We start from the raw sequence: 288,358 nt of genomic DNA on the forward strand, positions 1-288,358 counted from the left end.
CCCTCAGGCAATAGCTGTGGACGCTCTGGTAACACCGTGGGTGTACCAGTCAGTGTATGTGTTCCCTCCTCTGCCTCTCATACCAAAGGTACTGAGAATTATACGGAAAAGAGGAGTAAGAACAATACTGGTGGCTCCGGACTGGCCAAGAAGAACTTGGTATCCGGAACTTCAAGAGATGCTCACGGAGGATCCGTGGCCTCTACCTCTAAGAAGGGATCTGCTTCAGCAGGGACCTTGTATGTTCCAAGACTTACCGCGTCTGCGTTTGACGGCATGGCGGTTGAACGCCGGATTCTAAAAGAAAAGGGCATTCCAGAGGAAGTTATTCCTACCTTGATTAAGGCTAGAAAGGAAGTGACTGTACAACATTATCACCGCATTTGGCGAAAATATGTTGCGTGGTGTGAGGCCAAGAAGGCTCCAACGGAAGAATTTCAATTGGGTCGATTCTTACATTTCCTGCAAGCAGGATTGTCTATGGGCCTAAAATTGGGGTCCATTAAAGTTCAAATTTCGGCCTTATCAATCTTCTTCCAGAAGGAATTGGCATCAGTGCCTGAAGTACAAACTTTTGTCAAAGGTGTACTACATATACAACCCCCAATAGTGCCTCCAGTGGCACCGTGGGATTTGAACGTAGTTTTGAATTTTCTCAAATCTCATTGGTTTGAGCCTCTAAAATCGGTAGATTTAAAATACCTTACATGGAAGGTAACCATGCTATTGGCCCTGGCTTCAGCCAGGAGAGTTTCAGAGTTGGCGGCTTTATCATACAAAAGCCCATATCTGATTTTCCATTCGGACAGGGCAGAACTGCGGACACGTCCTCATTTTCTCCCTAAGGTGGTTTCGGCTTTTCACTTGAACCAGCCTATTGTGGTGCCTGCGGCTACTAGCGACTTGGAGGACTCCAAGTTACTGGACGTTGTCAGAGCATTAAAAATATATATTTCAAGGACAGCTGGAGTCAGAAAATCTGACTCGTTGTTTATATTGTATGCACCCAACAAGATGGGTGCTCCTGCGTCTAAACAGACGATTGCACGTTGGATCTGTAGCACAATCCAACTTGCACATTCTGTGGCAGGCCTGCCACAGCCTAAATCTGTAAAGGCCCACTCCACAAGGAAAGTGGGCTCATCTTGGGCGGCTGCCCGAGGGGTCTCGGCATTACAACTTTGCCGAGCAGCTACGTGGTCAGGGGAGAACACGTTTGTAAAATTTTCCAAATTTGATACTCTGGCTAAGGAGGACCTGGAGTTCTCTCATTCGGTGCTGCAGAGTCATCCGCACTCTCCCGCCCGTTTGGGAGCTTTGGTATAATCCCCATGGTCCTGACGGAGTCCCAGCATCCACTAGGACGTTAGAGAAAATAAGAATTTACTTACCGATAATTCTATTTCTCATAGTCCGTAGTGGATGCTGGGCGCCCATCCCAAGTGCGGATTATCTGCAATACTTGTACATAGTTATTGTTACAAAGATCGGGTTATTACTATTGTTGTGAGCCATCTTTTCAGAGGCTACTTCGTTTTTTTGTTATCATACTGTTAACTGGGTTCAGATCACAAGTTGTACGGTGTGATTGGTGTGGCTGGTATGAGTCTTACCCGGGATTCAAGATCCTTCCTTATTGTGTACGCTCGTCCGGGCACAGTACCTAACTGAGGCTTGGAGGAGGGTCATAGGGGGAGGAGCCAGTACGCACCATGTGATCCTAAAAGCTTTATTTAGATGTGCCCTGTCTCCTGCGGAGCCCGCTATTCCCCATGGTCCTGACGGAGTCCCAGCATCCACTACGGACTATGAGAAATAGAATTATCGGTAAGTAAATTCTTATTTTATATTATATCTCACTCAGTGTTATAACATCCAGTTCAAGATTACAACTACTAAGGAAAGGATTCAGCAGAGAACCGAGTGGAAATAAGTAACTAAATTACGGACTCAGTTGCTGTAGCTTTGTAGCAAATAAATGAAACACTAGGACTCATTGAAACTATTGTATCTTTTTTGCACTAAAAGGGCTAGCTAAATCAATATAAGGAGCAGAGCATTGAATGTTTTAATATGTATCATGAAGTATTAATGTGGTTTTAGTATTTTTACATGTAAATTTGTTGTTAAGGCAAGGGAAAGATTTTTTTATTAGTTCATATTTTTGGTACTATATTAATACTAGTGGAAATTTATCATTGAGATAAAAATTAATTAATACATTTATTATAATAAGAAATCTGCAAGCGCTGTCTGTAGTTCTTTTGTTTTTAGTTTTCTTCGTGGACAACCATACACGATCACCCACTTTGAGAGCAGGAACCGCTCTACGCTTCTTATCTGCAAACTTTTTGTATCTGAACGATGCTTTGAGCAGAGCCACTCGCACATTCTTCCAGTTGTTTGAAAACTGACGCAAGGTGACATCCACTGCTGGAACAGAAGTTGCTGGAAGCAGCTGGAATTCTGGAACTTTTGGGTGGAATCCATAGTTGATGAAGAATGGTGTTGAAGAAGATGAGGAATGGTATTGATTGTTATGGCTGAACTCGGCCCAAGGAAGAAGTTGAACCCAGTCATCTTGAGAGGAAGACACATAGATGCGGAGGAAGGCCTCCAAGTCCTGATTCACACTCTCAGTTTGACCATTGGTCTGAGGATGGTAAGCTGTAGAAAACTTTAACTTGACTTGGAGCGCTTGACACAAACTCCGCCAGAATTTGGCTACAAATTGTACTCCTCGATCAGAGATGATCTCCTCAGGAAGACCGTGGAGTCGGAAGATTTCTTGAATAAATACTTGAGCCAACTTGGAAGCTGACGGAAGACCGGTGAGAGGGATGAAATGTGCCATCTTGGTGAACCGGTCAACTACCACCCAGATGGTATTAAACTTGTAGCACATAGGCAGGTCTGTAACAAAGTCCATCGACAAATGGGTCCACGGTCGACGGGGAACAGATAATGGAACCAGTTGTCCCGCAGGCGACTGGCGGGATACTTTGTTTTGGGCACACTTTGGGCAAGATGCAATAAACTCCATGACGTCCTTCTTCAGAGTTGGCCACCAATAAGACCTAGAGATAAACTCAAGGGTTTTCTGAATGCCTGTATGTCCGGCAAAACGGGAAGCATGGGCCCAATGCATGAGCTTCTTCCTTAACACCGGCTTCACAAAACTTTTCCCTGGTGGGGGCGTAGAGTCCATCCCTACCGTGGAGAATGCCAACGGATTAATAATAGGATGCTTGTCCGAAGACTCCGACTCATTTTCTTGCTCCCAAGAGCGGGAAAGGGCATCGGCCTTGCGATTCTGAGAGCCCGGACAGAACTGGAGTTTAAAGTTGAACCTGGAAAAGAAAAGTGCCCATCTGGCTTGACGAGGGTTAAGACATTGTGCGCCTTTCAGATATAAAAGATTCTTGTGGTCGGTAAGTATAGTGATTGAATGAGAAGCTCCCTCCAACAGATATCTACACTCCTCTAGAGCGAGCTTGATGGCTAGCAACTCCTGATCGCCAATGGCATAGTTGCGCTCAGCTGGGGAGAACTTCCGGGAGAAGAAACTGCAAGGATGTAGATGACCATCTTTAGCCCTCTGGGATAACACCGCTCCTACTCCAACGGAGGAGGCATCCACCTCAAGGATGAAAGGAGAGTCGATGTCGGGCTGTTTCAGAACCGGTGCAGAGATGAACCGTTGCTTTAATAGATGAAAAGCTTGCGTAGCTTCTTCAGACCACTTGGACGGATTAGCACCCTTCTTGGTCAGCGCAGTGATAGGCGCCACAATGGTGGAAAAGTATCGTATAAACTTTCTGTAGTAATTGGCGAATCCTAAAAACCTCTGGACCCCTTTGAGGGTTAAGGGTATCGGCCAATTCCGGATTGCTTGTAGTTTCTCAGGATCCATCTCTAGTCCGGAACCGGACACAATGTAACCTAGAAACGGAATGGATTTGACTTCAAAAACACATTTCTCTAATTTGCAATAGAGATGATTGACACGGAGACGGGACAGAACCTCCTTTACCCAGAAACGATGTTCCTCTAGATTATTGGCAAAGATAAGTATATCATCTAGATAAACCACGACATGGCGGTATAAGATGTCTCTGAAGATCTCATTCATGAAATGCTGGAAAACAGCTGGAGCATTACTCAATCCGAAGGGCATGACGAGGTACTCATAATGTCCATCACGGGTGTTAAAGGCGGTCTTCCACTCATCACCCTCTCGGATCCGGATGAGATTGTAGGCACCCCTCAAATCCAACTTTGTAAAGATGGTTGCTCCGCTAACTCTATCGAAGAGCTCTGTAATCAGGGGTAAAGGATATCGGTTCTTGACGGTAGTGTCGTTCAAACCTCTGTAGTCGATGCACGGCCGCAGGCCACTGTCTTTCCTCTTAACGAAAAAGAAACCTGCGCCTGCTGGGGAAGAAGGTCGAATAAAACCCTTTGCCAGATTCTCTTTGATGTACTCCTCCATGGAATGCGTCTCTGGAATGGACAACGGATAAGTTCGGTCTCGAGGTGGAACCTTCCCTGGGATGAGATCAATTGGACAGTCCCATTCCCTATGAGGAGGAAGGATATCGGCAGAAGCTTTACTGAACACGTCCGTGTAGTCTTGATATGGAGGAGGTGGAATATCAGACGACCTGGAGGAGGAAGAACAAACAGGAAGCACTTTGGACAAACAGGTCTCAGCACAGGAGGGACCCCATGCTAGTATTTGCGTAGTCGTCCAGTCAATCGATGGATTGTGGAGACGAAGCCATGGAAGGCCCAAAACCACTGGATGTGTGGCTCTTGGAATCACTAGAAAAGAAATAAATTCTGAATGAAGAACTCCTACTCTCAGACGAACTGGTAGAGTCCTTAGAGAAATAACTGCGTCAAAAATCTTACTGCCATCCACGGCAGTCAAGGAAATGGACGAGAAAAGTCTCTCGGTGGGTAGGGACCACCGTTTAACATATGCTTCAGTTATGAAATTCCCAGCTGCTCCGGAATCTAGGAGGGCAATGACGTTCCTATAACGTTGAGCAATTTGAAGCGAGACTGGGAGATTACAATCATGAGGAGATGGAGAGGAGATCATTACTCCTAGCCGGCCCTCTCCTTGGCGAGCTAGGATTTGAAGTTTCCCGGACGTTTGGGACAGGCATTGATGGCGTGAGACGGAGCTGCACAGTAGAGACAGAGAGACTCAGAAAGACGTCTTCGGCGCTCAGCGGGAGATAGACGGGAACGACCAATTTGCATGGGCTCATCTTTGGATGGAGACGGTTGACGAGGAGGAGGAGCAGAAGATTTTGGAGTAGATGATCTTCCTCGCTCAGTTGCTCTTTCTCTGAACCGTAGGTCAACTTTTGTGCATAGTGAGATTAGCTCATCCAATTTAGAGGGCAAGTCTCTGGTAGCTAATTCATCCTTGATGCGTTCTGATAAGCCATGCCAGAATGCAGCATACAGGGCCTCGTCGTTCCATGCCAGTTCAGATGCCAGGATTTTGAACTGTATAAGATACTGTCCCACAGTACGCGTTCCCTGGCGTAAACGGAGAATCTCAGATGAAGCTGAAGTTACCCGGCCTGGCTCGTCGAAGATGCGCCTGAATGTTGTTACAAAGTCAGTATAGGAGGACAGCAGGGTATCAGACTTCTCCCATAAAGGTGATGCCCAGTCAAGGGCTGAGCCACTGAGAAGGGAATTAATATAGGCAATTTTAGTACGATCACTGGGGAAATTGCCAGGTTGTAGCTCAAAATGGATTTCACATTGATTGAGAAATCCCCTGCAGAATCTTGGAGATCCATCAAATTTTGCTGGCGTTGGAAGATGAAGACGTGGAGTAGAAATGGGTAAGGTGGGTGGGGTTACAGCTGGTGTCACTGTGGAGGACGCACCGGACGCGCCTGATCCACGGAGGGTCGTTTGAATCCCATCCAGCCGAGTAGAGAGATCCTGGAGACAGCGGATGATGTGGCCTTGTGCAGCCTCCTGATGTTCGAGTCTGGCTGCCAGTTCTTGCATCGGCCTGGCCGCTTGATCCTGGTCTCCGGCTGGATTCATATGGTCAGTGCTTACTGTCACAACTGAGGGTTTGGGCTGACAGGAGGAAGCCTCAGTTGTAGGGGCAGAGACAAAGTTAAACTTGGGAGGTTTAATCAGACCCCTGGACATGTAAGTGTTGTGTAGAAGGATTAACCGAAGGTGTGACCATGACAACCAGGGTTAAAAGTCAATAAAAGTTTTATTAACAAACTCCGTTATATGCACAGCAGTGGTTAGAGAATAAACATGAGCATAGATAGGATGGTACAGTTCCTGGATCACTTGGCTGAAGCCACAGAGCACTGGTAGGATGAAGAACAGGTGTTAAAGTCCCAGTACTGGATTGTCCTTACCAGGCCTGTCTGTAGTAGTGATGGTAGCCGAGGAACACGTCAGCTGATGTAGTTTTTGGAACTGGAACACTGTAACTAAAGGACTGCTGTGCAGGCTGAGTGGAACCAGCCAGATGGTGGAGACACGGAGTGGATGGAATCAGCCAGGTGATGAGAACACGGAGTGGATGCTGAATGATGCTAGGGAGCGTGGAAACAGGAAAGGTGAAAAGTGGATACCGGTGGTTAGTGGATACTGCTGGTAAGTAGGGATCCGCTGGAACAACACCGGCGCTTTAAGGAAGCTGGATACTGCTGGAAGCTGACCGCTGGAAGCAGATGGGTTAATAGCTGGAATAGCCACGGAGGACTGCAGAGTCAGGCTGCACCGCAGGATGGAAAGCAGGTGCGGGTCTCTTAGTGGAAGCTAGAGACAGGAGCTGGAAACCTGGAGAAACAACCACAGGACAGAGAGACTGGAACTAGGTTTGACAACCAAAGCACTGACGATTTCCTGGTTCAGGCTCAGGATACTTATACCTGCAGTAAGGCAGGCATTGGCTGAACAATTGTGCAGATTCCACAGCACAGCGGATTGGTGGAGATTGAAGCATGTGACTGAAACCAACATGGCTGCGCCCATGTTAGCACTTGTAGGGAAAGTTGGTTTGGAAAACCATTTGGAAATTCAGCAGCAATGGCGGCGCAGGCCTCGGAGGACAGGAGACTCCAGGCTGACAACTGCACACTGGAACCACACAGACGACAGCGGAGGCTGCGGCAGGCATGAAGCGCCACTCTGACAACCTGTATACTGGAACACAGGAACGGCGGCGGAGGACGAGAGACGCCATTCAGAAATCAAACATGTCGCCGCTGTGACAGCGTCTCAGAGTGACAGGAGGGAGATGCAGAGTGTGGACATCAGTAACACAGATGAGATCCGGCCCTGGAACGCTGAGCCAGCCTCAGGAGACATCTAAAAGGCAAGTAATGGCGTCCAGATACCCGGATCGTGACACACATTAAGATCCCATGGTGCCACTGGGGGCACAAAGGGAGGTTGGATGTGCAGCACGCCTTTCACTTAGGTCTGAACTCCTGGAAGGGAGGCCAATTCTTTCTGAAAGAAAAGTGATAAGGCCGAAATTTGTACTTTAATGGAGCCTAACTTCAGGCCCGCATCCACACCTGCTTGCAAAAAATGGAGCAAACGCCCCAGCTGAAATTCTTCCGTAGGAGCCTTCTTGGATTCACACCAAGACACATATTTTCTCCAAATATGGTGGTAATGCTTCGCCGTTACTGCTTTTCTAGCCTGAAGTAGTGTGGGAATGACTTCTCTGGGAATACCCTTTCGGGCTAGGATTTGGCGTTCAACCGCCATGCCGTCAAACGCAGCCGCGGTAAGTCTTGATACACGCACGGTCCTTGCTGTAACAGGTCCTCTCGTAAAGGAAGAGGCCAGGGATCTTCTATGAGTGATTCCTGAAGATCTGGATACCAGGCCCTCCTTGGCCAGTCTGGAACAATGAGTATCGCCTGAACCCCTGTTCTTCTTATGATCTTTATCACCTTTGGAATGAGTGGAAGTGGAGGGAACACATAGACCGACTGAAACACCCGCGGTGTCACCAGGGCGTCCACCGCTATTGCTTGAGGGTCCCTCGACCTGGAACAATATCTCTGAAGTTTCTTGTTGAGGCGAGACGCCATCATGTCTATTTGAGGAATTCCCCAACGACCTGTCACTTCTGCAAAGACCTCTTGATGAAGACCCCACTCTCCTGGATGGAGATCGTGTCTGCTGAGGAAGTCTGCTTCCCAGTTGTCCACTCCTGGAATGAAGACTGCTGACAGAGCGCTTGCATGTTTCTCTGCCCAGCGAAGAACTTTTGTGGCCTCCGCCATCGCCGCTCTCCTCTTTGTTCCGCCCTGGCGGTTTATGTACGCCACTGCTGTTACGTTGTCTGACTGAATCAAGACGGGCAGACCTCGAAGAAGATGTTCCGCTTGCAGAAGGCCGTTGTAAATGGCCCTTAATTCTGGAATGTTTATGTGCAGACAAGCTTCCTGGCTTGACCATTTTCCCTGGACTGCTCCCCAGCCTCGGAGACTTGCATCTGTGGTCACCAGGATCCAATCCTGAATCCCGAACCTGCGTCCCTCTAGGAGGTGAGAACTGTGCAGCCACCATAGGAGAGAGATTCTGGTCCTGGAAGATAGGATTATTTTCCAGTGCATGTACAGATAAGACCCGGACCACTTGTCCAACAGGTCCCACTGAAACACTCCGGCACGGAACCTGCCAAACTGAATGGCCTCGTAGGCCGCCACCATCTTCCCCAGCAACCGAGTGCATTGAAGAATCGACACTCTTGTCAGTTTCAGAATGTTTTACCATGTTCTGTATTTCCAGAGCCTTTTCCACTGGAAGAAAATCTCTGTAATTCCGTATCCAGAATCGTACCCAGGAACGACAGCCGTGTTGTCGGAACCAACTGTGATTTTGGCAAGTTTAGGAGCCAACCATGTTGTTGCAGAATTGTCAGGGAGAGCGTAAAGTTTTTCAGTAATTGCTCCTTGGATCTCGCCTTTATCAGGAGATCGTCCAAGTATGGGATAATTGTGATTCCCTGCTTGCGCAGGAGAACCATCATTTCCGCCATATCCTTGGTGAAAATCCTCGGAGCCGTGGGCTGACCAAACGGCAACGTCTGAAATTGGTAATGACAATCCTGAACAGCAAACCTCAGATAAGCCTGATGTGGAGGATATATGGGGACGTGTAAGTAGGCATCCTTTATGTCGACCGACACCATAAAATCCCCCTCCTCCAGACTGGAGATCACTGCTCGGAGAGATTTACATCTTGAATTTGTATTTTTTTAGATAGAAATTGAGGGATTTTAGGTTCAGAATCGGTCTGACTGAGCCATCCGGCTTCGGGACCACGAACAGGCTCGAATAAAAGCCTCCCCCCTGTTGTGACGGGGTACCGTGACAATGACTTGAATTTGACACAGCTTTAGTATTGCAGCGCATACTACCTCCCTTTCTGGAAGAGAAACTGGCAAGGCCGATTTGAAAAATCAGTGAGGGGGCACGTCTTGAAACTCCAATTTGTACCCTTGGGCTACTATTTCTAATACCCAAGAATCCAGGGCCGAGCCAACCCAGACCTGACTGAAGCGTTGGAGACATGCCCCCACCCGTGCGGACTCCCGCAGAGGAGCCCCAGCGTCATGTGGTGGATTTGGTAGAAGCCGGGGAGGACTTCTGCTCTTGGGAACTTGCCACAGCCTGTGACCTTTTTCCCTTTCCTCTCTTAGCAAGGAAGGAAGACCCTCGTCCTTTTTTGTATTTATTTGGCCGAAAGGACTGCATCTGATAGTGGGGCGTTTTCTTTTGTTGTGCAGGAACATAAGGTAGAAACGATGACTTACCCGCGGTAGCCGTAGATACCAGGTCAGCGAGGCCGTCACCAAACAAGACACTACCGTTAAACGGCAGAGACTCCATAGTCTCCTTAGAGTCAGCATCAGCATTCCATTGATGAATCCACAATGCCCTCCTAGCCGAGACTGCCATGGCATTGGCCCTTGATCCCAAAAGGCCAATATCCCTTGCAGGTTCCTTTAGATAGGCTGCAGCGTCCCTGATATGACACAGTGTCAAAAGAACGCTATCCCTGTCCAGGGAATCTATATCAGCTGACAAGTTTTCTGCCCACTTTTCAATAGCGCTACTCACCCATGCCGATGCAACGGCAGGCCTGAGCAGCGTACCTGTAGTGACATAAATGGATTTTAGTGTATTTTCCTGCTTACGATCCGCAGGATCCTTTAGGGCAGCTGTGTCAGAAGACGGAAGCGCCACCTTTTTGGACAGACGCAATAGAGCTATGTCCACCGTGGGGGTTGACTCCCACTTTTCCCTGTCCCCAGAGGGGAACGGATATGCCACCGGAATTCTCTTGGGAACCTGTAACTTCTTGTCAGGATTTTCCCAAGCTTTTTCAAAAAGAGCGTTCAGTTCATGAGAGGGAGGAAACTTTCCCTCAGGTTTCTTTCCCTTAAACATACAGACCCTAGTATCAGGAACAGAAGGGTCTTTCATGATATGTAATACATCTTTTATCGCCACAATCATGTACTGAATGCTCTTAGCCAGTTTAGGATTCAATCTGGCATCACTATAGTCGACACTGGAATCAGAGTCCGTGTCGGTATCTGTATCCGCTATCTGGGTAAATGAACGCTTCTGTGACCCCGAGGGGTCTGAACTTGTGATAATGCATCCTCCATGGATTTTCTCCATGTCTGATTCTGAGACTCAGATTTATTTAATCTCTTATTCAAACGAGCCACATTTGCATTCAAAACACTCAAAACATTTACCCAATCAGCCGTCGGCGGTGCCGACACGGTCACTCCCACAGTCTTTTCTGTTCCCACTCCAGCCTCCTCCTGGGAAGAGCACTCAGCCTCGGACATGTCGACACACGCGTACCGACACCCACAACCACACTGGGGCTATAGGGGACAGACCCACAGCAAAGCCTGTTAGAGAAACACAGAGGGAGTTTGCCAGCTCACAACCCAGCGCCTATCCCGGTTCTGAAACGATTAAAATAATGCCTCAGACCTGTTAGCACTTTTATACTAATAAAACAGCACCAAATTACTGTGCACCCCCTGCTCCCCCCCCCCCCCCGCCCCGTTTTGCACCCTGTTACTTGTACAGTAGTGTAGGAGGTCGGGACCAGCGTCTGCAGCTTTGTGAAGAGAAAATGGCGCTGATTAAAGCTGTGAGGGCTAAGCCACACCCCCTTAATGGCGTGCTTCAGCCCCGCTATTTTTCTAATCTTTATACTGGCGGGGGTCTGGTTTTAGTGCCCAGGCACTGTAGGCCTCTTTTGACAGTCTATTTATTGAGGATTTATGCTGCCCAGGGTGCCCCCCCTGCACCCTGTAGTGCTGCTGTGTGTGTGGGAGCATGGCGCGCAGCGCGGCCGCTGTGCGGTACCTCAAAGCCGTCACCAAAGTCTTCTGATCTTCTTCTCACCCGTCTTCTGACTTCTGGCTCTGCAAGGGTGGTGACGGCGCGGCTCCGGGAAAGAGCATCTAGGCGTACCTAGCGATCAGACCCTCTGGAGCTAATGGTGTCCAGTAGCCTAAGAAGCAGAGCCTTGAAACTCACAGAAGTAGGTCTGCTTCTCTCCCCTCAGTCCCACGATACAGGGAGCCTGTTGCCAGCAGGTCTCCCTGAAAATAATAAACCTAACATAAAGTCTTTTTCTGAGAAACTCTGGAGAGCTCCTCAGTGTGCATCCAGTCTCACTGGGCACAGTTCCTATAACTGGAGTCTGGAGGAGGGGCATAGAGGGAGGAGCCAGTTCACACCACTTTTAAAGTCTTAAAGTGCCCATGTCTCCTGCGGATCCAGTCTATACCCCATGGTTCTTGAAGCATCCCCAGCATCCTCTAGGACGTATGAGAAAATAAAAATGAATGAATGCAAAGTTTAGCAAGTGCAGACAAGACATTAAGAGCTCTAGGCTAACTATTTGGGGGGGGGGGGGGGGGGAATGCTGGATTCCTGTCCGTTATTTCCATGTCCTGATGTATTAATGCATGTGAATTACTACTGATCTTTTCTACTAAGAAGCTAGAAAGAAAATTGTACTCCTACACCATCCTGAAATGGCCACTAAAAGTAAACCTTACACAAGGCTGACTGCAACCTTCCTAGATTCCCTGGCACAATTATATTTAGTCTGGGATAGTTGGCTGGCTACAACATCTAATGCGGATACCATGAATGTCAGCTTGAGCATTTGGGAACACTTGAATTATCAGTTGGGAGAGCGGAACTAAGCAAGCAAATAAAGCTGATGGAAGTTAGATATTAAGCTAAAGTGACATTCACTGTTCTGGTAAGATCTGCTTTTACAGCATATTATATAATGGACACAATTATTTAGGAGCAGTGTGTTTGGGGCAATGGTTTATTGATGCAACTGTAACGCAGGAATATTGATGTACAAATATAGGTTTTTATGACGTTTAATCAGATTTACTCTACACATTTTGAACAGATTAAAGATCAACAAATATAATCATTAGCCGTATTGCTGGAAAGTTATCTTCTAGCTGTAATCTTCCATACTTATGCAGCACTGGCACTTAAAGAACGGAGACACTGGGAGGCCAGGCAAGTGGTCAGTCCACATAAGGATGACTAGCTGGAAGTCCATGGACAAGGTATCCCCCATCCACAGGGAGGCAGGACCCTGTGATCATGGCACTCTTATCACTTAGCAGGAAGAGAATGCTGTGCACCACGTCATCCACTTCTGAAATATTTAGAGATAGAGGGAGATTAGTAGGTACAGTGGTGCTTGAAAGGTTGTGAACCCTTCAGAATTTCCTATATTTATGCTGAAAATTGGCCAAAAACTACTTCAGATTTTCACACAAAGAAAACCAAATTAAACAAATAAGATTAAAAAAAAAAAAAAATTAGATGTGCTAATTTTTTTTTATGGAGGAAAATTATCCAATATCCGCATTTCTTTCAAACACCACTGTTAAGTCTCAAATATAAAGAATGAGTCACAGCAAAAAAGATGTTAGCTGATGTAAATGCCTTAACTTCTATATTAATCATCTCTTCTATCTCGCAAGTCCACTAGCTTGGACTCTGTCCTCTCCTTCAAAACCCACATGCAGTCCCTTTCCCAGTCTTGCTGCTTCAACCTTCGAAATAACTGCAGGATAAGATCTTTTCTCACCCAAGAGGCAACAAAGACCCACATCCACTCACTGTTCATCTCTAGACTGAACTACTGGAACCTCTTATCTGACCTCCCTGGCTCCAAATCCAATTTGTCCGCTACCTGGCACATCTTCATCTCTACATGTACTGAGTCTGCTTCACCTCTCCTACAGGCCCTACACTGGCTTTCCTACACCTTAAGAACCCAACTCAAACTCCTCACACCCAATAAATCCTCTCCCAACACATTTCTTACCACATCTCCCTCCATACTCCCGGCCAATTTGCTCAGCCAATGACTGCCACCTCCTTTCCCAACGATTTCCCTCCTCTCACTTCCGCCTCCAAGAGTTTGCCTGTGCTGCTCACCATCACTGGAACTCTCTCCAAAGCTTTAAACAGGCTCTCACAACCCACTTCTTTATTAAAGCCTTCCAGCTGTAATACTAACCCAGTGCTCTATCCTAACTTATTCATTGTCTCTCTCCTCTGTGTCACCCCTGTCTCTGCCCCTCACCTTTAGATTGTAAGCTCTCACGAGCAGGGTTTTATTCCCTCCCTCAAATCACTTCCATGCCAACAACGGCACTGAACCTGTGGGTTCAGCAGGTGCTGTATTGCAGGTATTATGACAGCAATGGTTATACACTGAAGTGCAAAAAGTCATGGGATGGTAGTATGTAAAGTTAATGGTAGGTAGTGCTAACGGGTGGTCTTCTGTATGCCGAATGTCAGGATCCCGGCGCACAGTATACCGGCGCCGGAATCCCGACACCCGGCATACCGACAACTATTCTCCCTCGTGGGGGTCCACGACCCCCCTGGAGGGAGAATAAAATAGTGTGGCGGCCCACAGCGTGGCGAGCGCAGCGAGCTCGCAAGGGGCTCCTTTGCACTCGCCACGCTGTCGGTATGCCGGCGGTCGGGCTCCCGGCGCCGGTATGCTGGTCACCGGGAGCCCGAGCGCCAGCATACCGTACTACACCCGTGCTAACATACTGTGACAACTTGGAAAAGGCCAGACCAGCATTAGTTGTACTCTGACATCTTAAGAGTCACCAGTAAGGCAGCTCATGGCAAGGCAACGTGAATTATCGGGACATAGTTGGATGGATGGGAAATTCTATTTCTGAAGTTGTGCAGACATTCAACATTCTTTAGTCTATGGTCTCACGTGTTCTGTGAATACCTCATGGAAGGCATTACCACCCACCATGGAAGCGCAGTGACTGACCATGGGTGCTTAACTATAATTGTCTATGGTAACAGACAAGGGACACTGGCTCAAAGCACATCCACATTCAAGCAGGAGGTACCAGACACATATCCAGCAGGTCACTGCATCGTTCTTTAGCTGCCATGGAATATGGGAGCAGGAGACCCACCAGAGTGCCCCTGTTAACACTATGATACCAGACACCACTTAACTTGGGCTTGTGATGTCACTAATTGGACCCTGGAGGACTGGCAACAAGTGGCGTGGTCCGATAAGACACGGTTACAGTTGTTTTGGGCCGATGGTAGGGTTCAGGTGTGGCACAGACCCCATGAACCACAGTTGTCAACAAGGCACTGTGCAGACTGATGATGGTTACATAATGGTGTGGGGTGTGCTCGCATGGGTTGGGTCCTCTGGACCACCTGAACACATCATTGACTGGTAACCACTATATTGCATTGATTTATGACCATTTGCAGCCCTTCATGTACTCCCACAGCGATGGAATATTCCAGCAGGATAATGCATTGTGTCATTGGTCCAAATTGTCCGGAATTAGTTTGATGACCATTCTAGAGAAGTCTGAAAAATGATGTGGCCACCACATTTGCCTGGCATGGACCCAATTGAGGATTTATGGGATGTGGTGGAGAGGTCCATTCGCACCCAAGATCCTGCACCTACAAATATCAGGGAGCTGTGGGAAGCTATCCAGATGATATGCATCAACATCTATCCAGAAGTCTTTCTTTCACTTGTGGAATCAGTGCTATGTCGAGTTGCTGCACTAGAGGGTCCTACATGACACTAGGCATCTATCCCATGACTTTTGGCATTTCAGAGTATAGCCTATATCCCATGTTCTGCAATGCTTTATACTAAACGTATTTTGTTCTTTTTTCTTTTAATTGCAGGTTCTGTTTATGTATACTGAAAGGCACTGCAGACCCCTTTTGTATAATAGTAATAATAACCTATCAAAAGCAGAACCATGTACAAATCACTGGACACAACACTATTGTAAAATACGTTTGTGCTGTATTCATTCTCCCATTGGAAAATTTCTGTATTATCAAAATATATATATATATATATATATATATATGCGCGAAAGCCCTCACTCACTGACTGACTGACTCATCACTAATTCTCTTACTTCCCGATGTGTTAGGAAGCTAAAATTTTACCTAGGTATTCTTCCGGTGGGTAATAGGAAAACTACGTAATCAGAATTTTAATAAATCTCCCCAAAGGGGATGAAAAGGGGCGTGGCTTACATTGCTTGAACGATAACGCCCAAACGGACAATCGGATCAAAATTTGGATTGCACCTCCAGTGTAAAGTATTTAATAAACTACAAAAATGGTCCTGTCACTTTTTACCATATCTGCTACGGGTGCTCCTCGGTTAACACCAAGAACCATGGATTAATATTTACTTACATTAACAGGTCTCAGATTTACATCTCTATAGATTTACTAAATTATTAACACTTATGTATATGTACAACTTTGAAAATCAGAAACTCCCGTGTGAAGAACAGGTAGAACAGCTAGTTTATACAGAAATTCAGATGTGTATTGGTGATAGCTATTTTGTGTAGCTGGAATATAGCACAAGACGACTACAGACCAAGGGGGTCATTCCGAGTTGTTCGCTCGTTATTTTTTTCTCGCAACGGAGCGATTAGTCGCTAATGTGCATGCGCAATGTCCGCACTGCGACTGCGCCAAGTAAATTTGCTATGCAGTTTGGAATTTTACTCACGGCATTACGAGGTTTTTTCTTCGTTCTGGTGATCGGAGTGTGATTGACAGGAAGTGGGTGTTTCTGGGTGGAAACAGGCCGTTTTATGGGTGTGTGTGAAAAAACGCTACCGTTTCTGGGAAAAACGCGGGAGTGGCTGGAGAAAAGGAGGAGTGTCTGGGCGAACGCTGGGTGTGTTTGTGACGTCAAACCAGGAACGACAAGCACTGAACTGATCGCAGATGCAGAGTAAGTCTGGAGCTACTCAGAAACTGCTAAGTGTCTATTCGCAATTCTGCTAATCTTTCGTTCGCAATTTTGATAAGCTAAGATTCACTCCCAGTAGGCGGCGGCTTAGCGTGTGCAAAGCTGCTAAAAGCAGCTTGCGAGCGAACAACTCGGAATCACCCTCCAAATGTAATAGAGTGAGAGTTTCAGAAAGTGAGAGATTTGGTAAGGCTTTTCAGTTTTTTTTAAAGTGGCAATCATTTTACACTGCAAAACCAGGTTGATCTTGCTGTATAAATGATTGCTACTTTTTTTAAAAACTGCAAAATCTTACCAAATCTCTCACTTTTAGAAACTCTCACTCTATTACATTTGGCCCTACATTTTTTTCTCTAGCTTCCATATGTATATACAGTAATCACTGATCCCGCTCCACAACCGATTGGGATCTGTCAGATATTAATCATGATTGGAGAACAATTAAGTTGAATGCTGTTCATGATGTGATCTTCGCACTTTCCTATTAGATATGAATATTTGGAACAAGCTTACAACTGTACAATTTTTTCAGAGGCGTGGCACATTCTTTATGGTTTGTGGAAATAGCTTCTTAGTAATTTCTATAAATATTTCTGAACCTATGACCGTTATATCACATGGGCACCAGGTTGTGTGCCCGTGTGATGACAGAATACACACCAGCAAAGCGCCCAATAGGAATCCGATTAAGCATTGATGCAGCTCTCTGAGAATCACTCCAGTACACGCGTGCCATGTCAGTCATTACTACTGTGGGGTTCACACAGTTTACACGAATCTGAAAAATAGGTAACACCTTAGTGTCCATCCTGTCTGCTGTGGTGCACTGACTTCATATATTGTGCCACACATGGGCTATCAAGCTAGAATGTTATTTCTCTGACGTCCTAGTGGATGCTGGGAACTCCGTAAGGACCATGGGGAATAGCGGCTCCGCAGGAGACTGGGCACAAAAGTAAAAGCTTTCTGACTAGCTGGTGTGCACTGGCTCCTCCCCCTATGACCCTCCTCCAAGCCTCAGTTAGATTTTTGTGCCCGGCCGAGAAGGGTGCATGCTAGGTAGCTCTCCAGAGCTGCTTAGAGTAAAAGTTTTAAATAGGTTTTTTTATTTTCAGTGAGACCTGCTGGCAACAGGCTCACTGCATCGTGGGACTAAGGGGAGAAGAAGCGAACTCACCTGCGTGCAGAGTGGATTGGGCTTCTTAGGCTACTGGACATTAGCTCCAGAGGGACGATCACAGATTCAGCCTGGATGGGTCCCGGAGCCGCGCCGCCGGCCCCCTTACAGAGCCAGAAGAGCGAAGAGGTCCGGAAAAATCGGCGGCAGAAGACGTTCCTGTCTTCAATAAGGTAGCGCACAGCACTGCAGCTGTGCGCCATTGCTCTCAGCACACTTCACACTCCGGTCACTGAGGGTGCAGGGCGCTGGGGGGGGGCGCCCTGAGACGCAATAAAAACATCTTTTTTGGCAAAAAATACATCACATATAGCTCCTGGGCTATATGGATGCATTTAACCCCTGCCAGTTTTCCTAAAAAAAGCGGGAGAAAAGGCAGCAGAAAAGGGGGCGGAGCCTATCTCCTCAGCACACAAGCGCCATTTTCCCTCACAGCTCCGCTGGAAGGACGGCTCCCTGACTCTCCCCTGCAGTCCTGCTACAGAATCAGGGTAAAACAAGAGAGGGGGGGCACTAATTGGCAGATAATACAAATACAGCAGCTATAGAAGGGAGAAACACTTATATAAGGTTATCCCTGTATATATATAGCGCTCTGGTGTGTGCTGGCAAACTCTCCCTCTGTCTCCCCAAAGGGCTCGTGGGGTCCTGTCCTCTATCAGAGCATTCCCTGTGTGTGTGCTGTGTGTCGGTACGATTGTGTCGACATGTATGAGGAGGAAAATGATGTGGAGGCGGAGCAATTGCCTGTAATAGTGATGTCACCCCCTAGGGAGTCGACACCTGACTGGATGGTAGTATGGAAGGAATTACGTGACAGTGTCAGCACTTTGCAAAAAACTGTTGACGACATGAGACAGCCAGCAAATCAGTTAGTGCCTGTCCAGGCGTCTCAAACACCGTCAGGGGCTCTAAAGCGCCCGTTACCTCAGATGGTCGACACAGACCCAGACACGGATACTGACTCCAGTGTCGACGGTGACGAGACAAACGTAATGTCCAGTAGGGCCACACGTTACATGATCACGGCAATGAAGGAGGCTTTGAACATTTCTGATACTACAAGTACCACAAAAAGGGGTATTATGTGGGGTGTGAAAAAACTACCCATAGTTTTTCCTGAATCAGATGAATTAAATGAGGTGTGTGACAAAGCGTGGGTTTCCCCCGATAAAAAACTGCTGATTTCAAATAAATTATTGGCATTATACCCTTTCCCGCCTGAGGTTAGGGCGCGTTGGGAAACACCCCCTAGGGTAGATAAGGCGCTCACACGCTTATCAAAACAAGTGGCGTTACCGTCTCCTGATACGGCCGCCCTCAAGGAACCAGCTGATAGAAAGCTGGAAAATATCCTAAAAGGTATATACACACATACTGGTGTTATACTACGACCAGCAATCGCCTCAGCCTGGATGTGCAGCGCTGGAGTGGCTTGGTCGGATTCCCTGACTGAAAATATTGATACCCTGGATAGGGACAGTATATTATTGACTATAGAGCATTTAAAGGATGCATTACTATATATGCGAGATGCACAGAGGGATATTTGCACCCTGGCATCAAGAGTAAGTGCGTTGTCCATTTCTGCCAGAAGAAGTTTATGGACACGACAGTGGTCAGGTGATGCGGATTCCAAACGGCATATGGAAGTTTTGCCGTATAAAGGGGAGGAGTTATTTGGGGTCGGTCTGTCAGACCTGGTGGCCACGGCGACGGCTGGGAAATCCACCTTTTTACCCCAGGTCACCTCTCAGCAGAAAAAGACACCGTCTTTTCAAACTCAGTCCTTTCGTCCCCATAAGGGCAAGCGGGCAAAAGGCCACTCATTTCTGCCCCGGGGCAGAGGAAGGGGAAAAAGACTGCAGCAGGCAGCCTCTTCCCAGGATCAGAAGCCCTCCCCCGCTTCTGCCAAGTCTTCAGCATGACGCTGGGGCTTTACAAGCGGACTCAGGCACGGTGGGGGCCCGTCTCGAAAATTTCAACGCGCAGTGGGCTCACTCGCAAGTGAACCCCTGGATCCTGCAGGTAGTATCACAGGGGTACAAATTGGAATTCGAGACGTCTCCCCCTCGCCGGTTCCTGAAGTCTGCTCTACCAACGTCTCCCTCCGACAGGGAGGCAGTATTGGAAGCTATTCACAAGCTGTATTCCCAGCAGGTGATAATCAAGGTACCCCTCCTACAACAGGGAAAGGGGTATTATTCCACGCCGTTTGTGGTACCGAAGCCGGACGGCTCGGTGAGACCGATTTTAAATCTGAAATCATTGAACACTTACATAAAAAGGTTCAAATTCAAGATGGAATCACTCAGAGCAGTGATAGCGAACCTGGAAGAAGGGGACTATATGGTGTCTCTGGACATCAAAGATGCTTATCTCCATGTCCCAATCTACCCTTCTCACCAAGGGTACCTCAGGTTTGTGGTACAGAACTGTCATTATCAGTTTCAGACGCTGCCGTTTGGATTGTACACGGCACCACGGGTCTTTACCAAGGTAATGGCCGAAATGATGATTCTTCTTCGAAGAAAAGGCGTCTTAATTATCCCTTACTTGGACGATCTCCTGATAAGGGCAAGATCCAGGGAACAGTTAGAGGTCGGAGTAGCACTATCTCAGGTGGTGCTACGTCAGCACGGGTGGATTCTAAATATTCCAAAATCGCAGCTGATTCCAACAACACGTCTACTGTTCCTAGGGATGATTCTGGACACAGTCCAGAAAAAGGTGTTTCTCCCGGAGGAGAAGGCCAGGGAGTTATCCGAGCTAGTCAGGAACCTCCTGAAACCAGGACAAGTGTCAGTGCATCAATGCACAAGGGTCCTGGGAAAGATGGTGGCTTCTTACGAAGCGATTCCATTCGGAAGATTCCATGCAAGAACTTTTCAGTGGGATCTGCTGGACAAATGGTCCGGATCGCATCTTCAGATGCATCAGCGGATAACCCTATCTCCAAGGACAAGGGTGTCTCTCCTGTGGTGGTTGCAGAGTGCTCATCTTCTAGAGGGCCGCAGATTCGGCATTCAGGACTGGATTCTGGTGACCACGGATGCCAGCCTGAGAGGCTGGGGAGCAGTCACACAGGGAAGAAATTTCCAGGGCTTGTGGTCAAGCATGGAAACGTCTCTTCACATAAATATCCTGGAACTAAGGGCAATTTACAATGCCCTAAGCCAAGCAAGGCCTCTGCTTCAGGGTCAGTCGGTATTGATCCAATCGGACAACATCACGGCAGTCGCCCACGTAAACAGACAGGGCGGCACAAGAAGCAGGAGGGCAATGGCAGAAGCTGCAAGGATTCTTCGCTGGGCGGAAAATCATGTGATAGCACTGTCAGCAGTGTTCATTCCGGGAGTGGACAACTGGGAAGCAGACTTCCTCAGCAGACACGACCTCCACCCGGGAGAGTGGGGACTTCATCCAGAAGTCTTCCACATGATTGTAAACCGTTGGGAAAAACCAAAGGTGGACATGATGGCGTCCCGCCTCAACAAAAAACTAGACAGGTATTGCGCCAGGTCAAGGGACCCTCCGGCAATAGCTGTGGACGCTCTGGTAACACCGTGGGTGTACCAGTCAGTGTATGTGTTCCCTCCTCTGCCTCTCATACCCAAGGTATTGAGAATTATAAGACGGAGAGGAGTAAGAACTATACTCGTGGCTCCGGATTGGCCAAGAAGGACTTGGTACCCGGAACTTCAAGAGATGCTCACAGAGGACCCGTGGCCTCTACCTCTAAGGAAGGACCTGCTCCAGCAGGGACCTTGTCTGTTCCAAGACTTACCGCGGCTGCGTTTGACGGCATGGAGGTTGAACGCCGGATCCTGAAGGAAAAAGGCATTCCAGATGAAGTCATCCCTACCCTGGTCAAGGCCAGGAAGGATGTAACCGCAAAACATTATCACCGCATTTGGCGAAAATATGTTGCGTGGTGTGAGGCCAAGAAGGCCCCTACAGAGGAATTTCAACTGGGTCGTTTCCTGCAAACAGGACTATCTATGGGCCTAAAATTAGGGTCCATTAAGGTTTAAATTTCGGCCCTGTCGATCTTCTTCCAAAAAGAACTGGCTTCAGTGCCTGAAGTTCAGACGTTTGTCAAAGGGGTACTGCATATACAGCCTCCTTTTGTGCCTCCAGTGGCACCTTGGGATCTCAATGTAGTGTTGAGTCTCCTAAAATCACATTGGTTTGAACCACTCACCACTGTGGAATTGAAATATCTCACATGGAAAGTGGTCATGCTGTTAGCCCTGGCTTCAGCCAGGCGTGTCTCAGAATTGGCGGCTTTGTCATATAAAAGCCCTTACCTAATTTTTCATTCAGACAGGGCAGAACTGAGGACTCGCCCTCAATTTCTCCCTAAGGTGGTTTCAGCGTTTCACATGAACCAGCCTATTGTGGTGCCTGCGGCTACTAGGGACTTGGAGGACTCCAAGTTGCTGGACGTAGTCAGGGCCCTGAAAATATATGTTTCCAGGACGGCTGGAGTCAGAAAATCTGACTCGCTGTTTATCCTGTATGCACCCAACAAGCTGGGTGCTCCTGCTTCTAAGCAGACGATTGCTCGTTGGATTTGTAGTACAATTCAGCTTGCACATTCTGTGGCAGGCCTGCCACAGCCAAAATCTGTAAAAGCCCATTCCACAAGGAAAGTGGGCTCATCTTGGGCGGCTGCCCGAGGGGTCTCGGCTTTACAACTTTGCCGAGCAGCTACTTGGTCAGGGGCAAACACGTTTGCTAAATTTTACAAATTTGATACCCTGGCTGAGGAGGACCTGGAGTTCTCTCATTCGGTGCTGCAGAGTCATCCGCACTCTCCCGCCCGTTTGGGAGCTTTGGTATAATCCCCATGGTCCTTACGGAGTTCCCAGCATCCACTAGGACGTCAGAGAAAATAAGAATTTACTTACCGATAATTCTATTTCTCGTAGTCCGTAGTGGATGCTGGGCGCCCATCCCAAGTGCGGATTGTCTGCAATACTTGTATATAGTTATTGTTACAAAAATCGGGTTGTTTATTGTTGTGAGCCATCTTTTTAGAGGCTCCTACGTTTATCATACTGTTAACTGGGTTCAGATCACAAGTTGTACGGTGTGATTGGTGTGGCTGGTATGAGTCTTACCCGGGATTCAAGATCCTTCCTTATTATGTACGCTCGTCCGGGCACAGTATCCTAACTGAGGCTTGGAGGAGGGTCATAGGGGGAGGAGCCAGTGCACACCAGCTAGTCAGAAAGCTTTTACTTTTGTGCCCAGTCTCCTGCGGAGCCGCTATTCCCCATGGTCCTTACGGAGTTCCCAGCATCCACTACGGACTACGAGAAATAGAATTATCGGTAAGTAAATTCTTATTATTACATCCCCTTTCTTTAACATAAACTTCCCTAAACTACCTACACCATAATTGTTATTCTTGAGACTTTTGTTAGATACAACAGTGATGAATGTATGAGATTTGGGCTTTAGTTTACTATTTAGAATAATGAATAAAATAAAAATAGGACATCCACCTTAAGAATGGTGCACACTAGGCCAGCAGTGGCCAACCCGTGGCTCTTGAGCAGCATGCGGCTTTCTTTATTCAAATGTGGCTCCCGACACTCAAAGTTACGTGACCACAACAGATCCAGAAACTGCTGTACTCCAACCAGACACACAGCAGCACTACGGGGACTGAAAAAACTGAGGGAGCCAGATACTAGCGGTGAGACACCCACGACAGAGGACACATAAAGGGCTGCTGCAATGGCGCAAGTTGGGGGGGGCTGTAGTGACATATGAGGGTGGGCTGGAGTGACTCAAGGGGGAGTTGGCTGGAGTGACACAATGGGGAGTTGACGGGAATGACACAGGCGGATCCTGGCAGGAGACACAATGGGGGAGCTGACTGGAGTGGCGCAGGAGGGTGCTGGCTGGAGTAATACAGGAGAGTGCTGGCAGCTGTGACACAAGGGGGAGATAGCTGGAGTGACACAGTATGATCCTGGCAGGAGAGACACAATGTGGAAGCTGACTGGAGTGACCTCCTCCAGCCATGCAACTGAGAGGAGGCAAATAGGAAGGAATAAGATATTTTCCTTTGTACATAGGAGGTCATTCTGACTCGATCGCACCGCTGCGATCAACTGCAGCGTGCACCGGTGCCGCAGTGCGCCGGCGCATGCCAGACGGCCGAAGGCCATCGGGCCACTACGATCGCCTCTGCCTGATCGACAGGCAGAGGCGGCCGCTGGGCGGGGGGGGAGGCGGAACGGCGGCGTTTGGCCACCGTTTCGTGGGCGCAGTCCAGCCAACGCAGGAGTGGCCGGACCGAACAGGGGCGGGCTGCAGCGGCTGCATGATGTCACATGCAGCCGCTGCGGGCCGGGGAGCGATGAGTAGCTCCCGGCCAGCATGCTAAAGCTGCGCTGGTCGGGAGCTACTCTTGCAGTGCAAAGGCATTGCTGCTGTGCAATGCCTTTTCACTTCTGCAGGGGAGGGGGGGGGGGGGCGGCACGGCACTGACATGCCGGGTGGGATAGCCCTGTACTGGGCGCCTCCCCGCATGTCAGTGTGAATGATCGTAGCTGTGCTAAATTTAGCACAGCTACGATCATCTCGGAATGACCCCCGCAGACCTTTCTATTTTATGGAAATGTACACATAGGTTTGTTTTCTATTTCTGCAGCGGGGTACACTGGATTCCACAGGGAATAACATCAGGGTGTAGAGTTGGATCTTGATCCGAGGCACAAACAGGGTAAAGCTTTGACTGTTCCCAGGATGCATTGCACCGCCTCCTCTATAACCCCAGCTCCAGGCACTGGAGCTCAGTTTGTAAGTTCGTGCCTACAGAGCAGGGAGCTAACAGGGAGGGCTGCGCTAGGCAGCCCTGAAAAGAGCTTTTTTGAAGACTTCAAGGGCCACATTCTGTGCTGCGGCTCCATCAGCTCCCCAGCAACGCTGCATACTCCCGCGGTCCGGTTCCCGGCTACTTGCAGCGGAGGCACACTGGACTTCAGGCACACACCGCTGATGCTCTCCTGGATCGCATGGCTGCACATTAGGGAGAAGGTAAGAGGGTCCCCCAGGTGTGACCCGCCGTTAAATCGCGATCCGGTTGCAGCCCCAGGAGACGTACTGCGCCGCTGGCGTGGACACTGTACTGCACAGGGACCACACTATATCCACCAGGGCAAGGGAGCACAGGTCGGATTTACTAAAATCCATTTGTTAAAGGATCCACAGTACCCGGGGGTAAGGACCAGCATAGGGGATAAGATGTTGACCTGTAGCCCCTCCCCCAGCTCTAGGCGCCATCTACTTGCTGGTGTTCCCACCCTGGAGCTGCATTTCACTCTCCCTCACTCCTGACTGAGATTTTGGCGCCATCTTCACTACTAGCTGGGCTGACCTCCGGGACTGCAGGGCTCTGTCTCCTCTGTAAAGCCACCTGTCTCATCAGCGCTGTGCATTTACAGACACTTAAGTATTCTACATGTAATTTTAGACAGTGTTCGTTAAGAACAAGTGTACTGCTATCTGAATATTTGATATACTGTAAGTATTCTGTGATATACATCCAGTATCTACTGTGCATTGTTATATCTATACTCATACATAGTTATATGTAAATTACTAGTCCAGTGCAGTTTTATTGTTTATATGTAATAATTTCTGCATTGCACATGTGACTGAGTGTGCCTGTAGCTGTTGTGTGGGATTCCATTCTCCTATATCACATATTGCTATCACTATATTCTGTACCCTGAGGGGCTAGGTGCGTTAGGGTTATATATATATATATATATATATATATATATATATATATATATATATATATATATATATATATTATATATATATATATATATATATATACACATATATACACACACACACACACACACACACACACACACACACACACATACATACATACATACATACATATACACACATACATACATACATACATACATACATACTGCTCAAAAAAATAAAGGGAACACTTAAACAACACAATGTAACTCCAAGTCAATCACACTTCTGTGAAATCAAACTGTCCACTTAGGAAGCATCACTGATTGACAATCAATTTCACATGCTGTTGTGCAAATGGAATAGACAACAGGTGGAAATTATAGGCAATTAGCAAGACACCCCCAATAAAGGAGTTGTTCTGCAGGTGGTGACCACACACCACTTCTCAGCTCCTATGCTTTCTGGCTGATGTTTTGGTTACTTTTGAAAGCTGGCGGTGCTTTCACTCTAGTGGTATCATGAGACGGAGTCTACAACCCACACAAGTGGCTCAGGTAGTGCAGCTCATCCAGGATGGCACATCAATGCGAGCTGTGGCAAGAAGGTTTGCGGTGTCTGTCAGTGTAGTGTCCAGAGCATGGAGGTGCTACCAGGAGACAGGCCAGTACATCAGGAGATGTGGAGGAGGCCGTAGGAGGGCAACAACCCAGCAGCAGGACCACAACCTCCGCCTTTGTGCAAGGAGGAGCACTGCCAGAGCCCTGCAAAATGACCTCCAGCAAGCCACAAATGTGCATGTGTCTACTCAAACGATCAGAAACAGACTCCATGAGGGTGGTATGAGGGCCCGACGTCTACAGGTGGGGGTTGTGCTTACAGCCCAACACCGTGCAGGACGTTTGGCATTTGCCAGAGAACACCAAGATTGGCAAATTCGCCACTGGCGCCCTGTGCTCTTCACAGATAAAAGCAGGTTCTCACTAAGCACGTGACAGACGTGACAGAGTCTGGAGACGCCAAGGAGAACGTTCTGCTGCCTGCAACATCCTCCAGCATGACTGGTTTGGCAGTGGGTCAGTAATGGTGTGGGTGGCATTTCTTTGGGGGGGCCGCACAGCCCTCCATGTGCTCGCCAGAGGTAGCCTGACTGCCATTAGGTACCGAGATGAGATCCTCAGACCCCTTGTGAGACCATATGCTGGTGCGGTTGGCCCTGGGTTCCTCCTAATGCAAGACAATGCTAGACCTCATGTGGCTGGAGTGTGTCAGCAGTTCCTGCAAGTCGAAGGCATTGATGCTATGGACTGGCCCGCCCGTTCCCCAGACCAGAATCCAATTAATCACATCTGGGACATCATGTCTCGCTCCATCCACCAACGCTACGTTGCACCACAGACTGTCCAGGAGTTGGCGGATGCTTTAGTCCAGGTCTGGTAGGAGATCCCTCAGGAGACCATCCGCCACCTCATCAGGAGCATGCCCAGGCGTTGTAAGGAGGTCATACAGGCACGTGGAGGCCACACACACTACTGAGCCTCATTTTGACTTGTTTTAAGGACATTACATCAAAGTTGGATCAGCCTGTAGTGTTTTTCCACTTTAATTTTGAGTGTGACTCCAAATCCAGACCTCCATGGGTTAATAAATTTGATTTCCATTGATAATTTTTGTGTGATTTTGTTGTCAGCACATTCAACTATGTAAAGAACAAAGCATTTAATAAGAATATTTCATTCATTCAGATCTAGGATGTGTTGTTTAAGTGTTCCCTTTATTTTTTTGAGCTGGAACTGACTGTCTAATTCCTACTAGCCCACGGGTGGCTCATCAACTGGAAAAAGTCCTCGCTGGTCCCTGCTCGAAGCATGGGGCACTACTGGACACACACAGCAAACGATTGTTTCTGTCTCCAGAGAAAGTCCTGAAACTTCAGGACAGGATCAGATATTTCCTCTCTCGCCCAAGAGTTTCGATACAGTTGGCGATGCAAGTACTAGGCCTCATGGTGTCGGCTTTTGACATGGTAGAGTGCGCTCAAATTTACACTTGCCATCTGCAAAGGTTAATCCTTTCCAAGTGGGACGGCCTGCCTCATCGGATCAGGTCTCAAATGATCTCCTTGACTCCGGAGGTTCGTCTGTCACTGAGCTGGTGGCTACAGGACCAACAATTGAGCAGGGGCCGTCCCTTCTAGATCTCCAACTGGGTCCTCCTGACCACGGATGCCAGTCTGCGGGGTTGGGGCGCAGTGTTGGAGCACCAGGGAGGAATCTCTCCTCCCGATAAACAAACATTCTGGAATTGCAGGCAGTGTTTAATGCGTTGATACTGGCCCTGCCTCTAGTACAGAACAGGCCTGTTCAAGTACAAATCAGACCGCCACCATGGTGGCGTACATAAATCATCAAGTCAGCACTCAAAGTCGCATGGCAATTCTGGAAGTGTAAAAAATCCCCCGTTGGGCAGAAAGCCATCTGCCAGCAATATCGGCAGTGTTCATCCCCAGAGTCCTCAACTGGGGAGCAGAGTTCCTCAGTCGTCAGGAAGTTCACGCCGGAGAGTGGAGTCTTCATTCGGAAGTCTTTCAACTCCTAGTGGACAAGTGGGGCCTACCAGATGTAGACCTGATGGCGTCTCGACACAATCACAAGGTTCCCGTCTTCGGATCAAGGACAGGGGATCCTCAAGCAGAGTTCGTGGATGCACTGGCAATTCCATGGAACTTTCGGCTGCCATACGTGTTCCCCCCAGTGTCATTCCTGCCCAGGGTTCTACAGCAGTTCAAGCAAGAAAGAGGAATACTACTTCTAGTCGCTCCAGCGTGGCCCAGACGGCATTGGTTCTCAGACCTGCAGGGTCTATCAATAGAGCATTGTCTTCTACTTCCTCAACGCCCAGACCTCCTCGTTCAGGGCCCTTGTGTCTATCTGGACCTGGCCAGACTGGCTTTGACGGCGTGGCTCTTGAAGCTTCACTCCTGAGGGCCATGGGATTCTCAGAGGCGGTTATTCAAACTATGTTGAAGGCCCGCAAACCGGCTACTGCATGGATTTATTACAGGGTCTGGAACTCTTACTTCACATTGGTGTGCTGCTAAGAATTAGGACGCATATTCGTTCATTACTTCTAGGCTTTTGGCTTTTCTACAACAAGGCCTCGATTTACGCTTTCGTCTGGCCTCCCTCAAGGTTCATATATCTGCCTTGTCGGTGTGGTTTCAGAGAACAAATACGTCTATTCCTGATGTTCATAATTTCATTCAGGGCATTTTACGGATTCAGCCTCCCTATGGCCCTCATTCCGAGTTGTTCGCTCTGTAATTTTCTTCGCATCGCAGCGATTTTCCGCTAACTGCGCATGCGCAATGTTCGCACTGCGGCTGCGTCAAGTAAATTTGCTAAGAAGTTTGGTATTTTACTCACGGCATTACGAGGTTTTTTCTTCGTTCTGGTGATCGGAGTGTGATTGACAGGAAGTGGGTGTTTCTGGGCGGAAACTGGCCGTTTTATGGGAGTGTGTGAAAAAATAAGATTTTACTCACCGGTAAATCTATTTCTCGTAGTCCGTAGTGGATGCTGGGACTCCGTAAGGACCATGGGGAATAGCGGCTCCGCAGGAGACTGGGCACAACTAAAGAAAGCTTTAGGTCTACCTGGTGTGCACTGGCTCCTCCCTCTATGACCCTCCTCCAGACCTCAGTTAGGATACTGTGCCCGGAAGAGCTGACACAATAAGGAAGGATTTTGAATCCCGGGTAAGACTCATACCAGCCACACCAATCACACCGTATAACTCGTGATACTATACCCAGTTAACAGTATGAACAATAACTGAGCCTCTCAACAGATGGCTCAACACTAACCCTTTAGTTAAACAATAACTATATACAAGTATTGCAGACAATCCGCACTTAAGACGGGCGCCCAGCATCCACTACGGACTACGAGAAATAGATTTACCGGTGAGTAAAATCTTATTTTCTCTGACGTCCTAAGTGGATGCTGGGACTCCGTAAGGACCATGGGGATTATACCAAAGCTCCCAAACGGGCGGGAGAGTGCGGATGACTCTGCAGCACCGAATGGGCAAACTCTAGGTCCTCCTCAGCCAGGGTGTCAAACTTGTAGAATTTAGCAAACGTGTTTGACCCCGACCAAGTAGCTGCTCGGCAAAGTTGTAGAGCCGAGACCCCTCGGGCAGCCGCCCAAGAAGAGCCCACCTTCCTCGTGGAATGGGCCTTCACTGATTTAGGATGCGGCAGTCCAGCCGCAGAATGTGCAAGCTGAATCGTACTACAGATCCAGCGAGCAATAGTCTGCTTTGAAGCAGGAGCACCCAGCTTGTTGGGTGCATACAGGATAAATAACGAGTCAGTTTTCCTGACTCCAGCTGTCCTGGAAACATAAATTTTCAGGGCCCTGACTACGTCCAACAACTTTGAAGCCTCCAAGTCTTTAGTAGCCGCAGGCACCACGATAGGTTGGTTCAAATGAAAAGCCGATACCACCTTAGGGAGAAACTGGGAACAAGTCCTCAATTCTGCCCTATCCATATGGAAAATCAGATAAGGGCTTTTACAAGACAAAGCCGCCAATTCTGACACACGCCTGGCCGAAGCCAAGGCCAACAGCATGACCACTTTCCACGTGAGATATTTTAATTCCACGGTTTTAAGTGGCTCAAACCAATGTGACTTTAGGAAATCCAACACCACATTGAGATCCCAAGGTGCCACTGGAGGCACAAAAGGGGGCTGAATATGCAGCACACCCTTAACAAAAGTCTGAACTTCAGGTAGTGAAGCCAGTTCTCTCTGGAAGAAAATCGATAGAGCCGAAATCTGGACCTTAATGGAACCCAATTTTAGGCCCATAGTCACTCCTGACTGTAGGAAGTGCAGAAATCGACCCAGCTGAAACTCCTCCGTTGGGGCCCTTCTGGCCTCACACCACGCAACATATTTTCGCCATATGCGGTGATAATGGTTTGCGGTCACCTCCTTCCTAGCTTTAATCAGCGTAGGGATGACTTCCTCCGGAATGCCCTTTTCCTTCAGGATCCGGCGTTCAACCGCCATGCCATCAAACGCAGCCGCGGTAAGTCTTGGAACAGACAGGGCCCCTGCTTCAGCAGGTCCTGTCTGAGCGGCAGAGGCCATGGGTCCTCTGAGATCATTTCTTGAGGTTCCGGGTACCAAGCTCTTCTTGGCCAATCCGGAACAATGAGTATAGTTCTTACACCTCTTCTCCTTATTATCCTCAGTACCTTGGGTATGAGAGGAAGAGGAGGGAACACATAAACCGACCGGTACACCCACAGTGTCACTAGAGCGTCCACAGCTATCGCCTGAGGGTCTCTTGACCTGGCGCAATATCTTTCTAGCTTTTTGTTTAGGCGGGACGCCATCATGTCCACCTGTGGCCTTTCCCAATGGTTTACAATCAGTTGGAAGACTTCTAGATGAAGTCCCCACTCTCCCGGGTGGAGGTCGTGTCTGCTGAGGAAGTCTGCTTCCCAGTTGTCCACTCCCGGAATGAACACTGCTGACAGTGCTAACACGTGATTTTCCGCCCATCGGAGAATCCTTGTGGCTTCTGCCATCGCCGTCCTGCTTCTTGTGCCGCCCTGTCGGTTTACATGGGCGACTGCCGTGATGTTGTCTGACTGGATCAGTACCGGCTGGTTTTGAAGCAGGGGTTTTGCCTGACTTAGGGCATTGTAAATGGCCCTCAGTTCCAGAATATTTATGTGTAGGGAAGTCTCCTGACTTGACCATAGTCCTTGGAAGTTTCTTCCCTGTGTGACTGCCCCCCAGCCTCGAAGGCTGGCATCCGTGGTCACCAGGACCCAGTCCTGTATGTTGAATCTGCGGCCCTCTTGAAGATGAGCACTTTGCAGCCACCACAGCAGAGACACCCTGGTCCTTGGAGACAGGGTTATCAGCCGATGCATCTGAAAATGCGAACCGGACCACTTGTCCAACAGGTCCCACTGAAAAGTTCTCGCATGGAACCTGCCGAATGGAATTGCTTCGTAGGAAGCTACCATTTTTCCCAGGACTCGCGTGCAGTGATGCACCGACACCTGTTTTGGTTTTAGGAGGCCTCTGACTAGAGATGACAGCTCCTTGGCCTTCTCTTCCGGGAGAAACACTTTTTTCTGTTCTGTGTCCAGAACCATCCCCAGGAACAGTAGACGTGTCGTGGGAACCAGCTGTGACTTTGGAATATTTAGAATCCAACCGTGCTGTTGTAGCACCTCCCGAGATAGTGCTACCCCGACCAACAACTGCTCCCTGGACCTCGCCTTTATCAGGAGATCGTCCAAGTACGGGATAATTAAAACTCCCTTTTTTCGAAGGAGTATCATAATTTCGGCCATTACCTTGGTAAATACCCTCGGTGCCGTGGACAGACCAAACGGCAACGTCTGGAATTGGTAATGACAATACTGTACCACAAATCTGAGGTACTCCTGGTGATGATGGTAAATGGGGACATGCAGGTAAGCATCCTTGATGTCCAGTGATACCATGTAATCCCCCTCGTCCAGGCTTGAAATAACCGCCCTGAGCGATTCCATCTTGAACTTGAATTTTTTTATATATGTGTTCAAGGATTTCAAATTTAAAATGGGTCTCACCGAACTGTCCGGTTTCGGAACCACAAACATTGTGGAATAGTAACCCCGTCCTTGTTGAAGAAGGGGCACCTTGACTATCACCTGCTGGGAATACAGCTTGTGAATTGCCTCTAGCACTGCCTGCCTGCCTGAGGGAGATGTTGGCAAGGCAGATTTGAGGAAACGGCGGGGGGGGGGGGGGGAGGAACGTCTCGAATTCCAGCTTGTACCCCTGAGATACTACTTGAAGGATCCAGGGATCCACCCGTGAGCGAGCCCACTGATTGCTGAAGTTTTTGAGACGGGCCCCCACCGTACCTGGCTTCGCCTGTGGAGCCCCAGCGTCATGCGGTGGACTTGGAGGAAGCGGGGGAGGACTTTTGCTCCTGGGAACTGGCTGTATGCTGCAGCTTTTTCCCTCTACCTCTGCCTCTGGGCAGAAAGGACGCGCCTTTAACCCGCTTGCCTTTCTGGGGCCGAAAGGACTGTACCTGATAATACGGTGCTTTCTTTGGCTGTGAGGGAACATGGGGTAAAAATGCTGACTTCCCAGCTGTTGCTGTGGAAACGAGGTCCGAGAGACCATCCCCGAACAACTCCTCACCCTTATAAGGCAAAACTTCCATGTGCCTTTTAGAATCTGCATCACCCGTCCACTGCAGAGTCCATAATCCTCTCCTGGCAGAAATGGACATTGCACTTATTTTAGATGCCAGCCGGCAAATATCCCTCTGTGCATCTCTCATGTATAAGACTGCGTCTTTAATATGCTCTATGGTTGGCAATATAGTGTCCCTGTCTAGGGTATCAATATTTTCCGACAGGGAATCTGACCACGCAGCTGCAGCACTGCACATCCATGCTGAAGCAATAGCTGGTCTCAGTATAATACCTGTGTGAGTATATACAGACTTCAGGATAGCCTCCTGCTTTCTATCAGCAGGCTCCTTTAGGGCGGCCGTATCCGGAGACGGTAGTGCCACCTTCTATGACAGGCGTGTGAGCGCTTTATCCACCCTAGGGGATGTTTCCCAACGTGACCTATCCTCTGGCGGGAAAGGGTACGTCATTAGTAACCTTTTAGAAATTGCCAGTTTCTTATCGGGGGAAGCCCACGCTTCTTCACACACTTCATTTAATTCCTCAGATGGGGGAAAAACCACTGGTAGTTTTTTCTCCCCAAACATAATACCCTTTTTTGTGGTACCTGGGGTAACATCAGAAATGTGCAACACATTTTTCATCGCCTCAATCATGTAACGTGTGGCCCTATTGGAAGTTACATTAGTCTCATCATCGTCGACACTGGATTCAGTATCCGTGTCGACGTCTGTGTCTGCCATCTGAGGTAGCGGACGTTTTAGAGCCCCTGATGGCTTTTGAGACAGTTGGGCAGGCACGAGCTGAGAAGCCGGCTGTCCCACATCTGCTATGTCGTCAAACCTTTTATGTAAGGAGTTGACACTTTCACGTAATTCCTTCCACAAGTCCATCCACTCAGGTGTCGGCCCCGCAGGGGGTGACATCACATTTATCGGCATCTGCTCCGCCTCCACATAAACCTCCTCATCAAACATGTCGACACAGCCGTACCACACCGCACACACACAGGGAATGCTCTGACTGAGGACAGGACCCCACAAAGTCCTTTGGGGAGACAGAGAGTATGCCAGCACACACCAGAGCGCTATATATACACAGGGATTAACACTATAACTGAGTGATTTTCCCTTATAGCTGCTTATATGTATACTACTGCGCCTAAATTTAGTGCCCCCCCTCTCTTTTTTACCCTTTGTAGTCTTGAAACTGCAGGGGAGAGCCTGGGAGCGATCCTTCCAGCGGAGCTGTGAGGGAAAAATGGCGCCAGTGTGCTGAGGGAGATAGCTCCGCCCCTTTTCCGGCGGACTTCTCCCGCTTTTTTATAGATATCTGGCAGGGGTATTTTTCACATATATAGCCTCTAGGACTATATTATGTGATTTTTATGCCAGCAAGGTGTTTAATATTGCTGCTCAGGGCGCCCCCCCCAGCGCCCTGCACCCATCAGTGACCGGAGTGTGAGGTGTGCATGAGGAGCAATGGCGCACATACCTTGTTGAAGACCGAAGTCTTCTGCCGCCGATTTCCAGGACCATCTTCTTGTTTCTGGCTCTGTAAGGGGGACGGCGGCGCGGCTCCGGGACCGGACGATCGAGGTCGGGCCCTGTGTTCGATCCCTCTGGAGCTAATGGTGTCCAGTAGCCTAAGAAGCCCAAGCTAGCTGCAAGCAGGTAGGTTCGCTTCTTCTCCCCTTAGTCCCTCGTAGCAGTGAGTATGTTGCCAGCAGATCTCACTGAAAATAAAAAAACCTAAAATTATACTTTCTTTTCTAGGAGCTCAGGAGAGCCCCTAGTGTGCATCCAGCTCAGCCGGGCACAAGATTCTAACTGAGGTCTGGAGGAGGGTCATAGAGGGAGGAGCCAGTGCACACCAGGTAGACCTAAAGCTTTCTTTAGTTGTGCCCAGTCTCCTGCGGAGCCGCTATTCCCCATGGTCCTTACGGAGTCCCAGCATCCACTTAGAACGTCAGAGAAAACGCTGCCGTTTCTGGGAAATACGCGGGAGTGGCTGAAGAAACGGGGGAGTGTCTGGGCGAACGCTGGGTGTGTTTGTGACATCAAACCAGGAACGACAAGCACTGAACTGATCGCACTGGAAGAGTAAGTCTCGAGCTACTCAGAAACTGCACAGAAAAATCATTTCGCAATATTGCGAATACTTCGTTCGCAATTCTGCTAAGCTAAGATACACTCCCAGAGGGCGGCGGCTTAGCGTGTGTACTGCTGCGAAAAGCGGCTAGCGAGCGAACAACTCGGAATGAGGGCCTATGTCCCTCCTGTGGCTCCATGGGATCTGTCTGTTGTCTTAAATACCCTACAAGAGTCTCCATTCGAACCTCTTGAGTCTGTGGATCGTAACGGTCTTACACGTAAGGTCGTGTTTTTGCTGGCTATTGCCTCTGCTAGGAGGGTGTCGGACTTAGGCGCATTGTCCTGTCGTCCACCCTTTCTGATTTTTCACTGTGACCGGGCATTTCTTCGAACTCGCCTTGATTATCTACTAAAGGTGGTATAATCTTTTCATCTTAACCAAGAGATTGTGGTACCGGACTTTATCTATTCTGGTTTGTCCTCCAAAGAGCGGTCTTTGGATGTGGTACGGGCTCTCCATATTTACGTAGAGAGGACTGCCTCCATCAGGAGGTCAGATACCCTTTTTGTACTTTTTGGTTTTCACAAATGTGGCTGGCCTGCGAATAAGCAAACCTTGGCCAGATGGACTAGAATGGTGACTGCACAAGCTTATGCGCAGACTGGTCTACCAGCTCCTGCTGCTGTCAAGGCCCATTCTACTCAGTCTGTTGGACCTTCTTGGGTGGCTCGCCGTGGTGCGTCCGCTGAACAATTGTGCAAGGCGGCAACGTGGTCCAGAGTGAACACGTACATCAGGTTCAATGCCTTTGATACTTCCGCCTCCCGGGATGCTTCCTTTGGACGCCGGGTTTTTGTACAGTGCATCCCTTCCCATGAGGAACTGCTTAAGGACATCCCCAATGTCATTCCCTGTGGAATACCAGTGTACACCGCTGCAGAAAAGGAGATTTATGGTAGACTTACCATAGTTAAATCTCTTTCTGCGAGGTACACTGGATTCCACAGGGCGCCCACCCTGACTCACTTAGCTTCTTTGGGTTTGTATGGCATTAGTCGCTAGTCGCTTCTCCTGTCGTGAGAATGTGGTTCTATGTGACTAACATCTACCATCTCTTCTACCTGCTACTGCATTGGACTGGTTAACGAAACTAAGCTCCAGTGCCTGGAAGCGGGGTTATAGAGGAGGCGGTGCAATGCATCCTGGAACAGTCAAAGCTTTAGCCTGTTGGTGCCTCGGATCAAGATCCAACTCAACACCCCGATGTTATTCCCTGTGGAATCCAGTGTACCCTGCAGAAAGAGATTTAACTATGGCAAGTCTACCATAAATCTCCTTTTTTTAGAAGAAAAGTTTACTCTATTGGTATCCTGTAACTACCCACAGATAGAAGGGTGTTGTCATTTAAAGGAAAATTGACAATTTCTCTCAGATGTCTTCTCTGATCAGAATGTTACAGGAAATCTTGATATAAAGAAAAGCTTATCTAGGTGTACTTGATACATCTACCTTAAATGATTCTTGAAACAAAATAATTTCAGTGCTATGATACAGGTGGGAGAATCATGCCTCCAGTTCAGTGGAAATGTCTAGAAAATACGCATGACAGCCATTTTAGTCACTGTTCTGCCTCTTGTCTTTTCGGGGCCCTTCAGAGGTAACTTATGTGTTTTCTGCTAAGAAAATTACTTTGTAATGATTTACATGCATAGTATAAAGCCAACTGCTGCATTATTCAGCAACTAACAAGGGTGAAACAGTTTATATTTAACTATGTTGCCCAACTACATTAACCTGGCAATATGACTTCCATCAAGTGAAGGTTGATCTGACAGAGGGCGTAATCACCTCTCCTAATAGATATTATATTTTTCCTTCAGACTTTCACCTTTTTGGGTCCCAGTTCAAGAGCCATAGTCTTAGTTAGCATATCGAGGGCCCCTTTTGTGGCACCTGTGTTAAAGAGAAATGGTTAACGTATGAGGTGTCATTTTACCCGGTATTATCACACAGCCTTTCTAGATCTAATTCACATAATACAGGAATGTCGCTGGTGTAAAAGCAGAAATGTTAATAGCTATATTTCTTACATTTTATATAATAAACCTGGATTCATTCTCAGCATAAAATAAATGGCAAAAACTCAACAAGGATCCCTGTGTACTTCACGTATAGATTAGTACACGGATGGACTCAATTGACATCGTTCCTGACTAAGGGGCCCACTTATCAAGTAATATTTGCGCTCATTTCAGCCGCAAATATTAAGTATCCCCTAAATGTATCTGATACCTGCTGCGATCCCTCCATTCCCGCCGGTAGCCATATCCCCCATAGGTTTCTATAGGGGATGCAATGCTGCCAGATTTAGAAATATGCAAACGCAAAGCATTCTGGGGATTTCCCCGTCAGTTACCGCCATCTGAAGATGGTGATAGCCCATTGTAGCCTATGGGCTAATCTTTGAATTTGCAGCTAGCAGAGGGTTCCCCTGGAACCCTCACCAGAAATGGCTTCTGTGCATGTGTGGTCAGTGGGACCGTGTATGCATAGCAGCCGCGGCACATCGCAGGAACGGGCTGCTGTCCCTGCAGCTGCAAAATTATACATCCCGACAATTTGATCGCACTATGCAATGTGATCTTGGGCGCTAATATCGCACCCACATTACAAATTTAATTATGACAAATGGGCCCCTAAGTAGATTCCAGTTTTATGCTTACAGTAGACAGCGTGATCTGCTATTGCTGCCTGGGATGCCTGACTGGACACATTGACAATAGCACCAGGCACTCCCCGTTCAATCATCTGACGGGCGACAATCTGATGGGAGAGGTAAGAAAACCATTTACTATGAAGATGTGTAAGTCTTGCTATTGTGCTATATTATGTATGGCTTACCTGTGATACTACAACTGCTGCTCTTACATTCACTGCAAAGCTCCTAGAAATTATAGTATAAGGATATAGTATTAATAATCAAAATACTAACATTTCTGGGAGAAATTGCATGCAAAAATAAATTTGCTTATTGTACGAGTAATTAAAAAGTTGCGATAGTTTTCCATTGCTATGTGGCATATGCTCATATTACTATAACTATAGAAAAACTCTAAAAAGTTATTTTCAGAATAGTCCTATATTGGAGCTATAGGGGTATATTGAAATGAAGTAGGATTCATTCCGACGTTCATTTGTGGGAATGGATCCGACCTGGGCTATTTAATACAATCTCAATTCGACTTTAAAAAAAAAAGTTGAATTGAGATGCGGGCGCTTAGACGGGGGAGAGCCGCGGGCAGACGGGGGAGAGCAGCGCTACAGCTACTTGCTGGAGCCGGGTGGATGCTGCTGTGAGCGGCGGCTGTGACACATCCTCCGGCTACGCTGCTATAGCCGCTGCTGTAGCGCTGCTCTCCCCAGTCTCTGACTCTCCCCGTCCCCGCATCACAGCCGCCGCTCACGGCAGCGTCTGCCCGGCTCCAGCAAGTGAGGTCTCTCTTGCTGGAGCCGGGTGGACGCTGCTGTGAGTGGCGGCTGTGACACATCCTCCGGCGCTGCTCTCCCCCGTCTCTGGCGTGGTTCTCCCCGTCTCCAACGCAACGCAGCTCTCCCCGTCTCCGCTCCTGCATCTCACTTTGACTTTTTTTAAAGTCGAATTTAGATGGTCGAAAGGGGGCCAAAACCGTTTTCGACACAAGCGCGCGGTTCGGGAGCTATTCCGCCGATCCACGTGCTTTTTGACAAGTCGAATTCCTCGACTTGTCTAATAATTTGAGGTTAGACTGAATAGGTCGGAACCCCTTCCGACCTAAAAAAGTTGAAAACTGCCGTCTTTTTGACAGACGGCAGCTTTCGACTTCAATTGAATATACCCCATAATGAAACCTGTGTGCATGATGTATACACAGTATTAGCACAAGTACCTGTCAAATGCTTCCTGTGTAATTTTAAGAAAAGGCTGTAGCAAAGCAACTCCTGCGTTGTTCACCAAAAGGTCTATGGGACCCACCGAGTTGAGGGCAGCCTCTGTCGCTGACCAGTCACCCAGGTCTACACACACTGTCTCTACTCCAGGGCACTGCAGGAAGGAAAATAAATATCTCAGACAGTTATTCAGACATATGGTGATAGCTTGAGACGGACAATAGCAGAGATGTTGTGGAAACAGGATGGGCGTTCCAGGGTGACGACTGGGAGGTGGCTAGAATTTAATGCAAAAATGGTCCCTTCAGTGGGCCTTATGGTAGTGTCGTGGGCATGTCAATGCAAGCAGCTGCATTCTCAGATGCACAGCCGCGGTCATAGGAGGCCATAGAGAGAAACTGCAACTGCCATGGGGTTCAATGGTGCGACCGATGGTGGAGTATAAGGACACACAGTACAGCGTGCACTTACACATTTGGTCGCACACACGGCTGTACACAAGAGAAGGAGTTTGTATCTGCATTTGCATAAGCTCACAGGTGGGCGACCGCCAATAGACGCTGCTGCATGTGACTTTGTGCATACAATACATGCTAATAGCACAGCGCTGTTCCAGTAAGATAAAAATCTGACAAAAGTAAAATGCGTATACGTTTGTTCCTGCGCCCAGTAACTGAATCAGTCCTTAGTATACATAATAACCTTCGGTCAGATGCAACTGATCTAATAGGCACAACTCTCACAATTTTCCCACCCCTTCTCTTCTTACTCAACAGCGCCCCTCGCAGTGTTGTGTAGCTGTCACTTATTATTATTATTATTATCATCCTTTATTTATATGGCGCCACAAGGGATCCCTTCTGTGTCACCCCGGTCTGTTAACACTTCACCTTTTAGATTGTAAGGTTGCAAGAGCAGGGACTTCTTTCCTGATGTGCCTTTCCTTTTCTTACTTACACTATCTTATACTCCGTACTCCCTTTGATGGCACCTAACCCGGGGTTTTCTATACCTGTCCTATACTGTCTTGTACTGTAAGTGCGGTTTTCTTGTTTGCTTATTTGATTATGTACTGTGTAATGGGCGCTGCGGATCCCTTGTGGCGCCATATAAATAAAGGATAATATTATCTAATGATGATTGATAGCATATAGGTCACTTTTACCTCCCTCAGTGAACAAAGTGATCTACCAGGCACAATGTTTTCCTATCATTACTTGGTGTTGATGAAAAATTTAGAAAAGTTTCAGAACTGTCAGAATAACTTTCTTTGAATAAAATGCCACCGTTTTCCATAAACTATTCATTGAATTAGTTTAAAACCTCTTAGAAATATTGTTTCTGGATGATTTAACGAAAATGAAGACATTTTTATGTTACAAACGCATTATTTTTAGGCTGTGCCTATTACGCTACCTGCGCCCGTTTATGTGGCTTTGAACATTGCGCCTGACCGAAGGTTGGCCCTCATTCCGAGTTGATCGCTCGCTGCTGTTTTTCGCAGCATAGCGATCATGCTAAAAACCGTCTGTTCTGCGCATGCGTATGGGCCGCAGGGCGCAACCGACAAGTAATTTTACACAGGGGCGTGCGACGCTTTTCAGTCGCTCTGCTGATCGGTGTGTGATTGACAGGAAGTGGGTGTTTCTGGGTGGAATCTGACCGTTTTCGGGGAGTGTTCTAAAAGACGCAGGCGTGTCTGGCTAAAACGCAGGAGTGGCTGGGGTAACGGGGAGTGGCTGGCCGAAGGCAGGGCGTGTTTGTGACATCAAAGCAGGAACTAAACGGACTGAGGTGATCGCAATCTAGTAGTAGGTCTGGAGCTACTCAAACTGCAGGAAAAGATTTTAGAGCAGTTCTGCTAATCTTTCGTTCGCACTTCTGCTAGGCTAAGATACACTCCCAGAGCCTAGCGTTTGCAATGCTGCTAAAAGCAGCTAGCGAGCGAACAACTCGGAATGAGGGACGTTAAGTACAGTTATGCTCTGCAAAACTAGATGGTTAAGTTTCCGTATTGTACTAGTTACCTACAAACTTTGGTGAGATAGGAACGTCCAGGAATAAAAACAAAATGTGGCAAAAGTCTGCAGCTTGTTTGTGAGCTGCAGGATACGTTCAAGCTTTACAGACACCAGGGAGAGAGTAGATACATGTAGTATAGCGTCTGGGACATAGGGAAGAAACCCGACCTGGGATGAGACACACAGAACGTTCGACCACTAGGGGGCAGCAGTGTTAGAGGATGCAGGACCCGGTTATTACCTCCCGGGCCAGGCTCTCCAGGTCTTCCGATGTCCGGCTCACTGCAACCACATCTGCTCCCCCCGCCTTCAGAGCCTTCACCGTCTCCCGTCCGATCCCTGCAAGAGGACAGAGTCACAACACGCTCTTACCAGAGCATCAGTCGCCGCTGCCGGCGTACTCACCCTTCCCCGCCCCGGTGACAAGAGCCCGGCGCCCTGCAAAGCTGATCTCCATCACACCCGCTGTGAATGAACAGTGTGAGGTCTGAGACTAGTGAATACTGAGTGGGGCGGAGCCGGGCTCTTTTATTAACTGACAGTGACCTCTATCCAAAAAGTCTGATCCCTGTAACTTCCCTGGTTGTCAACAGGAAGCGGATTATATTAATACTCAAAAACACGACCCGGGGAGGTACTAAAAGGAATGACATCAGCTCCGGCCTGCTAATAAGAGGGTTACCACCAGCACAAGGGGGGGAGGGGGAGAGAACGGGATGGGATTAAAACAAACCCCCAACAGTTGCAACCTATTTGGGCTTGAGATTTAGGGGGTAATTCAGATCTGATCGCTGCTGTGTGTTTTTGCACAGCGTGCGATCAGATCTGAACTGCGTGTGTGTGTGAGCCGCAATGCGCCGGCGCCTCGCACAACTGCACCGGGCATTGGTGCCTCGCGACGGGATAGTGCGAAAATTCCGAACGCACAGGCATTCACAAGAAGATTGACGGGAAGAGATTATTTGTGGGTGGCATTGACCGTTTTACAGGAGTGTCCAGAAAAACGCAGATGGGATCAGGCGTTTTCAGGGAAGGTGTCTGACGTCAGCTCCGACCCCGATCAGCAGCAAGACATCACAGCGGCTGAGTAAGTTCTGGGGTGCGCAGAGACTTCACAAACTGATTTTTGTGCAGCTCTGCTACCAAAGTGAATACACACTTACAGTTTATACCCTCCCCCTGTAGGCGGCGACTATCTGATCGCAGAGCATCAAAAAACGCAGCCCAGCGGCCAGATCTGAATTACCCCCTTAACCTCATTGCAGAAAGCAGCATTTTGTTCCACCACGGAGCTCGCAACTTAAACTCCTTGCAGAACACCGCCTTTCTGTCTATTCTGCAGGGCTGGAAACCTAGCTACATCTCAGAAACATTATAGCAAAGGGAAAGGAAAGGGGATTACTGTTGCACAGGAAAAAATATCTTTAATTATAGGGAGATTTTTCAAAAGAAACCCCTAATATCATTGATCATCATATCATATATTGATTGAAATATTGGGGGTGCTACCACAGATTATGTCATTGTGTAAAGAAAAAGCAAAAAAGATAAAAGGGATCTGTTTCCAGTGCACTGAAGATTGAAAATTTAACTTTTACTGGTTAATTAAAATAGATATATTATTATTATTATTACATTTTATTTATAAGGCGCCACATGTGTTTCGCAGCGCCGTACAAAGGACAGTACAGGGGACAAAACATTGCATTACAGTAAATAAATAACAGAAATAGAGTACAGGTAACAGAGCACCACGCATTCTCAAGACATAATACAGCTAAGATGTAAGTATTGAGGGAGTGATCATCGTACTACTAGAGGCTGGTGGCCATAGATGGAGATGAGCCTTTACTAGCAGGATAAAGATGGTCGTTGAGTAGGGGAGAGCTGTGAGTGAAATGTGTTGAGACGAGGGCTTAGATAACAAGAGGAAAGAGGGCCCTGCTCTGAAGAGCTAACAATCTAATGGGGAGGGGCGACGGACAGATGACAAGAGGTGCAGGCAAGTGGGAGGTAGCCTGATGGTAGTATGCAAGCAAAGCTGAGATGTTCACAGCATGAGGCAGGGGGGTGGAGGCGCGGCTTCAGCACTGGGTTATGCATCGGGAGGGTATGCTTTGATGAATAGGTGGGTTTTTAGTGCCCGTTTGAAGCTTTGCAAGGTTGGGGAGAGTCTAATGGAGCGGGGGAGTGCGTTCCACTGAAGGGGTGCAGCACGGGCAAAATCCTGAACTCGTGCATGGGAAGCAGTGACCAGGGCGGTGGAGAGGCGACGGTCATTAGTCGACCGTAGGGGGCGGGAGGGAGTATGAAGGGAGAGGAGATTGGAGATGTAGGGAGCAGTGGAGTTAGAGATGGCCTTGTATGTGAGGGTGAGGAGTTTGAAGAGGATTCTGTAGGGAATGGGAGCCAGTTTAGATTTTGTTGAAGGGGAGTGGCAGATGTGGTGCGGCGGGAGAGGAAGATAAGCCTAGCTGCGGAGTTCAGGACAGATTGGAGGGGAGCAAGATGGGAGCAAGCGAGGCCAGTGAGGAAGACATTGCAGTAGTCAAGTCGTGAGATGACCAGTGAGTGGATGATGAGTTTAGTTGCACTCTGGGAGAGATATGGCTTGATACGAGCAATGTTGCGTAGTTGGAAACGACAGGATTGTTCCAGAGCTTGGATGTGGGGTGCAAAGGAGAGGGAGGAGTAAAGAGTGACGCCCAGGCAGCGGAGTTGGGGAACGGGGGATATGGTGGTGTTGTCAACAATGATGGAGATATTGGTCGGGGGTGTTGCTCTGGATGGGGGGAAGATGATGAGTTCCGTTTTGTCCAAACAGCTGAGCGTCTTTCTTATGTTTGCTTTTCTTGAGTCACTGTGTCTATATAAATAAATGATACAAAAAAAAATCTTGTTTCAAACAGTGTTTCTTTTATACCTGAATTTTAATGTAATTGTTACCTTATAGCTCATCCAAGGCATTTGGCACATTGCCTAGAATTGTAGTTGTTTCACTATACAGTATGAGGACCATTTGACATTCTCACAGTTAAAAACATTATGATGAAATAGTCATGGTCCTATATATACAATATGAAAAAGAACAGATTGTCTTTATTATTACAGTTATGAAACTAAAATATTGGTGGTTGATAAATAAAGGGTATTAATTCCCATGGGAAAAAAGGGGGGGCTATCCGAACTTTCCTGACTACAGATATTTATATAAATTTATTCATCTCTCACATATAGTGTCAGATGTAATCTCGTTAGAGTATATAATTCCCACAATTTCATTATTATGAGTATGCAGTTATTCCACTTATGTCGTCTTTTTATCTCATATAAAGTGTCAGATGTAATCACTTTTCTCTAACGTCCTAAGTGGATGCTGGGGACTCCGTAAGGACCATGGGGATTAGCGGCTCCGCAGGAGACTGGGCACATCTAAAGAAAGCTTTAGGACTATCTGGTGTGCACTGGCTCCTCCCCCCATGACCCTCCTCCAAGCCTCAGTTAGATCTTTGTGCCCGAACGAGAAGGGTGCACACTAGGGGCTCTCCTGAGCTTCTTAGTGAAAGTTTTAGTTTAGGTTTTTTATTTTCAGTGAGACCTGCTGGCAACAGGCTCACTGCATCGAGGGACTAAGGGGAGAAGAAGCGAACTCACCTGCGTGCAGAGTGGATTGGACTTCTTAGGCTACTGGACATTAGCTCCAGAGGGACGATCACAGGCCCAGCTTGGATGGGTCCCAGAGCCGCGCCGCCGGCCCCCTTACAGAGCCAGAAGGCAGAAGAGGTCCGGAAAATCGGCGGCAGAAGACGTCCTGTCTTAAACAAGGTAGCGCACAGCACTGCAGCTGTGCGCTATTGCTCTCAGCACACTTCACACTCCAGTCACTGAGGGTGCAGGGCGCTGGGGGGGGGGCGCCCTGAGACGCAATAAAAACACCTTGGATGGCAAAAAAATGCATCACATATAGCTCCTGGGCTATATGGATGCATTTAACCCCTGCCAGAATACATAGAAAAACGGGAGATAAGGCCGCCGATAAGGGGGCGGAGCCTATCTCCTCAGCACACTGGCGCCATTTTCCCTCACAGCTCCGTTGGAGGGAAGCTCCCTGGCTCTCCCCTGCAGTCACTACACTACAGAAAGGGTTAAAAAAGAGAGGGGGGCACTAATTAGGCGCAGTATTAACTATACAGCAGCTATAAGGGGAAAAACACTTATATAAGGTTATCCCTGTATATATATAGCGCTCTGGTGTGTGCTGGCAAACTCTCCCTCTATCTCCCCAAAGGGCTAGTGGGGTCCTGTCCTCTATCAGAGCTTTCCCTGTGTGTGTGCTGTATGTCGGTACTTTTGTGTCGACATGTATGAGGAGAAAAATGATGTGGAGACGGAGCAGATTGCCTGTAATAGTGATGTCACCCCCTAGGGGGTCGACACCTGAGTGGATGAACTGTTGGAAGAAATTACGTGACAGTGTCAGCTCTGTATAAAAGACAGTGGTTGACATGAGACAGCCGGCTACTCAGCTTGTGCCTGTCCAGACGTCTCATAGGCCGTCAGGGGCTCTAAAGCGCCCGTTACCTCAGATGGCAGATATAGACGCCGACACGGATACTGACTCCAGTGTCGACGGTGAAGAGACAAATGTGACTTCCAGTAGGGCCACACGTTACATGATTGAGGCAATGAAAAATGAAAAATGTTTTACACATTTCTGATAATACGAGTACCACCAAAAAGGGGTATTATGTTCGGTGTTGAAAAACTACCTGTAGTTTTCCTGAATCTGAGAAATTAAATGAGGTGTGTGATGATGCGTGGGTTTCCCCCGATAACAACTGATAATTTCTAAAATGTTATTGGCATTATATCCTTTCCCGCCAGAGGTTAGGGTGCGTTGGGAAACACCCCCTAGGGTGGATAAAGCGCTCACACGCTTGTAAGGGCTCTACCCTCTCCTGAGATGGCCGCCCTTAAGGATCCTGCTGATAGAAAGCAGGAGGGTATCCTAAAATGTATTTACACACATACTGGTGTTATACTGCGACCAGCAATCGCCTCAGCCTGGATGTGCAGTGCTGGGTTGGCGTGGTCGGATTCCCTGACTGAAAATATTGATACCCTAGATAGGGACAGTATATTTTTGCCTATAGAGCATTTAAAAGATGCATTTCTATATATGCGTGATGCACAGCGGAATATTTGCCGACTGGCATCAAGTCTAAGTGCGTTGTCCATTTCTACCAGTAGAGGGTTATGGACACGTCAGTGGTCAGGTGATGCGTATTCCAAACGGCATTTGGAAGTATTGCCTTATTAAGGGGAGGAGTTATTTGGGGTCGGTCTTTCAGACCTGGTGGCCACGGCAACAGCTGGGAAATCCACGTTTGTACCCCAGGTCGCCTCTCAACATGAGAAGACGCCGTATTATCAGGCGCAGTCTTTTCGTGGACAAGCGGGCAAAAGGTTCCTCATTTCTGCCCCGTGACAGAGGGAGAGGAAAAAGGCTGCAGAAATCAGCCAGTTCCCAGGAACAGAAACCCTCTCCCGCCTCTGCCAAGCCCTCAGTATACGCTGGGGCTTTACAAGCAGAATCAGGCACGGTGGGGGGCCCGTCTCAATGAATTTCAGCGCGCAGTGGGCTCACTCGCAAGTAGACCCCTGGATCCTTCAGGTGATATCTCAGGGGTACAAATTAGAATTCGAGACGTCTCCCCCTCGCCGTTTCCTAAAGTCGGCTTTACCGATGTCTCCTTCTGACAGGGAGACAGTTTTGGAAGCCATTCACAAGCTGTATTCCCAGCAGGTGATAATCAAGATACCCCTCCTGCAACAGGGAACGGGGTATTATTCCACACTGTTGTGGTACCGAAGCCGGACGGCTCGGTGAGACCGATTCTAAATCTAAAATCTTTGAACACTTACATACAGAGGTTCAAATTCAAGATTGAGTCACTCAGAGCAGTGATTGCGAACCTGGAAGAAGGGGACTACATGATGTCTCGGGACATCAAGGATGCTTACCTTCATGTCCAAATTTACCCTTCTCACCAAGGGTACCTCAGGTTTATGGTACAGAACTGTCACTATCAGTTCAGACGCTGCCGTATGGATGGTCCACGGCACCCCGGGTCTTTACCAAGGTAATGGCCGAAATGATGATATTCCTTCGAAGGAAGGGAATTTTAGTTATCCCTTACTTGGACAATTCCCTGATAAGGGTAAGATCCAGGGAACAGTTGGAGGTCGGTGTAGCACTATCTCAGGTAGTGTTGCGGCAGCACGATTGGATTCTCAATATTCCAAAATCGCAGCTGGTTCCGACGACTTGTCTTCTGTTCCTAGGGATGATCCTGGACACAGTCCAGAAAAAGGTGTTTCTCCCGGAGGAGAAAGCCAGGGAGTTATCCGAGCTAGTCAGGAACCTCCTAAAACCGAGCCAAGTCTCAGTGCATCAATGCACAAGGGTTCTGGGTAAAATGGTGGCTTCCTACGAAGCAATCCCATTCGGCAGATTCCACGCAAGAACTTTCCAGTGGGACCTGCTGGACAAATGGTCCGGGTCGCATCTTCAGATGCATCAGCTGATAACCCTGTCACCAAGGACAAGGGTGTCCCTCCTGTGGTGGTTGCAGAGTGCTCATCTTCTAGAGGGCCGCAGATTCGGCATTCAGGACTGGGTCCTGGTGATCACGGATGCCAGCCTGCGAGGCTGGGGAGCAGTCACACAGGGAAGGAATATCCAGGGCTTATGGTCAAGCCTGGAGACATCACTTCACATAAATATCCTGAAGCTAAGGGACATTTACAATGCTCTAAGCTTAGCAAGACCTCTGCTTCAAGGTCAGCCGGTGTTGATCCAGTCGGACAACATCACGGCAGTCACCCACGTAAACAGACAGGGTGGCACAAGAAGCAGGAGGGCAATGGCAGAAGCTGCAAGGATTCTTCGCTGGGCGGAAAATCATGTGATAGCACTGTCAGCAGTATTCATTCCGGGAGTGGACAACTGGGAAGCAGACTTCCTCAGCACGACCTCCACCCGGGAGAGTGGGGACTTCACCCAGAAGTCTTCCACATGATTATAAACCGTTGGGAAAAACTCGACAGGTATTGCGCCAGGTCCAGGGACCCTCAGGCAATAGCTGTAGACGCTCTGGTAACACCGTGGGTGTACCAGTCAGGGTATGTGTTCCCTCCTCTGCCTCTCATACCCAAGGTACTGAGATTGATAAGATGGAGAGGAGTAAGCACTATATTCGTGGCTCCGGATTGGCCAAGAAGGACTTGGTAACCGGAACTTCAAGAGATGCTCACGGAGGATCCGTGGCCTCTACCTCTAAGAAGGGACCTGCTCCAGCAAGGACCCTGTCTGTTCCAAGACTTACCGCGGCTGCGTTTGACGGCATGGCGGTTGAACGCCGGATCCTGAAGGAAAAAAGGCATTCCGGATGAAGTCATCCCTATCCTGATCAAAGCCAGGAAGGATGTAACCGCAAAAACATTATCACCGCAATTGGCGAGAATATGTTGCGTGGTGCGAGGCCAGTAAGGCCCGATGGAGGAAATTCAACTGGGTCGATTCCTACATTTCCTGCAAACAGGAGTGTCTATGGGCCTGAAATTGGGGTCCATTAAGGTTCAAATTTCGGCCCTGTCAATTTTCTTCCAAAAAGAACTAGCTTCAGTCCCTGAAGTTCAGACGTTTGTAAAAGGGGTACTGCATATACAGCCTCCTTTTGTGCCTCCAGTGGCACTTTGGGATCTCAATGTAGTTTTGGGTTCCAAAAGTCACATTGGTTTGAACCACTTAAATCTGTGGAGTTAAAATATCTCACATGGAAAGTGGTCATGCTGTTGGCCCTGGCCTGGGCCAGGCGCGTGTCAGAATTGGCGGCTTTATCCTGAAAAAGCCCTTACCTGATTTTCCATTCGGACAGGGCGGAATTGAGGACTCGTCCTCAGTTTCTCCCTAAGGTGGTTTCAGCGTTTCACCTGAACCAACCTATTTGTGGTGCCTGCAGCTACTAGGGACTTGGAGCACTCCAAGTTGCTAGACGTTGTCAGGGCCCTGAAAATATATGTTTCCAGGACGGCTGGAGTCAGGAAATCTGACTCGCTGTTTATCCTGTATGCACCCGACAAGCTGGGTGCTCCTGCTTCTAAGCAGACTATTGCTCGTTGGATTTGTAGTACAATTCAGCTTGCACATTCTGTGGCAGGCCTGCCACAGCCAAAAATCTGTAAATGCCCACTCCACAAGGAAGGTGGGCTCATCTTGGGCGGCTGCCCAAGGGGTCTCGGCTTTACAACTTTGCCGAGCAGCTACTTGGTCAGGAGCAAATACGTTTGTAAAATTCTACAAAATTGATATCCTGGCTGAGGAGGACCTGGAGTTCTCTCATTTGGTGCTGCAGAGTCATCCGCACTCTCCCGCCCGTTTGGGAGCTTTGGTATAATCCCCATGGTCCTTACGGAGTCCCCAGCATCCACTTAGGACGTTAGAGAAAATAAGAATTTACTTACCGATAATTCTATTTCTCGTAGTCCGTAGTGGATGCTGGGCGCCCATCCCAAGTGCGGATTGTCTGCAATACTGGTACATAGTTATTGTTACCAAAAAATCGGGTTATTGCTGTAGTGAGCCATCTTTTCTAGAGGCTCCTCTGTTATCATGCTGTTAACTGGGTTCAGATCACAAGTTGTACGTTGTGATTGGTGTGGCTGGTATGAGTCTTACCCGGGATTCAAAATCCTTCCTTATTGTGTACGCTCGTCCGGGCACAGTATCCTAACTGAGGCTTGGAGGAGGGTCATGGGGGGAGGAGCCAGTGCACACCAGATAGTCCTAAAGCTTTCTTTAGATGTGCCCAGTCTCCTGCGGAGCCGCTAATCCCCATGATCCTTACGGAGTCCCCAGCATCCACTACGGACTACGAGAAATAGAATTATCGGTAAGTAAATTCTTATTTTAGGGATATATACCCCTCCATTTCTTATTGTTAAGGAATAATTTTTCCATAAACATCAGAATCCTCTCACTTATAGTGTCAGGTCAAAGTGTAGTTGACCTCTCACTTGTAGTGTCAGGTCCATTTACATTAAGGAATATAGGCCCTCATTCCGAGTTGTTCGCTCGCAAGCTGCTTTTAGCAGCTTTGCACACGCTAGGCCGCCGCCTACTGGGAGTATCAAAATTGCGAACGAAAGATTTGCAATATTGTGAAAATACTTCTCTGTGCAGTTTCTGAGTAGCTCCAGACTTACTCTTCCAGTGCGATCAGTTCAGTGCTTGTCGTTCCTGGTTTGACGTCACAAACACACCCAGCGTTCGGCCAGACACTCCTCCGTTTCTCCAGCCACTCCCCCGTTTTTCCCAGAAACGGTAACGTTTTTTCACACACTCCCATAAAACGGCCAGTTTCCGCCCAGAAACACCCACTTCCTGTCAATCACATTACGATCACCAGAACGAAGAAAAAACCTTGTAATGCCGTGAGTAAAATTCCTAACTGCATAGCAAATTTACTTGGCGCAGTCGCACTGCGGACATTGCCCATGCGCATTAGCGACTAATCGCTCCGTTACGAGAAAAAAATAACGAGCGAACAACTCGGAATGACCCCCATAATCCCCACAATCTCTTAATTATAGTTGCAATCTTAATCAAGGGTTATTCTCCAATTCCCAGGATGTTTATACTTATCTGTTGGTCTCTCACTTGATAGTGTCAGACCTAGTTATAATAATTTTTCAGAAGTTCAAAAGCCTTCTATTCCCATTTCAATTGCCAAAGTACCATATCGTATCATAAATTTAGTTTCATATTTGATTTGAAACATAAATTGTATCAAATATGGTGTGTATTTTAGTCTACCATATATTGCAATAGCATAAAATGCGACGTTAGAGTGCGTTTATAATTATGGGTAACGAACACACCATAATGTTATCAGTGTACGTGGATCCACATATGCCGTGTTATTTAGTTTGTAAGATGTCACATATGTCTCAGCGCAGCTTACTGCATCTACACACATAGGAAGTGTCACATTTGTTTAATACACATAAATAAATTCTGTGGCAGAGGTATGAATGGGATCTGGTCTGAAGATCCACAGTGTCTAGGTCGACAATGTTTAGGTCGACCACTATAGGTCGACAGGGTTGGAAGGTCGACAGGGTTTCTAGGTCAAAAGGTCGACAAGTTTTTTTTAAAATTTTTTCATAATGATCCACGTGGATTACGATTGGAACAGTAATCGGTGCCAAGCGAAGTGCGGCATCTTGCCCGAAGCATGGCGAGCGAAGCGAGCCATGCAAGGAGACACGGTGCCCTTATTGGGGTTCCCGGTCACTCTAGGAAGAAAACGACACAAAAAACAAACAAACAACCTCATGTCGACCTTTTGACCTGTCGACCTAACACATGTCGACCTAGAAACCCTGTCAACCTTCCAACCCTGTCAACCTAGTGACTGTCGACCTATAGTGGTCGACCTAAACATTGTCAACCTAGACACTGTCGATCTAATGATCCACACCCGGTATGACTATATCCACAGATCTATTGCACTGATATTAATTGGTGTACAGTACTGTATGTCCACAAATATATTACACTAGTGTTAGTTAGTGTCCCTAAACAAGGATGTACACATACCACTCAATGTTAGGGTATCTCATATCGGGCTGATATTATAGTGTAATTTATTTAACATACTTTTTAATAGCCATTTAGGTCACTTGATATATTAATAAGATTATATATTCAAGTATACACCATATTGCATAGCACTCATGGACCCAAAATTAATTATGTCACATGTGGTTTAAATAATAATAATTTTATTTATATAGCGCTCTTTCTCCAAACAGGACTCAAGGCGCTTTATGTTTTACTCCACAAGAATTATAGTGGTATACTCTGCCACATTAAAGTGCATTTATAATTGTAATTGGAAAGCACACTGTCGCATCACCAATATTAGTTTGTCCTCAGATGCCGTATTGTTTGATACCACATGTGCCCCGGCGGCGCAGCTTATTGAACTTATGCATACGGGAAATATCCACACTATTTCGTATACATAATAGGATGATTTCTGTGGAAAAAGTATATACAATGTCTCCACGTCTATTTTTAATTAACCAATAAAAGTTACATTTTAAATCTTCAGTGCATCGGAAACAGATCCTTTTCTCTATATCTCAGAAAGTAGGGTTTTGTTCCTCTGCAGGGCTGTAAGCCTAACCTCACTGCAGAACGTAGCGTTTGTTCTTGCACAGAGCTGGAAACCTAAACTCATTGCAGAATGCAGTGTTTCATTTCTCCGCGGGGATGGAAACCTACTACATTTCAGAATGCAGTGTTTAATTTCTCCGCAGGGGAAATACGTTCATTGCAGAACGCATTTTGAACCTCAGTGTAGCTGGAAACCTAACCTTTTTACATAATGCAGCGTTCCGGTCCCATGCATGATGGGAAACCTAACCTCATTGCAGAATGCATCGTTTAAGTCCTCTAAAATTGTGGAAACCTAACCATGCCGAATGTAGTGTTTTGGTCCTCCGAGGGTTAACCTCATTGCACAACACAGCGTTTTCGACTTTCACTGGACCGTTTTTGTCAATAACTGAGGACGTGTTGAACAGCTACACCAGCCTAACAAAGTGTTTTAACAACAAAAACACAAGTCGTTATCACTTCACTTCAGGTATTGTACATGCCTGCACAACTGTGAAAATGGGTCAATAGATATATTGATCAGCTACTGCCCACCAGAGAAAATGGCATCAACTAACTCATGCACACTTGAAAAAGTAAAGCTTTTCAAAGATGTCAAATAGCCTCATGGGACAGAGCTTGGACCTGAAGCCCCTCCCCCAGCCCCAGGGCGCCATTTTCTGCAAATGTTCCAGCCCTGGAGCTGCATATCTGTCTCTCCCTCACTCCCTGGCAGTGTCTGCGGCGCCATTATCCATCAGCTCACTGTTCCTGGGAATGCTTGGGCAAATCCTCCTGGATGTCAGTGCTGTGACTTTACAAGACACTTAAGTATTCTACCTGCCTTTTTTAGTCAGTGTTAGTTAAGAAAGAGTGCACTTAGTCAGGGTTTCCTAGTACAATTACCCTGTGATATACATCCAGTTCTTACTGTGTACTGTTATATCTATTGTTATATAGCTGTGTAAGCTAGTCCAGTGCAGTATTATTGTTAGTAATAACCTCTGCATTGTACAGACTGTGACTATTTGTGTGTGCATTTGATAGCTGAGTGGTGTCCATTTCGTATTTTTCACTCAACCTGCTATCGCTATATTCTATAACCTGAGGGGGCTTGGTGCGTCAGGTTTTATCTAATATAGGATTTTCACAAAGATATACTGTATTACGTATTTTTCTCTGTGATTTAGTCACCATATCTCTCCTTTTTCTCTGCTGGTGCTGACTACACTGCGCAGGGGTTTGGGCTAGAGGTATTGTGCTGCTGACAAATTGTACTGTGTTACCTGATACTGCAAGTTATATCATGTCTGCTTCTGAGGGTAACAGTTCTGGGGCTGAACACACTGCCGGTGTTGCTGAAGCCGCAGATACCTATGAGGAGAATATAGCAGCTTTGGGCTCTGGTTCTGGGGGCTCCTTGCCCCCCCAGTGGGACGGTGGCAACGGGGGCAAATAATGACCCGCCGTGGGCCGCTTTTTCCACGCTTCCGCATACGCTAGTTCATAAACTAACACCCCCTATGGGACCCCCAATGCCGATGCAACCGTTTGTGGTCCCTGCAGCTAACCCACGTGGGCGGACGATTTATCTGCTCAAATAAAGAAGTTGAACCAGTCCCTGACTACTAAAAAGTCTGACAGTCGCTCGCCTACGTCCAAGGGGTCCTCTAAGCGAGCGCTTGTCTCCTCACAATCCACTGCTGTCACTGACACCTCGTCGGATGAAGACGGCACTTACACTAACCCCACAGGTTCTGACTCAGATACGGCTGATGGGGAGGGTGGTTCAAATGTGGATGTTCCTGATCTTTTGGAGGCTCTTAAGATAATTTTACAGAGTACGGATGATCCCGAGCCATCCGTTCCTCCTTAGAAACCAGATAGGTTCAAGCGTCAGAAGGTGATTAAACAAGTTTTACCTCACTCTGACCACTTAATTGACATACGTCAGGAACCCTGGGAAAACCCGGGTACAAAGTTTGTGCCTCAAAAGAAGATACTGGCTCGCTATCCCCTCGCGCCGGAGCTGTCTAAGAATTGGGAAACGCCTCCTCCAGTAAACTCACATGTGGCTAGGATGGTGGTTTCCTCAGCTCTACCGGTCACCACCGTCACGTCTCTAAAAGAGCCTACGGATAAACGTGTGGAGGGTTGTCTGAAAGCGATTTACACCCTCACGGGTGCTGCACAAAGGCCCACTATTGCAGCTACTTGGGCTGCAGAGGCCATTGAAGCATCGGCCTTGGAGTAAGATGCTGAAATCTCCTCTGACCATGCTAGACAATGCCTGTCTTATATTGTCACAGCTTCTCGTTATATTAAAGAGGCGGCTTCTGATGCCGGTATCCTGGCAGCCAAGGCCTCTACTACGTCAGTCCTGGCTCGCCGGATATTGTGGCTGAGATCCTGGTCTGTGGATCTGGACTCTAAAAAAAACCCTGGAGGCACTCCCTTTTAAGGGAGATATTCTGTTTGGGGAGGATTTAAATAAGATGGTGGCTGACTTGGCTACTGCCAAAACTGCCTGTCTGCCAAGTACTGCTCCTTCTGTGTCGAAGGCTAAAGGTACTTCCTTTCGCCCCTTTCGTCCTTCAGGTAAAGCAAAAGGTCAGGCGTACAACAAGCTGGCCCGCACTTCCAAACCTCATAAGCCTAAACCCAAAAGAGCCTGGGCGGCCCGTCAGCCAGCTTCCAAGACAGATAAGCCTGCCTCATGACGAGTACAGGTGCCTCTTGCGCGGAGGGGCTGGGGGTACTATTCTCCGCTGTTTCTAGTCCTGAAACCGAATGGGTCCTCCCGGCCCATTCTCAACCTCAAGACATTGAACAGGTTTGTGAAGGTTTCCAGGTTCCGGATGGAAACCCTTCGCTCTATAGTTCTGGCCTTGGAACATGGTCTCCCTGGATATACAGGATGCTTACCTGCATATTCCTATAGCAGTGTCTCATCAGCAATACCTGAGATTTGTGATTGGCAACTGCCATTACCAGTTTCGGGCATTACCTTTTGGTTTAACAACGGCTCTGCGAGTCTTTACAAAAGTCATGGCGGTGATGACGGTGGTACGCCGCCGTCAAGGGGTCAGGATACTGCCGTATTTGGACGACTTGTTAATCCTGGCAAATTCCCCAGAACTTCTCCTGCGTCATCTAGATGTGACGGTCCGGTTTCTGCAAGCCCACAGGTGGCTCATCAACTGGAAGAAGTCATCCCTGATCCCTGCTCAGAGCATGGTGCATCTGGGAGCACTATTGGACACTCACAACCAGCGGTTGTTCCTGTCTCAGGAGAAAGTCCTGAAACTTCAGGACAGGATTTGTTGCTTCCTATCTCGTCCGCAAGTGTCGATACATTCGGCGATGCAGGTGCTGGGCCTCATGGTGTCAGCATTCGTCATGGTGGAGTACGCTCAATTTCACTCTCGCCCTCTCCAGAGGCTGATTCTAGCCAAATGGGACGGCCTGCCTCACCGGATCAGGTCTCAAATGATCTCATTGACTCCGGAGGTCCGTCTGTCACTGCTCTGGTGGCTCCGGGACCAACAACTGTGCAGGGGCCGTCCGTTCTGGATATCCGACTGGGTCCTGTTGACGACAGATGCCAGTCTCAGAGGTTGGGGCGCGGTGCTGGAGCAACACTCCCTTCAGGGGCGGTGGACCAAGGAGGAGTCCCTCCTCTCGATCAATATTCTGGACTTGCGGGCGGTCTACAATGCCTTGAACCTAGCCCAGCATTTAATTCAGAACCATCCTGTTCAAGTACAGTCGGACAACGCCACCACAGTGGCTTACATAAATCATCAAGGCGGCACTCGAAGCCACCTAGCAATGAAGGAAGTCTCACGGATTCTACAGTGGGCAGAACGCCATCTACCGGCCATATCGGCAATTTTCATTCCGGGAGTCCTGAATTGGGAAGCGGACTTTCTCAGTTGTCAGGACGTGCATGCCGGCGAGTGGGGCCTACATCCAGAAGTGTTTCAACTCCTAGTGGAAAGGTGGGGCCTTCCAGACGTAGATCTGATGGCGTCTCGACACAATCACAAGGTTCCGGTCTTCGGAGCAAGGACAAGGGATCCTCAAGCAGCATTCGTGGATGCGCTGGCGGTACCGTGGAGGTTTCGGGTGCCGTACGTATTCCCTCCAGTGTCACTCCTGCCCAGGGTAATTCGGAAGTTCAAGCAAGAAAAAGGAATTCTGCTTCTCATAGCTCCAGCGTGGCCCAGACGGCACTGGTTCTCAGACCTGCAAGGCCTATCGTCAGAGCGTCCAATTCTACTTCCACAACGCCCAGACCTCCTCGTTCAGGGCCCCTGTGTCTACCAGGACCTATCCCGGCTGTCTTTGACGGCATGGCTCTTGAAGCTTCCGTCTTAAGGGCTAAAGGGTTTTCTGAGGCGGTCATTCAAACTATGTTGCGGGCCCGGAAACCGGCTTCGGTTCGGATTTACTATAGGGTCTGGCATTCTTACTTTGTTTGGTGCGCATCTAATGATTATGACGCTTACAAGTTTAGTATAGCCAAGTTGTTGGCTTTTCTTCAGCAGGGCCTGGACTTAGGCCTGCGTCTGGCCTACCTCAAGTTTCAAATATCTGCCTTGTCAGTGTGTTTTCAGAGAAAAATTGCGACCTTATTTGATGTGCATACCTTTACTCAGGGCGTGTTGCGTATCCAACCTCCCTATGTCTCGCCTGTGGCGCCTTGGGACTTGTTGGTGGTTTTGGAGGCGTTACAAGAGTCTCCGTTTGAACCTCTTGGTTCAGCTGACCTTAAGTGGCTTTCCCTTAAGGTGGTGTTTCTGCTGGCTATTGCTTTAGCTAGAAGAGTGTCGGATTTGGGTGCTTTGTCCTGTAGTTCCCCATATCTGATATTTCACCGTGACCGGGCGGTTCTTAGGACTCGTCCCGGCTATCTACCTAAGGTGGTTTCTACGATCCACCTTAACCAGGAGATTGTAGCACTTGTTTCTCCTGATCTGTCTCCCAAAGAGCGGTCTTTGGATGTGGTACGGGCTCTCTGTATCTATGTGAAGAGAACTGCTCCTATTAGGAAATCTGATTCTCTTTTTGTTGTGTTTGGGTTTCACAAACGGGGCTGGCCTGCTCACAAGCAAACTCTGGCCAGATGGATTAGAATGGTGATTGCACATGCTTATGTGAAGGCTGGTCTCTCTGCTCCTGATCACATTAAGGCCCATTCTACTCGGTCTGTTGGACCTTCTTGGGCGGCCCAACGTGGTGCGACCCTTGAACAATTGTGCAAGGCGGCTACGTGGTCCTCTGTGAACACGTTCATAAGGTTCTATGCCTTCGATACTGCCGCTTCCCAGGAGCTTCCTTTGGACGCCGGGTTCTTGTGCCCGCTACAGTGCATCCCCTCCCATAAGGAACTGCTTTAGGACATCCCCATTGTCCATTCCTTGTGGAGCCCAGTGTACTTCGCAGCAGAAAACAAGTTTTATGGTAAGAACTTACCTTTGTTAAAACTCTTTCTGCGAGGTACACTAGGCTCCACAAGGCGCCCACCCTGACGCACTTAGCTTCTTTGGGTTGGTATGGCATTAGCCGCTGACATTTCTCCTGTCGGGAGAGTGTGGTGTTTGTGGCAACTGGCAGTTGTCGTCTCTTTTACTTGCTACTGCATTGGGCTGGTTAACAAAACTGAGCTCCTGTGCTTGGAGGCGGGGTGATATAGGAGGCGGCGCTATGCATCTTGGGAAGAAGGTCAAAACTTTTGAGCCTGTTGGTGCTTCGGATCAAGATCCTACTCTACACCCCATTGTCCATTCCTTGTGGAGCCCAGTGTACCTCGCAGAAAGAGTTTTAACAAAGGTAAGTTCTTACCATAAAACTCGTTTTTGTTGGCTCCTGTAAGCCCTAGCAATCGAAAAGCATGAATGTTCTGCTTTCTATCTTGGTAAATATGAGAGGTGTGCAATAAGTTTTTAAATGCACACAAAGTATTATAGTTACAACAGAGTGAACATTAAACTTTGTCAAAGTATTCACTAGGGGAGTCTATGCAAAGTTGTATGCGCTCAAACCACTTGGTGAAGCAGCTGGTCCAGTATGAAGCAGGTATGTTTTCTACATGCTGGATGAAGGTCTCCACTGCAGCTTTCTGGTGACTCAAAACAAATCCCACATATCTTGCACTTGATTTGTAGGAACATGAAGAAGTCGCAGGGGGCAAGATCTGGCCTGTACGACAGATGACCAAGCTGGATGCATTTATGGGCCAGAAAATCCACCACTTTCCGGGACTTGTAGGCAGGTGCATTGTTTTGATAGAGAAGTGCACCACAAGTGCAAATTCTTGGACAGCGCCTGGAAATGGTTTGCATCTGGCTTTCGTTGGCGTACCAGTCCCCTGTGATGGTGTGCTGCTGCATTAATAGTACGGTAACTACATGACCAGTCTTGGCCTTAGAAACAGCCACCATCTGCTTGGCCACACTGTGCTCACATCTGTACTTCTGTGGTGCACCTCCAACTGGGGTCAGGACTGTTGTTTGGTATCAGGGGCAAAAGTGCAGATCCAGAATTCATTGTCACTGATGATAACCAAGACAGAGTTTGAGTGACCAAAATCAAACCTGGTCAGCATGTTGCGGCACAAAGTCACCCGAACCCCCTTCTGCTCTCGAGTCAGCTGATGGTGCACACAGCATGCAGAAATCTTACTCAGGCTAAGCTTTTCATGGAGTATCAAGTGGATGGGATATCTATCTCCTCTAACTGGGCTACAGTCACCCTGGCATACAACTTGACTATTGCATGCATGGCAGCAACATTGTCCTCAGTGATGGTGGACACAGATCAGCCACAGTGTTCCTCGACTTTCAGGGACCGTTTCCCATTCGGAAATTCTGCAAACCACTGAAACACAGTGGTCTGGCACAGTGCTTCCTCCCCAAAAACAGCTTGCAGTTGATCAAAACTCTCCCATTGCAAACCACTCTTGTCATATACAGTGGTGCTTGAAAGTTTGTGAACTCTTCAGAATTATCTATATTTCTGCTGAAATTTGGCCTAATAGTACCTCAGATTTTAACACAAGTCCTAAAAGTAGATAAAGAAAACCAAATCAAAGAAATAAGAAATAAACAATTAAACATGCTCATTTTTTTTGTTGTGGAAATTAATCCAATATCACATGTCTGTGAGTGTCAAAAGTATGTGAACCTTTAGGCTTTCAGTATCTGGTATGAGCCCCTTGTGCAGCAATATATGCATGTAAACATTTCTGGTAACTGTTGATTAGTCCTGAACACCAGCTTGTCATCCCATTGATTGAAAATACTTGACTCTAATTTCACCTTTAGAATGTACGATCTGTCCATGAGATGCATCTCAAAAGAATGTGGGTCATGCAGTAAGACAAGGACCCAAAGCACACAAGTCATTCATTTAAAGAATGGTTGAAGAATAAATTTAAAGTTTTGGAATGGCCAAATCAAAAAAAGACCTGACCTTAATCCAATTGAAATGCTGTAGAAGGACCTGAAGCGAGCAGTTCATGGGAGGAAACCCACCAACATAACAGAGTTGAAGCTATTTTGTACGGAGGAATGGGGTACAATTCCTCCAAGCTGGTGTTCAGGACTAATCAACAATTACCAGAAACGTTTACATGCAGTTATTGCTGCACAAGGGGGTCATACCAGATACTGAAAGCCTAAAGTTTCACATACTTTTGTCACTCACAGATATGTGATATTGGATCATTTTCCTCAATTAAAAAATGAGCATGTCTAATTTTTTTGTCTCATTTGTTTGATTTGGTTCTCTTTATCTACTTTTAAGACTTGTGCAAATCTGAGAAAGTTTTAGGCCACATTTCAGAAGAAATATAGACAATTTTGAAGGGTTCACAAACAGTTTAGTGTGGAACCGACTGTACTTGAGAGAGTTTAGTGTGGGTCTGGGTGCACTCGCGCGAGTTTAGTGCAGAACCTGGTGTACTTGTGTCAGTTTAATGCAGATGTGCCTGCACTTGTAAAATGTCATACTTGTGTGCCAAATGTAGTAACTTCCGAAGTCACAGCAAAAATCTCACACCTAGTAGAATTGCTCCTAGCTTTCAATTGCTGTCCTTGCTCACCCCAATGCAGGAGGAAGCACTCATGTTTATTAAACAAATGTTACAAAGGGTTTATTGTTCTAAAAATTCGTAGGATATAATCTATTTAAGAGTTCCTTTCCTCTTAATAACTCCAGCACATCAGCAGAGAGATTTTTTTAATGACATCGGTTCTCAAACTGTGTACCTAGGCACCCTGGGGTACCGCAAGGTTCTTACAGGGGTGCCTCGGGTTAGTGGTCCAGGACCAAATCAACTTATTTATGATCAAAGTGATAGGCAAAAGCCAATGCTTGTGGCTGCCAATAATAAAACATGTGGACAATCAGAAGCACAACTCTATATACCACTACATAACTGAACTTAAGGATGACAGGTAGGCACAATTTACTAAATAATATTGTTTTCCATATTTATAAATAAAATCTTTTATGTTAGGAGTGCCATGAAAAATATCCTGATACTCTAGGGTGTCATGATTCAAGAACCACTGTCTAATGATCATAGCTCATTTAGTCATCAGTCTTCATCTTCTGCTGGCCTGTCTGTTCCCAGTTTGGAAGTGGGAACAATGCCAAAGAAATACGCAAGTCTGATACAGTAGCTACTGCAAGCTGTTGGACAATCACAAGGCGAGGGTGGAAGAATGTATAAATGAGCCCATGGTTGTAAGGTTCACAAAGGTGACCATGCTTTGCTCACTATTTAACACTAAATTCATGAAGAATGTTGTGACAGAGAGGATCCTTAGCTGTGGTGCTAGCAAACAGCACCTAAATCAGATGCCCATGCAGCATGAAAGCTAGCAGCTGTCTGTTAAGATATCGCCAATGTCCGCTGTCTCCATTTCAACTGTACTGTACCTCACTACAGGTAGCGTCATAAAAATGTGCCATTTCTGGAATCCAGGAGTCAATGTATCACATATCTCCCCATTTACTCAGAGGAACCTATGACATGGTGTCTGCATAATGGTACAACTCAGCTGTGTACTGCCCCAGGTTTAGCTTTAACAGCCGCAGGCTCTCTACATGATGAGTGTGAGTCGAGAGCCCCATTACATTGTGCATGTTACTAGATCAGAGACTAGTTACTAGCAGGGCCGGATTAAGGGCCACATGGGCCTGGAGCTGAAAATATTCAAGGGCCTATTGTGAGAAATGGGGGAGGTGTGATTAGTGCTATATGGGTGTGGCCAGAGCCATGTGGGCATGTACAACCCTACACTATCATCTCCAATGTCTCCCTAAATATGTAAAAATATAAAAAAAGCATAATTTTTTGAGAAAAACAAAATGCAATCTTAATTGTTATGATTTATGACTGACCATGTGACCAGCAGATGGCTAGTGATCATGTTGCTATGATGATGGGCCTATTTTTATGTGGTGGCCTGGAGCTGGAGCTCCATCTGCCCCATTGTTAATCTGGCCCTGGTTACTAGACATGTTACTAGATCAGAGACTAGTAAGCATATGTTTTCTCAATTTGTTATATCTGTGCCCCTCTTTCCATCATCTCCTATGTCTCATCTATGTTTCTAATAGTATTAATGTCAGGGCTGATTAAAGAGGGGAATTAGGTCAATTTATTAATTGGGAATTCTATTAGTTTACTGTCAGGGCTGGTTGGGAGGAAGGAGAATGTTCCACCTTTGATTTGCTTTCATATCTTCTTTGTAACCAAGACTCTAACCTTCGAAGACCTATATAAGTGGCAACTGAATTTAAGATACCAGTAGCAGTAAAGTAAAGGTACAAAAACAGGGAGGACAATGCAGCGCAGTCTGACATCTGTCACAGTTTGGGGACTTTCCTGCGCTATCCGAACTTTTTTTCACCTACAGAGACTAAGAAGAAAACTTTTGATGCCACCTGCGCATTTCTGTAAGGTTAGGTAAGAACAGGGGGTGGATTGGGATGGAAAACCAGCCTGGGGAATTAATGGAAGCAGCCCTAATGGGGGTGTGGTCTGATGAGAGGTGGGGTCTGTTGAGGGGGCTGGGATCACTCCTCATAGAGCCTGATTGTACGCAGTTGCGGCCTTCCTTGCGCCTTTTGCTGCAGTTGTCTCTGAGATCAGGGGCAAATTGGGGGCTAAAAGTGGCCCTGTAAAACTTTGTAGAAGTGGCCTGACATGGGCAGCACAAGTGGTATAACATACCGTGTAGTCATGGCAACATCACCGGATGGCAGAGTTCCTGTACTGCAGAGATGAAATAACAGAATGAATGGGGACAATGCAGTATAATGAGTGCGGTGGAGTCTCTGCCAAGTGGGAGGTGGGGTAACATGACAACACACAAAACAGATGCCACAGACATGTCAGCCTACCAGGAATCTTCCTGGTGATCCCTATGGCCAATCCTCCCTTGGGTAAAGAGTATAGGGGTCATTCCGACCCGATCGCATGCTGCACTTCTTCAAAGCTGTGCGATCGGGTCGGAACTGCACATGCGCGACGGCCTCATTGCGCAGGTGCGTCATTGCCCAGCGATGGCCGTCGCTGGGCAGCAATGCCGCGAACGAAGAAAGCGGTTGCAACGGCGACCGCAAGAAGATTAACAGCAGAAAGGCGGAATCAGGCGGCAACTCACCATTTTCGGGGAGTGGTGAGTCCAATGCAGGCGTTTGGAGGGCGGATGTCTGACGTCAATTCTGGGACCATCAACCCTGGATCGATCGCACAGGGAGGGTAATTCCAAGTTGATCGCAGCAGGAATTTTTTTAGCGGTTGGGCAAAACCATGTGCACTGCAGGGGAGGCAGATATAACATGTGCAGAAAGAGTTAGATTTGGGTGGGTTATTTTGTTTCTGTGCAGGGTAAATACTGGCTGATTTATTTTTACACTGCAAATTAGATTGCAGATTGAACACACCACACCCAAATCTAACTCTCTCTGCACATGTTAAATCTGCCTCCCCTGCAGTAGACATGGTTTTACCCAACTGCTAAAATATTTCCTGCTGCGATCAACTTGGAATTACCCTCAGGGTACGTAACTCTTACCCTGGTCTTCTTTTACAGAAACTTTTTTTGCATAGCAGGGCTGCACAAGCATTCGCAGCCCTGCTATGCAGAAATACACTCCCCCATATGCGGCGTCTAGTTGATCGCACGGGCAGAAAAAAGTTGCTACGAGCGATCAACTCGGAATGACCCCCATAGTATAGGTCTATTCTTGCCGCTTGTACTAAGGTTTCCCAACATTAATGGGATTGTTATAAAAGTTAACGAGTACAAGCGCAAGTACCAGCAGAGAAAGTGACAGGGAAGGTAATGAAAAATAGTGAAAAATAGTGTGGCAATGTGTGGCACAATAAGCTTATTCATATGAACAAAAAATAGTCACAATAGTTCCTCATACCCTTTCTGCTTTACTCTAAAACCCGGTTTAGTTTGTGATACCGCTTCCCTTGAATAAACTTATTGGAAAGATCAATATGCCTTTCTGATCAGCTGTCAACTGGGAAATGTTTTAATTAGGAAACTAGTGGGGATTCCGCACAGACCTATGCTCTTTACATATATCCAATCATATATCTAACAATGGGTGGAACCAACATAACCGTGATATAGCTACTAGTAGGCTAAAAATTAGCAACTTAGTTGGTGGTGCTCCCTGAGAGTCAGAACATGTAGTTAAACAATGGACAGAGAAGTAAACTATAGTCTTTATTAAAAAATTAATTAATAGTCTTTATAAAAAAATTAATTTTACATTAAAATACTAGACATGACATTTTTTGGTTCACAAAAATCATCATATTAAATAGATCATAAGAATACACTGAGAGTATATACATTTTATAACAATAATTCAATCTTGATAGTATATTGTTTACAATGTTTCTCATCCATGAGAGATGAGATAGCCTTGGCATGTTCACTTGTTCTTTCAGTATGCAGTAAGGATACAATCAATCTGCATATGAATACAATTTTTGTATAAAGGAATGTTCCAGCCAATAATCTCTATGATTTTATTATTTGGATAATGTATTATTCTTCAATCACACATATATCAAGGCTGTGTTTATTCAACAATACATATAATGATGATCATAATTCAACAAGGTGTATTTTAGCCACACTTATCAAGTATTCATTCTTCAGTGTTCTTCAGCCACAGTTATCAAGTATTTATTCCTCAGTGTTGTTCAACTACAGTAATCGAGTATCCAATCTTCTAAGTAATAATCTCCTGAACATTGTTTCCTGCACTTGCTTCTTATCCTGGGTCTCCAGACTGTGGTATTAAAATACATAATCTTTAAGCTGCTGTATTAGGACATTAATACTTATACCATAATTGAGACTGGACTCTGATCCCTGTTGTTGTTTGCCTTCTGAGTACTGCTTTACCCTGTACGAAATAAACCTGCTGTTGCACCTTGAACATAGGTAGGTTGTTCCCTGTGAGTATGTCCATACAGGAAAAATCCCACGTGAACCCTGACAGTATGAACTAGCCAATCAAATGCAATAGCAGGGAAGGTAATTGCAGTCTGTCTGAGGCAGTTTTCTCACAGACTGTTAACTGCTCATGTCCTGAGTCATCATTTTCTTTAGATTCTGTACGACTGGGGATTTTCAAAGAAAAGCTAGACCAGTTGCAGACTTTGTTATCTGAAATATTATTCATGCTACCTGAATTTCAGGGGAGACTGGTGAACCCCATTAAAGTGACTACAGAAACTGAGTTTTTCTTGGTTCTGTGACTATGGAGTCTATTTACTAAGCCTCGGATGTAGATAAAGTCGCTGGAGATAAAGTACCAGCCAATCGTCTCTTGTCATTTTTCAAACACAGCCTGTGGCATAGCAATTAGGAGCCGATTGGCTGGTACTTTATCCCCAGCGACTTTATCTCCATCCAAGGCTTAGTAAATAGACCCCTATGTGTATGAGGGGTACCTCTCCTGCACAGACAAAAAGCAGGTTTCAGAATGTTCCTCTCTCTAGTCTCTCAGAAACTGAACACCAGCATCATAGAGACAATAAACTTTGCCTTTATTGTAGGGGCCCAGGGCATTTTTTTCTAGCCTCTCCCATTTGGAAACCAAGAAATGGTGTCAGAGTGCAACCCCAATCTTTAATTACCACCTGTCCATCAGCTTCAGTGCCTGTTGCACTTGGTAGGGATGCAGAATATTTAATTCCAGGAAAAAACCCTGCTCCTGCAGTCCTAGGAGGTTCCTCCAGAAAGTGATCCCAAATATCTCTCAGAAAGAATGGCTTCAACTTTTTCAGCTCACAGGAGTCCTCGAGTGTTGCAGTGCCATTCCCAAGTTGCAAATGTAAGTGCACCAGCTCAAGTTCCATGCAATACCATCGATCTCAAAGCTGACCTTCAGTCTGCCATTTCCAGGCTTGTCGCTCCAGGAGGAGTTTCTAAGTCTGTCACTCCAGGAGGGGTTTCTGAGCCTGTCGCCCCAGGAGGGGTTTCTCAGCCTGTTGCCCCAGGAGGGTTTTCTGAGCCTCCAGCCCCAAGAGGGGTTTCCGAGTCTCCAGCCCCAACAGGGGTTTCCGAGCCTCCAGCTCAAAGAGGGGGTTCTAAGCCTCCAGCCCCAAATGGGAGTTTGAAGTTCGCTAGTCCCAAGGACATTCTTCTGCCTGCTGCTCCTGAAAGGGTTCTGAAGTTTGGTCCACCCCACAAGAGTGCTAAAACTCCAGAAGGGATTTCGTGTGCCAAAGCCCCAGGAGTAGTCTCAAAAGGCAAAGTCCAAAGAGGGGTCTCTAGTGCTGCAGCCCTAGAGGGGGTTTACAGTGATTCAGGCCTTAAGGAGGCTTTGATTGTCGTGCCCCAGGAGGGGGCTTTGATTGTCCAGCCCCAGGAGGGGTTATGAGTGTCCAGCCCCAGGAGGGGGCTCTGAGTGTTCAGCCCCCAAAGGGGGCTCTGAGCATCCAGCCCCAGGAGGTGGCTCCTACCTTAATCCAGCCACAGGAGGGAGCTCCTGTCTTAGTCTAGCCCCAGGAGGGGGCTCTGAGCATCATGCCAATGCCAGGAAAGGAATCTAGTATCTTAGTTTCTCACAGCACAGGCAATGTATCTAGGCACGTGGGTACTGCTGTAGCCTTGGGTGCCATGCTCAGTACTGACTTGTTGGCTGAGGATTTGGGTGCAGCCCAGTCTCCAAGGAGTTCCAGCAAAGAACAAATCAAAAAAGTGTCATACAAATCTCTGGTCAGAGGTCAGCTTCGTTCATCATATATGTCTGACCAGTCTCCTGAAAGCCTGTTTCCTCTTCAGTGCCCTGACTATCCATTTTTATTGCATCTGCAGTGTCTCCAGTTTCTTCACAGAATTCATCCAACACTCCATCTTTAGATTATTTTGATGGAGATTTAGCACAATACTGCTTGCTTGTTAACTGGTATTTTACCATAATTGGAGACTGATCCTTCTCTTGGAATTACTCCTTCCAACATAGTTAAATGTTTACTCCTGACCTTTAGTGGAGAAGCCTTGGAATGGGCTAATTCGATAATTGAAACCAATGACCCAGCTGTTTGGGATCTTGTGGCCTTCAGTGAAGCTGTAATAAAGAAATTCAGCTCATGCTCCCATCAGTCTTCAAGGAATCCATACATTCCAGTTGAAGAGCCACCTGCCCTTGCCATTGGGCATGAGAACCCACTTGCCCTTGTCTTCAAGCATGAGGACCCACCTGCCCTTGCCTTCGGGCATGAGGACCCACCTGCCCTTGCCTTCAGGCATGAGGACCCACCTGCCCTTGCCTTTGGGCTTGAAGACCCAACTGCCCTTGCCTTCGGGCATGAGGACCCACCTGCCCTTGCCTTTGGACATGAGGTCCTGAGTTATGCCCTTGCCTCTGGACATGAGGATTTATCCACTGTCTTGAGTGCCGCCCAGCCGGCCGCCAATATTGTGAATGCCGCCTAGTCAGCCACCTGTCAAAGTGATTTAATGGTTCTTGTGTCTTCCAGCAGTTGTAATTCTCCATCATTTGAGATCCATGGATGAATAGAATTCATTGCTGAGATTTCCACCCAATTGGGTCCATCCGAGGTTCCTGCCCAGGCAGAGGCATCCGCAATTCATATCCATCTTGATCCATCCAAGGTTTCTGCCCAGACAGAGGCATCCGAGGTTCCTATCCATCTTGGTAAAGCCGAGGTCCATAACAGATGGAGTCATCCAAGGTTCCTGTCTATTCATGTCAGTTTATCCAGTATCCCAAGTATCAAGCATCTCCTCAACCCTTTAAGAGCCAAGCAACAATTCAACTTCCAGAAATGATTCCAGAAGAAATCCAAGCGACCTTGTCCCAGTGTGTTGATAATTTCAGGACTGCTCGTGCTTCATCCTCCCAAGTCTCCAGTGCCAAATATTTATAATCTCTTTACAATGTACCGCCCCTGCCAGGGATTCCCGTTGTCAGCTCAGAAACTCCAGCAATCAGCCTGTGTATTGGTTCTCTTCAGCCTACTGTTCCTGCTGAGGAATCTGTAAAGAGGAGAAGGAAGAAAAAGAGAAAACCTAAGTTGAGAACCTCTGTTGGGCTTCCTTGGCATCATGAGAATAGCCTGATATGCCCTCTACCCATTGACTCAGACTCTGATAGGTGTTGAGAGTATGGAATCCGCTCCTTATGCTGCTCACATATAACACCTTCTATACATGATAAAAGGTTTTATTTTTACAATGCACTCACTTTAACAGATATTAGCATAACTATCACCATCTAGTGATTTACTGATGAGGCTTGCTTCTAGGAGTTACCATTCTCACCCTTGCAGTACATGGATGTCCCTCAGGTCCCAGAAATCATTCAGGCATGATCCCAGCAGCAGTGCACGGCAAACCGTCAGCAGTCTCTGATCCTGGCACAAAGATCTCCCGCTTAATGTATTTCGGACTGTGTGTCCTTCATCAGAGGCATGGTTTACTATGTGCCAGTATGGGTTTAAATACCCTAAAACATTGGACAATTAATCATCTAGGATCAATCCATTTTTTCCAGTTGCCGGTTATCCGACTCCACCATGTGTTCCACTGACCGGAAGTGATGTTATTAGGGCAGCCGGGAAACAAGATGGCTGCTGGACTCCCTTTAAATGTGTTCCAACATGCATTCCACATAAAGCAGAAGGGACTTCATTTGCCATGGCCATGAAGCAGCTTTCTTGCACCATCAGAACTTCTTCCTGCATACAGGGCTGGCCATAATATTATTAATATTACATTATATTTATAGAGTGCCACAAGTGTTTCACAGCACCGTACATATGGCAAACATTATAACAATACAGGGTACACAGTGATTTACATTCCAGTAACAGAAAGAGTAAAACAGAGCACAGGTAACAATTAGCAAGACTACAGCTGAGTACACACTACAGCTGAGATTAAAGAAATCAAAGGAGTAGTTGTCATACTATTAGGCAGCCACTGGAAGAGATAAACAGTAATCAACGAGAGGAGATGCAGGTATAGACATTTGCTACATACAGTAGGAGAGAGCTGTAATTGAAGTGTGAGAGAAGAGGGTTGTGAGAACAGGAGGTAAGAGGGCCCTGCTCCAAGGAGCTCACAATCTAGGGGGTGGGGGGAGACAGGTGACATGAGGGGCAAGCAGGCGAAAGGCGGCCTGATGGTAGGAAGTAAGCGATGCATAGATAGCTTGAGGTAGTGGTTTGGGAGAGTGTCCTTTAAACTAGGTATGCGGAAGGGTATGCTTTAAAGAACATGTCGGATTTCAGTGCTCGTTTGAAGCTTTGCAAGTTTGAGGAGAGTCTAATAGAGTGAGGGAGCTCATTCCAGTGAAGGGGGGTAGCACAGGTTAAATCTTGGATTCACGCATGGGATGCAGTGACCATGGTTGAGGAGTGGTGACGGTCATTGGCTGGCCGGAGTGGGTGGGAGGAAATATGTAAGGAGATGAGGTTGGACATGTAGGGAGCAGTGGAGTTAGAGAGGGCCTTGTACATGATGGTGAGAAGTTTGAAGAGGATATTGTAGGGGAATGGGAGCCAGTGCTGGTTTTGTCGAAGAGTAGTGGCAGATGTGGAGCGGCCGTAGAGGGAGATAAGTCGAGCTGTGAACTTGAGAACAGATTGGAGTGGAGCAAGATTGAAGCATGGAAACCCAGTCAGGAGAATGTTGCAATAGTTGAGCCGTGAGATGACTAGTGAGTGGATAATAAGTTTAGTTGCACTCTGAGATAGGAACAGCCTGATCCGAGCGATGTTGCTTGGCTGGAACCAACAGGATTGAGCCAGAGACTGAACGTGGGGTGTGAAGGAGAGGGAGGAGTTGTCAAGAGTGACAGAGATATTAGGGAGGGCGGAGACCCTGGATTGAGGAAAGATGATGAGTTTGGTTTTGTCCATGTTGAGCTTCAGGGAGCGCTCAGACATCCAGGAGGAGATGGCAGAGAGGCAGCTGGATACCCCTAGAGAGGACAGAGAGGGAAAGGAGAAGTATAGTTGCAAATTGGCATATAGGTGATATTGAAAGCTGAAGGAGCTTATGAGCACACCCAGGGAAAAAGTGTGAAAGGAGAAGAGAAGGGGGGCCAGGACAGAGCCCTATAGGACACCGACAGAAAGTATGGAAGAGGGTGAGGTGGAGCCCGAGGCAGTCACCGAGAAGAAGTGGTTAGTGAGGTAAGAGGTGAACCAGGCGAGGACAGAGCTGGAGGGGTCAATGGTCTGGAGGGAGAAGTGACCCCTGGATTTGGCCAATAGCAGGTCATTGGCGAATTTAACAAGGGTAGTTTCACTGGAGTGTAGGGGGTGAAAACCAGATTGAAGAGGATCAGTGATGGAGTTGTCAGAGAGATAGCTGAGAAACGGCTGTACACCAGCCTCTCAAGTAATTTGGAGGCAAATGGAAAAAGAAAGATGGGGCGGTAGCAAGTAGGTGAGGGTCAAGTTTTTTTTTAAGTTAAGAGCATGTTTGAATGGTAAGGGAAAGATGCGAGTGAAAGAGAGTGATAGGTGGAAGAGATGAGCATGTGGGAGTCGGCAGTGGGGGAGAGGGAGCAGAGGAGGCAGGGAAGGGAGGGGGTCCAGGTGGAGGGGGGAGAGGATAAGATGAGGGAGTGGGCTTCCTTGTCTGTGGTAGGGCAGAAGGAACACAAGGTGGGATGGCTGGAGGGAGGCGATGGTGGGAGTAGCGGGGCTAACGCGGGGAGACGGGAGGAGATTTCATGACAGATTGATTCAATTTTGGAGGAGAAGAAGGAGGCAAAGTCAGTGGCAGGGAGGGAGGATGGGAGGGGAGGAAGGGGGGGTTGAAGGAGAGTGTTGAAAGTATCAAAGAGGTGGCAGAGACTGGAGGATTGAGAAGAGACGAGTGATTGGAAAAAGGATTGCTTGGCGAGAGAGAGGGCTTAGCTGTAGGAAGAGAAAATAAACGTGAAATGGAAGAAGGATTACAGAGAGCGAGATTTCCTCCAGAGACGCTCGGCAGTGCATGAGCATTTTTGGAGGAAACGGGTCAGCTTGGAGGGCCAGGGTTTGGGTCTAGAATGGCGGAGGGGGACAGAGGAGATGGGGGCAATAGAATTGAGTGCGGAGGTGAGACTGGAGTTATAAGAGGAGGCTGTCTGGTTCATTGTCCTTCTGTTTTTCTCCTGTTTATCTCCAGTATATCTCCGTAATTCATTTTAATATTTCATCACACTTTACACTAACTTCATAGCCTACACTACACTGATTAAATAGAACATGCAGACCTTTGTAGAGGCCAGGTACATTGGCTTCTGTTTTGGAGACTCCGCTGCAGACTTTATTGAGGTCCCCCATCTCTCTGGGGGTATATCCATTATTTTGCTTTTGTCTGTATGATGTAGGTGAAGGAGGATACCTGGGAGACGAATCTGGATGCTCTGGAAGATGAGGACTGGCCTTCTATTTTGACCTCTACTAGACCTACTATGTCCTCAGTGAGATAACACCAAGGCAGGCTGCAGCCAACCTAGATTCTCTAGTCTGGAACAGTTGGCTGTCTACACTATCTAATTCAGATACTGTACCTTGAATATTAACTAGAACATTTTCAGGACACTTAGCTTAACATAAGAGAGAGAGAAAGAAAGAAAGAAAGAAAGAAAGAAAGAAAGAAAGAAAGAAAGAAAGAAAGAAAGAAAGAAAGAAAGAAAGAAAGAAAGAAAGAAAGAAAGAAAGAAAGAAAGAAAGGACTATGCATATAAAATAAAGAGGGTGGAGTTTGTAAGTTTAAGGTCTAGTAAAACTTCACCGTTCTTGTAAGTCCTGTTCTTAAGGCATATGGTAATAGACACAATTATATAGGACCAATGTGTTTAGGATAATGGTTTATTGATGTACTTGTAAGGCAGGCACATTGATGCTACAAATATAGGTTTTCACTACACAAGCTTATTATTAGGTTTAATCAAATTTACTCGATACATATCTTGGAAGCATTAAAGATCAAACAAATATAGCTATGATTAAAAGCCGTATTGCTGGAAATTTTCTTATAGCTGCGAACCTCCATATTTACTGTAGCACTGGCAATTAATGGGCAGAGACAATAGGAGGTCAAGCAAATGGTCGATCCACATCAAGATGATTTACTGGAAGTCATGTAGCCAGGTATCCCCCATCCACAGGGAGGCAGACCCCTGTGATCATGGAGCTCTTATCACTCAGCAGGAAGAGAATGCTGTTCACCACATCATCCACCACTGGAGAGAATCAAGACAGACAATATATTCAGAGATTAGATAATTTAGGAACAACGTCTAAATTAAAGAAAACAGTAAACTGGTCGTAGAAAGTTACTAAATAAGTGATAAGCAGAAGAAAATGGTTTGAGTTGTATATTAAGGAGGAATTATTATCAAAATTATATTATTTAAACATCAGATGCGTATAGTGGATTGCTATTTTATGTGGATAGAATATACAGTAAACATGGGCCAAATGTAATCACTGATCTTACTCATCAACTGGTTGGGATCTATGAGATATTGATCAGGACTGGAGAACAATTAGGGGCGATTCTCCAGAAAGTGAACATAAAGTCCCGTGCCTCACATGCTTTTAATTTTGTTTTCCTTTTAAACTGGTCTGCTAAGAAATTGTTGTTATGTGAAAACTTAATTGTTTAGTAGCAATGCCTTTGGAGAAGTATGTTGTTTGAATTTGTGTGCATCACGGAGAATCGTCCTTAGGTTGATTGGTGTCCAGGCTTTGTTTGGTTATCATCAAGTCATACTAATTGTTCCCTATTAGAACCAAACTGTCACAACTGAGGGTTTGAGCTGACGGGAGGAAGCCTCAGTTGTAGGGGCTGAGATGAAATTAAACTTAGGAGGTTTAATCAGACCCCTGGACATGTAAGTGCAGAATGATCACCCGAAGGTGTGACCATGACAACCAGTTTAAAATTCAAAATAAAAGTTTATTAACAGACTCCGTGTGATAACAAGCAGCATTCAAGGTTCAGCAAAGACAGTGGCAAATAACACAGTTCCTGGAACACATAACCATAGAAGGTATCTCAGAGCACTGGTAGGTTTAGAACAGATGTAAAAGTCCTTTGATGGAATCACCTTACCAGGCCTGGTTGTAGTAGTAGAAATAGCCAAGGAACATGCCAGGAGTTGTAACAGGTGAATCTGGTAACTTGAGTAAGCTGCTGTATCAGCTGGATGGAACCAGCCAGGTGGTAAGACACGGAGTGGATGCTGAGTGGAATCAGCCAGGTGATGAAACACAGGGTGGATGCTGAATGGAATCAGCCAGGTACTAAAGTCACGGAGTGGATGCTGGATGGAACCAGCCAGGTGATAAAACACAGAGTGGATGATGTGAGATGCTAGGGAGCGTAGAAACAGAATAGCTGATAAATGATTACCGGTGGTAGTGGATACTGCTGGGAAGATAGGATCCGCTGGATCAGCACCAGTGTTTAGTAGAAGCTGAAATCTGTTGAAAGTTGGCTGCTGGAAGCAGATAGTAGATAGCTGGAAAACTGGACAGCCACGGAGGACTGTAGAGTCAGGCTGCACCTGCAGGATGGAAAGCAGGTGCGGGTCTCTTTGTGGATGCTGGAGACAGGAACTGGAACCTGGGGAAACAAACCACAGGAGAGAGAGACTGGAACAAGGTATGACTTTCAAAGCACTGACATCTATCTGGCCCAGACACAGGATACTTATACCTGCTGCTATGCAGGCATTGGCTGGGCAATTATGCAGATTCCCAGGGATGGTGGATTGGAGGAATTGAAGCATGTGATCAAATCCAACATGGCTGCGCCCATGCTGGAACCTGGAGGGAAAACTGGTTTGAAATGAAATGTGCAAACATAGTGATAATGGCGGCGCCGGCTGCGGAGGACAGGAGACGCCAGATAATAGTTATATGCTGAGACACTTGGAGGGCAGCAGAGGCCGCGGCAGGCATGATACACGATTCTGAGAACCTGCAGCAATAACACAGTAACGGCGGCGGAGGCCGCGGAGGACGGGAGACGCCATGTTGGATTCAAACATGACGCCGCTGTGGTAGTGTCTCAGAATGACAGGAGAGATGTGCAGAGTGTTGACACAGATGAGATCCGGACTTGGAACGCTGGGCCAGTCTCAGAAGACACCTAAACGGCAGGTAATGGCGTCCAGATACCCGGATCGTGACACAACCGTTTTACAAGCTCAAAGTTATACAATATACTCACACATACACATATTAATACTCTGTCTTTAGTCACCTTAAGAGCTTCTACAAATATGACTAGATATATGACACAAGCCATAACACCTAAGTGGAATGTACTATCTATACTTGATGGTAATACCAGTGGCGTCACAAGCCGGGTACGGGAAGTTCAGCAGGAAGTGGATGACACCAAAGTGAGGGCTCTTCTGCAGTTATGGGAGCCGAGTGCTGCAGTGTGATTCTCCTGAAGTACTCGGCTCCTGTCACAGATAAATAGCCAGCACTACAAATATTCCAGTCTCCGGAGGTGGTTAACACGCTCTCCGGAGTGAAGAAGGGTCGGTGTACCCCTGTTGCGCAGAAAAGGAGCAGCTAAGAACTACAAATAAGTGCTATATAACTTGCTACCGAAATAAATTGATAGAAAAAAAGAAAAAGAGTAATTCTGCGCTCCACCGGTGGGTATACAATACAGGATGGTATTATGGATTACACTATTAATAATCACAAAACTATACTCCCCTGCTCAGGTAGCATTAATTCCATTCTTCAAACAAGAAATATACAGGGTTGATTTTTCATCAATGCTTCAATCCGAATAAGGGGTGGTCTTCAGGTTGCCTGCGGCCGTGCTCCCGGCGAGCACCATACCGGCACTGGTATCCCGACCGCTGGCATACCGACATCTTTTCTCCCTCTTGGGGGTCCTTGACCCTCTGGAGGGAGAATAGATAGCGTGGCGCAACTTAGCGCGCCACCGTGCTCGCAGCATGGCGAGCGCAGCAAGCCTGCAAGGGGCTCATTTGCACTCGCCCAGCTGTCAGCATGCCGGCGGTCAGGATTCCGGCACCGGTATGCTGGTCGCCGGGAACCCGACCGCCGGCAAACCATACTACACCCCTGAATAAGATGTTCTCTCAACTGAATACATACAAAAAAAACAAAGAATCACATATAGTGTGAGATCCGACAAAAAGTCCTTGCTGGATTGGTTATATTCGTATCCCGTAACCCAATATTTCTATGGGGTGATGGTTCCTTTAAATGTATTGTAGGGTCACCGCTTCGTGTTAAAGTTTAGACCTAGGTCCTCACTTTTTTTCTTACATAAAAACGTAAATGTATTCCGTTGAAAGAACATCTTATTCGGATTGAAGCATTGATGAAAAATCTACACTGTATATTTCTTGTTTGAAGAATGGAATTAATGCTACCTGAGCAGGGGAGTATTGTTTTGTAATTATTCATAGTGTAATCCATAATACTATCCTGTATTGTATATACCCACCAGTGGAGCACAGAATTACTCTTTTTCTTCTCTTCATGCCCTCTGGAGTGACAGATCAGAGATCCCGCTTGACCACACCCCCTTTTAATTAGGCCAAGCACCTACTTGGGCAGCCGCACGAAGGGCCATCCTAACAGCAGTGTAGGCCCCTGGGCACAGCAATGCACTGGGACCCACACCCATCCTCCAGCGGTAGGGGTGGGGGGTGCTATCAGCGGCAGCTTTGATGTCCCACGGGCGGTAGGGGCTGTTCTATCCTCCACTCAGCATGTAGGACCTGGAGCAGTAATTTCTGCTAATTACTCCTTTACTGTACAGATGGGCCTAAACTGTAGAAGGGGCATTGGGCTAAATGAAGAAGCCCTAGTACATGACTTCCAGGGTGGTAGGGGGTGTTTAATACGTAAGGGAGGGGTGGATAGTGGAGTGGGCTTAATATTTATCAATTTCCGATGTGAGGGCAGCTTGCTTGACTGCAGATATCTCAGTTCCTGAAAATGTATTTCTTAGCTTTGAATGGGATAAAAAGAACTAGAGAGTCCCACCTTTTAGGAGGTACTGGTGACTTGGGGATCAGAGTTCAGGAGCCAGAGCAATTCACCAATGAAAATCTAAAATTGCATACCAGTCGTATGGAGCTGGAGCAGGGACCAGCTGCTGGAAGGCTGATATCTCTTGTTCTGGGCATAGTATAGACGAGCTGCCAGTGTCCACCAAAAGGGGTGAGTCCCAGCTTTAGGATTATACCTCAGAAAAACTCTAAAACAAACAGAACCCGAGATATCAGGCTGGGAAGAGCAATTAACAGGCTTGGATGGGGACCATTGCTTTCAAGTCTGATATCTCCAGGTTCCCCTGGGCTGATTTTCAAAAATCTGGTACCCATGGAAAGAGGGCTCCCTCATCTATCAGCCTTTATACTCCTGGGGCCCTTGGGCAAGAGCCCATTGAGCCCACACGAAATGACGGCCCTGGCCGCATGGGGTAGTAATGCAGAGTGCGCAACGGGTGTCACCACATCCAGTGACGCCTCTGGGTAATACAAAAATAATAATAATATTCATAATTTTCTTTATATAGTACTATTTCTCCAACAGGACTCAAGGTAACCTCTTACTATTGCAAGCTGAGCCATGTGTGGGGAGAATTGGAGAACAAGCTGAGAGGGCAGGAGAGTTTTGTTATCAGAGATGTTAAGACAGTTTTAGTGGAGCAATCAAGTTTTGTGGCCATGTAAATAATACACACCTGCAAAGTGTCCCAGAGGAATCCGATTTCGCATTTCTGTAACAGCCTTATTAGACTGGCCATGAACGAAAGCCTCTCCCATTGCAGTCATTACTAATGTGGGGTTCACACAGTTTACACGAATCTGAAAAATAGATAACACCTCACTGTCTATCAGCTAACATTTCCTGTCTGTGGGGAAAGACTGCCTTCAAGTATAGTGACAGACATGCATTATACAGCTGGAATGTTATAGTCTTCCCCCTTCCTATCTTGCCACCTCTGTATGTTAGATACAACTTTGATAAGTATGAATCTGAGGCTTGGCCGCTTGGGTTTCACTTTATAATTCACTTGTTTTTGTTTTATGCAGTATGTTTTTACACGCTGTAAGTTAGTTATAGTACCTTATTGTTCTATAAAACCATTAAACTGAACATTACAATATACAACCAGTCCTTCCTCCACCACTAAATAAGCTTTTATCTAATATACAAACATAGCACAAATGGTCCACTGTCTAATGAACTATGGGCCCTACGTACTAACTTGCGGAGAACCATAGTGCTCCCTGTATGGAGCAGTGCCATATGATTATATACAATGCAGTTCTACTAAAAAAACAAAACAACTGTCATACTGCGGAGGGGAGAGAGTGGCATGAATATGAAAGCTCTTGCTCTGCCTCTCCTCCTTATGCCATGCAAGATGACTGAGAGGAGGTAAATATGATGGAAAGAGTGGAGATGCTCCTCTCTTCATTTGCCTTCATACAGAAGTTCCTATAGTTTTAAGAAAGTTTTTTTATATTTTAAAAAATAAATTATTACTTTATTGGTGTTCTGTAATTACCACCACACAGAAGGGTGTAATATGCAATAAGCATGCTGTAATCTCCCTCTTGTTTGGAAAGATACAAAAATCCTTGAAATGAAAAAACTTAACTGGGTGTACTTGATATATCCATCAAAACTGATTTCTGAAATTATGTCAATGCTATGATGCAGGGGAGAAATTATGGCACTCCAATTCAGAGCAAACTTCTACACATTATACATTGGAGTGGCTTTTATTTTACCTAATATCTTCAGGAACCTGTCTCTGTATACAGTAGGTGGGGATAAACTTATGAATCACTGCAAACATCTATTGTTGTCTTTGTGGTGATTTACAAACAATGGCCAGCCCTAACAAGGGTGAAACAGCCTCTACTGTATTTATCTGTGCTGGCTGACTTCAATAGCCTAATGATGTTATTTCCATCAAGTGGTGTCTCAGTGATGACCCTTGTTCCCAATAAACACATACATTGCATTCTCATTCATTTTGCTTAAGCTCACAAAATGTCTGCCTCTGCTTTGTGTAGACTTGCTCAGGCAGATAGTTCAATCATTTACTATCATACTTTGATTACCAGGTTCTATTGCTTTAGTGGTACCTATATAAAATAACTTCTACACAGCAAGCAATTTGTATTATCAATGTTAACAAAACGAGCATGCTACCCACTTATACTATTGGTCATTTTAGAAAAGAAAATAGCTGACTTCTAATCAACATGTTTTTCCTTCAGACTTTCACCTTGTTAGGTCCCAGTTCAAGAGCCATCGTCTTAGATATGATATCAAGAGCCCCTTTTGTGCCACCTATGTTAAAGAGAAGTGGTTAATATGTGAGGTATAGTTTCACTCAGTATTATGACAAAGTATGTCTAAATTTAAGTCACTTAATACAGGGACATTTGTGACATAAAAGTAGTGTGACAATTCTGGGGTAATTAGCTAGGTAGAGTGGTGCAGTGGTGCTTAATCAGGGTCCATGCACAGCTTTTCAGGTAAATAAATAATAGTAATGCTTTACTGGCAGCATAAATGAAACAGAAAATAACAAATAACCTAGTCCCCATTCAGGGCACTAACTCACTGCTTCACCCCTCACAAAGTCTCAGTCCTGTCTCTTACAGGTATGGCACCTTCTGGACTTCTCAAAGTCCTCATTGCCACTTGCAGGTTTAGACACCTCCTGGCCTACTCACATTTAAGGCCTGCCGGCCTGGCTTCTTCTCACCAACATAAGCACAGTCACAGAGATTTATGGTCTTCCCTGCCTTCTGAAGGTTTAGATTCTGGCCCCCATTTTTCTGGCACACTGGGCTCTTCGACTGCCACTGCAGCCTGACTGGCTTTTACAACTCCACCTGGGCTGCAGCAGCTTCATCTGGCTGCAACAGTCTCTTCCAGACTGATTCCACTCTGCAGCAGCCCTTAAGTGTGGTCACACCTGCCATTTACCTTCATACAGATACTGTACATATCCCTCTTACCAGCTCAAAAACCTTGGGTTAAGCGACATGGGATGAGGCATTCTCAAGTCCCTCTTCACTTCTCTCTTGAGGGCTATCCACCACATCCAAGATCATTATCCAGGCTCTTGTGATATCTGGTGGTGTAATTTTCCAAGTTCTGGAGTTTCCTTTTCTCCTAACTTTCTGGTACCCATTGAACTCTTTGCCTTCTATATTCAATACTTGAGTTTCATTCTTGGATATCATGTTAGGCATTTAGAATTTGAAGTAACTTTTTCCCGAAGTAACGTACTTCATCTTTACTGTTGTCAACTGCCTCAAAATCAAGCATGTTCTTTTCCTCTGAATCTTCTGGTTCAGACAAAGGACTTTTTCTTGAGCCTTTAAACACTGTATTGGCTATTGGAATATTTCATTGGTAACTCATCCTCTTTCAAAGAGCCACTGTCATCCTGACAGCCACCAACATCATAATCTTCAGACATTGGCTTTATGTCATCAATGGACATACTGGCACTGCCACTCTCAGTTTCTGGACTCCCTTTTTCACATAACATACTCAAATATTTATTCCATTGATCCATAAACATCTTCTCATGACTTTGATGGCTATCAGCCACTTCAATAATGCTTATATCTCTCGGATCACATGGCACAATCAGTATCTTATCCTGGAAAGCCATCAATATCTCTGTAGGCTTCTGTATATCTTGTACTTTTGCCTCTTGATACAAATGATCACTATCTGTATTTGTCAGTTCCATATCACCAACTTTAGACTTAGCTTTGTTATCTGGAACTGTAACCCTATAAGACTTCACTCCTTCAGATATAACGGGAAGGTGAATGTCACTGCAAGGTATCTCACCCACTTTTGCAACACAGCCTTTTAGGCAGTTTGTCAACATTTATACTTTGTTCCATTCTTGCACAATGGGATATTTAAGAGGATATTATCTTACATTGTTTACTCAATTCACTGTTAATCTGCTGTTCCTTATACAAGTCCTTTTGCATTTCTAGCATATCACTCTTCATGTCAGCTTTTTCAAGATTAATACATAGTAACTGCTGCTTGAAGTTTTGTTTTTCTGCCAGACTAGGTTCAGTAAAGAGTCTGACATTAGTTTAGGCCCAGAATCAAATTTTAGAGTGTTGTCCAACTTCCTTTCCTCTTCTACTATTCCCACTTCCGCATTGCACATTTTCTTAGTTGCAGAGACCTGCTCTTCCAGCTAGGTAATTTTTCCCATTGCACTTTCCAACTTGCTCTCAGTCTGCAGAAGACTGCATTCCACATCTTGAAATTGAACAAGTCTCACATTTTGTCTGGCTAATTCAGATTCTGCCACTTTTAATTTATACTAAAACTGCAGTTCTGGCATTCATTTCCACTTGGAGAATTATGCAACAGTTTCTGTGTACTTGACAAAAATTCTTATTCTCTTCTTGAAATTTTTCAACCACACCATGTCCATGGTTCATTTTGTTCTCCAAAGATTTACTTTGTTCTGCTGCTTTATAAAGACTTTCCTCCAGAAACACATTCCTTTCAGCCAGACACTCTGAATTTTGCTCTGGCTGTAGCCACGTTGGATTGAAGTGTCCGTATTTGCTCCTTAAAACTTGCATGCGTGGTCACAATTAAATAGTCTTTTGTCTTTTATCACCAGAGCTAAAGCTGCCATGTTTAGTTGTGTGCGCTCTGCGTCACTCTGATGTCCCTTTACACATTCTTTTAAACTTTCCTTTTCCTACTGAAGTTCCACACATTTCTGGCAGAATTCAACAATGTCTTGCTCTTGCTTTGCAAAAACCTCATTCTCATGTTCTTTTTCTAACAACCTTTTATTCTCTGCGAGAAGCACATCATTCTCATATTTTATTGTACATTGTAATGTTTCACCCACCTCAAGGTGTTCAGACATAACTGCCAATTTGGGGCCAGTCACTTAAGAGCTTTAAACTCAAACTCTGTTTTTTCTTCTTTTTTTTAATGAGGACAACTCACTGCAACTTTTCAACAACTTGCTCATGCAACTCTTTCTCTTTAGCTGACTTTCTCTTTTGTCACTTATTTGCTCATAATAATATGACAATATTTCATGCATAACTGTATTCATATGGTCACACTTTTCTGCACTGACATTTTCCTCATAATATTCACCTGCCAGACCCGGCATCATACCATACTGAAACTCACTGTTCGTTGTACTCTGGCTTGTAATCTTTAATGTCTTTTACTTTGTAACATATCTTTGCTGCACACTGCTTTGAAAAGAATTTCCAGATAGGAATTCAACAACTTTATATAACCTTCTGTCACCACACTTGCTGTGCTTCTAAACGGTTACTCTCTAGCTTGAGAATGAACACTTGTAATCATCAGGCTCCTTCTAGGAACATATTCCTTCTTATTACTTCCCATAATTATTGGAACACAGCATAAACACAGGACCGACTTTTTTTCCCACTGTATCACACTTTGCTTTCAAGAGTATTCTTAGCACAGCAAACATGTTTTTTATGAGGCATTTAAATTAACAGCATTTATCATAGCACTTTCTCTTTAACCGCCTTTTGCAAAAGGAATCTCCAGGTAACACCTGATGAGGCAGATTCAAAACATTTGAGTTTTCAACCATAGAAATACACTTTCTCATTAACCCCTTTCTCTGCTGCACCAACTTCACAAACGCTTGCTTTTGCTTGCTGAAATTCTTTATCACCTTTGTAAACACGTATTTACTTCTCCTCAAGGACAGGAAGCAGGGCCTTCCTACCTCTATGACTATCTGTTATTACCCAGTTTTGTTTTATCACTGTTGTTTCCAATTGAAAAGTGCAACAGAATTTGCTGTGCTCATAAGAAACTGTTAATAAATAATAAATAAATAAATATCCTTTAACACTTGTAATTCTACCCATTTGCACTTTGCATTACTTTTTTCACATATGCAGACAAATTTGTGTTTAAACAACACTTCCCTACAGGTGAGCCCCACTGACTTCCTGGCATACAGTCAAACCCTAATCAACATTCATCCTGCTCATTCTCACCAAGTAAGGAGAGTGTAATACTGTTATTTACATATCCATCCAGTTCTCAGCTGGTTAATCCTCTGCTACACTCCTCCTTACTATAGTACATTCACCATTCTGTCATCAACACCAAAGTCCCTGGTGTTCCAGTGGTCGGAATATGGCTCTCTTTGCCGAAGCCCGAGTTTGACTCCCGGTCAGGGATTGCTCCTTACCTTTATGTCTCACTGTTTCCCTCAGACCAGCCAATTCTACACACAGTCCTCCAGTTACCTGCACAGAATTCACATAGACTCTGGGTTCACAAAACATACAGTCATGACCGTTGGAACTGGCCTCATGGACCCATCCGAAAGTGTTTGTCTGACGCGAGACCTCCTAAGCAATATTGCAGGATGTCTGGAGGGTCTGGAGTCGTAGCAATTGGCCCAGTGTCCGCAGCAGAACTCCTTCTCCAGATGTTCTCGGACTCTCTGTACTCAGACTCTTGACCAACTGCGGATTCTCTATCAGATGTTAATACAGCTACAATAACTCTTGACTAGTATTCTTATTGTGATGTCTGAACTCCTCAGGAATACCACCGACTTAGTTGAGCATGATTTGTCACATCCAGTTACTAAAGTCTCCTCTGTGCAAAGAAAAGTTGTACATCAGAGCTATCCACGGCACAAGCTCTCTGAAGATGAACACCAATGGCGTAGTAAGCTATACCTCTGTCTTTACTGTGGAAATTCTGGTCATTTCATTAAGTATTGCAGTCTTTGCAAGCCAGGAAATTGTAACAAATCTCAGTAGCCGATCCTGTTACTGCTGACGAGGGTGTCAAGAAGACTCCTGAAAAAGAGACTCAAATTTATGACTTGGGCCCTGTGATTAAAATACCCTATTCCAAGATGAGTGTCCAGAAAAGAATGTTCAAGCCACTTAAGGTCACAGAGGGGTCTGTTTCCGCAGCCCAAGGGGGGGGGGGGGGGGGGGGGTCCAATCCTGCAGTCTCTGAAGAGGCATCTGATCTGCCAATCCCAGGAAGGGTATCTGATGTTCAGGCTCCAAAAGGGGCACCTGAGTCTTCTACTAAAGAAGAAGTGTCTAATCTGTTAACCCCAGAAGGGAAGCTGGATTTGCCAACCCTAAGTAAGTTGTCTGACTTGCTAACCCCAGGAGGGGGTTTCAGCCCCAAGGGAGGTATGTAAAGCCAAGTTCCCAGAAGGAATTCTTAAAGCAACAAGTGCAGACACGAACTCTTGCACACCTCCTTCCAAGAGTGATACCACGGTGGCAACCAAAATGGTCCGGGCCCAGGATGGACCACCTGAACGTTCTGATTCAGTTCCTGCCAGTGCAAGATCATCCAGACTCAATCTGGATCCGTCCATTTGTCCGGTTCAGATCCTTTCTGTTCCGGCCGTTTCAAGTATCTCTGAACTCAATCTGGTTCCATCAGTAGGTCCAAAGACTCTGCAGGTCCCAGCCAGTTCAAGTTCATCCAGACCCAATCTGGTCCTGTCCATCTGTCTGGTTCACTCTTCTTCAGTTCCATCAGAATCCAAAACCTCAGAACCCAATCTGGTTCCATCCGTAGGTCCAAAAATTCTCCTGGTCTCAGACGGTTAAAGTTCTTCCGGACTCAATCTGGTCCTGTCCATATGTCCGGTTCAGTCTCCTTCGGTTGCAGCCAAATCCAAAATCTAAGGAGCCAATCCAGTTCCATCTGTAGGTCAAAAAACTTCAGTATTAGCCGGTTCAAGCTCATCCAGACTCAATCTGGTTCCATCCATTTGTCTGTATCAGCCAATCCAAGTGTCAGTATCAGCCAATCCAAGTACCTTTGGATCCAATCCAGTCCTACCTGTTCATCTGAAGACTCCGCCAGTTCCAGTCAGTTCAAGCTCATCCGGACTCACACCGGTTCCACCCGTTGATCTGAGTAAAGAACTTATATCAGTCTGCCCCAGTAAAGGACTTCTATCACCTAGTTCTGAAAATAGACTTCAGTCTGCCCCTGTTTCTGTTTCCTCATCCACAGCCTCTGCAGATAACACTAGTACCTCTACTCATCAATGTCAGGATAATTCTGCTGTAGCATTTAAAGTCAAGGGAAGTATCAAGGCTATTAACCTAAAGTCAGAATGTGCACATCAGTCTAAGGTTACTTCAATGGCATCTGTTCCTTTGAGTCCAATTCCATCCTCTGAGATATTTTTACAGTCAGCCATAGACCCACTCATTGAGAGATTGAGGGCTCCTCTGCAGTATCTCTGCTTGAACAAGACAAGGACATCAAAGACTTTCAAGTTCTTAGGCCCTCATTCCGAGTTGATTGCTTGCTAGCTACTTTTTGCAGCCGTGCAAACGTATAGTTGCCGCCCACGGGGGAGTGTATTTTTATTTAGCAAGTGTGCGAACGCATGTGCAGCTGAGCGGGACGAACACATTTTTTTGCAGTCTCTGAGTAGGTCTGAACTTACTCAGCCCTTGCGATCACTTCAGCCTGTCTGGTCCGGGAATTTACGTCAGACACCCGGCCCTGCAAACGCCTAGACATGCCTGCGTTTTCCCTACCACTCCCAGAAAACGGTCAGTTGACACCCATAAACGCCCTCTTTCTGTCAATCTCCTTGCGATGGGTTGTCCAAATGGATTTGTCACTAGAAGCAATGCACAGCAACGATGCGGTTTGTACCCGTACGATGCGCGTGCGCATTGCGGTGCATACGCATGAGCAGTAGTAACCTGATCGCTGAGCTGCGAAAATCGGCAGCGTGCGATCAACTCGGAATGACCCCCTTAAGACGTTTGACTTGAACCTTGCATATACTTCATTGTCTTCTAGTGAAGATTCTAATAGCACTAGTTCTCCAGTCTCATCTTCCACTCAGTCTTCAGAACATTCGTCTGATGCTCCATTTTTTGACCCATCACTTTCTGAGCAAGATACTACCTTGATGAACCAATACATTAGAAATTGGAGAACATTTAAAACAATTCAAATACAGCCTGTTGATTTAAGAATTGGCTATGTTACTGTTGACTCCACCCCAAGGTCCCCGTGTTGTTCTAAATTTGTTAATGCACAGTGCGACATGGATACTCTTAAAGAAGATTGGTATCTACCCTTAGAATTGGAGCCGGATTCTGACAATGATCCAGTTTATGATTACACTCCCTTCTTAGGAGGACTATGTTCTTGGGTAAAGTCTTCTCTCAGGAATCATCATTGAGATCTACGGGTTTCCGGAAAAGAGGTTAATCAAATCTTCGGGGATCTACAGTTTCAAAAACCATGCCTCTGTATTCCTCAGTTCCAAGAAAAGATTCTTACGCTGTTATCCCAATGGACTTTCTAGAGGAAGAAAATTGGACTGACAGTGACCGTGAATGGTTACCTGTACTGAGGACAAGGGTCTTGATTCTGAAGATGAAAATTGGGAAGACTTCTGAGAAGTACAGTTTGGGATTGTCAATGCGTTTTTCTGGATTCTATTGCTCCAGCTATCCGTATGAGAACTGTTCAAGATTTCCCAAGATTCAATATGGGTGTCCAGAGTCCACCCATGAGGAGGGGGGTACTGTCATGGTCCTGACTGCACTTCCCATGTTCTGTGGCTTACCCCAGCATATCCTGTAACCTGCATCTGCTTCAGCTCAGCATGCAAACTGCAATCTGTTACTTACTCTTGATTAACAACCTGAGTAGGAATTCCTCCATGAGTAATCAGCAGGATCCTGTGCGCAGCATTTGATTCTCCACTTTGCTCAGCTTTCTGGTGTTTGGGCTTAAAATCCAGCATCCTCAGTTTATTTTAAGATGTTTAGGCTTTAGTGTTTTCCCAGCCTGCTAGGCCTCAATTCACATCAGAGTCTAACCTGGAGTACTGATGTGCCAGGGTCTGATAACCTGACCATGAGCTATCCAATCCTGTGCCAGCCTGAGACTCCCTGAATCACCTCACTCTATTCACCAATCACTAAAAGGTATAACACAGCTCAGTGTGGGCCTAGTAGCTGAGCTCCCTATAGGTTACACTTATTACCTTAGTACCTGCAGGCCTCTGTTCTTTTGCTCTCCAGTCTAGTTCCAGTCTGGTTGCTCTCACGTCTGGGTCCAGTCCAGTTGCTCTTAAGTCCAGTTTCAGTCCGGTTGCTCTCAAGTCTGGTTTCAGTCTGGTTGCTCTTAAGTCTAGCAGCTAGTCCGGGTTCTCTCAAGTCCGGTTCCTGTCCGATTGCTCTCTAGTCCGGTTCCAGTCCAGTTACTCTTTAGTCCAGTTTCAGTCCGGTTGCTCTCAAGTCTGGTTCCAGTCTGGTTGCTCTTAAGTTTAGTAGCCAGTCCGGGTTCTCTCAAGTCCAGTTCCAGTCCGGTCGTACTCTAGTCCGGTTCCAGTCCGGTTACTCTTTAGTCCGGTTCCAGTCTGGTTGCTCACAAGTCTGGTTCAGGTCCGGCTCATTTTATCCTCAGCCGGTAGCCAGTCTGGTCCAGCTTATCCTCAGCCAGAAGCCAGTCTGGTCCAGCAGCGTATCTCCAGCTCAACCCTGTTCTTCATTAGTTTCAGTCGAACACTGATCAACATTGATCCTGCTCATTCTCACCAATAAAGCAGAGTGTAAAACTGTTATCTACAATATCCATCCAGTTCTCAGCTGGTTAATCCTCTGCTACACACCTCCCTACTACAATACATTCATCATCCTGTCATCAACACCAAAGTCCCTGGTGTTCCAGTGGTCAGGATATGGCTCCCTTTGCCGAGGCCTGGGTTTGACTCCTAGTCAGGGATTGCTCCTTACCTTTACGTCTCACGGTTTCCTCAGACCAGCCAATTCTACACATAGTCCTCCAGTTTCCCGCACAGACTTCACAGACTCTGGGTCCACAAAAAAAACAGTCATGACACACAGGCAGTCACTTCACTTAGCTGCAACAGTATCTTCCAGACTGATTCCACTCTGCAGCAGCCCTAAGGTGCCTTTTCTTCCGTGTGGGCAGATCCCTCCAGTCCCACACAGAATCCATGGATTGCTATTGACATTTACCATCGTACTGCCAGAGTAAAAATGGTGAATAACAACTACATTTTTATACTAAACCTAGATGAATTCCCAGTATAAAGGTAATAATCCCTTAACAACTTGCCTGGCGTGGTCACATCAGATGTGACCATTCCTGCTGGGCTTTCCCTGACACGGTCTCAGCTGATGTAACCGTATCAGAGGAGTATCAGATTAGCTGTTGGAAGCTAATCTGTTAGTAACTGCCAGACTGAGCCCACCTTGGCAACCCCTCGGTTGCTGCGGCAACCTCTCCTCAGCAGCCTCCTGGTGGCCAGGCTTTAGAAGGGGGTGATCCTAAAATGATTGTCCACCTACCTCTGCAGGAAAAGTCTTCTTGCAGCAAGGGCTCAGGGTGACCAGGGAAGCTGTGGCTTCCTTTCTCTTCCCCGGCTACACTTACTTAGGATCTTTTAACACGAACATGTTTACAGTATATTGGTGTTTGATTTACCTTGCCTGCTTCTATATGTTATACTACATCTACTTTATCCTGACACCCTTCATAAGTCTTTGGACACTGGAGTGTATGTGTGGGTGTGTGTGTGTGTGTGTGTGTGTGTGTGTGTGTGTGTGTGTGTGTGTGTGTGTGTGTGTGTGTGTGTGTGTGTGTATAAATATATATATATATATATATACATACACACACACACACACACACACACACACACACACACATAACACCTGGCAACACGCAGGAGACCCTTGACAATGTGCATGAAACCCCTGGCAACATGCATGAAACCCCTGGCAATGAGCATGGAACCCAGAGCATGAAACCCCTGACATTACGGTTGGTCACATTATGTGTAATAGGCATTACGGTGTGTGGCATATTGCGTAATGGGCATTACGTGTGTGGCATATTGTGTAATAGACATTACGGTGTGTGGCATATAGTCTTTTCCTGCAAGGCCATGCCCCTTGCAGCAAAGCCACGCCCCTTACAGTGAGGCTACACCCTTTCCCCCCAAATTCTTTATTCTTGCAAAGGTCCTCCCATTGTAGCTTCTCCCACATTACCCACAGCTCCGCCCACAACTGCCCACTCACGGGAGTTCCTGAACCTATTTTTCGACAAAAATAGCACTCTATATATATATCTATCTATCTATCTATCTATCTATCTATCTATCTATCTATCTATCTATGTTCCCAAATCGGCTGTCACTCTGTGGTAATGTACAACTGGCCCCGGTGCCCTAGTCCAAGGTAATGCAGCACTCCAAAAACGGATCAATTAAAGGCACTCAGGAGGCGAAACAGTATAAACAAAGCTGGTGTATTAAAGTCGACGTTTCGGAGCTGACGCTCCTTTATCAAGACATACAAACGTAGACAATCCACTTACCACCATTAAATACCCTCCTTGTGTAGTCCTGCCGCCTCACACTCCCGCATCGCGTCTCACAGCCGGAAGTCCTGTCACATGCCGCACTTCCTGGTCGTGGCTCTCCCTGGATGTCATAGCAACCCAGCAGTTTGCGTTCTACCAGTGAAGGCGCATGATACAGTGTCCATCGCTGTGGCGTTGCAGGGGGGGGGGGGGAAGAGACAAGACTCACAGTTATATATACATCGTGAATATATGTGCATACAATTACAAAGACATATGCAGAGCATGCTGCAGCAGGAGGATTAGCTGCTACAGCTTCGGCCAGCCAGACTTCCTTAGGTAAGTGTCTGGAAAGAGAGTGAGTGTATGTGTGTATATACAGTGTCTGTGTATACTGTATATATGTGTGACTGTGTATGTGTGTAATGTATGTACAGTATGTATGTGTGTTTGTGTGTATATATATGTGTGTGTGTGTGTGTGTGTGTGTGTGTGTGTGTGTGTGTGTGTGTGTGTGTGTGTGTGAATGTTGTGTGTATGTGTGACTGTGGCATAATGTGTGTAAGCGTCACTGGTACAGGGGGCGTTACGTGTGTAAGCAGCACTGGTACCCCAGGGGGCATTACGTGTGTAAGCGGCACTGGTACAGGGGGCGTTACGTGTGTAAGTGGCACTGGTACAGGGAACGTTACGTGTGTAAACGTCACTGGTACAGGGGGTGTTACGTGGCTAAGCGGCACTGGTACAAACGGCGTTACGTGTCTAAGCGGCACTGGTACAGAGGCCGTTACGTATCTAAGTGTCACTGCTACAGGGGGCGTTATGTGTGTAAGCATCACTGGTACAGGGGGCGCTATGTGTTTAAGTGTCACTGGTACAGGGGTGCGTTACGTGTGTAAGCGTCACTGGTACAGGGGGGCGTTACATGTGTAAGCATTACTGGTACAGGGGGGCGGTACGTGTGTAAGCGTCACTGGTACAGGGGGCGTTACGTGTGTAAGCGTCACTGGTACAGGGGGCGTTACGTGTATGTCACTGGTACAGGGGGCGTTACGTGTGTAAGCGTCACTGGTACAGGGGGGCGTTACATGTGTAAGCATTACTGGTACAGGGGGGCGGTACGTGTGTAAGCGTCACTGGTACAGGGGGCGTTACGTGTGTAAGCGTCACTGGTACAGGGGGCGTTACGTGTATGTCACTGGTACAGGAGGAGTTACGTGTGTAAGCGATGATTCAGGGGGCGTTACATGTGTAAGCGTCTCTGGTACAGGGGGCGTTACATGTGTAAGTGTCTCTACTACAGGGGGTTTTATGTGCGGTGTCCTTTTGTAAAGTATGCGAGGGTGCAAATTTATAGTTTGCAGGAGGGTGCCGAACACCCTAGCACCGGCCCTGACTGCACACCCACTGCACTGCACAGCACTGTCACCTTTTACATTGATTCTGCGTCCATACATTACCCTCCACGATATCACCCACTCTATCCATTACATTAGCCATCTTAGGGCTTCCAGGGCGGCAGCCCAGGTGCTGTGTTGCGGAGTCAGGGCCTCTGGGGATCTGGGTACGGCTGTGGCGGGGAGGTACTTCTGTGATATCATGCGCAGAGGAGGCTCCGGGACTCAGAGAGTATGCAACGCAGGGAGGGCTATGAAAGCCTTCTGCTGCAACGCTTTCATACACATCTATGCCGGTGGTCGCAGCAGCCTTTATTCCACCTGCGCTGCGGCTAGGGAGTGGGGATTGTTGATGCCGGAGGGGGCAGGCAGACTGGCAGCAGGACATAGGATGCTGCAGTAACAGTTTTTTTTTCTCCCTATCTACAGCGCAGAGACTTGCTGCAGATGCAGTGGCATACCCTCCAGCTGTACCTTTTAGGCAGGTACAGTACCTTTTTTTTTTATGGTCTGTACCAATTTTTGACTCTCCAAATTTCCAGTGAAAGTATAGGAAAAGGGGCGTGGCCACACCGCTGGACCCGTGGCTACGCCTCCTTTTGGAATTTGTAGCAATGTTTATGTGTAAATTGTTGGAGGGTATGTTGCTGCAGATGCAGTGGGCCTATTTTGGGGTGTGGGGCTGGAGCTGCAGCTCCATCAGCCCCATTGTTAATCCTGCTCTGGGAAAACACAGCAGCCAAAGGGCAGAGCCTCCGATTGGATGTAACCTGTGTGGGAGGGCGTTCCTCGTCCAATCAGCTGTGGACTAGGTGTGATAGACCTGCTGCTAACCCAATGAGAGCTCCTAGCCACGTCCAGCGTTAGAGACACAGGCAGAGTCACAGTTCTGGGCGATTATATAGGAGATATATATATATATATATATATATATATATATAAAATATAAATAGTGATAGCTATTTAACCCTTATTCGGTATCATTTTACCAACGAATCTGCATATTTGTATAGTGTGTCAGGCTTAAAGGGCTCTTATTTACATTGGCCCTCATTCCGAGTTGTTCGCTCGCAAGCGGATTTTAGCAGATTTGCTCATGCTAAGCCGCCGCCTACTGGGAGTGAATCTTAGCATCTTAAAATTGCGAACGATGTATTCGCAATATTGCGATTACACACCTCGTAGCAGTTTCTGAGTAGCTCCAGACTTACTCGGCATCTGCGATCAGTTCAGTGCTTGTCGTTCCTGGTTTGACGTCACAAACACACCCAGCGTTCGCCCAGACACTCCTCCGTTTCTCCAGCCACTCCTGCGTTTTTTCCGGAAACGGTAGCGTTTTTTCCCACACGCCCATAAAACGGCCTGTTTCCGCCCAGTAACACCCATTTCCTGTCAATCACATTACGATCTCCAGAACGATGAAAAAGCCGTGAGTAAAATTCCTAACTGCATAGCAAATTTACTTGGCGCAGTCGCAGTGCGAACATTGCGCATGCGCATTAAGCGGAAAATCGCTGCGATGCGAAGATTTTTACCGAGCGAACAACTCGGAATGAGGGCCATAATCTGATAAAAAAAGAAACAATTCTGAGCTAGAAGAAGAAGCAGAAGAAGAAGAAGAAGAAGAAGAAGAAGAAGAAATTACTACTTCAGATTTTTTATGCAAATAATACAAGGTTAAAAGATTAGAAGGCTGTGATCCAAGACAATTAATTCACTTTACTAAAAAATCAAAATGCAATAATTACACCACATAATAAGGGGATTATTTTACATTCTTATTTAAACAGCCAAATTTCCTGATGGATCTAATATGTACAATATCATACAAAAAAATCATTCTGATTTTTCCATTTTGCTATAGTATATACAGTATTAGTAAAAATGCTTGGGGTACAAGGTTAAACTCAGTGGACTTCCTTCCTGAATAAGTAGATTCCAGTTTTATGCTTACAGTAGACAGCGTGATCTGCTATTGCTGCCTGGGATGCCTGACTGGACACATTGACAATAGCACCAGGCACTCCCCGTTCAATCATCTGACGGACGACAATCTGATGGGAGAGATAAGGAGACCGTTTACTATGAAGATGTGTAAGTCTTGCTATTGTGCTGTATTATGTATGGCTTACCTGTGATACCAAAATTGCAGCTCTAGCATTCACTGCAAAGCTCCTAAAAATGATAGTATGATGATATAGAATTAATAATGCGCAGATAAGACATTTTCTGACTTAAAGAAATTGCATGTGAAAAGAAATTAGTTTCAAATGCGAGTTTGGTAATTGGTATATGGGGCCTAATTCAGACCTGATCACTCCTCTGCAATTTTGCAGAGGTTTGCTACCTAGACAGAGTGAAAATCTGCTCCATGCAAGTATGCGTATGTCGTGCGCAAAGTTTGCAAACGCAGGCCAGCTGCAAATCCGTTTGCAACTCACTCACCATAGAATTATTTTTCCAGTCTGTGCATAGCCCAGGACTTATCCTACAGTGCGATACAAACAGGCTGATCGTGCCGTAGCTGACATCACACACCCTCCCTGAAAACGCTTGGGAACGCTTGCTTTTTTCCTAACACTCCCAGAAAATGGACAGTTAGCACCCCCCAGACGTCCGCTTTCTGTCAATCAGCCTCAAAAAAGACCTTGATTTCTTGCACAGTTTGGCCTCACACGTGCACATTACAATCCGTATGCATGCGCAGTCGTTCGATAATCGGCCACCTTGTGATTTAACACTACAGTGATCGGGTCTGAATTAGGACCATGATGTAGATGGGATGTAGTTATGTTCCCGGCGGTTAGCATACCGCAGCTGGGATCCCGGCTGCCAGAATGCCGGCAGGGGGCAAAGGGCTATTCCCACTCGTGGGTGTCCACGACACCCATAGAGTGGGAATAGAACCTGTGGTGAGTGCAGCGAGCTGGCAAGGGACTTAGTTGCACTCGCCCCCCCTAGATCATATACCCAGTGCCGTAACTAGGCATTTTAGCGCTGTGTGCAAGAAACGACATTGGTGCCCCCCCCCCATGTAAGATAGGGGCAGTGCGCGTGAAAAATATATAGGGGCGTGGCTTCATGGGGAAGGGGCGTGGCCACAAAATAATAGCAATTCATACTACGGTGCACAGTAGTCTACATTATTCAAATTACGCTGCACAGTAGCGCCACTACACCAGGTAGAGCCCCTTTTATACATTACAGCAGACAGCGTCCCCCTTTTTACACATTACAGCAGACAGTCTCCCTTTTAACACATTGCGGCAGCCAGTCCCCCTTTTTACACATTGCGGCAGACAGCGTCCCCTTTTTTATACATTACAGCAGACAGCGTCCCCTTTTTTAACATTACGGCAGACAGCGTCCCCTTTTTACACATTACAGCAGACAGCGTCCCCGTTTTTACACATTACGGCAGACGGTGTCCCCCTTTATACACATTGCGGCAGCCAGTCCCCCTTTTTACACATTGCCGCAGCCAGTCCCCCTTTTTACACATTGCGGCAGCCAGTCCCCATTTTTACACATTGCGGCAGCCATTCCCCCTTTTTACACATTGCGGCAGCCAGGCCCCCTTTTAACACATTGCGGCAGCCAGGCCCCCTTTTTACACATTGCGGCAGCCAGTCTCCCTTTTTACACATTGCGGCAGCCAGGCCCCCTTTTTACACATTATGGCAGACGGCGTCCCCCTGAGAGAGAGAGAGAGAAAGAGAGATACATACTTACCATCTCCCCGCTGACAGGCTCCTCGTGCAGCTCCCTCGGTGCAGGCAGGTGAGAAGGAGGAGGAGGGAGGGGGACTGGAGCCGCGCTGCTGCAGCATTGGTAGTAAGCGCCGCTGCAGCATCCCGCTCTCCTTCCGTATTGGCTGCACGGCACTGCTGTGGATGCTGGGATGGAGGAACAGCATCCCAGCATCCACAGCAGCGCCGGGCAGCCAATATGGAAGGAGAGGGGGATGCTGCAGCGGCGCTTACTACCAATGAAATAGCGCTGCTGCGGCTCCAGTCCCCCTCCCTCCTCCTCCTTCTCACCTGCCCGGTGCTGTAGCTCTCCTCCACAGCGCGGCGGCGGCGCACGGCGCAGACTTCAGAGGCATGTAATGAGTCAATTTGACTCATTACATGCCGCTGGCCGTGCGCCCTCAGGGCAACTGCGCTGTGTGCCAAGCCCACTTGGCACACACGTAGTTACAGCCCTGCATATACCCAATGCATTTAAACAGTAAGAATAATGATAGGGCCTCCATGTCCACCTCTGACATGTGGACGTTTACAATGGCGACACTGACAGTGTGAATATGTCAATATTATGCATGTGGACAGTACTATCTAGGTAACTCAAACCCAGCCTAACACTAATCCTGATATGTTCTTGATGTACAAGTGCATAATGTTGACTTTTTGTTAATGCTGACATTTTGAATTATGAACAAAGTTGTCGACATTTAAAATCATTCGATATACAGTGTCGACATTCTGAATGATGACAATGACTGCATACCTCATGTGAGAGTAATGAAAAAGTTGCAATATTTTTGCAGAAATGTATTTTGCATTACTATCTGGAGGATGTCATTATTATTAGAACTTTAAACAAATTCTAAAAATATCTTTTTTTAGATTTAGACTACTCCTGTACTGGTATAAATTAGCGCAAGTACCTGTCAAATGCTTCCTTTGTAATTTCAAGGAAAGGGTCTGCTAAAGCAATTCCTGCATCGTTCACCAAAAGGTCTATGGGACCCACCGATTTGAGGGCAGCCTCTGTCGCTGACCAGTCACCCAGGTCTACACACACTGTCTCTACTCCAGGGCACTGTAGGAAGGAAAATAAATATCTCCGGCTCAGACAGTTATTTAGTCATATGGGGCGAATGTAATAGGGTGGGAGAGTCAGAAAGTGAGAGATTTTGGGAGAATTCTCCTGTTTTTTTTTTTTTTTAAGTGGCAATCATTCACATGGCAAAATCAACCTTTTCTGAGATTACAAATCTTCGTTGAGAGTATATTTAACATATCATTTTGAATTATACCCCTGATGAAGTCCCGAGGGGACGAAACACGTAGGGTTGTTCTCGGATCAATTGTATAATTACCTGTATCTTCAAAAGCGGATTTCACCTATAGAGCTCACACCCGCAAGGGTGAGGTGATAGCCTAACAATGCACCCTTTTGAAATAAGACAGGTTATAATGTTACTATGTATGTAAAATAACATGCATTATTTGTATAATGTTTTAAAAAACACATTTTAATTCTTCTGTTTTTATACCAGGAATAAATTTTCAGGTATCCAATGTGATGTTAGTTTCCTAATTACTTTATTATATTGTAACATTGAATTACCATTTGCAAAAGGTATATTGATCACTAATACTGACAAAACAATATATTAGTGCATCTAATGTATCTATTTCATCTATTTGTTAACTTTGCCTCCATCAGCAGGGGGTTACCTAAAAGGTGCAGCTTAAAACCTGACGTTAGCGTGGCTAAAAGGGAGTCTCCTTGTTTATATATATATATATATATATATATATATATATACAGTATATATATATACAGTGTATATATATATATATATATATATATACACACACAGTATATATATATATATATATATATATATTATTCTCACCAAAATAGGCACTCACCAGGGTCTTTGCAGCAAAATGCATTGAAGGTTTATTTACAAAGTGGAAGCCATTACAGCAGTCAACGTTTTGGTCACGGACAGTGACCTTCCTCAAGACACAATCCCACAGAGAGGCAGGAGTACCTACCCATGAATACAGGTCCTCCTTATATACCCCCGGCAATCAGTGATCACATAGCTACACCCATTTCCGCCATCACTACCAGAAGTGGAGTAACAAATATATCAAGCAAAGCACTACTGTAATACATCTATAGAGCATATCAGCATAACCAGCGGCAGCGCCGCTAAATCATCAGCCCAGATTAAAGCGTTAACTCACTTTGGCCGCTATCCGGTGATCGCGGCACCTGAACTTCTGGTCTGCGTTCCACCGTGACCGGAAGTCGAGCCGCATGTTTTCCACAAAGCTGGAGGCAAGTGTAACAGCGCTATTCAATACTTCCTGTTGGCGTTTCAACACTGCAGGAAGTTGAGCTGTATATACAATGTACCTTTGAACACATTTTCTTTGTGCAAAAGATCTATAGTCATGCATATCAGAATCAGAATCAGCTTTATTGGCCAGGTGTACTCACGTACACTAGGAATTCTTTGTGGTACAATGCATTGCCAAGCAGCAACATGGAGGACAAAAAAAAAAGTAGCATACATTACACATATGAGTTCATACTGCACATATGCAACTGTACAGTAGACATATTTATACATTTAAGACTAAAAACTAAGGCTGCTTGGCAGAGCAGCACCGAGGCAGCCATCCGCGGCGCCAACTAGAACTCACACAATGCACATAATACAGAAGATTTAAGCATTACATCAAAAGATAAACCACACAGACAAAGACACAGAAGGAATAATGCATGATTGGTGTAGGCATTTTGAGTAATAACCTCCAGGGGTTGTGTATTCCACCATCACAAGGCACCAGGTGCGGCAGCCATCTTAGGCGCACTGCGTAGGATTACCCACGGTGGAATAGTCCACCCCTAGAAGAGAACACAAAATGGGGAGATTGCAGAGTCCTTAAGTTCAGAGTAGGGTTCCAATAGAAACATCAGGTCCACACATTTTTCATCCCATCCACAAGCGCACCAGATAAGGCAGCCATGTTGGGCGCACTACAAGGTTACACAGAGGGAGATGAGCCATACAGGGGCCAAATGCATGTATGGGAGAACTGACACGTGTGTAGGAGTATGCTATACCCTGCATGGAAAGATCCAAATGAAGCACACCCCGCCCACAGGGGAACCACCCGAGGCAGCCATGTGGGGCGCACTGCATAGGTTACTGCTGGCAGGGTGTGCAACCAATGGAGGTACACATTTACGGGAATAGCACACAGTGGGGTGGAAGTACCGTGTAAGAAGAAAGAGAAGAGAAAGACACATTTGCTGGAAAAAAAAAAAAAAGCTGTACTAACATTATTTTGTGAAAAAGATAAATGTCCTGGTCTCATGAGAGCAGTGTGGGTGGGTGTGAGAATGTGGGGTGCACACTAATGTCCAATGGAACTGACCCAGCAAAGTCTGGTCCTGATGCGCACGTCCCTCAGTTCCCTGCTGAGCTTGGGGGTAGTCCTGGGGGCAGTCATGATGTTCTTGGACACAGAAGTAGTAGGCATTGGTCCTGGTGTTCTCATGGCAGAGGTGAGGACAGGCCGCATAATGTTCCAGATTTCTTTCTTGATGCTTTTCAATGTTTGTTCAACTGTTTTTTTAACTGTTCATTTTCAAAACGCTTAAAGAAGGAACGCTTTGAGTATTGGAACGCACAGCTGACATGCACAGCTGTGCATGGTTAAAGTTAAAGAAATACTATGGGAAATTGACCCAACTACAGCTGAGGCATATGTTCCACCAATCAAAGGTGTTACATTACACACTGATTGATTAAACAAACACCAGCCCAGTGAGCCTTAATTAAATATGCGGCACTGACCAAGCTTTGAAACACAGGTATTTTACATTACAAACAAAAGCAAAAATCACAAAAACTGTCTAACAAATGATTTGAACATACTTTTTTTAAAATATGGAAGTTTTGAATAGGTGCAGATAGCAATAGCCAGATTACATAGGGACATTTGAACATACTTTTTTTAAAATATGGAAGTTTTGAATAGGTGCAGATAGCAATAGCCAGATTACATAGGGACATTTGAACATACTTTTTTTAAAATATGGAAGTTTTGAATAGGTGCAGATAGCAATAGCCAGATTACATAGGGACATTTGAACATACTTTTTTTAAAATATGGAAGTTTTGAATAGGTGCAGATAGCAATAGCCAGATTACATAGGGACATTTGAACATACCTGAGGATGAGAAGAAAAGGGAAGATGATTAAGTTCAGTCCAATGCAGGAACTGTTTTTTTTTTTTAACTGTTCATTTTCAAAACGCTTAAAGAAGGAACGCTTTGAGTATTGGAACGCACAGCTGTTCTAAAGAATGTTATATACAGCAACACAATGGGAAAAGGCTGGCTAGTTACGCTAAATGCCAAGTGTATCAGGAGGAGCTGCATTACAGTAAAAACACATACTTATTAAAAACAAATACCCAAATCACACATAACACATATAATTACTTAAGAGAGGCATCCAAGGGTATAATATACCATATCACTTCAAGTCAGACAATCAGGAAAATTTAAAGAAGAATTTTTTTTAAAGAAAAATATTGAGATGGTTGCATTAATTTAGCCCCCTAGGGGCCACCGTGTCCAATCTATGAATCCATCAGGAATTTTTTTTTTCAGGAGGAGCAGACCACGATCTCCTACTCTTTTTGAAAAAGGAACTCTATTATCATGTACCTCAATGGAGAAATTTGATATCCTAATTTTAAAAAATGAGCTGCTACTGGCTTATCTGTGTTTTGTTTAGCAAATGCCAAATGTATATCCAAGCGGTGTTGCATCATCCGCTCGCGGAAAGTCCTTGTGGTTTTATCCACATAGATCAAGCCACAGGGGAACTGTAGGAAACAGATGACATGGTCCATCTGGCACGTTAATCTACAATTTAAGGTAATTCTTTCACCACTATGTGGATGCTGGAATGACCATGCAGTGATAATTGATGTACATGTTGCACAGCCCAAGCAATGATAAAACCCTTTCTGGGATGATAACCAACCTGTTGTATCTGGTCTTGATACGTCTGGGTTTTTGCAATATAATAGATCCCTTAGATTTGACCCTCTCCGAACACCGAATAATGGTTTAGGGTTCAGTGAACCCATCTGTGGGTCAGTATGTAGCAACGGCCAGTGTTTTTTTATGGACTTCTTGACAGTGCTCAGTTTGGTATCACATTTCACACTGGCCACCATCCTACCACCTTCAGTATTTGGATAAGGATTTTCTCTTCCATTTTTATATAACCTTCTTGCCCTGGTGAGGCACTTATTAATGGTCTTTGACTTATAGCCATGATCCGGAAATCTCTGCTTGACCTCCAACAATTGGATCTCAGCTAAGTCCAACTCTGAATTATTGCGTAGAATGCGCATAAATTGAGAGACTGGAAGCCCGTTTTTTTAACTCATCGGGATGATAGCTTGTAGCCTGTAGCAATGTATTGTGGTCTGTGTCTTTCTGATAGAGAGTATATGCCAACCTCCCAACCTTTTGAAACACCGTGACATCCAGAAAGTTCATTTGTGATTTATTAATGGAGGCTGTAAAATGAATTGGGGTATCTAGGGTATTCAATTAATCAACCAAAAAACTTAGCAGCAACTGATCACCAAACAATAAAAATATAGTCAATGAAGCGCCAATAGTAAGCAATATCATGCCCATAGTTCTCCATAATATAACGATTCTCATAGTGATCCATATAGATATTGGCGTATGTACGTGCCAGGTTTGAGCCCATGGCTGTACCTACATAAAGTACTCATCTTGGTACAAAAAATGATTCAATACCAACACCTTCTCAAGTAGAGCCACAACAAATTCAATGGGTGGGCCAGTATAAGGACCTTTAATCAAAGACTGCTTTACAGATTCTATACCTCCCTGATGTGGAATCTTGGTATAGAGTGAACTTACATCCATAGTTGCCAAAAGATACTTGTCAGGTAAATCTCTCAATGCTCTAATACCTTTGAGGAAATCACCCGTGTCTTGCACATAACTTCCAATATTCTTAACACAAGGTTGCAAATAGTGGTCCACCAGTTGACCCAAAGGCTGTAGAAGTGATCCCCTAGCCGAAATGATCTACCTGGGAGATCGATTAGGGAATTATGCACCTTTGGCAATGTATATAGTATTGGGCACAATGGGTGATATAATCTGAGGAATTTGGCCAATATTTCATCAATCCAGCCGTTGGTGCTAGCGAGGTCAATCAACTGATCAACCTCCCTCTTAATCCTAACCATAGGACTAAAGGGAACTTTCTCATAGGTGAACCATCATTGAGTTGCCTCCTAATCTCAAGATCATATTTTACAAAATCCTGCAGAACCGACTTCCTGTTCCAGCTGCTGTATATGAGGCAGCTGAGAGAGTGAGCTCTGCTGCAATCCACCTGCATCTTACCTTTTACAAGACTTTATAGCCTCCAAATTGGCTCTCCCGGCTCCCCCAGTGTACCTTATACTTTGTCCACTGTATGGACAAGTTTTTGCTGCCACAGATGACTTCTGGAAAGCACAAGAAACAGAAGGAGCAGCGCAGGGTGGAATCCAAGATGGCTCTGGATGCTGATCAGCGGGACCTCCTGCCTGCAGGCTCATCCACAGACTTGCAATGGGTCTCTTCCCCAATACCCTCGCCGGACCACAGCAGCAGGGAATCAGCCTCTGAAGCCCCAGATCGTGGGGATAAGGTACTTTCTCCCCCTGATGCTCCGGTTACATATAATGATATGGTGAATGCTATCAGAGCTGCCAAAGGTCATTTTCTGAAAGCACAAACAGGCAGCTCTCTCAACTCACTCAGTGAGTCCTAGACTCAGAGCATAAACTGGGCGAGACTTTTTCTGATGTGACTGCTATGAAAACTACTGTTGCACATCAAACTAAATCTATTTACCACATACAAAACAAGATTGACGACCTGGAAAATAGATCCTTCAAAACAATCTTCGCATCATAGGATTGCCAGAATCCCTTAAATGGCAAGAACTTTATGATTTCATCCGCACTACCTTACTTACACTATTGAATGTCCAGGACTCCTGTGCTGAACTCATAGTTAAACGTGCACAAAGGATAGGCCCTGCTCGCACCCAAGAGGGAGACAGACCATGTGCAGTTATCTTTAGAGTGCTGAATTATCTACACAAAGAAGCATTATGGTTGGCGTCTCGCAAACAGAGGAATAGCTCCTGGCAGGGTCACAAAGTACTCATATTTCAAGAATACTTGGCTGAGTTGTCTAAGGCATGCAAAGCCTTCTTCCCGATATGCTCCAAACTGGTACAGTCTAATCAAAAGTTTGCCCTTCTGTATCCTGCTCATTTATGCCTGTTTTGTGGTGGCTCTTTTCAGGACTTTACATCTGCTCAGGATGCCGAGGACTTTTAACGTGAGGAATCAGCTGATGAATCCCCCTTCGAATGATTTATATATCCTGTTTGTTTGCACTCATCGTATCTAAATTTAGAACTCCCACGCCACTGCTTTGCTATTTCCTCATTGACTAGTATTATGGTCACTTTCCTATGTGGCTTCTCCATTTATTGACTGCATATACTGTTCTGCACCAGCCATGTCCTTTGTAATCAGGAACCTTCACACCCATCTCTGGGATGTGCACTGGATGTTTGCTGAGTTTGTAGCCGTACCGTTCACAGGCTGTTGCTTAGGGGCTTTACATGTTCTGTTTTGATGCCTACCTTTATCTATTGATCCTGTGAAGTTGATATCCAATGGATCTGAGAGCTCGTTGCTCATTTTTCTATATCTTTTCTTTCATTTTCATGTTTCTCTTTGTATTTTTTCTGTGTGTACCCCCTTTTTCTCCCTAGTGTGTCCTCCCCTCCCAACAGGTATACGTTCTGACAACTGGGATTACTACTACTGTGACTTTACTGATAATGGATTGGGTAAGATGGATATGCATGCTGTGTCCACTGTTACTTATCATAGATGTCAATGATTAAGATTGGTAGCTGGAATGTGGGTGGGATAAATCCCCCTCAAAAACGCAAGAAAATTCTTATGTATCTTTCAAAATTGCATATAGACCTGGCTCTCCTACAGGCAGCGTCCTTCTCATCGAAAGCTCGTGGGGTAATCATTTTGGCACGGCAACACTTACCTATTGTTATACAGTATATTACTGTTGACCCCAGTGGCCGATATGTCCTTTGTCATGTTTTTATTGAGAAACAACAATTTGTATACTGTAATGTTTATGCACCCAATATTTATGATAGGAGCTTTTTCCAATCTTTGCTGACTCTGCTGACTCCTCACATTTGCTGATAATCATGTCTGGAGATTTTAATCTCATCTCCTCAGGTCAACTTGATAAACAAATTCCTAGGGAAGGAGGTGGAAAACCTCCCAAATTTGGAGACCCAGCGTTGGCAAAGCGTTTACACCTCTTGGATATTTGGAGTATGTTACACCCAATTGATAGAGAGTTCACTTGTCTCTCGGCAGCATAAGGCACTACAGTATGTCCCGTATTGACTATATTTTAGCATCGCACTCCCTTTTGCTCTATATGCCCAAAGTTGAAATTGAACCAATCTCCCTTTCGGACCACGCTGTGGTCTGCCTGGACTAGTGTAAAGTGCGAGAAAAAAGCCAAGTCATATCTTGGCGTTGCCCCTCTACTGTAGCCAGTTCCCCGACACTTAGACAATCTATCAATACTACTTGGGAGGATTTTCACCACCATAATGCTGCTTTTTGTACGGACGACCCCATGCTCTATTGGCAGTCCTCCAAAGCCACTATGCGAGGCCATATTATATCGCTCACTGCCTCCTCTAAGAAGAAATTTCTTCAAGAATATATGCAGGCCCAGAGTAAGTTAACAGATGCTTTTCATCTCTATAAGGCAGCCTCCACTCATACTAATAAACAATCTTACAGCGTAGCTAAGGTTTTATTTGATGGGCTTTTTTCCAAAATGGAGGCATCCTATACATTTCACAGGGAATATAGGTTTCATAGGTTTTGGAACAAATCTAGTAAATTATTAACTAATTTATTGAGAGGCCAACGTCCCCCGGCCACCATTCATCCATTTAAAAAGTCTGATGGCTCTCTGTCCACCTCTAACACACACACACTGCATCTATACTTGCTACCTACTATACAGCATTATATTCCTCACCGCCTTCGGCCTTATGCGATACCTCAGATATCTGCTGACCACAGTAACTCTTTATTTGCCCTATTACAGGGCATGAAGTCACAAGAGCAATCTCAGGCCTCAAAGCGGCCAAGGCTCCCGGCCCGGACGGTTTTACGTCTGACTATTATAAGCTACTCTCAACGAAAATTACACAGAAACTGATTTTACCCACAGTGATACACTGGGATCAGACTGGTTTCATCATTGGTAGGAACCCAATTGTGAACATACATAGGGTCCTTGCAGTGGTAGAGGACTCCCAGTGTACCATGTCAAACATGCCAAGGGCCATATTTACTTTGGATGCTGAGAAAGCATTTCACATGGTGCACTGGGACCACGTATATGATTCCTTGACTCACTTCGGATTCCCCATGCAATTCATCTCATTCCTCCGCATGTTGTATACTGCCCCATCTTCTCAAATAATATGCTATGACTTGCTTTCAGATGGCTTCCCCATACTGAGGGGTACCAGGCAGGGTTGCACACTTTCGCCCCTCCTATTTGCTGTGGCCTTAGAACCCTTGGCTATTGCTTTGAGGCACTCCCCCTTATATCAGGGTATTCGAATTGGGAATATTGATCTCCATCTTGCTTTATTCGCAGACAATATGTTACTGTTTTTATCTAACACTAGTCACTCCATTCCTATAGTGTTTGATATCATAAAACAATTCAGTATGTACTCAGGATATAAAATCAACATTAACAAATCCAAAATGTTGATCCTTAAAGGCCCACCCCCTTCTCTGCCGCCGAAAGACCAACTGGACGCTATCAAAATAATGCCAACACATTTAAAATATCTAGGTATTAATGTTCCTCACACAACTTCACTTTTGCATAAACTTAATTACACACCAGTGCTACTTGCCTTAGTGAAATCACTGGATAATTGGCAAAACCTGCCTCTTTCTCTTCTGGGTAGAGTGGAAGTCATTAGGTCCATGATTTTACCAAAACTCACCTATATAATGCAAATGTTGGCCATTACTCTTTCACTTTCGAATATTACTGAAGCCACAAAATTGTTTAGGAAGTTTATCTGGCAAAAAAAAAAAAAAAAAAGAATTTCGAAGATTAGACTCCAACTACCCAGACTTGAGGGTGGATTGGGTTTTCCAGGTCTCTTAAAATATTCCCGAGCGCTCTTCTTCTAAAATATTACAGATTGGGGGGCGTGGCCTGACTGTCCGAGGAGAAAGACGTGCCATCACTGAGCTCCTGCCTATGACCTTCTCCTACACCCCATAACTTAGTGTTTGAGCTGCCACAATCCCTCCCTTTGCTGATCCCCACGGCAGCTGCATGGCACGGCCCGCGGATTCAGGGGGCACTCCGGGAGCCCCTGCAGATTGCGGCCTGCCTGTCTCCCTACAGCCGCGGCCCCGAGTTTGGAGACTGCCGAGGACGGATCTCCCAAGACGCTTACCGGGGACAGACTGACTGGAGAGCGCAGCACCGGCTTCCATCCGCCACCTCCTCGGCCACATACAGAGATCTCCTGCCTGCCGGCTCACTGATCAGCGGCCGCCCGAACCTTCCCGTTTGGACGCAGAGGTGAGGGCTGGGGGGGGGGGGCGCGCTCCTGACAGCGGCCATCTAATCTCTCCCTCTGCACGCCGGGACACTTGGTGTGGAGGAAACGCTTCAGGCTTCCAAGGCTCTCCCCCAGCAAGAAGCCCTGACCAGCTGGAGAGACTCTCAGGTACCGCACAGCAAACTAAGAGCTGCAGTTCATGCCTCAGAAATGCTGGGATTTTTCTAAAGGGAAGGTACACAGAGTCTCCTCCTCCACTTTACCCTGCATACAGTACTTGGCATCCCCCTGAGATTCTCCCCATAACAGGTTATTTTTCTCTGCTATATTACCAAAAACGGGGGACAGTGTACTCTGTTTCACTGTTTTGACACCATCTTGTGGTCCAAATAGATGAACCTTTGCAGTAACACTGCTGCCACAGGGATTGCAGCCTCTACCCTGCTGGACATTATCTTTCAGCCAATTTAGAGTGTATTAGGAGAATTTGCTGCAACTGCGCAGGGCAATGCTCCGCTAAATCATAAGAGATGCTGTCCTGGGGGCTCCATGTTTATTTTCACTACACGTAATATAATAGATCACTAACTTACTACGCTATTGCTCAGTTTTGATTTATGATCACTCTCCATTTCCGGGACTGTCATACACCATGCCTAGATCCAAAAAATCTGCGCCATCCGCTGATTTGACTTCCTTTATTTCTAAAATGAAGCCTAACTCATCTAAGCCGCCATCTGCCCCACAACCGGCTCCTATTTCGGAATCAGAGGAAGAATTGCCTGTGCTGGACTCTTCCATGAAAGACTGCATTTCCTCTATTCTTAATGAGATGAAGTCGTTGAAACAGGCTTTTCACTCGGAGATCCACAAAGCCATCTCTGGTCTCAAGGATGAGCTCTCGGACCTCGGTGCTCGAACAGAAAATTGATGAAGTTATCAATTTCCAGCAAGAGATGGAACACTCTGTCTATGTTATGCAGGAAGACATTTACCTCCTCCAAGATCAACAGGAGGACGCCGATAATCGCGCAAGACGTAACAATCTGCGTATTAAACATATCCCAGAGTCGGTGGAACCAGCTCAACTGGAAGATTTCCTCATACGCTTTTTTCAACATCTCCTGCCAGACACTCCACCTGAGCTTTTCCTCCTAGATAGAGCTCACCGCTCCCTATTCCAGAAACCGTCATCATCCTCCCTTCCGAGAGATGTGGTCTTACGCTGTCATTATTTTAAAACTAAGGACAGAGTTCTGACTGCTGCTCGTAACAAGGACTTGTGTCTGTTTGAAACGCATAAGCTGCTGGTGTTTCAGGACTTATCCCCTATTACTCTTAAGAGGCGTTTCGATCTGAAGGAATACACCCAGATCCTCAGGGAGAATCAAATCCGCTACAGATGGGGTTATCCCTTTGCCTTGATAGTACAGCTTGATGGGAAGAGGCTACTGGCACGATCCAAGGAAGATGCCCACTAGCTTCTCTTGAAACTCAACTTACCCCCCCCCCCCCAGCGCCCGACAATGATGTTTTATATCCTAGAGGTTCTATATTTCCTTTGTACTGAGCTTATCTGATTGAGTCTATGTTTTTACTGTTCACATGGTTCTGATATGACTTATTGTTGTCAAATGTTGCTCCGCCCCCCCCCCCCCCAGGGTCGCCCTGTTCGTTCTTTTATAGGCTCATAGGTGTTTGACGCCACGCCCTCCACTGAGCCAGTATAGTCGGTTTTGAGCATAAGGGAGATAATTTCTCCCTTAATACCCCATACGGGAGCTCAAACATGTGGACCCGTACGGTGAGTACAATGGGTCTTTGGCTCGGTTTATTGTTGTATTTGTTTTGTTTGCACTGTTCTCGATGTCTTTCTTCTCTTCTTTTTTTCTTTTTCCTGCCTTCTGTCTCTTCTCTTACCTTTGTTCCCCCAGGAGACCACCCATGTGTCCTTAGGGATGATCTAGCTCTGCTCTTATATACACTGTTATGTCGGTTAACGTATTGACTTACAATGTGAAGGGTCTCAATAGCCCCCAAAAGAGGACTAAATTATTTCTTTTTTTTAACAGGTTGGGGGTGATCTGGTATTCCTCCAGGAGACGCATTTTAGAGGTACTTCCCATCCCGTAATTGCGCTCTAGACGGCACCCAGTGGTTGTACATGCATGCGATCATACCCAGAGGAAACGAGGGGTCGCTATATTAATTCCCGCCCACTTACACTTGGAGTCAGACAAAATTATTAGAGACAAAAGGGGTTGATTCCTTATCATTGTGGGCAAGCTTGATAATGTTCCCATTACTCTTGTCAACGTCTATGCCCCTAATGTTAATCAAGCCTCATTCTTCGCCTCTTTAGATTCCAAGATTGCTCAATATAGAAAAGGTGATATTATAATTAGTGATGTGCACCTGAAATTTTTCGGGTTTTGTGTTTTGGTTTTGGGTTCGGTTCCGTGGCCGTGTTTTGGGTTCGGACGCGTTTTGGCAAAACCTCACCGAATTTTTTTTGTCGGATTCGGGTGTTTTTTTCAAAAGACCCTAAAAAACAGCTTAAATCATAGAATTTGGGGGTCATTTTGATCCCATAGCATTATTAACCTCAATAACCATAATTTCCACTAATTTTCAGTCTATTCTGAACACCTCACACCTCACAATATTATTTTTAGTCCTAAAATTTGCACCGAGGTCGCTGGATGGCTAAGCTAAGCGACCCTAGTGGCCGACACAAACACCTGGCCCATCTAGGAGTGGCACTGCAGTGTCACGCAGGATGGCCCTTCAAAAAAATACTCCCCAAACAGCACATGACGCAAAGAAAAAAAGAGGCGCAATGAGGTAGCTGTGTGACTAAGCTAAGCGACCCTAGTGGCCGACACAAACACCTGGCCCATCTAGGAGTGGCACTGCAGTGTCACGCAGGATGGCCCTTCAAAAAAATACTCCCCAAACAGCACATGACGCAAAGAAAAATGAAAGAAAAAAGAGGTGCAAGATGGAATTGTCCTTGGGCCCTCCCACCCACCCTTATGTTGTAAAAACTGGACATGCACACTTTAACGAACCCATCATTTCAGCGACAGGATCTGCCACACGACTGTGACTGAAATGACTGGTTGGTTTGGGCCCCCACCAAAAAAGAAGCAATCAATCTCTCCTTGCACAAACTGGCTCTACGGAGGCAAGATGTCCACCTCATCATCATCGTCCGATTCATCACCCCTTTCACTGTGTACATCCCCCTCCTCACAGATTATTAATTCGTCCCCACTGGAATCCACCATCTCAGGTCCTCGTGTACTTTCTGGAGGCAATTGCTGCTGGTGAATGTCTCCATGGAGGAATTGATTATAATTCATTTTAATGAACATCATCTTCTCCACATTTTCTGGAAGTAACCTCGTACGCCGATTGCTGACAAGGTGAGCGGCGGCACTAAACACTCTTTCGGAGTACACACTGGAGGGAGGGCAACTTAGGTAGAATAAAGCCAGTTTGTGCAAGGGCCTCCAAATTGCCTCTTTTTCCTGCCAGTATACGTACGGACTGTCTGACGTGCCTACTTGGATGCGGTCACTCATATAATCCTCCACCATTCTTTCAATGGTGAGAGAATCATATGCAGTGACAGTAGACGACTTGTCAGTAATCGTTGGCAGGTCCTTCAGTCCGGACCAGATGTCAGCATCAGCAGTCGCTCCAGACTGCCCTGCATCACCGCCAGCGGGTGGGCTCGGAATTCGTAGCCTTTTCCTTGCACCCCCAGTTGCGAGAGAATGTGAAGGAGGAGATGTTGACGGGTCGCGTTCCGCTTGACTTGACAACCAGCAGGTCTTTGAACCTCTGCAGACTTGTGTCTGCCGTAAAGAGAGATCCAAGGTAGGTTTTAAATCTAGGATCGAGCACGGTGGCCAAAATGTAGTGCTCTGATTTCAACAGATTGACCACACGTGAATCCTGGTTAAGCGAATGAAGGGCTCCATCCACAAGTCCCACATGCCTAGCGGAATCGCTCTGTTTTAGCTCCTCCTTCAATGCCTCCAGCTTCTTCTGCAAAAGCCTGATGAGGGGAATGACCTGACTCAGGCTGGCAGTGTCTGAACTGACTTCACGTGTGGCAAGTTCAAAAGGTTGCAGAACCTTGCACAACGTTGAAATCATTCTCCACTGCGCTTGAGACAGGTGCATTCCACCTCCTTTGCCTATATCATGGCCAGATATATAGGCTTGAATGGCCTTTTGCTGCTCCTCCATCCTCTGAAGCATATAGAGGGTTGAATTCCACCTCGTTACCACCTCTTGCTTCAGATGATGGCAGGGCAGGTTCAGGTGTTTTTGGTGGTGCTCCAGTCTTCTGTACGCGGTGCCTGTACGCCGAAAGTGGCCCGCAATTCTTCTGGCCACCGACAGCATCTCTTGCACGCCCCTGTCGTTTTTTAAATAATTCTGCACCACCAAATTCAAGGTATGTGCAAAACATGGGACGTGCTGGAATTTGCCCAGATGTAATGCACTCACAATATTGCTGGCATTGTCCGATGTCACAAATCCCTAGGAGAGTCCAATTGGGGTAAGCCATTCTGCGATGATCTTCCTCAGTTGCCGTAAGAGGTTTTCAGCTGTGTGCCTATTCTGGAAAGCGGTGGTACAAAGCGTAGCCTGCCTAGGAACGAGTTGGCGTTTGCGAGATGCTGCTACTGGTGCCGCCGCTGCTGTTCTTGCAGCGGGAGGCAATACATCTACCCAGTGGGCTGTCACAGTCATGTAGTCCTGAGTCTGCCCTGCTCCACTTGTCCACATGTCCGTGGTTAAGTGGACATTGGGTACAACTGCATTTTTTAGGACACTGGTGAGTCTTTTTCTGACGTCCGTGTACATTCTCGGTATCGCCTGCCTAGAGAAGTGGAACCTAGATGGTATTTGGTAACGGGGGCACACTACCTCAAGAAATTGTCTAGTTCCCTGTGAACTAACGGCGGATACCGGACGCACGTCTAACACCAACATAGTTGTCAAGGCCTCAGTTATCCGCTTTGCAACAGGATGACTGCTGTGATATTTCATCTTCCTCGCAAAGGACTGTTGGACAGTCAATTGCTTACTGGAAGTAGTACAAGTGGTCTTCCGACTTCCCCTCTGGGATGATGATCGACTCCCAGCAGCAACAACAGCAGCGCCAGCAGCAGTAGGCGTTACACTCAAGGATGCATCGGAGGAATCCCAGGCAGGAGAGGACTCGTCAGACTTGCCAGTGACATGGCCTGCAGGACTATTGGCTTTCCTGGGTAAGGAGGAAATTGACACTGAGGGAGTTGGTGGTGTGGTTTGCGCGAGCTTGGTTACAAGAGGAAGGGATTTACTGGTCAGTGGACTGCTTCCGCTGTCGCCCAAAGTTTTTGAACTTGTCACTGACTTATTATGAATGCGCTGCAGGTGACGTATAAGGGAGGATGTTCCGAGGTGGTTAACGTCCTTACCCCTACTTATTACAGCTTGACAAAGGCAACACACGGCTTGACACCTGTTGTCCGCATTTCTGTTGAAATACTTCCACACTGAAGAGCTGATTTTTGTGGTATTTTCACCAGGCATGTCAATGGCCATATTCCTCCCACGGACAACAGGTGTCTCCCCGGGTGCCTGACTTAAACAAACCACCTCACCATCAGAATCCTCCTTGTCAATTTCCTCCCCAGCGCCAGCAACACCCATATCCTCATCCTGGTGTACTTCAACACTGACATCTTCAATTTCACTATCAGGAACTGGACTGCGGGTGCTCCTTTCAACACTTGCAGGGGGCGTGCAAATGGTGGAAGGCGCAAGCTCTTCCCGTCCAGTGTTGGGAAGGTCAGGCATCGCAACCGACACAATTGGACTCTCCTTTGGGATTTGTGATTTCGAAGAACGCACAGTTCTTTGCTGTGCTTTTGCCGCAAGTCTTTTCTTTTTTCTAGCGAGAGGATGAGTGCTTCCATCCTCATGTGAAGCTGAACCACTAGCCATGAACATAGGCCAGGGCCTCAGCCGTTCCTTGCCACTCCGTGTCGTAAATGGCATATTGGCAAGTTTACGCTTCTCCTCAGACGCTTTTAATTTTGATTTTTGGGTCATTTTTTTACTGATCTTTTGTGTTTTGGATTTTACATGCTCTGTACTATGACATTGGGCATCGGCCTTGGCAGACGACGTTGATGGCATTTCATCGTCTCGGCCATGACTAGTGGCAGCAGCTTCAGCACGAGGTGGAAGTGGATCTTGATCTTTCCCTATTTTTTTAACCTCCACATTTTTGTTCTCCATATTTTGCGCACAACTAAAAGCCACCACAGGTATACAATGTAGATGGATGGATAGTATAGTATTACTTATACTTATGGACGACGAGTGACGACACAGAGGTAGGTACAGCCGTGGCCTACCGTACTGCTGCTTAGTGCTTATATATAAATATAATATACTGTATAACGGACCTGGTGGACAGTGTCAGCAGCAGACTGCTAAACTAGTATGAAGAAAGAAAAAAAAAACACCACAGGTATACAATGTAGATGGATGGATAGTATAGTATTACTTATACTTATGGACGACGAGTGACGACACAGAGGTAGGTACAGCCGTGGCCTACCGTACTGCTGCTTAGTGCTTATATATAAATATAATATACTGTATAACGGACCTGGTGGACAGTGTCAGCAGCAGACTGCTAAACTAGTATGAAGAAAGAAAAAAAAAACACCACAGGTATACAATGTAGATGGATGGATAGTATAGTATTACTTATACTTATGGACGACGAGTGCACTGACGACACAGAGGTAGGTACAGCCGTGGCCTACCGTACTGCTGCTTAGTGCTTATATATAAATATAATATACTGTATAACGGACCTGGTGGACAGTGTCAGCAGACTGCTAAACTAGTATGAAGAAAGAAAAAAAAACCACCACAGGTATACAATGTAGATGGATGGATAGTATAGTATTACTTATACTTATGGACGACGAGTGCACTGACGACACAGAGGTAGGTACAGCCGTGGCCTACCGTACTGTTGCTTAGTGCTTATATATAAATATAATATACTGTATAACGGACCTGGTGGACAGTGTCAGCAGACTGCTAAACTAGTATGAAGAAAGAAAAAAAAAACCACCACAGGTATACAATGTAGATGGATGGATAGTATAGTATTACTTATACTTATGGACGACGAGTGCACTGACGACACAGAGGTAGGTACAGCCGTGGCCTACCTTACTGCTGCTTAGTGCTTATATATAAATATAATATACTGTATAACAGACCTGGTGGACAGTGTCAGCAGACTGCTAAACTAGTATGAAGAAAGAAAAAAAAACCACCACAGGTATACAATGTAGATGGATGGATAGTATAGTATTACTTATACTTATGGACGACGAGTGCACTGACGACACAGAGGTAGGTACAGTCGTGGCCTACCGTACTGCTGCTTAGTGCTTATATATAAATATAATATACTGTGTGTATAATGGACCTGGTGGACAGTGTCAGCAGACTGCTAAACTAGTATGAAGAAAGAAAAAAAAAAAACACCACAGGTATTCAATGTAGATGGATGGATAGTATTACTTATACTTATGGACGACGAGTGACGAGTCGACACAGAGGTAGGTACAGCCGTGGCCTACCGTACTGCTGCTTAGTGCTTAATTATATATATAATATACTGTATAACGGACCTGGTGGACACTGCAGTGTCAGCAGACTGCTAAACAAACTAGCATGAAGAAAGAAAAAAAAAAAACACCACAGTGTTTTTCAGGCAGACAAACGTATACTGGACTGGTGGTCACTGTCAGCAAAACTGTGCACTGTACTCCTGCTATAACTGCTCCCCAGTCCCCACAATTAGGCAGTGTGAGCAGTGCACTCAGCACAGATATATCATGCAGCAGTGCAGCACACTGAGTGAGCACAGATATGGTGGAGCGTTTTTTTTCAGGCAGAGAAACAACGGATTAAACTCAAAACCCTGCACTGTACTCCCTAACAGCTGCTCCCCGTCCCCAATCCTCCCCACAATTATAACTAACTAAGTTCTAATATAATACAACGGACTCGGAGAGGACGCCAGCCACGTCTTCTCCCTATCAATCTCAATGCACGTGTGAAAATGGCGGCGACGCGCGGCTCCTTATATAGAATCCGAGTCTCGCGAGAATCCGACAGCGGGATGATGACGTTCGGGCGCGCTCGGGTTAACCGAGCAAGGTGGGAGGATCCGAGTCGCTCGGACCCGTGTAAAAAAAAAGGTGAAGTTCGGGCGGGTCGGATTCCGAGGATCCGAACCCGCTCATCACTAATTATAATGGCAGGGGATTTCAATACTATACTTCACCACAGTCTTGACCGCTCCCATTCCCTTCCTCCTTCCCAGTCCCATATAAGTAATCGTAATTCTAGAGCCCTGTTGTCGTTACTTAAAAACCACCTACTTTTTGATTCCTGGAGAGTTCTCGACCCCTTAGTTAAAGACTATACTTTTTTCTCACCGGTACATAATCTTTATACGAGGATCGATATGATCATGATTGGGAGCGATTTAACCTCCAAGATCCAAAAATGTCTTATTCACCCAATTACATGGTCTGACCATGCCCCGGTATCTATAATTATCTCTGGTTTGTCCCGCTCTCTTTCCTTCCCCTCCTGGTCCTCTTCTCCAGCGTACAGATGTTCTACCACAAATCTCTCAGGTACTGACTGATTACTTTAGCTTGAATCAGACACCTGGCATGTCCGATATGACCTTGTGGGAGGCACATAAAGCGGTCCTTCGGGGCCACTTCATGCTGATCGCGGCTAGGCTCACTAAACAGCGCTCCCAGAAGATCCTGGAGTTGACTGACCAACTCCATCGTCTGGAGGAAATTCAAAGGTCTTCCCTGAGCCCGGCTGACTTAGATCGGCTACTTAAAGTTAGGGGTGAACTCAATATGTTGTTGTCTCATAAGATGGAACAATGCCTTAGACGCCTTAATCAGATTTATTACGAAAAAGGGGATAAGGCAGATAAACTTCTTGCCAGGAAGTTGAGAGCCCAAATTTCCTCCAAGAATATCTTGTCTATTCGTACTAAACAAGGGTCTCTGACACATGACCCAGATCACATTCTCAGTGAATTTGAGGAATACTATAAATCATTGGGCCTGATAGTATGTTCATTATGTACTTTAAGAAATTCAAGGGGATTCTCCTGCCCCACCTTTGCAGGCTCTTCAATGGATTCCTTAAGGGTGAATCTTTGTCTCCCCGTACACTGGAGGCTCGGATTGTGGTAATTCATAAACCTGGGAAGGACCCCAACTCGTGTTCTAGTTATCGCCCTATCTCCCTGCTAAATAATGATATTAAACTTTTTGCCAAAGTTCTGGCCCTGAGGTTGAACTCCGTTCTCCCGCAACTGATACATGCTGACCAGATGGGCTTCATCCCAGGCCGACAAGCTAGAGACAATACCCGAAGAACTATTAATTTAGTTCATCTTATTAACAAAGCTAAAATGCCTTCTATCCTTCTCTCGCTTGATGCGGAGAAGGCTTTTGATAAAATCTTGTGGCCCTTTATGTTTGCTACCTTACGTAGGTTCGGCCTGGGAGGAAGCCTACTCCAGGGCATCCAGGCACTCTACTCCAACCCTTCGGACAGAGTTCGGGTGAATGGTAAGGACTCTAGTTTATTCCAAATTACCAATGGTACGCGTCAGGGGTGTCCCTTGTCACCAATAATTTTTGCAATGACTATCGAACCTCTGGCGTGTATGGTTAGGGCCAACCCCAATATTAAAGGTGTATTAGTTGAGGATGTGGAGTTTAAATTATCATTATTTGCGGATGATGTTCTGTTAACTCTTTCCTCTCCCCATACGTCCATCCCCAACTTGTTTTGAACTCTATCATCATATTCTTTTTATTCAGGGTACCGCATTAACTATTCCAAATCGGAAGCCCTTCCCTTTCACCTTAGTGGGGAAGCCAGGTCTCTCTTTGCCGCTAACTTCAATTTCTCCTGGCGCTCCAAGAAAATTAAGTACTTAGGTGTGTTTATCACAAATTCCTATGGGTCTCTGTATTCCAAAAATTTCCCAGCCCTTTTTAATTGTATTGGATCTGATCTACGAGCTTGGGACAAACAGATCATAGCCTGGTTTGGACGTATAGTCTCAGTGAAAATGAACATCTTGCCCATGCTCTTATATCTGATCCTAACGATTCCGGTACACATCCCCGGAGAGGCTTTTTGTCGAATGCAGAAACTCTTCTTAAAATTCATATGGTCTAATAAACCCCCTAGAGTTAAGACCTCCATGCTGGTAAGGGACCTGGTAGCTGGAGGCAGAGGTCTTCCGGATATCCGCAAATACTATCATGCAACCCACTTGAGCCAGGCACTTACCCTGGATACAAATTGAACTCTTGTCGGCCAGGGTTTCCACTTTGGTTTCCCTGCTTACACTGGTTAAATCTACTCAGAAGATACAAACGTGCGTTCCCACTACAAAATTCACTTGCTCCTTATGGTTTTTCTGCATTCGGCATTATGGTCTTTCTACTTTCCCGTCCCCCATCACTTCTATCTGGGATAATCAGGACTTTTCCCCTGGCTCCGTCTTACGTTCCCATTCGTGGTTTCACCTGAACCCTCGTCCGGGACTGGGCTATGATTTTATTGAAGGTACTTCCTGGCGCTCCTTAGATTCGTTAAGTGATAAATATGGTATCAACCAACCTGTATTATACGAATTTCTACAACTCCGTTCTTTTTTAAGTTCCCTTCCAAAATCCAAGGTCATTCGCCAACTCACCCCTTTTGAACGACTCTGTATTTATTCTCCTATGCGACAGGGTATTATCTCTATACTTTATGGTTTATTGCGCTCATTGAAATCAGCAGACACACTTCCTCATGAAAGTAAATGGGAACAGGACTTGGGCCCACCACCTGGGGAGGATTCCTGGGAGATCATTAGGCAAAATGTCGCCCAGTCTTCAATTTCCTCTCTAGTAAAGGAAAACTCCTATAAAGTATATACCAGATGGTATCTGGTCCCAGCGACATTGCATAGGATTTTCCCTGGGTCCTCCCCATTGTGTTGGCGGGAGTGTGGTCAGATTGGAGATATCGAGCACATTTGGTGGTCCTGCCCCAAAATCCGTCCTTTCTGGGTCCAAGTGGAGAATCTTATTGGGTCCGTCCTTTGTTCACGAGTAACATTGGGTCCTTGGACGGCTTTGTTGGGCCTTCCTTTGTCTAATATTAGCAGCCATGCGGTTAGTCTTGTAATCCAAATCCTTCATGCTGCCAGATGTGTGATAGCTAAATGCTGGAAAAAGCCCAATATCCCCCCTATGAGCATGTTGCTGGCCAGGGTTTGATATATCTCCACGATGGAAAAAATCACAGCTTCCTTACGTGATAGGACGGATAAATATTTGAAGACTTGGGAACCCTGGTTCACTTATAATGAAACCTCTATTATCCGGGTATGATATTCTGTGTCGAAGTTTTGTTGCTTGGGTTCCGAACCCAATGAGCAATTATTCACTATGCTTAGATCTGATGGTGGTAATGTATACTCCCCGTGAAGCGATTTAACCTTGGATACCCCCCTTAGTGGTCTCCCTTCCCTCCACCCCCCTCTCTTTTCTCTTTTTCCTTCTCTTTTCATTCCTGTTCTTCTTTCTTTTTCTCTTTTCGACTCTCGTTAAAATACAAAAAAATTGTGGTCGATATTTATATTGTATTGTTGATGTACCCCTCCTTTTCTCGTTTTTACGTATCCTATGGGATATCATGTATGTTATTTTGAATTTATTTGGTGTCATCATCTCCTGTTTGACCTGTATCGGCTTACTCGACTTTTCTTCAATAAAAATATTGCATTAAAATATTACAGATTGGTTAATGGATGGTAGTGTTTTTACAATGTACGATATAGATTGTGCCTTATTTTATTCCTATGCACCGAGTGTGCTGTTACACACCCCTAAATCCCACCTTACAGCAAACCTTTACCACCATACTTTTCTCAAAGATACCTATGATACATGGTGGGCAGTAAATAAATCCCTCCTTTGAGACCCGACCTATTCGGCCTGGTTACCCCTGTGTAGCAACCCTATGTTCACACCTAGCTTAGAGAGCTCTGTTCTATGGGTGGTCTTCAGTATGCCGACTGACGGGATCCCGGCGCACAGTATACCGGCGCCGGGATCCCGACAGCCGGCATACCGACACCTATTCTCCCTCGTGGGGGTCCACGACCCCCCTGGAGGGAGAATAAAATAGCATGCCTGCAGCGTGGCGAGCGCAGCGAGCCCGCAAGGGGCTCATTTGCGCTCGCCACACTGTCGGTAAGCCGGCGGTCGGGCTCCCGGCGCCGGTATGCTGGGCGCCGGGAGCCCGACCGCCGGCATACCGTAGTGAACCACTTTTCTATATAGACTTCAACATAAAGGTCTTAGAAAAGAGACACAAGTATTTGACCCAGAAGGTCTGATACTGTCTTTTCAGATTTTGAAGGACACTTATGATCTCTCCCATCAATACTTCTTCACCTACCTGCAGAACAGACATTACGTTAACTCATTGGGGTTTATTTACTAATATTCGTGTTTTGTCCGTTTTGAAGGGTGTTTGAACTCGAATGGTATCGGGTGCATTTTACTGCAACTTTTTGAATCCTGATACGGTCATTCACTAAGCTGCCGAGTTTTGCACAATCGTTTTTTCCGATGTCGATGTGATTCGTAATATCAGGCAGTGTTTTACGGGAGTGATGAGTAAAACACTGCCTGAAAAAACACAAGGAAACCCGGCCGGATCAGTGAGATCCGTGCAGGGCTTCATTGTGTACCTTAAAAAGTTCATTAAAGTCTTTAAAATCCTGGAAAAAATTGCGTGGGGTCCCCCCTCCTAATCATAACCAGCCTCGGGCTCTTTGAGCCGATCCTGGTTGAAAAAATATGGGGGAAAAAATGACAGGGGTTCCCCCATATTTAATCAACCAGCACCGGGCTCTGCACCTGGTCCTGGTTCCAAAAATACGGGGGACAAAAAGCGTAGGGGTCCCCATATTTCTGAAACCAGCACCGGGCTCCACTAGCTGGGGAGATAAAGCCACAGCCGGGGGACACTTTGATATCGGTCCCTGCGGCCGTGCCATTAAAACCCCAACTAGTCACCCCTGGCCGGGGTACCCTGGAGGAGTGGGTGACCCCTTCAATCAAGGGGTCCCCCCCTCCAGCCACCCAAGGGCCAGGGGTGAAGCCCGAGGCTGTCCCCCCCATCCAAGGGCGGCGGATGGGGGGCTGATAGCCTTTTTGAAAAAATGTGAATATTGTTTTTAGTAGCAGTACTACAAGTCCCAGCAAGCCTCACCCGCAAGCTGGTACTTGGAGAACCACAAGTACCAGCATGCGGTGGAAAACTGGGCCCGCTGGCACCTGTAGTACTACTACTAAAAAAATACCCCAATAAAAACAGGAGACACACACCTTGAAAGTATAAGTTTATTACATACATGCACACCTCCAAACATACATACTTACCTATGTTCACACGAGGGTCGGTCCTCTTCTCCATGTAGAATCCATGGGGTACCTGTGGAAAAAATTATACTCACATAATCCAGTGTAGATCGGTCCTCTTCTGTTCTCTGTATAATCCACGTACTTGTCAAAAAAATAAAACGCAAACCCGACCACGCACTGAAAGGGGCCCCATGTTTTCACATGGGACACCTTTCCCCGACTGCCAGGACCCCCCCCTGACTCCTGTCTAAGAGGGTTCCTTCAGCCAATCAGGGAGCGCCACGTCGTGGCACCCTCCTGATTGGCTGTGTGCTCCTGTAGTGTCTGTCAGGCAGCACACGGCAGTGATACAATGTAGCGCCTATGCGCTCCATTGTAACCAATGGTGGGAACTTTGTGGTCAGCGGTTGACCGAAAGTAACCTCACCGCTGACCACAAAGTTCCCACCATTGGTTACAATGGAGCGCATAGGCGCTACATTGTATCACTGCCGTGTGCTGCCTGACAGACACTACAGGAGCACACAGCCAATCAGGAGGGTGCCACGACATGGCGCTCCCTGATTGGCTGAAGGAACCCTCTTAGACAGGAGTCAGGGGGGGGTCCTGGCAGTCGGGTAAAGGGGTCCCATGTGAAAACATGGGGCCCCTTTCAGTGCGTGGTCGGGTTTGCATTTTATTTTTTGACAAGTACGTGGATTATACAGAGAACAGAAGAGGACCGATCTACACTGGATTATGTGAGTATAATTTTTTCCACAGGTACCCCATGGATTCTACATGGAGAAGAGGACCGACCCTCGTGTGAACATAGGTAAGTATGTATGTTTGGAGGTGTGCATGTATGTAATAAACTTATACTTTCAAGGTGTGTGTCTCCTGTTTTTATTGGGGTATTTTTTTTAGTAGTAGTACTACAGGTGCCAGCGGGCCCAGTTTTCCACCTCATGCTGGTACTTGTGGTTCTCCAAGTACCAGCTTGCGGGGGAGGCTTGCTGGGACTTGTAGTACTGCTACTAAAAACAATATTCACATTTTTTCAAAAAGGCTATCACCCCCCCATCCGCCGCCCTTGAAAGGGGGGGACAGCCTCGGGCTTCTCCCCTGGCCCTTGGCTGGCTGGAGGGGGGGGGACCCCTTGATTGAAGGGGTCCCCACTCCTCCAGGGTACCCCGGCCAGGGGTGACTAGTTGGGGTTTTAATGGCACGGCCGCAGGGACCGATATCAAAGTGTCCCCCGGCTGTGGCATTATCTCCCCAGCTAGTGGAGCCCGGTGCTGGTTTCAGAAATACGGGGGACCCCTACGCTTTTTGTCCCCCGTATTTTTGGAACCAGGACCAGGCGCAGAGCCCGGTGCTGGTTGATTAAATATGGGGGAACCCCTGTCATTTTTCCCCCCATATATTTTCAACCAGGATCGGCTCAAAGAGCCCGAGGCTGGTTATGATTAGGAGAGGGGACCCCACGCAATTTTTTTCTGATTTTAAACTAAACAGACCCTTTCCCATAGATAACCATGCACAGATCTCACTGATCCGTGCATGGTTATCCAAACTCGACTGGAAAAAGCAGGTCTATTTTTTTGCTGCTTTTTTTAACGATTCGAAAAAAAACAGACCCGCACTTGAGCACTCAGAAACTAACACCCAAATACGAATGAATAGTGAATGGCCGTATTCTATGAAATAACAGCCGTGTTTGACCGATGGTCTATTCATTCGTATTTCGGGACGTTGTCATTCAAACCATTACGAATAGACCAGACACTGCCGAGATTGGTGTTTAGTAAATTCCCGGATTGGGACTTAGAAAAAAAAACACAAATCGACCAAACTCGGATTTTTAGTAAATACTGGCTATTATCTCCATCGAGAGCTGACTCAGTAATCTTAGATCCTCTGTCACCTTTGTTTAATTGTTTATCCAGGTCTCCTTTTAAGGCTAGCAATCTTTATAGTTTGCTTATAAAATCTCAGACATTGGGTACGTGGCAATCGATCACCCTAATGTGGCAGAAAGATATACTTACCTTACCATTGAATAATACACTGTTTAAATATTTTGATAAGATAATGAGAACGGTTAGATCAACTGCATTGCAAGAGATCCATTTCAAAACCACTTACAGGACTTACATTTCTCAAAAACAAGCTTCTATGTGCCTGATGAATCTGGATTATGTTTGAAATGTTCGCACTCATCAGCTACTCTGTTTCATAATTTCTGGTCATATAGATATGTACAACGTTTCTGGAACAAAATACTTGTATTTATAAATGTATTCCTCTCCCTCAGAGTTCCCCTGGACCCTGTTCCCCTTCTGTTTGAAATTTTGATAATTGTCAGATTCCCCAGTCACACCGCCCTTTACTCCCCTTTTTAACAAGTATTGTAACAGTTGCCAAAAAGGTTATCTTACAGTCACTCCAAATCTTCTCCCACCCTCTCTAAGGTACATGGTTTACTAATGAAAAACATATATTTTGATCAGTTTCAACTTTACTAAATGCACAAGAACAGAAGGGGTCCAAAGTTGTTTTTTTTTTAGAAATTGGGGACCATATATTGCTACTAGACCTTATTCACAGCAATTGCAAATTGAAACTAAAGTATGTTCGCATGAGGACTCTTTCCCACTTCTGATGTACCCTATTAATATGCACGCTGTCAGTGTTATATGATTGCAGAGTTCCACTACGCTATAGTAGATTCTCGCCTACCTTGGGCCAGGGTTCACTACGGCTGGCCGGCGGTCGGGCTCCCGGCGACCAGCATACCGGCACCGGGAGCCCGACCGCCGGCTTACCGACAGCGTGGCGAGCGCAAATGAGCCCCTTGCGGGCTCGCTGCGCTCGCCACGCTATGGGCAGGGTGGCGCGCTGCGCGCGCCACACTATTTTATTCTCCCTCTATGGGGGTCGTGGACCCCCACGAGGGAAAATAAGTGTCGGTATGCCGGCTGTCGGGCTCCCGGCGCCGGTATACTGAGCGCCGGGAGCCCGACCGCCGGCATACAGAAGACCACCCTTGGGCCATGCATGTCTACTGCCCTGATGCTACATATTCTTTATTATTACTCAGTCCTTCTTACCCAATTCCATCTTTCTGAGTTGTCTATTGAAACAAATACTTGATGTCAGAATATCCCTATCCCCCCTCCCTCACTTCTCTTCTCTTTACTGTTTTTTATTTGTGTTTATGGGGCCGATACAGACCTGATCGCTGCTATATCCCCATCACTCCCCATTGCTGCAATGTGCAGGCACGACGACCCGCAGCGATGGGGAGTGCCGGGCAGTGACGGGATGGTGCGAAAAAAGCGATCGCATGGGCGATTGCAAGGTCACTGACAGGAAGAGGCCATTTGTGGGTGGCAACTGACTGTTTTAGAGGAGTGTCCTGAAAAGCACAGGAGGGACCAGGTATTTGGAGGGAGTGTTTCTGACGGCAGCTCCGGCCCCGATCATTGCACTGGAAGAGTAAGTCCTGGGCTGTCCAGAGACTGCAAAAACTCCTGTTTGTGCAGCTCTCCTGCACATGCGATCGCATCCCTGCACAGTTATTTCCCCCTCCCCCTGTAGGCGGCGACTACCTGACCGCAGGGATGCAAAAAACGCACTCTAGCAATCAGGTCTGAATTAGCCCCTATGTTTGATTTTGACTTGTATTATATTGGCTAGTCTGTTGTAACGACTTGCCTTTCTTTAATTGTCACACGTCACACTTAACTAAGTTTCTTGGCTCACAATGTTTAATTAATGTGCAAAATTTCATGATATGTCATCTCCCATTATTAATGACGTTTGACACTTTTGCCTTCTGGAAATTCATCTAATGGTAGCGATTGATTTCTTCCATAGTACTTGCCTTTATATGTACACCTGCTATGGTTTTTCACAATGTCATTTTCTTTTGTAAAATGCTGAAAATCTTCAATAAATATATTTAAAAATATAAATAATAAATCCTGCAGAACCACCGCTCCACCCTTATCTGCTTTTCTTATAACAATCGACTGATTATCAAGTAAGGCCTTCAGTGCCTGTCTTTCTGGACCACTCAAATTATCAAATTTAAACAGATTATTTTTCTTTTCATGTATTACTTCCTAAGAAAAGTTTTTATGCCCGGATTACTTGAAGAGGGGTCAAATTTTCCTGGTTTCTTAAATACCTCTGCAGCCTGTGTGGCATTTTGGTTACTGGAGTTATGGAAAAATTCTTTGAGTATCTTTGAGTATCAATTTTCTATCCAACCTGTAATGGTCAACTGACCAATCAATGGTATCAAAGTCTCTGCTTAAAAGCGAGGGCTCGGCTGATGTTAACTGATGGCTCGAGAGATTAAATATCAATTCCTGACTTCTGGTTCCGGTGCCTGCATGAGGAGACGCTGACCTCCATACAGGGCCGGTGCAAGGTTTCTCGGCACCCTAGGCAAATCTTAAACCTACCCCCTCCCCTAATTCAGGTTATGTCACACAGTAGTGCCCCTTATTCACAGTAGAGACCACTTACGCTAAACCACACAGTAGAGCCCATTCACATTCTGGTAGAGCCCATTCATGTCTTGACACACAGTGGGACTGCCCCTTATAACATTATATATTGTACAGTAATGCCCTTATAACATTTTGCCACACAATAGTAATACACTTACACATTATGCCACATCAAAATTGGCTGCCGGTCCGTGAGCTCCGATTGGCCCGCGGATGGCTCCAGATTCAAAATGAAGGAGTCACTGTCTCTCACATGGCTGAGAGGCCGTGTGCCAGCTGTAATCATCTCTACAGAAGTCCGCAATGGACAAACAGCAGTAGATCAGCACACCACCTCTTAGAGAAGTAGAAAAAAAGAGCATTTTTTAATTTGCAACGGTGCAATAACCGAAACGGGCTGTAGGGATAGCCATCTGCCAATATGCTGACTGCATCTGTGATATTCGGATGAGTATGAATGCTGCTATGTTTTGTTGAAGGCCTGAAGCTATTTACAAATTAAAGAATGCTATTTTTTTCTACTTTTCTAATCGGCCCTACACACTGCGTGATCCACCACCGAGCTGCCCGACAGTGGATACAGCTGACGGGCGACCCGGCGGCGGGGGGCAGTGAAGTTTCTTCACTCCCCCCGTCACCCGGCTCCATAGCAGTGCAGGCAAATATGGCCGAGATCGTCCATATTGGCCTGCATGCACAGCCGACGGGGCACCAACGATGAACGAGCGCGGGGCCGCGCATCATTCATCGCTGGTGACTCCACACTGAAAGATATGAACGGTATCTCGTTCATTAATGAACGAGATCGTTCATATTTTTCATTACTATCGCACAGTGTGTAGGGCCCATAAGAGGTGGAGTGCTGGTCTACTGCTGTTTGTCCATTGCAGACTTCTGTAGAGATGATTACTGGATGTATTTGACTGAGCACCCAAGGATTCATTCACCCTAAGTGGGTGCGAACTTGTACTATATATAAATACACCATTATTTCACATATTTTCAAGTATCCAGAGTGCTGCCTTATTACAAAATGGATATACAGTGGTCGAAGTGGAAATTTTGAAGTGGGGGCATGCAAAAGTCAAGGACGGCGCGCGCGCTCCAGAAAAGGGGGAGTGGTCACCCAAAAAGGAGGCGTGGTCACCCAAAAGGGCGAATGTCCAGTGTAGTAGAACCCCTTATACTATCTAGTACTGGTGCCCCTTTCACCCAATAGCACACAGTACGAGCACAAATTCACATTGTAGCACACTGAATGAGCCGAAATTCACCTTATAGCACACTGAATGAGCCGACATTCATATTGTAGCACACTGAATGAGACGAAATTCACATTGTAGCACACTGAATGAGCCGAAATTCACATTGTAGCACACTGAATGAGCCGACATTCATATTGTAGCAGACTGAATGAGCCGAAATTCACATTGTAGCACACTGAATGAGCCGAAATTCACATTGTAGCACACTGAATGAGCCGACATTCATATTGTAGCAGACTGAATGAGCCGAAACTCACATTGTAGCACACTGAATGAGCCGAAACTCACATTGTAGCACACTGAATGAGCCAAAATTCACATTGTAGCACACTGAATGAGCTGAAATTCACATTGTAGCACACTGAATGAGCCGAAATTCACATTGTAGCACACTGAATGAGCCGAAATTCACATTGTAGCACACTGAATGAGCTGAAATTGTGACAGCAGGGACGACGGGGGGAGAGAGAGTGACGACAGTGACAACAGGGAGAGAGAGTGATGACAGGGAGAGAGAGTGACGACAGGGAGAGTGACGACAGTGACGATGGAGAGAGAGTGGCAACAGGGAGAGAGAGTGACGACAGGAAAGACAGGGAGAGAGAGTGACGACAGGGAGAGAGAGTGACGACGGGGAGAGAGAGTGACGACGGGGAGAGAGAGTGTGATGACAGGGAGAGAGAGTGTGACGACAGGGAGAGAGAGTGTGACGACAGGGAGAGAGAGTGATGACAGGGACAGACAGTGATGACAGGAAGAGAGAGTGATGACAGGAAGAGTGACGACAGGGAGAGAGAGTGACGACAGGGAGAGAGTGACGACAGTGACGATGGAGAGAGAGTGGCGACAGGGAGAGAGAGTGATGACAGGGAAGACAGGGAGAGAGAGTGACGACAGGGAGAGAGAGTGACGACAGTGACGACGGGGAGAGAGAGTGTGACGACAGGGAGAGAGAGTGATGACAGGGAGAGTGACGACAGGGAGAGTGATGACAGGGAGAGTGACGACAGGGAGAGAGAGTGTGACGACAGGGAGAGAGAGTGTGACGACAGGGAGAGAGAGTGACGACAGGGACGACAGGGACGACAGGGACAGAGAGTGACGACAGAGACAGACAGTGACGACAGGGAGAGAGAGTGACGACAGGGAGAGAGAGTGACGACGGAGAGAGAGTGACGATGGAGAGAGAGTGACGACAATGACGACGGACAGAGAGTGACGACAGGGAGAGTGAGTGACGACAGGGAGAGTGACGACAGGGAGAGAGAGGAGACGACAGTGACGACAGGGAGAGAGAGTGACGACAGGGAGAGAGAGTGACGACAGGGAGAGAGAGTATTTTAGGTCAAGAAGTCAAGTTGCTTCCGGGAAAATTGTGTTCCAAAAGAGACTCCCCCCACAGTGCAGGGCTGCTTTTAAGGGTTAAAGTAGCTGGTATGTAAGGCTGTAAATCTCTTGGTGCAGCACCTCATACCTTCCAATGTGATTAATGTTCTCTTCAGCAGTCTCCTATCCACACACGTGTGCAGGCTCCCTCCCTCGTATTGTGCTATCATTCCGGAGGCCCGTCAGCTGTCCTGTGGTGATGAGATGCACTCCCTCACTGCAGCCTGTCTGGCTGAGCTATTGCCCGTGTAGCTGCAGAGGTTAAGGGAAGCCGCTCGCAACTGTTTCTGCTTGCTGCTGGCCCGGGCGGTTGTTTCCGGGAGCGATCAGCAAGGGGGAGGGGAGGGGGGCTGGGGGAGGGGGCGCAGCAAACCCTTCACATAGGCGGCCCTGGCTAAGGGTGAAGATGACTGATAATGGTGGTTGCGGCTGGCCAGACCTGCGCCGCGACCACCGCTAGGCTAGCATAAATAAATGTTTTAAGTAAATCTTATTCAGCAGGAGTGTACCACCCTCTAGTGGCTGCCACCCAAAGGCAGCTGCCTAAAGCTGCCTAAAAGGTAGCGCCGGCCCTGCCTCCATAGCTCTCCTGCACCTCTGAACACCGGGCCGCACAGAGCCTCCATTCCGCCGTGGAACGCGGCGATTTTGCAGTTGGCCGAAGGGGAGAGTGAGGGACACCACATGGACAAGTATTTGTCCGCATCTATGCCCCACAAAGTGCAAAAATCTAAGTCTGAACGTCGGCAGCCAGATTCCAAGATGGCCGCCACGTCTGAAACTCAGGTGGGAGCACATGCTGCTGGCACAGATAAACACTCTCAGCACCCCCTGCACCCCCCACAACTTACCCCAGTCACCCCTATACCTGCTTCTCATAACCCTGTCACGTACTCAGATGTAGTGAAAGCGGTACAAGTAACTATGGGGCCGATTATGTATACACATTCAGCCAAACTGCAACAAGCCATACGTGATATGAAGTCGCAAATGAAGCAACTTTCTAAAACAGTGGTAAATAATGAGCAGCGTATTGGAGAAACCTTCCAAGAGGTTACTGAGCTCAAAACACAATATGATCAGTTACAGAAATTCCACTACCAATTACTTACAAAGGTCGACGCCCTTGAAAACAGATCACGACGATGCAATCTACGTGTAGTGGGATTGCCTGTGGCTTAACAAAAAGATTAAGGAACTTATGGGCAAGAAAAGGCGAGCATTTAAAAAATACAAATCTGACGGGGAAGCAGAGTCATTTCAGCACTATAAGGAATGTAACAAAATTTGCAAAAAGGAAATAAGAGCGGCTAAAGTAGAAACTGAAAAACTAGTAGCAAAGGAAAGCAAAGCGAATCCCCAAAAAATCTTTAAATACATTAATAGCAAGAGATTAAAGAAGGAGAGTATAGGCCCTTTAAAAGACAAGTTGGGAGTCTTAAGCAAAAATGATAATGACATAGCGGACACACTAAATGAGTTTTTTTCAACAGTATTCACTAGAGAGGACCCAATTCAGGGACTGACACACAATCTCAATAATGAGAATATCCCACTGATAGGTACTTATTTAAGCGAGGAAGTAGTCTGTGACCGATTAAAACATTTAAAGATTAATAAATCACCAGGGCCCGATGGTATTCACCCAAGGGTTCTAATGGAGCTTCACTCTGAACTGGCAAAACCGCTATCTTTGATCTTTAAGGATTCAGTTATATCAGGTATGGTTCCCAAAGACCGGCGTATAGCGGAAGTAGTGCCTATATTCAAAAAGGGAAGTAAAGCTGAACCAGGTAATTATAGACCAGTTAGTCTTACATCTATAGTGGGGAAAGTATTGGAAGGTATTCTAAGAGATAGTATTCAGAAGTTCCTTGAAGTCAATAAGGTCATTAAAAGGAATCAACATGGGTTTATGAAGGACAGATCCTGTCAAACCAACTTACTTGGCTTTTATGAAACAGTAAGCGCAAACTTAGATCAGGGTAAAGACGTGGATGTAATCTTTTTAGACTTTGCCAAAGCTTTCGATACTGTACCACACATGAGACTTATCTACAAGCTACAAGAATCAGGGCTAGGAAGCACAATATGCACTTGGGTCAAAAACTGGTTAAATAATAGGGAGCAGCGCATTGTGGTTAATGGATCTTTTTCAACTTGGACTGAAGTGCTAAGTGGTGTGCCGTAAGGCTCAGTATTAGGACCGCTATTGTTCAATATTTTCATTAACGACCTAACAGAAGGTCTAGAGAGCATGGTGTCAATTTTTGCAGATGATACCAAATTGTGTAAGGCTATAAATACAGAGGAGGATGCCGAGTCTCTTCAGAACGACTTAGTTAAATTAGAAGCATGGGCAGCCAAATGGAGAATGCGCTTCAACACAGACAAGTGTAAGGTAATGCACTGTGGTAACAAGAACAAAAATTACACCTACCTACTAAATGGGGTAAAATTAGGGGATTCTGTACTGGAAAAGGACTTAGGTGTCCTCATAGATAGCAAGATTAGCAGTAGTACCCAAAGTAGGACTGCAGCAAAGTAGGCTAATAAGATATTAGCATGCATAAAACGGGGTATTGATGCTAGGGACGAGAGTATTATACTCCCGTTATATAAATCACTAGTGAGGCCACACCTTGAATACTGTGTACAATTCTGGGCACCGTACTACAAAAAGGATACCCTGGAGCTAGAAAAGGTACAGAGGAGGGCGACCAAACTAATTAAGGGCATGGAGACGATGGAATACAAGGAAAGGCTTGAAAGACTAGGCATGTTTACATTGGAAAAGCAGAGACTAAGAGGGGATATGATCAACATCTACAAATATATAAGGGGACAATACACAGAGCTTGCGCGGGACCTGTTTTTGGTTAGATCAACACAGAGGACTCGTGGACACTCGCTCAGGTTAGAGGAGAGGAGATTCCGCACAATACGGCGTAAAGGCTTTTTCACGGTAAGGACAATACGTGTTTGGAATTCCCTGCCCGAGGGAGTTGTAATGGCGGAATCTGTCAACACCTTTAAGAATGGGTTAGATAAATTCCTAATGGATAAGGATATCCAGGGGTATGGTGCATAGTCATGCATTATAGTTACTATAAATAGGGATAAAATGCAACGGCTGACAGCAGCATCAGTCAGAAATTTTAGTCAAATCATCATGCATAGGAGACCACAAATAAGTTGAACTCGATGGACAATTGTCTTTTTTCAACCTCAGATACTATGTTACTATGTTACTCAAAGGCCCTGAGCTGTTTACTTTTTTACAATCTACTGTGCCTGATTTACTGGATATTGGTGAAGAATGTACGGGATTGGTTATAGAACGAGCTCACTGCTTGGGTCCCCCACGGTCGGGTCCGGACAGGAGACCCCGTGTAGTCATTTTCAAAACTCTCAGCTTTGTCCACAAGGAAGCAATCTGGGCAGCATCACGGCAGAACAGGGATCTTAAGTGGTTGGGATATCGACTGTTTATTTTTCAAGACTATTCCTCTGAAGTGATGAGAGCAAGGAAGGACTTTGCACCTCTTTGTACCAAGTTGGTGAAAGATTAAAGGAAATTTGCCTTGTTGTTTCCAGCACGTCTCCGTCTCTTTGAGGACAATGCATTTAAGGATTTCTCTACTGTAGGTGATGCAGAGGGATACCTGTGTGAAATTGCTCAGACAGATGGCAGCCCCTCTGAGGACCCAGCTGATCTTTAACGAGACCTGTATGTCTGCGATTCTTTGGCCTTATCTAACCTTGAAGAGATGCTCGCATTCAGTCTGGCCGTGAGCTCTGTGTATACCAACTTACAGCTTTAACCGGCAATTTGTGGGCACCTTGCGGTCTCCTTGCTTACAATATTTTTTTTATTTTTTTTTTATTTTTTTTTCTTACTGTCCTCGCTATTATTGACAGGTTGTCTTCTTTCACCAGCTTAGACCTCATTCATGACCTAATTACTCTTCCTGTTTAGAGTTATACATATTTGTCCTGCTGCAATTGCTCTTTATTTCTTTTTTTTCTGGCTACCTTTTAGATGTTACTCATGTGTTACTATGATCATATTTGACCATATACAGTATTATATCAATAATGCTTTATGACATAGGGGTTCACCTGTTTCATATGGCACCGTTTGCTCATGTGATCCCTTTATAATTCACCTAGTTGCTACTTTGCTTCTTGATTTATATTGGCTCTGTGCCCTGCCCTCATATATACTCATTCATGAATAATTATGTTTTTTTTTAATGGAGGCTGGGAGCACCTACCCTGTTTTGGTCTATGTTCGTTACAACTTGCCCGCATGTTAGTATGACGCGGGAAGATCTGAACCCGGAAGTTCATCTCACCTGTGTGCATAACATAGGAGTGTACTTCCTCACCGGAGTATATTCTCTATGTTTGTTTCCCCAGTTGTTCCTCCCCCCCCCCCCCCTCTTCCCTTTCGCAACTCCGATTTTGTTATATCTTTTATTTCATTATCATGTGGAATATTTTCAATAAGTGGTTTGAGATTCTGCTTTGCTTGCTTACTTGTATATTATCACCTGAATGGCTAGTTTAACATTAGGCTCTCTCAATTTAGGGGGCTTCCATTCCCCGGCTAAGAGGAAGAAGATATTGATATACCTGAACAGGACGCAAATAGATATAGCATACTTACAGGAAACCCATCTGCTACCCCCTGAAATGTTGAAGCTAAACACACTACGCTGGAAAGTTCTTTTGTCTGCCCCGTTCACCTCTACAGCTAGAGGTGTAGCTGTCATAGTGAAGGCATCATTAGCAACCATTGTGCACTCCTCGTCAATCGACCCTCAGGGTCGTTATATAATAGCCGATGTGTCAATTGATCAATCTAGATATATATTATGTAATGTTTATTCCCCGAATGTATATTCTAGGGATTTTTTTGTTAAAATTGTGTCCAAATTGTACGCATTTGGTACTGTCCCTATCCTCTTAGGGGGGATTTTAACATAGTGGCATCTCCACAGATGGACATTTCCTCCACTATACGCAACAGACGCTGGGTCCCGAAACTAGGCATACCTTACATTCTCCAGCAGCTTCATTTGGTAGATGTGTGGAGAGCTTCCCACCCCCTGGAGCGCGATTTCACTTGTCTGTCTGCAGCTCATGGTACTCTTTCCAGGACAGATTTTATTTTTATGTCTGAGCATTTATTTACACGTCTCCTGGATTCTAATATAGAACCTATCTGTGTGTCCGATCATGCTCTGTGTTGGATTAAAATTGCTTTGGTCACTGATAAGGGCCCATACAAACAATGGCGTTTCCCCTCACACTTATCTCACTCCTTAAAGTTTAGAGCTGCCTTGGAAACCACCTGGGTAAATGATCAATTTATCAATTCTGATATTGCATCTTCTTCCCCCACACTTTTTTGGCAAGCCTTTAAACCTGTGCTTAGAGGAGAGATTATTTTTTATTGCGCACATAAAGACAAAATGTTTAGTTCCTCTTACGTAGAATTACAAACCAATCTGACTGCTTGTTACCAGTTATTTAAGACTACACCTACCTCAGCCATTAAAATGGCATATTTGTCCCAAAAGACAGCTTTAGATAATATGTTATCCCAAGCAGAGTCCAAATATACCTTTAACTCTGCCTGTAAATTTCATAGACATGGAAACAGGCCGGGGGTACCTTTTATCTAACCTATTTAGGGGCCAACTCACCTCTAGTACAATTAAAGCTCTTAAAGATAAGAATGGTAAGACCACTTCTTCTGGCAAGGGAATCTCCAATATATTACATGCCTTTTACTCCGAGTTATATGCCTCATTGGAAACTAGTATTGAGGATGGCATTGTCTTTCGGGACAAAGTGGCTCTCCCCCATATGTCCCCGGATCAAGCCTCATCCCTGATGCAGCCCATATCTATTGATGAAATAAGACGTGCTATTAAACAACTTAAAACTAATGAAGCTCCAGGCCCAGATGGAATTTCTAATGACTTTTATAAGATTTTAGGCCCTAAAATAGAAGACTCCCTTCTAGCCTTTTTCAATTTGCTTATATCAGGATCTGACCCCCCTCTATACTTTAATTCTGCCCTGCTGAAACTCTTACCTAAACCTGGACGCGACCCTCTCTTACCCGGCTCCTATCGTCCAATCTCTCTCCTGAACACAGATCATAAACTATATACCAAAATTTTAGCCGATAGACTTAAATTTATTCTTCCAACTATTATACACGAAGATCAAACAGGGTTTATTATGGGTCGTCACTCTGTAGGGAATGTTAGAAAAGTCCTTACGGTTATGCAATGGCTAGAATCCTCTAACCAAAAAAGTCCCAGTGCAATTTTATCACTTGATGCAGAAAAAGCCTTCGATCTGGTAGCATGGGAACACTTGTTTAATTGTATGCGCAGATTTGGCACCCCCAATGAATTTATTCTGACACTGCAAAGGCTATATAAGGGCTCCTCTACTCAAATTTTAAGTAATTGCTACCTTTCCCACCCTTTTTCTATTTTACAGGGCACGAGACAAGGTTGCCCTCTCTCCCCCTCCTTTTCGCTATGGCGTTGGAACCACTGGCAGTAGCCCTCCGTTCAAATTCCCTGTTTACTGGTGTTAAAATTAAAGATGTAGAGGTCAAGATGAGCCTCTTTGCAGATGACATGTTGTTATTTATATCTCAGCCTTTACAGTTGCTTACTGCTATTATATCCACTATAGACAATTTTAGTGCGTTTTCAGGTTTCAGGGTAAATTATTCAAAATCAAGGCTTCTGCCTATAGTGACGGAAGCTAATTATTTTTCATCACACCCCACCTTAGCCAGGTTTGCTATTTGTCACACCCCTCTTAAATATCTTTGGATTCTTATTCCAACTACTTTAAGTTCACTTTATTCAGCCAATTTCCCGCCAATACTGGCTTCAATTGCAAAATTAATCAACCATTGGACACATTTGCCCCTTTCATTGTCTGGTAGAGTTGCTGTCATATAAAGTGTGTTATTCCCCAAACTTTCGTATATACTGCAAATGCTCCCCGTTTGTCTTTCAAAACAGGATACCAAAGCCCTGAATGCTCAATTTACTAAATTTATGTGGCAAGGTAAGAAGCCACGCATTGCTTTTTCAAAATTGATTCTTCCAAAGGCGCATGGAGGTTTTGCTGTGCCAGATGTTACCACTTTCACCCAAGCAACTCATTTTCGTTATATCTCAGACTGGTTGGGGCAGACCTCTGTCAGTGCTTAAATTGGTCTTAGAGAGGTGGTGAAACTCACCCCCCCAGCCCCTCCCTTGTGGTTGATACATCACTAACCCCTCCCCTTCTTTCCCACCCAGCAGATGCCACGCCCATAGTCCCTCCCCTTCTTGCCCACCTTGGAAAACTTTAATCTGCTGTTCCACTTTGTCAGGGCTGAAACACACACCCTGGCTTTTGCCGGCCGGGAAAAAGCCGGATAGCTTTTTCCCGTGCCGGTATTGTAGTTAACAGTGTAAGGGGTAGGGTCCTTTCACACTGCACGTCCCGGGCCCGGCTGCCGGGTTGCAGCCGGAAATATCCACTGGAAGGTCCAGCTGCCAGGCCGGCACCGTGCCGTCTTTGTAGGCAGTGGACCGTGTGTGTGAAGGGGAGCTTTCACACACAACGTTTTTTTTAAGCCGTGTCTGCTGCTGCGCATGCGCCCAGCATTACACATGGCTCAAAGCCGTTGTGTGTGAAAGACTCTGCCGGATGGCAAAAAGCCGGACAAAGTTTGGCCGGCTTTTTGCCATCCGGGGAAAACCGGGTAGTGTTTCAGCCCTCAGTCTCTCCATTGGCTGCCTGTAGTTTACCAATTTCCATATAAAATACTTCTGAAACAATTCTATGAACAGAACTACACCAACATACTGTACATCTCTTCCCTTATCTCACATTATCTCCCAACTCGCCCATCCGTTCTGCACAAGAACTTCGTATCTCACACAAGCATTACCTGCTCCCAGTTGCAGTTAAAGGATTTTTTTCATGCAGCAACCACTCTGTGTGATGCTCTTCCATTCACAAGACTTTCCTCTAGTCTCCAAACCTATAAGCATTCTAAAATTCACATCTTCAGGCAATTTATCATATTCCAGAGCCACCAACATAACGTCCACAAACTATTCTACCCAAATTACTTTCTACACAGTCCACATATACCTTTTCATATTTTCTCTTTCTACACATCTTGCTGACCCCAGGCTGTGGAACAGCCCACAAAAAAACCTCTGAATCTGGCTAGACTTCTTTTATGTGGAGGCAGTGGCGTATGTTCGTCACAGTTGCCCGGAGGCAAGATAAATATTGGTGCCCCCCTATTTCCTATATTAAGATAAATATATGTGTGTGTGTGTGTGTGTGTGTGTGTGTGTGTGTGTGGAGTGTTCTGAAACAAATTTATATACTGCAGGATTAGAACCCATGACCTGTTACACTAACAGCAGACACTTTACTGATGGAGCTATTTGCTCCTGTAGAGGAAGCATGAGAATTCTAACTATATGAAGTTACGTGTAATTGTCAGAGAAGTAGCTTCATATAGTTAAAATTCTCATATTTCCTATACAAGAGCAAACCGCTTCATCAGTAAGGTGTCTGCTTCCAGTGTAATAGGGTGTGGTTTCTAATCCTGGGTGTGATACTTGTAAAATGTGTATATTCAGTATAATAAAGAGGGTGTGATTTGTAAGGTACAGGGACCAGTGAGGAAGTCGGCCACTGAAAAGACAGCGACAGCTATCAATTAACTTAATTCAATTGTGTCACAGAATGGGAGGAGAGGTGCCCCCCTTCAGAGCAGGAGCCCGGCGGCAGATGACTCCGTTGCCTCCCAGAGTTCTGCCTCTGTGTGGAGGTCAGATCTAGGCTGAAGCAACAGGGGGAGTGCCCCCAATGCACCCAGCCAACAGCTCCCCCTCCCCAGCATATATAATCCCTCACATAGCTCCCCCACCCCAGCACATATAATCCCTCACACAGCTCCCCCCACCCCAGCACATATAATCTCACACATAGCTCTCCACCCCAGCATATATAATCTCACACACAGCTCCCCACCACAGCATATATAATCTCACACACAGCTCCCCACCCCAGCATATATAATCTCAAACACAGCAACCCCACCACAACACATATCTCACACACAGCTCCCCCACCCTAGCATATATAATCCCACACACAGCTCCCCCCAGCACATATAATCCTGCACACAGCTTCCCCCAGCACATGCAACCCCACATTCAGCTCCCCCCCACAGCACATGTAACCCCACATAAAGCCCCCCCAAGCACATGTAAATCCACACACAGTTTCCCCCATCACATGTAATTCTGCACACAGCTCCCCACCGGCACATGTAATCCTGCACACAGCTTCCCCCAGCACATGTAACCCCACATTCAGCTCCCCCCAGCACATGTAACCCCATATACAGCTTCCCAGATACAGTTTCCCCCAGCACATGTAACCCCAGATACAGCTTCCCCCAGCACATGTAACCCCAGACACGGCTTCCCCCCCAGCACATGTAACTCCACATACAGCTCCCCCCCAAAGCACATGTAACCCAACACATAGCTCCTCCTCCAGCACATGTAACCCCACATACAGCTGCCCCCCCCCCTTCCCCACAGCACATGTAACCCCGGACACAGCTCCCCCTTATGTGGCTCACCCATGCAGGTCTTTCCTACCTCTTTTGCTACTTGCTCCGTCATTGATAGCCTCTAACAGTGTCCGCATGGGTCCTCCGCTCCTTGTCTTGACCATTGCGCCAGCAGCTCCTACCCTTTACACGGCAGGAGAGACGGACCTGCGTGTCTCATTCCTGCTGCCAGCGCGAGAGGGACAAGTGGAGGCGGGGCTAAAGGAGACACTGTGCTACCCGTCCACCTCCTCTAATAATGTAGGAGGCGCGGCGCAGCACATTGGTGACGCCGCTTAGACCAATCAGACGGCACTGCCTGGCCCTGCACAGAGTCCTGTGTCCAGCAATAAGTGGGCTGGAGGTGGCGGAACTCGTTCCGCCTCCCAATACATCTGACGGAACGCAGTTCCGCCCCGTTCCGGCCCACTTTAACCCCTGACCTCCGTATTTACCAATACTGCACTAGAAGAAGCACTTTTCTTCCCTTTTTCCCCTAACGCATTATTGCACTCTCCCAAATCATTGATCCCTGCACCCATTCACTCGAATATATTATTTGCAGATGTTTATAGAAGTTGGTGTGCCATCAATAAACGCTTACACAGGGATTATACTGACACTCCTTTTGCTACCTTTTGGGGAAATCCCAGTTTTACTCCAGGTCTAGATAATTCGCTGTATCTGAACTGGAAAGCGAAGGAGATAATAGCGGTAAAAGACATCTTTGATCCGGGTGGCACCATCCGCACTTTTGACTATCTCCAAAATACTTTTGGTCTACAGAGAGGTTGGTTCTTTATGTATCTACAGGCTAGACACTATGCTCAAACCAAAACTATAAAATCAAGTGTATCCCAACCAAAAGATGTGATTCTAGACACTATGGCTTACAATAACATCAAACCATACAAAATTCGTTCTTTATATCCCTTTTTGTTGGACCCAACTATGGTAGCGGTTTGGTCTCGCTCCCTCAGTAGTTGGACTCGAGACATTCCTTCCATTCAGTCATCTACGGTTTGGACTGATCATTGTGAGGCCACCCTTAAACGTATCCCCTCAGCGACACTGCAGGAAACACATCTACGGATTATACATAGGGCATACATCTCTCAAGCGCAGAGAAAATTTATGGTAGCAGAGGAGTCGAGCAGATGCCCAAAATGTAATACTTGTAAAGCTGATTTTTTTCATAACTTGGAAAATCAGACGATTTTGGGAAAAAGTTGTTACTCATATCAATATTCTTTTTTCATTATGTCTTGCTTTCTTGCTATCCCTTGCTTTCTTTTGAATTTTGATGAATGGGATTTAGGATTACGCAAAACTATATTGTCTCCTATATTAACGGTTATTTTGACCATCGCCAGTAAACTCATTTTACGGCACTGGATCTCTAGATCCCCCCCTTTTCTACACAAACTTCAATCAGATATTTTAAAAATGCTTTATTATGAACAAAGTGCTGCATTCCCAGATATTGAGACTGGTGTAGTAAAGTTTTATAAAAAATGGGGTGATTATATAATTCTACTTCCCCAAAGTATACAAGATCGACTTCAAACGGTGTTTGAGGGCACTGATTGGTTTTTAAGGCAGAAGTTAATGTAATTCCTATCCACTATGATAGCTTATTTTTGTATTTCGGAGTTGTCACCGCTTTTTCCCTCCTTCCCTCTGTTCTGTGCCCCCCCCCCCCCCTTTTTTTATTCTTAGCATACCTTTTATAGTTTTTGTGATGTTATCCATTTATGTCTGGTACATTGGATTCGAATAACAAGACTATGTCTGTAATTTTTTTCCCATCATTCTTTGGGATACATCAAATGGTCTATACATTGTTCTTTGATGCCCTGAATTAGGCAATGTACCAATATTGTTGGCATGTTATTGATTTTATATGTATCAATGGAAACATTTCGTAAAAACCAATAAATCGTTTATTAAAAAAAAAAATTCCTCGTTGTACCTTTTTTGCCTTTTTTTCTGGCCCCTTGTGGCCGCCCCTCCTTGGGTGTGGCCTTTTGGACCTTCTCCTGTTCGGGACCTCATAGCAACCCCTAAAAAAATTCCAGATGGTGGACGTGTGTCACAGTTTTCTGAATTGGATGCTGAATTTGAGGATCCTGTCTCATAAGTGTATGTGTTTTGTTGCCTCCTAAACCGTGGTCCAGATGGTCCTCGTTTAGAGGATCCGTCCCCAGACAACCACTGTTTCTAGTTTCTTACACTTAAATGTAACAATTTCAGTTTTATATTTATCAACCTGCAATTGCAATTTCTCCAGCTAACTCTCTGTCTTATCGGCCACCAATATTGGGGAACATTCTTTTTCAAAAACACCAATTTCCTCTCTCGTTTTCCTTAACTCAGTGCCTACCTCTTCTATTACCAGCAAGAGGAGGTCAAGAGAGCATTTATTTAAAATGCCACACCAGCGGCTGCAGAAAGTGTGATTCCTTCGCCCCAGGGTAGGGATATTATTAATTCTAAATCTTCTAGGGATATGTTTGGTTCTAAAATACTCAGAAATTAATCATGCAGGACTAGATCAATCTCTCTACACTTCAGTCTATTCAATGTATTATAAATATCTGCTGAAGTCTGGTTTGGTAGAGAATCAAACTCAATTTGGTCAACTAAATCCCTTGTTGCATTATCATAAGTTAAGCTTACTAGGGCATTTTCTGTCTCACTCTGTAATTCTACATTAAGAAAATCTTGATTCACAGACATATTAAAAAAACAGTAGTAACCTATAGTCCACAGGGACAAACAAAACAGAAGTGTACAGTATACATAATTCCTCAATGCCTCACTACAATAAAACCACAGTAGCAATAATAAAAACTCTACTATAGATAGATAAACCTGCACAGTTCTGTATATACAGCGATGGTGTAAGGGTGTTCGGTGCACTCTCCCATACTTTACACAGGGACAGCACGCAACAAAAAAGGGTGTGTGGCCTCACAAGGAAGGAGCGTGGCACAATAGTACCCCCATTTAATTTACTCCACGCATTAGCACAATCTTATTCACATTACACCGCACGCAGTAGCACTGCTTATATGCATAGTGTCCCCATTAGTAGTGCCAATTGCACACATAGTGCCCCCAGCAGTAGCATCGATTACACGCATAGTGCCCCAGTAGTAGTGCCGATTACACGCATAGTGCCCCCAGTAGTAGCGCTGATTACACGCATAGTGCCCCAGTAGTAGCGCCACTTATACGCATAGTGCCCCCAGTAGAAGTACTGTTGACATGCATAGTGCCCCCAGTAGTAGCACCGATAACACGCATAGTGCCCCCAGGAGTAGCGTCGCTTACATGCATAGTGCCCTCAGGAGTAGTGCCACTTATACGCATAGTGCCCATAGTAGGAGTGCCGCTGACATGCATAGTGCCCCCAGTAAGATTGCCGCATAGTGCCCCCCAGTAGTAGCGCTCCCAGTAGTAGTGCCTCCAGTAGTAGCGCCGCTTACATGCATAGCGCCCCCAGCAGTAGTGCCGCTTACACACATAGTGCCCCCCAGTAGTAGTGCCACCAGCTGTAGCGCCGCTTACATGCATAGTGCCCCAGTAGTAGCGACACCAGTAGTAGTGCCTCCAGTAGTAGCGGCACCTACACGCATTGTGCCCCCAAGAGTAGTGCTACTTATACACAGTGCCCCAGTAGTTGTGCTGCTTATACACAGTGCCCCCAGTGATAGCGCCACTTAGACATATAGTACCCCTAGTAGTAGTTATACATAATACCCCCAATAGTAGTGCCATTTATTAACATAATTCCCCCCACACACACAAACACAAACTTTCACTCACTCACTCACTCACTCACTCACTCACTCACTCACTCGCTCTCTCTCTCTTTCCCTCCACTTACCTAAGTCTGTCTGGCCAGATCAGGAGCAGCATGCTCTCCCTCTTCACACACAGCAGCCTCTTCTATTGTAGCCCCGCCCCTCCACCCGGTTTAGCCCCGCCCCCTTTTCATCATCCACAACAATGCTACTTTGACAGGGAGAGGGGGGGTGGACTTTTCAAGCTGCCGGCGCTGCTGCTTGTGTCTGTAGTGTGTCTGTAGCAGCCGGCAGCTGCAGGGGACCTCAGCACAGGGATGCAGAGCAGGGAGAGCGACTCTCCAGCCTGGCGCCTCCCTGCTTTGCATCCCTTTGCTGAGCGGGTAGCACCGAGCCTGTATGTATATATTTATATTTATTAGGTAGGACAATTTAATATAAGAAATAAAAGTGTCATATAATTGTTTTGTTCGGTGGGGATTTTTTCTAACAAATTTTGGAAATGGTTTTTTTGTGGGTTAGGTATGTTGTCAGGGTGGTGAGTAAGAGTTATTGATGGGCAAATAATGGTGTCAAGGAGTGGTGGTGAATGTGTGGTATTTAAGTGGATGAGGTAACAGGTCAGGTAGTGATGGGAATTATAGATGATGAGTTATGGTGCCAGGGAGTGGTGAATTAGGTGAATCACAATGGTTAAGGAATGGGGACACTGTGTTATGAGGTCCAATGTAATTTTTTGTCATGATCCACAAGCAATCACTCCCACCATGTCCTCTCCTACAAGCTCAAGGTGGTCCAGCCAATCAGTTGGTGGTCACAGGTTCTACTACATTCAGGTGGTGCTGGGGGAAGGACCTGCCAAATCTGACTCTACTGTGCACACACAACGGGCTGGGGATTTAGCTATATTCTCTTTCATGTCTCTTGCTACACTAATTGTTATTATGTCTTTCTATGCCACCAATAATGTGCTATGTTTAGATCAGTATCCCACAATTAATGGGTTTGGATCATTAGGTCGACCTGGAAAAAGTCGACAGTGTCTAGGTCAGTGATTTTCAACCTTTTTCAAGTCGCGGCACACCGACCAAGATTTTAAAATTGCCAAGGCACACCATCAGTACCCCCCCAAAAACAAAAACAAAACAACAAGCTATGGGGGAAAAACACACACATTGGCCCCCGCAGTAATTAAACACATACATTGGCCTCTGCAGTAATTCCACACATTGGCCCCCCACAGTAATACAACACATTGGCCCCCACAGTATTTTCACACTGACTCTTGCAGCAATTAAATAAATACAAATTCACTGTCCCTACCTGGGTGTCAGTGGATATGGAGCTCATTTTCCTCTCCCTGCCTCAGCCACTGGAGTTTATGCAGCTGGAGGAGCAAGGAGCAGCACGGGGTAAGACAGCGGCCAGGTGAGCGGACAGCTCATGTTTCCCGCTCCCTGCCTCAGTGTCTGGAGTGTATGCAGCCGGAGGAGCAAGCAGCAGCATGGGGCGAAACAGCGGGCAGGTGAGCGGATGGACGGGCGAGAAGATGACATGGCATGCGCAAGTCATGCTGCGTGTCATAGGTTACGGCCCGCAGTCCAGTGCAGTCAAAAACAGATAGTGTGGGAATGGAAATAGGTGATGTCAGCGGCTAGGCATCGGGCATCTGTGGCGGCACATCTGAGAACCGCTGCGGTTGAAAAACACTGGTCTAGGTTGACCCCAAAAGGTTGACATGCACAAGGTCTACATGGGAAAAAGGTTGACACAGGAAAAAGTCAACACAGGAAAAGATTGTCATGAGTTTTTAAAAATGTTTTTTGGTGTCGTTTACTCCGTAAAATGACTTGGCACACCAATTAGTGTGTTGCATCCCCTTGCACTTTGGGGTTACGATTCTCAATCCTAGCTCATGTGGATGGTAAAGTATGAAAAAGTTGAAGAACTGAAAAAAAAAATGTAAAAAACCTCATGTTGACATATGCTGTGTTAACCACTGCCATGTCGATCATGTTGACCTTTTGACCATATAGAAATAATGCATGTTGACCATTAGTGGTTGATCTATTGACTGTCGACCTTATTACGGTCGACCTATCATCCGGATACCCAATAAACAGGTGTTTTAAAAGTCACTGTGTTGGACTTCCGGTGGGCCATCCAGAATGGCAGCATTTTAGCTCTGCTCCTCTCGGCCTGAAGAGAATCTTACATCATCCTCCTCTTCAACCCAGGTTACCGGGTGGCTGTATATCTCTTTATGATCCCCTAGACCTAGGGAATCTATTGCCTTGGAGCCTTCTGATTTAGATGGCCTGTATGACCGTCTTTGTGTTGTTAGGTGCAACAATTATTGGACGATGCTGGGACTGCCTGACAGAGTTACCCTCTGAGGAAACCTAATACATCTTTTTCCTCTACTTACCTGCTTCCTGCTTTTTTCAGCTGTAGATCCCTGATTGCCCAGTTCTGATCTACACTGCCTGACACAGACCTGCCGGTGGCAAGGTAGCCTGGGTGCCTGTGACCGTGGTTCCCGATTTGGTCCCAGAGCATTTTTTTTTTAGCTGTGGCTCTGCTGTGCTTTCTCCACAGGACCTGTGAGCTGCGCAGACAGCTAACCCTACTTACTCTCTGTGGACCTCATTGCTGTTTTCATCTCTGAGGTGGGTGCTTGTTTTGCTTCACCCCAGCTGTCCTGCACTAATCTCTGGAATTTGGTACTTCAGTGTTACAGATTACAAGAATAGGACCTGTCCTACTAATGCCTATTCTTTGGACAGCTACCTTTACAATTCAAACACCATGGGCATTTATAGATCTCTCCATTCAGATACCAGCTACCCCTCCATGCTATTCTCTTCTACCCAGTCGGTTGCAGCAGTCTCTGCCATGATGTGTGAGGATGCTACATTTACTACTCATTTGGCAATAGAATTGAGAAACATCCTCCTTTTCCACTTAGATGATCGATTTTATCATCTGCTGTTTCTTATAAGCCTCACTACAGAATTTCATAATACTCCCTCTAATGCTGTTGGTCCCTTGGAAGACTCTCCCTTGATTGCGGTATCTGCATCTGTCACTTTGAATATTAAGGAGGATGATATCCTTTCTACTCCATCATCGCATCTCTTTACCTTTTCAATCTCCTCTATTACTCTAAATTCTATGACACTAAAACCAAGTAAGCCTCCTCTAACCCGCAGAAATACTAACAATATAAATTTTCAACAATTTTCCACTTCTCTGCAACAACTCCTCTCACCAATCTCTACATTTACCACACCTGACACTGCTGTATCCCACCTGCACCAGACCCTAGAGCAGTGATGGCTAACCTTGACACTCCAGCTGTTGTTTAACTACACATCCCAGCATGCCCTGCTACAGTTTTGCTATTTGGCCTTGCTAAAACTGATGCAGGGCATGCTGGGATATGTAGTTCAACCACAGCTGGGGTGTCAAGGTTAGCCATCACTACCCTAGAGAGTGCCCTTGATGAAGTGGCTCCAGCTACCCATCACACTCCACGTAGGCTTAGATGCCAACCGTGGCACTCTAAATCCACAAGACACCTAAAAAAAAAACTGTCACGTAAAGTAAAATGTCAGTGGGGTAAATCTCAGAATACAAGTGACTTTCTCACATATAAGACTACCTACCACTCCTATCGTCAGGCCCTGGACACTGCCAAACAAACATATTTCCAATCTCTCATCTCTTTTCATGCTACCAACCCCAAGCTACTTTTTAATACATTTAAATCACTTCGTTACCCTTCCTCACCTCCCCCACTAGCTACTATCCGTGCACAAGAACATGCTTCCTACTTCAAGGATAAGATTGATAAAATCCGAGAAGAAATGGTATGCTCTAACTCAGCCAGTGACCTGCTCAATTCCCTACCTGAACCCTCTGGCACTTTCTCGGAAGTTACTACATTTGGGACACAAGCATGAAATTTTACAAGTGCAGGCACATCTGCATTAAACTGACACAGCTGATTAACTTATGTAACTCTACATTTAACCCTTTTAGTTCTCGGTTGAAATCCTAACATGTAATTTATCTCTGTATCAGGGTCTTTTAGGGACTGTCACCTGAACTGAAGGCTAAATATTAGAGATGAGCGGGTTCGGTTCCCTGAGAACTGAACCCTCCCGAACTTCACCACCCGAGCCCGGATCCGAGTCAGGCTCGGGTTTTTCCGCCTGGCTCGGAAACCAGAACGAGGCAAAACGTTATCATCCCGCTGTCGGATTCTCATGGGCTTTGGATTCCATATAAGTCGCCACGCGTCGCCGCCATTTTCACTCCGGCATTGGAGAGTGTAGAGAGAGGACATCTCTCCGTCCTCAGTGTCCTGCATCAGTTCAGTGTTAGTGTCTTGTGCTGCATCAGTCCAGTCTCAGTGGTAGTGTCCTCTGCTGCCATATGTCCAGTGCTGCTGTATAAGTCCCGTCCAGTGGTGCTGTGTTGTGCTGCATCAGTCCAGTGGTGGTGTCTTGTGCTGCATCAGTCCAGTCACAGTGGTGGTGTCCTCTGCTGTCATATGTCCAGTGCTGCTGTATAAGTCCAGTACAGTGGTGCTGTGTTGTGCTGCATCAGTTCAGTGGTGGTGTATTGTGCTGCATCAGTCCAGTCACAGTGGTGGTGTCCTCTGCTGTCATATGTCCAGTGCTGCTGTATAAGTCCAGTCCAGTGGTGCTGTGTTGTGCTGCATCAGTCCAGTGGTGGTGTCTTGTGCTGCATCAGTCCAGTCACAGTTGTGGTGTCCTCTGCTGCCATATGTCCAGTGCTGCTGTATAAGTCCAGTCCATTGCAGTGGTGCTGTGTTGTCCTGCATCAGTCCAGTGGTGGTGTCCCTGTGCTGCTGTATATGTCCAGTGGAACTGCCATATATGTCTATTGATACTACCGTATACGTCCAGCGGTACTGCCGTATAAATCCAGTGATCCTGCCGTATAAATCCAGTGATCCTGCCGTATAATTCCAGCGATCCTGACGTATAATTCCAGTGGTAGTGGCATATAAATCCAGTCCAGTGAAACTGTCGTATATGTTCAGTGGTACTGCCGTATAATTCCAGTGGTACTGGCGTATAAATCCAGTGATCCTGCTGTATAATTCCAGTGGTACTGGCGTATTAATCCAGTGATCCTGCCGTATAAATCCAGTGATCCTGCCGTATAATTCTAGTGGTACTATCGTATAAATCCAGTGATCCTGCCGTATAATTCCAGTGATCCTGCCATATAATTCCAGTAATCCTGCCGTATAATTCCAGTGGCACTGTCTTATAAATCCAGTCCAGTGATACTGCAGTATATGTCCAGTGGTACTGCTGTATAAATCCAGTGGTGCTGCCATATAATTCCAGTGGTACTGGCATATAAATCTAGTAATTCTGCCATATAATTCCAGTGGTACTGGCGTATAAATCCAGTGATCCTGCCGTATAATTCCAGTGATTCTGCCGTATAGGTCCAGTGATCCTGCCATATAATTCCAGTGGTACTGGCGTATAATTCCAGTGATCCTGCCGTATATTTCCAGTGATCCTGCCGTATAATTCCAGTGATCCTGCCATATAAATCCAGTGATCCTGCCGTATAATTCCAGTGGTACTGGTGTATAATTCCAGTGGTACTGGCGTATAACTCCAGTGATCCTGCCGTATAATTCCAGTGATCCTGACGTATAAATCCAGTGATCCTGCCATATAATTCCAGTGATCCTGCTGTATAATTCCAGTGGTACTGGCTTATAAATCCAGTCCAGTGATACTGCCGTATAATTCCAGTGGTACTGACGTATTAACTGCAGTGGTACTGGCGTATAAATCCAGTGATCCTGCCGTATAATTCCAGTGACCCTGCCGTATAGGTCCAGTAATCCTGCTGTATAATTCCAGTGGTACTGGTGTATAAATCCAGTCCAGTGATACTGCCTTATATGTCCAGTGGTACTGCCATATAAATCCAGTGGTACTGACGTATAATTCCAGTGGTATTGGTGTATAAGTCCAGTCCAGTGATCCTGTCGTATAATTCCATTGGTACTGGCGTATAAGTCCAGTCCAGTGATACTGCCGTATATGTCCAGTGATCCTGCCGTATAATCCAGTGGTACTGGCGTATAAATCCAGTCCAGTGATACTGCCATATATGTCCAATGGTACTGCCGTGTAAGTCCAGGGGTACTGCCGTATAAATCCAGTCCAGTGGTGCTGTCTTGTGCTGCATCAGTCCAGTGGTGGTGTCTTGAGCTGCCATAAGTCCAGTGGTGGTGCCCTGTGCTGTATATTATTTACTCCAAATAAAAGGCTTATATACATTACTTATATTATTATCCAAATAATTTTAACATGTTTTGCCCTGTGTGGTGTAGGAGTACGCTCGCCTGTGCTGCATATTATTATAATAGCTCCAAATAAAAGGGTTATTTTTATCCAAATTAATTTTACAGGCTTTGCCGTGTGTGTGTGTGTGTGTGTGTGTGTGTGTGTGTGTGTGTGTGTGTGTGTGGTGGTTTAGGGGTACGCTGTCCTGTGCCACCAATATTGTGCGTGTACTACATCTGGGCAAATTCCAGCACGTCCCATGTTGTTTGTGCCGCACACTTGTGTCGCTTAGCTTAGTCATACAGCTACCTCATTGCACCTCTTTTACTTATTTGCATGATGTGCTGTTTGGGACATATTTTTTAAATCTGCCATCCTGTCTGCCACTGCAGTGCTACTCCTAGATGGGCCAGGTGTTTGTGCCGCTTAACTTAGTCATACAGCTACCTCGGTGCAACTTTTTGGCCTATAAACAATATTGAGAGGTGTGAGGTGTTCAGAATAGACTGGTCAGGGCTGTTTCTAGACAATTTGGCTCCCAGTGCGAGCATTAAAAAATATGCGCCCCCCCAATAGACATTCAAAAATCCGACTGGAGTACTAGGGAAGAGGGAGGAGGGGGAACAGAAAGGAGACACAAAGTGCCGCGATCGCACTGCTTGCCCGCCACAAGAAACGGCACTGAGACTGGTAATGAGTGGAAATGAATGTTATTGAGCTATAATACCGTAGGATCAAAATTACCCCCAAATTCTGTGATTTTAGATGTTTTTATGTTTTTTTCAAAAATCATCCAGATCCAAAACACGAAAGGGTGGTTTTGGTAAAAACAATTCAGATACAAAACACGAGGATGGAACCAGAACCAAAACACAAAACACGAAAAGTGCCCGCCGCACATCTCTACTAAATATTTCTGTTCTTTTGTTCTTTCTATAACAGACCCATTTTTACAACCTTGACTTTGGCATTTGACAATTAACATTCTGGTTCGGTTTGACCATGCATTTCTTTTAATTTTAACTCGGTGTTTCTTTTTGCCATCCCTCCTCCTCCTACTTTTTGTTTAACTATGCCTATACAAAACAGTCTGTTTAGGGATACTTGCTAATTATTGACCTCTTAGCCTTGTGATTTTATAACCCTTCTCTCTCTTAGTACGCTGATACTATTACTGCTCCCTGGGGACTCCATCATTCAGTCATAATTGTGATATCCCTATTTTGGGATCCATCTGATAACATTACTTACCTGAAGGTTTATACTATCCTTCCCCTTCGTCCTTTTTACATTAGACCTTTCATTTATTCTGTAGCTCTATGTCCAGCCTTTATAACTTTAGTTATTATTTTTATATTTTCATTTACCTAGGTGCACACATTCTTTATATTAGGGCTTCTCGGATATTTATGTTACCTTATCTTTACATATGTATGTATGTATGTATGTATGTATGTATGTATGTATGTATGCATGAATGCCACCGTATTATTTTAGTCCCCTAGGACTTGCTTTTAGGTTTTTTAGGACCTGCTTCCCACCTAGATTACAAGAGAAGGTTGTTCCTTGAAAGAGATCAGGGAACCTAGAAGTAAACCTCTTTGTGGGGGCACTCTTATTTAATTATTATGATTTAAAATATAACTTTTATTTAATCAAATTAAATGAATATAGTATTCAACCTTTCCCAAATATGATTTTTTCAAACATAATTTTTTAAATATGTATAAAAAGTAATTAGGTTCAAAATGCAGTAAATATACTCAAAAAACTGAGAGTTTCTTTATCCTAATTAATCATGCCCCAAAATGCGGGTCGCCCATGGGTGAAAATATAGTATCTTACAATTTTGAAAAATAAGGTCAAGAAAAATAATAATCTTATTCTGACCCAACGGCACGTCAGAATTTCCTAGCGGGACACCCGGCCTGCAGCTCATAAAAAAGTATCAAGATCATATGATGTCTAAGTGTTGGTGGTTACACATAAAACCACCAAAAGCCGCTAATTCTAACAATATCTCACACAGTCACATAGTGGTTATGTATGTCACTCCTGTTGGAGAAAAAGATGTGCTGTAAACATTAATGATTTTGCAGCAAGGAGATGTTCCCAAGTACCTTACGGGGGTCGATTTTTGCTGCAAAATCATTAATGTTTACAGCACATCTTTTTCTCCAACAGGAGTGACATACATAACCACTATGTGACTGTGTGAGATATTGTTAGAATTAGCGGCTTTTGGTGGTTTTATGTGTAACCACCAACACTTGGACATCATATGATCTTGATACTTTTTTATGAGCTGCAGGCCGGGTGTCCCGCTAGGAAATTCTGACGTGCCGTTGGGTCAGAATAAGATTATTATTTTTCTTGACCTTATTTTTCAAAATTGTAAGATACTATATTTTCACCCATGGGCGACCCGCATTTTGGGGCATGATTAATTAGGATAAAGAAACTCTCAGTTTTTTTAGTATATTTACTGCATTTTGAACCTAATTACTTTTTATACATATTTAAAAAATTATGTTTGAAAAAATCATATTTGGGAAAGGTTGAATACTATATTCATTTAATTTGATTAAATAAAAGTTATATTTTAAATCATAATAATTAAATAAGAGTGCCTCCACAAAGAGGTTTACTTCTAGGTTCCCTGATCTCTTTCAAGGAACAACCTTCTCTTGTGATTGATTTATCTTTGACCTCGGGGATCACCACCAGCAGGATAATTTGTCCTTGGAGCATTCTCCACAAATATCTTCCATATTGCTGGTTTGTTACATCTTTTTCATTACCATTCAAAACAGGTTGTGCAGGACACCTTCCCCTCACCCCTTCCCACCTAGATTACCTATTTTTGACTTCAGTATCCACTTTTGAGTTATATGCATCTGCACTATACATTTCTCCGAGAACCAGACCCACCCGAACATAGCATTCTGAACTGGGAACCGAGTCTGGCTTGGCTTTTCCCGCCTGACTCGGATCCCAAAACGAGGCAAAACGTCATCCTCTCGCTGTTAGATTCTTGCGGGTTTTGGATTCTATAAAGGTCCCCGGTGATCGTGCCATCTTAACTCTGGCTGTGGAGCTTGTATTGAGCAGACGTGTCTGTGCTGTGTCCATTCAGGGGTACTTTGTTGTCCATCAAGGGTTGCTGCTGTGTTTTCCATCAAGGGGCTGGGGCTGCTGTGTCCGATCAGGGGTGCTCTGTCCATCCATAAAGGTGCTGCTGTGTCCTCCAGGGGTGCTCTTTCTGTCCATCAAGGGGCTGCTGTATCTGACAAGGGGCTTCTGTGTCCATCCAGGGGTACTCTGTCTGTCCATCTTCTGTGTTCATCCAGGGGTACTCTGTCTGTCCATCAAGGGGCTTCTGTGTCCTCCAGAGGTGCTCTGTCCATCCATAAAGGGGCTGCTGTGTCCTTCAGGGGTGCTCTGTCCACCCATAAAGGGCCACTGTGTTGATCCAGGGGTGCTCTGTCAATCCAGGGGTGCTCTACCCCTGTGTAAGAAAATGAAAAGCTACAAATATAATTAATAAAAAATATTTTTTTTGTGCTATAACCCAGTGTAGTATAATTTTTTTTTCTGTGACACTGCCAGTCAGAGCGCAGTGTAATATAATCATACACGTATTGTGAAACTGTAGGTGGTCTGTCCTCAGAGGTGCTTTGTTGTACAAAAAAGGGTGCTGTGTAGTCCATCAATGGGATGCTGTGTCCGTCCAGGGGTGCTCTGTCAATCTAGGGGTGCTCTGTTGGTTCATCGAGGGGCTTCTGTGTCCGCCAGGGGCGCTCTGTCCATCTAGGGGTGCTCCATCCATCCAAGGGCTCTGTCCCAGTATTAAAAAAGAAAAGCTAAAAATATAATTAAAAATCTATATCTTTCGGTTCCGGTGGGCGGTCCTGACAGCTGGCCGCGTTTTAAAGAGCTCTCTGCTCCCTTCTCTGCTTACCGCTGAAAAACATCCATCAGCGTCGGGAGCTGTGCCCTAATACTATCTGAGCGGCTGCGTGAGATAGCGCTGTGCAAGAGGATACTGGGGCAGATGTATTAACCTGGAGAAGGCATAAGGAAGTGATAAACTAGTGATATGTGTAAGATGATAAAGGATAAGATGCCTATTTGGATCACTCTTTTCCCTTACATCTCCCGACCAGGGAGATTCCAGGGATGGGCTGGCTGTGGCTGACAAATTCAGTCCTTCCTCTGTTCAACGGGCCAGAGAAATCTCAGACATTATTTTGCCTCTAAATTGGCTCCGTTAATGGCGGCTATTAACTCGGCTGCTGCTCAAATAACGCAACACAGCAAATGTCTTGTGGAGGCAGAAGACTGCATTTCCACTTTAGAGGATGATCATCACGAGGCAGTATCGCAATTGCAAACACATTGCGATAAAATCGAAGATCTGGAAAATCGCAATCTGCGGACCAACTTACGCCTTATTGGCCTTCCGGAATCGGTCCGCCCCAAAGATCTTATGGATCTGGTCTCTTGCTGGCTCCCTGAGACTCTGAAACGCCCTAGACCGGTGATCTTCAAGCTCTTGAACTATCTAGACAAGGTGAAAATCATGGAGGCTTACCGCAAATCCAGTAACCTTTGGTATGAGGACTCCAAACTGCTCCTTTTTCAGGACTGTTCTTTTCAAGTTTCTTCACGACGCTGGGAATTTTCTCCAGCCGGCAAAGAACTTTTTTCAAAAGCCGAGGATCTTTCATGCCGGCAAACCATACTATTTCGAAACCCCTGATACTGCTCGCAATTATCTACGTTCTTTATCCTCGTCCTCCCCTGGTTCACGCATGGACGATGCCGTTTGACTGAACATGACTTGATAAGTATTGCCTAGTCTAATCTCCTTTTTCTCCTTTTCAATGGATGACACAATGTTATGTCTATTTTTTCTGTTTTTGCTGTTGTTAATGTTGCGGGATATTTTCCCCGCTATAATGTGGATGACTGAGCAGAGACAATGACCCTCTCTATTTCTCCTACTCATTCCCCACTATCCTTCTCTTACTAGTCTTGATAATATTTTAATTGTATTGCGATGGTTTTTAGAACCGTCAATTTGTGTTCAAATTTTTTTTAAATATTTGGACAGGTGGCAATTGTTATCTGCTATTATTGCACTTCCACGTATCATATTATGTCTTGTTTTTCTGGTTTACTTTTTGTATTTCTCTTTGATGGTTATCTTTGGTCCCTCCCCTTCAAAACCAGTCCTTCTGGGCCACATATTATCCTATGTTGCCACTAAGAAAAAACATTTCCAGACCAGATTGTCCCATGCAACCCTCGCAATTACCTCAACATACTCGCAATTGCTAGCTAATCCTTCTGAATCTAATCAACTGTTATACAAGGATGCCAAGTCGATCCATGACACCCTTTGTGCTGAGCAGGCTAAACTATTCTTATCATTCCAATCTAATAAGTATTTCCGATGGGGTTATCGCCCCGGGAAATTGTTGGCTAACTTAGTGAAAGCCTCCTCGGCCCCTAAACACATCCCGTTCATTCAAACTGGACAGGGCTCCTTAGCACTGACTCCGGAGACAATTAGTGATGTTTTCCTTGAATTTTTTGAAACCCTCTACACTGCACCCCCTGATCAGCCCATCAAGGGTCTGGACTTCTTAACACAGGCAGGCCTCCCTACCCTTTCTGACGATGATAGAGAACTCAATGCACATATATTGGCAAGCTGCTCAATCAGACTGTGATGTCACTCAGGTGCTAAAAGGGAGGGGTAATTCTGTGTAAGAAAAAAACAATTTGTGTTCCCTAATGCACACTGGGTGAAAAGTAATACTACATAATAATCAGATAAGCAGGAGATCTTAGTTGCGTATCTGCAGATATAGGGTTAAGCCCCCAGGCCGATCGGCAAGGCGTCTCCATCACTGGGGGACCCTAATACTAGGTATGGGTCCGGGGTGCAGGACCCCATCACGTCGGCACAGGTCGGCTACCCTAGGTCAGCACACAGGTGAAAGTTAATAAGGGTTAATAAGAAGCACATAAGTGCTATGTAAGTGAAGTGTGATTATAATAATTAGAGATGTGCACCGGAAATTTTTTGGATTTTGTGTTTTGGTTTCGGTTCCGCGGCCGTGTTTTGGATTCGGACGCGTCTTGGTAAAACCTCCCTGAAATTTTTTTGTCGGAGTCGGGTGTGTTTTGGATTCGGGTGTTTTTTTTTCAAAAACCCATCAAAAACAGCTTAAACCATAGAATTTGGGGGTAATTTTGATCCTATAGTATTATTAACCTCAATAACCATAATTTCCACTCATTTCCAGTCTATTCTGAACACCTCCCACCTCACAATATTATTTTTAGTCCTAAAATTTTGCCCCGAGGTCGCTGGATGACTAAGCTAAGCGACCCAAGTGGGCGGCACAAACGCCTGGCCCATCTAGGAGTGGCACTGCAGTGTCAGACAGGATGGCACTTAAAAAAATTGGCCCCAAACAGCACATGATGCAAAGAAAAGAGAAAAAGAGGTGCTCTGTGGTCACTGGACGGCTAAGCTAAGCGACACAAACACCTCAATATCACAGGAATTATTTGTTCTAATCAATGGTATTATTGGTCCAAATCACTGGAAGAAAATGACAAAATCACAGGAATTATTCGTTCTAATCAATGGTATTGTTGGTCCAAATCACTGGAAGAAAATGACAAAATCACTGGAATTAAATGGCAGTAATGTCGGGAATTATATCAAATGGCAGTACCACTGGACATATACGGAAGTGTCAGACAGGATGGTACTTAAAAAAATAGTCCCCAAACAGCACATGATGCAAAGAAAAGAGAAAAAGAGGTGCACTGTGGACGCTGGACGGCTATGCTAAGCGACACAAACACCTCAATATCACAGGAATTATTCGTTCTAAATAATCAATGGTATTATTGGTCCAAATCACTGGAAGAAAATGACAAAATCACAGGAATTATTCGTTCTAATCAATGGTATTATTGGTCCAAATCACTGGAAGAAAATGACAAAATCACTGGAATCATTTGGCAAGATCACTGTAATTAATAATTAATTATAAATCACTGATATTAATTGGTAAAATCTCACTATCGCCTGCCTAGAGAAGTGGAACCTAGATGGTATTTGGTACCGGGGACACACTATCTCAAGAAATTCTCTAAGTCACCATCAGAATCCTCCTTGTCAATTTCCTCCCCAGCGCCAGCAACACCCATATCCTCATCCTGGTGTACTTCAACAGTGACATCTTCAATTTGACTATCAGGAACTGGACTGTGGGTGTTCCTTCCAGCACTTCCAGGGGGCGTGCAAATGGTGGAAGGAGCCACCTCTTCCCGTCCAGTGTTGGGAAGGTCAGGCATCGCAACCGACACAATTGGACTCTCCTTGGGGATTTGTGATTTAGAAGAACGCACAGTTCTTTGCTGTGATTTTGCCATCTTAACTCTTTTCAGTTTTCTAGCGAGAGGATGAGTGCTTCCATCCTCTTGTGAAGCTAAACCCCTAGCCATGAACATAGGCCAGGGCCTCAGCCGTTCCTTGCCACTCCATGTCGTAAATGGCATATTGGCAAGTTTACGCTTCTCCTCAGACATTTATAATTTAGATTTTTGGGTAATTTTACTGAACTTTAGTTTTTTGGATTTTACATGCTCTCTACTATGACATTGGGCATCGGCCTTGGCAGACGACGTTGATGGCATTGAATCGTCTCTGCCATGACTAGTGTCAGCAGCTTCAGCACTAGGTGGAAGTGGATCTTGATCTTTCCCTATTTCACCCTCCACATTTTGGTTCTCCATTTTTAATGGAGAACGAAAATTTATATGCCAGTAATATTATTATATCAATAGCAATGGCCTACTGTACTGTACAACTATATACTGTTGGTCACCAAAATGCTGCACTGTACTACTATATATACTGCTCACAAAAATGCAGCACAGATATGGAATGGATACTTGCAGTGACACGGAGCTGCAAGATACAGCAATGGCCTACTGTACAACTATATACTGTTGGTCACCAAAATGCTGCACTGTACTACTATATATACTGCTCACAAAAATGCAGCACAGATATGGAATGGACACTTGCAGTGACACAGAGCTGCAAGATACAGCAATGGCCTACTGTACTGTACAACTATATACTGTTGGTCACCAAAATGCTGCACTGTACTACTATATATACTGCTCACAAAAATGCAGCACAGATATGGAATGGATACTTGCAGTGACACGGAGCTGCAAGATACAGCAATGGCCTACTGTACTGTACAACTATATACTGTTGGTCACCAAAATGCTGCACTGTACTACTATATGTACTGCTCACAAAAATGCAGCACAGATATGGAATGGATACTTGCAGTGACACAGAGCTGCAAGATACAGCAATGGCCTACTGTACTGTACAACTATATACTGTTGGTCACCAAAATGCTGCACTGTACTACTATATATACTGCTCACAAAAATGCAGCATAGATATGGAATGGATACTTGCAGTGATACGGAGCTGCAAGATACAGCAATGGCCTACTGTACAACTTTATACTGTTGGTCACCAAAATGCTGCACTGTACTACTATATATACTTCTCACAAAAATGCAGCACAGATATGGAATGGATAATTGCAGTGACACAGAGCTGCAAGATACAGCAATGGCCTACTGTACAACTATATACTGTTGGTCACCAAAATGCTGCACTGTACTACTATATGTACTGCTCACAAAAATGCAGCACAGATATGGAATGGATACTTGCAGTGCCACAGAGCTGCAAGATACAGCAATGGCCTACTGTACTGTACAACTATATACTGTTGGTCACCAAAATGCTGCACTGTACTACTATATATACTGCTCACAAAAATGCAGCACAGATATGGAATGGATACTTGCAGTGACACAGAGCTGCAAGATACAGCAATGGCCTACTGTACTGTACAACTATATACTGTTGGTCACCAAAATGCAGCACACTGAGCACAGATATTTGCAGCACACTGAGCACAGATATTTGCAGCACACTGAGCAGAGATATGGAGCTTTTCAGGGAGAGAACGTAGCCACGTCCTCTCCGTTCAATCTCCAATGCATGAGTGAAAATGGCGGCGACGCCCGGCTCTTTATATAGAATACGAATCTTGCGAGAATCCGACAGCGGGATGATGACGTTCGGCTGCGTTCGGGTTAACCGAGCAAGGCGGGAAGATCCGAGGCTGCCTCGGACCCGTGTAAAATAGGTGAAGTTCGGGGGGGTTCGGATCTCGACGAACCGAACCCGCTCATCTCTAATAATAATACAAAAATATATACAAAGTGATAGGGAAAATCATAAGTGTTAATAAAGTGTTAGGGTGTGCCGACCTGAAGCCACCCAGCCACACCGACATAGGGGCCACCGCACCCCACACCCACTCCATAAATAATTACATATATGTCTGGGCCTGAATACCCAGTGTAAGGCCACATGATAATGGCTCCTACAACATCTGAGAGCCAGCTTACCTGGAGACACGCCTAACTTCTCCAATGGCACTCTGGAGTCAGCAATCCCTCCTAATGCTGACCCATCCATGCCTCTCTAAATACAATGCACAAATATTGGCAAGCTGCTCAATTAGATTGTGAACTACTTAGTTCCATCACAGATGCAGAGTTGGAGATGGTGATTAAATCTTTACCTAACGGGAAGACCCCAGGTCCAGATGGCCTATCTGCCGCATACTACAAACTCCTTTCCCCACATGTTCGGGAACACCTTTCTAGACTCTGTAATTCAATACTTACTGGTCATTCGGCCCCTCTTGATTTTAATACCGCTAGGGTAATTGTTCTACCCAAGCCGAATAAAGACCCTACCTTAGTTTCTTTGCATAGACCAACTTCCCTCTTGAATCAAGATTTCAAGATTTTTACTAAAATTCTTGCTTCCCGCCTCCAGTTGGTTTTGTCTAAATTATTACACCCTGCACAGACAGGTTTTCTTTGTAACAGACATTCAGTTCGGGGGAGGTTTGCTGGGACTTGTTGTTCTACTACAAAAAACAATATTCTTTCTTTTTACACAAAGGCTATCAGCCTCCCATCCACCGCCCACGGATGGGGGGGACAGCCTTGGGCTTCACCCCTGGCCCTTGGGTGGCTGGAGGGGGCGGACCCCTTGATTTAAGGGGTCCCCACTCCTCCAGGGTACCTCGGCCAGGGGTGACTAGTTGGGGGGGTAATGCCACGGCCGTAGGGACCAGTATAAAAGTGTCCCCCCGCTGTGGCATTATCTCTCTGGCTAGTGGAGCCCGGTGCTGGTTTAAAAAATACGAGGGACCCCTACGTGTTTTGTCCCCCGTATGTTTTTACCCAGGACCGGACACAGAGCCCAGTGCTGGTTGTTTAAATATGGGGGGATCCCAGTCATTTCCCCCCCTGTATTTTTACAACCAGGACCGGCTCAAAGAGCCCGGGGCTGCTTATGCTTTTTCTATTTTTAACACTTTCCACACTTCATATAATGTACACAATGAAGCCCTGCACAGATCTCACTGATCCGGCCAGGATTCGTTGTGTTAAGTCCGGTAGTGTTTTACTAATCACTCCCGTAAAACACTGGCCGACAATACGAATCACATCGACATCGGAAAATACGAAAGAAGACAACTCAGCAGCTTAGTAAATTACATGCAATTTATTAAAAAAGTTGCAAAAAAACATGACCGATACAATTCGAGATGAAACTCCCACCAAATCGACATAAATTCGATTCTTAGTAAATATACCCCCATGAGTCACCAGCACTGGTCTGCAACACTGAGTCTCTCTGGCAACTCACTGAATCATGGGGGTCATTCCGAGTTGATCGCTCGCTAGCTACTTTTAGCAGCCGTGCAAACGCATAGTCACCGCCCACGGGGGAGTGTATTTTCGCTTTGCAGGAGTGCGAACGCCTGTGCAGCAGAGCAGCAGCAAACACATTTTGTGCAAAACAAGACCAGCCCTGTAGTTACTTATTCTGTGCGATGATTGCTGCGACGAATGACACGGTAATGACATCAGATACCCGCCCAGCAAACGCCCGGCCATGCCTTTGTTTTTCCAAACACTCCCAGAAAACGGTCAGTTGACACTCATAAACGCCCTTGTCCTGGTAATCTCCTTGCGATCAGCTGTGCGAATGGAATCTTCGCTAGATCCAGTGCACAGCGATGCTCTTTGTGCCCGTACGACACGCATGCGCAGTGTTTGCCATTTTTTTACCTGATCGCTGCGCTGCGAAAATTGGCGATCAACTCGGAATGACCCCCCATGTGCACTGTCTCTGCAATACATTCCAATACAAGTGAGTCATGACTCATGTACCGAGACACTGACTCGAGACACTCCACTGAACTGAGTTATGTGTCTCAACTCAGTTCAGTGAATCACTTTGCCCATGACTAACTCACATCCCTGTGGCTGTTCCTGAACCTTGACCCACTGTCTACCTCCAACATGTTTAATGTTTAGTTGCTGATTTAATATCACAAAATGTGTCTTGTCCCTCTTGGTATTTCCCTTGCTAACTACCTTTCCCCTTCCCTTCTCTCTCCCCACCCCATACGTACCACTGGCTTATTGCACTAATGCTAGAAAAGAACACATTGATATTTTACAAAGAAAATTGTATAGGTAATTTTCTCGTTTGTTTTGTTCCTATTCGTTATGTGTGCAATGTGTATATTTTCTTTCTCCATGTATACTGCAGCCATGATATTGCTTACGGTTACACAACTCTGTTCTAGTTTTGAGTCTTCTTGTATTGAGTTATATTTGTCACCTCTCTTTTGCCAATCCCCATTATAATAACAGCTTTTTAGTTTTTAGGTATGACCCCCTGGTAGCTCCACTTTTAAGTAACATGTTCTTATTACTCTGTGGGGATTGGAACCCTGCATACCACCTCAAGTTATACTTTCTTTATGGGTACATCCCATACTTGCCTACCTGACCCTCTCCATGAGGGAGAAAATGCTCTGTTCCTGGACTTTCCTGGTAATGTATGATTGCCATCACCTGTGATGAGCTAGTTAATTGATAAGAAAGGTGTTTCACCACAGGTGATGGCAATCATACATTACCAGGAAAGTCCAGGAGCAGAGCATTTTCTCCCTCATGGAGAGGGTCAGGTAGGCAAGTATGGTACATCCCCATTTTTGTAGCACACAAATTTCCTACTATTTCTGATGTCACCCCAATCCCCTGTTCTCCCATATTTTTTTAAACTATCGCTCCTTTTCCCTCTTTTTATGTTTGCAACACCTCTTACTGTATCTATTTTTTTCTCTCACATTACTCTTAGCTCCTTACCCCTCCCCTGCACCCAGGGGATGTTACTGCCCCCAAACAAAGAAGACTTTCACTTCCTTTTTGTACTAATTTACTCTTTTTGTTTTCTTATTTCTTCCCCCTTTTATTTATTTTTTTCCTTCTTATTCACACCTTACTAGGCCATCTATTCCTTCCAGTAATAGTGTCCTTGTCAGCATATCTCCACCGTTTGCTTTTTTTACCTGCAGGTGTCTTAGGCACTTTAGCTTACACCTTCCTGGATAAACTGACTGAGTACCATCCCTGTGTACACTCCCCTCCTTTTTATAGGTAGGGTTTTCGTACCCAGACCCCCCTTTTCACTTGTTGGTTTTTTTTCCTTCTATGTGTGTTCTTCCTTCTCTTCTTCCCTACCCCAGCAAGCTGGGGAGCCTGCTTTTAGCTCACCACCGTTTATCACTTTATCCGAACCCTCCCTACCTAACGTAGGTCAACATTTCCTCAATTCTTTTTTTTTTTTAAGTATTACACAAGCAGCGTATTGGTCACTTTTTCCTTTGAGGCGAATTTAATTCCGTTCTCAATCCGACTTTGGACAAGTCTCTCCCCGCCCCCTTTCCTGCCCTATATTTAGATCCCTCAATAAACACCTGAAGGAAGGTGGACTTTGTGACAATTGGCGCTCTCTTAATCCTTCTTTTAGGGATTACTCATTCTACTCCAACTCTCACCATACATACTCTAGAATCGTTTTTATCATCTGTAGTCTTCCAATTTCAAATAACTTAACTGATGCGTCTATTGTCCCTAACTCCTGGCCTGATCATTCTGTAGTAATTTCCTCTTTTGACCTTCTAGACATGCTGATTCCCAGGCCTTCCTGGAGGCTTAATGAGACCCTCCTGAAAATCCCTCTCTCAGATGAAACTCAAAGAAGTTTTAAACAAATGCTTTCCCCTTAATGTCTCTGATCCCGGTTGTTCTCAAATTGTTTGGGAAGCTCATAAGCCCATTATTAGAGGAAATATAATCAGCTTTGCATTCCAAAGAAATAGAGAGCATAAACACCTTCTATGGGCCCTCATTCTGAGTTGATCGCTCGCTAGCTGCTTTTAGCAGCAGTGCAAACGCTAAGCCGCTGCCCTCTGGGAGTGTATCTTAGCTTAGCAGAAGTGCGAATGAAAGGTTAGCAGAATAGTGCTGAATTTTTTTCAAGCAGTTTCAGAGTAGCTGCAGACCTACTCGTTCCTTGCGATCACTTCAGTCTGTTTATTCCTGCTTTGACGTCACAAACACGCCCTTCGTTCGGCCAGCCACTCCCCCGTTTCCCCAGGCACACCTGCGTTTTTACCTGACACGCCTGGGTTTTTTAGCACACTCCCGGAAAACGGTCAGTTACCACCCAGAAACACCCACTTCCTGTCAATCACTCTACGATCAGCAGAGCAACTGAAAAGCGTCGCTCGGCCTTGTGTGAAACTGCATAGTTTTTGTGAAAGTACGTTGCGCGTGCGCACTGCGGCCTGTACGCATGCGCAGAAATGCAGATTTTTAGCCTGATCGCTATGCTGTGAACAACGGCAGCTAGCGATCAACTCGGAATGACCCCCATGGTCCCTTATGGACCAGGTTCACCAAGTAGAGTATCTTCACAAATGTACCTCTACGAACACCCTATATAAAAACAGCTCACCTCTGCAAAATCGGCAGTCAATACCATTCTCTCTGAAAGAATTGAGAAATCTCTCAGATGGCTAAACCAGTGTTTCTATGAAAAGAGCAACAAAGCAGACACTCCCCTGGCTAATCGCTTGAAGGTACGCAAGGCTACTTTGGCGATCCCAGCGCTTAAGGACTCCTCCGGCTCTCTTCAGTATAATCCCTCCAAGATTAACTCTATTTTTAAACTACTACTCTTACCTTTATAACCTTCAGGATCATGCTTCCCTCACTCTTCTCTTCTCTTTCCTCCTCTTTCCTGATTATTTATTTTTTAGCGCTCTACCTCAGATTGATCCCTCCATTTTGGAGTCACTTAATTTTCCTATAACTGAGAAGGAGGTCTCTCAGGCCTTCAAGTCACAGAAACCAAACAAAGCTCCTGGCCCAGATAGTCTACCTTTTCTAATACTATAAATTCCTCATGTTTTCATTAAGTTTTCATTAAGTTCCTCAGCTAACAAACTATTTAATCAGATCCTCGAGGGTAGTTACTTCTCCCTGGATACCACTAGAGCCAAAATGATGTTCATCTTCAAGCCAGGTAAAGACCCCCCCAATTAGTTACTAATTATAGGCCAATCTCTCTCTTAAACACAGACCTCAAACTCTTCGCCAAAATTTTGGCAAACAGATTAAACCCCATTCTTCCCACTCTTGTTTATCCGGACCAAGTGGGCTTTGTATCCTCCCGTCAAGCACTCGATAATACTAGATGCATAGTAAATCTCATCCACCACGTGAACTCTATTAAGCTCTCCTCCCTTCTTCTTGCCCTCAATGCTGAGAAGGTGTTCAGTAGAGTCTCTTGGAATTTCATGATAAATACTCTCCTCGGTTATGGATTCAGTGATAAAGTTCTCCAGGTCATTAAGGCCCTCTTTTATAATACTTCTACTTCAGTTCTTGCTGGGGGTATTCGCTCGGATTCCTTTCCCATCTCTAATGGCACTAGGCAGGGGTGCCCTCTCTCCCCTCTAATTTCATCGAGCCCTTGGCCTGCAGAATCCGTGCAAACCTGGATATCTCTGACATCTCTATTGGTGGCTCCTCTTACAAGCTTTACCTATTTGCCGACAATGTCCTCCTTACCCTCACCAATCCCTTGATTTCTCTTCCAAACCTATTTCAAGAGCTTTTCCTCTATGGGCAATTATCCGGTTGTAAGATAAATCATGAAAAGTCTGAAGCCTTACCCTTTCATATTTCAAAGCCATCCCTAAACCTCCTTTGTCTTAACTACACATTTACCTAGCGATACTTTGGTGTCCATTTTCCAAAATCTTACAACACATTATAGAAAGCAAACTACTCTCCCTTGTTTAGGGCGATAGAACAAGATATCACTCGTTGGTGGACTCTATTCCCTGGATTGGCTGTATTATCGCGCTTAAAATGACTGTCCTCCCAAAACTTTTATACCTTTTTCAGACTATACCTGTGGCAGTTCCCCCCCGTGTCCTCTCCTCTCTCCAATCGCAATATGGTAAATTTGTCTGGGACAGCAGGAAACCCTGCATATGCAGGGACATTCTTTCTAAGAGCTCCACAAATTGGCGGTCTTAGTCTCCCATCTTTAGCCAAATACTACCAAACCTCCAGAGTGAGTCAGCTTGTCGCCTGGCACTCCCCTAAAGGTACCAAACACTGTGTCGACCTTGAATCTGCACTCAGCAAGGTCACTTCTGTCTCTGACCTATTGTGGCTTCCTCGGGAAACATAGACCCCTCACAGCATTATCAATCCCCTCGGTCACACTCACTCTGTCCATTTGGGATTCTCTTGATTCTAAATTCACACTGTCTAACCATCCCTCACCTCAAACACCATTGGGGTTTGATCCCTTCTTTCCCCCTGGTCACTCGCCTCACATGGCCTCTACTTGGTCAGTGGCAGGTGTTACCTGTTTTCATTAAGTTTTTGGCCAAATGCGCACCCCACTCTTTTTCGGACATGTGAGAGAAGCATTATTTTCCGCAGTCTTGATTCTATCAATATCTTCAAATCCAACATTTCATTGCTTAGTCGCTCTCATATTCAGACTCCTTACGGAATCCTATGTCGATGGAACACCTTTGCATCTATAAGTCTTCGGACAGGGGCATTATTTCTCAAATCTACCATTCTGTCCTAGTACATGCTTCTCCGTCTTTAGAAGTCCACGAACACAGTGGGAGTCAGACCTAGGTACCTCTTTAGGAGATGACACCTGGGAGACAATTCGCCTTGATATTTCAAAATGTTCTATTAATGTTCCCATCAAGAAAAACTCCTATAAAGTATAAACCTGATGGTACCTTGTCCCGAGACGTTTACATCAAATCTACCCTGATGCTTCTAATCTATGCTGGAGACACTGTAATCAAGTAGGATCCTTTTTCCACATTTGGTGGTCATGCCCTAAAATTATCCCCTTCTGGTCAATGGTCCAATCCCTTATCGCTTTCATATTTTTCCTTACTTCCCCCCTTTCCCCAGCCTCATTGCTTCTGTGTGCCCCAGCCTGCCAACACTCTAATAATGAGAATAAACTAATTCTACACATTTTGTGTGCAGCTAAATATCAGATCACTAGATCTCGGAAGACACCGCACCACCCGACTCATCAACAGTTGCTGAATCGCATCATGTTTGTTGCAAAAATGGAGTACATAACAAGTTTCCAAAATAATATGGTGGCCAAGTTTCACAAAGTATGGTCACCATGGTATAGGACTCAGGGAGTGGTCCTCCCTGGTCTTTCTTAATCACTCAGTCCCAGATCTGCTTCCACTCTCCTACCATCCACAAATGTAGCCACGCTCAACATTGCACATCGCGGCAGCTATGGTGCGGCATGTGTGCCTGCTACGTACGCACGCGCGCACACACAATGTATTTCTATGGAGCGAATGCCCGCTGCAATCACTTGAGGTGCGGTGCATTCACGCTATCCAGCGATGTGTATACCTGTGCATATGCATCGCAAGATCGATGAGGCTTGTTATATCAGCATACAACTAAAAAAAATTTCACTTGGTCCCCCCAGCTTGCCTCCCTCTCTCATCCTCTATTCTGTATATTTTAGGTTACTCTATATTATAATTTTCATCTCATTCCTCCCCCCATCCTTTTTTTTCTTTTCTCATTCTTTGTTTATTAGTTTTGTTTTATCTTTTTTTTTCAAATAGATTACTAGTGCTGATTCATTTCTCAGTGTGATGCTCTTTTATCTGTGTTAACCTCTTTCTGCAAGTATGAGGTTGAAGATTGATCCCTCATTTATTATATGATTATGTACTATCCTCTGTTCATTGCATTAACTTTTGCTGTTTATTCAATAAAGTTATATAATTACAAAACAAAGAAAATGCCAGCAGGAAACACAAAACTAGGCAGAACATTAGTCTTCATGACACTAACGCGTCACAACCAGGAAAAGGTGTTTGCACCCCAATACCTAAGGTCAGACCATGGGATCTGAAGCAATGGTCTAAAATTACCCATAAACAAATTGGAGAGATCTTTGTTGAGAATAACTCCAAGGTATTTAAGGCTACAGTCATGCCAAGCAAATGCAAAAGATTGTTTAAGCATAGCCACAGAATGTGAGGGCGTTGTCAAATTTACAGCGTTCGATTTAGAATTTTAAAAACTCTGCTAAGAGTTTAAGGATGGAGACAACTGAGTTGGAAAGAACTGCAAAAAGGTCATCTGCAAACAAAGCAAATTTATAATCCTCCCCCTTGGAGACCTGTGACATTCCATACAGAAGACAAAAATTAGGGAGGGAAAGGGGACAGTCTTACCTGGTGCCTTTACTAATCATCACCGGAACTGATAAAACGCCATTAATCCTAATCCGATTTGAAGGGAAATGATAAAGTACCATAATCCTATGGAGGCATTCAGGAACTAAGCGCAGATGTGAAAGGAGCCCCTTCATAAACAGCCAGTCAACTCTGTCGAACGACTTCTTGGCGTCGGTAAAATACAAAATTACCAGGACAGAACTATTGGAAGCCAGATGGATAAGATCTATTATTTGGTATTATTTTGTGACCTTGCTGAAATGGGCGTGGCTTTGCACAAAGGGGCGTGGCATTGCAGGAAAAGACTACCTTATACCCCAGTTTTGCAACCTGCATGCCCAGACGTTGGCCACCACAGGAAAAAAAATTATCCTGATTCATGCCCCTTACATTATTTGTCATTTTTCCTCCTTATATTAATGCCCAGTATACATTATGCCACATACTGCAATGGCCCTTAGACATTATGCCACACACCATAATGCCCCTGACACATTATGCCACACACCATAATGCCTGTGACACATTATGCCACACACCGTAATGCCTGGGACACATTATGACAGGAATTGCAATGCCCGTTATACATTATGCTACACACTGCAATGCCCCTGATACATTATACTGTAGCACATACAATGCCTGTGACACATTATGACACACACCGCAATGTCCGTGATACATTATGCCACACACTGCAATGCCCGTGATACATTATGCCACACACTGCAATGACCCTGAGACATTATACCACATACCACAATGCCCGTGATATAGTTTACCACACACCGTAATGCCTGTGACACATACCGCAATGCCCTTTATATCCTATGCCACACACCACAATGCCCGTTATACATTATGCCACACATTGCAATGTCCCTGAGACATTATACCACAATGCCCATGATATAGTATACCACACACACCGTAATGCCTGTGACACATACCGCAATGCCCATTATACCCTATGCCACACACCGCAATGCCCGTTATACATTATGCCACACACTGCAATGCTACTGAGACATTATACCACATACCACAATGCCTGTGATATAGTATGCCACACGCCGTAATGCCTGTGACACATTATGACACACACCGCAATGTCCGTGATACATTATGCCACACACCGCAATGCCCATTACGCATTAAGTCCTACAGTAAGGCTTCTAATTACTTTTAAATTACCTGCTCGTTGCCAGGGGTTTCATGCTCTTGGTTCCATGCACGGTGCCAGGGGTTTTCATGCTCAGGGTGTCATGCTCGTTGCCAGGGGTTTCATGCGGTAGGTGTTATGCTTGTTGCCAGAGGTATCATGTGCTGGGTTTCAAGCTTGTTGCCAGGGGGTAATATTCGTTGCCAGGGGTTTCATGCACTGGGTGTTATGCTCGTTGCTAGGGGGTAATGCTTGTTGCCAGAGAATTCATGAGCTGGGTGTTGTGCTTGTAACCAGGGGGTAATGCTTGTTGCTAGGGCTGTGCTCCCAGTGCCACATATGCCTCCAGTGCCAGATATTCCCCCACAGTGCCAGGTACACATATGCCCCCAGTGCCAAATATGCCCCCCCAGTGCCAGGTACACATATACCCCCAGTGCCAAATATGCCCCCCCCTCCAGTGCCAGGTAGACATATACCCCCCAGTGCCAAACATGCTCCCCCAGTGCCAAATATGTCCATCCCTAGTGCCAAATATACCCTGAGTGCCAAATATGCCCCCCCAGTGCCAAATATGCCCATCCCCAGTGCCAAATATGCCCCCGAGTGCCAAATATGCCGCCCCAGTGCCAAATATGCCCATCCCCAGTGCCAAATATGCCCCCCCCCCACCAGTGCTAAATATGCTCCCCCAGTGCCAGGTACACCTCCCCCCCACCCCCCATCCACGGCTTCCCCTCTGCTGTGCAATTCGAGAAGGAGGGACACAGAGGGCACATCACGCGCCTCTTTTTCTGTGTGTCCCTCCGGCGTCTCCGGCGGCAGTGGCGTGTCTGTTAAATTAAGTGCCGGGCACTTCATTTAACAGACACGCCACTGCCGCCGGAGACCCAGGAGGGACACACAGGAGAGGCGCGCGCTGTGCCCTCCGTGTCCCTCCTTCCCAGCAGAAATCAGTGGCGGCGGCTAGGGTGCCCCGCAGCCCTGCGCACCTCCAAGCGCTCGCAGGGGCTGCGGGCCCCTAGTTACGCCACTGTGGTCACCCATAATTGCATTAAGTGCCATGAGCATTTTAAGGAGTAAGTTAGCCCAGAAAATATTATATACAATAGTAAAGCCATCAGGACCTGGGCTTTTCTTTGAGGTTGTCTCCTTTAGAGCATCTTCTAATTCAGTAATGGAAAAGGGAGACTCCAACCATTTCGGCCCTCTATGGAAAGAGTGGGGAAACCCAAATTAAGAAGATAGTCAGCTACTAGAGTTTGAAAAGAGCCTATCTCCTCCTGGGATTTAGGGTCACGTAGGTTATACAGTTTAGTATAACAAGAATGAAAAGCAGCTGCAATATCACGAGATATGTATGTGGTTACCACCCATAGAGAGTCCCTAATTGCCGGAACATAGAGAGCGGCTCTTTGCACTCTAAGATCCCTTGCTAAATACTTACCTGGCTTGTTCGCCAATAGAAAAAGCGATTTCAACACAGTCAAAAATCATGTTTAACACTGTCAAAGAGCAATTTATTTAATGCAGCTCTAGTGGGAGTCAAGTCAGAAAGAATCTGAGCAGAAGGGGAAGATTTAAGTGATGTTTCGAGAGATTTAATTTTTTGCAAAAATAGGATTTTAATTACCTACCGGTAAATCCTTTTCTCGTAGTCTGTAGGGGATACTGGGAATCCATTTAGTACCATGGGGTATAGACGGGTCCACTAGGAGCCATGGGCACTTTAAGAAATTGATAGTGTGCGCTAGTTCCTCCCTCTATGCCCCTCCTAACAGACTCAGTCTAGGAAACTGTGTCCGAGGAGACGGACATACTTTGAGAGAAGGATAGATAAGGAAAGTGGTGAGATTATGAACCAGCACACACAAACAAGAGGAAGCCATGCTAACCAAACTTGAAACATGAACAGCAACAGCTGAACAAACCAGAATACTTAACCAAGTAACAGTGCAGGAAGAATGAAGCACCGGGCGAGCACCCAGTATCCCCTACGTACTACGAGAAAAGTATTTACTGGTAGGTAATTAAAATCCTATTTTCTCTTACGTCCTAGGGGATACTGGCAATCCATTTAGTACCATGGGGAAGTACCCTAGCTCCCAAACCAGGTGGGAGAGGGCTGAGGTTCCTGCAGATCCGATTGACCAAACTGAAGGTCCTCAGAGGCCAAAGTATCGAACTTGTACAACTTAGCAAACGTGTTTGAACCTGACCAAGTAGCTGCTCGGCAGAGCTGTAAAGCCGAGACACCTTGGGCAGCTGCCCAAAAAGAACCCACCAACCTAGTAGAGTGTACTAGAATCCTAGTACAGATTTTGGAACCGGCAAGCCTGCCGTAGAATAAGCATTCTGGATAGTGAGCCTGATCCAGTGTGCAATTGACTGTTTTGAAGCAGGACACCCAATTTTATTGGGATCATAGAGCACAAACAGCGAGTCTGATTTCCTGTTATGAGCTGTTCTCTTTACATACACCTTCAAAGCTCTCACAACATCCAAAGACTTTGAAGTAGTAAAGGTGTCCGTAACAACCGGAACCACAATAGGTTGGTTGATGTGAAACGCAGACACTACCTTAGGAAAAAATTGCTGACAAGTTCTGAGTTCAGCTCTGTCCTCATGGAAAATTAGGTAGGTGCTCTTGTGAGACAACACCTCTAGCTCCGACACACGTCTTGCTGAAGCCAAGGCCAACAGTGTGACGGTCTTCTACGTAAGGTACTTTACGTCAACCTCCTGTAACGGTTCAAACCAGTCTGACTGGAGGAACTGCAGCACCAAATTGAGATCCCAAAGTGCCGTGGGAGTCACAAAGGGAGGTTGGATGTGCAGAACACCCTTCAAGAACATCTGGACCTCAGGGAGAGAAGCCAATTGTTTCTGAAAGAAAATAGACAACACCAAAATCTGGACTTTTATGGAGCCTAGACGTAGACCCACATCCACTCCCAACTGCAGAAAAAGCAGGAAACGTCCCAGATGAAATTCCACCGCAGAATATTGTCTGCTCTCACACCAAGAGACATATTTTTTCCACATACGGTGGTAATGTTCAGATGTTACCCCCTTTCTGCTTGGATCATAGTTGGGATGACCTTGTCAGGAATCCCTCTCCTGGCTAGAATCAGCTGTTCAACTTCCATGCCACCAAACGTAGCCGCGGTAAGTCTTGATAGATGAACGGGCCCTGTTGCAGAAGATCCTTGTGAAGGGGTAGAGGCCACGGATCTTCGAGCAGCATCTCGAGAAGATCTGAATACCTGGCCCTTCGTGGCCAGTCCAGAGCAATGAGGATTGCTTGAACTTTTTCCCGTTTTATTATTTTTAGAATTCTTGGGATGAGAGGAATTGGAGGAAACACGTACACCAGCTGGTAGACCCACGGAGTTGTCAGAGTGTCTACCGGCACTGCTTGTGGGTCCCTCAACCTAGAACAATACCGCTTGAGCTTCTTGTTGAGTTGAGAGGCCATCATGTCGATTTGTGGACATCCCCACCGATGTCTCAACCACCAGAACACCTTCCGGGTAAAGGCCCCACTCCCCCTGGTGCAGGTTGTGTCTGCTGAGGAAGTCTGCTTCCCAGTTGTCTACTCCCGGAATGAAGACTGCTGACAACGCCACGGCATATTTTTCTGCCCAGAGGAGAATTCTTGACACCTCTGACATTTCGGCCTTTTCATTCCGCCCTGTCGGTTTATGTCCATCACTGCCGTCATATTGTCCGACTGGACCTGAATAGCCTGATTCTGAAGAAGAGATGAGGCCTGCAGAAGGGCATTGTATATAGCCCTGAATTCCAGGATGTGTATTAGATGGACGACTTCCTGACCTGAAACTGCACCCCTTGTGTGACTGTGCCCCAACCTCTGAGGCTTGTATCCGTGGTTAGCAGAATCCAATTCTGAATCCCAAACCTCTGACCCTCGACTAGGTGAGAAATCTGCAGCCACCACAGGAGGGAGATCCTGGTTTGTGGCGACAGACAGATCCTCTGGTGCATGTGAAGATGCAATGCGGACCATTTGTTTCACAGATCTAGCTGGAAGGACCTTGCATGAAACCTTCCGTACTAAAGCACCTCGTAAGAGGCCACCATCTCCCCCAGAAGGCAAATGCACAGATGCACCGAGATCTGGGTTGGTTTCAAGATAGCCCAAACCATCGACTGGATTACCATTGCCTTTTCCAAGGGAAGGAACACCTTCTGAGACTCTGTGTCCAGTATAATTCCCAGGAAAAGAAGCCTCTGTGTTGGTTCTAGGTGAGATTTTGGTAGGTTCAGAATCCACCCATGATCCAGGAGTAGTCTGGTTGAGAGGCCAATGCTGTCCAACAACTGCTCCCTGGACGGTGCCTTTATCAGAAGATTGTCCAGGTACGGAATTATGTTCACTCCCTGTTTGCAGAGTAGAAACATCATCTCTACCATCACTTTGGTGAACACCCTTGGTGCCGTGGAGAGACCAAATGGCAGGGCCTGGAACTGGTAGTGACAGTCTTGCAGTGCAAACCGTAGATAAGCCTGATGAGGCGGCCAGATTGAAATGTGAAGGTACGCATCCTTGATATCCAGAGAATCTAGGAATTCCCCCTCCTCCAGACCTGAGATCACCGCTCTCAGAGACTCCATCTTGAATTTGAACACTCGTAAGTACGGGTTCAACGACTTGAGGTGACAGAAGTTGATTTACCCCTGTTTTGCAGATGAGGTGGAACTGGAACAATGATCTGAGTCTGTACCAGTTTTTGAATGGCGTCATGTAAAGTTATACTTGCCTCTTGTGAAACTGGAAAGCCTGATTTGAAGAATCTGTGAGGTGGAAGCTCCTGGAATTTCAGTCTGTAGCCCTGGGAAATAAGATCTATGACCCAGGTATCCTGGCACGAACTTGTCCAGATGTGACTGAAGAATTTTAGCCAGGCTCCCACCTGCCAGTTTTCCAGGTGTTGTGGTCCATCTTTATGCTGAGGGTTTTGAGGAAGCAGAACTTGAGCCCTGTTCCTGTGAACCGACAGTTGCTGGTTTGTGTGGTTTACCTCTAGCGCCTCTGGCTGTAAAAGAACCTCTGGGTTTGCCCCTAAACTTGGCAGTCCGAAAGGACTGTAAATTGGGATCTGAGTGGGCCTTCCTAGGTGGGAGTTCTGCAGAAGGAAGGTATGTGGATTTACCCACAGTAGCTTTGGAGATCCATTTGTCGAATTCATCTCCAAATAAGGCCTCGCCTGTGAAAGGGAGGCCTTCCACGCCTTTCCTGGAGTCCGCATCTGCAGTCCACTGGCGTAGCCCTAGACCCCTGCGTGCAGACACTGCTATAGGCGTAGTGTGCGTATTAAGCAAGCCTATTTCTTTTATGGCTTCCACCATAAAATTCACAGAGTCCTGTATATGCTGTAGGAACAAGATAACCTCCTTCTGAGGCAAGGTGACTAATGTCAGCGTCCGGTGTCTTACCGGTATGCCAGGGCCGCGGGGCTTGCTGTACAGGCGGCGTGTGGGCAGCGGCGGAAGAGGGCTGCCGCGCCGGGTCCGTGTGTAGCGGTAGGCGGCAGTGGGGGGTCCGCTCGTGGCGGCAGGACACTGCTACTGCGGGTCTCTTTTGCCTGGGCGGTTGCTAGGAGACCAGGGGCAATGGGCTGTGTGGCTATGCAGGGAGGTCTGCCTTACTGGATGCCGCCATGTTGGAGACCAAGTTTTGGAGCATAGTGCAGGCTTCCTGTTTCTTCCAGCCAATCCAGGGAGAGTTCTCCTTATAAAAGGGGGCTGGTTTATGACAGGGAGGCCAGTGCTTCAAGTTACAACCCTGTTGTAGGTGCTTTAGCCCTGTGCTCCCAGGATTCTTGCCGTGTTCTGGTTACTCCTAACTCTGCTTAGCCGTTTCTCAGTTGCTGCTGCAGCCCTGCCGTTCCTAACCTACCGCTGCCTGTGGAAGCGCCCCTGGAAACCCCAGTCCAGTAAGAGCCTTAGGGCATGGACGGTCTCGGGCTTTCTGCCTCACCTCTCAAGCCACAGCCCACAGTTCGTTATCTACAGACTCATCTTTCAAGCCACAGTCCGCAGTTCTTTGTCTCCAGCCACGTCTTTAAAACCACCATTCACAGTCCGCAGTTCATTATCTACAGTCTCGTCTTTCAAGCCACAGTCCACAGTTCTTTGTCTCCAGCCACGTCTTTAAACCACCATTCACAGTCCGCAGTTCATTAACTACAGTCTCGTCTTTCAAGCCACAGTCCACAGTTTTTTGTCTCCAGCCACGTCTTTAAACCACCATTCACAGTCCGCAGTTCATTATCCACAGCCTCGTCTTTTCAAGTCACAGTCCGCAGTTCTTTTGTCTTCAAACCTTGTCTTTAAGTCAACGTTCACAAGCCACAGTTCTTTTCCCTCAGTCTCGTTCTCAAGAACTACTACCCACTGACTCATAGCTCCGCCTATGTTCTCCATTGATCCCTGTGCCATGAGAAGGAACTATATCCAGCCCCCACGTCTTCTTCATCTGCAGACAACTACTTCCTTGGGCAAGTCTCAGCTGCCGGATCCTCAAAACCAGCCTAGCGTGACAACTAACCCTTCAATCAGGTTACCCGATAATTTTGCAATGGCTCTTGTAATCCACCCACATGCTATAGCGGGTCTCTGGGCCACCCCAGCAGCTGTATACAAAGATTTGAGTGTAGTCCCAATTTTGCGGTCAGCCGCGTCTTTCAGGGAGGCTGCACCAGGGACAGGCAATACAATTTTTTTTGTAAGCCTGGATACTGATGCATTCACTATCGGTGGATTTTCCCATTTATTCTTATTCTCAGGAGGAAAAGATGATAACCGTTTAGGGATTTGAAATTTCCTATCAGGACTAACCCACGGTTCTTTAAAGTTTAAACAGGGTATTTAGTTCCTTTAACAGAGGAAAAGTGGCTGAGGATTTCTTTTGTATATTAAAGTAAGATTCCTCACTCACCTCTGTCACTTTATTTCTGATAGCTTCTATGAGAACTTCTATTCCCTGCGGCAGAGTACCCTCCCCCACCTCTGAGTCCACCTCACCCTCCTCCATGACTGACCCCTCATCATCCGAGTCAGACTGCAGATATGGGCCAAAGTGCTTTTTTTTGCGGACAAATGGCAGGGGACTGAGACACCGATTTGGGTACTGAGTCTCTTTTCATAAACTCAGCCATAGATTGTCTTAAGTTTACGTCTCTTTCTTGGTCTGAGACAACTTAGTAGAGATTGTGGAAATCATTTCCCTAATGGAGTCCAGCCATGCTGGTTCTGCCCTACTGGCCTGGGAAGGAATACTATACTAAGTACACACTAGTGAACCACCTGGGGAAAAGGAACACTGTGCCTTACATGAAACACACTAGTGACAGCCAGGGCCGTAACTAGGTGTGTGCGAGAGGGGCCTCGCACACAGCGCAGAGCCCTGGGGAGCGCACAGTCACGTTGTGACTGTGTTAACACTATACGGAGCATCAGAGCTCCGTACAGGTCCATTGCCCTGCCGCAGCCCGCCCCAGCACAGCAAGCCACCGAAGCTCACTAGCGCATGCAGGGGGGGTTTGGATGTCTCAGTGAGGAGCCGGCAGCGAGTCACCTAGCGTCCTGTCAGAGCGGCGGAGGAGGGATGCGGCGCAGAGAGATCGTCTCTCCCCCCCTCCTCATGATGCAGCCCATCAACAGCAGCCGCTGAGCTCCCGCCTCCCGGAGGTACAAGTGAACAGGCACCGTCTCCCCGGCGGTAGCTTCCGGCCCAGCCACAGTTTACTGTCAGGAGGTCGGTGCAGTAGTGCTGTACTAGCCGGTGGAATGGAAGGGGCTTTTTGGATGACTCAGGTTGATGTCCAGGACAGCAGGAGCCTTCCTGGGTGTGGGAGCAGATAATCTGCAGTAAGTGTGTTCTGTAGTTGGAGTGCGGGAGGTAGGGGACAGTGTGAGTGTGTGTTATCTGTCTGCAGTCTGAGTGAGTGCCAGTGGGTGTGTGAGGGGGGCAATCTGTGTGTGTAATATACATTCTGACTGTGTGCATGTGTTTGTGTGTGTCTGTGTTTAAGGGGGTGGGCTGTCTGTGGGCAGTCTGTGTATGTGTGTGCATGTTTCATGCTGGCAATACACCTTTACTGTTTTATAGGGGTGGGGCATGGCGAGCGCAACAAAGTAATTATATATATATATATATATAATGTGTTTGTTGCATTATAGGCAGCACATCCATCAATATAGTATACAGCCCTGGTGCCCTCCATAGGTAACCCTACGGAGCATGGGAGCGGGGAGGACCCACCAACATGCCCCAGCCGCAAGCCACCTCAGCTCCACTGTACAGAGCTTGTGCCAATCTAGCACCGGTGTTGGCGACGCGCGGGACCGTGCATCGGTGTTGCCCACACGGAGCGATGTGATCTTAATTTCTAAGCAATCTAGTCAGAGGGCGCTGCCGCCGTGGGAAGATCCGCTATTGGTGGTGCACTGCTGTGCGGCGCGCGATGATGTCATCGCGCACCGCATGGCATTGTGGGACCGGTACATAGACGCTAGGGGGCACAAACAGGGCACAACTCTACAGGGTGCATACCGGACCATGCCCCTTTATGAAGCCATGCCCCTATTTTCGCCCGGGGCGCCACAAGGGCTAGAACAGGCCCTGCCCCCTTTAGAGCGACATCAGCTCTGTGGGCCTAATTCAGTAAAGATTGTAGATTCTGCTTTTTAGAAAAGTCTACAATCCTTGCAGTTGCATTCTGGGGGCCGCCCAGCATGTGACCCACAGCCACCCCGGTGACACACAGCCGCCCCAAAAATGCAGCCGACACACCCCCTTTTTCCCACTGCCACCCCGAAAACTCACGGAACAGGCAGAGGCGTTCTCAGTTAATGTGGGCCGACTGCATTAACTGCGGGCGGATGCGCAGGACGGGACCAGCACATGTGATGCAACCTGAGTAAGGCCTTTAGAACACATTAAAATGGGACTAGGTATTAAAAATCATGGAAGTGGCACAAATTTTTTCAATGACTTTCGCAGCAGGAATATATTTTTTACATGATTATCCCTGCTATGTACTAGCAATTTCGACAGGGTCAGTGCTTTCAGTAAAGCGCTGTCACTGTGAAATACTTCCCAGCACATTGGAGGAGTCTTTTGTGTTTTTTAAAAGACTTCTTTATAGTTTCTGACACTGCATATGCGCATAGTCAGTTTCTGAGACTCCGCATAGTCAGGTTCTGAGACTACTCGGCAACAAATGCAAAAACTGTTGTTCATACAAATTGGGTAAGGGCCTAATTCTGAGTTGAACGCAGCAGCAAATTTGTTAACAGTTGGCCAAAACCATGTGCACTGCAGGGGGGACAGATATAACGTGCAGAGAGAGTTAGATTTGGGTGGAGTGTATTCAAACTGAAATCTAAATTGCAGTGTAAAAATAAAGCAGCCTGTATTTACCCTGCACAGAAACAAAATAACCCACCCATATCTAACTCTCTCTGCAAATGTTTTATCTGCCACACCTGCAGTGCACATGGTATTGCCCAATTAATTACCCCCTAAATCCGTGATTTAACCAATTTGTCTGATTGACAGGTTTTTGCCATTTTCCAGTGTTTGGGAGCAAATAGTCCATTGACATTTGCTCTCAGCCAATACCAGATTTTTATTCCAACCAGTCAGATCTGGCAGATGGTCTGTCAGATAATTGTGTAGTGTATGGCCAGATTTAGGTATCTTTATTTTTCTCTCATTAAATATTAATATGATAATAAATGCTTGTGAGGTACCCTCAAGTATAGCTTATTATTAGATCTTTTGAGTTTTCAGTGTAATGAGTTATCAGTATATCATTTATCATTTCACCATATATAATACATGAACCTTCTGATACCCTGGGTACCACTAATCAGGTCGCTTGTTATAAGTATACGTTGTGACTAAGGGGTGGTTTCAAGCCAAATTGTTTCTCCCCACAGACACAATGAATTAACATAATTTTGAAAAAACAAGCTACACATTAATTAAGGGAAAAAGTATTTAGTCCTTCAAACAAATATACAATTTCACAGATAAATGAACAATAAAACACTTTTACTGTATATCCTGTTACAGCAATCAGGATGTACAAAATGGCAAATCCTAGACAAACTATAAGAAAAATTTGTCTGATTGACAGGTTTTGGCCATTTTCCAGTGTTTTAGAGCAAATAGTCCATTGACATTTGCTCTCAGCCAATACCAGATTTTTATTCCAACCAGTCAGATCTGGCAGATGGTCTGGCAGATAACTGTGTAGTGTATGGCCAGATTTAGGTATCTTTATGCTCTGGAAAATGACTAATTTAGGTTACATTTCTGGGACTACACTAGTCAGCTAATACCCCTTTTACACTACCGCAAAAGCCTGGGTAATTGCAGAGTTAACCCGGGTTGTGGCTCAGTGTAAATGGGTTAACCTGGATTCAGTGACCCAGGAATCCAACCTGGCTAGCTACCTGTGTAAACAGTTAACCCTGGTCATCCAGCCGGGTCCTGTTTGCTGCATAGGAAGAGACGCATTCCCAGCGCTTGGAGATGATGTCCTCTCGAAGTGCTGGCAGAGGTAGGCCCTGGCAATATCCAGGGGCCAGCCTGTGGTGTAAACAGGGTTCAAGACACTGTGACATGGCTTGAAAACCATGGTCAGTGTCCCAGGTTGGACCAGGAATGTAGGTGCAAAAGGGGTACACAAGTAACTTTTAAGGGCTAGGAATGCCTGCTCTATCTCCTATAAAAAAAAACAAAAAAAAAAAACAGTAAATCCCAAAATAGGCATAAATTCCTCCAATCATTCAGACTTTGGTAAGAGTCCATGTATGCGTGTTGCAGATACCAGGTAGTATTACTAAATACAGTACAGTGTCAGAGAGCCTAGTACAGACAGTGGCGGAACTAGACTCAACTTTTAGGGGGGGGGGGGGGGGGCGGTTTAAGAATTATTATACCACACGGTATGAGCGGAAATTCACATTATATTACACAGAGTGAGACGAAAATCACATTATACCACACGGTAAGAGCTAAAATTCACATTATACCACACAGAATGAGCTGAAATTCACATTATAGCACGCAGAATGAGCCGAAATTCACATTATAGCACACAAAATAAGCCGACATTCACATTATAGCACACAAAATGAGCCGAAATTCACATTATAGCACACAGAATGAGCCGAAATTCACATTATAGCACACAAAATGAGCCGAAATTCACATTATAGCACACAAAATGAGCCAAAATTCACATTACAGTACACAAAATGAGCCGAAATTTACATTATAGCACATAGAATGAGCCTAAATTCACATCAGATCCACAAATGACCCCAGCGGTGCCAGATACTCAAATGCCACCAGTGGTGCCAGATACACATGTCCCCAGTGGTGCCAGATACACATGACCCCAGTGGTGCCAGATACACATGACCCCAGTGGTGCCAGATACACATGACCCCAGTGGTGCCAGATACATATGCCCCCAGTGGTGCCAAATACATATGCCCCCAGTGGTGCCAGATACATATGCCCCCAGCGGTGCCACATACACAAATGCCCCCAGCGGTGCCAGATACACAAATGCCCCCAGCAGTACCAGATACACAAATGCCCCCAGTGGTGCCAGATACAAATGCTCCCAGTGGTGCCAGAATACAAATGCTACCAGTGGTGCCAGAATACAAATGCCCCCAGTGGTGCCAGAATACAAATGCTCCCAGTGGTGCCAGAATACAAATGCTCCCAGTGGTGCCAGAATACAAATGCTCCCAGTGGTGCCAGAATACAATTGCCCCCAGCCAGTGGTGCCAGAATACAAATGGCCCCAGTGGTGCAAGATACAAATGCCCCCAGTGGTGCCAGATACAAATGCCCCCAGTGGTGCCAGATACATATTCCCCCAGTGGTGCTTACCCTCCTGCTGCCAGTGCCACTGCCGCCGATTCCTGTCTCTGATGCTGAGGGGGAGCGAGTGCACCGCATGTCTCTTCTGCACCTCCTTTCACTGAGTCCATGTCTCCAGCGGCCATTTGAAATATAGTGCCGGCTTGTGAGCAAATCAAAGCTCACGGGCCGGCAGCCAATCAAGAGTCGGTCCGTGAGCTCTGATTGGCTGACAGCCACAGACATTTAAAATGACTGCCGGAGATGGGGACACAGTGGGCAGGAGAGGCGCACGCAGCGCTCTCCTCCCTTCAGCGTCAAGGAGACAGGAATCGGCGGCAGCAGCAGGCGTGTGTGCGGGGGGAGGGATGCCTGTGTGCACCAGGCACCCCATGTGCGCACGCCTACACTGTCACTCTTCGTCTCCCCTTCCCCCGCCGTGCTGCACCGCTCTCCAGTCCGGCACCGTGGCGGGACCTGGCCATACATCCGGGTGCCGGTATGTGTAGGGGGGGCGTTCGCCCTAATCGCCCCCCGCTAAATCCGCCACTGAGTACAGAGGAGTAATCCGCCCGCTGTATGGATGATACATTCCAGACAGAACGTCCGCCCACTCGAGGGCAGAAGTGTCAGAGTATGCCGGTTATTACCTCCTTGGCCAGGCTCTCCAGATTTTCTGATGTCAGGCTCAGTGCAACCACATCTGCTCCCCCCGCCTTCAGCGCCTTCACCGTCTGCCGTCCGATCCCTGCAAGAGGACAGAGTCACATCCCACACTTATTGGGGCATCAGTACCCATAGCTGGCATACTCACCACTCCCTGCCCCGGTGACGAGAGCCCGGCGCCCTGTAAAGCTGATCTCCATCACACCCGCTGGGAAGTCTGGGCCTGAGTTTAGTGACTTGGCAGCTTACACTGTGACCGGGCAAAGCTATATAACCTAATTCCCGGTGATGCTGGCGTTGCCTCTCTCACAGAACTGAACTCCAGACTCCGTGTAGGTAAAAGGAAGAAGAGGGTAACACCCTCTGTACTAAATATAAAGAAAAGCCTGATCCACACTAAATAAACACACATACAAATAATCCAGGTTCTTGCTAGGTTTAAATTTACATAGATAAACAAACAAGGATCCTCACTAAAGTCACCCGGAGGGGGAGATTCAAATGTTTGAAAAGTCAGTTGGGAGTCTGTTTTCCTATCTAATAGAGAGGAAAAAAGAGACACCCAACTGACTTTTCAAACATTTGAATCTCCCCCATAGAGTCAGGTGTGTGGTAATCTTCTACCCCTATCCCGAAGCCTTTTCTCTCATTAAATAGTAATATGATAATAAATGCTTGTGAGGTACCCTCAAGTATAGCTTGTTATTAGATCTTTTGAGTTGTCAGTGTAATGAGTTATCAGCAGTGGTGCAAGTAGAAAAAATCTCTTACAAGTACTGTGTGCGCGCGCCGTAGGCAAAAAAAATGGGTGTGGGCAAATGCCACATGGGGCGTGGCCAATGAAAATGGGGGCGTGATACACATATGGGGGGAGGGGCAGATACACATATGACCCCAACATTGCCAGATATATATTGCCCCACAGTGCCAGATATACATTGCCCCACAGTGCCAGATACACAAATGCCCCCAGAGTGCCAGATATACATTGCCTCACAGTGCCAGATACACATTGCCCCACAGTGCCAGATACACAAATGCCCCCAGAGTGCTAGATATACATTGCCCCACAGTGCCGGATACACAAATGCCCCCACTGTGTCAGATATACATTGCCCCCCAGTGCCAGATACAGAAATGCACCCCCAGTGCCAGATATGCCCCCAGTGCCAGATACACATGTCCCCCCAGTGCCAGATATGCCCTCAGTGTCAGATATGCCCCCAGTGCCAGATACACATGTTCCCCCATTGCCAGATATGCCCCCAGTGCCAGATATACCCCAGTGCCCGATACACATGTCCCCCCATTGCCACATATGCCCCCAGTGCCAGATATGCCCCCAGTGCCAGATACACATGTCCCTCCATTGCCAGATATGCCCCCATTGCCAGAATGCCCCCAGTGCCAGACACTGATGGGCAGGAGAGGCGCAGGCTGCGCTCTCCTCCCCTCACATCAGCGGTGGTGCGGCGGTGAGCAGCGGTGCAGTGGTGAGCGGTGGGGAGCGGTGGTGAGCAGCAGAGGGAGGGAGGGATGGGGAGCGGCAGCACGTCAGTGTGGGTACGGCGTACCCACGGCTAAATTCTTAAGGGTACGTCATACCCACCCGTACCCGCACAGTTGCACCGCTGGTTATCAGTGTATCATTTATAATTTCACCATATATAATACATGAACCTTCTGATACCCTGGGTACCACTGATCAGGTCGCTTGTTATAAGTATACCTTGTGACTAAGGGGTGGTTTCAAGCCAAATTGTTTCTCCCCACAGACACAATTAATTAACATAATTTTGAAAAAAACAAGCTACACATAAAAAAAAAAAGTATTTAGTCCTTCAAACAAATATACAATTTCACAGATAAATGAACAATAAAACACTTTTAGGGCTGTAACACACTGGCCGATTTCTCCCGGATGGCAAAAAGCCGGACAAACTTTGTCCGGCTTTTTGCCATCCGGAAGAAACCGGCAGGGTCTCGCACACAGGACGGCTTTGAGCCGTGTGTAATGCTGTGCGCATGCGCAGCATCAGACACGGCTTCAGAGAAAACCGTTGTGTGTGAAAGCTCCCCTTCACACACACGGTTCACTGGCTGCAAAGGCGGCCCGGCGGCCGCCCGGCCGCCGGACCTTCCAGTGGTGAGACCCGGCTGCAACCCGGCAGCCGGGCCGGGGCCGTGCAGTGTGAAGGGACCCTAGCCCTCACACTGTTAACTACAATGCCGGCACGGGAAAAAGCCGTCCGGCTTTTTCCCGGCCGGAAAAAGCCGGGTAGTGTGTTTTAGCCCTTCCTGTATATCCTGTTACAGCAATCAGGATGTACAAAATGCCAGAACCTAGACAAACTATAAGAAAAATGACTGGAAACAACAGTTTCTGAATAAGAGCTTTCATACAGCAGATTGCACCAACTGGCTGGGAGTTTAATAAGGCCCAAGTTGCTCTGGCACCCTATATCCATACTTGCCTACTCTCCCGGAATTGCCGGGAGGCTCCCGAAAATCGGGTGACCCTCCCGGCCCCCCGGAAGAGCAGGCAAGTCTCCCGATTCGCGGGGTCCCCCCTGTCCGTCCGCCCACTTAGTGTGTAAAGTGGGCGGTCCGGGCAGTTGATGACGCGATTCTTGCTGAATTGCGTCACCATAGCCACGCCCCCTGCAGTGTAATGCCGGTGATCGCGGCATTACAGAGCGGGGGGGGGGCTTAAAGGAGGTGGCACAGTGACACCGCCCTTGATCCGCCCCCACCCGCCCTTGCTCCGCCCCATCCCGCCTCCGGCCCACCCCCTCCTCTACTTCACAGCCTACCCTGCCCGCCCTCTGAGCCGACCTGGCTGCTCTCTCCCGCAGAGAGCAGGCAGAATGTCGGTAAGCATGCCTATATCCCAGGATTCCTCTAGGCCTGAAAATATTCACATTGCATCTTTTTACAGCTTGGCAAACAAAGCACACATGCATAACGGCACTTTCCATAAACATAAGCACTACTTCACCAAGCAGCTGACAATAATGTGAGCAAAGCCAGGGTCATCGAAAGCTCAGACCAGCCATGGTAGTGAGCGGGAGTGTGTATGCCCCCTCTTCCATCAAAACAGTATGCGTGGTGCTGCATGCTCAGAACAGGGGCAGCTCCAGGAGGATGAGGAGAGGTGGCTCCAGGGTCCCACCTGTAACACTTCTCCCTGCCCACTAACGCTGTGGACAAGTCTGTATAAGCAGCGCAGCTGGACATTGGGCAGTGAGAGAGAAAGGAGACTGCTTCTGCTCAATGGCAGCAGTCTCCTTTTTCTCACTGCCCGATGTGCCACTGCAGTTGTGCTGCTATACAGATGCAACTGCAGTACTGGGCAGAGAGGAGAAATGTTACAGGTAAGGATAATCACTGGCCCAGGCAAGTAGTACCTGATCCCCCCACTCTCGATACCCGTGAGTAAAGCACTTGCAACATTGAACAAAACCTTGGCAATGGTGCAGGAGGGCATTTTCATGACTTAACTGAATAGATAATATACTCTAGACTTGCATGAGTTTGGATACCACTATACAACAGCAAAGTAATAATAGAAAAGCATAACAGTCTTCTTTAAATGTTTGCATTTGATAACCAATAGCATGCCTCCCAACATTTCAGATGGGGCAAGCGAAGCCGCAACTGATTTTGAAAAAGGGGCATGGTTTGTTGGAAAGGGGGCATGGCTTTGTGGGAGTGCCTGCGATCGGGAGCCACGCCCAGTTCTCATCACTGAGGGGGCATGCCCAGCGCATGCCCCCTTCTTTTTCCAGTGAACAGACGCTGTGACACGCTGTGGAAGGCTATTCCACTTGTCCACTACCCTTTCTGTGAAGTAATTTTTCCTCACGTTTCCCATGAATCTCCCTCCAGTTTCAGTGTATGCCCTCATGTTCTAATTTTCATTTCCTTTGAAGAATGTCTCCCTCCTGTACCTTGTTAAAAGCCTTCATATATTTGAAAGTTTCTATGATTCCCCCCTTTCCCTTCTCTGCTCCAAACTATACATGTAACGATTTTTTTGTTTTTTCGATAAGTTTTGTGTAGTAGGTGTTAGGGAAATCCAGCACAATTGTGTAAAACCCTAGAGCCAGTGAGAGAGCGTTCTGCCTATAACAGCCACCCATTGTTCCTTTAGTATTTGATTTACACACCGGTACTTGGGATGCCACCAGGATTTAAAACTCTAGCAGTAGGGGCTTACCCAATTGGCTGTAGACCACAGGATAATAGTCTGGAGTAAATATGATACAATATTGACAAGACTGTAACACTCAGGGCTATAGTCAGGATGGGGTCCTGATCTCAGGAGACACTGTGAGGTAGAGTATGAATGATATGCAGCTAGTGAATAACTTGCAGGCCGAGCTGAGGAGTGACTCTGGATAGGAGCAGACAAAGGGTTATCGAGACAAGGACTACACTAGACAAAGCTTCAGGCAAGGCAGTGAGGCAAGGATAATTTGGGCAGAGTATTCACAGGAACCAAAAAGCATTTCCACTGGACCAGCAGAGTAACCACTAGGGTTGCCAATCTCAGGATCGGGAGGATCCCGGTCTAAAATTGGCCAGGATTCAATCCCGGGATTGGAGCTTCCATCCCGGGGATTTCGGGATTGGCCAGCAACCTAGTTTTGGGTATTTCGGGAAGTGTTGAGTGTCCTCAGGACGCTCAGACACTGCACAGCTCCCCCTGCTTATCTCCCCCAGCTGGCCTACTCGATTGGGCAGCTGGGTGGGTGGCCACGCAGCATGACCTCTGACTTCATGTCACACTGTGCAGCCGCCCTCCCAGCCGCCAGACCTCACCGCCTCCCCCAGCTTATCTCCCACCGGATAGCCTACTCGATCCGGCAGCTGGGCGGGCGGCTGCACAGCGTGACCTCTGACTTCATGTCACTCTGTGCAGCCGCCCACCCAGCTGCCAGACCTCACCGTCGCACTGCACGCCCAGCCGAAGGGTCGAGTAGGAAGTGTCTCTCTCATCCGCCTGGCCAGATTGTTGTGAGTTATCTGGCCTGGGCAAGGCATGGAGGGTGGGACATTGAAATGCAGCCAATCCCGGGTATCCCGGGAATCCCGCGATTTATCATTTTTTAATCCCAATTCCCGGGATTAAAAAAATGGCCCGGGATTGGTCACCCTAGTAACCACGAAAACCTGAGGACACAGACCAGCATCTTACACAGACGGCATAAGCATATAACCGGCAGGGGTAAAGTAGGCTTGCTGCCTTATAAGAGGTAACTGGACCAATTAGAAGAGAGCAAACGAGAAGATCACAGTAATTACTTCTGTGCAGCTGCATCGTTGCACATAGCTACACATTCAAAATCACTATGCAATCAGGAATGCAGTAGATGTCCAGCATCCTGGTTGTCCAGTAACAAGCAGAGACTGCCAGCCAGTCATGAGCCATGATCTTCTACAACTAAAGGAGCAGTCTGTGGGCTTAATTCAGACCTCATCGCAGCAGCAAAATCTTTCTCTAATGGGCACAACCATGTTCACTGCAGGGGGGGGGGTCTTGGGCAGATATAACTTGTGCAGAGAGATTTAGATTTGAGTGGGTAATATTGTTTCTGTGCAGGGTAAATACTGGCTGCTTTATTTTTACGCTGCAATTTAAATTTCAGTTTGAACACACCCCACCCAAATCTAACTCTCTCTGCACATGTTATATCTGCCCCCGCATGGTTTTGCCCATTAAAGAAAAATTTTGCTGCTGCAATCAGGTCTCAATTAGGCCCTGTGACAGCAGGAGAGTTTTGATCGACTGTGAGCTGCTTTTGGGGAGGAAGCACCATCCTAAACCACTGTGTTTGAGTAGTTTGCAGAATTTCGGCATGGAAGACGGCCCCTGGAAGACATGGAGTGCTGTGGCTGACCTGTGTCATCCATCACAGAGGATAACGTTGCTGCCATGCAGGTCATAATTGAATTGGATGCAAGGGTGACCATGGCCCAGTTAGAGAAGGAGATGGGCATCTCATCAGGATCCATCCACTTGATACTCTATGAAAAACTTGGCCTGAGCAAGGTTTCTGCACACTGGATGCCCCATTAGCTGACTTGAGAGCAGAAGGAGGCTTGGATGACTTGGCGCCATAACATGCTGGCCAGGTTTGATAGTGGTCACTCAAGCACTGTCTTGGAGATCATCAATGGCAATGAATCCTTGATCTACATCTAGGAGAAAAAGCACACACACATTGACCTCTAAAGGAAAATAAAACACAGAGGCCCTCACAGGAAAAGTTTTGACCCCCAAACGAAACAGAAGTCAGCTCAGTAAACCTCAGTTGGAGGTGCACCGCCACAGAAGTTCAGAGGTGAGCGCAACATGGCCAAGCATATAACCGGCAGGAGTAAAGTAGGCTTGCTGCCTTATAAGAGGTAACTGGACCAATCAAAAGAGAGAAAACGAGGGGATCACAGATTACTTCTGTGCAGCTGCATCACTGCACATCCAAAATCACTAGGCAATCAGGAATGCAGTAGCTGTCCAGCATCCTGGTTGTCCAGTAACGAGCGGAGACTGCCAGCCAGGCGAGAGCCATGATCTGCTACAACTAAAAGAGTGGTCTGTGACAGCAGGAGAATTTTGATTGACTGTGAGCTGCTTTTAAGGAGGAAACACCACCCGAAACCACTGTGTTTGAGTAGATGCAGAATTTCGGCATGGAAGACGGTCCCTGGAAGACATGGAGCGCTGTGTCCGACCTGAGTCATCCATCATCGAGGATAATGTTGCTGCCATGCAGGTCATAGTTGAGTTGGATACCAGGGTGACCGTGGCCCAGTTAGATCAGGATCCATCCACTTGAAACTCCATAAAAAACTTGGTCTGAGCAAGGTTTCTGCACACTGGGTGCCCCATCAGCTGACTTGAGAGCAGGAGGAGGATCGGGTGACTTGGCGCCGTAACATGCTGGCCAGGTTTGATAGCGGTCACTCAACCTCTGTCATGGAGATCATCAGTGGCAATGAATCCTGGATCTACTGTACATCCAGGAAAAAAAACACACACATTAAACATAGAAACATAGAATTTGACGGCAGATAAGAACCACTTGGCACATCTAGTCTGCCCCTTTTTTTATCCTTTAGGTAATCTCAACCCTTTTTGAACCTTAATTCTTTGTAAGGATATTCATATGCCTATCCCAAGCATGTTTAAATTGCTCTACAGTCTTAGCCTCTACCACCTCTGATGGGAGGTTATTCCACTTATCCACTACCCTTTCTGTGAAGTAATTTTTCCTTAAATTTCCCCTGAACACTGCCTCCCTCCAGTTTCAGTGTATGTCCTCAAGTTCTAATACTTCTCTTCCTCTGAAGAATGTTACCCTCCTGAACTTTGTTAAGACCCTTGGTATATTTGAAAGTTTTTATCATGTCCCCCCTTTCCCTTCTCTCCTCCAAACTATACATGTTAAGATCTTTTAGCTTTTCCGGGTAAGTTTTGTGATGTAGGCCATGCACCATTTTAGTTGCCCTTCTTTGTACACTCTCTAATGTATTTATATCCTTCTGGAGATATGGTCTCCAGAACTGGACACAGTATTCCAGATGGGGCCATACCAATGACCCATACAGTGGCATTATTACTTCTTTTTTCCTGCTACTGATTTCTCTCCCTATGCAACCAAGCATCTGACTTGCCTTTCTCATTGCTTTGTTGCATTGCTTTCCTGCCTTTAAGTAACTTGAAATAGTGACTCCTAAATCCCTTTCCTCCTCAGTAGTTTCCATTATAATACCCTTGATACTATATTTAGCCTTTGGGTTTTTAAGACCCAAGTGCAGGATTTTGCATTTTTTATCATTAAATTGTAGCTGCCACGTTCTTGACAATTTCTTAAGCCTACCTAGGTCATCAATCATTTGTTTTACCCCTCCTGGTGTGTCTACCCTGTTGCATATCTTTGTATCATCTGCAAAAAAGGCATACTTTCCCTTTAATACCATTTGCAATGTCACCAACAAAGATATTAAAGAGAACCGGTCCAAGTACAGATCCCTGGGGTACTCCACTGGTTACATTTCCCTCCATAAATTGCACTCCATTTACTACAACTGTCTGTTCCCTATCCTGCAACCAGGTTCTTATCCATTTAACTGTTTTATAATCCAGCCCTATGCGTTCAAGTTTATTTAGCAGTCTGCAATATGGGACAGTGTCAAATGCCTTACTAAAGTCTAGATATGCTACATCTACAGCTCCCCCTTGATCTATTATTTTCGTCACAGAGTCAAAAAAGTCAATAAGATTTGTTTGGCATGATCTCCCACCAGTAAATCCATGCTGTTTTGGATCCTGTAAGTTATTTGATTTAAGATATTCCACAACTCTTTCTTTTAATAGTTTTTCCATTACTTTCCCTACTACTGATGTAAGGCTTACTGGTCTGTAGTTACTTGCTTATTCCTTGCTTCCCCTTTTGTGCAGTGGAACTACATTTGCCCTTTTCCAGTCCTCTGGAATGGCACCTGTATTTAGTGACTGGTTAAATAATTCTGTTAAAGGTGTCACCAGCACATCTTTTAGCTCTTTTAGTATCCTTAGGTGTATCCCATCTGGCCCCATTGATTAATCCACTTTTAATTTTGAAAGTTCTGTTAGGACCTTCTCCTCTGTAGAGGTACTTTCATCTACCTTACTTTTATGAATGTCCTTGCAACTTAACTGTGGCCCCTTCCCTTCTCCTTCTGTAGTAAATACGGACCAAAACGAATTATTTAGGTGATCTGCTATTGCCTTGTCTCCCTCCACCAAATGCTCACTCTCTGTCTTAAGTTTTATTATTCCTCCATTTGATTTTCTCCTTTCACTTATATACTTAAAAAAGGTTTTGCCCCCTTTATCTACTGACTGGGCCATTTTCTTCTCAGCTTCTGCCTTTGCACGTTTGATCACTTTCTTAGCATCCTTCTGTCTATCAAGATACACCTCTTTGTCATTATTATTTTGAGTCTGTTTGTATTTCCTTAAGCCATCTTTTTTGCTTTCACACTAGTTGATACTTCTTTTGTGAACCACATTGGCTTCCTTTTCCTGGTGCTTTTCCTAACCCTTTTGATACAAAGGTCTGTTGCCCTTAGTATTGCACTTTTCAGTTTTTCCCACCTCTCCTGCACTCCTTCCAAGTTCCTCCAGTCCGCCAATGACTCACTTAAACATCTCCCCATTTTTGCAAAGTCAGCATTTCTAAAATCCAACACCTTTGTTTTTGTGTGACAGGAGTTGGATCCTGTCTTTATACTAAACCATACTGCTTGATGATCACTGGATCCCAGGTGCTCACCCACATATATGTCTGATATCCTGTCACCATTCGTAAGAATTAAATCTAATATTGAGTCTTTGCGAGTGGGCTCCCTCACCAATTGCTTGAGAGATGCTCCCTGTAGGGAATTTAGAAATTTGCCACTTGTAGCTGAACTTGCGAAAGACCCCTCCCAATTTACATCAGGTAAATTAAAGTCTTCCATGATTATGACTTCTCCCTTTAAAACCATTTTAGTGATGTCCAACAATAAGTTCCTGTCCAAATCCTGCTCCTGGCCTGTTGGTCTATAGATCACCCCAATGCGAATAATGTCCTTCTCCCCGGTTTCTGTGGTGATCCAAAATGCCTCAGTTTGTCTTCAATATTTTGTATTAAAGTAGCATTTATGCTTTTTTTCACATACATTGCTACCCCTCCTCCTATTCTTCCCATTCTATCCTTCCTAAATAAAATGTATCCTGGTATAGCTATGTCCCACTCATGATTCTCATTGCACCATGACTCTGTAATTGCCACAATATCCAGGTTATCCCTTGTCATTATCGCAATTAGCTCTGGAATTTTGTGTCCTAAGCTCCTAGCATTTGCACACATAGGCCCTCATTCCGAGTTGATCGCTCGCTATGGATTTTCGCTGCGCTCCAATTATGGCAGAACGGGGCTAATCCGCGCATGTGTATGCACCGCAATGCGCACACACATTGTACAAGAACAAAGAGCTTTGTGGTTTTGCACAGGTTCTAGCGACGCTTTCAGTCGCACTGGCGGACGCAAGGAGATTTACAGGAAGTGGGAGTTTCTGGGTGGCAACTGACCGTTTTCTTGGAGTATTTGGAAAAACACAGGTGTGGCCGAGCATTAGCTGGGTGGGTATCTGACGTCAATACCGGGTCCTTCATCGCAGCAATCATCGCACAGAATAAGTAACTACAGGGCTGGTCTTGTTCTGTACAAAATGTGTTTGTTGCCGCTCGGCTGCACAGGCGTTCGCACTCCTGCAAAGTGAAAATACACTCCCCCGTGGGCCGCAACTATGTGTTTGCATGGCTGCTTAAAGTCGCTAGTGAGCGATCAACTCGGAATGAGGGCCATAGCTTTAAGAATTTTGTTTATCTGTTATTAGTAGCCATGTCCAGACAGTACAAAATAAATGACAAGTTTAAAGTTGAAATTACCTGTTTGGTGATGTTGCTCAGTGTTTGGTATTTGGTTTTTTACTAATCAGGAATCACACTCTGTCCTTTACACCACAACTACACCTCACTAAATGTAAAGATATAGTACATCTGACCACAAATTGCCAAATTATCAAAGGAGGTAAACACCAGACAGCATGCAATTATAAACTTTGTTTCACTGAGCAACTTCCCCACACATGCTAATTACAAGCAAATCATTACATCAAAAAACATACATGAGTTTGCATAAGAGAGAACTGTAGTGAGCAGATTGGGGATGTCTTTTCATAGTTTAAAAAGACAGATAACATTGGTACAGGTGAGAATTCAGATGTTTTTGGTAAGCTATAGACATAAATTTGAGTAGTTGCGGATGAAGTGGAAAGGTCTTGCAGTGTTCCTAACACAGATTTAAGTTATAAGTGTCTGGGTTACTTAGACTGGAGTAGTTTGATGTGTAGAGGAATTGGACTCACATTTGTTTGAAAGCTTTCCTTCAGTGGTCCAGATTGTGGGTTGATTGTTGTCCTTCTGTTTACCTTTGGTTTATGGGTGGTGTAACGTCAAAATTGTAGTTATCCTTTAATAATGTCCTTTGAATTAATGGACACAAGCCTAACAGCACAAGCCTCCTTAATGCTCTTTAAGTAATGGGCCAAGCATGTGAATAGACTGATTACACCCAAACTCCCCAGCAATGGCTAGTAATAGAAACATAGAAACATAGAAACATAGAATTTGTCGGCAGATAAGAACCACTTGGCCCATCTTGTCTGCCCCTTTTTTTTTTTTATATTATTTTTTATCACTAACCTTATTTGATCCTTATTTCTTTGTAAGGATATCCTTACGTCTATCCCATGCATGTTTAAATTGCTCTACTGTCTTAGCCTCTACCACCTCTGATGGGAGGCTATTCCACTTGTCCACTACCCTTTCTGTGAAATAATTTTTCCGCAAATTTCCCCTGAACCTCCCCCCCTCCAGTCTCAGTGCATGTCCTCGTGTCCTATTGCTTCTCTTCATTTGGAGAATGTTTCCCTCCTGGACTTTGTTAAAAACCTTCATATATTTGAAAGTTTCTATCATGTCCCCCCTTTCCCTTCTCTGCTCCAAACTATACATATTGAGATTTCTTAGTCTTTCTGGGTATGTTTTGTGATGTAGGCCATGCACCATTTTAGTTGCCCTCCTTTGTACAGTTTCTAATGTATTAATATCCTTTTGAAGATATGGCCTCCAGACAGAGCTGGCCCTAACCAATATGATGCCCTAGGCAAGATTTTGGCTGGTGCCCCCTAGCACCACCACTGGTTCCGCCTCTGACCTTGCGCCTCTTTCCCAGCACCATCTCCCCTCACCCATAGCAGTCCTTATTTTGTTGTTTGTACCCCCTATATTTTAAATAAGAACAGTTTGCACATTTGGCGCACAGACCATAAAGGGGTGTGTTTTAGCTGGCAAGGGGCATGGCCACACAATAGTAATTCCAATTCCAATTACGCTACACAGTACTGCAACTTCATTCACATTTGATCATGCGATAGTGTTCATAATTCATATTACATCCCACAGTAGTATCTCTTTACCTTATAAACTTTACTACTCACAGTAGAGCCCCTTATTCACATTACATCACACTGAATTGCTCTTTATTCACATTACACCACACCCTATTGCTCTTTATTCACATTAGATGACACATTAGATGCCCTTTCTATACGCAATGCCACACAGTAGAGCACCTTATACACATAATACCACACATTAGTAATGCATTTATACACATAATTCCACACAGTAATGCCCCTTACACATATGAGACACATTATTAATGTCCTTATAAACATAATGCGCCTTACATATTATGACAACCTTTATTAATGCCCTTTTACACATAATGTCCCTTACACATAAGCCGCACATTATTAATGCCCTTATACACATAATGACACACATAGTGCCCCCTACACATTTGCTGCACATTATTAGTGCCCCTATACACATAATGACACATATACAGTAGTACCCTTTTAGACATATGCCGCACATTATTAATGCCCTTATACACATAATGACATGCATAGTGCCCCTTACACATGTTGCACATTATTAATGCATTTTTACATGACACACATAATGCTCCTTACACATATTCCGAACACTACTGCACAACCAACCCACTCACATGCACACAGCACTCACACTTCCACTAACACTGTGACCTCTGCCTCTACTTGGATACAGATGTGTCCTCATAAATATTGCAACAATGCTAACATCTGGCACCTTTTTTTAATGAAAATACATCTTATTTGCATTGCTATGTGGCTAGGATGCACAAGCAGCTTCTGCTGATTAAAATGATATGCAGCATGTCTATATACTGTGTGAGACTGTGGCTGTATCTGCATATGAAATGCTACACACAGAATATAGGCATGCCACATATCATTTTAATCAGCAGAAGCTGCTGATGCCCCTAGGCATATCAAATGCCCTAGGCAATTGCCTAGTTTGCCTATGCCTATGGCCGGCTCTGCCTCCAGAACTGAATACAGTATTCTAGATGAGGCCGTACCAATGACCTATACAGTGGCATTATTACTTCTTTCTTTCTGCTGCTGATTCCTCTCCCAATGCAGCCAAGCATCTGACTAGCCTTCCTCATTGCCTTGTTACATTGCTTACCTGCTTTTAAGTCATCTGAAATAGTGACTCCTAGATCCCTTTCCTCCTCAGTAGTTTCCAGTATAGTGCCATTAATACTGTATTTAGCTTTAGGATTTTTGAGACCCAAGTGCATGATTTTGCATTTTTTGGCATTAAACTGTAATTGCCAGACTCTTGACCATTCCTCTAGTCTACCTAGATCCTCAATCATTTGTTTTACCCCACCTGGTGTGTCTACCCTGTTGCATACCTTTGTGTCATCTGCAAAAAGGCATACTTTCCCTTTAATGCCATTTGCAATGTCACCAATAAAGATATTAAAAAGCACTGGTCCAAGTACAGATCCCTGGGGTACTCCACTGGTAACATTTCCCTCCTGTGAATGCACTCCATTTACCACAACTCTCTGTTTTCTATCCTTCAACCAAGATCTTATCCATTCAATAATCCTAATATCCTAAATAAAATAGTTTAAAGAAAACAAGCTAACATACCAACCAACTGAGATTTATCAGAGTGATGCCCTCATGCCTATACTCAGGAGATAACATTTCAATTTATCAATAGCAACCCATCATGTGCATAAGCAATCTAATACAAAAGCAGAAGCCTTATGCCTATAGCAATGCTATAATTCTTGTCACCCTATTTGCTAACTAGTATTTCAGTGCAATCAGTAGTGATAATCTGCAGCTCTCATTTTCAATATACCCAGGCAAGTATACATTGGCCACCAAAGGAAAATAAACCACACAGGCCCTCACAGGAAAAGTTTTTGACCCCCAGACGAAACAGCAGTCAGCCCAGTGAACCTCAGTTGGAGGTGCCCCGCAACAGAATTTCTGACGTGAGCGCAACATGGCCAAGCAGATGGTTATTGTTTTTGTGGCCAAGACTGGTCATCTAGCTACCATACCACCAGCGCACTCTCACTGGGGACTGATACGCAAACCAATGCCTAAGTGTTGGAAGCTATTTCCAGGTACTGTCCAAGAACTTGCGCTCGTGATGCCTTTCTCCATCACGACAATGCACCTGCCCACAAGTCCAGGAAAGTGGTTTTCTGGGCCATGAATGCATCCAAGAGCTTGGTTACCGGCCGTACAGTCGGGACCTGGCCCCTGCAACTTCTTCGTGTTCCTATATGTCAAGTACAAGATGTGCGGGATTCCTTTTTTATTCACCAGAAGCAGTGTTAATTTTGACAAGGATTTTCATTTTAGGATTTTCATTTTAGTTTTTTAGTCTTAATTGCTTACTTATAATTGTAGTTGGTTTAAAGTCACATTTTAGTCTTTTTTCTTTAGCTTCGTTTCAGTCAAGATTTAGCCAGTGGATCTCAGTTTTCATTTTAGTCTAATTTTAGTCAATGTTTTAGTCATAACTTTCCCAAACGGTTTAATGATACTGTAATGGATTTTGCTGAAGAAGAGTTCTCTAAACTTCCCCTGAGAAGTTTGCATACCTTTAACTATGTGTTTAGTAATCTAGGCTCAGAATGTGTGAGTGATCTAGGCTGAGAATGTATTACATACTGAGTCTGACTTATCGTAGTACTCCCATATATCATATACGAGTTAATGCCTTAAGTTTGTTAGAACAAACAAGTGCAATACACAATCCTATTTTCTTTACAGCAGGTCATATTTTCTGCAAATAACCAGAACACATAATTGTTATTTACAAATGTAGGGCTTAATTCAGTATGAGTTACAGGTTTAAAAAAACTAACAGGGGGGGGGGCACCCAACACAGGGCAAGGCTGCCCTGGATTCCGGGTCACCCCCCCCCTGCTAAAACACAAGCGCTTTTCTAGATAGCAAAGTGCTTACATCATTATGGTAGCCCCCTGCTCTCGAAGCCTAGCTACAGAGCCGCCATGTTTTGGGTTGCAGCACGCAGCACTCCCACCCAAAGCCATGACGCCCAGAAAACACTGCATTGCCACCACTTAGACTTTGAGCACACGAGATCGCAGTTTCACGCATACGTTTTCATGCATTTGTCCTCACACATGTGCGCAGCGACGTCTGCGCATGCGCAAGTATGTGAAAATCGCAGAATAGCGATTTCCGCACTTCAGCGATCGATGATGAATCGAGGCCTCAAAAGCCTACTTCCAGTGTTAAGCGAATACTTTGAAAAAAATTTAATGTTTGTAAAAAAAACAAAAAACTTTTTGTGCATCTAGAAACTTCTTGCACACCCCTTGCATAGGCATGTTATTGGAGAGACAAGGGCATGTTGCTGAATGTGGTTGCATACAGAGATGCTGAATAATGCACATTGGAGGCCAGACTCGGATGATCTGCACTTAGCATAGGGCTAGCAATGGTACGACAGATGGTAGCGATTAAAGACTCAAAGCGTGATTGTGTCTGTAGACACTGTAAGTGCGTGTCTCAGTCCTTGCACATCTGGATACACAGATGTACACAAGGGAAGGGCTTTGTAGCAGCATTAGCATAAAGTTGCAGGTGCAACTGCAGTAAAGGATGCAAGGAAGGCTGCAACTACATCCAACTCAGAATCAGGCCCTATAAAGGATCACGCTCCCCCCAACAAAGACTCTGCCCACATTAGGGCTGCTTCCAGAAACTTCCCAAGCTGGTTTTCCATCCCAATCTACCCCTGCCATGGCTTAGAAGATTCTAGAACTGGTTATCAAGTCCCACCCTGTCTGTAGTTCACCATTCTTTTGCTTTCCATTCCAAGTGTGTCCAAGCACAAACGGGACCTAATTCAACACATTTAAATGTGGCTAATTGCAGTTTAGGGGTCATCTGGAGAAAAAAAAAAAACTATGTGCATCCCTCTAACATGGCACTTGTCTTAAAAAAAGCCATAGCATATTATCCTTCTTGACTGAAAACTGTTAGCCCTTCAATACTCTTGGATTTAGAACAGTTATTGCATGTCTGACTAATAAATTCCACCTCTTTCCAGTTTCCTCTCAGTGTTGGATTAGCAATAGTCACTAATTAATTCCTCTTCTAAACAGCATAAATTGCATTCCACTTATTATTTACCTCGTGTATACACATTTATTAGCCAGTATTTGAATTCTTGGTGATTTTGTACACAGTATTTGTCCAGAAAATTGTCTTTGAGGATTCCTTGAATTGTAGCAAGGATTCCGTTAGATGACAGGGGCAGAGGATATAATGGAGTCTATGATGTAGACATTAGGGCAGATGTGTCAAACTCGCAGCCCACAATGCATACTTTTGCTGCCCAAGTTAACAATGGAATGCGGCCCACCATCACCATGAGTTACTGTTGGTCCGTCTGCCATGCTTGGAGCTTATCTCCGATCGGGCAGCATTCCCCATTTTGCACATGCGCGAGAAGATAGTAATAGAGATGGGGAAATGTCCATGGGTGGTGCTGTTGCACATGCCCGGCTGCCTTTGCAAAACTCTGCTGCATCCTGCCTTCTCAGTGCCATTAGCATTAAAGCCACCATGCCCTGTATGTGTTTGTGTACGACTGCCCTGTGTACCCAGCTGCCCTAATTGCAGGAGGATTCTTCTGGAATCTGGATGGTAATACATCTCTCATTGGAGGGGGCTGGCACAGGAAGCAGAGAGGGCTTGTGACTGGAGGGGACACAAGGAGCAAGAGGGGATACCAGGGCACATGTGGTGGACTGGAGGGATTGAGGGGGGGCTGGAAGTGACACATTTTTACTAGCTCACACTAATATGTATTATACAGGAGAGGAGATCGCACAGTGATATATGAGGGGGAATAACACAGCTCCCACTCATATGTGATATTATTAATATATAGAGGAGAGGGGACCGCACAGTGATATATGAGGGGGATTAACACATCTTCCAGCTCACACTGATATGTGGTATTATTAATTAGAGATGAGCGGGTTCGGTTCCTCGGAATCCGAACCCGCCCGAACTTCATGTTTTTTTACACGGGTCCGAGCGACTCGGATCTTCCCGCCTTGCTCGGTTAACCCGAGCGCGCCCGAACGTCATCATCCCGCTGTCGGATTCTCGCGAGGCTCGGATTCTATCGCGAGACTCGGATTCTATATAAGGAGCCGCGCGTCGCCGCCATTTTCACACGTGCATTGAGATTCATAGGGAGAGGACGTGGCTGGCGTCCTCTCCGTTTATAGAGAAGAGAGTGAGACAGTAGAGAGAGACACAGTAGTAATTTTGGGGAGCATTAGGAGGAGTACTAGACTAGTTACTTGCTGAAGTGATAGATAGTGTGACTGTATTATCTGACTTGTGGGGGAGTCACTGACAGTGGGGAGCAGTTAGAGTCTGAGAGCAGGACTCAGGAGTACATATAACGTACAGTGCACACTTTTGCTGCCAGAGTGCCACACTGCCATTGTGACCACACTGACCACCAGTATAATATATATTGTGATTGTCTGCTTAGGAGTACTACTTGCAAGTTGCTGATAGTGTGCCAAGTGACCTGACCACCAGTTTAATAATCACCACCAGTTTAATATATATATATATATATATATAATTGTATATAATATATATATAATATTGTATACCACCTACCCGTGTTTTTTTTTTTTTTCTTTCTTCTTTATACATACTACTATAGTAGCTTACTGTAGCAGTCTGCGGTGCTGCTGAGCTGACAGTGTCCAGCAGGTCCGTCATCAGTCATTACATAATAAATATATATACCTGTCCGGCTGCAGTACTAGTGTGATATAATATATATTGATTTCATCTCATTATCATCCAGTCTATATTAGCAGCAGACACAGTACGGTAGTCCACGGCTGTAGCTACCTCTGTGTCGGCAGTCGCTCGTCCATCCATAATTGTATACCACCTACCCGTGTTTTTTTTTATTTCTTTCTTCTTTATACATACTACTATAGTAGCTTACTGTAGCAGTCTGCGGTGCTGCTGAGCTGACAGTGTCCAGCAGGTCCGTCATCAATCATTACATAATAAATATATCTACCTGTCCGGCTGCAGTACTAGTGTGATATAATATATATTGATTTCATCTCATTATCATCCAGTCTATATTAGCAGCAGACACAGTACGGTAGTCCACGGCTGTAGCTACCTCTGTGTTGGCAGTCGCTCGTCCATCCATAATTGTATACCACCTACCCGTGGTTTTTTTTTTTCTTTCTTCTTTATACATACTACTATAGTAGCTTACTGTAGCAGTCTGCGGTGCTGCTGAGCTGACAGTGTCCAGCAGGTCCGTCATCAGTCATTACATAATAAATATATCTACCTGTCCGGCTGCAGTACTAGTGTGATATAATATATATTGATTTCATCTCATTATCATCCAGTCTATATTAGCAGCAGACACAGTACGGTAGTCCACGGCTGTAGCTACCTCTGTGTCGGCAGTCGCTCGTCTATCCATAATTGTATACCACCTACCCGTGGTTTTTTTTTTCCTTTCTTCTTTATACATACTACTATAGTAGCTTACTGTAGCAGTCTGCGGTGCTGCTGAGCTGACAGTGTCCAGCAGGTCCGTCATCAGTCATTACATAATAAATATATCTACCTGTCCGGCTGCAGTACTAGTGTGATATAATATATATTGATTTCATCTCATTATCATCCAGTCTATATTAGCAGCAGACACAGTACGGTAGTCCACGGCTGTAGCTACCTCTGTGTCGGCAGTCGCTCGTCCATCCATAATTGTATACCACCTACCCGTGTTTTTTTTTTTTTTTTTCTTCTTTATACATACTACTATAGTAGCTTACTGTAGCAGTCTGCGATGCTGCTGAGCTGACAGTGTCCAGCAGGTCCGTCATCAGTCATTACATAATAAATATATCTACCTGTCCGGCTGCAGTACTAGTGTGATATAATATATATTGATTTCATCTCATTATCATCCAGTCTATATTAGCAGCAGACACAGTACGGTAGTCCACAGCTGTAGCTACCTCTGTGTCGGCAGTCGCTCGTCCATCCATAATTGTATACCACCTACCCGTGGTTTTTTTTTTTCTTTCTTCTTTATACATACTACTATAGTAGCTTACTGTAGCAGTCTGCGGTGCTGCTGAGCTGACAGTGTCCAGCAGGTCCGTCATCAGTCATTACATAATAAATATATCTACCTGTCCGGCTGCAGTACTAGTGTGATATAATATATATTGATTTCATCTCATTATCATCCAGTCTATATTAGCAGCAGACACAGTACGGTAGTCCACGGCTGTAGCTACCTCTGTGTCGGCAGTCGCTCGTCCATCCATAATTGTATACCACCTACCCGTGGTTTTTTCTTTTCTTTCTTCTTGATACATACTACTATAGTAGCTTACTGTAGCAGTCTGCGGTGCTGCTGAGCTGACAGTGTCCAGCAGGTCCGTCATCAGTCATTACATAATAAATATATATACCTGTCCGGCTGCAGTACTAGTGATATTATATATATATATATATATATATATATATTAATTTCATCTCATTATCATCCAGTCTATATTAGCAGCAGACACAGTATGGTAGTCCACGGCTGTAGCTACCTCTGTGTCGGCAGTCGCTGGTCCATCCATAAGTATACTAGTATCCATCCATCTCCATTGTTTACCTGAGGTGCCTTTTAGTTATGCCTTTTAAAATATGGAGAACAAAAATGTTGAGGTTCCAAAATTAGGGAAAGATCAAGATCCACTTCCACCTCGTGCTGAAGCTGCTGCCACTAGTCATGGCCGAGACGATGAAATGCCAGCAACGTCGTCTGCCAAGGCCGATGCCCAATGTCATAGTACAGAGCATGTAAAATCCAAAACATCAAATATCAGTAAAAAAAGGACTCCAAAATCTAAAATAAAATTGTCGGAGGAGAAGCGTAAACTTGCCAATATGCCATTTACCACACGGAGTGGCAAGGAACGGCTGAGGCCCTGGCCTATGTTCATGGCTAGTGGTTCAGCTTAACATGAGGATGGAAGCACTCAGCCTCTCGCTAGAAAAATGAAAAGACTCAAGCTGGCAAAAGCACCGCAAAGAACTGTGCGTTCTTCGAAATCCCAAATCCACAAGGAGAGTCCAATTGTGTCGGTTGCGATGCCTGACCTTCCCAACACTGGACGTGAAGAGCATGCGCCTTCCACCATTTGCACGCCCCCTGCAAGTGCTGGAAGGAGCACCCGCAGTCCAGTTCCTGATAGTCAGATTGAAGATGTCAGTGTTGAAGTACACCAGGATGAGGAGGATATTGGTGTTGCTGGCGCTGGGGAGGAAATTGACAAGGAGGATTCTGATGGTGAGGTGGTTTGTTTAAGTCAGGCACCCGGGGAGACACCTGTTGTCCGTGGGAGGAATAGGGCCGTTGACATGCCTGGTGAAAATACCAAAAAAATCAGCTCTTCGGTGTGGAAGTATTTCACCAGAAATGCGGACAACATTTGTCAAGCCGTGTGTTGCCTTTGTCAAGCTGTAATAAGTAGGGGTAAGGACGTTAACCACCTCGGAACATCCTCCCTTATACGTCACCTGCAGCGCATTCATAATAAGTCAGTGACAAGTTCAAAAACTTTGGGCGACAGCGGAAGCAGTCCACTGACCAGTAAATCCCTTCCTCTTGTAACCAAGCTCACGCAAACCACCCCACCAACTCCCTCAGTGTCAATTTCCTCCTTCCCCAGGAATGCCAATAGTCCTGCAGGCCATGTCACTGGCAATTCTGACGAGTCCTCTCCTGCCTGGGATTCCTCCGATGCATCCTTGCGTGTAACGCCTACTGCTGCTGGCGCTGCTGTTGTTGCTGCTGGGAGTCGATGGTCATCCCAGAGGGGAAGTCGTAAGCCCACTTTTACTACTTCCACCAAGCAATTGACTGTCCAACAGTCCTTTGCGAGGAAGATGAAATATCACAGCAGTCATCCTGTTGCAAAGCGGATAACTGAGGCCTTGACAACTATGTTGGTGTTAGACGTGCGTCCGGTATCCGCCGTTAGTTCACAGGGAACTAGACAATTTCTTGAGGTAGTGTGCCCCCGTTACCAAATACCATCTAGGTTCCACTTCTCTAGGCAGGCGATACCGAGAATGTACACGGACGTCAGAAAAAGACTCACCAGTGTCCTAAAAAATGCAGTTGTACCCAATGTCCACTTAACCACGGACATGTGGACAAGTGGAGCAGGGCAGGGTCAGGACTATATGACTGTGACAGCCCACTGGGTAGATGTATGGACTCCCGCCGCAAGAACAGCAGTGGCGGCACCAGTAGCAGCATCTCGCAAACGCCAACTCTTTCCTAGGCAGGCTACGCTTTGTATCACCGGTTTCCAGAATACGCACACAGCTGAAAACCTCTTACGGCAACTGAGGAAGATCATCGCGGAATGGCTTACCCCAATTGGACTCTCCTGTGGATTTGTGGCATCGGACAACGCCAGCAATATTGTGTGTGCATTAAATATGGGCAAATTCTAGCACGTCCCATGTTTTGCACATACCTTGAATTTGGTGGTGCAGAATTTTTTAAAAAACGACAGGGGCGTGCAAGAGATGCTGTCGGTGGCCAGAAGAATTGCGGGACACTTTCGGCGTACAGGCACCACGTACAGAAGACTGGAGCACCACCAAAAACGCCTGAACCTGCCCTGCCATCATCTGAAGCAAGAAGTGGTAACGAGGTGGAATTCAACCCTATATATGCTTCAGAGGTTGGAGGAGCAGCAAAAGGCCATTCAAGCCTATACAATTGAGCACGATATAGGAGGTGGAATGTACCTGTCTCAAGCGCAGTGGAGAATGATTTCAACGTTGTGCAAGGTTCTGCAACCTTTTGAACTTGCCACACGTGAAGTCAGTTCAGACACTGCCAGCCTGAGTCAGGTCATTCCCCTCATCAGGCTTTTGCAGAAGAAGCTGGAGGCATTGAAGGAGGAGCTAAAAAGGAGCGATTCCGCTAGGCATGTGGGACTTGTGGATGGAGCCCTTAATTCGCTTAACAAGGATTCACGGGTGGTCAATCTGTTGAAATCAGAGCACTACATTTTGGCCACCGTGCTCGATCCTAGATTTAAAACCTACCTTGGATCTCTCTTTCCGGCAGACACAAGTCTGCTGGGGTTCAAAGACCTGCTGGTGACAAAATTGTCAAGTCAAGCGGAACGCGACCTGTCAACATCTCCTCCTTCACATTCTCCCGCAACTGGGGGTGCGAGGAAAAGGCTCAGAATTCTGAGCCCACCCGCTGGCGGTGATGCAGGGCAGTCTGGAGCGACTGCTGATGCTGACATCTGGTCCGGACTGAAGGACCTGACAACGATTACGGACATGTCGTCTACTGTCACTGCATATGATTCTCTCCCCATTGAAAGAATGGTGGAGGATTATATGAGTGACCGCATCCAAGTAGGCACGTCAGACAGTCCGTACTTATACTGGCAGGAAAAAGAGGCAATTTGGAGGCCCTTGCACAAACTGGCTTTATTCTACCTAAGTTGCCCTCCCACAAGTGTGTACTCCGAAAGAGTGTTTAGTGCCGCCGCTCACCTTGTCAGCAATCGGCGTACGAGGTTACTTCCAGAAAATGTGGAGAAGATGATGTTCATTAAAATGAATTATAATCAATTCCTCCGTGGAGACATTGACCAGCAGCAATTGCCTCCACAAAGTACACAGGGAGCTGAGATGGTGGATTCCAGTGGGGACGAATTGATAATCTGTGAGGAGCGGGATGTACACAGTGATATATCGGAGGATGATGATGAGGTGGACATCTTGCCTCTGTAGAGCCAGTTTGTGCAAGGAGAGATTAATTGCTTCTTCTTCGGTGGGGGTCCAAACCAACCCGTCATTTCAGTCACAGTCGTGTGGCAGACCCTGTCACTGAAATGATGGTTTGGTTAAAGTGTGCATGTCCTGTTTATACAACATAAGGGTGGGTGGGAGGGCCCAAGGACAATTCCATCTTGCACCTCTTTTTTCTTTCATTTTTATTTGCGTCATGTGCTGTTTGGGGAGTGTTTTTTGGAAGGGCCATCCTGCGTGACACTGCAGTGCCACTCCTAGATGGGCCAGGTGTTTGTGTCGGCCACTAGGGTCGCTTATCTTACTCACACAGCTACCTCATTGCGCCTCTTTTTTTCTTTGCGTCATGTGCTGTTTGGGGAGTGTTTTTTGGAAGGGCCATCCTGCGTGACACTGCAGTGCCACTCCTAGATGGGCCAGGTGTTTGTGTCGGCCACTAGGGTCGCTTATCTTACTCACACAGCTACCTCATTGCGCCTCTTTTTTTCTTTGCGTCATGTGCTGTTTGGGGAGTGTTTTTTGGAAGGGCCATCCTGCGTGACACTGCAGTGCCACTCCTAGATGGGCCAGGTGTTTGTGTCGGCCACTAGGGTCGCTTATCTTACTCACACAGCTACCTCATTGCGCCTCTTTTTTTCTTTGCGTCATGTGCTGTTTGGGGAGTGTTTTTTGGAAGGGCCATCCTGCGTGACACTGCAGTGCCACTCCTAGATGGGCCAGGTGTTTGTGTCGGCCACTAGGGTCGCTTATCTTACTCACACAGCTACCTCATTGCGCCTCTTTTTTTCTTTGCGTCATGTGCTGTTTGGGGAGTGTTTTTTGGAAGGGCCATCCTGCGTGACACTGCAGTGCCACTCCTAGATGGGCCAGGTGTTTGTGTTGGCCACTAGGGTCGCTTATCTTACTCACACAGCTACCTCATTGCGCCTCTTTTTTTCTTTGCGTCATGTGCTGTTTGGGGAGTGTTTTTTGGAAGGGCCATCCTGCGTGACACTGCAGTGCCACTCCTAGATGGGCCAGGTGTTTGTGTCGGCCACTAGGGTCGCTTAGCTTAGTCATCCAGCGACCTCGGTGCAAATTTTAGGACTAAAAATAATATTGTGAGGTGTGAGGTATTCAGAATAGACTGAAAATGAGTGGAAATTATGGTTTTTGAGGTTAATAATACTTTGGGATCAAAATGACCCCCAAATTCTATAATTGAAGCTGTTTTTTTAGTGTTTTTTGAAAAAAACACCCGAATCCAAAACACACCCGAATCCGACAAAAAAAATTCGGTGAGGTTTTGCCAAAACGCGGTCGAACCCAAAACACGGCCGCGGAACCGAACCCAAAACACAAAACCCGAAAAATTTCAAGTGCACATCTCTATTATTAATATGTAGAGGAGAGGGGACCGCACAGTGATATATGAGGGGGAATAACACAGCTCTCTGCTCACAATATTAGTTGTTTTCTTTCCTATACTTGACATCTCTTTGATTATACTTTGTCTGTTTTTCTAATAAACCTTTCAAAATTGCATATAAGAATTTTCTTTTTCTTGCAGCCCACACAAGACTAGAACTTGATTATTTGGCCTGGTTGGAAGTTTGAGTTTGACATGCTTGCACTAGGGGGTTTATTTACTAAGGTGTGGATTATTAGAATTGGAGATGTTGCCCAAAGCAACCAATCAGATTGTAATTATCAATTATCTAGCACCTTCTAGAAGATAATACTGTTAGGTTGCTATGGGCAACAACTACACTTCTAAAAACCAGCACTTTAGTAAATATACCTATAAACATCCAGAAAGTGAGGGGTCAGGCAGGTCAAACATGAGTTTGAAGGAAGAAAATGTTGATTGTCCTCATTGAAATATGTACTGTTAAGAATGGTACAGTCTGGAACAGAGATTCCAGGTCTCATGTAGGTTGCAGTTGTTCAGATCTATACTGACTGTGTTTAAGGCTAAAAGGGAATCTAGGTTTACCAGGATAAGAGTAGCACTAGGAATAGGGAATGTTTTTTGAGGCCAGAGACTGGACTGTAATAGGAACTGGTATCCACCTGAATGAAAGCCTGGAGCTGATCGCTATGACCTCGGCCCCAGCACCTGTTTTAAGGAGCTTGGGGCTGGAACCCAATACTGGAAACACCTGAAAGTCAACCATGTGAGTAGCATGAGCAGATGCCAAAATATACACCTCCAAGACTAAGCATGACTGAGATCTAGGTCAGACAAATATAGTTTATGGAGACCCAATGTAGCAAAATAACATTTACAAAGTTCACGTGACTGCTGTTCTGCATGAGTAAAGAGTTTATATTGGCTCTTACCTGGAATGTTGCGCATTAAATATTCTCCTTCCCCTCGAGAGTCCTCCGCTGCAGGATACATCCGCAATTTTAGAGTAACTAATGAAGTCAGGTGCTTTTTTTTGTCATGCTTTTTTCAGAATTTTTTAGTTTATTTTGGATCTACCACTCTTTGGAGTCCACACTGCCTGCGTTGCTACAGAATAGCAGGAGCAGCCGTGTGGGATTAGCTCTGAGGGGAGGTCAGTCAATGCATCACATGCATTGACCAGAATGCCACCCTGCAAACATCTTTAAGTGGAGCAGTAAGGGGCCGGAAGCATGTGGAGTAGCAGAAGATTTCTATGCACAGTTGGATGTGGGGAACCGTCTTCAGGACAGTGGCATTTTAGTTTTGTGCCCTATGGGTATTTGATATCCTCATACTGCACAATACCAGACTTCATGTTCTCAGGAAAGCCTGCCACAACAGAAAGACTTATTTATACTTCCCATCTGCAGACAAATAACAGATTTAATGGTGGTATCTGACACCTCTGGCAATGTGTGGCAGTTTATAAAGACCCAAACTGCTGGCAGATCTAACAAAACCGCTGTCAGGTTGTGCAAAAAGCACATATTTTGAAAGTAATTTTGTTGATCGTCTAAAGTCACATGCAGTTTTGACCTCAAAGCAATCTAAAAGCCCTAGCTATATACTACTACTTGTCCAGGAACCAGACAAGTAGAAACTCAGAACCCACATACACTAGACTAAAATGAAGAACACAAAACTCAGAGCTGACAGAGTACAGGAGGGCAACTCAGACACATCCCACATAGATAACCAGACCCAGGGCCCACTCCCCAGAGCACAGAACTGGAAATGAGCTGAACCTGAGACACAGTACTATTGTCAGCTACCAAATAACCTGCACACAGAGACAAAACACCTTCATCAGTGGCAGGTGGACCCAGGGCTATCTTACCATATAGGCACACTGGACAGATGCTTAGGTTCCCCATGATTCTAGGGGCCTTTGAGCAAGGGCAGGCTGGGCCAAAGGCATCTGCCTCCTGGGCTGGTGCTTCCAGAGCTTCTTAGTAGGCAGGTAAAGAATGCTGCCTGGCCACTCTGATTGTGAATTACACCCAGCATTCTCTACCTGCCTCCCAGGCTGCAGCAAGACACTGAATGGCTGTCAGCTTGCTGATTGGTGGATGGCTGGAGCTATCTTCCAATCAGAGTGCAGTATTCTATACCTGCCTCCACCCTGCAGCCAGACAGTGAATGGTTGTCAGCTTGCTGAATGATGGATGGTTGGAGCTATTCAGCAGAGTGCTGACAGCCATTCACTGTATGGAAGCGTGTGGAGAAACAGCGCAGGACCGCAGGAGCATAGTAACATAGTATCTAAGGTTGAAAAAAGACAATTGTCCATTGGGTTCAACCTATTTGTGGTCTCCTATGCACGATTATTTTGTATAAAATTTTGACTGAAGTTGCTGACTGCCATTCCGATTAACCCCTCTTTTTTATAATAACCATAGTGCGTGACTATGCCCCGTAACCCTGGATATCCTTATCCATTAGGAATTTATCTAACCCATTCTTAAAGGTGTTGACTGAGTTGGCCATTACAACTCCCTCAGGCAGGGAATTCCAAACACGTATCGTCCTTACCGTAAAAAAGCCTTTACGCCGTATTGTGTGGAATCTCCTCTCCTCTAACCTGAGCGAGTGTCCACGAGTTCTCTGTGTTGATCTAACCAAAAACAGGTCCTGCGCAAGATCTGTATATTGTCCCCTTATATATTTGTAAATGTTGATCATGTCCCCTCTTAATCTCCTCTTTTCCAGTGTAAATATGCCTAGTCTTGCAAGCCTTTCCTCGTATTCCAGCGTCTCCATACCCTTAATTAGTTTGGTCGCCCGCCTTTGAACCTTTTCTAGCTCCAGGATATCTTTTTTGTAGTAAGGTGCCCAGAATTGTACACAGTATTCAAGGTGTGGCCTCACAAGTGATTTATATAACGGGAGTATAATACTCTCGTCCCTAGCATCAATTCCCTGTTTTATGCATGCTAATATCTTATTAGCCTTCTTTGCTGCAGTCCTACTTTGGGTACTACTGCTTAGTTTGCTATCTATGAGGACACCTAAGTCCTTTCCAGTACAGAATCCCCTAATTTTACCCCATTTAGTAGGTAGATGTTATTTTTGTTCTTGTTACCACAGTGCATTACCTTACACTTGTCTGTATTGAAGCGCATTCTCCATTTGGCTGCCCAAGCTTCTAATTTAACTAAGTCATTCTGAAGCGACTCAGCATCCCCCTCCACATTTATAACTTTACACAATTTGGTATCATCTGCAAAAATTGACACCATGCTCTCTAGACCTTCTGTTAGGTCGTTAATGAAAATATTGAACAATAGCGGTCCTAATACTGAGCCTTGCGGCACACCACTTAGCACTTCAGTCCAAGTTGAAAAAGATCCATTAACCACAATGCGCTGCTCCCTATTATCTAACCAGTTTTTGACCCAAGTGCATATTGTGCTTCCTAGCCCTGATTCTTGTAGCTTGTAGATAAGTCTCATGGGTGGTACAGTATCGAACGCTTTGGCAAAATCTAAAAAGATTACATCCACCTCTTTACCCTGATCTAGGTTTGCGCTTACTGTTTCATAAAAGCAAAGTAAGTTGGTTTGACAGGATCTGTCCTTCATAAACCCATGTTGATTCCTTTTAATGACCTTATTGACTTCAAGGAACTTCTGAATACTATCTCTTAGAATACCTTCCAATACTTACAGCAGTAAGTTATTAATTTTTTTTCTAGCCATGATTGGGTGGGTAGGGGCCCTAGTAAAGTGTTTTGCCCAGTCCCTTAAATGATGTTAAGCCCTGGGTGGACCCATATAAGAGAGTAGAAGGACATGTGCTAGATAGAAGCTGGGCACTGCTGGGGACTGATGCAGGATGGTAATGCAGAGCACTTGCAGGTTAACAGGAGCTCTTTCAAATAAACACATGTGTGGTCAGGCCTGCCAAGAGAAATCCTGGGCCCCGGTACAACAACTTCCTAGGCACCCCTGCCCCCACTGGAGGGGGTGTGACCACAGCATGCTAAGGGGATGGCCACTCCTCTTTGGGGTCGTGTCTAGCACATCAGAAGCACCCACTCACAGGAGCATGACATGCCTCCCAGCAAGGGCAGTAGAGAGCCTCGCTGGGCCCAGGTGCTTTTCAGGGGGCATAGCCCAATCAAAGGAGGCATGGTCCTGGGTCTCCACTGGGCCCCTCTATCAGACCTGGGCCCAGGTAATTTGTATCCTCTCCCCTCCCTCTCTCGGCGCCACTGGGTGGGGTTACAGGTAAACAGGAGTGCTTATTGGTAAACAGGAGTGCTTGCAGCAGTACACAGGATACTTTGCAAAGTCACTGCTGATAACACAGGTAATAAAATATAGGATTTTTGAAGATGACACAGGCACTTGGATACTTGTAAATACAGGTTTATAGTAGAGATGTGCGGCGGACACTTTTAATATTTTTGTTTTGGATCTGGATTTCCGCTCATGTTTTGGATCTGGATTGGTTTTGCCAAAACCACTCTTTCGGGTTTTGGTTTTGGATCTGGATGTTTTTTGAAAAAACATAGAACCAGCTAAAATCACAGAATTTAGGGGTCATTTTGATCCTACGGTATTATTAACCTCAATAACATTAATTTCCACTCATTTCCAGTCTATTCTGAACACCTCACAATATTGATTTTAGGCCAAAAAGTTGCCGAGGTAGCTGGATGACTAAGCTAAGCGACACAAGTGGGCAGCACAAACACCTGACCCATCTAGGAGTGGCACTGCAGTGGCAGACAGGATGGCAGTTTTAAAACCTAGGCCCCAAAGAGCACATAATGCAAAGAAAAAAAAGAGGTGTAAGATGGAATTGTCCTTGGGCCCTCCCACTCACCCTTATGTTGTTTAAACTGGACATGCATAGTTTAATAAACACATCACTTCAGCGACAGGTGGTCCCCCTGGAAAAAGCTTGCCAAGTTCTCCGAATCATAGCTAGCTACAAACATAACATAACATAACACCTCCTTCTTTGATGACTTTGTACATTATGAGAAGAGGCAAGAGGAAGAGGAGTGTCAAGAAGGTGATTAAAAATTAGAGAGGCACAAGCAATCAGGAACAACACACAGGCTTTCACCTCCATTCCTATATTGGTGTAGAACGGAAAGGACTTCAACCAAGCAAATATATAATTAATTACCACTTTACTGGGCAAACTGACAAACTAGGGGACAAAGCCTCCATATTTGTACCCCCTCCTCCATTTTCAGGGATTAAGATAATCTCAGATTTAATGCTGGGATGCAAATAAACTGGTGTATACCACAGGATCAAGATTGGATAATTTCCCCTCCACGGAGTCTGGAGACTTATTTTGTGAAAATCTCGTGGGTTTCTTTTTTTCCAATTTTTTTATTGCATTTTTATTTACATGTTTTTTGGCAGACACCTTGGGGTAAATTTACTAAGATGAGAGTTCTGTTTAAGATGGGATGTTGCCCATAGCAACCAATCAGATTCCAGGTATTATCTTCTAAAAGGTGCTAGATAAATGAGAAGTAGAATCTGATTGGATGCCATGGGCAACATCCCATCTTAAATAGAACTCTCATCTTAGTAAATTTACCCCCTTATTTCTGTTTTTCATAGCTCCCAGTTACACGCATGTGAGCATACCTGTGTGTCTTGTTTATTTTTTTCATATTTAATTTTTAAATAAAGCAGCCCCTTAGATGTTTTAGCAGCCCCTCCTGAGCCCCCACAGCAGTCCCAGATGGGGCAAGTTGAGTTCGGGTGGGTTACTAAGCAGGACTGTACAGTGAATTTTTTGTTAGTTAGCCCCTGCCCTAGTGGACCTTACCATTCTACAGTCGAAAATCATTTCATACTATAAGTAGGACTGTGGGAGGAAGCAATGCTAACCTCTGTGCCCACAGCATGCCTCAGCCAGGCAAGCCAGACATCTTCCTGATTGTAAGCCACCATGAGACTCCATACGGGGCCTTATTCAGTAACTGTTTGTGCCTCACAGGAGCTCCTGGCCCATCTAGTGCTGCAGTGCAATGAAAAGCTGATGCAATGCAAGCACACTGAAACTCTGTTCTTCTAACACCGCAAGGTCTTGCGATAACCCTACGCAGCCCTTAGGAAAAGAACCCCACACAACAAATGTGCATCTTCTAAATAAATAATCCCAAATTGTGGAACATCAATAATAAATCAAAATTAAGGTTGACTAATTGAAGCCATTCATTTGAGTGAGTCCCTAACATTAAATAATTGAGAAGAACCTCTCCCTAATGCTCCAGCAGAAAATCTCTCTTTTACCTCTCCGGCAGTTGCGCTGGATTATGATTCTGTCTCTTCTGAGTCACTCTGACTTTGGCCACAAATGTGGTCTCTCCCCACTTTATTAAAAAACACTTTGTCAAAATGCAAATTTCCATTTCTACCGTTGCGGCTATGTTTTCACAAATCTGTTTGTGATGTTGAAGCTTGTTTCATATCGGCTCTAGGCTTTAATTTAAACCTAGGATCAAGTACAGCAGCACCCCTGGAATTATACGGCAGCATACCTGGATTTATACAGCATAGGCAGCACCCCTGGAGAATTATACAGCACAGCAGACGGGCAACAGCACCCCTGGACTTAAACGGCAGTGGGGCAGCACCCCTAGACTGATAGGGCAGAAGGCAGCACCACATATAGAGCAGCACACCTGGAATGATGTGGCAAAGAAAAGACGTGCAAGACAGAATTGTCCTTGGGCCCTCCCACCCTTATGTTGTATAAACACTTTAACAAACCAATCATTTCAGCGACAGGGTCTGCCACACAACTGTGGCTGAAATGATTGCTTTGTTTGGGCCCCCACCAAAAAAGAAGCAATTAATCTCTCCTTGCACAAACTGGCTCTTCAGTGGCAAGATGTCATTCTCATCTTCAGATTCCCCCCCCTTTCAGTGTTAACATCCTCATCCTCACAGATAAATAATATTCAGACAAACCACATAATTTCAGTGTCAGTGGACTGCTTATGCTATTACCCAAAGTTTCTGAACTTGACAATGACTTATGATGATTGCGCTGCAGGTGACATATAAGGGAGGATGTTCCTAGGTGGTTAACGTCCTTATCCCTACTTATTATGGATTGACAAAGGCAACAGATGACTTGACACCCGTTGTCCGGATTTGTGGAGAAATAATTCCACATCAAAAAGGTGGCTTTTTTGATATTTTTCCCAGGCATGACAATGGGCTTTTTCATCTCATGGCCAACAACTGACTCCACTGGTGCCTTATTCAAACAAACCACATCACCATCAGAATCCTCATCGTCAACATCCTCCTCAGCGCCAGCTACACCCATATCCTGGTGTACTTTTACAGTGACTTCCTCAATCTCAATATCAGCAACTGGACTGGTGTGCTCCTCCCAGCACTTGCAGAGGGCATGCAAATGGTGGTAGGAGCCTCCTCTTCCCATACAGTGTTGTGATGATCAGGCCTAGACATTGCAACCGTGGACAGTGCCAGCACCCCTGTATTTTCACAACACCCCTATAATTTTACAGCATACAAGACAAGGCCAGTGTACATTTATTTTCACTGCACCCCTTTATTTAACAGCATACTACAGTGTACAGTGTACTTTTATTTTAACAGCAGCACTCCTGTATTTTTACAGCATATAGGACCAGTGTACTTTTATTTTAACAGCAGCACCCCTATATTTTTACAGCATACAGGACCAGTGTACTTTTATTTTAACAGCAGCACCCCTGTAATTTACAGTATACAGGACCAGTGTACATTTATTTTCACAGCAGCACCCCAGAATTTTTACAGTATACATGACAGGGCCAGTGTACATTTATTTTCACTACACCCCTGAATTTTTACAGCCAGCACCCCTGTATTTTCACAGCATACAGGATACCGTGCCCCTGCCCAATGTACAACACAGCGACAGTCAGAAAAGCAAAACCCATGTACAGCTGCAGCACCCCTAACAGCACATGAGACACCAGTGACAGCCAAGACAGCACCCCTAACAGCACAGGTACACCAGTGACAGGAACAGCACCCCTATAGAGCACACACTGACCCCACCCGACGCCACTACCCACAGAGAGAGACAGAGGTCTGTCTCCCTCACTCTCCAAGGGGCTAATTCAGACCTGATCACTGCTATGCATTTTCGCGCAGCAGGCGATCAGGTCTGAACTGCGCCGGCACCAGCGCATGCCAGAGATGCGATCGGCATCTCAGCCCAGTGATCGCCTCTGCCTGATTGACAGGCAAAGGTGTTCGCTGCGCGGGAGGGGCAGTCTGACGGTGTTGGGATACCGTTTTTGGGGTGCGGTCCGGGCAACGCAGGCAGGCCTGAAACGTGCGGGGGGCGGGCTGCGGCAGCTGCGTGACATCACATGCAGCTGCTGCGACCCAGAGAGTGACGGGTAGCTCCCTGCCAGCGCGCAGGAGCTGTGCTGGTAGGGAGCTACTCTTCAGGTACAAAAGCATCGCCGCCATGCAATGCTTTTGTACCTGTGCAGGGGTGGGGGCAGAGCAAGACAGGCAGGGTGGATTAGCCCTGTGCTGGGTGTCCCCCCTCATGTCTGAGAAAGTGATCGTAGATGTGCTAAATTTAGCACATCTACGTTCAAGTCTGAATTACCCCCCAAGTCCGGAGTGAAAATGCCGGCGACGCGCGGCTCCTTATATGGAATCCAAAACCCGTGAGAATCCGACAGCGGGATTATGACGTTTTGCCTCATTCTGGGATCCAAGTCTGGCGGGAAGTGCCGAGCCAGACTGATTCTGGCTCAGAACGTGATGTTCGGGGGGATTCGGTTCTCTGAGAACTGAACCCACTCATCTCTAGTTTATAGCTGACAATACAGGAACAGTGCTGGAAGCAGCTGGGTCCTGGAGCCAAATAACTATCTTCAGAGAAGGTAGTAAGTTATTCTGCAATGAGTAAGTAACTAGAGCAGGTTTAAATAGGGTGCTCATAGCAGTCATTGGTGGAGAGAGTCATGTGAATACAATCCTGGTCCTGATTGGGCTGCCATGTTCATGTGACAGGGACCCAATATGGTTGCAACCATGCAGTCAGACTGGTTGTTTACAACAGTGACACAGGACACAGAAGTTCTGAAGGCAGCCAAGGGGAGGCACGGATGGCCGTAAAATGACACTACTGGACCAGGTAACAGGGTTCAGACCCCGATGTGTGACACGTGCAAGTTTCGATCTGGGAAGGTTTCCAGTAGAGATTTAGATGTGGTTCAACATTTCTATTTTTGATCTCAGAATTTAGGTTTGGGGCATGCCCTGCAACTATTCACAAAGTTCAGGGCAGCCGGTTACCATTCAGAGGAGCCACAGCCATTCTTTATATGCATCAGTGACGTGCGGTGGGGTGAGGCTAGGGAGGCCAATCCCGGGCCATTTTTTCAATACCGGGTATCGGGATTGAAAAATGGTCAATCCCGGGATACCCGGGATTGGCTTTCAACTGTTTCCGGCCATCCCCCACGTCCCTCCCCACCTGCCCTGCAGACATTAAAAAAAGTACAAACCTGCACAGCTGGGTATCTGGGTAGGAGGAGGCGGCGGGGTAGTGCAGGGGAGCCGGTGGTTGAGTGCAGGGAAGCCGGGAGGAGGCGGCGGGTAAGTGCAGGAGGAGCCGGCGGGTAAGTGTGGGGGAGGCGGGAGGAGGCAGTGGGTGAATACCGCCGTACCTGCTGCTCTGCTGACAGCGCAGCGTGACCTCACAGGCCCAGGTCACGCTGTGCAGGGGGAGCCGAGAGGAGGGAGCCGGGCAGCGTCTGAGCGTCCTGAGGACGCTCAACGCTGATCCCTCAGTCCCCGGGATTGGAGCTTCCAATCCCGGGATTGAATCCCGGCCGTTTTTGGGCCTAAATCCCGGGATCCCGCCGATCCCGATCCCGGGATTGGCCTCCCTAGGTGAGGCATATCGGGAGATATATGAGTGTTAAGGTGTAAATGCCAATGTCTGTCATGCAGTGATTGCAGTTGGGCCCTAAAAAAGATCTGTGTCCCACTGTAAACACATTAGACACTGCATATTGAACTGAAGGGAAACAATGTTCATCTCTCATCTCCCTCCATCAAAACAAGCCTGTAGTGGGTAATACTGGATTTCTTTATTTAGTTTTAAGTACTATATCACTGAGCATAATGAATATTTCTCTTACGTCCTAGAGGATGCTGGGGTTCCATTTAGTACCATGGGGGGTATAGACGGGTCCTTTGGGAGCCACTGGCACTTTAAGAGTTTAACAGTGTGAGCTGGCTCCTCTCTCTATGCCCCTCCTACCAGACTCAGTTTAGAAAATGTGCCCGGAGGAGCCGGTCACAGCTAGGGGAGCTCCTAGTAGTTTTCTTAGTTTTATTGTTTTCTAGAGTTTGTTATTTTACAGGCAGGCTGCTGGCAACAGCCTCCCTGCTTCGTGGGACTTAGGGGGGGGGGGGGGGGGGAGTAGGATCCAACCCTTGACGTTAATGGCCCCTATTTCCGCTGACAGGATACTGAGCTCCTGAGGGTGATGATCGTTAGCTGCCCGAGGCAACCGCTCACTCACGCAGCATGCCGCCACCCCCTAACAGAGCCAGAAGAAAGAAGAGTGGTGAATCTGACGCCGTAGTCCCTGTAAGCGGGTCCCCGGCGGGAATGGTGGCACAAGGGTGGGAGCGCAGCGGCTGCGCTCCAGAAGGCTCAGCGACACACTGTAAAGAAAGAGAAAAATTACCCTGAGGTAATTCTCTCCAGGCGCTGATTGGGGAGGTTCAACACAGCAGCTAGATAAAGAGGTTGGTCAGACCTCACAACAAAAAGCAAACAAATATATATTCAGCGCTAAGTGGTCATAGATGAGATGAGCAGGTCAATAATTATACATGTTTAATTCATAATAAAATTCAATAAAACATCCATATGGAATCAGTAAAATAAATGGAAAAAACCCTTAAAGAGGGTATAGAACGTTACTCCCAATCACATTTGTCTGAGAATGGAGGATGTAATAGGACCTGTTCCTATAGTATAGTCCCCTTCTAGGTCCGTATGGACCAAATTGATAGTCTGAAATAGGCAATAGTTACCACAGGTGTATCCAAGGGTTATTAAGCGGCTCAGCACTCCGCAATATTGAAGTTCCTTGGTATGGTGGTAAATGGACAGTGTCCTCAGTTCAGATGATGTACCTCCAGCAAAGGTCCATAAGGGTCAATGGCGGGGGCTAGGTTCAGGTCCTCAGGTCTCCAGGTAGTATAAGTCCAAAGAGTGATACAGGGGAGCAGCTCACACCAACGCGTTTCGTTGTGTTCACACAACTTTTTCAAGGTCTGTGTATGGCACTGTGAGGGGCGTCCTGGGCCAGCGCGATACCCTACACTGGTCAAACCTAGCTTTCAAAGTGTAACCCACTGTTTGCTGCAAAAATTACCTCAGACCAGTATAATCTCTAAGTACGGGAAGACGCACCATTACATGGGGCGGAGCTTCTCCTCACAGCAGATCCAGCACTAACCAGCGCCATTTTCTCCCTGCAGACACAGGCTGACAGGATACGCTGTCCTCCACATAACTACACTGAGTTAAAAGGTGTTATAAAATGGGGGAGTGATATTATGTATCAGCTACCCTGTTAAGGTTACGCTAGTCAGCGGTGGTTTTATCTTTATAAAAGCCTATAAGGGCGCGCTGTGGCTGGCTTCTTGTGCTCTGTGACTCTCTGAAGATATTCTGGGGGGGGGAGGGGGGGGGACTGTGATGACATTTTCATGTGTATGTTTAATCCCCTTTACCTTGTTTAAGGGACTTTGTCCTGTACTGCAGAATGTATATCTTCTCCTGGGGAGTCTATACCATGCTCAAAACTGTACACATCTCAGGCTTTGGTGGCAGATCCCCCTGGGGTGGCCTCCATAAGGTGTACTTTAAGAATATATCGCTTCCAATATATTCCATACTGGGTAGAAGCCGCAGTTATGAGAAAAGTGGGGTTTCAAACAGGGCCGGTGCTAGGGTGTTCGGCGCCCTCCTGCAAACTATCAATTTTGCGCCTTTCTACAAATACAAATGTGACCGATCTCATCCTCAGAGCTATAACTAGACATTTTGGTGCACCCCCCCCCCCCCCCCTCAAGATCCATAAATATAGGGTCATAAAAAATTACATAAAATATAGGGCTGTAAAATAATTATGACGCACAGTAGTCTCCATCATTCAAAATTACACCACACAGTAGTACCACTTATATACATTACGCCAGGTAGTGCCCCTTATATACATTACGCCAGATACAGCCCCCTTTTACATATTGCACCAGTTAGAGCCAGTCACACATTATTCCAGGTAGAGCACCCTTTTACACTTTGCGCCAGGTAGAGCACCCTTTAATAAACACATGCCACTTCCCCCAGCAGGGGGAAGCGCCAAAAATATAGGGGCCACAGAATAGTACCAATTCACATTACACCGCACAGTAGTGTTCGCTAGTCACATTACACCGCACAGTAGTGTTCGCTAGTCACATTACACCTCATAGCAGTGTCCATTAGTCACATTACACCGCACAGTAGTGTTCGCTAGTCACATTACACAGCACAGTAGTGTTCGCTAGCCACATTACACCTCATAGTAGTTTCCATTAGTCACATTACACCGCACAGTAGTGTTCGCTAGTCACATTACACCGCACAGTAGTGTTCGCTAGTCACATTACACCGCACAGTAGTGTCCGTTGGTCACAGTACACCGCACAGTAGAGTCCGTTAGTCACAGTACACAGCATAGTAGTGTTGGTTAGTCACATTACACTGCACAGTAGTGTTCACTAGTCACATTACACTGCACAGTAGTGTTCGCTAGTCACATTACACCACATAGTAGTGTCAGTTAGTCACATTACACCGCATAGTAGTGTTCACTAGTCACATTACACTGCACAGTAGTGTCCGTTACTCACATTATACTGCACAGTAGTGCCCGTTACGCACATTATACTGCACAGTAGTGTCCGTTACTCACATAACACCGCACAGTAGTGTTCGCTAGTCACATTACACCTCATAGTAGTGTCCATTACACACATTACACTGTCAGTTAGTCACATTACACTGCATAGTATTGTCCATTAGTCACATTACACCGCATAGTAGTGTTCACTAGTCACATTACACTGCACAGTATTGATTGCTAGTCACATTACACTGCACAGTATTGTTCGCTCGTCACATTACACCACATAGTATGTCCTTTAGTCACATTACACTGCACAGTAGTGTCCGTCAGTCACATTACACAGCACAGTAGTGTCCGTCAGTCACATTACACAGCACAGTAGTGTCCGTCAGTCACATTACACAGCACAGTAGTGTCCATCAGTCACATTACACAGCACAGTATTGTCCGTCAGTCACATTACACAGCACAGTAATGTCCGTCAGTCACATTACACAGCACAGTAGTGTCCGTTAGTCACATTACACCGCACAGTAGTGTCCGTTAGTCACATTACACAGCACAGTAGTGTCCATCAGTCACATTACACAGCACAGTAGTGTCCATCAGTCACATTACACCGCACAGTAGTGTCCGTCAGTCACATTACACAGCACAGTAGTGTCCATCAGTCACATTACACCGCACAGTAGTGTCCGTCAGTAACATTACACAGCACAGTAGTGTCCGTCAGTCACATTACACAGCACAGTAGTGTGCGTAAGTCACATTACACCGCATAGCAGTGTCTGAAAAAAAAAAAAAAAAAAGGCGGCTGACAGCGCAGCCAGGGGACAATCTTACATCAGATGCATCGGCAATGTAATTGCGGATGCATCGGCAGGTGGCGCTACACATGCTGGGCAGCCTTGCTTTGTGTTGGGCGGCCCTGAGCATGTGCAGAGATGGACGCAGATCTGGCTGCGTATTCAGCGATCTGCGTTCATCTCTGAATGACCCCCTATGCCAGGTACAGCCCTCGTTCCCTCCACAGTGCGGCCCCGGTACCTGCAGGAGGTCCCGGCTCGGGCGCTGCTCCTCCTCTCTCTTCTTCGCCGGTTTCTTGCAGGCTCTGTAACTCCAATGGCTCTTTAGTATGCTGTCAGTGACGAGGGGGAGGGAGCGGGTACTAATTACTTGGGCCTGGGACTGATGGAGTGGCCCGAAGGGGGCCCTGGTCCGCTACACTCCCACCTTACTGGGCAGCAGCAGCAGCTCTCATCTTGGCAGCACAGCACATGCTGCAGTGTGCTGTGCTGCAGTGCGGCAGAGAGGCTGCTGCTGCTGCTAATACTGATCCACTCACTGTGTGTTCCTGTATGGGTGAGTGTGATCACAGTGATCACACTCCCCCCTCGAAATTATACTGGCTAAGGGCTGGGGGGCTCAGGGATCGGGCACTGCACCCACCCTGCACTGTACAGCAAGGACTTTAAAAAGAAACACCTGAAAGGGGCGTGGCCACGGCTCCCGCGATTAGGCCACGCCCCCACCCTCTAAGCAGATCGGGAATCGGGATGTCAGCGGCGCAGTGTGTGGGCTGAGGCCGCACACTGCATACACACTTTGGGGAGGAATACACACTCTGGGGAGGAGGAGGGGGAGGGAGCCGCTCTGCACGCTGCCAGCGCCGCTACCTGTCATCCACTGTGACAGGCGCAGCGGCAGCTGGCAGCAGCAGGGATGCAGAGCAGGGAGAGGTTGAGCGCCTCTTCAGTTTGGCGCCTCCCTGCACTGCATCCCTTTGCTGAGTGGCTTGCGCCGGCTCTGGTTTCAAATCCCACTGCTGTGTCTCTCATCCCATCTCCGTACCCTGGAAAGCATACACTTGCCCATTTATTGCATATATATGAGGGGTCCAACATATGTTTGAGGCTATTAGGGATGAGGAATATTATTAAATGTATATAATGAATGCCTTCCCACTGTGTAGGGCGTTGAACTCCTTATTTGGGAAAACCTGAGTACACCCAGAGTTATTATCCTATATCCACATCCCTATAGAGTGTCTAAATTGTCAAATATGGTTGTCTTACCTGTCCCTGGTACAACCTCCATAAAGGCTGATCACCTATTGAGACTAATCGCTAATACTGTACACTGCTGCAGGTGTGACTCGTAGACCCACTTTTGCGTACATCTCTAGGGCTATTGTAATGTGGTCAGGCGCCTTACTTGATGATTTAGATTCTATGTGTAGATGTGACTTGTACTTGTTTCTTTGTCACATACAGGATTCTACAGGCTTCACGGCGAGACGCCATAAAGGAGATTGTCCTGCATAACGCAGGGACCACTGCTCTGGCAATTTCGACACGCAGGGGACGGTGGCTACACCAATGGACTGTGGATACAGAATCCGAGTAAGGTATAACAGGTCCGCCCTTCACAGGTAAGCCCTGTTGGGACACACGGGATACGTGATTATCCATGTCAACTGCGGGTAAGTCGGTATGTCTTCCTTCTGCAGCTGCACAGACCAGGAAATTATATCCTACACCTACACTGCAATTCCTTTGAACATGATTCCACATATTCCTCCACTTCCTTTAGAGGACGTTGGGGAAATCCAGAAAGCCTGCGCCGCCAGGATCACAGAGACGGATTTCAAATTAGGCCTTTTTCAAACCCTTCGGTTTGTCGGTGGACCTCACTGCCTGGGGATCAGGCAGGTGGGAGCAAGACTAAAGAGATTCAGTAACACATCTGGGCGATATCCTGCCTAGACCCCTGGAAACAGTTGGGTTACCCAGGGGTGCATACTAGAATTTCTAATATTCCCGTTTCACAGATTATTCAAATCAGGCTTCCTAGCTTCCCAGGTAGAAAGTGCACTACTGCTGGAAGCTGTCATATCATTTGTCAAACTAATGTCATTATTCCAGTTCCACCTCATTTACATAACAGGGGATAATATTCAAACCTGGGGTCATTAATTCCCTACTGGTGGGTGTTCAATTCAGGATGGAGTCTTGGAGTGGTGACCTCTGCTCGAGATGTTGAGGAATTCCTGGTATCCCAGGATATCAGGGGTGCGTACTTCACATTCCAATCTGGCCGCCTCTCTAGGCCTATCTTGGGTTGCACTACAACTATGTCACTTCCAGTTCCAAACACCGAGTTTGGCTTCTATGCAACACCGGGGGTGTTCATCAGGGTCATGGCAGCCTTTATACTCCCGCTCCACAAACTAGGAGTGGACATAATTCCATATTTGGGCGACCTTAACATCCTCCAGGGAGATGTTGTTACGGAGTGTTGCTCTCTCAAATCAACTGTCCCGGGATCTCGAGTGGATCCTGAAGCTTCCAATTTTGAATTTGAAGCCGATAAGGAGGCGTTCCGTCCTGGGGATGTGTCTCAACAGGGAAGTGCAGAGGGTGTTTCTACCGGTGAAGAAAGTGTTGGTGATCCAATCAATTGTCCGGGATGTCCTGATGCCAGCCCGGGTATCGGTTCATCGGTGCATTCGCCTTCTGGGAAAGATGGTTGCCTACTGAGAGGCTCGACAGTACGGAAGATTCCTTGCACGGTCTTTCCCACTGGATCTCCTGGTCTTATGGTCAGGATCTCATCTTCACATGCACCAGCGGATACGCCTGTTGCTGAAAGCCAGAATTTCACTCTTCTGGTGGCTGCAAACTTCTCACCTACTCGAGGGCCGCAGGTTTGGGTTTCAGAATTCGATTAATCTAACCACAGATGCAAGTCTCAGGGGTTGGGAAGCAGTCGCTCAGGGGGAAAACTTTAAGGAAAGTGGTCAGTTCAGGTATCTCTCCTTCCAATAAACATTCTGGATCTGAAGGCCGTGTACAACGTCCTTCTACAAGCGGCACATCTTCTGCGAGAGAAAGCCGTTCAGGTTCAGTTGAACAATGTCACAGCGGTGTCCTACATAAACAAGCAGGGCTGCAATGTCAGAGGTGACAATACTCCTCCTCTGGGCAGCGAAGCACGTGCGGGAGCTGTCAGCGGTCTTCATTCCGGGAGTGGACAACTGGGAAGCAGACTTCCTCAGCAGACGCAATCTCCATCCAGGAAAATGGGCCTCCACCCGGAGGTATTCGCAGAGGTAACAAGCCGGTGGGGTGTACCTCAGATAGCCATGATGGCCTCTCACCTCAATGAGAAGCTCTGGAGATACTGTTCCAAGTCAAGAGATCAACAAGCAGTGGCGGTGGACGCCCTGGTAACTCCGTGGGTATCCCAGTCAGTTTATGTGTTCCCTCCACTTCCACTCATCCCATGGATTCTCAAGCTAATAAAAAGAACAAGAGTTCAGGCAATCCTCATTGCTCCGGACTGGCCAAGAAGGGCTTGATACATGGATCTTCTGGAGTTACTGCTCGAAGATCCGTGGCATCTTCCTCTTCGAGAGGACCTTCTGCAACAGGGGCCATTCGCTTATCAAGACTTACCGCGGCTACGTTTGACGGCATGGAGGTTGAACGCCAGATCTTAGCTCGGAAGGGCATTCCGAACAAAGTCATTTCTACCCTGATACAGCCTAGGAAGGGGGTAACGTCTAAACATTACCATCACATTCGGAAAACGTACATGTCTTGGTGTGAATCCAAGAAGTTTCCTACGGTGGAGTTTCAACTAGGACGGTTTCTCCTCTTTCTGCAAGCAGGTGTGGTTGTGGGCCTACGCTTGGGCTTCGTACAGGTCCAGATTTTGGCCATGTCCATTTTCTTCCAGAAACAATTGGCTGCTCTCCCTGAGATTCAGACTTTCTTGATAGGGATTTTGCACCTCCAGCCACCCTTTGTGCCTCCTACGGCACCTTGGGATCTTAATGTGGTGCTGCAGTTCCTGCAGTCGGATTGGTTCGAGCCTTTACAGGAGGTGGACGTCAAGTTTCTAACTTGGAAGGTGGTCACACTGTTGGCATTAGCATCTGCTCGATTGGTGTCGAAAACAATATCTGTTAAGGCCCACTCTACTCGTGCAGTGGGTAGTTCCTGGGGAGCTGCCCGGGGTGTCTCGGCTTTACAGCTTTGCCGACCAGCTGCTTGGTCAGGGTCGAACACGTTTGCTGAACTTCTACAAGTTCGATACTTTGGCATCTGAGGACGTAAAGTTTGGTAACTCCGTTCTGCAGGATCTTAAGCACTCTCCCTCCCGTACTGGGAGCTTTGGTACATCCCTATGGTACTAACTGGTACCTCAGCATCCAGGACATAAGAGAAAATAGGATTTTAATTACCTACCGGTAAGTCTTTTTCTCGTAGTCTGTAGAGGATGCTGGGCGCCCTCCCATTGCTTCGTTTTCCTGCGTTGCTACATGGTTAAGTATTGGTTCAGCTGTTGCTGTTCCTCTTTCATGCATGGTTAGCATGGTTTCTTCAGGTTACATGCGGATTGGCATGGTTGCTTCCTGTTTCATGCTAGATAACATGTTTTCTTGCTGTTGCATGATGGTTGGCATGATTTCTTCATGTTTCCTGGTTGGCATGATTTCTTCATGTTGCCTGCTGGTTAGCATGGTTTCTTCATGTTACCTGCTGGATGACATGGTTTATTCATGTTTCATTCGGTTTTGCATGATTTCTTCATGGTGCATGCTGGTTAGCATGGTTTCTCCATGTTGCATGGTGGTTAGCATGGGTTTTTTTTCGATTCGGTGTGAGCTGGTGTGAATCTCACCACTATCTGTATTTCCTTCTCTCGAAGTATGTCCGTCTCCTTGGGCACAGTTTCTAAATTGAGGGACTAATTCAGAGTTGATCGCAGCAGCAAATTTGTTAGCAGTTGGGCAAAACCATGTGCAGTGCAGGGGATGGCAGATATAACATGTGCAGAGAGAGCTAGATTTGGGTGGGGTGTATTCAAACTGAAATCTAAATTGCAGTGTAAAAATAAAGCAGCCAGGATTTACCCTGCACAGAAACAAAATAACCCACCCAAATCTAACTCTTTCTGCACATGTTATATCTGCCCCCCCCCCCTGCAGTGCACATGGGCCCTCATTCCGAGTTGATCGCTCGCAAGGCGATTTTAGCAGAGTTACACACGCTAAGCCGCCGCCTACTGGGAGTGAATCTTAGCTTCTTAAAATTGCGAACGATGTATTCGCAATATTGCGATTACAAACTACTTAGCAGTTTCAGAGTAGCTTCAGACTTACTCGGCATCTGCGATCAGTTCAGTGCTTGTCGTTCCTGGTTTGACGTCATAAACACACCCAGCGTTCGCCCAGACACTCCTCCGTTTCTCCAGCCACTCCCGCGTTTTTTCAGGAAACGGTAGCGTTTTTATCCACACGCCCATAAAACGCCGTGTTTCCGCCCAGTAACACCCATTTCCTGTCAATCACACTACGATCGCCGGAGCGAAGAAAAAGCCGTGAGTAAAAAAACTATCTTCATAGCAAATTTACTTGGCGCAGTCGCAGTGCGAACATTGCGCATGCGCACTAAGCTGAAAAACGCTGCGATGCGAAGAAAATTACAGAGCGAACGACTCGGAATGAGGGCCATGGTTTTGCCCAACTGCTAACAAATTTGCTGCTACTATCAACTCTGTATTACCTGTTGAGTCTGGTAGGAGGGGCATAGAGGGAGGATCCAGCCCACACTGTTAAACTCTTAAAGTGCCAGTGGTTCCCAAAGGACCCGTCTATCCCCCCATGGTACTAAATGGAACCCCAGCATCCTCTACAGACTACGAGAATAGGATTTACCGGTAGGTAATTAAAATCCTATTTTTTTTTGTTATACCAGTGTGACAGTATTATGTAAATGTCATGTGTATGCCATGTTTAAAATTCCCTGCTTAAACACATAAACTATACATATTAATATACTTGCTGTACCGTATGTTTCAGTCAACAGATTTTTCAGGCAACACCACCATGCCCTTGAAGAGACAGATGCTGAACTCATAAGTGTAAAATGCCTTTGTTTTAATGAGATTACATGTATTTATTTATGTTGACTCTACACCACCTCTAAGACCTGAAAGTCAACCATGTGAGCAGGTTGAGCAGGATGAGCAGAAGCCAAAATATACACCTCTAAGAGATCCAAGACTAAGCATGACTGAAGTCCAGGTCAGACAAATATATTTTATGGAGATCCAATGGAGCAAAATAACATTTACAAAGTTCATGTGACTGCTGCTCTGCATGCGGTGTCCACACTGCCTGTGTTGCTATAGAATAGCAGGAGCAGCCGTGCTGTAGTCTCCTAACAACACCCGCATCCATTGTGGGATTAGCTCTGAGGGGAGGTCAGTCACTGCATCACATGTATTGACCAGAATGCCACCCTGCAAACATTGGGCCTAATTCAGTAAGGATTGCAAATTCCGCTAACTGCAGACTTTGCAATCCTTTGGATTGCATGCTGGGGGCAGCATTCTAACCGCTGCCTCCCCTACTTCATATAGCAGAAATTGCGATCACGCCCCCGTTCGCACCACCCCCCGTTTGGCCGTCTCCACCCTCGCAACACTCCATCTCCACCCTGGAAACAGAGCGCAATTCCGGTTGGATCGCGATTTTTAGTTTTGTGCCCTAGGGGTATTTGACATCACCATGCTGAACAATAACACCTTCTTTCAAGACTTCATGTTCTCAGGAAAGCCTGCCACAACAGAAAGACTTCTTTATACTTCCCATCTGCAGACAAATAACAGATTTAAGGGTGGTATCTGACACCTCTGGCAATGTGTGGCAGTTTATAAAGACCCAAACTCCTGGCAGATTTAACCAAACCGCTGTCAGGTTGTTCAAAAAGCACATATTTCAAAAGTAATTTTGTTGATGGTCTAAAGCAGGGGTGGGGAACCTCCATTTGGTCCGGCCCACCCGCTCCTCTCAGTGAGACACGCTGCCGCTCAGTCCGGCTGCAGCGTGTCTCAGCTGTCACCACACGGAGGAGAGCGCGGCTATTGTCGGGCGGCTGCGGCGGCGTGTAGGACTTGAAACCAGCCGCCGGTTAGTGAGCCAATCAGAGCTCGCGGACCGGCAGCCAATCAGGAGCCGCGGCTGCCGGTCCGCGAGCTCTGATTGGCTCTCGAACCGGCAGCTGGTTTCAAGTCCTACACGCCGCCGCCCAACATAGCCGCGCTCTCCTCCGTTTCCCCGCCGAAAGGAACAGTAAGCAGTACCGGGGGGGGGGGGGGGCATCTGTATGCCTGGCACTGTGAGGGGCATTTGTATACCTGGCACTGTGGGGGCATCTGTATACCTGGCACTGTGAGGGGCATCTGTATACCTGGCACTGTGAGGGGTATCTGTATACCTGGCACTGTGGGGGCATCTGTATACCTGGCACTGTGAGGGGCATCTGTATACCTGGCACTGTGGGGGCATCTGTATACCTGGCACTGTGGGGACATCTGTATACCTGGCAGTGTGGAGGCATCTGTATACCTGGCACTGTGAGGGCATCTGTATACCTGGCACTGTGAGGGGCATCTGTATACCTGGCACTGTGGGGGCATCTGTATACCTGACACTGTGAGGGGCATCTGTATACCTGGCACTGTGGGGGCATCTGTATACCTGGCACTGTGAGGGGCATCTGTATACCTGGCACTGTGGGGACATCTGTATACCTGGCACTGTGGGGACAGCTGTATACCTGGCACTGTGAGGGGCATTTGTATACCCGGCACTGTGGGGACATCTGTATACCTGGCACTGTGAGGGGCATTTGTATACCTGGCACTGTGAGGGGCATCTGTATACCTGGCACTGTGGGGACATCTGTATACCTGGCACTGTGAGGGGCATTTGTATACCTGGCACTGTGAGGGCATCTGTATACCTGGCACTGTGGGGACATCTGTATACCTGGCACTGGGAGGGGCATTTGTATACCTGGCACTGTGGGGGCATCTGTATACCTGGCACTGTGAGGGTCATTTGTATACCTGGCACTGTGGGGGCAATTGTGGATCTGGCACTGCACTATTGGGGGCATATGTGTATCACGTCCCATTTTAACGGGCCACACCCATTTTTTGGCGCGCGCGGGGGCAGACTTGTATGGCCCCCGAAGGATTTTATAAATATCCAAATGGCCCTCGGTAGAAAAAAGGTTCCCCACCCCTGGTCTAAAGTCACATGCAGTGTTGACCTCAAAGCAATCTAAAAGTTCACTTTCTTAGCAATGGGCTGATTCCCGTTCAGACGCAGCAGTGTCAGTGTGTGCGGCTTTTGCCCTAGTCTTGTCTGTGACTTTATGATATATACTAGTATAAACCCTTCCATGATGTACATCCATGCTTTTGAATGTGCAAGGACTGGATCGCTCACTTTGTGCATCTTTGGATGCAACTATTGGATCCACCATCGAAAATGACACCAGCCCATGCTAAGTGCAGAATCTCCATCACAGTAGGACCTCCAATGTAAGCAATAAAGTACTAGTTATGTGACATTCCCGCAACACTTTGATAACAAGCCCATAAGACTGTGTATCCTTGTGCATCTGAATAGCCACATATCAGTCATCACCCAGGAACGCCCAATACATTTCTAAGACCGTGAGTCTTAATTTGTCATGTACGCTCACGCCATGGGATGCATGTGCTGCGTGACTTTTAAAATGACTTAGGGCCTAATTCAGATCTGATTGCAGCAGCAAATTTGTTAGCTAATGGGCAAAACCATGTACACTGCAGGAGAGATCAGATATAACATGCAGAGAGAGTTAAGGGCCCCAAACACTAGAACAATAATGCCCGATTTCATCCGATTTTGACCTTTCGGGCCGATAAATTGGATGAAAAGGGGCAAATTGGATGTGAGCATCGAATCGGATCCCCTAGGTTGTTAGTGCTGCACTTGTGATATGTCGGATCCCGCAGGCATGGCTGGGATCGCATACAATACAGCGTATGCAAAAGTACCGCATACGGTGTATCGTATGTGATCCTGCCGTCCGGGAAGCTGCCGGGTGGTTATTATTATTACATTTTATTTATAAGGCGCCACATGTGTTTCTCAGCGCCGTACAAAGGACAGTACAGGGAGACAAACATATCATTACAGTAAATAAATAACAGAAATAGAGTACAGGTAAAATAGAGCACCACACGTTCTCAAGACATAATACAGCTAAGATGTAAGTATTGATGGAGTGCTCATCGTACTACTAGAGGCTGATGGCCATAGATAGGGATGAGCCTTTACTAGCAGGACAAAGATGGTCGTTGAGTAGGGGAGAGCTGCAAGTGAAATGTGTCGAGACAAGGGCTTAGATAACAAGAGGAAAGAGGGCCCTGCTGTGAAGAGCTAACAATCTAGTGGGGAGGGGCGACAGACAGATGACAAGAGGTGCAGGCAAGTGGGAGGTAGCCTGATGGCAGTATGCAAGCAAAGCTGAGATGTTCACGGCATGAGGCAGGGGGGTGGAGGCGCGGCTTCAGCATTGGGTTATGCATCGGGAGGGTATGCTTTGATGAATAGGTGGGTTTTTAGTGCCCGTTTGAAGCTTTGCAAGGTCGGGGAGTGTCTAATGGAGTGGTGTAGTGCGTTCCACTGAAGGGGTGCAGCACGGGCAAAACCTGAACTCGTGCATGGGAAGCAGTGACCATGGCGGTGGAGAGGCGACGGTCTTTGGTCGACCGTAGGGGGTGGGAGGGAGTATGAAGGGAAAGGAGGTTGGAGATGTAGGGAGCAGTGGAATTAGAGATGGCCTTGTATGTGAGGGTGAGGAGTTTGAAGAGGATTCTGTAGGGGAATGGGAGCCAGTGTAGATTTTGTCGAAGGGGAGTGGCAGATGTGGTGCAGCGGGAGAGGAAGATAAGCCTAGCTGCGGAGTTCAGGGCAGATTGGAGGGGAGCAAGATGGGAGCAAGCGAGGCCAGCGAGGAGAACATTGCAGTAATAAAGTCGTGAGATGACCAGTGAGTGGATGATGAGTTTAGTTGCACTCTGGGAGAGGTATGGCCTGATACGAGCAATGTTGCGTAGCTGGAAACGACAGGATTGTGCCAGAGCTTGGATGTGGGGTGCAAAGGAGAGGGAGGAGTCAAGAGTGACACCCAAGCAGCGGAGTTGGGGAACAGGGTAGATGGTGGTGTTGTCAACAATGATGGAGATATTGGTCGGGGGTGTTGCTCTGGATGGGGGAAAGATGATGAGTTCAGTTTTGTCCATGTTGAGCTTCAGAGAGCGTTCAGACATCAAGGAGGAGATTGCGGAGAGGCAGCTGGAAACCTGAGAGAGGACAGAGGGGGACAGATCAGGAGAGGAGAGGTAGAATTGTGTGTCATCAGCATAGAGGTGGTATTGAAGGCCAAATGAGTTAATGAGCGCACCCAGGAAAGAGGTGTACAGGGAGAACAGAAGGGGTCTAAGGACAGAACCCTGAGGGACACCAACAGGAAGGATGGAAGGGTGTGAGGTGGTGCTAGAGGCAGACACAGAGAAGGAGCGGTTAGTGAGGTAAGAAGAAAACCAGTCAAGGACAGTGCTAGAGAGGCCAGCATTTTGGAGTGTGCGGAGGAGGAGAGGATGATCTACGGTGTCAAGGCAGCAGAGAGGTCCAGAAGGATAAGCAGAGAGATGTGGCCCCTGGATTTAGCCGAAAGCAGGTCATTGGTGACTTTCACCAGGGCAGTCTCAGTTGAGTGGAGTGGGCGAAAGCCAGATTGTAGTGGATCGAGGATGGAGTTGTCAGAGAGGTAGCTTGTAAGACGGCTGTAGACTAGTCGTTCAAGTAATTTGGAGGCGAAGGGGAGAAGAGAGATGGGGCGGTAGTTAGTGGATGATGAGGGGTCGAGGTTGGGTTTTTTGAGAATAGGTGAGACCAGAGCATGTTTGAATGGCGAGGGGAAGATGCCGGTAGAGAGGGACAGGTTAAAGAGGTGAGCAAGGTGGGAGCAGGCAGTGGGGGAGAGGGAGCGGAGAAGACGGGAGGGAAGGGGGTCCAGGGGGCAGGTGGAGGGGGGGGGGGGATAAGATGAGGGAGTGGACTTCCTTCAAGGGAAATCGCATCCGACTTTAGCCTCAGACATATAGTTGTAGTGTATGGGGCCCTTTAACACCTGCAAAATGTAAACAATGATCACATAACTCATACAGAAGTAAACATGTACCAGCAAGTATGTTGTCTATTGCATAAGATGCCCCTGCAGTTTATATTATATTGGCAAGACGGTTTGCCAGTTCAAGGAACGGATGGCGCAACATCGGAGCGCCATCAAGCAGGCATTGGAGGGGAAGAGTATAGACCAGCTCGTTGCCAAGCATTTTAAGGCTTGCAATCATAGCCTTTCATCTTTACGCTACATGATGTTAGATCATGTAAAGGAAGACATTAGAGGGGGTGACAGAGGGAGAACCCTTTTGCAACTTGAAATTAAATGGATTCATTTACTGAATACTGTCTCCCCTCATGGATTAAATGAGATGATTTCGTTTAACTGTTTCCTCTAAGTACTATGGTTTTAGGATTCTGTTATCCCAATGATTACTTCTGTATGAGTTATGTGATCATTGTTTACATTTTGCAGGTGTTACCATGGTGACGGATTCACAGTAGTTTTGTCACAGCTGCCGTTCTGGCGCCTTCTGCATGTGATGACGTCAGCAGAAGAGGAGGGAGTAGTTGTGCACGTTTTTTCAACTGGTGTTTTAGACTTTGTATAAAGGTAAGCTCATTTCTTGTGATATTTTCATACCTGACGAAGGTTTATAAAACCGAAACGTTGTTGTACCCAGGAGTGTCCGGGTCCTTTATTTGAAATAAGTCCATGAGTGCCGCCCGTTGCATGAACTTGTAAACCACACAGAAGGAGGGCACCCGGCTTGCTGTGTGTATTTGCTGCGTGGAGTGCCGAGTGATTCTATGACTATGTTACAGGTTGGACTGCCATATCCAAACTTATACTAAGGCACCCACATTTATTCAAACCAGGAATAGTCAGTGTATTACTCTTTTGTTTTTATTTCTCACATTGTCTGTGCACCATGGAACCGATCCAGGAGGACAACACAGGATACAGAGCCACTATTTTACCGGCCGGGGAAACCTTTTCTCTATCAGATATCGATGCGAATCGCATACTGGTGACTGACAGACTGGCGCAGGCTACTGGGACTGACACCACTGAACAGATTTACACTGACTTTCTGAGACTAAGGAATAGGGAAACTGACTTCTACTTACACGGAGTGTGTTTATTCGATTACTTTAGGGACAAAAAGATACCCAGAGGCTTTCGCATAAAGAATATGCCCACGATTGGGCGTTATAATCCCGACTTTTATCGGACATGGGCAGCCGTACTAAATAAGGCCTCGTTCGACCTGATGCTGCTCGTAATAGAGGAGGCTACGAGGGAGCTGCTTGTTACAAGAGAAAAGATCAAAGCGAAGGAACGAGACAGCCTGGACATACTGGTCTCTGACACGTCTGTAGATTGGATTTCCAAACTAAATACAGAGGTGGAGAAGTACAAATCAGAGCTAATCAAGTTTAAAACCAAAAAATTGGCTACTGTAAATAGAGACTATGATGAGAACCGGGTCTACTATTGGGCCAATTCACAAACAGGTGGAAGGAGACCATACCGCAGGAGGTTCAACAAACCTAATAGGCAACCAGGACGATCCTCTGATGAGTCTGATAACTCCAGTGGAACCTCGTATAGTGAAACTGACCTACCGAGTACCAGCCGCACTAAATTGAGGGGTCGATCCCCTTTAGAGGTGAAAACGAGAGCCCGTTTGGACGAAGGAGGAGACAAAGAACCAGAAGGGGGCGCCAATGCGAAAGGGAGGCCAAAGCGAGCTGTAAAAACAACAAAAAAATGATCTACAACCTATCATCACGTCCCTTGTCTGACTGTGAAATTTCAGTATTGAGTAGAGGACTTCATTTTGTTCCCACAAATGCTCATAATAGTCTCAATTGTAAAGTTGATTTGTGCCGGTTTAATAGGCATTTGAGGTTAAAAGATTTTTTTGGTAAGAATGATTCAGAAAAATCTTTGGTGAAAGTTGATAAACCAGAATGCCCAGTCAAATTGAAACCTTTTTCTTCCAATACAGCCATTAAAGCGTTTACTAGAACGATTACTAATTGTATAGATTCCTATGATAAAGATACATTTACTGGTAATAGGAATTTGTCATCAGCAGAATGGAAGGCCTTACATGACCTTTCTACCTGTAAAGATATTACGATACGCCCAGCCGATAAAGGTGGGGGTATAGTGGTACAAAATATTAGTGATTATAAAGATGAGGCTTATAGACAACTTTGCGACAATTGTGTATATACGAAACTGGAGAGAGATCCCACGAATGTCTTCCGGAGGGAGCTGGAGGGTGTCTTGTTGTCTGCGGTGGAGGCTGGTCACATAACAGAATCTTTGTACAAAGCTCTGTGTTGTGAACACCCCCGGGTACCAATCTTTAACATGCTCCCCAAATTGCACAAGAATAGTGAGAAGCCCCCGGGCAGACCTATAGTGTCTGCTAGGGACTCCTTGTTTTATCAGATCTCCAAATACCTTGACTTCTACCTGCAACCGGTAGTGCAGGATAAAGTAACATATCTTAAAGATACGACCATGTTCTTACAGAAACTGAGTAATTTTGGTGCCATTCCTGATGATTGCTGGATGTGCACCGCGGATGTTGTAAGCTTATATACGAACATCCCCCATGATAGAGGGTTAGAGGCTGTACGACAACTAATTACCAATAATACCCTGTACAATGGTCCTGATGTGGAGTTCTTCCTGCAATTATTGAGATTGGTGTTAGAAAGAAATTATTTCATTTTTAATAATGAATACTTTTTGCCGACACGCGGTTGTGCGATGGGAGCTTGTGTCGCACCAACTTATGCGAATGCTTTCATGTTCACTGTTGAGGATTAGTTGTTTTTGGTAGACAGCAATTTGCTCATTTAATACCCCTGTACACGAGATATATAGTGTTCTTTCTATGGAGGGGCACTGAGGAGATGTTTAAGTCTATGATGTTGCAGGTTAATGAAATGGATCAGAATATCAAGTTTACTTGGAATATTCAGAAGGAAAGCATACATTTTTTAGATGTAGAAGTGAAGATCAGAGGGGTGGACTTTGTCACATCCATTTATCAAAAACCTACCGACTGCAACAATATGCTCCATGCTTCTAGTCATCATCCCAGTTCACTCAAAAGAGGTCTCCCTTACTCACAGTATCTTCGCGTTCACCGCATTTGCAGTGATCCCGCTGATGAAGTGTGTAAGATGCACCTAATGACTACTAAATTCTTGGAAAGGGGTTATTGTAATAAGGATCTTCAATTAGCTAGAACAAAGGCGCTGGCAGCACCCAAAGTGAAGGACACTACAGTCATTAAGTCCAACAAAATGGATAGAACCATGATTTGGGTTAATAATTACACTGTATCCACTAGGAGAATTGTCAACACGGCCAAAAGGGTCTGGCCAGTGATACAGTCTGATCCAGACCTTTTAGATTTGACTAATCGTGCTTTACTCCCATGTTATACCAGGGGAAAGAACATAGGAGATCATGTGGTGCACACTGATATAGCTAATTGTCTGAGTGCACATTCTGAGCATTTCATGACGAGAAAGCCGGGCAATTACAGGTGCCTGGGTTGCACTACTTGTATGTATTTGGATACTGGAGATTATATTAGACATCCCCATAATGGTAAACAGATCAAACTAAGACACGTATTCACATGTACTAGCAAGTATGTTGTCTATTGCATAAGATGCCCCTGCAGTTTATATTATATTGGCAAGACGGTTTGCCAGTTCAAGGAACGGATGGCGCAACATCGGAGCGCCATCAAGCAGGCATTGGAGGGGAAGAGTATAGACTAGAGATGAGCGGGTTCGGTTCCTCGGAATCCGAACCCGCCCGAACTTCAGCTTTTTTTACACGGATCCGAGCGACTCGGATCTTCCCGCCTTGCTCGGTTAACCCGAGCGCGCCCGAACGTCATCATGACGCTGTCGGATTCTCGCGAGGCTCGGATTCTATCGCGAGACTCGGATTCTATATAAGGAGCCGCGCGTCGCCGCCATTTTCACACGTGCATTGAGATTGATAGGGAGAGGACGTGGCTGGCGTCCTCTCCATTTAGATTAGAAGAGAGAGAGTGAGATTGAGACAGAGACACTTGATTTACTGGAGCTTAGGAGTACTAGAGAGTGCAGAGTTTACTAGTGACTGACCACTGACCAGTGACCACCAGTGCAGTTTTATTTAATATAATCCGTTCTCTGCCTGAAAAAAACGATACACAGTGACTCAGTCACATACCATATCTGTGCTCAGCCCAGTGTGCTGCATCATCTATGTATAATATCTGACTGTGCTCACACAGCTTAATTGTGGGGGAGACTGGGGAGCAGTTATAGGTTATAGCAGGAGCCAGGAGTACATATTATTAAAATTAAACAGTGCACACTTTTGCTGCAGGAGTGCCACTGCCAGTGTGACTGACCAGTGACCTGACCACACTGACCACCAGTATAGTATACTATATTGTGATTGCCTGAAAAAGTTAAACACTCGTCGTGTGACTTGTGTGGTGTTTTTTTATTCTATAAAAAACTCATTCTGCTGACAGACAGTGTCCAGCAGGTCCGTCATTATATAATATATACCTGTCCGGCTGCAGTAGTGATATATATATATTTTTTATATCATTATTTATCATCCAGTCGCAGCAGACACAGTACGGTAGTTCACGGCTGTAGCTACCTCTGTGTCGGCACTCGGCAGTCCATCCATAATTGTATACCACCTACCCGTGGTTTTTTTTTTCTTTCTTCTTTATACATACTACATCTCATTATCATCCAGTCTATATTAGCAGCAGACACAGTACAGTACGGTAGTCCACGGCTGTAGCTACCTCTGTGTCGGCACTCGGCAGTCCATCCATAATTGTATACCACCTACCCGTGGTTTTTTTTTTCTTCTTTATACATACTACATCTCATTATCATCCAGTCTATATTAGCAGCAGACACAGTACAGTACGGTAGTCCACGGCTGTAGCTACCTCTGTGTCGGCACTCGGCAGTCCATCCATAATTGTATACCACCTACCCGTGTTTTTTTTTTCTTTCTTCTTTATACATACTACATCTCATTATCATCCAGTCTATATTAGCAGCAGACACAGTACAGTACGGTAGTCCACGGCTGTAGCTACCTCTGTGTCGGCACTCGGCAGTCCGTCCATAATTGTATACCACCTACCCGTGGTTTTTTTTTCTTTCTTCTTTATACATACTACATCTCATTATCATCCAGTCTATATTAGCAGCAGACACAGTACAGTACGGTAGTCCACGGCTGTAGCTACCTCTGTGTCGGCACTCGGCAGTCCGTCCATAATTGTATACCACCTACCCGTGGTTTTTTTTTCTTTCTTCTTTATACATACATACTACATCTCATTATCAACCAGTCTATATTAGCAGCAGACACAGTACAGTACGGTAGTCCACGGCTGTAGCTACCTCTGTGTCGGCACTCGGCAGTCCATCCATAATTGTATACCACCTACCCGTGTTTTTTTTCCCCTTCTTTATACATACTACATCTCATTATCATCCAGTCTATATTAGCAGCAGACACAGTACAGTACGGTAGTCCACGGCTGTAGCTACCTCTGTGTCGGCACTCGGCAGTCCATCCATAATTGTATACCACCTACCCGTGGTTTTTTTTTCTTTCTTCTTTATACATACTACATCTCATTATCATCCAGTCTATATTAGCAGCAGACACAGTACAGTACGGTAGTCCACGGCTGTAGCTACCTCTGTGTCGGCACTCGGCAGTCCGTCCATAATTGTATACCACCTACCCGTGTTTTTCTTTCTTTCTTCTTTATACATACTACATCTCATTATCATCCAGTCTATATTAGCAGCAGACACAGTACAGTACGGTAGTCCACGGCTGTAGCTACCTCTGTGTCGGCACTCGGCAGTCCGTCCATAATTGTATACCACCTACCCGTGTTTTTTTTTTCTTTCTTCTTTATACATACATACTACATCTCATTATCAACCAGTCTATATTAGCAGCAGACACAGTACAGTACGGTAGTCCACGGCTGTAGCTACCTCTGTGTCGGCACTCGGCAGTCCATCCATAATTGTATACCACCTACCCGTGGTTTTTTTTTCTTCTTTATACATACTACATCTCATTATCATCCAGTCTATATTAGCAGCAGACACAGTACAGTACGGTAGTCCACGGCTGTAGCTACCTCTGTGTCGGCACTCGGCAGTCCGTCCATAATTGTATACCACCTACCCGTGGTTTTTTTTTCTTTCTTCTTTATACATACATACTACATCTCATTATCAACCAGTCTATATTAGCAGCAGACACAGTACAGTACGGTAGTCCACGGCTGTAGCTACCTCTGTGTCGGCACTCGGCAGTCCATCCATAATTGTATACTAGCATCCATCCATCTCCATTGTTTACCTGAGGTGCCTTTTAGTTGTGCCTATTAAAATATGGAGAACAAAAATTTTGAGGTTCCAAAATTAGGGAAAGATCAAGATCCACTTCCACCTCGTGCTGAAGCTGCTGCCACTAGTCATGGCCGAGACGATGAAATGCCAGCAACGTCGTCTGCCAAGGCCGATGCCCAATGTCATAGTACAGAGCATGTCAAATCCAAAACACCAAATATCAGTAAAAAAAGGACTCCAAAACCTAAAATAAAATTGTCGGAGGAGAAGCGTAAACTTGCCAATATGCCATTTACCACACGGAGTGGCAAGGAACGGCTGAGGCCCGGGCCTATGTTCATGGCTAGTGGTTCAGCTTCACATGAGGATGGAAGCACTCAGCCTCTCGCTAGAAAAATGAAAAGACTCAAGCTGGAAAAAGCACAGCAAAGAACTGTGCGTTCTTCGAAATCCCAAATCCACAAGGAGAGTCCAATTGTGTCGGTTGCGATGCCTGACCTTCCCAACACTGGACGTGAAGAGCATGCGCCTTCCACCATTTGCACGCCCCCTGCAAGTGCTGGAAGGAGCACCCGCAGTCCAGTTCCTGATAGTCAGATTGAAGATGTCAGTGTTGAAGTACAACAGGATGAGGAGGATATGGGTGTTGCTGGCGCTGGGGAGGAAATTGACCAGGAGGATTCTGATGGTGAGGTGGTTTGTTTAAGTCAGGCACCCGGGGAGACACCTGTTGTCCGTGGGAGGAATATGGCCGTTGACATGCCTGGTGAAAATACCAAAAAAATCAGCTCTTCGGTGTGGAAGTATTTCACCAGAAATGCGGACAACATTTGTCAAGCCGTGTGTTCCCTTTGTCAAGCTGTAATAAGTAGGGGTAAGGACGTTAACCACCTTGGAACATCCTCCCTTATACGTCACCTGCAGCGCATTCATAATAAGTCAGTGACAAGTTCAAAAACTTTGGCCGACAGCGGAAGCAGTCCACTGACCAGTAAATCCCTTCCTCTTGTAACCAAGCTCACGCAAACCACCCCACCAACTCCCTCAGTGTCAATTTCCTCCTTCCCCAGGAATGCCAATAGTCCTGCAGGCCATGTCACTGGCAATTCTGATGATTCCTCTCCTGCCTGGGATTCCTCCGATGCATCCTTGCGTGTAACGCCTACTGCTGCTGGCGCTGCTGTTGTTGCTGCTGGGAGTCGATGGTCATCCCAGAGGGGAAGTCGTAAGCCCACTTGTACTACTTCCAGTAAGTAATTGACTGTTCAACAGTCCTTTGCGAGGAAGATGAAATATCACAGCAGTCATCCTGCTGCAAAGCGGATAACTGAGGCCTTGACAACTATGTTGGTGTTAGACGTGCGTCCGTTATCCGCCGTTAGTTCACAGGGAACTAGACAATTTATTGAGGCAGTGTGCCCCCGTTACCAAATACCATCTAGGTTCCACTTCTCTAGGCAGGCGATACCGAGAATGTACACGGACGTCAGAAAAAGACTCACCAGTGTCCTAAAAAATGCAGTTGTACCCAATGTCCACTTAACCACGGACATGTGGACAAGTGGAGCAGGGCAGGGTCAGGACTATATGACTGTGACAGCCCACTGGGTAGATGTATGGACTCCCGCCACAAGAACAGCAGCGGCGGCACCAGTAGCAGCATCTCGCAAACGCCAACTCTTTCCTAGGCAGGCTACGCTTTGTATCACCGGTTTCCAGAATATGCACACAGCTGAAAACCTCTTACGGCAACTGAGGAAGATCATCGCGGAATGGCTTACCCCAATTGGACTCTCCTGTGGATTTGTGGCATCGGACAACGCCAGCAATATTGTGTGTGCATTAAATATGGGCAAATTCCAGCACGTCCCATGTTTTGCACATACCTTGAATTTGGTGGTGCAGAATTTTTTAAAAAACGACAGGGGCGTGCAAGAGATGCTGTCGGTGGCCAGAAGAATTGCGGGACACTTTCGGCGTACAGGCACCACGTACAGAAGACTGGAGCACCACCAAAAACTACTGAACCTGCCCTGCCATCATCTGAAGCAAGAAGTGGTAACGAGGTGGAATTCAACCCTCTATATGCTTCAGAGGTTGGAGGAGCAGCAAAAGGCCATTCAAGCCTATACAATTGAGCACGATATAGGAGGTGGAATGCACCTGTCTCAAGCGCAGTGGAGAATGATTTCAACGTTGTGCAAGGTTCTGATGCCCTTTGAACTTGCCACACGTGAAGTCAGTTCAGACACTGCCAGCCTGAGTCAGGTCATTCCCCTCATCAGGCTTTTGCAGAAGAAGCTGGAGACATTGAAGGAGGAGCTAACACGGAGCGATTCCGCTAGGCATGTGGGACTTGTGGATGGAGCCCTTAATTCGCTTAACAAGGATTCACGGGTGGTCAATCTGTTGAAATCAGAGCACTACATTTTGGCCACCGTGCTCGATCCTAGATTTAAAGCCTACCTTGGATCTCTCTTTCCGGCAGACACAAGTCTGCTGGGGTTGAAAGACCTGCTGGTGAGAAAATTGTCAAGTCAAGCGGAACGCGACCTGTCAACATCTCCTCCTTCACATTCTCCCGCAACTGGGGGTGCGAGGAAAAGGCTCAGAATTCCGAGCCCACCCGCTGGCGGTGATGCAGGGCAGTCTGGAGCGACTGCTGATGCTGACATCTGGTCCGGACTGAAGGACCTGACAACGATTACGGATACGGACATGTCGTCTACTGGCACTGCATATGATTCTCTCCCCATTGAAAGAATGGTGGAGGATTATATGAGTGACCGCATCCAAGTAGGCACGTCACACAGTCCGTACTTATACTGGCAGGATAAAGAGGCAATTTGGAGGCCCTTGCACAAACTGGTTTTATTCTACCTAAGTTGCCCTCCCACAAGTGTGTACTCCGAAAGAGTGTTTAGTGCCGCCGCTCACCTTGTCAGCAATCGGCGTACGAGGTTACATCCAGAAAATGTGGAGAAGATGATGTTCATTAAAATGAATTATAATCAATTCCTCCGCGGAGACATTGACCAGCAGCAATTGCCTCCACAAAGTACACAGGGAGCTGAGATGGTGGATTCCAGTGGGGACGAATTGATAATCTGTGAGGAGGGGGATGTACACGGTGATATATCGGAGGATGATGATGAGGTGGACATCTTGCCTCTGTAGAGCCAGTTTGTGCAAGGAGAGATTAATTGCTTCTTTTTTTGGGGGGGTCCAAACCAACCCGTCATATCAGTCACAGTCGTGTGGCAGACCCTGTCACTGAAATGATGGGTTGGTTAAAGTGTGCATGTCCTGTTTTGTTTATACAACATAAGGGTGGGTGGGAGGGCCCAAGGACAATTCCATCTTGCACCTCTTTTTTCTTTTATTTTTCTTTGCGTCATGTGCTGTTTGGGGAGGGTTTTTTGGAAGGGCCATCCTGCGTGACACTGCAGTGCCACTCCTAGATGGGCCCGGTGTTTGTGTCGGCCACTAGGGTCGCTTATCTTACTCACACAGTCAGCTACCTCATTGCGCCTCTTTTTTTCTTTGCGTCATGTGCTGTTTGGGGAGGGTTTTTTGGAAGGGACATCCTGCGTGACACTGCAGTGCCACTCCTAGATGGGCCCGGTGTTTGTGTCGGCCACTAGGGTCACTTATCTTACTCACACAGTCAGCTACCTCATTGCGCCTCTTTTTTTCTTTGCGTCATGTGCTGTTTGGGGAGGGTTTTTTGGAAGGGACATCCTGCGTGACACTGCAGTGCCACTCCTAGATGGGCCCGGTGTTTGTGTCGGCCACTAGGGTCGCTTATCTTACTCACACAGTCAGCTACCTCATTGCGCCTCTTTTTTTCTTTGCGTCATGTGCTGTTTGGGGAGGGTTTTTTGGAAGGGACATCCTGCGTGACACTGCAGTGCCACTCCTAGATGGGCCCGGTGTTTGTGTCGGCCACTAGGGTCGCTTATCTTACTCACACAGCTACCTCATTGCGCCTCTTTTTTTCTTTGCATCATGTGCTGTTTGGGGAGGGTTTTTTGGAAGGGACATCCTGCGTGACACTGCAGTGCCACTCCTAGATGGGCCCGGTGTTTGTGTCGGCCACTAGGGTCGCTTATCTTACTCACACAGTCAGCTACCTCATTGCGCCTCTTTTTTTCTTTGCGTCATGTGCTGTTTGGGGAGGGTTTTTTGGAAGGGACATCCTGCGTGACACTGCAGTGCCACTCCTAGATGGGCCCGGTGTTTGTGTCGGCCACTAGGGTCGCTTATCTTACTCACACAGCTACCTCATTGCGCCTCTTTTTTTCTTTGCGTCATGTGCTGTTTGGGGAGGGTTTTTTGGAAGGGACATCCTGCGTGACACTGCAGTGCCACTCCTAGATGGGCCCGGTGTTTGTGTCGGCCACTAGGGTCGCTTATCTTACTCACACAGTCAGCTACCTCATTGCGCCTCTTTTTTTCTTTGCGTCATGTGCTGTTTGGGGAGGGTTTTTTGGAAGGGACATCCTGCGTGACACTGCAGTGCCACTCCTAGATGGGCCCGGTGTTTGTGTCGGCCACTAGGGTCGCTTATCTTACTCACACAGCTACCTCATTGCGCCTCTTTTTTTCTTTGCGTCATGTGCTGTTTGGGGAGGGTTTTTTGGAAGGGACATCCTGCGTGACACTGCAGTGCCACTCCTAGATGGGCCCGTTGTTTGTGTCGGCCACTAGGGTCGCTTATCTTACTCACACAGTCAGCTACCTCATTGCGCCTCTTTTTTTCTTTGCATCATGTGCTGTTTGGGGAGGGTTTTTTTGGAAGGGACATCCTGCGTGACACTGCAGTGCCACTCCTAGATGGGCCCGGTGTTTGTGTCGGCCACTAGGGTCGCTTATCTTACTCACACAGCTACCTCATTGCGCCTCTTTTTTTCTTTGCGTCATGTGCTGTTTGGGGAGGGTTTTTTGGAAGGGACATCCTGCGTGACACTGCAGTGCCACTCCTAGATGGGCCCGGTGTTTGTGTCGGCCACTAGGGTCGCTTATCTTACTCACACAGCGACCTCGGTGCAAATTTTAGGACTAAAAATAATATTGTGAGGTGTGAGGTATTCAGAATAGACTGAAAATGAGTGGAAATTATGGTTTTTGAGGTTAATAATACTTTGGGATCAAAATTACCCCCAAATTCTATGATTTAAGCTGTTTTTTAGGGTTTTTTGAAAAAAACACCCGAATCCAAAACACACCCGAATCCGACAAAAAAAATTCGGTGAGGTTTTGCCAAAACGCGGTCGAACCCAAAACACGGCCGCGGAACCGAACCCAAAACCAAAACACAAAACCCGAAAAATTTCCGGCGCTCATCTCTAGTATAGACCAGCCCGTTGCCAAGCATTTTAAGGCTTGCAATCATAGCCTTTCATCTTTACGCTACATGATGTTAGATCATGTAAAGGAAGACATTAGAGGGGGTGACAGAGGGAGAACCCTTTTGCAACTTGAAATTAAATGGATTCATTTACTGAATACTGTCTCCCCTCATGGATGAAATGAGATGATTTCGTTTAACTGTTTCCTCTAAGTGCTATGGTTTTAGGATTCTGTTATCCCAATGATTACTTCTGTATGAGTTATGTGATCATTGTTTACATTTTGCAGGTGTTACCATGGTGACGGATTCACAGTAGTTTTGTCCCTGCTGCCGTTCTGGCGTCGTCTGCATGTGATGACATCAGCAGAAGCGGAGGGAGTAGTTGTGCACGTTTTTTCACCTGGTGTTTTAGACTTTGTATAAAGGTAAGCTCAATTCTTGTGATATTTTCATACCTGACGAAGGTTTATAAAACCTAAACGTTGTTGTACCCAGGAGTGTCCGGGTCCTTTATTTGAAATAAGTCCGTGAGTGCCACCCGTTGCATGAACTTATATATATATATATATATATATATATAGTCTTGGAAGGTCCTGCACTCTCATCAAAAGTAATAACGACGGCGGGTGCTCCTAATGACCTGAGAGGCCACCAATATACCACAACAACCACCTAGGTGGAAGGTGCACTCACGCCCAGAAATTAGTCTCTGAAGTCACTTGTAAATTCAGTATATTTTTTATTCGGGTTCACTGTTGATGCCGTATTTCATCGACGTTTCGGTCCTTATGTGGACCTTTATCAAGATTGGCACTTAAATCACCTATACAATCAGAAACAGTTACAATTAATATGTATAAGAACCCAGATTTACTCAACACCAACACCACCAGTGCCTCCCAGGCCCTGAAGACTGTCACAAAAACCAGAAAACGTATTAAAAAGCTGTTTTTTTATATATGTAAAAAAGATACTTGGAAGTGATCCACGTGTGATGAAAGAGACACCTCCACCGTTAGGACTATCTGTTTTAGATAGGCAAGTGATTACCTGGACGACATGCCAGATCACTCAGATGCGTGGAATGGCCTTTAGAGTTGGCAACATGCCTGATCACATAATGAAGTTAAAAGGCTATAACGTAGGAAGGTTGCAAGGCGTAGTCACCTATTAGATAAATAACAGAGTAACTACACCATAAGAAAATACACTAACAACGTCATTTAGGAAAAGATCATACCTAGTTACATGTAGAAATAGCTCATGGCAGCTTGTGGGCTCTGTACATGTGTCAGACACTCAGTCTGTAAGGAGGCACAACAGGAAAAAATAATCACCAACCGTAATCATGTGTCAGAAGGGAGCTGCAGGAGAACCATACTCACTGCTCAAGTGTCCAGAGCCAAATGGAAGCTGCATAAAGTTCAGCCTCAGCTGAGCACTATTTAAGGATCAACCACAGGAAGTGCCAATTAGGAAGATTAAGTCTCTCATTAACTTATCACCTCTCAGATAACTCACTCAGACCAACTGGGTAAAACGTTACAGGGTTCACAGGACATGCGGTGGCTATCGCTAACGCACGGCTACTTAAATGAGTGGATTTTAACGATTTAGAAGGGCAACTGCCGGAGACGCGTCTTTTGCGTTCCACCGACCGGAACTCCATGCGTTCCACTCCGCGGAAGTGGCGCTGGCCGGAAGTCTCTGCGTTCCACTCGCGGAGAGAACCGTAATGAGGCTTATCCACTGGCTAATGTTTAAAGGAGGTGTACAACCTAGAGGGGGGCGTTCACAGAAAATGAACACTCCCCCGGGTGGAATCTTCAATGTACAGGTCCACTCATAGCTTACAGGGACTCGGAGGTATACCGAAGGTCACCTCACGTATAATCCTGGATTAACCTATGTGTAGCCTGTCAGTCACCACAGAAAAAGAGTGCAAATGTAAATAATAATCCATAATGTGAAATGTCAAAAATGTCAAAAAAGACAGATAGGAGGGCACCAAATCAAATGACCACAACTCACCCTATGCATACAAACTAACGTATATCTGATCAACAAAGGCATATTGAATACTGATATGAGTATAATATCTTTATAGTAATACATTGGTATAATGTAGTAAAAGATTTTAAATAATAAAAGGGAATAATGGGTGGTGTGGTCATTGAAATTGGTGAGCCCTCGTGACTAGTATAGGACCTGGGAAGGCTCCGGGAATCAACAGAAAAATATATATAAAAAACATAAGCAAGGACGTGTAAATAACTGTCCTTACTTTCTTAATCTCTATACATAAAAAGAACATACATAAATGAAAAAAATATAGAACATAGAACATATAAAACACAAATCGAGACCCAGCCTGTATATGCTAATTGCATCACAGTGCCCTATGTCCCTGAAACGTACAAGGTGTGTTCCAAGATATCCAATCAACGATGGCAAAATGAAATTCTAAAGAAAGATATTAAGGGGGTTGGCCTCATTGAGGCCCCTTGGTGACACTGTATTGAGTTTGTGTATCCAAAAGCTTTCCTTCTGTTTAAGTAACAAGGTGCGATCGCCTCCACTAACAGGTGGCGGCACCCAGTCAATCAGCTGACACTTCAGGGCAGATACTTGATGTCTAACTGACAAAAAGTGCCGTGCTACCGGTTTGTCAGAAAAGCCCACATTGAGGGCAGTGTGTATGGATGACCGATGGTTTGCCATCCTGTCGCGAAAGGGACGCGCAGTTAATCCGACATAACATAACCCACATGGGCACTTTAGAAGGTAGACGACATGATCCAGTCGACAGTGGAGATGATATCTGATGAAGATTTTTTTCCCTGTGTGTGGGTGATACAAAAAAGGACCAGTGATCATAGATCTGCACGTTGTGCACCCCCCGCAAGAAAAACTGCCAGGTTTGGCTTGCATAAGCTGGATTTGAGATGTGTTCTGTTCAGGGAAAATCGTGGGTCTCATTAGTAATTGCTTTAGGTTGGCCCCTCGTTTGTATGCAACCATAGGAGCAGGTGTTTTAAGAAAAGGCAAACTATTGTCGGTGGCTATTATTGGCCAATGTTTCCGTAGGGCCTTTCTGGTTGCACTTGTGGAACCATCATACTGAGTGGAACAAATCATCCGATTATTACGAATGGGGTTTTTAACCTGTTGTCCATGAAAAATGCTGTTTGCTTTATTAAGACAGCGAGTAAGTACACTACTGGTGTACCCTCGCTCCAGAAAGCGAGAAGTGATCTCGTTACATTGTTGATCTTTGAGTGCTGCGTTGGAATTGATCCTCATGGCTCTGAGGTACTGGGATATGGGCAATCCTTCCTTGAGGGCTGGGGGGTGGTGGCTGCTTGCATGCAAGGTCAGATTGCGATCCGTGGGTTTACGGTACAACGAGGTGTCCAGTCGGTCACCATTTCTGGTGATACTGACATCCAGGAAAGTAATGTTGGTAGCCGATACTGTGTATGTGAACTTGATAGGATTATCCAAAGCATTCAATTGGTTCACCATGTCAAGAAACTCAGACTCGGTACCCTCCCACAGCAAGAAGACGTCATCAATGTACCGTTTAAAGAAGGCAATCTTAAGCCCATACCTAGGTAACAGGTACGTATGTTCATAGTGCGCCATGAACAGATTAGCGTAGGCGGGGGCCAAATTGGACCCCATCGCGGTTCCGGCGATTTGAAGAAAATAATAATTTTTATACATAAAGTGGTTGCACGTAAGAACCAATGAGGTCAGTTCCAACACAAACTCAGTAGGGTAATCTTTGCAGGGACTGTTGGAAAGAAATTGACGAATAACATCCAAACCTAAGTGGTGTGGTATGACGGTATAAAGAGACCCCACATCCATAGTAGCCAGAAGAGTGCCTTCACTAAGACGGGTAAATGTCCGTAGGTGTGTGAGGAAATCCCCAGTGTCCTTTAAATAGCTATCAGTTTTTAATACCAAAGGCTGTAGGATACTGTCAATAAAGACAGCAATTGGCTGTAACAGAGAGCCTTCCGCGGCAATAATGGGTCTGCCGGGAGGGTGAACTAATGTCTTATGAATTTTGGGCAGAGTGTATAGGATAGGACACCTGGGTGAATTGATGGTCAAATATTTTAATGTGTCTTCACTTATGTAGCCCTGCTCAAAACCTAACTTCAGAAATTGATCGATTTTAGATTTAATTTTAGGAACCGGATTGGTGGTTAATTTCTGATAGGTCATGTCATCTGCTAATTGTCGGTTGATCTCCATGTCATAGTCTGTCCAATCTTGGACGACTATTGCTCCTCCCTTATCCGCCGGGCGGATGACTATATGGGGAGAATCCTTTAAAGTTTTTAATGCTTTCCTCTCGGCTATGGACAGGTTATCAAACATCCTTTTGGGAGGTGAGCTCTCAGAGTCTCTTTGGACTAACCGTAAATAGGTTTTGATGCTGGGATTAGAGGATGGAGGATCGAATGTCGATTTGGGTCTAAATTGAGGTATCTCTTTATTAGTGGATTTGTTAGCAAAGAACTCCCGCAGACGGAGGGAGCGGCCAAATTTATACTGATCTATAGTTTGTTGGAATGAATTAATACTACATGTGGGGACGAAAGATAAACCTCGGGCAAGAAGTTTAGTTTCCGCTGGACTCAGTTCTACGCTAGATAGATTAAAGACATTGTCACCTACTGTCTCCTCCTCCCTCTTCTTTTGGTACCCCCCTCTCCTCGGGTGCGGTCTGTGCCGCTTCTGAGAACCCTGGAACGGGTAGAGGAGGCCTCTCCTCCTCGATCTAAAAAACGAGTGGAGTCGTTGTTCCCTTCGTAGTAATCGGTGTCTGAGGTAGAGGCGGAGGAAACAAATTCATGGGCAAACGGTTGGGCCCTTCGCCCAGTGTATTGTCTATTCTGACGTTCACTAGTATTGTTTCCAAGTAACCAGCGGTATACAGTATGCGTTTGGTAGTCGTTAGTTACAGTGGACAATTTTTTTCGTTTAAAAGAAATTAGATCACGTTTATAAGTGTCCACCTGTGTCTGTAAACGTTCGATCCAATTTTGGGTTTTGTCATTCTGCAGCACGGTGGTGTGAGATTTGATGGTAATATCCACTTCAGTAGATAATTTCTTTAACTCAATGCCAACTTCCTCCACTACCAGGGTCATGAGGTCAAGCGAACATTTGTTCAGTACTCCACACCACCGGCTGCAGAAGACAGGGTTGTTTCTACCCAATGTAGGAACGTTAGAGATACGGAAACCCCGGGGGATTTGTTTTCCCCTGAGGTATTCCGACAAAAATTGACCATGTAAAGTCAAATCAACCTCTTTTTGTCTGTGTTTAAGCACTTTGTAAAACAAATCCACAGGGGTTTCGGCTGGTAAGGCCTCAAACTCTAATTTATCGAATAGTAATTTTTCAGTGTCTTCATCCGTAAATGAAACTATACCAGTTTCAGCTTTGGCCAGTAGGCCATCGTCCAACAAATATACCCCGCTCTGAGTCATAACACTCTTTAGACTGGAAAACTCAAACAGGTATAGCAATTAGATTAATAACATACTAAACATGACAAACAAAACATGTAAGGTTCCCGGAAATAAAGGTGGTGATCGGTGAGGAAGTCCAATCCGGTATGTTGGATGGGTGTCAGGAAGTAGGAACTGCGTATAGTAGTTCGAACAAATGTAGTCTTGGAAGGTCCTGCACTCTCATCAAAAGTAATAACGACGGCGGGTGCTCCTAATGACCTGAGAGGCCACCAATATACCACAACAACCACCTAGGTGGAAGGTGCACTCACGCCCAGAAATTAGTCTCTGAAGTCACTTGTAAATTCAGTATATTTTTTATTCGGGTTCACTGTTGATGCCGTATTTCATCGACGTTTCGGTCCTTATGTGGACCTTTATCAAGATTGGCACTTAAATCACCTATACAATCAGAAACAGTTACAATTAATATGTATAAGAACCCAGATTTACTCAACACCAACACCACCAGTGCCTCCCAGGCCCTGAAGACTGTCACAAAAACCAGAAAACGTATTAAAAAGCTGTTTTTTTATATATGTAAAAAAGATACTTGGAAGTGATCCACGTGTGATGAAAGAGACACCTCCACCGTTAGGACTATCTGTTTTAGATAGGCAAGTGATTACCTGGACGACATGCCAGATCACTCAGATGCGTGGAATGGCCTTTAGAGTTGGCAACATGCCTGATCACATAATGCGATAGCCACCGCATGTCCTGTGAACCCTGTAACGTTTTACCCAGTTGGTCTGAGTGAGTTATCTGAGAGGTGATAAGTTAATGAGAGACTTAATCTTCCTAATTGGCACTTCCTGTGGTTGATCCTTAAATAGTGCTCAGCTGAGGCTGAACTTTATGCAGCTTCCATTTGGCTCTGGACACTTGAGCAGTGAGTATGGTTCTCCTGCAGCTCCCTTCTGACACATGATTACGGTTGGTGATTATTTTTTTCCCTGTTGTGCCTCCTTATAGACTGAGTGTCTTACATATGCACAGAGCCCACAAGCTGCCATGAGCTATTTCTACATGTAACTAGGTATGATCTTTTCCTAAATGACGTTGTTAGTGTATTTTCTTATGGTGTAGTTACTCTGTTATTTATCTAATAGGTGACTACGCCTTGCAACCTTCCTACGTTATAGCCTTTTAACTTCATTATGTGATCAGGCATGTTGCCAACTCTAAAGGCCATTCCACGCATCTGAGTGATCTGGCATGTCGTCCAGGTAATCACTTGCCTATCTAAAACAGATAGTCCTAACGGTGGAGGTGTCTCTTTCATCACACGTGGATCACTTCCAAGTATCTTTTTTACATATATAAAAAAACAGCTTTTTAATACGTTTTCTGGTTTTTGTGACAGTCTTCAGGGCCTGGGAGGCACTGGTGGTGTTGGTGTTGAGTAAATCTGGGTTCTTATACATATTAATTGTAACTGTTTCTGATTGTATAGGTGATTTAAGTGCCAATCTTGATAAAGGTCCACATAAGGACCGAAACGTCGATGAAATACGGCATCAACAGTGAACCCGAATAAAAAATATACTGAATTTACAAGTGACTTCAGAGACTAATTTCTGGGCGTGAGTGCACCTTCCACCTAGGTGGTTGTTGTGGTATATTGGTGGCCTCTCAGGTCATTAGGAGCACCCGCCGTCGTTATTACTTTTGATGAGAGTGCAGGACCTTCCAAGACTACATTTGTTCGAACTACTATACGCAGTTCCTACTTCCTGACACCCATCCAACATACCGGATTGGACTTCCTCACCGATCACCACCTTTATTTCCGGGAACCTTACATGTTTTGTTTGTCATGTTTAGTATGTTATTAATCTAATTGCTATACCTGTTTGAGTTTTCCAGTCTAAAGAGTGTTATGACTCAGAGCGGGGTATATTTGTTGGACGATGGCCTACTGGCCAAAGCTGAAACTGGTATAGTTTCATTTACGGATGAAGACACTGAAAAATTACTATTCGATAAATTAGAGTTTGAGGCCTTACCAGCCGAAACCCCTGTGGATTTGTTTTACAAAGTGCTTAAACACAGACAAAAAGAGGTTGATTTGACTTTACATGGTCAATTTTTGTCGGAATACCTCAGGAGAAAACAAATCCCCCGGGGTTTCCGTATCTCTAACGTTCCTACATTGGGTAGAAACAACCCTGTCTTCTGCAGCCGGTGGTGTGGAGTACTGAACAAATGTTCGCTTGACCTCATGACCCTGGTAGTGGAGGAAGTTGGCATTGAGTTAAAGAAATTATCTACTGAAGTGGATATTACCATCAAATCTCACACCACCGTGCTGCAGAATGACAAAACCCAAAATTGGATCGAACGTTTACAGACACAGGTGGACACTTATAAACGTGATCTAATTTCTTTTAAACGAAAAAAATTGTCCACTGTAACTAACGACTACCAAACGCATACTGTATACCGCTGGTTACTTGGAAACAATACTAGTGAACGTCAGAATAGACAATACACTAGGCGAAGGGCCCAACCGTTTGCCCATGAATTTGTTTCCTCCGCCTCTACCTCAGACACCGATTACTACGAAGGGAACAACGACTCCACTCGTTTTTTAGATCGAGGAGGAGAGGCCTCCTCTACCCGTTCCAGGGTTCTCAGAAGCGGCACAGACCGCACCCGAGGAGAGGGGGGTACCAAAAGAAGAGGGAGGAGGAGACAGTAGGTGACAATGTCTTTAATCTATCTAGCGTAGAACTGAGTCCAGCGGAAACTAAACTTCTTGCCCGAGGTTTATCTTTCGTCCCCACATGTAGATTTAATTCATTCCAACAAACTATAGATCAGTATAAATTTGGCCGCTCCCTCCGTCTGCGGGAGTTCTTTGCTAACAAATCCACTAATAAAGAGATACCTCAATTTAGACCCAAATCGACATTCGATCCTCCATCCTCTAATCCCAGCATCAAAACCTATTTACGGTTAGTCCAAAGAGACTCTGAGAGCTCACCTCCCAAAAGGATGTTTGATAACCTGTCCATAGCCGAGAGGAAAGCATTAAAAACTTTAAAGGATTCTCCCCATATAGTCATCCGCCCGGCGGATAAGGGAGGAGCAATAGTCGTCCAAGATTGGACAGACTATGACATGGAGATCAACCGACAATTAGCAGATGACATGACCTATCAGAAATTAACCACCAATCCGGTTCCTAAAATTAAATCTAAAATCGATCAATTTCTGAAGTTAGGTTTTGAGCAGGGCTACATAAGTGAAGACACATTAAAATATTTGACCATCAATTCACCCAGGTGTCCTATCCTATACACTCTGCCCAAAATTCATAAGACATTAGTTCACCCTCCCGGCAGACCCATTATTGCCGCGGAAGGCTCTCTGTTACAGCCAATTGCTGTCTTTATTGACAGTATCCTACAGCCTTTGGTATTAAAAACTGATAGCTATTTAAAGGACACTGGGGATTTCCTCACACACCTACGGACATTTACCCATCTTAGTGAAGGCACTCTTCTGGCTACTATGGATGTGGGGTCTCTTTATACCGTCATACCACACCACTTAGGTTTGGATGTTATTCGTCAATTTCTTTCCAACAGTCCCTGCAAAGATTACCCTACTGAGTTTGTGTTGGAACTGACCTCATTGGTTCTTACGTGCAACCACTTTATGTATAAAAATGATTATTTTCTTCAAATCGCCGGAACCGCGATGGGGTCCAATTTGGCCCCCGCCTACGCTAATCTGTTCATGGCGCACTATGAACATACGTACCTGTTACCTAGGTATGGGCTTAAGATTGCCTTCTTTAAACGGTACATTGATGACGTCTTCTTGCTGTGGGAGGGTACCGAGTCTGAGTTTCTTGACATGGTGAACCAATTGAATGCTTTGGATAATCCTATCAAGTTCACATACACAGTATCGGCTACCAACATTACTTTCCTGGATGTCAGTATCACCAGAAATGGTGACCGACTGGACACCTCGTTGTACCGTAAACCCACGGATCGCAATCTGACCTTGCATGCAAGCAGCCACCACCCCCCAGCCCTCAAGGAAGGATTGCCCATATCCCAGTACCTCAGAGCCATGAGGATCAATTCCAACGCAGCACTCAAAGATCAACAATGTAACGAGATCACTTCTCGCTTTCTGGAGCGAGGGTACACCAGTAGTGTACTTACTCGCTGTCTTAATAAAGCAAACAGCATTTTTCATGGACAACAGGTTAAAAACCCCATTCGTAATAATCGGATGATTTGTTCCACTCAGTATGATGGTTCCACAAGTGCAACCAGAAAGGCCCTACGGAAACATTGGCCAATAATAGCCACCGACAATAGTTTGCCTTTTCTTAAAACACCTGCTCCTATGGTTGCATACAAACGAGGGGCCAACCTAAAGCAATTACTAATGAGACCCACGATTTTCCCTGAACAGAACACATCTCAAATCCAGCTTATGCAAGCCAAACCTGGCAGTTTTTCTTGCGAGGGGTGCACAACGTGCAGATCTATGATCACTGGTCCTTTTTTGTATCACCCACACACAGGGAAAAAAATCTTCATCAGATATCATCTCCACTGTCGACTGGATCATGTCGTCTACCTTCTAAAGTGCCCATGTGGGTTATGTTATGTCGGATTAACTGCGCGTCCCTTTCGCGACAGGATGGCAAACCATCGGTCATCCATACACACTGCCCTCAATGTGGGCTTTTCTGACAAACCGGTAGCACGGCACTTTTTGTCAGTTAGACATCAAGTATCTGCCCTGAAGTGTCAGCTGATTGACTGGGTGCCGCCACCTGTTAGTGGAGGCGATCGCACCTTGTTACTTAAACAGAAGGAAAGCTTTTGGATACACAAACTCAATACAGTGTCACCAAGGGGCCTCAATGAGGCCAACCCCCTTAATATCTTTCTTTAGAATTTCATTTTGCCATCGTTGATTGGATATCTTGGAACACACCTTGTACGTTTCAGGGACATAGGGCACTGTGATGCAATTAGCATATACAGGCTGGGTCTCGATTTGTGTTTTATATGTTCTATGTTCTATATTTTTTTCATTTATGTATGTTCTTTTTATGTATAGAGATTAAGAAAGTAAGGACAGTTATTTACACGTCCTTGCTTATGTTTTTTATATATATTTTTCTGTTGATTCCCGGAGCCTTCCCAGGTCCTATACTAGTCACGAGGGCTCACCAATTTCAATGACCACACCACCCATTATTCCCTTTTATTATTTAAAATCTTTTACTACATTATACCAATGTATTACTATAAAGATATTATACTCATATCAGTATTCAATATGCCTTTGTTGATCAGATATACGTTAGTTTGTATGCATAGGGTGAGTTGTGGTCATTTGATTTGGTGCCCTCCTATCTGTCTTTTTTGACATTTTTGACATTTCACATTATGGATTATTATTTACATTTGCACTCTTTTTCTGTGGTGACTGACAGGCTACACATAGGTTAATCCAGGATTATACGTGAGGTGACCTTCGGTATACCTCCGAGTCCCTGTAAGCTATGAGTGGACCTGTACATTGAAGATTCCACCCGGGGGAGTGTTCATTTTCTGTGAACGCCCCCCTCTAGGTTGTACACCTCCTTTAAACATTAGCCAGTGGATAAGCCTCATTACGGTTCTCTCCGCGAGTGGAACGCAGAGACTTCCGGCCAGCGCCACTTCCGCGGAGTGGAACGCATGGAGTTCCGGTCGGTGGAACGCAAAAGACGCGTCTCCGGCAGTTGCCCTTCTAAATCGTTAAAATCCACTCATTTAAGTAGCCGTGCGTTAGCGATAGCCACCGCATGTCCTGTGAACCCTGTAACGTTTTACCCAGTTGGTCTGAGTGAGTTATCTGAGAGGTGATAAGTTAATGAGAGACTAAATCTTCCTAATTGGCACTTCCTGTGGTTGATCCTTAAATAGTGCTCAGCTGAGGCTGAACTTTATGCAGCTTCCATTTGGCTCTGGACACTTGAGCAGTGAGTATGGTTCTCCTGCAGCTCCCTTCTGACACATGATTACGGTTGGTGATTATTTTTTCCCTGTTGTGCCTCCTTATAGACTGAGTGTCTTACATATGCACAGAGCCCACAAGCTGCCATGAGCTATTTCTACATGTAACTAGGTATGATCTTTTCCTAAATGACGTTGTTAGTGTATTTTCTTATGGTGTAGTTACTCTGTTATTTATCTAATAGGTGACTACGCCTTGCAACCTTCCTACGTTATAGCCTTTTAACTTCATTATGTGATCAGGCATGTTGCCAACTCTAAAGGCCATTCCACGCATCTGAGTGATCTGGCATGTCGTCCAGGTAATCACTTGCCTATCTAAAACAGATAGTCCTAACGGTGGAGGTGTCTCTTTCATCACACGTGGATCACTTCCAAGTATCTTTTTTACATATATAAAAAAACAGCTTTTTAATACGTTTTCTGGTTTTTGTGACAGTCTTCAGGGCCTGGGAGGCACTGGTGGTGTTGGTGTTGAGTAAATCTGGGTTCTTATACATATTAATTGTAACTGTTTCTGATTGTATAGGTGATTTAAGTGCCAATCTTGATAAAGGTCCACATAAGGACCGAAACGTCGATGAAATACGGCATCAACAGTGAACCCGAATAAAAAATATACTGAATTTACAAGTGACTTCAGAGACTAATTTCTGGGCGTGAGTGCACCTTCCACCTAGGTGGTTGTTGTGGTATATATATATATATATATATATACATAAATATATTAGCTGACATACCTGGCGCTGCCCAGGTTTACATTTTCCAGTTATTAAGCATCAATGAGTTGGTTGTAACTGTCAACATATTAAAAATAATTAGCATCTTAGTAGCTCTTTCAACACGCCTATGAGGTGGCTGTGCAGTGTCGTTTTTGATTTTGGGGTGTCACCAGGAGCCCTGATCCCCAGCTTTTGTTTCTGTTCAGTTTTATAATCACTTTTTTCATTGCGAGATGGGTTTAAAGCTTTCCTTCTGTTATCAATTTTGCTATTCCAAGGCTTTTGGGTACACAGCATTTTTTATCTTCCTACCTCCATTTCTGTCAGATATTTTAGTTCATTGATTTATAGTTATATCAGTTATTTCAGGTCATTGAATTATGGTCATTTCTGTCAGTTATTACAGTTCATCCAAATCCATCCAGTGGAAGGCCCAGAACAGGCTCCCTGTGTCAAAGTTCTGCCCAGCGTACACCAACGGGAGGTCCAACTGGGACCCCAACCCCCTAGTATGTCTTCTGGGATACAATGTTACCATTCTGTGAAGTTTACTTCCAAATCCATCCAGTGGAAGGCCCAGAGCAGGCTCCCTGGGTCAAAGTTCTGGCCAGCTCATTTCACCGTGTAAGGTCCATCTGGGACCCTAACACTTCTAAAACCTGGCAAGGATCTAACTGAACTGCCTCACGTTGGTGTCATCCCAATCGGTGCAGGGGTGTCTGAATGCATAACCGGACAGACAAACAAACAAACAGACCAATTAATTTTATATATATCACACATATTGGCCTAGCCCAGATAGGGGTTTATTTTTAAACCCTGCCAGTATTTTAAGTTAGATAATGAAGTTTGGTCCATATCTAGCAAGTCATGTAGGAGCCTATGAAGAACAAACATATATACATATATATATTTTCACTTATAGAAAGATAGATAGCTAGTGAAAGGCACTCAAAAGGACAGGGAGAGATCGGGACTATCACACTAAGACGGGTACACACAATATATTGTTCATTCTGTCGGATTATATATTGTTTGCGGATCAGCTGGTGTGTACAACGTATGTCTGTGAACGACGTTATTCACAGACATAAACGCATTGGCCCTGCTGCATCAGTCCAGTCACAGTGGTGGTGTCCTCTGCTGCCATATGTCCAGTGCTGCTGTATAAGTACAGTCCAGTGGTGCTGTGTTGTGCTGCATCAGTACAGTGGTGGTGTATTGTACTGCATCAGTCCAGTCACGGTGGTGGTGTTCTCTGCTGCTATATGTCCAGTGCTGCTGTATAAGACTACACTGATCATACAGAATGAGAGAAGTGATACTGTGCAGGTGTCACATATAGATAGTAGGAACATGTATCTGCAGCATAATTACACTGATCATACAGAATAAGAGAAGTTATACTGTGCAGTGTCACATACATATAGGAATGTATATTTGCAGTATAATTGCATTGATCATACAGAATAATAGAAGTGATACTGTGCAGTGTCACATACAGATAGTAGGAACATGTATCTGCAGTATAATTACACTGATCGTACAGAATGAGAGAAGTGATACTGTGCAGGTGTCACACACAGATAGTAGGAATGTGTATCTGCAGTATAATTACACTGATCATACAGAATGAGAGAAGTGATACTGTGCAGTGTCACATACAGATAGTAGGAACATGTATCTGTAGTATAATTACACTGATCATACAGAATGAGAGAAGTGATACTGTGCAGGTGTCACATACAGATAGTAGGAATGTGTATCTGCAGTATAATTACACTGATCATACAGAATGAGAGAAGTGATACTGTGCAGTGTCACATACAGATAGTAGGAACATGTATCTGCAGTATAATTACACTGATCGTACAGAATGAGAGAAGTGATACTGTGCAGGTGTCACACACAGATAGTAGGAACATGTATCTGTAGTATAATTACACTGATCATACAGAATGAGAGGTTATACTGTGCACGTGTCACATACAGATAGTAGGAACATGTATCTGTAGTATAATTACACTGATCATACAGAATGAGATAAGTGATACTGTGCAGGTGTCACATACAGATAGTAGGAGCATGTATCTGCAGTATAATTACACTGATCATACAGAATGAGAGAAGTGATACTGTGCAGGTGTCACATACAGATAGTAGGAACATGTATCTGCAGTATAATTACACTGATCATACAGAATGAGAGAAGTTATACTGTGCAGGTGTCACATACAGATAGTAGGAACGTGTATCTGCAGTACCTCCTTGCACCTCTTTTTCTTCTTTACATAATGTGCTGTTTAGGGCCTAGTTTTTATATCTGCCATCCTGTCTGCCACTGCAGTGCCGCTCCTAGATGGGCCAGGTGTTTGAGCCGCCCACTTGAGTCGCTTAGCTTAGTCATATAGCCACCTCGGTGCAACCTTTTGGCCTAAAAACAATATTGTGAGGTGTGAGGTGTTCAGAATAGACTGGAAGTGAGTGAAAATTAATGTTATTGAGGTTAATATTACCGTAGTATCAAAATTACCCCCAAATTCTGTGATTTTAGATGTTTTTATGTTTTTTTCAAAAATCATCCAGATCCAAAACCAAAACCAAAACACGAAAGGATGGTTTTGGCAAAACCAATCCAGATCCAAAACACGAGCATGGAACCGAAACCAAAACATAAAAACACGAAAAGTGCCCGCCGCACATCTCTAGTCCTGACCACCATCCATAACACTGGCTGCCCATGAAGTGATAACTGGTATGTTCACCTAGGAAAAAGAAATGTGTCAAAATTATTTTCTTTTAATGACATGTATTTATTAATGTTGACACCAGCTCTAACACCTAAAAGTCAACCTTGTGAGCTGCATGAGCAGCAGCCAATATACACACCTCTAAGGGATCCAAGTCTATATAACAACACTTCTAGTGATCACTCACATCAGTAAGAATTCATCATTCATAATAACAGTTATGACTTATTACAGTGGGAACAAAGATAACAAACACTCTTGGGGACTGGAAAAACATATGTGACAATATGACCTCACCCCGCCAGGTAATCACAGATTTTGTGGTACAAGTTTATTCAACCTTGAGTAGCCTTGTGGGCTTACGTTGCCACTGATAGGGAATAGGGATTCCTTCTCACCATCAGTAACCGACTTTTGCTGCAGTGGGGGCACGGAACTTGCTGCCTTTATCAAGCTCCTACACCAGCACATAGGAGGCCATATCTGGAGGCCATATCTTCAAAAGGATATTAATACATTAGAGACTGTACAAAGAAGAGCAACTAAAATGGTGGATGGCCTACATCACAAAACATACCCAGAAAGACTAAAAAATATCAATATGTAGAGTTTGGAGCAGAGAAGAGAAAGGGGGGGACATGATAGAAACTTTCAAATCCTGTATATCAAGGGTTTAAAACAAAGTCCAGGAGGGAAACATTCTTCAAATGAAGAGAAGCAATAGGACATGAGAACATGCACTGAGTTTGGAAGGAGGTAGGTTCAGGGGAAATCTGAGGAAAAATTACTTCACAGAAAGGGTAGTGGACAAGTGGAATAGCCTCCCATCAGAGGTGGTAGAGGCTAAGACAGTAGAGCAATTTAAACATGCATGGGATAGACATAAGGATATCCTTACAAAGAAATAAGGATCAAATAAGGTTTGAGATTTAAAAAAAAAATGGTAAAAAAGGGGCAGACTAGATGGGCCAAGTGGTTCTTATCTGCCTTCAAATTCTAGAACCGTTTTTCCACCCAAGCTCCTACACCAGCAACTGAAGCCATTTGCTTATGGGTATGTGTCGTCACACTGTTACAACACCACCTGGTTGGTATCAGTTAATTCCCCACTAGTTATTCACTATAGACCAATCTGTGCTTAGGAACAGTGCTTGAACTTGGATGCACTGGGCTCAACCCGTATGGGTGGCATATCATGTTGACACCCACAATGTGAACACACTGTAAATGTTGACATATATTTCCCGGACCTGCAGTGCCACCGGGTATTTGGGGGAAAGTTTTTTTAGAAACCTAACGATAAGAAACTATAACGATCATGACAAATTGCAGGTAATAATATTCAAAAAAAAGAGATTGATAGCAGCCCTGCGCTTGCTAATTGCTGCTTGTTCTTAGGTAGTGGAGGAAACACCCAACACCTCCTATTTTCCACAGGTTATACAAAAAAGAATACCAAGAACTAGCGCTATAGTTGGATTGCAGTGAAGCTAATATGAATATTGCCACGTAGAAATCCCCTGTATGGTCTCTCCCCTGGAAAAACACTTACAGGTTGTTTCTTTCACGTGTGTCCATAAAGGTATCTTTTATCAGCATATGGATTTCAACCCACTGGCACCACAGTATTCTGACAGTATTACAACTTACATTGCACTTCTGTCCCGCGTGCTCATAAAAGTATCTTTCTCCTCTCTGTGTGCTGATTTCCAGTCGGACAAGCTTGTTTCCAAAAGGGTTTTATTAAAATACAAAATTCATTAAAAAAAAGTCCATATACATCAACAGGAACTGGGTATCGGCAGCTGATGGAAAACCCCGTAGAAGAACGTACCGGCTGCAGACAGGTAAGCGCCCAGTACGGAGTCCGAATCACCGACTTCCAGGACCTTCTAAACACAGACACAGGACGGCTTCAACGCGTTTCAGGGAGTTCACTCCCCTTTTTCAAGAAGTACCGTCCGCTTCCTCATGTCCGATATTTATACTCTCACTCATTACACAGCTGTCATCAATTATTAACAACTCTTTAAAAATGATTATAAAATCCATTTAAAACATTTATGTTACATTTAAACTTCTTATCCCCTATGTAACATAAATGTTTTAAATGGATTTTATAATCATTTTTAAAGAGTTGTTAATAATTGATGACAGCTGTGTAATGAGTGAGAGTATAAATATCGGACATGAGGAAGGGGACGGTACTTCTTGAAAAAGGGGAGTGAACTCCCTGAAACGCGTTGAAGCCGTCCTGTGTCTGTGTTTAGAAGGTCCTGGAAGTCGGTGATTCGGACTCCGTACTGGGCGCTTACCTGTCTGCAGCCGGTACGTTCTTCTACGGGGTTTTCCATCAGCTGCCGATACCCAGTTCCTGTTGATGTTTATGGACTTTTTTTTAATGAATTTTGTATTTTAATAAAACCCTTTTGGAAACAAGCTTGTCCGACTGGAAATCAGCACACAGAGAGGAGAAAGATACCTTTATGAGCACGCGGGACAGAAGTGCAATGTAAGTTGTAATACTGTCAGAATACTGTGGTGCCAGTGGGTTGAAATCCATATGCTGATAAAAGATACCTTTATGGACACACGTGAAAGAAACAACCTGTAAGTGTTTTTCCAGGGGAGAGACCATACAGGGGATTTCTAAGTGGCAATATTCATATTAGCTTCACTGCAATCCAACTATAGCGCTAGTTCTTGGTATTCTTTTTTGTATAACCTGCAGGTAATAATATGCCTTACAGATTATTTCTAAAAACTCACAGAAATCCAGGATGTTGTATATATAGAGATTATTGCATAAAACAAACTCAATATAAAACACTGCAACAAAGTAATATCAATGAATCCATGAGACTGAGAAATGTATCTAATTTCAGATAATTGCTGCTTTATGACATACCTGTTTATAATATGTGTGATTTATTATTTGCTGATTTTATGTTAATTATTTTTTACTGTATTTTATTGTTTGTTTTATGCATACTATATTATATTGAAGAAAATGTGGTTCAAATTGGAGTGTTTTTCTGTTGAAACACAAGTGTTTCACCAGAAATTTTTCATAATGTTGCCCATAGCAACCAATTAGATTCAGTCTAGAATTTTCATGAGAAATGATAGCTAGACTCTGTTTGGTTGCTATGGACAACACCACCACTCATCTGTTTTAGAAGCTTTAGTTGATCTACACATAGATGCCTGCTGCCCAGACACTGCATAGGAGAGTGATGTTACAAGCTCCAAAACATCTATGACCTACTCACAGAGTAGAGATGCAGGAGAGGACACCTCCTGTGAGAACGCCTCTGACTGAATATTCCACCTCCCGCTCTGCATCTTAAATGCAAACGTAAATCTACAGCCAAAGCTCAGTCATCAAACATGACTGCAGCCGATATTGCTGCTATGTTGGGCCCTTTATTGGATGAAAAACTAGCGGGTATTAAGGAGGCAATTGAATCTACTCTATCTTAATTAAATCAATATTCTAATTGATTAGATGACGTGGAACAGAGGGTCTTGACCCTTGAAGATGACCTACATACTGGCCAACATACCATTTAATCTCAACGTAAAGAAATTATGGGTTTTATTGAAAAACTCAATGATTTAGAGAACTGTATTAGATTGAATAATCTACGGGTGGTGGGCATTCCAGAATCGGTAAAGGGCTACTTAATCTACTCTTGAATTGGATTCCAGAACAACTAGCTAAGGACTTGGAGTCCAATTGACTATTGAGAGTTAGACCTGACCGTAAAAATACTTCTGGACGTGTCATTATGAAAACTTTGAACAATGCTGACAAGACCAAAGCACTGGATCATTACCGTAAGACAGCCAGCTTGTCCTACAAGGAAGAACACCTTCTCATATTGCAGGAGTTTTCGGGTCTTGTGGCTAAAAAATGCAGAGAGTTTGCTCCAATTTGCAAGCAATTGTTTGAGACCAAAGTCAAGTTCTCTCTATTGTACCCACACACCTGCGGATCTTTGATGATGGTATACTGTTTTTATTTTTATAATCCTGAAGCAGCGAAAGCCCACTTTTCATGTCCTGCACTTAACTGCAATTTATCGGATGTCATTTGCATTCATGTTTCCGGTCTACACATGTAAGCCACACTGTTGATGTATTGAGCATACTACATACTGTATGTATGCATGCTGTTGTGATTACATCTCCTATAAGTTTTTAATGTTATTTGTTTTAAGGTTTGTTTTCTTCTGCCTGCCTGGACCCTGGGTCTCGACACATTGTAGGTTACCCTCTTTTCCTTGCTGGGATGAGAAGGGTCCCTGTATTAACATGGAAATGTTTCTAGTATTTATTCCATCCATGGGGGTTGGTTAGTATAGCAGACTAAACTTTCCCTCATTTATTTGCCCAGGGAGATACTGCTATCCTTTATTATAGTATCCTGGAATGTTGAGGGACTTAACACCTCTATAAAGCGTAGAAAAGTTGTCTCACATCTTGGGTGCATGTTTCCTCATATTACGTTTCTTCAAGAAGCACACTCGCTTGATGATCCTAGAAACTCTTTAAGTGCCCCTTGGATTGGAGACTGTGTATCCGCACCATATTGTAATAAAACTGGGGGGAAGGGGGGGGGTTTGATATATTATTCCCTAAAAAATTGCAATATTCTATCAGCAGGACATTTTTGGATCCTGAAAGACGATTCATTCTGATAGATGTGAATATTGATGCTGTGGACTATACTTTACTTAATTTATATGCTCTGAACTACTCTAGTCAAACCTTTTCTACAGAAAGTCTTGTCTTGGGGTGGTGGGGACTTCAACATGGTTGTTAATCCATCCATTGACAGATTAGAGGTGAGCACTCAGGACTGGCTCTTAATGTGGCCTCCCTTATGACTTTTTTTTTTACTTTCTTACTTTTTGCTGATATATTGACCTATTACACCCTTTGCATATACATCATTCCTTGCTAAAAGACTATTCGTTTTATTCCCACTCACACTCTAACCATTCCCGACTATCTTTCCAGTTTAAAAAAAAAAATTCTAAAGTTACCCACACTTCTGTCACAAATAGTTATATATATATATATTTGACCATGCCCCTATTGTGTTGACTATTCAATTGGCATTGCCCTAGGATTTTTCTATATGTTGGTGTTTTCCTGGATACCTTTTCCACTCAAATGATTTTCTTGTACACCTTAAGCAAACATGGCACAATTATGTTACTGACAATCTGAAGTAGAAGGCGGACACACCATTGTTGTGGGGGGCCTCCAAAGCTGTCCTTAGAGGAAATCATGGGGGAGATTCAATTGTTTGAAAAGTCAGTTGGGTGTCTGTTTTTTCCTATCTAATAGACAGGAAAATACAGACACCCAACTGACTTTTCAAACTTTTGAATTCCCCACATTATGTCTTATATTCACTACAAACACAAACAATTTACTAACCGATTGCAAGAATTAAGAGCAAGTCAGCATATCGAATTTATAAACGTCATGACAGTCTTGCCCATAAAGAAGCCTAACTTCCTGTAAACAAGTCTATGATACCTTTCTTACAGAACATGCCCAAACTAAATATAACTATCTAAGGTATAAGTTTCATAGATAGGGGGGCATGGCCTAGCAAGGCATGATGTAGAACGTGGGTCTGCAAGCTCCCCAACCCACTCATCCTGTTACTTATCCTGCTGGTGGGTGCAGCTGATAAAAAAGTGCTCTAACCTGTACCTGAAGTGTCCTGGACCCCCCTGATGCGCAGTGTGTGGGTTTGCTGCTCCTCTCCTGCTGTACAGGTGCCAGCGTGAGCCATGCGCCATTGTCAGTGGTGCAAGTAGAAATATTTTCTTAGTGGTACTGAGTGCCGAAAAATTGGCGTGGTCATGTGTTTTGAGGGGGCGTGGCCACATGCTGCTAGCGGGAGTGGCTACATGACACTAGCAGAGTGGCTACACGACAGCCCCTTTTTTGGGGGGGGGAATCTGGAGGCAAGGCTAAAAGTATATAGTAATGCCTCCAGTATAATAGAAATATATAGTGATACCTCCAGCATAATAGAAATATACAGTAACGCTCCTAATTTAATAATAATATATAGTAATGCCTCCAGTATAATAGAAATATATAGTGATACCTCCAGCATAATAGAAATATATAGTAATGCCACCAATTTAATAACAGTATATAGTAGTGCCTCCATTATAACAGGAAAATACAGCCACTGTCGCACTCCCAGTAACCCTGACAAAGTGGGAGGAGCCGTCATGCTGCCAAGCACCATGGTCTTGTTGATTTGTGGCACATTATAATTGTGGTAATGGCAAAGTGTGTGGCAGGTGGTACTGCGTACCCGCTGCCAAATTCTTAAGGGTACTCCGTACCCGAGCGTACCCACATACTTGCACCGCTTGCCATTGTAGAAACAGGGCTCTGTGTCCCGGCGTCTCCTACTGCACTCCCAGGTGCCTTACCGCTGCTGGCCACATAGATTTTGACTGGGGTCCCCTCCTGGCTGTCCGCTGACTGCCCTCCTGTATTCAGCCCTGCATCTCTGCTCTGCCCGCTCCCACTGTCCGGAGGTGTCACCCGCCATCTTGAAAAGGTGACAGCGCGGCTGTGTGCTCTCCTTGCCTACCCGGCTCCCTGGTCCTCCTCTCCGCTGCTGTGGCCAGCCTTGTTGGGGTCCCTGCTCCCCTCTCCACTGCTTGCTGACTGTGGGGCTGCTCTCCGGCTCCTGCTGTATCTGAAGGCAGGTAGCCGCCATTTTGTGGATGGAGCTCTCTGTATCAGTGGCAGCTGCAGTGTCTTCTCCTCTCCCTGTTTGTGCCCACCCCGGCTGGCTGCACCTGGATATTATTTAAGGTACCTGCTGTGCATCTGTTCAAGAGGGGGATCTCTGTATATGTGCCCTCCCCCTCCCTGGTCTCTGTGAGGGTGTCTTCTGGAAGCTAGATCCCTTCTCTCTCCATACTCCTGCTATGTGACATTGGGGGTAATTCAGAGTTGAGTGCAGCAGCAAATTTGTTAGCAGTTGGGCAAAACCATGTACACTGCAGGGGGGGGTGGGGGTTAGATAGAACATGTGCAAAGAGAGTTAGATTTGGGTGGGTTATATTGTTTCTGTGCAGGGTAAATACTCGCTGCTATATTTTTACACTGCAACTTAGATTTCAGTTTGAACACACCCCACCCAAATCTAACTCTCTCTGCACGTTATATCTACCCCCCTGCAGTGCACATGGTTTTGCCCAACTGCTAACAAATTTGCTGCTGCGATCAACTCTGAATTAGGCCCATTGTCTGTATTGACACTGCTCCTCTCTGAAACTGGGCCTTTTGCATATTTGTGATAATGTTTTTCTCCTGCACCTCTGGGGACTGTTGATATTCTGTATGTGTTATTACCACCCTCTCCTAGCGCGGTGTGACCGCACATGACCCCGACTACAACTACTGCACCGTTGCTGGTTCTCCGCTGTGGTAATTTAAAATGTAACGTCTTGCCTCCGTTTTTCATCTGTGTATACCTCATGATCCGTAGACGCTGCAATTCTGCCGTGGCACATCTGGCAAAATTTGCCCGTAGGAATCCTGACTCGGCTTCTTCTGCATCTTCATCCTCCTCACATATGGACTTTGCTCCCCCCTCACCTACTATGGCTGTCTTTCCTGAGGTCACCATGACGCAGCTCCTGCAAGCCATTACTGACTCGGAGAAACAGCTTACGGACAAAGTTACTGAAGTGCACGTCGACATTTCTTTTATTCGACAGGATATGCAGAAACTCCGGGAAAGAGTTGGGGAGACGGAGAATCGCATCTCCATGTTGGAAGACTCCTATATACCAGTTCCTACCCGACTATCTTCTCTGGAATCCCAAATGTTGGCATGTCAACTTAAGTTGACTGGTATTGAGGGGCGTCTAAGAAGAAACAATGTCCACTTTGTTGGGCTCCCTGAAAAGGCAGAGGGGTCGAACCCTGAACTTTTCCTTGAAACCTGGCTTCCTTTACTTCGCAGTTTGCAGTGGAGAGGGCCCATCGGGTGCCTACTCGTCCTCTTCCTCCTGGTGCACAACCCAGAACTTTTATTGCTAAACTTCTCCATTATAAGGACAGGGATTCTATACTCCACCTTGCTCGCTTGCAGGGGCCGTTGGAGCATGGAGGTGTTAGGGTGGCGGTGTTCCAGGATTTTTCAGTGGAAGTCCAAAAATTCCATTCTCAATTTTTCCAGGTGAAGCGGAGACTCCATGATCTCCAGCTACAGTACTTAATGCTATTTCCTGCTCGTCGCGTGCAGAGTGGTCGCTGGTAGCCACACGCACTTCTTTGACACCCCTCAGGCTGCTTTGGCCTGGATTGATTTGCAGCCAATGCGGTGTGCCGGCCCTTCGTGACATTGCACTCCTGCGTAAGTATCTGCTCTCATTGCTCTGCTGTTTTTATGTTATTTGACTGTTTCTCTGTTGATACGTTGGGCATTGCTATTGTGTGATTTCCCCGCCAACATGTACGTTTTTGGGTTGGGGGTTCCATGTCCTGTTGGCTATGGGATCGGTTGCCCCCTAGTTCTATTTAGCTAATTTTGTTATAGTTCGGTCCTTTTTCTGGGGTCCTTTCACAATGTTAGGGTCTAAGTATACCTGTGTTTGGGTGGGTATGCGGGGTTGGGATAGTTGGGGTTTATTGTTTTTCTTACCTATGCTGTTTTGGGTGTTTTAATTTGATTATGCATTCTTAATTCATGTCTGTGTATATGCGTATAATTCCTGTGTGTGGAGAGGGTCTGGTAACCGGCTGTGGCACTATTGGTTGGGTGTCCTTTTACTGTTCCTATACTGTTATGGTAAATGTTATTTCATGGAACGTAATGGGCCTTAAATGATAGGGTCAAACGCACCTTAGTGATGAAACAATTTAAGGCTCATAGCCCAGGTATAGTATGTCTGTTGGAGACCCATTTAATCGGTAGCCGTGTACTCTTCCTCAAAAAGTCCTGGGTGGGATGGGCCTTTCACTCTACTTTTCACCCGAACTCTAGAGGTGTATCTGTGTTAATGAATAAAAGCATGGGCTTTATATGTCAAAAGACCCAGATTGATCCGTCAGGCTGTTATGTTTTTCTAGTCAAGCTAGCCATCTTACCTGGAGACACCCCTAACTTCTCCAATGGCACTCTGGAGTCAGCTGACCCATCCATGCCTCCAGGCATGGATGGGTCAGCATTAGGAGGGATTGCTGACTCCAGAGTGCCATTGGAGAAGTTAGGGGTGTCTCCAGGTAAGTTGGCTCTCAGATGCTGTAGGATCCATTAGCATGTGGCCTTACACTGGGCTATTAGACCCAGACATATTTGTCATTATTTATGGGGTGGGTTTGGGGTACGATTTTCCCTGTGTTGGTATGGCTAGGCTGCTTCAGGTTGGCACACCTTAAGACTTTAACACTTATGTTTTCCCTGTCGCATTGTATATATTTTAGTATTATTTTAATCACACCTCACTTACATAGTACTTATGTGCTTCTTATTGACCCTTACTAATTTTCACCTGTGTGCTGCCCTGGGGTAGCCGACCTGTGCCGACATGATGGGGTCACGCACCCCGGACCCACACCTAGTATTAGGGACCCCCAGTGAGTGAGACACCTTGCCGTTTAGCCTGGAGGCTTAACCCTATATCTGCAGATATATGCAACTAAGATCTCTGTATTATCGGATTATTATGTAGTGTTATTTCTCACTCAATGTGCAATAGGGATAGCCAAATGTTTTTATCTATACTTCAGAATGCCCCGGTTTCTATTCTACTCTCCCAATATGATAGTGATATCCTATTGTATTACCTCTTTTGTGTGGAGCTCTAAGAGGGCATGAATAGTGGTTAAAACATTGTGTAGGTCTAGGAATGAAGGGGACTTGGTCCTTCCGGACATGTATTTATATTATTTAGCCACGCAGTTAGCTCATTTGGGTGATTAGGTAGCACAAGGGGACTATGGGAATTTACCGGTGGCTCTCCTTGATAAGGCGGGTCTCCGGTTTTCCCCATTGCAATTTGTTCTGGCACGCCTTTCCCCTTTGCTACAGCAGGCTTCGAAAGTGTGGTCTGCGGTCGCAAAAATTATGACAGGCCAAAATATTGATCCGTGCTCCCCTATATGGAATAATATGCAGTTTTCTGAAATTCGTTCCCTGGAGCGTAGTGTAGGCAGGATCTCTTTTGGGGTCCTTGCGATGGGCCATCTTTATCGGGATGATGTCCTCCTTTCCTTTGAATGTTTTGCATCCACGTATGATATTCCTAGACATTATTTTTTTCATTACCTCCAGCTCCATCATGCTTTGAATGCACAGTGGGGGAAGGGGGTACGGCTCAGTCACTCGCTGAAACCCCGGTCCATACTTTGATTCGGAATATGCCCAATCTAAAGACTATTTCGGTGCTATACTCCTCCCTTCTTTCCCTCTCTGGTGTGGATGGTTTGCGTGCACTACGTACTAAGTGGGTGGCTGATTTGGGTGTGTTGGAGGATGAGGAATGGGAACATGTTCTTGGTTCACTGAGGTCCGTGACAGCCTATGCCAGATTCCAGCAGATCCAATTGTATATTTTGCACAGGGTCTACTGGACCCCGAGAACACTTTTTAGAATTGGTGGATCAGCGTTGGATGTCTGCCCTAAATGTTCGCCTTCTGCTGCTGGTTTTTGGCATCTGCTGTGGCTTTGCCCTCAAGTAGCTTCATTCTGGAGGGTGGTAGTGAACAGTATTTGTAGTACTGGGATTCGAATCCCTCTTCTGAACTCGCGTATCTGTGTTTTTGGTCTGGATTTGGAGATCTCTTTGCCTACTCATCTAAGCAATATTTTCACTCTGGCCCAGGTGTGTATATCTCGCACTTGGATGGGTGGTGACCAGTGGCGCCGAGAAATGGGCGGAAGAGGGTACAAATTACCTCGGTATAAAAACTCCCCTCACTCAATAGAGTGGGTGTACCTCGCGCTCGATAGAGCTGTTTCACCTGAGCAGCTGTATGAAATTGGATAGTCAATTCAAACTGAACAGAAAACAATTGTACCAAATGTACTACTAACAGCGCTGATAATAAGTCTATGCAGACAGGTGTAAAGATCAATCAGTAATTTAATACAATGAAATAAAATAAAAATGATAAAAATGCTGAAGATGAAGCAATTAGGATAGTGTAATACACGTGTTAAAATTATTTAAAAACATAGCTGACTGTAAAGTATCCAAATAGGGACACAGTTGTGATTGTATGTCCAGTGGTTGGTGGACCTCAACTTTCCTAAGCCAAATGCAAGAGACTGTCTTTCCACAACTAATTACCAATCCTGGAGGTGACAATAAAAGATTCCCTGGCGATGGTCCAGCAAGGCACAGATTTCAACGCACCAGTTGTGGGAAATGAATAAATCCTCCATATAGCAATAGGATGGATGTGTACAAAGAGTTCTGGAAAAATGTTCTGGAAAGTATGGTGACCACAGGTCCAACAAGTAGGACCTACTTGTTGGACCTGTGGACACCATACTTTCCAGAACATTTGGACGGTGGACTTCTAACAGCCTGGGACTCTTTGTACACATGCTCCTGGCTCCTAAGCTTACCAGTGGAAGTCTATCCGCAAATGTCCTGGACCCGGAAGTGTGGATGTCCAATAGCCAAACGTGTAGATGTCCAATAACCAACGCATTTCGAGGTGTATAACCTCTTCCTCAGGGCTTGATGTGTTCACTGTGTGTCCAGAATGGCTTTTAAAGATGGTGGGTATGCACTTCCGGTTCGGAGGTCACCGGAACTGTAAGTGGAAATCAGTACTTCTAAACACTTAATTTTCAACTTAGTATTGCTCTGGTGAGTACTATATAACATAAGAAAGCAATCAAGTGGGGCATAAAAAATATATATATTTTTTTCTTTATTTTCTTCTAAAAATAAAATAAGGGGTTTAACAAGATGCGCCACCGAGTGACCGGAAGTGACTAGTCCAGAGACCGGAAGTGACGGACCGGAAATGGGGCATGTAATAGCGCAAAAGGCTATGTCCTGGCGCTGGTGAAAAAGCCGGAAGTGGGGCATACAGAATTGTATATGACAACAATACCAGATCATAGCCTGCATTATAAAGGCTGAACTCTGCCAAACCAAAATTGTACACAAAACAGGGTTGGTTGGTAGATAATAATAAATGGGTAAAGTAAAAAAAATATAAGTTTATGACCAATTGGACAATGCAGTGATTGGTGATGGAATTAAATAACATACCATATAATAATTTAGACAGATTCCAGTACCGGCCAGAAGGGTGGTACAGGTTGAGTATCCCTTATCCAAAATGCTTGGGACCAGAGGTATTTTGGATATCGGATTTTTCCGTATTTTGGAATAATTGCATACCATAATGAGATATCATGGCAATGGGACCTAAATCTAAGCACAGAATGCATTTATGTCACATATACACCTTATACACACAGCCTGAAGGTAATTTTAGCCAATATTTTTTATAACTTTGTGCATTAAACAAAGTGTGTCTACATTCACACAATTCATTTATGTTTCATATACACCTTATACACACAGCCTGAAGGTCATTTAATACAATATTTTTAATAACTTTGTGTATTAAACAAAGTTAGTGTACACTGAGCCATCAGAAAACAAAAGTTTCACTATCTCACTCTCGCTCAAAAAAGTCCGTATTTCGGAATATTCCGTATTTCGGAATATTCCGTATTTCGGATATTTGGATATGGGATACTCAACCTGTACCAAAATGCTGGGAATGATGTAAAAGAGGCATGCAGTGTCATTGGGGATGCAGGCAAAGTTCTAAAAAGGTCAGGAGTAAGGACCCCATGAAAAAGGGGATGCAGTACCATTGCTAAATGGCTATGTGTATATATATATATATATATATAAAAAAATGTTTAAGGAGGTTAGTGAACGAGTTGTATATTTAAATGAAAGTCCATGTTCAACAGTCCTTTTGGAGAATTTGTCGTTAAATTTGTATAGCGTCCACCATGTTCAGCTGTATCCATATTTTTCTTGCTCCATGGTTCCCCAGAAAAGAAAGAACAGAGGAAAAAATGGATTAGAGTGAGAAATTTTCATGGCAACAAATATTATAAAAACCATTTTAACTCAAAGTCCTTATTCAATCCTTTTGGGCATAAGGATTTATGTCTGTGTATCAGTTTCATTTCTGCCTTGGCTAGATTCCTTTCAGTGTTCCTATCACGCCAGGTAGATTTGATATGTTGAAGTCCGACAAACTTTTTTATTGATGCATGGGAACAATTGTGTTCTATTTTGAAATGTTCAGACGGATTGTGCGTGAGAAGGCCATTCTTGATGTTCCGAAGATGTTCTCCTAATCTCGTTTTTAAAGCTCTAGATGTCCGTCCAATATAGATCTTGTTACAGGTGCATTCTACGAGATAAATCACATTGCTAGTATGGCATGTGATGAAGTCTTTTATTTTAATGGTGGTTCCATTTGCTGTCACTTCTTTATATTTAGAGGTTTCTGTCTTTATTTGTCTGCATGGTAGACACAGACCACATCTATGGAATCCACTGGTTCTAATTGGGTTGATTTTTTTTTGTGGTAATGCACTCTGTACTAATTTGTTTTTTTAAATTGGATCCTTTCCAGTAAATAAATGTCGGTTTCTTTGGGATGATGTCTTTTAGTGTGTTATCTGAACATAATAGATGCCAATGTTTTCTAATGATGGTTTCAACTTTCCTGTGTTGGTGATCGTAACCTGTGATGAAGGACCACTGTGAATGGTTGGTGGAATTATTTTTCCTCTTGTCTTGTTCGTTACTGTGTATGAGAGATGTTCTGTTCATCTTCATTGTGTCAACTTCAATTTCTTCGAGATCTTCTGGATGGTAACCCTTTTCAATGAAGGCACTTTTCAATTTATTGATTTGGGAGATGCAAATGGTATCCTCACTACAATTCCTCCGTATTCTTAAGAACTGGCTTTTTGGTATGCCATTCAGCCAATTTTTATGGTGTTCACTTTCTTTAGAAATATAGTTATTAGAATTGGTAGGTTTATTATAAGTTTTTGTGTGGATAATGTTATCTTTGATGTAAATAGTTAGGTCTAGAAAATTCACCTCACTTTGACTTCTTTCAAAAGAAAAAATTATGTTTCTATCATTCTGGTTAAGGTGGTCACAGAATTTCATTAGACTGTCCACGTCTCCCTTCCAAAAGAATATGACGTCATCAATGTATCGGTTCCACGTTATTAATTTATCTTGCCTTGAGTTATGCATGTAGATGTTTTCCTTCTCCCAGTATGCCAAGAAAACATCATTTTTTTTTAAAAAAATAGCGCTCACCATAGATATCATCTTTTTCTTTCAAATTCAATATTTTGACATATGGTGTTTGTATGTTAATTGATATTCTTAGTGTGCAGCAATTTTTCTCCTAGTGCGCAGTAGTCCATCTTACCCATCTTCTTCCTCCCTATATGCCTCCAAGGTCTCTTACACAACTGCACAACCGGGTGATTACCTTTCGCAGATTGACAATGGTTACAACCTTAGGTTCCAGGGGAAAAATATCTCTCATATATACTACTTTGAATGTTAGGGTGAATGTACATTTGCTCGACCCTCTTAAACTCAAATGGGAGCAAAATCTGGGTGCGCTCACTGCAGCGCAATGGGTGCAAATTGTCGGCTCCATTAAGTATACTACTCCCTATGTCTGGTATCAGCAAGTATTTTATTTTGCATTACATGGAGTGTACCGTACTCTGGTGTCACTTTATAAAGCAAGTCTCCGATCAGATACGTTTTGCCCAAAATGTGGAGGGAGTGATGCAGACTTTTGGCACCGACTATGGACCTGCCCTGTAGTATCCTATTTCTGGTCTGCTGTTTGGTCAGATATTGTGTGAACAGAGCCATCTTTACCCGTTTTTGCCCCAGGATATGTCTGTTTAGCCTCCATGTAGAGGACACACACTCCTTGGTGCTGTACCAATATGTTTTATGCCTCACAACCCTTGTGAAGGTGATAAGAGCTAGAAATTGGTTTGCTTCTGCACCTCCTAATAGATTTCAGTGGAGAGCACTAGTTAATGAAGTCGCTGGGCACGAGAGAAAAAGTTATTCAAGAGCAGGGATACAATGCATAAGTACTCTGCTAAGTGAGATAGGTGGTGCACCACTATTCTCGGTAAAGACCTCGCTAGAGGTGGAGTAACCTAGCAGTCCAGTTTAATTAGCTTCGTGCTTCCAGCTCATAGCACATTCTGTTTGGCTCCTGGCTTGACCCATCGTGCATAGGTAGATCTATTCCCTGTTTGTTCTACCTGCTATTTCTTTACTGTAATGATTTGTTTGATTTGTGTTGCGACACCTGTTTACATGCACATGTGATTGCTAGGTCATGTGATTGCTAGGTCTGGTTTTTTTGTTGTTGTTGTTATGGAATCTGTATATTGGAAAAGTTAATAAATAAATAGTTACACAATCTAAAAAAACATGATGCCTGACATTCACGCCAGAGAGTTCACTCTTTGTCTCATCAGACCAGAGACTTGTGTTTCTCATGGTCTGAGAGTCCTTCAGGTGCATTTTTTGCAAACTCCAGGTGGGCTGCCATGTGCTTTTTACTAAGAAGTGGCTTCGTCTGGACATTCTACCATACAGGCCCGCTTGGTGGATTGCTGCAGAGAGGGTTGTCCTTCTGGAAGGTTGTGTTGTCTTCACAGAGGAATGCTGTAGCTCTGACATCGGGTTCTTGGTCACCTCCCTCACTAGGGCCCTTCTCCCACGATTGCTTAGTGTAGACCCTCAGCCAGCTCTAGGAAGAGTCCTGGTGGTTCCGATCATTTACGGTTGATGGAGGCCACTGTGCTCATTGGGACCTTCAAAGCAGCAGATATTTTTCTGTACCCTTTCCCAGATTTGTACCTCGAGGCAATCCTGTCTCAGAGGTCTACAGATAATTCCTTTGACTTCATGCTTGGTTTGTGCTCAGTCAAGTGTGGGACCTTATATAGACAGGTGTGTGCCTTTACAAATCACGTCCAATCAACTGAATTTACCACAGGTGGACTCCAATTAAGCTGTAGGAACACTTCAAGGATGATCAGTGGATACAGCGTGCACCCAAGCTCAATTTTGAGCTTCATGGCAAAGGCTGTGAATACTTATGTACATGTGAGGCACGAACAGGCTCAAAGCTTTGACTATTCCCAGAATGCACAGCGCCACCTCCTCTGTAACCCCACCTCCCTGCACAGGAGCTCAGTTTTTAGTTAACCAGCCCAATGCAGTAGCAGGAAAAGAGATGACAATGGTTAGTAGCCACATACACCACACTCTCACGACAGGAGACGTGTCAGCGGCTAATGCCATACCAACCCAAAGAAGCTAAGTGCGTCAGGGCAGGCGCCTTGTGGAGCCCAGTGTACCTCGCCGAAAGAGATTTAACAAAGTTAAGTTCTTACCATAAATCCCGTTTTCTGCTGCGGGGTACACTGGGCTCCACAAGGATAGACATTGGGGATGTCCTAAAGCAGTTCCTTATGGGAGGGGACGCATGTAGTGGGCACAAGAACCCGACGTCCAAAGGAAGCATCTAGCCAAAGTCTGCTTGTGAGCAGGCCAGCCCAGTTTGTGAAATCCAAACAGCACAAAGAGAGAATCAGATTTCCTAATGGAAGCAGTTCTCTTCACATAGATACAGAGAGCCCGTACCACATCCAAAGACTTCTCTTTGGGAGACAGATCAGGAGAAACAAGTGCCGCCCGGAACCACAATCTCCTGGTTAAGGTGGAACGAGGAAACCACCTTAGGTAAATATCCAGGACGAGTCCCAAGAACCGCCCGGTCACGGTGAAATATCAGATATGGGGGAACTACAGGACAAGGCACCCAAATCCGACACTCTTCTAGCTGAAGCAATAGCCAGCAGAAAAACCACCTTAAGGGAAAGCCACTTAAGATCAGCTGAACCAAGAGGTTCAAACGGAGACTCTTGTAACGCCTCCAAAACCACAGACAAGTCCCAAGGAGCCACAGGCGGGACATAGGGAGGTTGGATACGCAACACACCCTGAGTAAAGGTATGCACATCAGGTAAGGTCGCAATTTTTCTCTGAAACCACACCGACAAGGCAGAAATATTAACCTTGAGGGAGGCCAGATGTAGGCCTAAGTCCAGGCCCTGCTGAAGAAAAGCCAACAACTTGGCTATACTAAACTTGGAAGCGTCATAATCGTTAGATGCGCACCAAACAAAGTAAGAATGCCAGACCCCATAGTAAATCCGAGCCGAAGCCAGTTTCTGGGCCCGCAACATAGGTTGAATGACCGCCTCAGAAAACCCTTTAGCCCTTAAGACGGAAGCTTCAAGAGCCACGCCGTCAAAGACAGCCGGGCTAGGTCCTGGTAGACACAGGGGCCCTGAACGAGGAGGTCTGGGCGTTGTGGAAGTAGAATTGGACGCTCTGACGATAGGCCTTGCAGGTCTGAGAACCAGTGCTGTCTGGGCCATGCTGGAGCTATGAGAAGCAGAATTCCTTTTTCTTGCTTGAACTTCCGAATTACCCTGGGCAGGAGCGACACCGGAAAGAACACGTACGGCAGCCGAAACCTCCACGGCACCACCAGCGCATCCACGAATGCTGCTTGAGGATCCCTTGTCCTTGCTCCGAAGACCGGAACCTTGTGATTGTGTCGAGACGCCATCAGATCTACGTCTGGAAGATCCCACTTTTCCACTAGGAGTTGAAACACTTCTGGATGGAGGCCCCACTCACCGGCATGTACGTCCTGACGACTGAGAAAGTCCGCTTCCCAATTCAGGACTCCCGGAATGAAGATAGCCAATATGGCCGGTAGATGGCATTCCGCCCAATGTAGAATCCGTGAGACTTCCTTCATTGCCAAACGGCTTCGAGTGCCGGCTTGATGATTTATGGAAGCCACTGTGGTGGCGTTGTCCGACTGCACTTGAACAGGACGGTTGTGAATTAAATGCTGGGCTAGGTTCAAGACCGCCCGCAATTCCAGAATGTTGATTGAGAGGAGGGACTCCTCCTTGGTCCACCGACCCTGAAGGAAGTGTTGCTCCAGCACCGCGCCCCAACCCCTTAGACTGGCATCTGTCGTCAACAGGACCCAGTTGGATGGCCCCTGCACAATTGTTGGTCCTGGAGCCACCAGAGCAGCGACAGACGGACCTCCGGAGTCAATGAGATCATTTGAGATCTGATCCGGTGAGGCAGGCCAACCCACTTGGCTAGAATCAGCCTCTGGAGGGGGCGAGAATGGAATTGAGCATACTCCACCATGTCGAATGCTGATACCATGAGGCCCAGCACATACATTCGGCGATGTATCGACACTTGCGGACGAGAAAGGAAGCAACGAATCCTGTCCTGAAGCTTCAGGACTTTCTCCTGACACAATAACCTCTGGTTGTGAGTGTCCAATAGCGCTCCCAGATGCACCATGCTCTGAGCAGGGATCAGGGAGGATTTCTTCCAGCTGATGAGCCACCCGTGGGCTTGTAGAAACCGGACCGTCATATCTAGATGACGTAGGAGAAGTTCTGGGGAGTTTGCCAGGATTAACAAGTCGTCCAGATACGGCAGTATCCTGACCCCTTGACGGCGGAGTACCACCGTCATCACCGCCATAACTTTGGTGAAGACTCGCGGAGCCGTTGTTAAACCAAAAGGTAACGCCCAAAACTGGTAATGGAGGTTGCCAATAGCAAACCTCAGGTATTGCTGATGTGACGCTGCTATAGGAATATGCAGGTAAGCATCTTGTATGTCCAGGGAGACCATGTAGTCCCCAGGTTCCAAAGCCAGAACTATAGAGTGAAGGGTTTCCATACGGAACTTGGAAACCTTCACAAACCTGTTCAATGCCTTGAGGTTGAGAATGGGCCGGGAGGACCCATTCGGTTTCGGGACTAGAAACAGCGGAGAATAGTACCCACGGCCCCTCTGCGCAAGAGGCACCTGTACTACGACTCCTGTATCCAGGAGGGACTGTACCACCGAATGCAGAGTGTTTCCCTTTGTCTGGTCCAACGGGACGTCTGTCTGGCAAAATCGATGAGGGGGTCGGTTTTTGAAGGCTATGGCGTAACCTCGAGTGACGACTTCCCGTACCCAGGCATCTGAAGTGGTCTTCAACCAATCCTGGGTATACCCTAGAAGCCGGCCCCCCACCCTGGGATCCCCCAGGGGGAGGCACGCCCCGTCATGCGGCAGGCTTATCGGCCTTGGAAGCTGGCTGACGGGCCGCCCAGGCTCTTTTTGGCTTTGGCTTACCAGGTTTGGAAGTGCGGGCCTGCTTGTTGTACGCCTGACCTTTTGCTTTACCTGAAGGACGAAAGGGGCGAAAGGAAGTACCTTTAGCCTTCGACACAGAAGGAGCGGTACTTGGCAGACAGGCAGTTTTGGCAGTAGCCAAGTCAGCCACCATCTTATTTAAGTCCTCCCCAAACAGAATATCTCCCTTGAAAGGGAGTACCTCCAGGGTTTTTCTAGAGTTCAGATCCACAGACCAGGATCTCAGCCACAATATCCGGCGAGCCAGGACTGACATAGTAGAGGCCTTGGCTGTTAGGATACCGGCATCAGAAGCCACCTCTTTAATATAGCGAGAAGCTGTGACAATATATGACAAGCATTGTCTAGCATGGTCAGAAGAGATTTCAGCTTCGAACTCCAAGGCCCATGCTTCAATAGCCTCTGCAGCCCATGTTGCTGCAATAGTGGGCCTTTGTGCAGCACCCGTGAGGGTGTAAATCGCTTTAAGACAACCCTCTACACGTTTATCCGTAGGCTTTTTTTTAGAGACGTGACGGTAGTGACAGGTAGAGCTGAGGAAACCACCATCCTAGCCACATGCGAGTCTACTGGAGGAGGCGTTTCCCAATTCTTAGACAGCTCTGGTGCGAGGGGATAGCGAGCCAGCATCTTCTTTTGAGGCACAAACTTCGTACCCAGGTTTTCCCAGGGTTCCTGACGTATATCCACTAGGTGATCAGAGTGAGGTAAAACTTGTTTAACCACCTTCTGACGCTTGAACCTATCTGGTTTCTTAGGAGGGACGGATGGCTCGGGATCATCCGTAATCTGTAGAATTAACTTAATAGCCTCCAAAAGATCAGGAACATCCACATGTGAACTACCATCAGCAGTATCTGATTTAGAACCTGTGGGGTCAGTGTAGCTGAGAGAAATGGCGCCCAGACACTGACAGGGAGTGAGGGAGAGACAGATATGCAGCTCCAGGGCGGGAACATTTGCGGGAAATGGCGCCCTGGGGCTGGGGGAGGGGCTTCAGGTCTAAGCCTTATCCCCCCCTGCTGGCAAAACCACCGGGTACTGTGGGCTACTGAAAATGGTTTAGAGAGAAAACCTGATCTGCACCCATGCCCTGGTGATCTAGTGGGATCGCCTGCACTGCCACAGTGTCCACCGCCAGCGCGCTCGGCCCGCCTCCCACTGACCGCGCCAGATCGCGATAAAGACCGGGTCCCGCAAGCGGGACCCACTCACCACCTCCCGATGCGCGGCCACGCGATCCCGGAGAGCACCCATTGTGTGTGCCTGACGTGAAGAAAACCGGAGCCTCCTGCTGTAGTTACCCGGCAACCAGGACTCGGGAGTGTACAGCGCCGCTGGGGAGAGCTGGAGCTGCAGCAGTGAATGTCTTCTGACATTTACCAACGCTGCTGCCCGTGAAGTTTTCACTTTTTTCTTCAAAAAAAGCTCTTCTTAGGGCTGCTTGGAGCAGCCCCTCTGTTATGTGCCTGCTTACTGCAGCACAAACTACAAAACTGAGCTCCTGTGCAGGGAGGCGGGGTTATAGAGGAGGCGGCACTGTGCATTCTGGGAACAGTCAAAGCTTTGAGCCTTTTGGTGCCTCGGATCAAGATCCTACTCTACACCCCAATGTCTATCCTTGTGGAGCCCAGTGTACCCCGCAGCAGAAATAAAGTTTGTGTACATTCACACAATTCATTTATGTTTCATATACACCTTATACACACAGCCTGAAGGTCATTTAATACAATATTTTTAATTATTTTGTGTATTAAACAAAGTTTGTGTACATTGAGCTACAGAAAACAAAGGTTTCACTAGCTTAGTCTCACTCAAAAAATGCAGTATTTCGGAATATTTGGATAAGGGATACTCAACCTGTATTCACCTGGATTTTGGGGTGAAGCTTTTTTTTTTTTTTTTTTTTGTGAAAAAGTGATTTTCCTGCCAGTCACAGTATCTCTACAGCATGAAGGGCATCATAGCTGGGGGCTTTGTCTTGTAAAGTTTTCTTATTTTTATTATTATAGACAGTTTCTTTGCACTAATTCTTTCCTCTCATCTTACGGTGGTGTCAAGATTCCTCTTAAACCAGGATACTGTGATCCCATCTTTGTGCTAAATTTAATGTGTAATAAGGAGGATTTCTTTACATAGTAAAAGTCATTGGGGCACTCCAAATCTTTGTCTAGAGAAATCTGGAGATTCATTTGACTTGTGATTCTTTTATTTTTTTTTACGATACCCACGAGAGACTGACCTGCATCAATGCAACGACTGCTCAGTATGTTACTTCTTTTGTTTAATACAGTTACCTTGGGACAGGTTACATGCCTTATTGTTGATAGTGTAAAGGTGCATTGTACTCAGTTTATGACCTGCTATCCGCAATGCATGGCGCCTTGGCTAAACACCACCGATGGGAAGCTACCTTGACCCCTGATTCATATATTTACTTCTTCAATGTCAATGTTGTTGAAATGGCGACATTTAACATTTCAGTTCCTGCAAAAATTCAACATGTTCACAATGTCAACATGTGAAATGTCGACATTCTGCACGGACCGGCAGCGGAGGGTTAAGGCAGGCTGCGGCAGGGAAGGGTTAGGCACTAATGCAAAGGTTAGGGTTAGTAATACTGACTGCCAGAAGTTGTACAGGATCTGCTGAGTCACTGCTGAATTTGAAGACGCGCTGGAGCTACCGGTCCCGCAGTATCAGGTAAGTCAACAATTGACCACCAGGGATGTTTAACAGTCTGATAATTTAGTAAATGTTGACATGTAGAACGTCGGTATGGTCAATGTCGAAATGCCAAGTATGTTGACATTATGACCATGTCAACAAAATATACCACACCCTATCTAGGTACAGAATTCAAACACTTTTTTTTCTTTTAGTACAATCCCCAAGTACCTGCATAATCATAATGAGGTAACCCAGGATCTTGATATATACCACAGAATGCAGCTCATTTGCAAATAAACAGCACTTAGCGTGTGCAAATCACGTGTAAGGCAAAAAATTATGAGGAAAGGGGGGAGATAAGAGTTCGAATAGCAGCAAAAGGAAACATAAAAAGAAAAAAAATATATATATTTTTTTTTATTTACACTTAAATCAACACTTTACAGATAATCCACTTTGGAATGGTGTGCAAACTTAAAAACAGTAATTGGGGTTGCCCATACAAGTAGTGATGCAAAACAAAGCAATAACAAACATTGTGATTATAGAAAAGACAGAGTTATGGCTGGACAAGCACATAAATGACCAGATGCGTACACCACAACGTGTACACAAATGTACATGCATTTTACTGCTGTTTCTTTGGGAAATTTGGGGGCGTGGGGGGGGGGGGGGGGGGGGGAGGTGTATGAAAATCACTCAACATAGGATTTTCTGGAAAGTAATGTAATAATGCTCCGCCGAGGCATTTCATTATCCACATATTCTGCAAAGCTTGATCTTTAAGTCTGAAGTCTACAGAAATTTCATATTAATATCCATAACCACTTTTTTTTCGGATATGTATGTAAAATGTTTTAAAATGTATAATAGGTCAGAAAAACAACCAACATCGAATATGGTAACTTGTTGTATGTGGAACGCTTAAGAATACTGGAGTTGCCGATAGTAACCAAAGGTTTGTTTACATTTTCTAATCTGTATTACTCGTAGAAAAAGGATAGCTATATATAATAGGTCTATTTACAGACTGGCCTCTAGTGTTAAAAACAAAATTAGACCGTTTGCTAAAGGAGAAATCGTAAGTGGGAAAGCAGACCACAGCCATCAACTATGGAGCAAAATGTAACAACAGAAATGTACCAATTCCTTCAGCTGCCTTTCTATATTTAATGTAGTTATGCGACGCTGTATGGCTCATTTACCATTTCAAACATGCTCATGTTTATACACAAATATTGCCATAGCATCACAGGCATTCAGCACAGTGACATCTAATTCACTAAAAGTCATTCTTATTTGCATTCCACAGAGTTAGACAGGAAACTTTGTTAACCATCACCAGGATAGTTTGCAGAAAAACAAAGTCTCATTATCATATCCTCTTGTCAAATGCCTCAAGTTATGAAACTTTGACATATGTAGCTGTGGACACAGCATCAGTACCAAAACATAAATAGTACCAAGAAGTATTCATGCAAACGGGAAAAAAATGGTATAGGAGGAGCCCGCTCATTCCTAGGATTAGGGTGCGACATAACGTCAGTGCAGATAGTGATACAGATACGCATGTCATTGTAGGTGACTTCACAGGCAGCAGAAGTCATGACCTCTTTCCCAGCCTTGATGATTAGTATCAGTGGGCTGTAGACTTCCCATTCGGACACCAGTGTGTTTCAGGGTACAAAAGACAATGAACAGACTTAAATCTATAGGAAAGAGGAGAGAGATTAGTTGAATGAATTTACAGAGTGAGTGCATTTTCTTTGCGAGAAAAGAGACTGACCTAGTAGGATCTTGTTCTAGGCTAAAAGACCCTGCAACTCGCACAACATTTCGTCTGTTTACGGGACCACCATAACTCAGCGTTACCTGGATAAGGGAGAAGTGACCAATTAAAACATAGCTACTTTCTTTAATATTAGAGGCTACCTATTTGTGGCTTAACCGGTAAGAATACAAGATGGAGATAAACCAGAATAACAGCAGGTAGGAAACCCCCAAGGCTCTACTTGATTACCACAGAATCAATACAGAGTAATATTCAGATTAATCTGCTGTAATCTCTCACTAGCAATGCATATAAAAGAAGAAAAGTTAAAGAAGAAAAAAACCTGCTATTTAAAATTGCCCGGTGTTGGTAATTAGCCGTGGGATCGTTTGTAAAAGACTCGGGAATGCTATTTACTGGGGCTTGTAAGAGTTATGGATTAGATATAGTGAAAGTTTTTGCCATAAACCCTTTGCATGTTTCATGTCCTAGTAAGGGTGGTCATTCCGAGTTGATCGCTAGCTGCAGTTGTTCGCAGCGCAGCGTTCAGGCTAAAAAACGGCTGTTCTGCGCATGCGTATGCGGCGCAATGCGCACACGCATTGTACGATCACAACGAACAATGTAGTTTTGCACAGGGTCTAGCTAAGCATTTCAGTCACACTGGTGGTCGCAGTGTGATTGACATGAAGTGGGCGTTTCTGGGTGTCAACTGACTGTTTTCAGGGAGTGTTCGGAAAAACGCAGGCGTGGCAGGGCGAACGCAGGGCGTGTTTGTGACGTCAGAACAGGAACTGAATAGTCTGAAGTGATCGCAAGCGCTGAGTAGGTTTTGAGCTACTCAAACTGCACAAAAACAACAACTTTGTAGGCGCTCTGCGATCCATTCGTTCTCACTTCTCCTAAGCTAAAATACACTCCCAGTGGGCGGCGGCGGCATAGCGTTTGTACGGCTGCTAAAAACTGCTAGCGAGCGAACTCGGAATGACCACCAAGGTCAACATGAATGACTACATACAAAGTAAGTGAAGACATTAGTCAAGGAACCAGGATTATGGTTTCTAAAATAAGAGCTATGAGAGAACTTGAAAGTCTCAGAGTACTTACCTGCTGCAGCAAAGCATTCTGCGGGAGTCTCTGCAGGTTTTCTAGGTGTGAATGGAAGAGATTACTGTGCTGCATTTTTACTTCCAGCATTCCTTCAATAATGTACCCTATGGTGCAGTCATCAGGGAGCCGAACCTTCTCCGCTGTGCTAATGAAGTTCCCCATACTAAAAGGCAAAGGAAAGGCTTGGGCTGCCATTCTCAGACCACAGGAACTAAACATGATGACATGACCAAACCACTCACCTAGCCCATGGACTCATCTTCAGAGCAAGTCCTCGGCTGATACAGAAGCCAGCACCACCAGTTGCAAACCAGAACTTTAAGGATGCCTTAATACCAAAACATAGGAAAACATAATGTTTTTGCCATAGCAAATCACAACTTATTAGGACCATTGCATAGAAATGTATCCATAGGCTGGTCTAGGAGCTCAGCATTGGAACATGACAACCAAAGGTTAACTTTTCTTCATCCACAATAGAAAGCATTGGGCATATATTTGCTCATATTAGGAAACAGCAATATTCCAAACTGCCCAATATTTTAAAGGGGCAAACATTTAAAAGGCAAAACCAAGTTGTTTTGCCTTTTAAATGATTGCTCCTTTAAAACAAATGGCACTCGCAGGGAACTCATAGGCTATTACATTTACCCACAATCTTGCAACATGAAAATATCATTCTAGAAAACAAACAAGTGGTATGTACAGATGGTGTAATGGTTAGCATTACAGCTTCACAGCACTAGGGTCATGGGTTCAATTTCCACCATGGCCCTAACTGTGTGGAGTTTGTATATTCTCCCCGTACTTGCATGGTTTTAATCCGGTTACTATGGTTTCCTCCCACAATCCAAAAATATACTGGTAGGTTAATTGGATCCCAACAAAATAGCGTGAATGTGTGTCCATGTGGTAGAGAATATAGATTGTAAGCTCCACTGGGGCAGGGACTGATGTGAATGACCAAATATTCTCTGTAAAGCGCTGCAAAATAACTGGTAATAAAATAAGAATTTACTTACCGATAATTCTATTTCTCATAGTCCGTAGTGGATGCTGGGGACTCCGAAAGGACCATGGGGAATAGCGGCTCCGCAGGAGACTGGGCACAAAGTAAAAGCTTTAGGACTAGCTGGTGTGCACTGGCTCCTCCCCCTATGACCCTCCTCCAAGCCTCAGTTAGGATACTGTGCCCGGACGAGCGTACACAATAAGGAAGGATTTTGAATCCCGGGTAAGACTCATTACCAGCCACACCAATCACACCGTACAACTTGTGATCTGAACCCAGTTAACAGCATGATAACAGAAGGAGCCTCTGAAAAGATGGCTCACAACAACAATAACCCGATTTTTGTAACAATAACTATGTACAAGTTATGCAGACAATCCGCACTTGGGATGGGCGCCCAGCATCCACTACGGACTATGAGAAATAGAATTATCGGTAAGTAAATTCTTATTTTCTCTAACGTCCTAGTGGATGCTGGGGACTCCGAAAGGACCATGGGGATTATACCAAAGCTCCCAAACGGGCGGGAGAGTGCGGATGACTCTGCAGCACCGAATGAGAGAACTCCAGGTCCTCCTCAGCCAGGGTATCAAATTTGTAGAATTTAGCAAACGTGTTTGCCCCTGACCAAGTAGCTGCTCGGCAAAGTTGTAAAGCCGAGACCCCTCGGGCAGCCGCCCAAGATGAGCCCACTTTCCGTGTGGAATGGGCTTTTATAGATTTTGGCTGTGGCAGGCCTGCCACAGAATGTGCAAGCTGAATTGTACTACAAATCCAACGAGCAATCGTCTGCTTAGAAGCAGGAGCACCCAGCTTGTTGGGTGCATACAGGATAAACAGCGAGTCAGATTTTCTGACTCCAGCCGTCCTGGAAACATATTTTCAGGGCCCTGACTACGTCCAGCAACTTGGAATCCTCCAAGTCCCTAGTAGCCGCAGGCACCACGATAGGTTGGTTTAAGTGAAATGCTGAAACCACCTTAGGGAGAAATTGAGGACGAGTCCTGAATTCTGCCCTGTCCGTATGAAAAATTAGGTAAGGGCTTTTATAGGATAAAGCCGCCAATTCTGATACACGCCTGGCTGAAGCCAGGGCTAACAGCATTATCACTTTCCAAGTGAGATACTTCAAGTCCACAGTGGTGAGTGGTTCAAACCAATGTGATTTTAGGAATCCCAACACTACATTGAGATCCCAAGGTGCCACTGGAGGCACAAAAGGAGGCTGTATATGCAGTACTCCCTTGACAAACGTCTGAACTTCAGGTACAGAAGCTAGTTCTTTTTGGAAGAATATCGACAGGGCCGAAATTTGAACCTTAATGGACCCTAATTTGAGGCCCATAGACAGTCCTGTTTGCAGGAAATGCAGGAATCGACCCAGTTGAAATTCCTCCGTAGGGGCCTTCCTGGCCTCGCACCACGCAACATATTTACGCCAAATACGGTGATAATGTTGTACGGTTACATCCTTCCTGGCTTTGATCAGGGTAGGGATGACTTCATCCGGAATGCCTTTTTCCTTCAGGATCCGGCGTTCAACCGCCAAGCCGCGGTAAGTCTTGGAACAGACATGGTCCCTGCTGGAGCAGGTCCTGTCTTAGAGGTAGAGGCCACGGGTCTTCCGTGAGCATCTCTTGAATTTCCGGGTACCAAGTCCTTCTTGGCCAATCCGGAGCCACGAGTATAGTCTTTACTCCTCTCCTTCTTATGATTCTCAGTACTTTTGGTATGAGAGGAAGAGGAGGGAACACATACACTGACCGGTACACCCACGGTGTTACCAGAGCGTCCACAGCTATTGCCTGAGGGTCCCTTGACCTGGAACAATATCTGTCCAGTTTTTTGTTGAGGCGAGACGCCATCATGTCCACCTTTGGTTTTTCCCAACGGTTTACAATCATGTGGAAGACTTCCGGGTGAAGTCCCCACTCCCCCGGGTGAAGATCGTGTCTGCTGAGGAAGTCTGCTTCCCAGTTGTCCACTCCCGGAATGAACACTGCTGACAGTGCTATAACATGATTTTCCGCCCAGCGAATAATCCTTGCCACTTCCGTCATTGCCCTCCTGCTTCTTGTGCCGCCCTGTCTGTTTACGTGGGCGACTGCCGTGATGTTGTCCGACTGGATCAATACTGGCTGACCCTGAAGCAGAGGCCTTGCCTGACTTAGGGCATTGTAAATGGCCCTTAGTTCCAGGATATTTATGTGAAGTGACGTTTCCATGCTTGACCACAAGCCCTGGAAATTTTTTCCCTGTGTGACTGCTCCCCAGCCTCTCAGGCTGGCATCCGTGGTCACCAGGACCCAATCCTGAATGCCGAATCTGCGGCCCTCTAGGAGATGAGCACTCTGTAACCACCACAGGAGAGACACCCTTGTCCTTGGAGACAGGGTTATCCGCTGATGCATTTGAAGATGCGATCCGGACCATTTGTCTAGCAGATCCAACTGAAAAGTTCTTGCGTGGAATCTGCCGAATGGAATCGCTTCGTAAGAAGCCACCATCTTTCCCAGGACCCTTGTGCACTGATGCACTGACACCTGGCCTGGTCTTAGGAGTTTCCTGACTAGGTCAGATAACTCCCTGGCTTTCTCTTCCGGGAGAAACACCTTTTTCTGTACTGTGTCCAGAATCATCCCTAGGAACAGCAGACGTGTCGTCGGAATCAGCTGCGATTTTGGAATATTTAGAATCCATCCGTGCTGTCGTAGTACTATTTGCGATAGTGCTACTCCGACCTCTAACTGTTCTCTGGACCGTGCCCTTATCAGGAGATCGTCCAAGTAAGGGATAATTAAGACGCCTTTTCTTCGAAGAAGAATCATCATTTCGGCCATTACCTTGGTAAAGACCCGGGGTGCCGTGGACAATCCAAACGGCAGCGTCTGAAACGGATAGTGACAGTTCTGTACCACAAACCTGAGGTACCCTTGGTGAGAAGGGCAAATTGGGACATGGAGGTAAGCATCCTTGATGTCCAGAGACACCATGTAGTCCCCTTCTTCCAGGTTCGCTATCACAGCTCTGAGTGACTCCATCTTGAACTTGAACCTTTTTATGTAAGTGTTCAAGGTTTTCAGATTTAAAATGGGTCTCACCGAGCCGTCCGGCTTCGGTACCACAAACAGCGTGGAGTAATACCCCTTTCCCTGTTGTAGGAGGGGTACCTTGATTATCACTTGCTGGGAATACAGCTTGTGAATGGCTTCCAATACCGCCTCCCTGTCGGGGGTAGACGTTGGTAAAGCAGACTTCAAGAACCGGCGAGGGGGAGACGTCTCGAATTCCAATTTGTACCCCTGAGATACTACCTGCAGGATCCAGGGGTCCACTTGCGAGTGAGCCCACTGCGCGCTGAAATTCTTGAGACGGGCCCCCACCGTGCCTGAGTCCGCTTGTAAGGCCCCAGCGTCATGCTGAGGACTTGGCAGAAGCGGGGGAGGGCTTCTGGTCGTGGGAAGAAGCTGTCTGTTGTAGTCTTTTTCCCCTTCCTCTGCCCCGGGGCAGATATGAGTGGCCTTTTGCCCGCTTGCCCTTATGGGGACGAAAGGACTGAGCCTGAAAAGGCGGTATCTTTTTCTGCTGCGAGGTGACTTGGGGTAAAAAGGTGGATTTCCCAGCCGTTGCCGTGGCCACCAGGTCCGATAGACCGCCCCCAAATAACTCCTCCCCTTTATACGGCAATACTTCCATATGCCGTTTGGAATCCGCATCCCCTGACCACTGTCGCGTCCATAATCCTCTTCTGGCAGAAATGGACATCGCACTTACTCTTGATGCCAGAGTGCAAATGTCTCTCTGTGCATCTCGCATATATAGGAATGCATCCTTTAAATGCTCTATAGTCAATAATATATTGTCCCTGTCCAGGGTATCAATATTTTCAGTCAGGGAATCCGACCAAGCCACCCCAGCACTGCACATCCAGGCTGAGGCGATTGCTGGTCGCAGTATAACACCAGTATGTGTGTATATACTTTTAAGGATATTTTCCAGCCTCCTATCTGCTGGCTCCTTAAGGGCGGCCGTTTCTGGAGACGGTAACGCCACTTGTTTTGATAAGCGTGTGAGCGCCTTATCCACCCTAGGGGGTGTTTCCCAACGAGCCCTAACCTCTGGTGGGAAGGGATATAGTGCCAATAATTTTTTAGAAATTAGCAGTTTTCTGTCGGGGGTAACCCACGCTTCATCACACACTTCATTCAATTCATCCGATTCAGGAAAAACTACGGGTAGTTTTTTCACACCCCACATAATACCCCTTTTTGTGGTACTTGCAGTATCAGAGATGTGCAAAACCTCCTTCATTGCCGTGATCATGTAACGTGTGGCCCTACTGGAAAATACGTTTGTTTCTTCACCGTCGACACTGGAGTCAGTGTCTGTGTCCGTGTCGACCCACTGAGGTAATGGGCGTTTACTAGCCCCTGACGGTGTTTGAGACGCCTGGACAGGCACTAACTGAGCTGCCGGCTGTCTCATGTCGTCAACAGTTTTCTGTAACGTGCCGACACTGTCACGTAATTCCTTAATTACGGCCATCCATTCAGGTGTCGACTCCCTAGGGGGTGACATCACCATTATAGGCAATTGCTCCGCCTCCACATCATTTTCCTCCTCATACATGTCGACACACACGTACCGACACCCAGCACACACACAGGGAATGCTCTGATAGAGGACAGGACCCACTTAGCCCTTTGGGGAGACAGAGGGAGAGTTTGCCAGCACACACCAGAGCGCTATATATGTATAGGGACAACCTTACAATAAGTGTCTATCCCTTATAGCTGCTTATATCTGTTATTTTGCCAAATAAGTGCCCCCCTCTCTTTTTTACCCTGTTTCTGTAGTTGCAGGATGCAGGGGAGATTCTGGGAGCCTTCCTACCAGCGGAGCTGTGTGGGAAAAATGGCGCTGTGTGCTGAGGAGATAGGCCCCGCCCCCTTCACGGCGGGCTCTTCTCCCGCTTTTTTCTGGAAAACTGGCAGGGGTTAAATACATCCATATAGCCCAGGAGCTATATGTGATGTATTTTTCGCCAACTAAGGTAAATTCATTGCTTCCCAGGACGCCCCCCCCCAGCGTCCTGCACCCTCAGTGACCGGAGTGTGAAGTGTGCTGAGAGCAATGGCGCACAGCTGCAGTGCTGTGCGCTACCTTATGAAGACAGGAAAGTCTTCTGCCGCCGATTTATGGACCTCTTCTTGCTTCAGCATCTGTAAGGGGGCCGGCGGCGCGGCTCCGGGACCCATCCATGGCTGGGCCTGTGATCGTCCCTCTGGAGCGAATGTCCAGTAGCCTAAGAAACCCAATCCACTCTGCACGCAGGTGAGTTCGTTTCTCTCCCCTTAGTCCCTCGATGCAGTGAGCCTGTTGCCAGCAGGTCTCACTGAAAATAAAAAACCTATTTAAACTTTTACTCTAAGCAGCTCAGGAGAGCCACCTAGCATGCACCCTTCTCGTTCGGGCACAAAATCTAACTGAGGCTTGGAGGAGGGTCATAGGGGGAGGAGCCAGTGCACACCAGCTAGTCCTAAAGCTTTTACTTTGTGCCCAGTCTCCTGCGGAGCCGCTATTCCCCATGGTCCTTTCTGAGTCCCCAGCATCCACTAGGACGTTAGAGAAATAATGTATATTTCATACAGAGGAGGATCAGGTACCAACGTAACACTGTTTTCTTGTACCAGTCCGAGTGATTTTTAGGGACCATGCTCTTTCTCCAAAACCATCATGTGACCTCCTGCTCTATATTGTAACAGTACTCACATCTTTACAGAGGTCATATTCTGGTGTCACATACAGCCTTGTCCTCACCAACACAATATCACACAATCATTGCTCTCCTCTCTAGCGGCTACAACCTTTCCAATGATCTGATTGGCTACAGGTCCTTCCATCATTGCCCCTTTCAAAATGGAGGACATTCCAAACGAGCAAGAGATGAAGAGTTAACACAGCAAGAAGCTCAGTTCCAGCGAAAAGTAGGTTTAAAAATTATGACAGTGCCTTTATTATTAACATGACAAAAGGAAAAGAACAATGGATTAGTTATATTTCTGGACAAAGAACCAAAATATCTTCCTCCACAAAGGAGTGATGCATAATTTTTTACTTTACACCACCACACAGTATATAGTAACTGTACAGGGCACCTACGTGTCTCGACGAAATATATATGGGAGGTCGGCGGCAGTCGGGATGCTGGCAGTCAGAAGACCGACCGCAGCATACAGATGTTCAGAATCCCGACAGGGGTGCGGTAAGTATACTAGCAGTCTCCCCGATACCTCCTGAACTCTCCCTACCCGACGCCAAACTGCATCCCATCTCAACATTTATTTTCTTGCTGGGCAAACAAACTTGCTATTTTTCCCCATTTGCCAGTGTATCTTATACTTAAATGTAAAGCAAAGTCCGTCCCACTCACCGAACCATCTCCTTTAACTCTATCCAGTGTTTCCACAGGATGATCTAGACTGGGCCTTCCCACATAGATGTCTGCATTGTGTGGGAATACAGACAATAGGTCCAGTAGGTTGCGTACATTCAAATAATTGTCATCATCCAAATGACAGAACCACCTGTAATAATACAGTAACCAAAAGCAGAGGATTAATATTACTTACAACAATGGTTTTGTGTAAATAAATACACTGGTCTTTGTTAAAGATTAAGCCCACTAACAATTGAAAATCTAGTCAGGAGATTATTGCAATATTTTATACAAAATTAACATGGTGCTCAGACTATCCAATGGGTCCATCCTCTCAGTGAAGTCATGCACACACCTACAGTACACTCTCTCCTGTGTGCTCCAGGTGGCAGCATATTGTTAGTGTACAAGATACTGCCAGTCTGTTAAAAAGATCAAGGGATATATTTACTGAAAGTTGATTTGGGTCGAAGTTGATAGATTTTTGGTCAATGTTGGGTTTCAGGGTCTAAGGGGTATATCCAATTGAGGTCGAAAACTGCAGTCTGTCGAAAAGGCGGCAGTTTGACTTTTTTTGGTCGAATCCAGATTCGACATATTCAATATTTTGCCATTTTTTTCGACAAGTCGATAAATTCGAGTTGTCGAAAAGCACGTGGATCGGCGGAATAGCGCTGATGTCCTCTGGCTGCCGCGGCTGTCGCCCCGCGGCTTGCCCCCCCCTCTCCTCCTCTGGGTCCCATCTAAATTCGACTTGAAAAAGTCGACTTTTAGATGGGATTGAATAGGGGTTGTCGGATCCATTCCGACAAATACATGTCGGAATGGATCCGACTTTAATTGAATATACCCCTAAATCACACAATTACTAACAGACTATTTTTTATGTTTTATAAAAAAAAAAAAAAACGCAGATCCACATCAATTTTTAGTAAATGTACCCCTAAATTGCACCTTTACCAACAGATGATTTTTTACATATTTCTTTTAAAAGGATGTCAAAAATCATCTGTTAGTAAGTGCAAGATTTGGACCCTGAAACACAATTTATCCCCCCCAAAAAAGACCCAACATCGATCAAACACAAGAGAGTTATGGTAGACTTACCATTGTTAACTCTGTTTCTCTGAGGTCCACAGATCCACGATGGGTTGTAGGTGGTGTCAGAGGATCGGGCACCAAACAGTTAAACTTTTTGGGCTTCCAGCCTCCCTATAACCCCACCTCCTAGCCCAGGAAACTCAGTTTGTCACACAGCCCAAGGCAGGAGCAGCATTAGAGCGAGAAGGAAGACCTATTCAAGAGAGAAGAAGAAAACACACACAAACACACAAACACACACACACACACACACACACACACACACACACACACACACACACACACACAGTGTTAGGGGTGTGCGGCGTGCTGCAGGTGCGACAGCCAAGGCGCAGTGCCCCGCTGAACAAACAGCCCCTCAGGACGGTGGTCCTGCAGCAGGGAAGCGGCTCTGCACCTTGCAAGGCCGGTGACTGCCCCCATCCCACTAACTCCCACGGTGAAGGTATGCTGTTGCCCGGTATACCGAAAAAAATAAGAATTTACTTACCGATAATTCTATTTCTCATAGTCCGTAGTGGATGCTGGGAACTCCGTAAGGACCATGGGGAATAGCGGCTCCGCAGGAGACTGGGCACAAAAGTAAAAGCTTGATGACTAGCTGGTGTGCACTGGCTCCTCCCCCTATGACCCTCCTCCAAGCCTCAGTTAGGATACTGTGCCCTGACGAGCGTACATAATAAGGAAGGATCTTGAATCCCGGGTAAGACTCATACCAGCCACACCAATCACACCGTACAACTTGTGATCTGAACCCAGTTAACAGTATGATAAACGTAGGAGCCTCTGAAAAGATGGCTCACAACAATAAACAACCCGATTTTTGTAACAATAACTATATACAAGTATTGCAGACAATCCGCACTTGGGATGGGCGCCCAGCATCCACTACGGACTATGAGAAATAGAATTATCGGTAAGTAAATTCTTATTTTCTCTGACGTCCTAGTGGATGCTGGGAACTCCGTAAGGACCATGGGGATTATACCAAAGCTCCCAAACGGGTGGATGACTCTGCAGCACCGAATGAGAGAACTCCAGGTCCTCCTCAGCCAGGGTATCGAATTTGTAAAATTTAGCAAACGTGTTTGCCCCTGACCAAGTAGCTGCTCGGCAAAGTTGTAAAGCCGAGACCCCTCGGGCAGCCGCCCAAGATGAGCCCACCTTCCTTGTGGAATGGGCTTTTACAGATTTTGGCTGTGGCAGGCCTGCCACAGAATGTGCAAGCTGAATCGTACTACAAATCCAACGAGCAATCGTCTGCTTAGAAGCAGGAGCACCCAGCTTGTTGGGTGCATACAGGATAAACAGCGAGTCAGATTTTCTGACTCCAGCCGTCCAGGAAACATATATTTTCAGGGCCCCGACTACGTCCAGCAACTTGGAGTCCTCCAAGTCCCTAGTAGCCGCAGGCACCACAATAGGCTGGTTCATGTGAAACGCTGAAACCACCTTAGGGAGAAATTGAGGGCGAGTCCTCAGTTCTGCCCTGTCTGAATGAAAAATTAGGTAAGGGCTTTTATATGATAAAGCCGCCAATTCTGAGACACGCCTGGCTGAAGCCAGGGCTAACAGCATGACCACTTTCCATGTGAGATATTTTAATTCCACAGTGGTGAGTGGTTCAAACCAATGTGACTTTAGGAGACTCAACACTACATTGAGATCCCAAGGTGCCACTGGAGGCACAAAAGGAGGCTGTATATGCAGTACCCCTTTGACAAACGTCTGAACTTCAGGCACTGAAGCCAGTTCTTTTTGGAAGAATATTGACAGGGCCGAAATTTGAACCTTAATGGACCCTAATTTTAGGCCCATAGATAGTCCTGTTTGCAGGAAATGCAGGAAACGACCCAGTTGAAATTCCTCTGTAGGGGCCTTCTTGGCCTCACACCACGCAACATATTTTCGCCAAATGCGGTGATAATGTTTCGCGTTTACATCCTTCCTGGCCTTGATCAGGGTAGGGATGACTTCATCTGGAATGCCTTTTTCCTTCAGGATCCGGCGTTCAACCTCCATGCCGTCAAACGCAGCCGCGGAAAGTCTTGGAACAGACAAGGTCCCTGCTGGAGCAGGTCCTTTCTTAGAGGTAGAGGCCACGGGTCCTCCGTGAGCATCTCTTGGAGTTCCGGGTACCAAGTCCTCCTTGGCCAATCCGGAGCCACGAGTATAGTTCTTACTCCTCTCCTTCTTATGATTCTCAATACTTTGGGTATGAGAGGCAGAGGAGGGAACACATACACTGACTGGTACACCCACGGTGTTACCAGAGCGTCCACCGCTATCGCCTGAGGGTCCCTTGACCTGGCGCAATATCTGTCTAGTTTCTTGTTGAGACGAGACGCCATCATGTCCACCTTTGGTTTTTCCCAACGGTTTACAATCACGTGGAAGACTTCTGGGTGAAGTCCCCACTCCCCCGGGTGGAGGTCGTGTCTGCTGAGGAAGTCTGCTTCCCAGTTGTCCACTCCCGGAATGAACACCGCTGACAGTGCTGTCACATAATTTTCCGCCCAGTGAAGAATTCTTGCAGCTTCTGCCATTGCCCTCCTGCTTCTTGTGCCGCCCTGTCTGTTTACGTGGGCGACTGCCGTGATGTTGTCCGATTGGATCAATACCGACTGACCCTGAAGCAGAGGCCTTGCTTGACTTAGGGCATTGTAAATTGCCCTTAGTTCCAGGATATTTATGTGAAGAGACGTTTCCATGCTTGACCACAAGCCCTGGAAATTTCTTCCCTGTGTGACTGCTCCCCAGCCTCTCAGGCTGGCATCCGTGGTCACCAGA

General features: G+C 45.8%; 3 protein-coding genes and 3 long non-coding RNA genes across 6 annotated transcripts in view; 2 read left to right on the forward strand and 4 right to left on the reverse strand.

The window, feature by feature from the left end:
• Window positions 1–12,391: 12,391 nt before the first annotated feature.
• LOC135056281 (L-xylulose reductase-like) lies at window positions 12,392–41,196 on the reverse strand. Its single transcript, XM_063961233.1, has 8 exons — window positions 41,000–41,196; window positions 40,836–40,933; window positions 38,573–38,727; window positions 37,548–37,590; window positions 37,370–37,469; window positions 36,535–36,599; window positions 17,069–17,186; window positions 12,392–12,753 (listed from the first exon to the last, which is right to left on the reverse strand). The coding sequence occupies exons 1-8, from the start codon at window positions 41,049–41,051 to the stop codon at window positions 12,620–12,622; spliced, it is 765 nt and encodes a 254-aa protein (XP_063817303.1). The 5' UTR covers window positions 41,052–41,196; the 3' UTR covers window positions 12,392–12,619.
• A 30,002-nt stretch (window positions 41,197–71,198) lies between these two features.
• LOC135058004 (L-xylulose reductase-like) lies at window positions 71,199–176,228 on the reverse strand. The gene is made up of 8 exons (XM_063963670.1): window positions 176,061–176,228; window positions 175,897–175,994; window positions 93,880–94,034; window positions 91,343–91,385; window positions 91,165–91,264; window positions 77,663–77,727; window positions 76,103–76,226; window positions 71,199–71,588 (listed from the first exon to the last, which is right to left on the reverse strand). The coding sequence occupies exons 1-8, from the start codon at window positions 176,110–176,112 to the stop codon at window positions 71,485–71,487; spliced, it is 741 nt and encodes a 246-aa protein (XP_063819740.1). The 5' UTR covers window positions 176,113–176,228; the 3' UTR covers window positions 71,199–71,484.
• Window positions 176,229–237,779: 61,551 nt separating this feature from the next.
• Window positions 237,780–238,339, reverse strand: LOC135058005 (uncharacterized). The gene is made up of 3 exons (XR_010244520.1): window positions 238,276–238,339; window positions 238,086–238,202; window positions 237,780–237,858 (listed from the first exon to the last, which is right to left on the reverse strand). It is a non-coding gene; the product is annotated as an uncharacterized LOC135058005 (long non-coding RNA).
• A 5,099-nt stretch (window positions 238,340–243,438) lies between these two features.
• Window positions 243,439–244,104, forward strand: LOC135058006 (uncharacterized). The gene is made up of 4 exons (XR_010244521.1): window positions 243,439–243,461; window positions 243,545–243,608; window positions 243,682–243,798; window positions 244,026–244,104. It is a non-coding gene; the product is annotated as an uncharacterized LOC135058006 (long non-coding RNA).
• A 4,449-nt stretch (window positions 244,105–248,553) lies between these two features.
• LOC135058007 (uncharacterized) lies at window positions 248,554–249,218 on the forward strand. The gene is made up of 4 exons (XR_010244523.1): window positions 248,554–248,576; window positions 248,659–248,722; window positions 248,796–248,912; window positions 249,140–249,218. It is a non-coding gene; the product is annotated as an uncharacterized LOC135058007 (long non-coding RNA).
• Window positions 249,219–274,537: 25,319 nt separating this feature from the next.
• The window catches only part of RFNG (RFNG O-fucosylpeptide 3-beta-N-acetylglucosaminyltransferase), a 40,642-nt gene continuing 26,821 nt past the window's right edge, over window positions 274,538–288,358 (reverse strand). Inside the window, exons 5-9 of the mRNA XM_063961237.1 lie at window positions 284,462–284,615; window positions 277,259–277,344; window positions 277,014–277,179; window positions 275,922–276,007; window positions 274,538–275,844 (exon numbers count right to left, since the gene is read on the reverse strand). Coding sequence (XP_063817307.1) covers window positions 275,772–275,844; window positions 275,922–276,007; window positions 277,014–277,179; window positions 277,259–277,344; window positions 284,462–284,615 — 565 coding nt within the window. The 3' untranslated portion in view covers window positions 274,538–275,771. The remainder of the gene's footprint in view (window positions 275,845–275,921; window positions 276,008–277,013; window positions 277,180–277,258; window positions 277,345–284,461; window positions 284,616–288,358) is intronic.

The sequence above is a fragment of the Pseudophryne corroboree genome, chromosome 3 (assembly GCF_028390025.1).
Source record: "Pseudophryne corroboree isolate aPseCor3 chromosome 3, aPseCor3.hap2, whole genome shotgun sequence".
NCBI lineage: Eukaryota > Metazoa > Chordata > Amphibia > Anura > Myobatrachidae > Pseudophryne > Pseudophryne corroboree.

What these genes read in the sequence shown, in the direction of transcription:
- LOC135056281 (XM_063961233.1), bottom strand. Translation starts at nt 41,051, where the DNA reads ATGGAGATCAGCTTTGCAGGGCGCCGGGCTCTTGTCACCGGGGCGGGG. An exon ending in ACACAGGAAGCATTTGACAG is followed by an intron (nt 37,591 to 38,572) that starts GTACTTGTGCTA and finishes TATAATTTCTAG; the next exon opens with GAGCTTTGCAGTGAATGTAA. An exon ending in TCCTATTGGGCGCTTTGCTG is followed by an intron (nt 12,754 to 17,068) that starts GTGTGTATTCTG and finishes TAAATATTTCAG; the next exon opens with AAGTGGATGACGTGGTGCAC.
- LOC135058004 (XM_063963670.1), bottom strand. Translation starts at nt 176,112, where the DNA reads ATGGAGATCAGCTTTACAGGGCGCCGGGCTCTCGTCACCGGGGCAGGG. An exon ending in CGTCACCGGGGCAGGGAGTG is followed by an intron (nt 175,995 to 176,060) that starts GTGAGTATGCCA and finishes GTCCTCTTGCAG; the next exon opens with GGATCGGACGGCAGACGGTG. An exon ending in CTGCAATTTTGGTATCACAG is followed by an intron (nt 91,265 to 91,342) that starts GTAAGCCATACA and finishes CTCTCCCATCAG; the next exon opens with ATTGTCGTCCGTCAGATGAT.